A 285995-nucleotide genomic window follows, 5' to 3' on the forward strand; every position below is an offset into this window, starting at 1 on the left:
AGCAGCTGCCACAGGCCGGGGCAGTTAGGCCAAGGCCGAGGAAAGTGGCCCAGCCACGAATAAACTACAGGAAGGGTGGGGCCGAGGCGGGCCCGCGCCTCTCTCCCCGCTTCCTGAGAGTCGCGCCCCAGGCCGTGCGCTCCGGGGAAGGGCTCGGGCCCACGCGGGGCTGGACAAGGCCCTCTGCTGGGGTCCTAGCCGCTGGCTGGGGGTCCGGAGGGTCACCGCACCTTCCCCGCCGCAGGGCTTCCCCGCCCGTCTCCCCTTTGGGCACACTCAGGGCCCCCCGGAGAGCAGGGGCCCGCAGGCTGCGGAAGCCTCGCCCAGCTCTGACCTCTGGCACCTCCCGAGCCCCGGCGCGCAGCATCTGCGCCCAGAATTACGCGGGGGGAGGCGAAGGGAGACCGCAACCCCTTTCTGGGTACGCGACCTACTCGCGCTTCCTAGAAACAGGCCCTGTGGCCGGGCGCAGCGCCCCGATGCTGCCGGAGCTCTAGGTCCCCGCCCCGCGGAGGCGCCTCCGCGCCCCACCTCTGCGCCTCGGGCTCCCCTGCAGTACCACCCGGCGCCCGCGGGGGCGCCCCGCAGCGCCATCTAGGGGCCGGGTGCTGCCCCCTCGCGCCCTCGCTCCCCCCCGGGGCACCCCACCCCCACCCCAGTCCCCGTCCCTGTCCCCCCTCCCCCTGCGCCGCGCTTTCTCCGCGAGGACTCCCCCTCTCCCGGGTCCGTGGGGCAGCCGGACCCTCCCGGCCTCCGCGCCGCGAGTCGGTTCCCCGGCGCCTCCCCGGGGCGCGCGGGCGGCGAGGAGAGGCGCGCAGGGGGGGCGCAGGCGGGCGCGGGCGCCCCGGCTCGGGCCGGGCAGAGGCGCAGGGGGCGAGCGCAGGCTCGGACCGCGGGCCCGGGGAGCGGGCGAGGGCAGCGGCCGGTGCCCGCGGGCGGCGCGAGGAGCCGCGGTGATTGGCACAGCCCGAGCCGGAGGAGGCGGCGCGGGGCGGGGAGGGAGGGCGGGGGAGGGGAGGAAGGGGCGCGCGCGGGGCGGAGGCGGCGTGAGGAGCTTGCCGCCGCCTCTCCAGCCCCGGCAGGACGGGGGCGGCTGCCGCGGGCCCGGCGGGGACGGGGCGCAGCTTGGCCGCGAGCACCCTGCCCGGCGGCGCGCGGGCTCCCGGGGCGAGCGCGGCGGCGGCGGCGGCGGCGGCGCAGGATGCAGGGGAAGAAGCCGGGCGGCTCGTCGGGCGGCGGCCGGAGCGGCGAGCTGCAGGGGGACGAGGCTCAGCGGAACAAGAAGAAGAAAAAGAAGGTGTCCTGCTTCTCCAGCATCAAAATCTTCCTGGTGTCCGAGTGCGCCCTGATGCTGGCGCAGGGCACGGTGGGCGCCTACCTGGTGAGTCCCCGCGCCAACTCCGCCGCGCGGCCCCTTCCCCGGCTGCCGGCCGGCGCGGGGCGGGCACCCGCGGGCGTGACCTCCGCCCGGCGTGGAGGTGGCGGGTGGTGCAGAGGCGGCTGCTGCCGGGGAGCCGGGAACCCGCCGGGGGACCGCGGATGCGCGCGGCGGCCGGCGGGGGGCTGGGCGAGGGGGCGCGAGGGGGAGCGGCTGCGGGCCGCTGGGCGCGCGACCTTCCCTCTCCCCCTGGAAAGTGCGGCCGGAGGGCGAGTTCGGGAGCCCCCCGTGGGGAGGAAGGCGTCGGGGGTCTCAGGTGACCTGCACCTGGCCAGGAAAGCGGGGTAGCATCCCGCAGGAGTCCCCCGCTCCGTTCCTTCGGCGCGGAGAGCGGGTCCATTATGCATCATCCTCTCCGCCCGTGATGGGCGCGGGTGATGGAACCGCTTAGGGTAACGCGCGCCCGAGCGCGGCCGGATCCGAGCTGGGGCCGCGTGGGGACTGTTCCCGCTCCGCACCCCGCGGCCACCTCTGCGCGCCTGGGATAAAGTTGCCACACCTGGGGAGCAGCTGCGAGCTCGTGCAGCGCCTCTGCCCACTCTCAGGTGGGGACCCCAGTAGCCTGTCGCGCACAGGAGGGTGGCATCGTTTTTTTGCTCGCAGCGTAGGTCTGTTTGATCTGCCTTCTGAAAGGGGGTGTTAACGCTCAGCCGGCCCAGGGGCGCACGGCAGAGCCGGGGCAGCGGCGTGTCATGACTCAGCACCTCAAATACCCACTTGGCCGGGTCTCCTGCCCCAGCAGGGGGTCCCAGCTTGAGTTCCGGAGAGCGCAGGGCCAGACCCAGGTACAGTCCTGCGGAAATGGGAGATTTTTCAGCGTTTCGGGTGAAATCATCCCTTGACTGTTGACCTGAAACTGGAATCAGGTGTCACAGACTTGGAGCGTTAGTGAGCAAGTTTGATGGAGGTGGAACTGGGCAAGATTTTGGCTCTTGGATAACCACATCCAGAGGTGGAAAGAACCGTGCTTTTCCTGATTGTACCCCTTACCCCTCTTTCCTGGCCTCGGACCCTGGACCGTGTCCCTGGACTCCGGGCTTGCTGTCGGAGGGAAGCGCCAGCAGGCTTGGTCGGTGGTGTGGGGTAAAGTCAGTTACGTGGTTCCCATAGAAGATTCTTCAAACTCAGCTCTGTTCCTGGGGTGACAGAGTTGCAGGGCTTCAGCAAATCAAATGCATTTCCTTTGCTCCTTGTGAGATGCAAGGCGTTTAAATCCCTGTCTCTGTGCATTCATGACTTGTATGCTGCAGATGAGCCCTGTAGGCAAAAGCACACATTTTGCTTAGTTTATATTTTTGTTTTATAAGTATTAATGTACTTTTTTATAGTGTCTGTGCACCATTGCAGACAGTACCTGTGGCCTTTGGAGTTTTGGGGGTAGGGGGAAACCGTGGCCTAGGGGTCAGTTTATTGACCTTCCTTGGAGACGTGTGTGTTAAATTATTGTTAAAATAGGTACATGTATTACTAAGATGCAAATGCACGTGAATAAATACATGTTGGTCTTTACGGGAGCAGTTCCTAACCAGGTGGGTCTGCGTTTAAAGGCGGGTAGTTAGTGTATGAACGGCTGCCTCCAGCTGGATAGTTTGTTTGCCTCCAACCAGTTTCGTTCAGTAGAGCGCAGCATCCACGTGTGGCAAACACCAACAGGACTTTTCACACCATCAGTGATAAAGGCGTGGACTTAGTTTTAGCTTACAGTGATCTAAGGGTTTTTAGAAAGAATTGGAGCTGGGCTTCAATTGGATGAGCGGCCTGAGCTCCCTTAGAAAGCAAAGAAGCAGAGGGCTGGGGGAGCGGTGGATGCACAGACGCAGGGCTGGCACCAGGAGCCAGGAGGTTGGTTTTAATCCTGCACTAGGCAAGTGGCAGCCAGGGGAACTCGGTCCGCCTGGTGGGGGCCTCCTGGCACGTCCAGCCTGGGCTGGGGGAAAGCCTGGTTCAAGGGGTAGGCCTCAACAGGTGACTGGCAGAAAGCAGATGGAGGCCCGTGAGGAGATGGGCTCGGGAAATTGAATTCATTTTGATCACTAAGAGTGGACGCACAAGATGCTCTGGGCTCTGCCTTGCCCGGCTGCCCTCGACTCTCCACTGCCATCCGAACCTCATGAAAATAAATAGTTTGCCCGCCAGGGCTGACTGAACCAGCTTGCTATGGGGCTTTGCTCTTCTGGGTCACTTGGGAGGTTTCATCTTCTGTTTGGCAGGCTATGTGAGATAATCTGAGAGTGAAACAGTTCAGGACGTTTGCAGGAAGGCAGATTTCTCCCTTTCTGTTCATCTCCTGCTTGGTTAGGAAACCGGAGACCCGTGATCGTGGGTGATCACACACACAGGGTCTGTGTGCAAAGCGTGTGTGCTGTAGGATCGCAAATTCCATGCCAGTGACATTTCCTACTAGACTCTAGGAGTCTCTGCAGCTGTCTCTTATTTCATCTTCCCAGGTGCGATTTTTTTTATTTTATTTTTTTACATTTGGAGGTTTCATTTCATTTTTCTTGTTTCTCTCTGAAAAGACAGATTGCCCAGTGTCTTGAGTGACACAGGTGTAGTCTTCCCAGCTGTGGAACTGAAACAGGAATTTGCCTGTGATGAGAAGCGACTTTGAAAAGCAGGACTGTGTGTGTGTGTGTGTTCGTTCCTTTAAAGAACCTGCCCAGGGTGGGAAGTCCTGTATATGAGAAAGTCACCAATGACTAAGCTAGCCAGGGGACCAGCAACTTTTTGCCTGGGTGTTCGGGGTCTCCTGGGCGAGTGCAGGAGAACACTGGCATTGACCCTGAAGCCCAAACTCAGCAATAATATAGATAAGGCATCCCCGGGTCCAGCCCGGGCCAGCTGTGCATCCTGCGATCTGTTACTGTTCCAAATCTCTTAATTGGAAATCATGCTTCAGGTCAGCCAGCAGCCCCAGGGATGTTCTCTCTTAGTCACTTAAACTGCAAAATATTTTCTCAGCGTAAGAGAGACCCATTCAGTGTGATCGTCGCTGTGTGTCACTGTGTGCGGAGTAGAGAATACAATTTAATTTTCCTCTGCTTGGGTCTTTTCTTCTGGTGGCTCCAGTCTGAACTGACCCACTTGCAAGGTTGTAACATCTGCCTAAGTCTTGGGCCGTTTGGAGGGGGCACAGGCCTGTGGGGACAGGGGTTTTGCGTGCACTTTAGGGCGTTTGTGGAGGCCAACTGAGATGTTTCAAGCCGTTCACTGAGGGCAGCACTGCACATAGAGGTTCCTGTGTGTCACCAAGTTACTGAGGCCTGGAGCAGATAAGTGTACAGGAAATTAAAGCCTCTGCCACCTCTGGGCAGTTATGATCGACGCTCACACACAAATGCATTTGAATTTCCTCAGGATAAAAACTGAAAAATGCCACTTTCGTCTCTGCTCAGGGTGACAGTGGTTCCTGCTGAACCAGGGGCGGGCATTTCCCTATGTGGAGTTATGCAGAAACTAAGTCTGAGGTTGTGGTGGCCGAGTAGAGAGATGAATGACTGAGTATGTTTAACAAGGTCCCAGCTCACTGCTTTGTAGTCACTTATTTTTTTATTTTTTTAGGCCTGAGAGCATCCAGTGGGCTGGCAATTAATAGATGAGGTGAACCTACTGGATTTATTATTTTTTTCCTAAAGAAGCATCTTTTTGAAGATGGGTTTTTGCATGTTTAACCCAGAATCAGACGGCTGGGAGATGTTTTTGACGTCTTTGTCAAATTAGTGTGATGACTCAGGCAACTGTATTTTACTTAATCAAATTATTTTAAACACTTACGGTTTACTCAAAGTGACAAATCCCCTGCCATTTGCATAATTACTATATAGCCCCAAGTAGTAAGACACAAAATTACCCAGTTTTTTTTTTTTTTGGTGTTCTTTTTTTTTTTTCTTCCAGCTTGGTTGAAAATGTTTAGCTAATAATTATTTAGGGGAAAATATTATTTCTGAAAATTCTTTTCAGCCAGCTTCGTGTACACACCTTAGTTCTGTGGAGGGGTTTGCTCGTTTGTGTTTAACAGTTGAACAAACCGAATTAGTTGTAAAGGGAGCAAGATCTCTTTTTTTCTGAATTTTGTAACCCTCTCCTTTTCAGCTTTAGATGCCTTATGAAAAAGATCACCCAGAGGCCTCTCCGCTGTGCCAGTGCCTTGCCAGTCACTTGCTCAGCATTTCGGCCCATCTCCTACACAACATTGCTGTGCATCAGGCTGGCTCAGTTTCCTCTTGTGCCAAGGCAGCTTGAACAAGGGGCCTCTGAATTTCTCTTGTTCACCTTAGAGCAAGCTTTGAGGTGCCGCCTTGTACAGGAACGGGGTTCACTTAGCAGGCTGGCCCTGGGGTGAGTGTAACGTTAACAGCTGCATTGCACGTAGATGCAGGCCTTGAATAAAGACGGGATCTGTGAGCGTTACTGGCTGGGTACGGAGACAGAGCAGAGGCTGGCATTGCTTTCAGGGTCTGTGCCAGGCCTTCTGCAGAGGCCAGAGCAGGGGCAGGGACTCCTGCTGAGCTGACCTTGGGCCTTGGATTCCAGAGGGCTCCCTGAGGCGGCGGGCAGGGAAGGTGGGGCCTGCCTGGTGGCCATGGGGAGGCAGGTATGCAGAAGGTGCTCACCCCTTGCTGTGGCGGGAGATACAACTGTATACATTTCTACGGCGCCTCACTTCCAACTTCAGGAGCACGGTTCACATGCACAGATTTAACTGCATTTAATAACCACCCTCCGCCAAAGTAGAGGAACGGACTGTCCATCATTTCTACTCATGTATGTTTTTTGCATGTCACCTCTTACATTCTGTACATTACTGTGTGCAATGTATACAGACATGCATGCCCATGGACAGGGTCACATGCACTAAATATTGTCTGCTGTGCTTTTTTGAAGATATTAAGGGACATTTCAGTGGTATGTGTGAATGCATGGCTTACGCATGGATGTCAAACTCCCCTGAAGACAAGTCACCTATATTTTATTACCCCTCGGTAAGGTCTTTGGGAATCTATAGGCCAGAAGGAAGGCATCCTTGCTCCTTTATTTTTTTGCTTTCTGTTTCTGTATCTACAAAATAAATGATAAACAAAAATAAAGTAGAATCGCTGACCTGGGTTTGTAGGATACGTGAATTGATGTGGTTTTTGAGACACTTGTGGTTTGTGTAACCTAAGTGCTTGTGGGTTAATGTGAGAGGTGGTTAGAACTGCCAGTGAAATGGTTAAACTCCCAGGTAGGGAGCAGCAAGACCCAGCATTCATTCCCATGTCATCTCCCTGCCGGCTCTGTGACCTTGGGCTGATTACTTCACTTTTCTGGGCCTTGGTTTTTCATTTTAGAGCTGGGATGGTGATGGCACCTACCCTCATAGCGCTGCTGGGAGCTGAGCCAGCACCTGCAGACTTCGTGTTAATTTGAACACTGACTGGCACACAGTGCTTGATAAATGCCAGCTGTTATTATTAATAATGATGTGGTCATACATATGAGAAATAGGATTATTTCCGTCAGGCTTTGGTTTTGGTGCTGTGAACTGTGCACTCAAGCCGTTTCTTGTTCTGCATGGACATTTTGTCTGGGAGCTGAAAGTTTTTAAAAGTAAGAAATAAGCACCAGTTGCTAATTATGTTCATCCCCTTATTGTAACTACAGAAATCTGTTTCATCTTAAAGATGCTATAAAGATTGCTAGTCATGTGGGAGAGGAACCCACCATAGTCTTGGTTATTTTGACCATTTATGGTCAGTGGGCGAATGAACAGGGACAATATGACAATGGCTGGGAAGCCCGCAGTCCCTGCCGCTTTGGTCTGTGGCTACAGGGTGGACAAGCCTGGGACAGTGTCCTGGGTGGCAGGCAGCTGAGGAGCAGTGACAAGAGTGTTGGACGTGGAGTCATAAGACCTGGGTTTGAACCTGGTCCTGCTACTTACCTGGCGACTCGACTTACCTGTGCCTCAGTATCTTCATCTGAAAACTGGACAGAATGAGATCCTGTCTAACAGAGAGCTGAGAGATTTAAATAAATGGATGTGTTTTTCGTAGGGTGCAATATTCAATAATTGTCTTAATAATAAATGGCATCACCCTCCTCATTGGAAGCCCCTTTCGGGGGACCTGGGGATTTGGGGTGTTGCATGAGGCCTGGGCAATGTTTCCTGCGCTGTTTCTTTAGAGCAAAAGTGGCCACTTCAAGGCAGCCTGGGGTGGCAGGAGGAGGAGACCAAGGGACATATGCTGTGGACATATGCTGGCCTCCGGGCCGCCTTGTTTAAGACGTGCGACCTCGGAGCTCAGCCCTGGTTGGCAGCCAGAGCTCAGGCCTTTGGCCGCACCCATTGCCTTCCCCTGAGTCCCCTGCGGTGCCAAGCAGGGCTCAGCAGGCACCACTATGGGCCTTTTCCTGATCTAGGTCCTTTCTGGTTTCTCAAAAGCAGAGCAGATGAGCTCTGGATCCAGTCTGATGTCCCTCCCTGCGGATTTGTCATCTCGGCCTGCGGTTTGTGGCATTTGTTTAGGAGGCCCCCCCTCTGCACAGCCCCACGTCTCCTTCCATCCGTAGTTTCTGAGGCACCTTTCCCTCGCCAGGTCTGGTCACTCGTGTCCTTGGGACCCATAGGGAGTGAACTGGGCTCTTCTCGGTGAACCAAGTTGGGCTTCAGGGAGGAGGAAGCCTGTCAGCTAGATTTCTACAGCCCTGGGCCTTCACAGCCACGGCCGTGCAGTGAGCGGCCTGGGGACCCTTCATTCGGGCATCGCGGTGGTGACACAGAGAAGGCAAGTGCTCCCCTGGGTGCGAGCAGGGCCCCCGCAGCGGCTGTTCCCAACTTCTTTGTTGCGGTTCTTCTTTGGGGCCCTTCTGGAAAGGGAAGCCCTTTCGGATGGCGGGTTGAGCAGCTCAATTCTTTAATAGGAACGGTGGCACCCAAGGCAGCTGCCCCTGAAAGGACTGGACATTCCTCTTCAGACAGGGAGCAGTCATGTCACTCTCTGAGCGACAATGAGACTTGGATGTTCCTGGACTTGAAACAAAAGTGTCATTTATGATTTCGCACTCATTGAAAATGTTTCAAAAGCAACAAGCCCTACTTTTTGGCAGGGATTGGGGGCGGGTGGGAGAGAGGAGTGGCGCCCACTCGAATTCCCTTTGCCTTCCTGATTCCCCCCATAAATTCCCTGGCAGTCCCTTCTTCTTCTGGGCTGTCCCATCCCAGGTGGCATTTTTAAGGTACCTGGTAACAGAATCAAAGAGGGTACCTCCCGATGGCAGCAAGGATGTCGTATTTCCTTAGGGTTGGTTTTTGCTAAACTCTGGGCCTTGAGTGCCCTGAGCACCCAGCCAGGCGGGCAGGGGGACCGTGGCTACATCACGAGCGTGGGGCAGAAGGTCTCTGTTCCTGTGCCATGGCCTGAGTCCACTCAGAGGCCTGGGCTGTGCCCTTTGGTCTCCTGTCTGTGCGTCTGTCTGCCTGGCCACCCACATGCCAGATTCCTTATGACCGGGTGGCAGATTCTAATTTGTCTGGCAAGTTGCCCTTTAAAGGGGGCGGGCGTCTGGTAATGAATCTGGCTGTCAGGTTACCCTTGAAACCTTTCCTTGGTGGCCCTAGAGCCTGCTGTGGCTCTCACTTTATTGCCACCCGAGCTCCCACTTATGCAGAAATAATACGGAGCTGAGCACGCTTTCAACATACAGTCCTGGGGACTATAATAGAGTAGTGGGCAGACTCCATGGTCCCCAGATCACTGCCTGCAGCTGCAGGAACTCGAGGAAGGAAGAAATGATTCGTTTTACTTTTATTTCTGCACTTGCAGCGTCAGTGTAGAGAGAACAGGGTCCCAGTGGCGTTGTTCAATTAAAGTCTATTGTAATATGTTCCTGGGAATGGCTGTTGGCTTTCCCTCCTCCCCGCTTTGCAAACGGCTTGTGTGGGGCGGGCCTGCTAGTTCTCGAATTGTTAGATGTGTTCCCCATTCTGGCTCTGCTGCTCCCCGACCTCCGGCTGGTTGGAATGAGAAATTACCCCCTTGAACACAAGCAGCGTGGAAATTGGAAAGCTGCCCTCTGACCGATTATATAAGCTCTAAAAGACTGTACCTGAAATCTTGTTTGCCCTGCTAAGGGTTCCTTTAATGAAGATAAAAACTTCTAAGCGGCAAAGACTCATGTGTTTTTATTATGTAAGAATCACTTACCGTGATGCAACCTGTGAAGAATGGGGTTGGTGAGCTAATCTCTCCATTGGCTTTTTGGGTCAGGGCGTTGTTTGACCCCACAGAGCCACCTGGAGGTATCCCCTGGAACTCGGCACCCTCTTTTCTACAGGGGTGCAGAGGCTGTCCTGGGTCTGTGGCCACTGCAACTGTCAGGGACAGGCGTCCACTAAGGTCAGCTGAGAGACTGCTCATGAGTCAGTGGGACACCCAGGAATTCAGACTGTCCATCAGGATGGGCTTCATCTCTTGGCCGTTCCATGTTCTGGAGCACGTCTGTGATGGCCCCCGGCATGTGCTTTGTCTTATTTTGTGTATCTTGCGTGTGTTTCCATGTGGTGCATGGCACTGATCTCTTCCCAAAGCCACACACGCGTGGGGCGCCCCGCACAGTCCCTTTCAGGCTCCTGGCCTCCTGCGCTGCAGACAGGAGCTCACTTAGCAGCCGGGGGGAGCCCAGGGCGCCAAAGACTTAAAGGCAACTAGACAGTTGGAAAAAATACAGAAGAGCTTCAGACAGGCCTCTCCTTCTTTAGGCACAAAATTTAGGGCAAGACTGTCCATTTAATAGGGTGGCGAGTTGTGTTGATTCCTCAGGTCTGGTAAATACTGTGTGGGCTGCGAGGCTCACACGCCAGCCAAAGGGAAGATATCTTTGGGAAACAACCCCCCCGCCCCCCCATAAATTGGCACCTTCCCTCTACCTTTGCCAGTCTGTGGAGATGCATATAAATAGATCAGAAAGTCAGCAAAGCGGTTCTGCTGCTTTGCAGCTTGTAGTTGATGGGAGCAGATGGGGAGGTTCGCCTTGGGGCTCAGTCCAAATGCAGCCCCGTGAAACTTCTAAGATTTGAGGGTGCAGATGACTGTCCAACAGGCAGCTTTTCCACGTGTCCCAGTCCTCGGGCTTTTGCGACATTGAGGAAACTCTGCCTTTCTTGCTTTCATCGTAGGTGGAATCAGGGCACAGAATTGAGTAGTTTTACCCAAATGTGCATCCCCTGTGCCCTCTGCACCCAGCCAGCTCACATTACCCAGCAGGCAAGCAGCCAGGGAGGGTTTTATTTGGAAGTAATGACTATGAACACACACGGACACACAGACACACATAGACGTGCACACACAAATACACACAGACATGCACACACAGACATGCACACACAAACACACACAGACATGCACACACACAGACACGCAAACACACAGACACACACAGACATGCCCACACAGATGCGCACACAGACACACACATGCACACACACAGACACACAGATGCGCACACAGACACACATGATTTGGTAAATACTAGAAAAAAAATCACTATTTTTCTTATTCTCTTGTAAAACATTCCTCCTTTTTTCTTTTAAATATACTCAATATTTCCTAATGGCCATTATCATTAATCTAGTGAAAAGATTTACAGATATATACATTTATCTGTCTTCTGATACCTTAGGTTTCATTGGGAAATGTTTTTGTCACTTAAAAATAATAGTACCAAGGCAGCAATTAAAAGTGACTCAAGGGCTTCTGCGCACCCAGGGCCATCAGGGAGACTTTTGAATGGACAAGTGAGACATGTTATTTATTTATTTTTTTAACCCCCATGTTTTTATTGATTTTAGAGAGAGAGAGAGAGAGAGAGAAACATCGATGTGAGAGACAAACATCGGTCGGTTGCCTCTCTACGTGTCTTGACCAGGGATCGATCGAAGTCACAGCCCCCCAGCTGAGCCACCCGGCCAGGGCCCAAGCGGAGCCTTTTAGATCCCACAGGAGGAAGCTGAGTGTCCTTGTGTTCAGCTCTGTCGCCTTTGTGGCTGCTTTTCTCTTCATACCCGAGGAGCTGAACCGTGGTGGTCACAGGTGGTCAGCTGGGCCCTGTCGCCTCCCGGTTGCTGATTAATTCCACTCTTGCCTCCTGCTGGCCGATGACCCCGCCAACCCCGGGGGACCTGCGAGGACGTGTTCCCAGGAGCCAAGGCCTGAGGGAGGCTCATGCACACACTGTCCAGACATTTCTTTAGTGGCAGGCAGGGGAGGGACATCTTCATAGTTTAGTTAAACATTTTTCTTCTGTGGGGCTCATGGGGCAGGAGGATCACCCTTGAACATTTGCAGTATCTCGGATGTTAGGCCCAAATTGGGTCAGAGCTTTTCCCCCAGATGCAGAAACACGCGACCTGTAGCAAAGAGAAGGTGACTCTGACAGCTCATTGTGAGGCAGACTTGGACCCAGAGGTGGGAAGGTGATGCATATGCTCCTCTGGGCTTTTCTGGAAGAAGAAACTGGTTGCATCAGTTTCCTGGGCCTGCTGTGACAAATTCCTGCAAACCGGGTGGCTTAGAACAACGGATTCCTTTTCCTGCGGTGCTGGAGGCCAGGAGCCTGAAGTCAAGGTGTCGTTGGGGCCTCACTTTTCCTGAGACTCGGGGTGGATTCATTTTCTGCTTTTTCCCAGTGTCTGGTGGGGGCCTGGGTCCTTGGCGTCCCTTAGCTGGCAGCTGCCTCCTTCCAGTATTTGACTCCGAGGTCACTTTCTCTGTGTGTGTCTCTCTCTCTACTTATAAGGACACCAGTCATCCTGGATTAGGGCCCATCCTAATGACCTCATCTTAGCTAATTACATCCGCTAAGACCTTATATTCAAGTGCGGTCACAGGCACAGATAGCAGGAGTCAGGACTTCGTGTCTTTTTGGGGGGACACAGTTCAACTCGCAATGCCAGAGACAGAGAAGAGCAAAGGACCCTGACTTGGTTTTGAGGGTGCAAAGAAAAAAAAAAAAGAAAGAAAAAGGGAAACTATTTGCCCTCTTTAAGGTGTTTTGGGTTGGGTGGGAAGATTATGGCATGTTGGTTGGAGAGTCGTTCTTGGTAGGAAGCCCAGCGTTTGCAGAAATGCTGCCCTGCGACAGCCCTTGTCACCTGTCTGTAAGGAGATGACCATGCTCCTTGCAAGGGGAGGGGGGTTACCTTGCAGCAATGAGCCTGGTTGCCACCATGTGTGGCTTGGGACAGGTCCTTCCTCCGTCCTGGGCATAGCTAAAGGTGGAGATGGAACTGCGTGATCACATCATCTGATTAAGGGAAATGTGTGTAAAAAAAAGCCTAGAAATACATGTGGGTGAGCATTTTGTGGGTATATATTTGGGGGGGGGGGGACATATCTCTGTCCTTACACCCGGGACTCCTTCGCAGGGCCAGGCCTGGTAAGTGTCCCTGCTGGCCCTGTCCCCTCCCCGAAGGGCCACCCACCCCCATTTGGTGGGACTGGTGGCCAGTCCCCTCCTAGGCCCAGGTATGTGCTGCGTGCGGACCAGACATGTGCATTCTGATCTCATTTATGATCATGTTTTCTGGGTGGAGGTGAGAGCTGTGGGATTCTTGGAATTTCTCAGCGCAGCCTCCTTTCAAAAGACTTCATCTCGGTCCCTGCCAAACTAATTAACTCCGACAGCTTTCTGAAGTGCCCCGAGCAGTCCAGAGCGAGGTGCGTTCTTGGCCCTCGGGAGTTTGTGCGTCCTGGTGGGGCAGGCGACGTGCTCATAGTTTTATTAAGTGCTCGCTCCTTGGGCTGTTTCAGGCCCTGGGCCGGGCAGCTCATCCAGCTGTGGTTACACAGGACACTGGTCTCTGACCGTGACATCCAGGTGGCACATCCAGGTGGCAGTGAAGCTGGAGATGGGTTGGGGCGGGCAGGGAGAGAAGTTGATGGTTACAGATGTAAAATGATTTTCTCAGCATCGGTTGGGGGAAATCAAGGCAAATGCGAGGTGCTGAAGGCCTGGTGCTGAAGGAGGTTGGCTGGGCAGAGCCTCAGAGGTGGCACCTGCGACAGAGAGGGGGCAGGCGGGGAGCGCAGGGCCCCCGCCACACGCAGGGGCCTGTCAGGACTGGCACCGGGGAAGCTCGGCTCTGGCCAGCAGTGCGGGGGCTGGTGGCACCTCTCTTGGCACAGCCGCTTCCTGCGCACCCCGCCCCCAGCTTTGAAGTGGTGCTTGAGGCCAGCCTGCCAGCAGGGCATCCTCAGGCTCTGCTAGAAGCAAGCGGGGCTGCCTGGCATGAGGTGGCCAAGGGGTGCAGGATGCTGGGGGTCCTGGCTCACAGCGCTCACCGGGATGGGGGACAGGAGCGGGGGGAGCTGTCGCATCCCTACACAGTCACACTTCTGTGTTCAACCTCTCTTTTGGGTCCCCTACAGATGAGGTCTCTGCAGGAGGAGCCCAAATTAGGAAAAGGTCCTATCGTAGTTGACTGCTATGTGTGTGTGTTTTTTTTTAACACTTCAGCTCGGCCTCGGATGTCCCCAAAACTGTCTGGGTCACTTTCAAGCTGGTAATAGAACAAACTGTGTTCACACACAGGAAGTGTCTCCAAACAGAAAGTGGGCGTGCGGTTTCCAGTTTAAAAACTGGATGGAGGCCATTCAGAATTCCCCTCCCGTCCTCCTTGAGAAAAACTTGGCAGGCGCCTGGGAGGGGGCACCTCTCCTGGGGACAGTCACCAGGGGGCCAGAGAGAGGCTGACGTGTGAGCAGAGCTGACCGGCTGCTGTAGGAGGCCGGGAGGGTGGTGGGGATTTACGGAGCTGGTCGCCCTTCGGCTTCAGAGCCTGTGGAGGGGGTACGTGGAGTGTGGCCAGGATGCCCCTGGCCTGTTGGCCCACACCTGCTGCCCGCAGATGGCTGATCCAAGCACTGGCTGAGACTTCAGAGCCCGGGGGGGGGGCTGGGGGGGCTGGGGGGGGAGGCACATCACTTGGCTCTACCATTAACTTGAACTTCAAGTTCATGCTTGTGGCTTTTTAAAATTTATAAATATAAAGACATCACTGTTTCACTTCTTGCGCAAGGAATGCATGTGTTGAAAACTTGGAAAATACAGATACAGTAAAAAAGAAACATCACGCCTAACGCCGGGCCTTGGAGATCCACTGGCCCGCTGTCAGCACTTTGGTGTGTGTCCTCTCGGCCTCTGCGGGTCAGCCCGCACTCCCTCGGGATTTCAAGGACAAGGTCGTAGAGGGTATTGGCTTTGTGAAGCTCAGGGCTGCCGCCTGGTAATCTTATGTGGCTCTGGGCCATTGATTCTACCTCCCCAAGTCTCCATTTCGTATCTAAGGTTGGGATGGTATTTATACCAACTTCAGATGATCGTGAATACGAAATGGGATCATACGTTCAGTGTGCTGGGTCCCTGCCTCTCTGCAGTGTTACTGCCAGCCAGTCTCAGGCATCTCATCTGCACACAAATGATGCCTGATTTCTTGTCCTTTGTAGGTTATTTGTGTATAGGTAAAATGCCTGTTGTTGTTGATATTATTATTATTATTACTTGTCCCCACCCGAGGATATTTTTATTGATTGTTAGAGGGAAGAAGGGAGGGAGGGAGAGAGACAGAGAGAAAGAGAGAAACATCGATGTGAGAGAAACATCCATTGGCTGCCTCCTGCACCTGCCCCAACCCGGGACTGAACCCCAACCTGGGTATGTGTCCTGACCGGGAATCGGACCTGCCACCTTTCGGGGTACCTCAGGATGCCCCAACCACACTGGCTAGGGCCAGATAGATGTTTGAAAATATATGTTCTTAAAATGCGAGGTAGTAACTTGAATTTCTCTCACATTTAACCAAAGACCTAATTAAAACTCGCAGTCGCTGTTTGTGCCCTGGGATGTTGCTGTGGGAGAGTCCAAGGCCAGCCTGATGTTTCCTCCTTCGAAGGTTATTTGTGTATAGTTAAGATGCCTGAAGAATTCCCTGTTCATATTTGACATACAGCAGTCACAGTGTATATTCCTGCTGCGTGGTGTGTGTCGTATTTTCGTGGAACTTGATGTCAGCAGATTCAATCCTTTATCCTTCTCAGGAGAATTTAAAAATGTTTTCTCTTTGAGCGCTTTCTTGGTTCTGTGCGGTAGGTTCGCCGCCGTGAGGACCTGTTATCCGTATGTTGGGTTGTCTTTGTCTCTGTAGTTTACTCTGCTTTGAGTACTTTAACAGCTTGTTTTCATCTGTAGTCAGTTTTTATTTTTAGCTTTCCTCTAGTCAATCAGCTGATTCGAAGCCATCTTTCTTTAGTTCTCTGTAGATTTTATTTTATATGTTACTTTCCTAATGTTTATTTTTTAAAAATCCCTAGTTTATTTTTTTAGGTTGGCAGTTGTTTATTTCTTTCAGGTTGGCAATTTCATTCTGTTTCTTTTTTTCTTTGCTAATGCTGTCTCTGAATTTTCAACTTACTGAACTCCTCATATTCATATTAAATTCTGTGGCTCGGAGGTCCCCTTTGGGGGCACTGCTGCGGTTCTTGGGTTGTGAGGTCTTTTAGACTCACTTCTTTGTCTTTGATACAATGCTTCGTTTTTTTCCTTCCCTCCAGGAGCCTGTATTTAGGGATGCCACCCCTTTTTGTGTACTTTTTTCCAATTTGTTTTTGCCCGAGGGGTCTGCCCAGGTCGTTGCTGTTCTGCATGGAGGTGATTTCTGGATTTGAAACCTCTCCCCGACCCCTTACCACCTTGAAGGCTTTACTTCTCCCAACACATTCTGTGGCCTGAAGACATTCAGAATAGCAGGGCCAGCGGAGCCGTGGCAGGCGGTGCCCAGGGCGCTGGCTAGTCCTGGCTACAAGGGGCGGGATTGGTGGCCTTTGCTTCTGGGACCTTTGAACGCTCCTTTTCAGCGGGTTCAGCCTTCCTGGGTGCGGGCACACTGGGTCCCCTCGTATGCTCTGGGCCCAGATTTCATTGTGTGGTCCTGGAGCCGTCGCTTGCTGCCAGCAGAGATGCTCAGCGTCACGGGTGATGGCCTCCGGCTCGTCCTTGCCTCTGCAGTGGGCATTTTCCCTGTCCCCATCAGAAAAGGGGGGCACATGCGTCACTGCTCCAGGTCGCTTTGCTCGGAGTTAGTGACACTAATGGAAACTCTCGGGGTTCATTTGCTCCCTGGTTCAGCTTCCGAGGGTGGTGGGGCCTGGCTGCTGAACTCTCCCTTCCCACTCTGTCCTCAGATCTCCCTTTACTCCCCTGAGCAGGCGGCACGTGAACTTCATGACCCGGGCCTTGCTCATTTGCTTGTTTTTTTAACAGGTGATTATTTTATTTCTGCTTTAAAATCCTTCCAGTTAAGTTTTGGAAGGAGGGGTGGGGCGCCGTGCATGGGGGTTCGTGCCATTCTAAGCGAGACGCACCCAGCAGCATTGTAAGGTAATATTATACTATTTTTCACCAGCCTATTTTTGTGTGGTAGGTTGTTGACAGCGCTTTGCTCAGATAAATCCAGATTTCTGATGCCTTTTCCGTTTGCTTTTCAGAATTGCAAAGGGGGGCCATGAGATTCAAAGGGCTGTAGAGCAGGGAGGGGAACTGCCTGTTTTTGGGGGGTCCTATGTGTGCCAGGACGTCCATACACGGCCTGATTAGACTCTCACAACAACCCTGTGAGGTAAATGCCATTATTCCCATTTACAGATAAGGAAAACTAGGCCTCAGAGGTGTCAGCTCGCCCACAATCAGTTTTTGATCCCGGGCATCTCGGGTTTATCTTGCTCTGAGGTCCCTTGTGTTTCCTTAGGCCTCAGCTCCTCGGGAAGTCACAGCTGAATTGAATGCTTACGCATGTCGGTGTTTTGATATCGTTTTAACACATGACTACTTGTGTTAAATTCTCCTTTTTTAACCGAGAGAGGAGGTTAACCGAGCATGACTTCACTGGGGCCAGACAACCGCGTCGTCCGCTCTCGGCATCCCTGTGCGCGCAGAGTGGCATCTGCAGCTTTTGTGAATTTCTGTGGCTCTGACACTGAAGCTTTGTGCAGCCCCAGGGCCCCTGCCCCGGGCGTGTTGTCACCTGCGTTTTCAGTTCTCGCTCGGAACAGCCAGCCACTCGAAAAACAAGGGCCATTATGTAATAATTCAGACATAAAAGCCCTCGCAGAATTACAGACCGCTCCGTGCCAGCGTGAGCCAGCGCTCCGATTCATGCGCCCCTGTCCACAAACGCTCATTTTCCAAAACCTTGGGACAAAACTCCCTGTACCTTATTTGAAAAGTAATCCACGGGAACTTACCAAACATTTGAATATTTATTTAAAGGCTCCTGTTTGGGCCTCCGCTTTATCATCAGAAACATAAGTGGGTCCAATGTGTGGAGTGTTTAATGGCTTTCGGTGTCATTATGGATTATGTCATTTCAGCCTTACAGCGACCCTGAGAGGTAGGTGGGGCATTTTGACTCCACCTTTATTTTATTTATATTTATTTATTTATTTATTATTTTTTTTACAGAGAAAATATTTTATTTTATTATTTTTATTTATTTTATTTTTTTAAATATACCTTTATTGATTTCAGAGAGAAGAAAGGAGAGGGAGAGAGAGAGAGATAGAAACATCAATGATGAGAGAGTCATTGATTAGCAAACGCGCAACCCGGGCCTGTGCCCTGACCGGGAATCGAACCCTGATCGCCTGGATCCTAGGTTGACGCTCAACCGCTGAGCCACGCCCGGCCGGGCTGACCCCACCTTTATTTTAAATCCTGTATAGAAATTCCCAAACAGAATCAAAAAACAGAAATCATAGTGCATTGAACATCCATGTGTTCACCACTTAGGACTGAACAGTTATTAAGATTTGGCATATTTGCTTTGTGTATACATACATGCCATACAAATATATGCATATAATCATTTTTTGAGCCACTTGAAAGTAAATTATAGAAATGAGGACACTTCACACCTAAGTATTTCATCATGCTTCTCTATAAAATACGATGATTTCTTTATAAAACTGGACACTGTGATGACCCCAACAATCAGAGGGTCCTTGTGAGCGTGGAATGAGTTGCCAGTTGTGAAAGACCTAGTACAGTGCCTGGCACATGTGCTCAGTAAACCTGTCCTTGTTCTGGCTGTCACCCGCGCCATGGGTCCCTGAAGACAGTTTCTAAGGCCCTTTCTGCCTTGAGAGTTTTACTTGTGCAGAAATCCTGGGGATGGCTGAAAATCAGGAGCAGCTGAGGAACAGTGGCGATGGTTCTAGAGCTGGGCCAGTGCACTCCGGCCCGTGGGCCGCATCCGGCCTGCAGGCCCATCTCCTGAGCCCAGTATTATTGGGACAGCCACCCTGGTTCATTTACATGCTACTTTTGCAGACAACAGCAGATTTGAGAGGTTGTGACAGAGACCAGCTGGCCTGCAGAGCCTAGAGTCTTCAGTATCTGGTATCCTACAGAAAAAAAAAAATGGAAAAAAAATTGCAGACCCCTTTTTTAGAATATTAAAGAGTTCTGAGAGTTGTGGTCTCTGACCCCGGGGTCCTGGCTCCCCAGATAAGATGCTGCTATCTCCTAGTGAATTCCTGCCTTCAGCGGTCACTCCCAGGGGGTAGTAGTGTCCAATCCTTCCAGCCTTATCTCCCCAGAGCCTAAGGCTAACATCACCCACTGGGTGGTCTCTCCTGCTGGTCTTCAGCTGGGGCCTGGAAACAAAGGCAAATGTGCTCACAGATGCTCTCTCAGCTGGGGAACCGGTGTTTCCAAAGGACCCCAAACTGGACACGTTCCCGTATCTGTGGCTCTTTCCTCCCAGGCGGTCGGTTGAACAGGCCTGTGTGTGTTTTGCAGAGCACCTTCCAGATGACCCTGCTCCCGGGGAGCTCCTGGGAGCTGCCCCTTGAGGATCTGGGCCCTGGTGGAGTCACAGGCCTCCCCTCTGGTCATATTCCTGGCCCACTAACGCTCTACCAGCTAATTATAGAAATTAGATTTTTGCCAGTATGTGTGGGGTCCTGCTGCTTGACCCAAATGGAACCGATTCAGCTCCACTGAATGAACAGCCCCATTTCCATACGTTACTTCTGCATTTGGACAGAAACAGACCGCTCTCCTAAAGTCCCTTTCTGTTTTGTGTGCCTGGTAGCCCTTGATTCATTTCCTGGCCTTTAAGATAGTGTTTATTGATCTGAGGCATTACATTTAATTCTGCTGCGGAAGAATCCTTTCCTTTTTATTTTTACGTTGCCTCCTAACCACTTAAATAACTATTTAATGTTTTAATTAATTTGGCGTGAAAGCTCTGGAAATGATGATGACAGTTCTTGGGTATATATTTCAATTTGGATATCAAGGCCCACTTTCTCTCTCTCGCCCTTAAAAAATTTAAGAGGTTTGTATTCTGTAATGCTGCCCTGTTAACTCACGGCCTAGTTTTTGAGCTTCTGTGATTTACCAGGCACCGTTCTAGGTGTTGGGGACACAGTGCTATGAAAACCCAGAAATATCCCCTCTGAAGGACCTTCCCCTGTGGCGCTTTTCTCAGAACCCTTTGCAAGTGACATCAGAGCAATGGCTGGGATTCTTGAAAGAATGAGTGTGGGAGGCTGAGTGTAAAAGTCCCTTTGTGGTGATGGGAAATAGGAGGACATGGAAAGGGGGTTCCACAGGGAAAGCGGGGTGAGCAAAGAGCAGAGGAGGGAGGTGTCCTCTGAGAATAGGGTGGGGAGGCCTCTGGCTCGCCCATGGGAAGGGGGGGGAAGAAGGCCTCCTGGGGTGGAGGCTGCAGTTAGGTAAGGGAAGGCCTTGACTTCTAGACTCAGTCTAGTGCACGCTAGGTTTTTGCAAAAAACTGGTGTGACCCGCAGAAAGGGGTTTTAGGAAGGAAGCAGCTCAGTGAGCCTGAAAGCAATTGGGGACCCGCGGTCTGGTCTGAGCACGCTGCCTGGAGTTAAGGGCACTGTCTCAGAGTTTTACTGAAATGCAGAAATCTGTGCTGATAAAGGGGCAAAATGTAGAAGGAAAGGAAAGGAAATCGTCATCAATGTGAAATCTTAATCAGGGCAATGATTTGGGCATTTCCATTGGGCTCTACCACCCCAGATGACTCCCTACTCCTTGGTCATAGCCACAGGGGACCAGAAGAAAGTAGCTCATCCTGTGTTTACAGGACATGGGATCATCTCACGGTCCCTAAATACTGGCTTTCACAGCATATAGACTAAACGGTGGAACTTCTCGAAGATTCTCTTAAGTACGTTCAATGTTAAGAATGACATTTTGACAGGGCCAGATCAAACACTGTGGTCTTTTAAAACCAGACCTTAGTTTTGTGTCCAATTATCCAGAATTGTTACCTCCCAGCCGCCTTCCTTACAACTCAGAGCGAGGATTTTCACGTTTAGAAAAAAATCTTCACGTTCAGAAAAAAATCTTCATTCACCAGCCTCCAAACATTGCAGTACCCGCAGTAACTGAAAAAGTGCCCATGCTTCATCAAAAAGAGCCTATGCTTAAAGAGAGGAATGTTGCATTTCATGGAGATTTTATAATTTTTTTTTTTTTTACATTCAGGAAATAAGAATTGAGGCTTATTTCGTCTCTGCCAATTTTCTCCAATTCTCTCTTGTGAGCAGTCGCATTCTTTCTACCTGGCATTCAGATATTTCTGAAAAAGCTATTCTCATTTCAGCGTAATTACAATGTCACTATAAAATAAAGTACGTCACTCTCCATTGAAAATCAGCCTGTGATCTGACCCTGAGCTGTTGAACGTGCATTTTTACCTACACGCATTGAATTGGACAGCCTGCTTCCAAAGGCGACAGAGTAATTTGATAGGCCGCTGTTATATAGATTATCTGTTAGCATAAGGGTTCTACTAAAATATTTATTACTTGCCCCTGAGTGGGGGCCCCATGAGGCAGGTACACTCTGCAGAACCACTTGCACAGTGATATGCTTGGTTTCTATCACTTATTTTGCCTACCCCCCCCCCTTTTTTTTAAAGCCACCATCTGCATTTTCCACTTTGAAGCACATTAGTTACTGTGGGAACAGTGATGTCATTGGTGGGGGTGAGGGTTAGTAACATCTATGAGGACAGTTTAAAATCATTTTATTTAATGGCTTGAAATTTATATTACACTTGGGGAAAATTACGAGTCTGTTTGAGAGAATGCTGTGCTTATACGTGCAACGAGAGCGATCGTGATGCGTGTGCATGTAACAAAAGTCAGCATTTGTGCGTTTTTTTAGGTTGCAAATGAAAATATGCCTGAACATTAAGAAAAAAGTACAAAGGAAAGGAAAAAGGTGGTGGAAGGGTTTGCATAACTGTTTCAACTGTGCAGGGCTTATAGTTACTACGGATGCATAGAGTTCCCTCTCTAGGTGTGGTTTATACAGGTAATGGTCCATTTTTCTCCTCTAAAAATACTGTTACGGGATAGGCCTTTGGCGATCTGAGTGACACCCATGTTGCAGGCAGTGGTGGATTGATTCTTATGTGCAACTCAACTCTTTAACAAGATCCCTAAAAAGGCGCTGGTAATCTCAGAGGCCTCAGAAGGAGATTTTATGTGACTGCAGGTTCGTGTGTCACAGCAGAGTTGGCCTGGCGAGTCCCAGGGGTGGGCACCTAGATCCCTTTAATAAGTACTCAGGGTGCTGTGCAGTGTCTGAATGAAGCTGGCCTGTTTTCTCCTTCAACCTGCTCACCTTTTTTTCTTTAAAAAAAACTTTTAATTTTGAGATAATTGTAGATTCACATGCAAATGTTAGAAATAATACAGAAAGGTGGCCAGTCTCCCCCCATTGGTAGCATCTTGCGTAACTGTAGTGCAGTCAGGAAACTGATGTGGATACAGCTCTTTAGTGGATTTCCCCGGTTTTAAGTACACTTATTTGTGTGTTGTGTGTATTTAATCTTTGCAGTTCAGTCACGTGTGCAGATTTGTGTGCCCACAGCCACAGCCAAGGTGCAGGACAGTTGTAACACCTGGGTCCTTCCTGCCACCCGTGTACAGTCACACCCTCCCCTGCTCCCTGACACCAGGAAACCACTAGCCTGTGCTCTGTCTCCATATTGGTGCCATTTTAAGACATAAATGGAATCATAGAGCATCCAACCTTTTGAGATTCGCCTTCCCCGCCCCCACACTCAATACAAATCCCTGGAGATGCATTGAAGTTATTGCATGTATCAGTAATTCATTCCTTTTCATTGCCGAGTAATATTCCATGATTTGGACGTACCATCAGCAGTTTAACATTCACTCCTCGAAGGACATTGTTCATCTTTTTAAAAACAGAAGTCCTTGGAGAGGGTTGATGGTGTCCTAACAGCACAGAATCGGGGAGCACTTTCTAGGCATCCAGTCTCTGCTCTCTCCTGTTTTCAGCAGGGCTTCCTCCACAAATAACAAGACCTAAAATATTTCAAAGGACGGACTGAGGTGGAGAGAGCCAACTGGAGCCCAGGAGAGCTTGCTAGCCAGGCGATGGTGTCTCCCTTCAGGGTGGGCCTTGGTGTCTGATAGATTTAGTGTCCTTGCCGAGCTGTGTGCTCTGGGGCCTGCTTTGAAGCACCTGCTTTTCTCTTCTAAGGGCCGATAGAAGAACATGCCTTTCCTGAAATGCTGATGATAAACGGAGCTGTAACCCCAGCTGCTCAGCCTGCTTGGTCCCCAAGACCCTTTTGGGAAGGTCAAAACCTAGACTCTCATTTTGGGACCGGTTGCAAGGGGGATTGTTTTCTTGGTCTCACTGATTGATTTTCATTTTGAAAACTGAATCCCACCAGGCCTTTTAAAAACTTTGCTCCAGGATTGTTTAACTGGTCACACGAGCTAATTTAAACACCAAAATCCTTGTCAGAATCCCAGCCATAGGTCTGTGTTTCTGGTTTGAGGTTCACTGGTGATCTGATGCTTCCCCACGAAAGAGTTTTCTTTACCCTGCATTTTAGGCAACCAGCAGACTGTCCCCTTGGCCTCTGCTGTTTAAACCGTGCGCCTAAAGAAAGGAAGGATTTTTTAGGTTCGGGCTGTAGGTCTAAAAGCCATTCCGAGAAGCTTGATGTATTGGATCGGAAGCTTTTAATACCAGCAGCTGTTGGCCAGACAGTCAGTGCTCAGATTTTCTGTCGGAGCTGAACAGGGGATCTCCTTGTCATCTTTAGCACTAACCTGGCATGTCAGGCTTGAGTGGGGTCACCCTGTCCTCTCCCCCAAATCGCCTTCTCCGCCTCGCCTCTCCCTGGCCAAGTCAGGTGCCCTTTTTGGGGGGGCCTTCTTTGCAATTGACCCTATTATGACACAAAACCTTTGAATTTGTGCGTCTTATTGGGGAGTTTGTCTCTAAAGCAGCCTGAGACTCTAACATTGGGCGTGGGGGGGATGTTCCCCAAGGACATCCCCAGGTTGCCTGGAAGGTCAGTAGTGCCTCCAGGGCCCAAACTGTGTGAAAAGTGCTCAGGCTGGAATCACACTTAGGGTCAGTGACATACGTGTGCAAGGAGAGGGCATGTGAGGATTGACAGGGCCGGGAAGGTCATGTCTGTTTCTCAGGCACATGTTCAGGCCCTGCCTTTACTGAGTGGCATTGGGGGGAAGACCATTCATGTTCTTTAAATAACATATTTTCGAAGCTCTGCGTTTGTTCACAGCTCGCGGTTCCAGGCTGAGCGCGGGGATGGCGGTGTTTGGCAGCTGTTTGCTAAACGAATGAATGAATGGTCATGTCGAGAGATGTGACATTTACTAACGTGGCGCCAGGGGTGGGATTTCCACCCTCCACTCCCGTGGCCACCGCACTGATTCTGTGGCATGTGTGCAAGAAGTGTAACTGTGACAGCCGGTCAACTCGGGACTAGAGCAAACTGGACATTTTTTTTTTTTTTTGCAACCAGGTGTCACCCGGGATCCCAAGGAGCTGTAATGTCACCTTGCTCTTTAAGAAGGTGGTGGCGCTGCATTCGCAGTGCCTGGTGAGTCAGGGCCCAGCCGATGGGCCTCCAGCCACGTGTGGTCAGGCCGGCGCCGGCCCTGTAAACAGTGACACTTAGTGGCAAGGCCTTGGGAAGGAGCCATGAGCTCAGGCCCTCCGAGTCCAGGCTTCTCTATCAGCTCATCTCCATCTGCAGGTTGCCAAGAAGCTGGGAGACTGGCGATAATAAAATAACCCCCCCACCCCCCTTTTTTTTTTACAGTTGGCAGGATGTGATCTTGGTTTCACTTTCACCAGGTGCCTGGATGCAGGAGCTGTGACATCTGTTTATCCTGCTGGTGAAAAGAGAAACTTGGTCCCGAGACTCCACAATCCCCTCTTTCTGGTTTGCTTTTCACCCCATCAGCTGAGATTTTGGGGGGAGTGGCAGGGACCCCGGGCCCCTCGGTGCAAGAAAGGCCTGTGTGGGATCAGAACACCCAGGCTCTGCCCGGCCCCCCGCTTCCAGGCTGGGGTTCGCGATGCGGGGACCGCCTGGCTTTGGCTCACTGGGGCTTTTAGAAACTTCTGCATCGTCAACAGTCTGTCCTTTTGCATTTCCTCACGCAGAGCAGTCATTTCCGTGGGGATTCCCGGCTGAGTTATTTGCAATTATCTTTTTTTATGCCATTACATACCCTTAAAGTTGCTGTTGATTGTAAATTCCAAGTGGTGATTTATATCTCTTCATAATAACTAGGATGGTTTTTTCCAAACATTATTCATACCCTCTGAATTATTGCATGTGTTTTACTGGTTTGTGTTTAGCAACTTTGGCTCCAACAATGTAAAATGCATGTACATATACATATATATACAGCATCTTAAATGGTCTTGGTCGCTGCCATCACTTCAAATTATTGAGCTTTGCACCCTGTGCCAGGATCGGTGCTCAGTGCTTTTTTCATCTGTTGCCAACTTAACTTTCCCTCATGTGCTAACATACGCCCAGGAACATTTCACAGAGCAGAAAGCTGCGCCACCATAGCTCCCACCAGTTGCATTAAATGGTCAAAATAGTGACAAAGGAAAGCTCAGAAGAGGGGTCACATCTAACAGTGTTATAAGGCTTTCATATGCATTAACCTGTTTCATTCATTTAAAACCTTATGCAGTGACTATTATCTTTATTTTATAGACAAAATTCTGAGGTCCTGAGACCCTTCTCAGTGTCACATAGCTCGAAAGTGGTGGCAGGGGCCACCAAAGGCGGGTATTCCGACTCTAGAGCCTTCAAAAAAAAAAAAAGTGTTTTAAGCTAAAGAAACCATTATTAATTTCTTCAATTGAGATTATACGAATCCCTAAAATCAGAAACTATTATGAAACGTCTGGTTTCCGGTATTAAATAGGGCTTAAGTGATTTCCACAATTTGCATCTTTCTAGAAAGCTTTGGTAATTAGATTCTAGTTCTAATTTTGCCATTTCCTGTTTTCAACCGTCGGAATCCTTTGTTCGAATCCAGCAATTTTGAATGCTTACTCTGGGCCAGTCCCTGTGCTCAGGATTTTTCAGATATTATCTGATTTTACTCTCAAAATAACATTATTCTTTGAGAGCTGAAGAAACGGAGCTCCGCAGAGCTAACGGATCAGGACCCATCCAGTCACTTGGGTTCAACAGCTGGAGGCTCTTGTGATCCAGAAGCCCAGAGGCTGGTGTCCTTCCCAGCATGTCAGGAAAGCTTTCTGGGGAAAGTTAAAGTGGTGCAGGTCACCCAATTCTTGCTCACTTGGTAGGGAAAAGCCATCCCACCCCACCCCACCCCACCCCATGCCATCCCATGCCACCCCATGCCATGCCATGCCATGCCATGCCATCCCATCCCTCCCCATCCCATCCCATCCCATCCCATCCCATCCCATCCCATCCCATCCCATCCCATGCCATCCCATGCCACCCCATGCCATGCCATGCCATCCCTCCCCATCCCATCCCATCCCATCCCACCCCACCCCACCCCATGCCATCCCATGCCACCCCATGCCATGCCATGCCATGCCATCCCTCCCTATCCCATCCCATCCCATCCCATCCCATCCCATCCCATCCCATCCCATCCCATCCCATCCCATCCCATCCCATCCCATCCCATCCCATCCCATCCCATCCCATCCCATCCCTCCCCATCCCATCCCATCCCACCCCATCCCACCCCATCCCATCCCATCCCACGCCACCCCATGCCACCCCATGCCATCCCACCCCACCCCACGCCACCCCATGCCACCCCATCCCATCCCATCCCATCCCATCCCATCCCATCCCTCCCCATCCCATCCCATCCCACCCCACCCCACCCCACCCCACCCCATCCCACCCCACCCCATCCCATCCCATCCCACCCCACCCCACCCCACCCCACCCCACCCCACCCCACCCCGTGTGGGGAGCGGGGGCCAGGCAGCAGGGTGCAGGGCCAGCCCTGCTCTGGGTCGCCTCGGCCAGGGCCCACACACAGCAGAGGTCATCTTCGTCTTTGCCCCTGACGCCATCCCCGGCCATCCCCAGACCTAGCTGTGCTTTTTCTACTCTTGGCCCTTTCTCCAGGCCGCCTTCCCAGGGCTCACCCTTGAAGGCAGGAAGACCTCGCTGGCTTCTCCCTGAGCGAGCTCAGAGGTCAAGAGCTCCCCACCGGCCAAGAGCCCCTGTGCCAGGAAACACACGACATCCGAGGCCGGAGCGCCTTTCTCCAGGCTGCCGGGGCTCCTGTGTTTCTGGCAGAAGTCTCTTTCTTTTAGTAGCCGGACGCCAGTGTCTGAAATCATGTTACAGGGAAAGGGAATCCTTCCCTGCTGGGCAGCTGGGCCTGGAACACCCATAGTCCTCTAGTGATGCTTAGAGCGGGCCCTTGGCTGGTTTCTAGCTTTTGTACCATCTCAACCCTTATATTACCCTGATGGCCCTTGATCATGTGCGTCATCCCCTGACCTTGATTCCATTTACAGTAGGTAGTTTGGGTAGGTCCCCCTGGTGAACGGCCTCACGCTTTCTGAATATTTTGCTGCTAACCTATGGGACAGTAGAGAAATGCCTCTCTGAGCAGGTGACATTTGAGTAGGTTTAAAGAAACTGTAGGATCAAATTATACAGCAAGAGTGTTTTAGGAAGTGGGGAGAGGAAGTGCAAAGGCCCTGGGGTTGAAGCATGCTTGCTGTGATCAGAGGATGGAAAGGCTGGTGAGGAAGAGGAAAAATGAGTGCAGAGAGGGCTGGAGAGCAGATCCTGCGGGGTCCCGTCAGCCACCGTAAAGCTGGGTTGATTCCTCTGTTATTTTGGGCTGGCCAGTATGATCGGCCCATTTCCCAGCATCCCTGTGGCCTGTGCCTTCGCCTTTCTTTTTCTCTTTCCTTCAGCGTGTCTTGCACTTCCCCTTGGTCCCTGTTAGTTGTGCAATGGGAAACTTCCTCTGCAGTGCTAACAACACTAAAATCCTCAATGGAAGCTTCGAGGATTGTATCTTTTTCCATGAGCTGACGCTTCTTCTTTGCTGGACGGTGACATCAGAGCGGTGACTCCTACGCTTCTCTTTTCATTAAGGTTTACTCTCCGATCCCCCCTCAGTTCCCCCATCAGGTGAGATCTGCCCCCAGGAGCCCCTGACTCACCTTCCCTGCCCTGGGTCCGGGCAGCCTCCTGACCTCTCTTCCCTGTGGGGCGACTGTGCAAAGCCCTCGGTGCCTCCCGCCCAGGGGCCCTGTGTGACTGTGAACTTGGACATGGTGGGTGCTTCACCTCCTCACGCTCTGCCCTTCCAAAGAGAGATGCCAGAGGCAGGCTCCCAGCCTCAGTTTCCACAGCGTGGCCCTGTGTACGTGCTTCCTGACGGCTGAGTCCTCCCTGTGCCAGGATGCATTCGGTGCCCTTCTCTTCGTGGCCTGTTCCCAGGACCCCACCCCCAGCTTCATCAATCGGAGTCACCCTCTTAGCTCCAGACAAGACTCAGGGCGAGATGCGAGGGTGCTTTGTTGGTTCTCTTGAGAAGCGGTGAAGCCGGGGGGTAGCGGGCATGGAATGAGCCCCTGCGAGGCGGCGGGTGCACAGTGCCTTGTAGCCTTCATTTCCAAGCCTGCAGTTCATATATTGTCATCCAGAGCCCCGAGCTCAGAGGTCACACGGCCTGCTTGCGGCTGCCACTGGGTGTGTCCGTGTGGTGGCCAGGACTCGGCTTTATGGCCCTTTGCGAGAAGGCTCCAGGAGCCAGGTGTCGCTGTCACCATCAGGTGCCCACTTCCTCAGCACCGGGGCACAGACAGGCTCAGAAATGCCTCCGAATTAACAGTTAATGCAGAGCAGGCGCACAGACCGATGCTGTTTTGTTTTATTCCTCGGTCCCCCCTTTTCTCGTTTAGAATATTGTTATCTCTGTCCCTCCCTCCACTCTTTTCCTCAGGGCGCAGGGCGGCTGAGGCCATTACCTGGGTGTGTTTGGTGGCCCAGGCGCCCCAGCCCCCCCCCCAGGCCCCCCATCAACAACACTAAGGCTTTTAAAGATCCCCTTGGCCTGCCCGGCTGAGACCCCGCAGCAGCAAGGCCCGCACGGCTCTCCTGCTGTCCCCCACCCAGTGACATGGCACCGCTGCGCGCTTGGAGCTCTGGAGCAGCTGCCACCGGGCACAAGGCGCACTCGCCTCTTGGCAACTCGGAGTGGCCTGGCGGCTCTGGCCATTTAGAGCCCGGCGGGTGCCGGGTTGCCGGGTCACCCTGCAGAGGTGACTTCCCACTTCATGCTAATAAACAGATTTCAATCCTTGGGCCTTCCCAGGGCCCGCTGCTCTCGCCTCGCCTCCTGACTGTCTTGTGATGAAAGGCGTTAGAGGGAGCCGCGCAGTTTAATGAAACCAGGCGGGATGCCACCGACACGGTTTTAAATAGCATCCTGCCTCCCTAGCTGTGCGCCCTAAACAAGGGACTTAATCTCTCTGAGCCTGTCCTTCTGTATCTCTGAACCGAAGTCAATAATTCCAGGATTTAATGAGATCATGTTGGTGGAAAGGGCCTCTTCCAGGCCTTGGCACACCCAGTGCGCTCAGGAGATAATTTAACTTTCTTTCCTTTCTCAGCATCTGGGATCCCAGGCAGGGGAAGGAGAGGCCAGATACACTTCGGGACCTGCTGCTTTGCTCTGCGCTTGGCAGGTTCCAGATGCTTTTAAACACAAGTAAAAGGACTTTAATTACGCCCTTGTTTGCGGTTTGGTTTGGATGCGTTGTTAACTGATTCGAGAATAGTGGCCGCCCTCTCGCTGCTGCAAAGTGAAGGGCTGGCCGGGAGTCAAAAGCAGAGTCAGTGCTTTCTCCTGGAACGCCAAGTCCCCCTGCCTTGGACACGGGGACGGGCTGGCAGTGTCATCGGAGTGGGGTGTGGCTCAGGGCCTGGCCTGTTGAGTCAGTGCTGGCCGCAGGCATTCTCATTACATCTTCAGTGTGTGTGGGGGGGGTGTGTGTGTGTTGGGGGGGGGGGGCCTGTAGCTACACTGGCTGCCGCCCTCTGCCTTTTGTGCCCTTGATGTCACTGTGCACTTCCAGTTACACAAATGACAGATGCCTCCCTGTGATTTGTCGCAAGCAGGTAGCTCGAGTGTCTAGTGCAACCCTGTGGCCACACTGCCTGGATTCCAGTCTCTGCTCCCCCCCAGATCCATGGCCCCGGGCATAAGAAAATTCAGTTTCTTGATCTGCAAAAACAACATAGTGACATCGGATTGTATGGGGATTAGGAGGATTAATCTGCCCAAGTGCCCACTTAGCGCAGAGCCTGCTTCAGAGCCCGTGCTCGGTGAAAAGTGGTCGCATCAGTACTCACGTTAGCAATAGGTGACATTTGAGCATGTAGGGTCCCAGGGCAAGTGTGTTCCTGCCACGTGGACATTGTTGGTTCCCTGTACAGCCGACCCTGCTGTTCTTTGATTGTGGTTCTAACGCCGGAGGTGCAGACTTTCTAGATAAAAGGGAATTCTCTGTTACCATCAGGGAGGGACTGTGGGTGGTTCTGCTGAACGCAGAGGTGCATTTGCAGCATTTTGGGGGTTTCACAGCTGAGTTTGCCTCCCCTTGGGCTGTAACTCATTGCTCAGCTCTTCTCGCAGCCCCTCAGTTCCCCGGGTCTCTGGGCCTGAGCTCACACTGCCTCTCCGTACCCCCGTGGGTCATCGGGGCCATGGGCACTGGGTGGCAGGCGATGCCTTGTCAAGTGCAGTGCTGGCGTGTTTTGTGTAAATTGTAGTAAATTCTAGCCTAGAAACTCTCTAACATAGGCTCATTTCAGATGGGATTGCTAGTCACTTAGTGTCAAATGTAGCATCATTATTTACACCTAGGCCCTGCTCTTACCTAGCTGTGTAATATAGTGAGCCCGGCTTCCTACTAGTTAGTTTAGGCCATTAACCTGGGGAAACCAGCCAGGCAGTTAGAGTGAATGTATGATATTAGAATTTTGCTTTTTACTTTTGTAGGTTGTAAAAAGTTACCTTTTTAAAATTTTTTTTAAAGCTTTTATTTCAGAGGGAGAGAAACATTGATGTGAGAGAGAAACATCAATCAGTTGCCTCCGATAAGCACCCCAGCCAGGCACTAAACCCACAACCTGAGCATGTTCCCTGACTGGGAATTGAACCAGCGACCTTTCTGCGCACGAGACGACCCTTAACCAACTGAGCCACACCGGCCAGTGCAAAAAATAAAAAAAGTGATCTTTGCCCACGGTTCTCTCCCTGGCTCAGGCCCCCTGTCTAGATTCTTTTAGGCAGTTAGGGAAGAAGTAACCCTTCCTGAGTCTGGGGCCTTCACTGTTTTCAGCTCAAAATAACCCACAGGCCAAAGTGGCACATTCCTGGGGCGCGGGGAGCTGCCCTGATCCCTATCAATACAAAATTAGCCAGTGTCCTTCAGGGCAGTGTTACTGTAACTTTTCTACTGTATATAAATCTCCAAGTTAACACATAGCCTCGCAGTGTCTGAGCCCCAGGGTGGGGCAAAAGGAGGTTTGCAGTTGCGAGTGGGCGAAAGTTTATTTTTATATTATTATTTATTAATTATTGTATTATTTTTCATACAAATAACTGCAAACCTCCTTTTGCCCCACCCTGTAGAGTATGTAGCAAAATCAAACCCAGGCATATTCCTCTAGGTCAGGGTCTGGCTGAGCTGTAAAGAGCCAGAGGGGAAATATTTTAGGCTCTGCAGGCCTGTTGCTCTGTCCCAAGTCTTCAGCTCCACTGTTGGAGCAGGAGAGCTGTCGTGATGACTAAACAAACGGGGGCGGCTCTGTTCCAGTGCAACTCGACTTACAAAAACAGGTGGAGGGTGAGTTTTGGCTGCAGGGCCATAGTGTACTGACCCTTGGCCTGCGTAGTGAAATAATCCTTGGGCGAGTCCTTAAACAATGTCCTAGTGTGGCATCCAAAGGACAAGCTGCTGCCTGCCATCTTTGTCCCTCTGACGCTTGCAGGGTATAATTTCTAAATCCCACAACAGCCTGCGAGGTGCTCGTATTTCTGTTTCGCAGAGGAGGTAACAGGATCCATGAGGATTGTGCGTGGTCTTAGAATATGATGGTTCCTGGAAGTGAGCACCGTGGATCTGGCTTCGAGTCATGGGAGGCATTGGGGCAGAGGTCTGAGTCATTTTTTGGAGAAAAACATCCAAAAGGCAGAGCTGACTGCAGATTCAAAGAGCCCAGAGGGATCTACAGAGGCCCTGCCCAGGCCCACACCCTCTCAGCTCTTGTCACAGAATAGGTGGATTGTCACAGAATAAGTGGATTGTCACAGAATAGGTGGGTTGACCCGTGAGTGAGGCAGATGGCAGATAACCCTTGTCCGTCACCGTTTTAGAGGAATTTTCCAGCCTGGACCTTGTTTCCTGTGTGTGTTCTTCTGACACAAGTAGAAGGTGAGAAAAACCATAGAAGCAGCAGAGCTCTTCCTTGGACTGTGCCTCACGCTGGCTGTGCCTGAGCCCTCTAGGAAAAGGGGGGGAACCCCCACAGCCTTTCTAGCTCTTCCGTTGTAAATACCCATCAACCGGGCCTGCATTCGAATTCGGACTCCTCATCTCACCAGCCCTGTGATCATGGGCAAGTTTCTTAAATCTCGCTGTGCCTCTTCCCTCATGTGGAAAGTGGGGATAAATATAGTATCATTTTCATATAGAGAATATGAAAGTCATGAGTTTATATGCGTAGAGCTTGTAGAACAATACCTGGTACGTAGGAAGCACTCTGAAAGTATTTTCTGTTACTGTTTCTGTTATTGTTTTTATCTTCACCATGATTTTTAGCACTTAGTATGGTGCCTGGCTAGTCATAGGTGCTCCATGATAAGTGAGCCACATGATAAATTAGATTCAGTGCTCTCTGACAGAGCTCTGTGATGGTGGAGATGTTCTATATTGTCGCTGTCCAGTAGGGAAGCCATGAGCCACATGTGTCGAATGAGCACTGGACATGTGGGTAATGTGACCGAGGAGCTGCGTTTAAAATTTTATTCAACCTTAATGTAAACTTACAGTCTATAGCTGCACGTGGCTAGTGGGTGCCATGTTGAACAGCATAGTTCTCTGAATATTCTAGTGTTCAGCAGTTGTGATTCAGTTGGTCTAGTACTGGCATTTTTCAAACATCTGCAGGCAATTAACATGTAGTCAGAACTGAGAATCACAGGACTAGAACTTTCAGGCCCGTAGTTTCTCATCCACTCATCCATCCATGCGTCAGCCTAACTACCCATCCACCCACCCACCCATCTATCCATCATCCATCCATCTGTTCACCCACCATCCATCCATCATCCATCTATCCATCCTCCATCCATCCACCCACCTATCCACCCACCCATCCACTCATCCATCCACCCATCCATCATCCATCCATCCACCCACCCACCCATCCATCCATCCACCCATCCATCCTCCATCCATCCATCCACCCATCCACCCATCCATCCTCCATCCATCCATCCACCCACCCACCCACTCACCTATCCACCCATCCATCCATCCATCCATCCTCCATCCATCCATCCACCCACCCACCCACTCACCTATCCACCCATCCATCCATCCATCCATCCTCCATCCATCCATCCATCATCCATCCATCCATCCATCCATCCATCCATCCTCCATCCATCCGTCCTCCATCCACCCATCCATCCATCCATCCATCCATCCATCCATCCATCCATCCAATACATACATACGGGTATCTCCTGTTTTTTGAAAGTTTGCGTTATTCCACTCTGGCTTTTCTGAAAGACCTACATTAATACAGATGGTCCCCAATTTATGATGGCTCGACTTGTGATTTTTCTGTTTTATAATGGTGCAAAAACGATACACATTCAGTAGAAACTGGTTGGACTAAGCTATGGCATTCGGTAGGGTGGGTGTATCGAATGCATTTTTGACTTAGGATATTTTCAACTTATGATGGGTTAATCAGGACGTACTCCATCATGAATCAAGGAAAATACCCATTTTAACAAATAGAACTCTGAAGAGGCTTTTCATTTGTATGAAAAAAGCGAAAATAGCATTCAGCCTTTGCTGTGCATGAGCCGTTGCAGAGGCATCGCAGGCCCCGAGCAGTGAGAGGTGCCACTGGGCTCCTTCCCCGGGAAGCACACTCGGCCCCTCAGCATCAGCTCGGGGCTCTGAACTCTGTCTGGGGGCATCTGTCTGGGCTTTATCTCCAGTTATTTAGTACATCCTTACCAAGATGTGCCCTATGGTATCAGGAAAGCCTAAGAAAACTTGTAAGGGTGTTACTCTTAGTGTAAAACTGGATGCAATTAAGTGGATTTGGTATGATTTGCTAGGTTATTTTTTTGGCCTGAGAACACTGAAAAATTTTTCCATGTGAATTGATGGTAATTGCTTCTTTGCTTTATGCCTTTGCAGCTTTTGTAGGAAGGCTCTAGGTTCGGATCGTGGGGGAAACTCCAGACCAGGTACCTGAATGCAGTGAGAGCAGGAGAGGGGGCTTGCTCAGGGGACGCCTCCTTCAGGAGGGGACACCTGAGCTAAGACCTGTTGGCGAGAAGGAGACAGCCTTGTCTTGATCTGAGATGAGACTGTTCCAGGCAGAGGGAGCAGGACATTGTCTTGGAGTTGGGACTGTGTTTAGCCTGTTTGAGAAATAGGAATGAGGCCAGGGTGGCTGGAAGGGTGAGCACAGAGCACTGTGGTAGGACATGAGCTCAGAGAGGGGGGTTCAGGCCCTTGCAGCCTGGGGTCCGGGGTTAGGGTTTTATTCTAGGTGCCAAGGGGAACTGAATCATAGGAAGATGATAGGCAATGCCTCCCCTCCCGTCCTTCAAGCACCTCTTTAATTGCCATACAGTGCCTGGGTCATGGAGAGGAGCAGTGCAGGGTGGCGGGAGCTCAAGGGAGGGGACAGTGGTGCCTGGGGCACAGAAGACTGTGCAGATGGGATCTACCAGTGTAGAGCCAACAGAACTTATTGATGGATGAATTGGATACATGCTGAAGGTCACAGAGAGAGATTTTATATATTCCCCAAATATAGCTGGACAGGGAGACTGGGTATTTAGAGTCCCCGCTGACTGAGTGCGCTGACCTTCCTTCCCTCTGATTTCTGGAGGCTGCTGTGAAAGAAGCCTTGTGATCCCGAGGAGAGGCGGTTAGGGGATTATAGAGCACGCAGCCTGAGGCAGTGTTTCCCCGACTTTCATGTGCACATCACCTGGGGATCTCATTAAAATGCAGAAGCTGACTCAGGAGGTCTGGGCCAGGGCTGAGATTTTGCGTGTCTAAAATGCTCTCTCGGTGATTTCAGTGATACCTGAGCTTGAGCCCAGTTTACCCAGTAAGGACTTACCCCTGGTGCACGCCCCCTCTGCACAGAAGCACAAAGAGTGACCCCCAGAGCCTTGGAAGCAGGCTTGTCCTGGGGGCAGGCTGCATGTAGCTCCTCGAGAATCAGAGACTCAAGGTTGGGCCTATTTTCCTGCGACTTGTGGCGAGTCCTCCCCAGAGCCCTGGGAATGTGCTCCCTGCTCCTTGGCAATTATTTCACAGCCCGTAGCAGTGTAGGCAGATCTCTTCAGGTCCAATCTCTAGAAGTATATTTGAAGGGATGTGTTTTACATGGAAACAAAATCTTGAAAGCAAAATGACCTGTGGGCAAGGAGGCCTGCGACTTCCCATCTGTAAGCAGCGCTGTGCCGTTAACACAGCGCATTGACTTGGTGTCTGGGGCCGAGGGAGACAGGAGACTTGATCACCAGAGATTTTAGCAATAGGGACCGTCGGTTTCAGCAGAGAGGGAGTTGAACTTTAAAGCAGGGCCTCAAGCTGTGGGTCCGTTTCTTAATGAAAAGGGAAAGGAAGTGACAAGACATTTAATATGATCCATGTCACTGCAGAGCATTGGTGTGGGTGACACCTCTCACCAGGCTGTGGGGGTAAGGGCTGTTTTTTTATTTTATTTTATTTTATTTTATTTTATTTTATTTTATTTTATTTTATTTTAATTTTTTAATTTTTTAATTTTTGTTTAAAATATTACAGATGTCCCTTTTTCTCCCCAATGACCCGTTCCACCCCGTCCCTTCCCCCTCCCCAGTCCTTCTCCCCATCATTGAAATGCGGGGACCCCCTTGCAGAGGGGCTGGCTCAACCGTATTGATCGCCCAGGGCCAGCACAGAGTGTTTCATTGAGGCAAGATTCCATATGGAAGCTTTTTTGTAAATGAAACTTAACGTTTGATTGCTGGGAGAAAATTACTGTGACTTTTCATCTGGTTTCCCGGCCAATACCCTTGATTCATGGTGCTTCTAGGAGTTCTTAATGATCGGTCCCATTTCATTTGATATGAGATATTGAAGCTATTTCCTTGACTCCTCCAGTCTGAACATTTAGGGTTATTGTGCCAGGCTTGTCCTCCGGTTTTCTTCCGTCTAATCTTTTGATTTCCCACGTGCTGTGGCATTTATCATTACAGGTTATTAAGTTATCATGCGGTGTTTTGCATTTTTATGAGGTTCTTTCACCTCTAACAAATGCACAGCTTCCCTTTAGAGCCCACATGGAATTTTTGTTTTTTTATTTCTTTAATCTTGGCAGAGTAGGGGGGACATTGAACTGTCACCACCCCCCTTAGTCAAAACGACCAGTGGCCTCTGGTTTCCGATTGGGAAGCTGTTCAGTAAAGCCACTCACTGGGGTTTTACTCTCCAAAGAAGCCTGATTTCCAGTCCTTCGGTTGCCAATGTTTGTTTTTCCCTCACTTTTTTTTGGTTTTGTTTGTTTGCTTTTCTTTGTTTCTCTGCTCTTTCTGGAATTACAGCTACCTCCAGAGATAGCTGCTTAAAAGGAATCTAAGCGATCTCTCAGCGAACCGCCTTCAGTCTATAGAGTGGCCCTAGAATTGAGGCCTGGGCTCTTCTTGTGTTTGTAAGAAACACAAGCATCGCCGCCTCTCCACCTTGTATTTTGTAAACCAGTGCGGAATTTTCTTGATGTGCTTTAAGAGCCACGGTTTCCATCACAAAGCTGAAAAAGCTTTGATTTGCCAACTAGATAAAAGTTAGATCCGAATGTGACCACCGTGGCTTCTCGGAGGTGGCACTCCGGGCAGAGATGTCACAGGGAGGTCCTTCTTTTACAGGACAGCCTTCCCTTGTGTAAGATGTGCTGTATCTTGTAAGAGAATGGGCAGAATTGTCCCCAAACGATGTCCCTGTGATGTGATTCTGCAGAGATGGAACGCAGGCTCAGGAGCCAGACAGCCCTGGGTGGAAGCCCTGTCTCTGCCACTTTCTTAGCTGTGTCATCTTAGGAAAGATTTAGGACAATTCTGATCTTGCACCTTCCCAGGAAAATAGACATGAACATGTCGTCTTATGAGCTTTAACAATAATTGGTAAGTTCCTACCACACCGTTTGCCATTTAAAGGATTGTTGCCTTTCAAACAAAAATATGAAGAAGTTGGATCTAATAGCTAATCTCTTACCCCGGTTTGTACATTCTTTGGAGTGAAGCAAAATATCAACAGCCTTGTCCTGATTTCTGACCATTTCTGATTTCCTTCACTTTGCCTCTTCTGAATGACCCAGGACACTCTGTTTCGGGTGTTTTCTCTGCTGATGCAAATGCCGCGGCTGTCGTCTGGATGAAGCCCGTGTCTCTGGATACTGGTGGCTGAGTGGCTGGCTTGCTGACAGGTGCCAGGCCCAGGTCCCCTGCAGTGTGCCAGGGGCAATGTCGGAACTGTATGTCCGAGGCCTGCGATTGCAGGACCACCCCCTGTTTCCTGACCTGTCCGGGCATCCTGCAGGGAGGGACGTGTCACATGTCACCCTGAGGGGGGCTGCGGGAGCTGCAGCTGCAGGAGCAAAGCCAGGGGAGCTGAGCAGGAGAGGGAGCCTTTGCCACCAAGCAGGCCCTGAGCGGGGTGCAGAGAGCTCGGGGTTCGTTTCTGGTGTCCTCGGCTCGTGTGGAGGTGTCTCCTTCAGCACATCTCATTTTCTCAGCATGAAGTCCAAGGGAGATGCTGTGACCCGGTTAACATGATAGGACTCCAGCATTCCCAGGGGACACATCCGCTCACGGTTCACCACGAGGCCTGCTCCCTGCCCAAGAACAGAGCCACGGCCCATGTCACCAAGTGCACAGAGCAAAATGCTGTCAGCTCCTTGGTCCCGAGCTAGGCAATGGCCACTTCTGACCGAGGTGGGGATCGCACCACTCTCTATATTCAGCTGGAGAGGCCAATGTTCCAGAAGCTGGAGGCTCCAGTTTTTCCAGGGACTGCATTTTCTTTTATATTTGATAACATTCCTAATGCCATCTTAGACCTGCTCGCCCATGCAGCCCCCCCAAACACGGTCCCTCCTGGTGTCTAGCTTTTATCAGGCGCAAAACATCTCATTTCTATAACTGCTCCCCTCGTCTGGCCTGCTCTCAGTCTCTGGCCTCCGGAGCCACTTCATTCTCTTCTGGGGGCCCCCAGAAGACGGCTCTCACTTCTTCATTTCCAATTGATCTGGAAAAATTCAGCTAAAGGGATCTAACAGTTAGACCCACAAGGCGCTAACACTGTCCCCAGGGGGTTGGTGACATCGCCTCCCCTTCAGTGAGAACCCAGGGGGGGAAATTGCTTCTTGTGGGTGGGGAGGGCCACGAAGGACTTACTCCTTATGTGTACAGCACAGATACACATACAATATATAAATAGACACACAGCATGTGGTATTAAGATTATATGGGGGGCATTAGGAAGAAACGTAAAAGACTTTTGGAGGGGCGATGGCGAAACGAGGGCTGAAAAACACTGCTCTAGGGATTTACTTTCCATGCCCTGGGCTTTCCATGCACAAAACGTGGTGGCTGAAAGGAAAGGCGTTGCTCTCTGCTTAGAAAGAAGTGGCCAGGTGTGGTTCTGGAAGGAGGGGAAGGCTGGGGTGCTTCCATCTGAAGCTTTGGGGAAAGCCACCGTGAGTTTATGACAACGTCTGAACCTCCTGGAGGGATTTCGGAATACCAGCTTGCAGCTTCAAAATACCCTCCGCGTGGACCCCAGAGTCTTGCAGACACCCGGATTTGACTTGGGTGATTCCTAAATAGCCAGACCAAGGCTGAGTCCACAGTCCCTGACCTCTAGGAGAAGCAGAGAAAGTGGCTTGGACTAGGACCTGGCCCAGGGCGAGAGTGAGACTCTTCTGCAGGCCTTTCTGTCCCCACCAGGCCTCCCCTCTGTGCTTTGGCAGACTGGGTGGTGTGGGGGTCACCAGACGTACCCCAGCCTGCCTTTGCTTATTAGATTCAGTCCAATAGAGTCTGTCCACTCGGTTCCCCTGGCTTTTCCTAACCCATCAGCTCTCGGCTTGTTCTGCAAGACCGAGCTTCGGTGAGCACCCTTGCGGGCGACCTATGAACCTCCCTGGCCCCCCCATGTCCTTATTGTATTTGCCACATCCTGCCTTACGTTTTGGCTCTTTGTGCATGTTGTCTTTTTGTTTTATTTTATTAAGGTATAATTTACACACCAGAAAATTCATGCATTCTCACCACAAATTAAATGATTTTCAGCAAATTTGTTAAGTTGTGCAGTCATCACCACGTGGGGCCCAGCTTTAAAACCTTTATGTCACCCCAAGTTTGCTCTTGCCTGCTTGCATTTTCCTCAAGTCAGGCCCCACCCACTGCCAGCTCCAGGCAACCTGCTTCCTTTTTCTCTAGATTTGCTGCTTCTGGACATTTTATCCATTTTTTAAAAATTTTACTTTTGTTTAAAATACTACAGATGTCCCTTTTTCTCCTGGACATTTTATATAGGCTTTTATATCTTGCCTTTTCAGTGAGCATAACCTTTTTGAGATTAATCTGCTGTGAAGCAGCTATTGGCAGTTTGTTTCATTTCGTTGCTGAAAACTATTTCCTGGTGTTAGAATTTAGTAGGTGTTGGATTCACTGGATTGGGTTAGTATTGGATTTACGGATACACCACATTTTGTGTATCTGTTGTATATATGTTTTCAAGTCTCTTGGGTAGATTGGGGGTGGAATTGCTGGGTTATGTGGTAAATATATATACTTTCATTTATATGCTTTTTAGAACTGCCCAGTGGTTTCCCAAAGTGGCTGTAACCATGTCATCTTTTACATGCCTGCCCGCAGTCTAGGGATATTCCTCCACCTCCTCGTGAATACTTGGTATTGTCTGTATTTTTTTTATTATATCCTTTCTAGTGGAACCCTGTGATTTTTATTTGCATTTCCCTAAAGACGAATGATGCTGAGCCCCTTTTCAAATTCTTATTAGACATTTCTATGTCTCCTGTAGCAAACTGTCTCTTCGAATCACTTGCCTGTTTTTAAAACCGGGCTGTCGTTTTTATTAAGTTGTAAGGTTGGAAGAAAGTGTTGTTCAAATCATCTTTGTTCTCACTGATTTTCTGTCTAGTTGTTTTATCATTTACTGAATGGGATATTAACAGCCTCAGCCATTACCATGGAATTGTCTGGATCTCCTCTCCTTTTGTCACTTTTTGCTTTGTGTGCCATGGGGCCCTGTTACGAGGTTGGCTTTCCGCCTGTCATTACGTAATTGTTTTATATCTCGCGTCTTTTTAGTTCCTTTGTTCCTACTTTATTGCCTTTTTCTGTGTTGTTTAGATATTTTCTCATGTTTCTTTTTAATTCCTTCTCACCCTGTGTTATGAATTATTGTCATGTTGATTGCACCTACAAGCTGCATTTTAAGTTATCACAGCCTACTTTAGATTGGCACGACCGTATGCCTATAAAAATGGAAACTGCCCCAATATATAGCTCCATTTCTTTCCCTTCCTTTGTGCTACTGTGATGTATATATTACGTCTATATATGTTCTGAATTGAACAAGGCAGTGTTAGCTTTATGCAATCCTGTGCCGTGTAAAGAAGTTAAGAGGAAATCTATATTTTTATTTCTTAGAGTGTGTTTGAATTACTGTGTGGTGTCATTTCCTTTCCACCTAAAGGAATTTCTTTCTTTTTTCTCGCAAGGAAGACCTGCTAAGCCATGAATTCTCCTAGTCTTTGTTTCTCTAGGAATAGCTTTATTTTGCCTTCAATTTCAGGTGATAGTTTTGCTAGATATGGAATTCTTGGTTGACTGCACCGCTAAGTGTGGGGTTTTTCAGTCAGGTGGTGATTGTTGATCAGCACCGCTAAGTGTGGGTTTTTTCAATCAGGTGGTGATCTTAGAAAGATTTAGAACAATTCCCCACCCTCCAACCATGAGGGTGCTGGTCTGCACGGCCAGCCTGTCTGGAAGAACTATGGTGACAACCAGCAAGGAAGGGGCCTGGAAGTGAGGGACAGAGCCCAGCATCCCACTGTCCTTAGCAGAGGCCCAGAACGTTGTCATGAATACGTGCTCCTGAATGTGTTGTATATTTTAGTTGATTTCTAGAGTCTTAAATGGTTGCTTTTGACAGTTTTATCATTGTTCTTTGAGGAGAGGGTTTGTCCAACTTCTCACAATGTCATTCCAGCCCTATTTTTTTCTTTCCGCATCTTCCAGAGAGGAAAAATCGTGTGGCAGTTAGAAATATGGACTTTACCATCAGATAGTCTGGGCTCGAATCCTGGCCCTGCCACTTGCTACCTATAAGCTGCTGGTCAAGGTACTTAACCTCTGGGCCTCGGTTTCTTCTTCTGTAAAATGGGGATGATAGTGTATCTGTCTGATGGGGCTGCTGTAAGAATGAAGTGGATTGATGTGCACTGAGTGAAAGGGGCAGTGCTTGGCAAACTGTAAATGCTGTAAAATGTTAGGTGTCATTGTCAGTTCAGTAAGGGCAGGGTTTGTATCTCATTTAGGACTTTAGCCGCCAAGTCCTTGGCCTGGTGCCCTTGCGTGCAGTCAGCCCATCGGACCCTCGGATCATCTTTACTAAGTGATGCTTGAAATTCAGATGAAATGAAGGTAGCATTCAGGGTAACCTCAAGTGCAAGGAGGAAAGACCTCAGGGGACTAAGAACAGATGGCTCTGTGCCTTGTTGGGGCCAAACATTGGTCAGGCTTTGTCTTGGGTTCACGTGTGTTTTTCCTCCCAGCCCCAGGAACTGCCGTATGGAGTTTCAAACCAGGTCTGCACACTTGTGTTTGCAAACAGTTAGCACAGTTGCTACCATTTCAGAGGTTTCCTCGCATCAGAGCAGCTTGGCCATGATGCCTGGTCAGGTACTTGCACAAAGGGAAGGCCCTGGGGAGCTGTGTCCCCCAAGTCTGTACAGAGCCATCTGCCACTTTATTCCCCCAGTAGACACCCCTGCAGTGAACATAGTACGGGGTGAATTCAGCTCCCACTCATCACCTGGGTGCGACACATTTTACAGGAATGTGTGTCCTGCGCAGCTGTATGCAGTGACCTGGTGTGGCCACCACGTGCCCTGTTCTGTGCCCAAGAGCAGGACTGCAGATGTAATAAGACAGCCATTGCCTTCAAGGAGCTTTCAGCCTTCACAGGGGGTGCCGGATGTGCCAAAATAGCGATGGCCTTGTGGGCATCTGTACCAAGTACCATGTTGCACAGGAGAAGGCGGAGGCCCGGAGGGCTCCCGGAGGAGGTGGCCTTTGAACCGCCTGCTGCGAGATAAGTAGGGATTTCGGAGGCGAGGGAAGTGGGACAGGTGGTGTTTTGGCCCATGTGGGTGAGAAAGATCCAGGCCAGTGCACATAGGGGTGAGATTGCTGCAGGAGGCAGGAGAGAAGCAGAATGGGCTCAGTCTCGGGGGGTCTGTCACCCCGAGACAAGGGGCTCGGGCTTTTCCAGGTGGCAGTGGGCGTCACTGGAGAGTTTTAAGCTGAGAATCAAGTAGGGATGGGTTGAATGAGGTCAGACAGGAGAGAGGACAGTGACCAGCGACCAGTGGCCAGTGCAGCTTGCACCAGCTGGCTCGGGCTTGTCACTGAGGCAGGAGTGACTGTGCCTTGTTCGCCTTTGTGATAATTGCATATTTTCATAGTTGTTATCTCTGTTACACTGAGTGGGTTGGGGACATCTCCAGCCCCTGGACTGGTTCCTGGTGGGGCGCAGGTACTCAGTGAGGGGTCTCTCAGCTCCTCTGACAGCAAGCCCGGGCCCTGGGCCTGCAGAGAAGCCTGGCTCAGTGTGAACAGTGCTGCCTGGGGAGTGTGCACACACACACACACACACATCCTTAGTGTGTCAGGCAGAAACCCCTTTCTTAAGGCTATGTCTGGGCCTCTGTGTGTTTTTGTTGAATGCCCAGGAAATCATGTCATTCCTATTGTTCTCGAAGTCTCTGTAATAAAAGAGACCTGGCTGCACGTAAATTGCAAATTGAAAAATAGGCTGAAGTTGTCGTGTGAAAGATGCTAAACACAAGCTATTAATAATCGCCAGCCCGATGGCAAACTTGCCGATGTGACACGTACAGCTCGGTAACCGAGTGGAAGAAAATGCTATTAGTTATACCCAGAAGAGATGGGGAAGTTTTGTTTTTTCTATGACAGACCACCAAGCTATAGAACAAAATCAATCATGAGATTTATAAGTAGGAAGCAATTAAATTTAGAGAGATTTTTTTTTTTTTTAAAGAGAATCATAAAATGTTAGACGTTCTGGTAGAATTAACCGAACATAAGATTTCACTAAATATAAAGAGCCATAAAAAATATGCTTCCGATGTACTTTAGGGCCATTCAGGGAACAGAGTTTTGAGGAGACTAGATGGATGTGAGAAGCTAAGAAACCAGGCGGAGAGGGGACAATAGTCTGAGAAAGATGCGGTGAGATGGCGGTGGGGACAGAGGGACAGAGCCCGAGGAGGCCTCTCTAAGGACAGCCGGCTGAGATGCTGACCCTCAGGATGACCCGAGGAAATGATGGTCCTTCTGTTCAAGAGCCAGGTCCAGAGGAAGCCGGTGGCTTCTCAGGACCCAGCTGCAGGGATGGGCAAAGCCACTTTGCACATTTGCAACCCCAGGCAGAACTGTAGTCACGGTGACAAACCTTGCACAGGGTGTTGTCCCCTCCTTTGAAGCTTGTGGCAGACCGTGGGGTCAAAACTGTCACCTCCGTGCTGCACACAGGAAAAAAGAGTCACAGGCCTAAGGTTCAGGGCTGGTGTGTGGCTCTCAGAGCCTCTCGTGGTCTCCATCTGGCCTTCCTCCTGTCCCCTCATGCATGCTGGTGCCTTCAGTGGGGGCTGCAGTCCAGAGTCATGTCTAAATTAGAGTCTCCATATAATTCTTACTCTGCTTTTAAAGAAAAACAGTTGTGAAATTGCACCCCTGTGCCTGTCATGTGGTCATAATACAGGCTAAATCGTTCCACCGGAAATAAAGTGACAGTGAGTGACTAGCCGGCCTGTGAGCCAGGCTGGGGACCTGTTTGCCACCAGGGCAATTACAAGAGGTGCTTCAGTGTCATCTTCTGTTACCTGGTTGTGCAAACGTGGGCCCTGGATTGGCAAGTGACTGTCCCGTGTGTGCCCTTTCCCCCAAGCCTAGAATTACTCAAGGAGCTGCTGTTCAGATGGAAAACAGAGCCCCACTATGTGCCTCCCAGAAGGAAATCGCTGCTGCAGCTTCACTGGGGACAGTGCTCCCTGGGCCTCTGTGGTCAAGCCCGTTGCTCCTTTACTGCAAGAGGACAGGGCCTTGGCCCATCAGAGAAGAAACTGAAGTTGGCTTACAGATCACTTTCCTGGATTAAAAAAACAAACAAACTTGCCTTAAAGTTGTGCCTGGAATGACTTTTTTGTGTCAGCCACAGGAGTGTTTTCACAGACTTGTTATAAATGGCCAGCGTTTTCATTACGGACATGAAATAACATGATTTCCCAAACTGGATTGACAGAGTTTGGGGCCAAATCCAGCCCACTGCTCGTTTCTGTTCAAGTCTGATTGGAGCACAGCTATGCTTATAATTTACAGATTGCTGCTTTTGTGCTAGGATGTGGAGAGGAGCTGGTACTGAGAGCATGTGGGCTGGAAGCCGAAAATATTAACTCTCTGCCCCTTTATGGAAGAAAAAATGAGCCCACCCCTATTCCAGAACCTTCCTTGGCATTACTGCAGTCTGACCTGAGGCTCATGTCTCCTGGACTCCTTCCACGTCTGCTCCCTGACATGGGCCCCGCTGCTGGGCATGTGGTTTGAGGCTGCAGTTTCCTCCAGGTCCCCAGGGGCAGCCTGTTGGGCTCTGCCGTGTCTTGTGCCCCTTGGAGCAGAAGGGTTTTCTTTAGAGGCCTCTCTCTCGCAGACTCCCTCCTTTGACGTCCTGCCAGCATTGCCCTGCTGAAGCCTCATTTCTCAGCAGTACTGTTGAAATAGCTGCCCAGGCAGTTTCTTCTCACTCCATACTTTGCAACAACGCCAGGATAATGTTGCTGATGGATGGCTCCTCCTCAAGAACCTCCCTTGGCTCCCCATTGCCTTCCAGATCAAGGGCCTGCCTTCAAGGCCATTTTCTCTCCGCTGACTCCTCTCAGCGCTGTGTGGTCAAAAGGTCTTTGCTTTCCCTAGGGGTTGTCTGAATTTTCCTTCGGGCGTGCCAGGCCTCCTTCCACCTCCGATCTTTGCTCTGGGAATGTCGAGGCACCCCCTTGGCTCCCCCAAATCTGTTACAGTCCAGTTCACCCTTGTTGTCCCGTGGACGTGCTTTTCCCCAGCGCAGTATGTTCTGATCCCCTCGAGCCCTTTGCCTCTCCAGGCCCCTGAATTAGAGGCTGTGTTGTTAGTTGATTGTGTCTTTCTGCTCATCTCAGACTGTAAAGTGCCACAGGCCGGCACTGTGTCCCAGTCCCAGTTAGGCTTCCTGCCTGTGCCAGGGAGCAGGCATTGTGCATGGAATAGAAGACAAAGCACGCACACCAGTGCACCTACTGTGTGCCAGCTGCGGTCGCGTAACACGCACTCAGGCATCATAGTCCCGCTGTGCAGATGTGGAAACAGGCTCAGAACCATCGACTCGGCCAAGTGCTGTCAAAGCTACATTTCTTCCCCGCTTTTAAAAAATATTTTTAAATTAAAGCTTAAAACGCGTGCAATAAAATGTGCAAAGTGGATACATCGTAAGTGTTTAAGTCGCTGCATTATAACATATGCACATCTGTCAAAGGCAGATTTGAACTCAAGGCTCCCCTGCTCCAGTGCCACACTGATGGGACCTGGCTGCACTGTTGCAAACATCACGTATGTGCATCCATGCAGTGTCTGTGTGCACACACACCTCTGCCTCCCTGCCTACTGGGGTCCCCCTGGGGAGCTTTGAAAGGCCTCCTGCCCGGGCCCAGCTCACAGGGTACATCAGTCTTGGCTGTCGTGGGGGTGGAGAGGCAGGTGCTGGTGCTTTTCAAAAACTTTCCAGATGATTCTGCTTTAGGCCCAGGCCCCCCGCACATGGGTGTAGGGAAGCCAAAGGGCTCACGGGAATAATTCCAGCTCCTGGTGCTGCTCTGAGGAGCTTGGCGTCTGACTGTGTCCCTGGCAGCCTGACCCTTTGGGAGGTGAGCAGGGCTCATCTGCACCTGCTGTGGTCTCTGGCGCCTCGTGTCCTCTGGCATGTTTGACGGCATGACCCGACGGCCTCCCTTTGGGGCTGGACCCCCATCTCTGCAGCTGGCCTGACCGAACCCCAGGCACCTAAGAGGTGAGCCTTTCCCAAGCGCGGCCTACCTTCCCCATACAGGGCAGTTTCTCTCTGAACGGAAACGAGGGGGTGCCTTCAGTGGGTATCTAATTTTTAAAAAACTAACTTTTTTTTTTTTTTTTTTTAACCTTCATCTGAGGATATTTTTCCATTTATTTTATTTATTATTATTTTTTAGGGAGAGAGAGAGAGAAAAACATCGATTACTTGCCTCCCCATGTAGACCGACTGGGGCCGGGATCGAACCTGCAGCCCAGGTCCTGGGCCCTTGACCGGGAATGGGACCTGTGACCTTTCGGCCATCGGGTCGAGATGTTCTAACCACTGACTCAGACCTGCCAGGGCTAAAAAAAATAAGCTCTTTCATCCTGAGCGGGGTGGGTTTGCTGTAGAGAGGGGCCCAGGGGGGCTGCGGTTCCCAAAGCCAGACGCCCTGATCAGCACCATTGGCATCACCCGGCGCTTGTTACAACGATCAGCCCTTAGATCATTCCAGAGCCGCCCATCCACTCCCTCTGGGGTGGGAGCCCAGCAGGCCAGAAGCCTCGGGTGACTTTGCTGCCACCCAAGGATGACAACCACAGCTCTGGGGGGACCCCTGCAGTGCCAGTGTGTGGTCCTCAGTCCCCGGTGGGCATGAGACCCCTGGAGCTTTATAAAACCTCAGACTCCCGGCCCTCCACTCAGGGTTGGGGACTCTGTTTTTTACCAGGGGTTCCAGGAGATTTTGAGATGCACCCCCCCCTTTTTTTTTTTTTAATTGTGGCAGTAGAAACCTGATAACTGTTGCATTCTTTTAATAACTTCATATTTACTTGGCACAGGGCAAGGACACTTCCACTTTTGTTTTCCTCCTGGGGTTTTGTCTCCTTGGTCTCCAGCGATCAAGATGTTTTCCAGTAGTTCTGAAGGGAAGACGGTCGTTCCCTTTAGGACCCATGTCCCTCGAACAAAGACGGATTGCTCACTGCCACACAAGAGCCACAAGTGGGGGGTGTGGCCTCGTGCATGCTTAACCCCATCTTCTCAAAATTGCATTTTAAGTGACTGAAGACATTAGCTTGTGACCTAACTGATCCTTTCCTGAGGCTGAGTCACGGAGGCGAAGACCCCACTTATTCCTGTCACCCCTGCAGGCCGCCCTGCCAAGAGCAGGCTGCAGGCACAGGCGTCAGCTCTCTCTCAAAAAAAAAAGCTGATTATTTGTCTTTTGCCCACAGCTGTCTCCATCCCTCCACCCTTATCTGTCATCATAAATGTCCACACCTGCGTGATAGTTTATGACAGGGCACACCTGCTCAAAAGGAGCGGTTGTCGTGTTTCAGATATGCTGCCAAGGCCGGGTGTCGTTAAGCCTCGTGGCAGAAATGAAATAGGGCTCTGCTGTCCCTTGTCCCCCCCGCCCACCCCTTCCTGCCACTTTCACTGTCCTTTACTCTTGTGGTGGAGACCACCAGGCCGCAGACCCACCAGCCTGCTCCAGGTGACTCTAGGGGACCCAGGGGACCCTGCCTGGGTGTGTCCCTGCTTGATTCTGCATCTGGCCTTTTCTGGGCATCACCCCAATGGCCTGGGTGCCACTCCGGGGCCCCCACCTGCCAGGCAGTCAGGCTGCCTGCCTTGAGGTCCCCGCCACACCGCAGTCCCTGTTATAGGCCTTGTGTTACCAGGGAAAGGGGTGACTGAATGAAGCCTTTGCTTTTACTCAGACCTTTCAGGACCTTTGGGGGAGTCTTGGAAAGCCCTTTTAATGAGACCAGCCCCCGCTAAACCTCTTTTCTCGACAATTGCAAATACTTGGTGTTTGGAAAAGAATTATCCAGCCACATAACTAGGGCTGAGTTGTGAGCTGGCCTTGACTGGGTTAGAAAGCACCGTGGAAATGGGAATCAGAATTGGAGCACAAGTGACAGAGGGGTACCCAGATGTCCTGTCGTTGGTCATGGCGGGGGGAGGGGGGGGGGCTGTGTCAGTGCTGGACCCCTGCTCCGCTGAGGGGTTGACCACAGTGCTGTGCGCCCCACAAAGTCACCTGGGGGCTTTCACGAAATCCGGGGGCCCAGGCTTCTCCCAGACCAGTTGGTGAGAAACCGGGGGGGCCCAGCCACGTGAAATTTTTCGGGCGTGGGGAGCCTCAGGGCTAGAGGAGCCTGTTGGAAGGTGCGGAGTTGGAAGTAAGGCTGAGGAGGATCACTGGGCTCCTGTTGTTTGTAATAAAGGCAGATGGAGCAGAGGTGTGCTGAGCACCACAGGCGTGCACAGTGTGTGTGTGGGGGCCTGTGCCCTGCAGGGAGGTGTGGTTTCATGGGTGTCCACAACTGTGCACGTTTATACCTTTGAAGGAAGGCTAGGTCCATGGGACCCTCCCTCGTTCCTTAGCACCCCCCCTTCAATGAGCTGACAGCCCAGCCTCCCCAAAAATATAATCCTGCTCTTCCATGCTCCATTTTTTTGTTCATTTTTATTACCACTGTATTGACTCAGATCTCTCCTCTCTCTCTCTTTTAATAATAGCCCAGCCTTTCCCTCTGCCCGCTTTCATTTCTCCACTCCCCCAGCATTCGTCATCCATCCTGTGGCCATCCCTGGGGTCACTCTTAGGCTTGAGAAACCTTTGATGTCCCTTGATGGCCGCAGATAAATGAGAATAGTTGTAGCGAGCGCTTACCCAGCACTTACACACATATGATCTTTACTCCTGCCCCCCGCCCTAAGAGGTCGAACTCGTGTCCACATTTTACAGACTCGGGAAGGTGAGCGCACCGGGTGTCCTGTCGCAGAGCCGGGGTGCACCCAGGCCTTCTGGCCCCCGAGCCCGGCCCTGCGTGCCTCTGCTTTGCTGCCTCCCTGCGCTCCCCTGCCAGGTAGCGAGGGGCTGCTCTGTGTGAAGGGACTTGGCACATATCGTGTCTAATCTTTCCATCCATCCTAGTAGGGGGATGCTGTTCTTATTTCAGAGAAACCAAACAGGTTGAATAACTTGACGCAAGTCACAAAGCTAATAAAGGAAAGAGTAGGTGAGATTCAAACCGGGCGTCCCTCCTTCTGTGATCTGCCCAGGGTTGTCTAATTTCTTTAGGAGGCATCTATCTGACGCCTTATGATTTGTCCCCAGCCCGCCTGGCCTACTGGTGTCCCTTTCGTTATTAAATCACACCGCCTGACTTTTGCTCCCTGTGGTCCCTTGGCGAGCAAGTTCTTCACTCCCTCACTGGGGCTGTCAGAGCTCCCATGACGGGAGCCCTTGTCTTGCTTATACGACCTGGTGTGGAACCTGCAAGCAAAAGGAGAGAAAGGCCATTTACATGACCTCTCCATGGAAGAAGCCTGAACATGAAGCCTCTCCACCTAGTGGGGTGTTTGCAGCGTGAGGGTGACATCCAGCTGCTCTGCGTTGCCTTTCCGCTGGGCCGCATGCTGAGGCCAGGGGACATCTTTTGTTTTTCTATCTTTTGTGACTGGGGCGTTATTGGGCCAACGGCAGATACTCAGTAAATATTTGTTAAGACAAATGTAAGGCAAAGATGGGGAAAGCCTGAAACCGTTCCTTCCGAGGGGCCGTGGTGGGGATATAGGGCCCGGGACAGTCAGGGTGCATCTGCCTGGCAGCCTCTAGGGACACCTGCATCGTTTGGAAATGTCTAGAAGAGAGTGAAGAGCTAATGATTATCCTAAGGAACTCATCTAGCTTGTCTATTTTGCCATCCAGGTTTATTTACTTATTTATTTCTTATTTATTTAGGTTGCTAGCCTCCTGGTGAGAAGCCCCTGGCTCCTGTGTTCCCTCAGAAGGGGCTTTGTAAATAGGCTGTGGTTGGGAGCCTGTAAAAACCATGGGCTTCTGGACTTTTACAGGATGCACGGGCTCTAAATTGCTATGGAGTAGGGGAAATTGTGTTTCCTGAGTAGAGGCAGAGCCTGTCAGGATGGAAAGGGGCCCAGAAAAATTTCATTGCCAGTGAGAAAGTTCATTCTTGAACCATGTCATTAGGGTTGCCACACTAAGGTAACGTTCGCTGGACTCTTCAGATTTAAAACACCCCGCACAGGGGCCTGTTTTGCAGCTGGTACAAGGCCCCAAGTGGGGGGGCCTAGGCGGGGCCTAGGCGGGCGGCGCCCCCGCGAGGCCGGAAGGGAGCTTCCCCCTTGAAGCCCACCGGGATTGACGCTGGGATTCTGGTTTTGCCGCCTGCAGGTGAGCGTGCTGACCACCCTGGAGCGGAGGTTCAACCTGCAGAGCGCGGACGTGGGTGTGATCGCCAGCAGCTTCGAGATCGGGAACCTGGCGCTCATCCTGTTCGTGAGCTACTTCGGGGCTCGCGGGCACCGGCCCCGCCTCATCGGCTGCGGGGGCATCGTCATGGCCCTGGGGGCGCTGCTGTCTGCGTTGCCCGAGTTCCTGACCCACCAGTACAAGTACGAGGCGGGCGAGATCCGCTGGGGCGCCGAGGGCCGCGATGTGTGCGCCGCCAATGGCACTGGCAGCGACCAGGGGCCTGACCCCGACCTCATCTGCCGCAGCCGGACCACCACCAACATGATGTACCTGCTGCTGATCGGGGCCCAGGTGCTCCTGGGCATCGGTGCTACCCCTGTGCAGCCCCTGGGCGTCTCCTACATCGACGACCACGTGCGGAGGAAGGACTCCTCGCTCTATATAGGTAGGAGCAGCCCCGGGGCCGGGGTGCGGTTCCCCTTGCTTTGCGCGCTGCTGGCCATCTGGGCGTGTTGAGAAAGGAAGGAAAGGGGGGGCCTGTGAGCTTTGTATTTTGCCCGGGCACTGGTGCTCAGGCTTGGCTTCAAAAACTTCAGGGATTTTTGAAAGCTGATGTCTGAGTGGCACCCCCAGAAAATGTGGCGTGGTTGGCATGGGGTGCAACCTGGGCGGGATGCGTTTTTAAAAAGCTCCCCAGGGGGTTGCACTGTGCAGAATCTGAGCTCTGTTGTGCTAGAGCGTTGAGAGACCTCGAGAGGGAAGACATGGGCAGGAGGAGTTTTATGGTTTGTCTGCCCTTTTCTTTTCTGCATGTGGACTTTGGGCCCTCTGGCGTTAGCCACCAGGGTAGAGTTGGGCTTGGTATCATCCGGAGTTGGTGACTTGGAGTCATTTTTTTCTGTAATGGGAGTACATACTGGAACTTGGTATTTTGGAAGAAATAAGGTATGCATGAGCTTTTAAAAACTGTTTTGCTCTGTATGAGTTTCTGATATTTTCGACTGGAAGCATAGAATCCGTTTGCAGATATGCGGTTAAAAAGTGGAGAATTGCTCTTACAGGAAGCGGGAGTGTCCCCTCTTTGCAAGGTGGCCCGGACACCCTGGTCATCAGTCACTGCTTCTGGGTCCTGTTGCAAAGCCGTTTGAACGACGAGGGCTGGCCTGCCCTAGCATCTCTGTCTTTTGTTTCCCGAGTATAATTTCGTTTCCCGCAAGCTGTTGGACGGTAGGACACATTCCCAGCCGCTGAGCGCTGAGCTTTGAAAAACTTACCTCTACCCGTGGAAGCTTTGTGCCTCCTAGAAAGCAGTGTGCCTTGAGATATAAAGGTCCTTATAACGTGGAGGTTGGGTTACCGTAGAATTTGACACAAAGCTTCCTATCTGCCAAGCTTCCAGCATACGTTGCCCAAGTTTTCTGAGCCAGGAGGGCCTGGAGGTGCTGTACCCCTGAATGCTGGGGCCTGGAAGTGCTGTACCCCTGAATGCTGATTTTCCTCGGTGCCTTTTCGTCCGAGCCTTGCAGTAGATGCTTTGGGTGAACAAATAGGCCCCAGATGTACGTGTCAGCCCTCTGTGGGTGGGCCCAAGGTGGGAAAGGTGGTACCTGTGAGCCTGGCACGACCTAATAACCATGGGACGCAAAGGAGAAGGGAAGACTGCTCAGGCCAGGGATGGCCAGTCCCTCTCCCCACGCAGCTAGGGGCTCCCATGATTGTGTGTGAAGCTGGGGAGAGGGGTCTAAGGAAATCATTGGCATTTTGTTACTTTTGAAGCTTGAGCAAAAGCCACTCCGTGCGACTCTGTGGCAGACTAGGACATGGGCCCACAGCGTGTGTCTGAAATCGCCTCCCGAGGTCCAGCGGGACAGTTGGCCTCTGACTTGATGGATGTCACCCTAGGGCCCTGGGAGAGAGGTTTTCTGGCGGTGAGAACAGCAAGTAGATAAATCAGAGTGCAGAGAAGGAAATGGAGAGTGAAAGGCTGAGTTCTTGTCTCTGATGATGGGATTAAATAGAAAAATGTCTCCCTGGAATCCCTTCTCAGTCACAGCGCTGCTAAATCGCATCTGCTCGGGGCCTGTGCCCTGAGCTGCAGACTTGGCCCTCTTTTGGGGAGTCTCCCCGGACGCATTGGGCTTTGGTATCTCCCTGCCCTGGATGGGGCCTGGTTGGTGTGTGCAAAGCTTTAAGGTGAGGAGGCATTTTGGTTTCAGGTGGGGGAGGTGGAGGCGTGGGCAGAGGGGCCTTGTCCAGCTCTGAGCTTTTATCTGTGGGATTTGCAGTGAGCCTTTGTCAGGATGAAGGTTTTGGCCAAATTTCTGCTTGGCTGCCCTTTTCCTCTACGGTAGTTAGGCAGTCAGAGAGCATCTGCTGTTTGCATGGTGCATGGACATCTTGGTGGCTCTGGGCCATCTGGCCAAATTCCAAAACAAATGGGGATGGACCCTCCGAGTGTCTCCCTGCGGGTTTCGTGGGCCTTTGTTTCCAGGGACCGGCAGAGAGCAAGCCCCCTGCACGGGTGGCCTCAGTAGGTGCCCTGGTGGCCTTTTATTTCGCGTGTGCTTTGAATTCTTCAGGAGCAAGTTGAGAGGACCGCAGTACATGCAGGATGTAGCTGGTTCATTCATTTATGGCGCAGGTCATAGAAAAGCGTTAGTGACCGTGAGACTGTTAGCATTTATCTGCTGTAAGAGGGATCTAGTTCCTGAAGTCGCTAAATTTGCTTCGGGAAGTATTTGGAGGAGCCCCCTGAAGAGGATCGATGTGAATTAAGGCCTCTTAACCCCCTGCAGAGAGGAGGAAAGTCTGAAGGGACTGGTGCTGGGATTGCGGGCCAAACTGTACCCATTGGGGTGGGCCAGCAGTGTGCCTCTGGGGTGTGGCGCCTGGAAAGCTGGCCAAGGTAGAGAGGCCCGGCCCAGCTGTCTGGGCATAGGCCTGAAAAATGAGCGTGGCTTGGAGATCGAAAGGATTAGAAATATTGCATGTGTCACACACAGCTTGTTCGCAGCTGACCCTTCCCCGTGGATGTCAGCGGGAAAGGGGACTGAAACCGTGCAATGCCCAGGCTGCAAGGCCCTGGTGACAAGACCTGCCCCGGGGCTGCCCGCAGAGTGGGTCGCTAGACGGGTGCCCTCTGCACGTCTGTGGCAGGGCCATCGGCCCCACTGCAAGCAGGGGGGAGTGACGCCTGGCATCTTGAGTCAAGCTGACGTTTTCCACCGACATGACTTCGGGTTTGCCTTGGCCTCTGGTGGCCGAGCCCCTGCCAAGCTCCTCGAGTCCTCGATGGGCCTTCACAAGGGGCTTCTCTGGCTGGCTCTGTTCTGCAGCCGCTTCATTCCAGCCTGGGGAGGCAGCCAAGGGAGCCCATTACCAGGGGACAAAGCCCAGTGAATGGGGACACGGCTCTGCTGGCAGGCCTTTGACTGCGGCACAATGTGGAGCCACGTCTGGCTGCGAGGCTACACAGCAACCCCGGGGGTGACACGTGGCACTCACTGTCTTCCTAGAGGGACGGATCGGGCAGAGTGGCACTGGAGCCACTCGATGGGGTCCAAGAATTGACCCTTTGGGGGTCCACTCATGGCACTAATCCAAGTGGTGACCTTCCCTTCGCCCAGTTTTCTTAGCTGCCCTGCGTCTCCAAGTTCAAAACACACAGCACATTGTATCATAGGCAAGAATAAGTGGCTAATGTCATGGACTCACTGTGGCCTTTTTTTTTCTTTCTAAGCATCACCCAGGGGTATGTTTATTGATTTTTTTGGTGGGGGGAGAGAGAGAGAGAAACGTCGATCAGTTGCCTCCTGAACCCACCCTGACTGGGTATCGAACCTGCAGCCTAGCTATGTGCCCTGACTGGGAATCGAACCCGCAACCGTTCGGTGCATAGGGCGATGCTCCAACCAACCCAGCCCCCGGCCAGGGCATCACCGTGTCCTTTTGTTAGGTTGCTGTGTCAGTTGGTGGTTGTCTTTTGTTTTGTTTTTTGTTTTATGGAGGAATAAGCCAAGATGAGAGTGTTCAAGATTTTAAAAATAACTTTATTTCTAGTTAAAAAGTATTAACACCGTTGACAACTTGCGGAGTAGAAAGAAAGACTCATTGGAAAATAATTATGCTTAGCTTTATGATTGTCTTTTTTTGTGCACTGGTAGTTTCTGCAAAAAATAGCGTTGATAATAAACAGTGCTTTGCAACTTAATTTCTCTCTTAATATTTCATGAACATTTCTCTGTGTCACTAAATATTCTTCTGTGACATTATTACTGCATACTGAACATTCCCTCGTGAATATATACCTCAGTATTTATTGCACTCTATTGTTGGACATGGGATTTTTAATTCTGTGCTGTTATACATGAGGCAGACAGGTAGGCTGTGGTTCTGGGAGGTTAAATAAGTTGCCTAAGGTAGCTTAGCTGGATGGGGCTGTGGTGTTTCTTTCCAGGTGCATCTGGATCCTGTCACCAGGCTGGGGTGGGGCAAAGGGGACCGTGGCCCAGGGGTTAGTGCGAGTCAGGGCATGCCACAGGAGAGCCTGGAAACTTCAGGACGTAAAAATTATAGGAGCCAGGAAGGTGAGAAGGGAGCAGGTGTCTCAGATCTGGGGGGACAGGTACTATTGGAATGGGGAGTGGGTGTCAAAGCCAGACAGAGGGGGGAGTGGGAAGGAGAGGCGAGGCTGGCTCCGGCTAAGAGTCGGGTTAGGGTTCTAGAAGGAGGCTGTGCTTTGAGAGATGGGCACAGGGCAGAGCTGAGGCTCCTGAGGCCGGGGCAGCTGGTATGTTCCGTGAATTGTGGACACTGTACCCTTACGTGGCTGGTCATTTTATTTTTGAACCACGGTGGCCAGTAGGAAATTGGCTTTATGCTGTGTTAGAAACCTGTCTCCTTTCAGCTTGCCACAGGCTGGTGCTGGTTCTGGTGCTGGTTCTGCCCTCTGGACCTGCCCTGAAAAATTGTGATTCCTGTGCCATGTTTTGGTAATTCTTAGAAGGACACCAGTTGGACTGGATGAGGACCTACTCATATGACCTCATTTCACCTTCCTTACCCCTTTCAGGCCCTGTTCCCCAAAACAGTGCAGTTACCTTCTGAGGGTTAGAGCTTTAACGTGTTCATTTCGAGGGGACACGATTCAGCCCATAACAGTTATTACCAAGGGCCCCAGGGCCAAACCCAACCGAGACTCTTGGTCTCTTGTCCTAACTTTTCTATAAGGAGCTGCAGTGTCATGTTGGTTAGTTGGTTGGTTTTTCAAGGCACCCAAGGGATTATTTGTGGGCATAGTTTTTTTTTGTTTTGTTTTTTTACTTTTCATTTTGAAATAAAGAATCACAAGTTGTTGCAAAATCCAGGGAAGTCCCCTGTACCCTTCAGCCACTTTCCCTCTTGGTAACATCTTGCATGACTCTAGTACAATATCAAAATTAGGAAATCGTGCCACTGGTCATCCGTGCTCAGGTTCCACCAGTTTTAGATGCATTCAGGTGTCTGTCTGTGTGTGTGTCTGTGTGTAGCTCTGTGCAGTCGTATGAGGTGTGGGTGCTGTTTGAAAAATGCAGAATGGGCTCCAGATGAAACTAGAACATTTCGAGTCATGCAGGTGTGTCCGGCAGACACACACACGTACAACACTGACACGTGTGCACGAAGACACGGAGACAGAGTGTAGGTGGCATGGGAGCTGCGGGGACCCTCTGCGTGCCCGGGAAGAATGGGACCCTTGCGGGATGTCGGGACACACAGAGCAACCGCTGCAAGTCAGGAGGCCCATGTATCAGGCCTGGATGTGTCATGTTTTCTTTATCACTTATATTGAAACCCAGTGGAGCCCTCCGTGTTCCTGCTAATGATGCAAAGAAAATTATTCTCAGATTTCATTTGCCAGTTGTTGGTTTAGTGCAAAGGTCACTCTAATACCAGCCAGCAACCGGAAAAAACCCCCCCCAAATTTTGCTTGAGAGCCCTGGGAGACCCCAGAGTTATTTTGCTTCTGATGAGTTTTTATTTTAACCTGACATTGGGTAAAATGTGTTTTAACTCTCCAAAGAGCCTGGGTCCGGTATGGATCAGATACCCAGTGACTGCAGTTCATCTGGAAAAATAATTAAACAGCTGTCCCCCCTGGGAGCAAGCACAGCTCATTATGCTATTGCAACTTCATTGATGTTGAAGTTTCCCCCATTAATTTCTTTTTCTAAAATTAATGACACTGCGCCACTGGGCAGTTGGCTTGGGCTGTGTTCCGTTTCTGCTGCTCACGTGGCATTTTCAGTGTGTTTGAGCAACGTGCCAGGAAACGTGCATGTGGCTCTTATCTGGCAATTCCATATTTCCTGGGCTGGTAGGTATTGTTCATTTGCAGCCACTCATAACTCATGGCCCGTGGGTCATGGAATCACTGCTGTGCTCACCCAAGGCCTGGGTCACCTTGCACAGGACACCATGCGTGGGCCCTGGAGTCCTCACACCCTTGTGATTGAATTCCTGGCTCCTCCACAGACCTGCCACTGGGATTTTAGAGACATTTCCAGCTGACCTGAGCCTGTTTCTTTATCAGAAAAAACAAAGACCGGGATCGACCTCACAAGGCCTTGCTAGGCCAAGTTTGCATCAGGTATCATGTCTGTGGTGAGGATCATCTTCATGGTCATGACACCTCTATTGCTAGGGATAGAGACTGAGGCAGGAGAAAGTGGTTAACTTATTTAAACACACAGGCAGGTCTATTTACAGGAGCATTTTGATCCCGATTTTCAGCCTGGGGTAAAATCCATCTAGGAGATGTGAGAATAGCAACCTCTTCAGTCCTGAATTCAATCAGCAGGGCTCTTTTTTGCCTGCAGACCGCTTTCTGCAGCTCATCACAAAATACATAAAGTGCTAGTGTTGCCCCAGGGGCAGGCTATCTGGTTTATATGTCATATCTGGAGGCCCCACTTTGTATGCCCGTCGCCCCAATGCGATGTGTTGGTTGCCTTTCTGGGTTCCAGCACATTGCTTCTGAATTTGTTTATAAATATTGGTGCACTATTTTTTATTTTTTTTTAAAGAATGTGTTATTTTAGTCAAGTTGGGAAAAGCAAAAATATAATAAGAAAACTTAAATAATTTATAACCCAGGGACCTATAGAATATACTGTCAAAATTTAGGTTTATTTCACTCCAGCCTTTCTTTGTATATATTTTTACTTAGTTAAGACCATCTCACAAGTAAACCTGCTTTTAGCAATTGATATAGTGTAAACTTTCTGTATATCATAAACAATAGACATTGTTTCAGAGAATTGCATAAGATTTCGTCAATCTAGAAATGCTGAAATTTGTGATTTGGATATTCGGGCGATGAACATCTTCGAGGCTATAGCCTTGTGCACATTTGCTGAAAACTTGAAAAGCTCAGGTTAGTTCAGAGAGATTCAGTGTGAGCTGGAAATCGGCCATTTGGTTTTGCTGTGACTTTTTCCAGAAGATGAACTCAGGGGTGGCAATCCCAGGCGTGGCAGGGGCTCCGCTAGCAAACGAGACTGTGTGAGGCTGGGAAGTGAGGCCCTTGCCTCGTCTATGCCATTCGTTGCCCAGTGTAATGCAAAGTCAGTCTTGGCAGATATTCTGATTTTTAGGAGACTAGAAATGCATATTTTTCAAGCAGACTGAATTGCCAAATTATTTGACATCTTCTGCAAACGCTCTGTGGATCAGCTCCATGTCACATCAGCTCAGACACATCAGGGGCTTGGCATTTGGGGCCCTGTGCTCTAGACCGTCCACATCAGATGGCATCTGTCCTTTGAATAGCAAATAAGTAAATAAGAAAGGAAGGAAGGAAGGAAGGAGGAAAGGAAAGCAGTTGCATGCCCTGAATGGCACAGAGTAAATAGTGGTGTCTGCTGTGGTTCCCAGTGACATGGGCGTTGGGTTGGGGAAGGGGGGGGGGCCTGTTGCACAAACACAGGACACAGGGACAGAAATGAGCGAATGCCTCCTGCCGAGCGAGCCTCTGGGGTGCTCTTCTGGCTGGGGCTTTGCTTCCTGTCTCGGAAAAATGGGAATTTCAGGATGGAAAAGAAAAGAAGTGAAGCCAGCTTTCCAAGCTAAGCATGGCCAGGTGAAGAAAAATGCTGCTCACAGCTCCTTGGGGGGGGTGGGATCCCGAAGCCAGTACCACTTGGGGTTTGTGGGGCCTGTGGATGTGCACTGCCCGTCAAGAGCATCTTTGCTCAGAGATTTTTTTAGAGCCCAGCATCGAAGCCTTTGATAGATAGGATGTAAGACCAGAGAGGCCCAGGCTGACCTAGAGGATTCACAGGAAAGGTGTAGGCCACGCAAGGGCGTTTTCTCTCCATGGAATCACCAGCCTCTTACCTCCTAGTGGAATCAGACCCATTTTATTTTTCTTTTCGGCTGTAACACCGGTATTATTCTTACATAAAAAAGATTCTGAGATATTTTCCTGAATAACATGCGTATTTTTTCTTTAGATTGTTTCTAGACTATGGACTTGTCCTTTCCGAGAGAGAATTATCTTGGTTATTTCCCTCTTTTCCCTTCTCACCTGCAAGAAGCACTGTGCGGGAGCCGGTGCGGGGAAGGGTTAGGTGCCTGTAGAAGGTCATGACTTGCTGTGGGTAACACTGGGATTGGAGGCTGGTGGCCTTCTTCTCAGTGGGACCCGACTCCTTCATTGCCATAGAGAAGTCTTTGGTGTTAGAATGCCTCACGTGAGAGTCTTTGTTGTGGACCTTTCCTTCTGTCTGTCCAGCACCCTGTTGTTTCACTGGGAAACTGCCTCTTCTGATCCCATGTGGTCCCAGCTGGCTGCAGAAATGACCGTGTGGCCCAGGCATGGCCAACCAGGACACAGGGAAGTGCTCTGGTCACTGAGTGGCTGCAGGAGTGAGACACAGTCCACCATGAGGTTTTAAAAATGGGCTCAGAGAGAGAGAGAAAGAAAAAAGACAAAGACTACTGAATGCCCCCAGATTCCAATGTCCACATTTGCTGCTGACACAGAGAACTTGGCCTAGGAATGGTAGAATAGTAGACCAGGGAAAAGACAGGGCAGGAGGGCTCCCTGGATCCAGCCGTGCCTGAAGCTGGCGCTGGCCCTGAGAATCCCTTGAACACGTAAATTATCCCTCCTGACATTTACAGCCATCAGGATGCCGCCTGATCAGGCCTGAATGCTGTCCTGTCATGTAAGTGTTGGGCCGAATTGCGTCCCTCTTGAGGTTTGACCAAGGACCTTCCACTAGGGAAAGTGTTTTTGTCCAAGGAAACACACAAAAGGCAGCTGTCCCCTGATCAAAGTCGGTCACAACAGCAAGATGTTCACTCATGATGCTCTAAAGACCCTAAGAGCTCCTGACCTTCTGCAATACAAATCGGTAGCCCTTCCTGTCATTATTTCATAAACATTTAATTTGCAGGACAGGGGCTCAGAGGCCAAAAGTGATCCCCCCTCCACTTTGCCCCCAGCCACCGAAAACAAACAAAAGGAGCTTAAAATAACCTGTTGGCAGGCTCTGGGCGGGGACAGCGAGTGTTTAAATAGCAAATGGCTTATGTGGGCCGGAGAATGTGGAGCTCGCTCGGCTTGTTCAATGGGGCTCTTTATTGAATGGAAAAATCAGAACCAGCCCTGCCTGGCTCCTTGACGTGGGGGGAGTTGCCAAAGCTGCCTTCAGCCCCTCGAAGGACTTTGCACTGTCAGGAGGCAGCCAATTAAAGGAACACGTTTCACTCCCAGCTTGGCTTTGCCATTTCACGCCTGCCAAGCCATGTGTGTCTGTCTGTGGGTCTGTGTGTCTGTGTGCATGTGTCTGAGTCCACATGCAGACAAAAATCTACAGATACCAAAGCATTCGGTGGCTAGTGGACACTCCTAAAAAAGTGAAGTGTACCCTTTAGAGCTGGTGTCCAGGGGTGTATCTAAAAAATGTCAGGAGGAATTGGGCACCACTTGAGGCTGAAGGTTCTAGCATGTGTGTTAGGGGAGGTCCACAACCTTCTAAAATTATATGGAGGTATCTGTGAGCTCTGGTGGGGAAGCTTTCACTGGATCCTCAAGGAGTAGGCCCTGAAAACAGGCATCTTGGGGTGAGACAAGCCAAGGTAGTTGAGGTGATAGGCTGTGTGGAGTGACAGATGGCATTTGGGGACTGGAATGCTGGGCAGGCTCAGTTCTCAGCATCATCTGCTCCCTGGGGAGCCGCTGTGCTTACAACAGGAAGCATCTGAGCGTCACTTAGGACAAAAAGTCAGAATGCGTTCTCTGTGGCATTGGAGACAGTTGTCCTCTGGGCCTGCACCCCCCCCACCCCCACCCCCACCCGAAGTCCACTGGGGCTGAAATTTTCCGTTCCTTCTTTCAGCCTGGCCATGGGTGTTTTGGGTCATATTCAGCAACTTTTCTGTGCTGGTTTGAACTGATGCACAGATAGGACAATCAAAACTTTTGTTTTTGGCTCGAAAAGCAAAAACATTTTCAAAATGCACTTGGATCATTAATAGAATCTGAACTCTCAAAGTCAAAATTTTCCATGCACCCTTACTAAGAAAAATGCTCTTAGGGCAATTTGAAAACTGACCAACAGGCAGGAAGTTCCGAGCCCCCCCCCCCCCAAGTCTTCTGGGTACATGAATAAATTGGGCAAACTTTTTATGGGCAAAACTTATCCCAGCCTTTTTTCGGGGCGGGTGGGTAGTTGATGCCTTTGGGCAACCTTCGTCTGTCTTTGCCATTTACCGTTGCCTCCTGTTTCAGGTGTGGGAGGCATAGGGGGGTTTGGGGTTAGTGCACCCACATCTCTCCCCGAGGAGAGATGCTTTTCTCGCCTTCTCGAGAATGTTCTGTGCATGCGGCGCAGGTGAATGCAGCCCCCCCGCTGCCTCCCTTCCTGGGCAAGGCCTGGAGCTTCAAGAATAGTCACATTTGCCCACCTGCCTTGTGGGCTGTTAATGGACTTTACAGAGGGAATTTGGGTTCCCAGCAAGAGGTCTCATTAGCACAGCAAGGTTCTAATAGATTCTAAAATGGGGCCTGGACACTTGGAACCTTTTAAAGCCCAGCGTCTATTATTAGATCCCAGTCATTTCCCCAACTCCGGCCTCAGTCTGTACATTTGCATCACAGGGGAGAGAACCTTGCCTTGATCCAGCCAGATCAACCGATTGGTCTAGGTGCGCATTAAATAATAACTATGCACCTTGGTGACTTAATTTATTTTTTATTTTTTAACGTTGGCCTTGTTACTGGTTGTGAGCAGGCGTGTAGTTTCAGGATTCACTGCTGTCACGAGGAAAACTGAACAGCCGCCTGCTTATTTAGACAGGTGTAAGCTCATGCGGGTTTGAGGAATGACCGTAGTGACACTGACTGTACCAGCTCCGTTTATGGGGTCGCTGCCGTGTGACAGTCAGAGGACGGGTGCTTTGCATGTGGTCTCTCATTCCACCTTCATAAAGCCCAGGGTGCTAAGGGTGGTTGCTCCCATTGTACAGATGAAGAAACTGAGGCTGAGGGAGGTTAAGCAACTTGTGCGGGGGTCCCAGGGCTCGTTCATGGCAAGGCCTGGATTACTCAGGCCACAGACCATATCTTTCCCTTGTCTTGATCCAGGCTTCCTTCCTCCTCTGTCCTTAGACATCATAATGTCCCCACCAGGATAGCATGGGACCCAAGTGTGCTGTGCTAGGTATAAAAGTAGCTTAACCCGGCTACCTAATTATTTATCTCTGTGCGTGTGTCTCTGTCTGTCTCTCCCTCCCCCCTCCATGCTAAATACCTAGAGCTGGTTGCTGGTTTAGCAGTAAAGTAGGACATGTGTTTCCAGGTGATGTGTTTCTAGACAGGCCAGGGTCTGTCTAGATGGGTGTAAGGTGCTCAGGGCCTGGCTTCCCCATGGGAATTTTTAAAACTCTCATCAGATAAAGCTTCGCCTCCTGCAGAAAACCCACGTGAATTGTTTTCACAGGCTCCCCGTAGTAAAGCGAGAGAGAAGCGCGCTCACCAGATGGCTTTGTTGCATTCCAGGCAGAGTGGCACTTGATTGCTGCACACTCGCGGCTGTTAGGCAACTTGGGCTGGGGCGTTTTCACGCCCAGGCTTGGCTAAGCCAGCTCTGGAACCTGCTAGACCACAGCTGGGATGGAAATGGCAAGAAGGCAGGGTAAAAAAGACACCATGTGTCACGATGGACACACAAGAAAGAAAACTTAAAGGACATGTAGAAGCCAACGAGTTAAAATAATATACTTCCCAAGGCCTTTCAATACAGGAAAATAATCGGTCTCCACAGTGGTTTAGCCCTGGGGAGCCCTGAAGGCCTTGAAAATAGAAGGTGCTTTGAAATGAGCTGTGTTAGCAGAAGAAGGGGCTTCCATGGGATTAGAGGGGGGCAAAGGCCTCCATCCTGGACGGCGTGATGTCCAGGCGGCTGAACACTCTTACCTTGTGCCTTTGAGCCACACTTTCCTGAGCCCTTGTTGGTGGCCTGGCAACAGACCATCTCTTACCGGTCTACCTGGGGGACTGGAAAGAGGGTTTGGGGGTCAGAAACCGGGTGTGAGTGACCAAGGAGTATTGAGGCACAGTTGGCAATTTGAAAGTCTCCTGACTCCAGGTCCATATTTCCGGCTTTTTATTTTATAATTGAAATTTTTTATTAATTGTGATAAACACATAACATAAAATTCACCATCTTAACCATTTTTTATTTAATTATATATTTTTTAAAAATATGTCTTTATTGGTTTCAGAGAGAGGAAGGGAGAGGGAGAGAAAGAGAGAGAAACATCAATGATGAGAGTCATTGATTGGCTGCCTCCTGCAGGCCCCCGACTAGGGATGGAGCCTGCAACCCGGGCCTGTGCCCTGACCGGGAATCGAACCCCGATCGCCTGGATCCTAGGTCGATGCTCAACCGCTGAGCCACACCCGGCTGGGCTTAACCATTTTTTAAATGTATAGTTCAGTAGCAGTAAGTAGATTCAGGGCTGTGCAACAGGTCTCCAGAATTCTTTCATCTTGCAGAACTGAAACTCTGTACCTATTAACCAGCACCCAGCCCTTGGCAGCCACCGCCCTACCTTCTGTCTTTATGGATTTGACTGCTCTGGCTGTCTGCTAAAAGTGGAATCATACGCTGTGTGTCTTTTTGTGTCTGGCTAGTTTCACTTAGCGTAGTGTCCTCGAGGTTCGTCCGAGGCGTAGCATGTGCCAGAATTTCCTTCTTTTTGAAAGGCTGAGTAATAGCCCTTTGTGTGCACATTCCCCGTTTTATTTACCCGTTCATTCCTTGATGGGCCTTTGGGTTGCTTCCACCTCTTGGCTGTGTGAACAGCGCTGCTATGAGCATCTCTGTGCAGTTAAAAGACATCTCTACTTGGGTGTCAAGGTGCATTAAGCTCAGTAAGTCCAAAATTCAATTTCTTAATCTCCTCCCAACTTTGCTTTATCATTGACCCACATTGTCCTTTCCCTCGCACTCCCTGCATTTGAAAGCTGCCACCTCTTACCGACTAGGGCCCCCGAAGGTCCCTAGTGCCTGGCTCCCCAGTGCCCTCTGCACCTCACTGCCCCAGGCCAGGCTGGCTGTGCCTCTCACCCAGGCGATTTCACCCACCTTGGACGAGTCTGATTGTCCCCAATCCGGCCCGCCCCCAAGTCGCCCTCCACACCGCCACCGCTCCAAAGCCGGCTCTGAACGTCTGCGAGCCTGGAGACACGCACGTTGGTCTGGAACCTTTGTCAGAAAAGTAAAAAGGCATCTGTATGGAATTTAATTGAAATTTATTACATGCCCAGTGAACAGTAATAATATAGTTATGTGTAATAATAGAACGCACATATTTAAGATGATAGTACTGTATTTCTGAGACTGAAAACGCCTTGACTCCTTTTTAACAGACTTGTTAAATTTAACTGCCTACATTTCACTCATTCACGCATTGATTTCACAAACATTAATTGAGAGCTTATTAACATGTGTCATTCGCTTTGCAAGGTACTGAGGATACACGGATGCATCTGACCTATCACCACCCTGTAAGAGTAATAATAATAATATTAACAAACATTTATAAAGCACTTCATGTGTGCCAGACAGGGCCAGGCTCGCTCTCTCTATATTACCTGCTGTGATTCTCAGAATAGTCCTTTGAGTTAGGTTTTATTGTCTGCTTTTAAGGACGGAAATCAGGACACCTAGATGGAGTAACCTTCCCAGTAAGGGACAGCAGGGGAACCCAAGCCCAGGGGGCTCCTTCTCCAAGTGATGTGCTCCTCTGCTTCTCAGCAAACTCTCAGCGACTGTCCTAAAAAGCAAGAGCTTGACACATCGTGAAGGCAGAATGCGACACCAGGCCAATCGGAAGGAGCCCACATGTGCATTTTTGGATGTGGGGCTGGAAAATAGTGACCACGTGCTCAGGAAGAGTTTACCCGTGTGAGTAATGACTCGGTGCCTTGCAAAGAGACAGGCCGTCTTCCAACCTGTAGGTTGTTGGAGGAAAAAAATGAAAGAGCCTCCTGCATGTTCTCAAAGCAAGGACTCATGTAAACTCCATTTATCGTCGGTGTCACATGCTGTTCCCTGATGTGATGCATTATTCGGGCAAGGAAAATAACCTGACAAAGCCTCTCACCCAGGCTCAGGAAGGAAGCCCGCGTCCCTGAGCTGGCTGGCTGCCTGGGAGAAGCATTTTCAGAACTTGGGGGGCAGTCACAGCTGGGGGGACGGTGCTGATTTCCCGTGCATCAGGGAGGGCCAAGCCCAAGAGGGGCCACCTAGCTGTGTGTGTGTAGATGAAGGGGGAAAACGGAGATTATTTATCACACAAGAGACAGCATGTTCTTCGGAGAAGGCATTTCGCTCCAGCTGGATCCTATTAAGCAAATAATCCATGAGCATTCAGCAGGTTTTTAATTTAAAGCCATGGCAATGCCTTAACTGGGAGGTGGGAGCCCCCCTTGGTCCAGTGCATGCCGTGGGCCAGGCCCTGAGCTCAGTGTGGCCTTTACCATTTTCTTACACCATCTCCCTCATGACCATGGCACAGAGTGGGCAACTGAGGCCCAGCAGAATTAAGTAACTTGTCCAAAGTCATATTTCTGAGTACGTAATAAGAGTTGAGCGCGTCTACTGATTATAACTGGCCCCCATACTGAGATTTTTGTGGAATAATTGTGTATTATGGGAAATTTGGAGCCCATCCGAAAGCAGAGAGTTGAAATGGAGCTCATTGTTGAATGTGCCCATCACTCGATGATTTCAACACGTTTCATCTGTACCTCACCACCCCATCTCTCCTCTTCTTCATTATTTCAGACATACAGTTTGAGAAATTTCAGACATTTTATCTGTGATTATTTAGTATTTATTTCTAAGAGATAAGGACTCTGTAAAAATTTTATTTATTAATTTCAGAGAGGGGGAGAGAGAGAAACATCAATGATGAGAGTCATGGATCGGCTGCCTCCTGCACGCCCCCCACTGGGGATTGACCCTGAACCCTGGGCCTGGGCCTGGACCAGGCATCGAAACGTGGCCTCCTGGTTCGTAGGTCGGGCTCAACCGCTGAGCAACACCGGCCAGGTGGAGATAAGAAAATAATCTTTAAAAAAATAATCACAATGCCATTGTCATGCCTTAAGAATTAATAATAATTTCTTACTAGCAACAGATACCTGCCCAGTGTATGTATTCTTGGCACACCTGGCAAGATATATAGGAGCCTAGAGACCCAGCCAGGCCCGCTTCTCCCAACATTTTTTGTCACCTTTCTTAATCGTTTTAAAATAAAGAGTCCAGTCGGGTAGCCTATATCATTTTTTTGACAAATTACTGCTTTTAAAGGCTTTTGACAATATTCCCTGACACAGTTACTATAGGTTTTGTAGTTCTCAGATTCTAACTGCAGCCAAAAAACAAACCCCCAAACCCAGCGAGATCTCTCTCGAAGGCCACTCTTAATACATTTTCAACCCTCGCTAGGACTTCTTCTTTGTTATTTGTGACAGGTGACATTTTCAAGCCAGCCAGAGGAATGAGGCTGCCAAGCATCGGTCAGTTCCACGACTGCCTAACAGGAGGCTTCTTTTTTATCCCCTTGTCTGTTCCCTTGCTCAGCTTCTTTTCAGTGGGGAGTCCGGTTTTTTTTGCCCATGATTTTGGTATAATTTTGGCAATTCCTGCCTCTCCTCGGACCCCGATCGTCACATCCCTTTTGCACAGGAACACGTTGGACTTGGGTAGCACTCCTGCGAGGCTGCCCTTTCCCACAGCGTGGCATCCTCAGTGGATTTTCTGATCGGGGTTCTTCTGTTAAATAAGAAATATTAAGGGTCTAGGGGAGAAGCAGCCACAGAACGAGCTTTCGTAAATCTTTTTTGTTCCCCATCATCGCCTTGGGACAATGCCCAGATGCCATAGGAATGTAACTCTTGCTTCCATCGATGAGCCCGGGGGGAAAATGGGTTTTTTCTTGCCCTGTTTGGCATAAAGTCATAGAACCTGTGGACGAGGTTAGATGAACACTCCCCAGATATCTCTGATCTGCTACGGAAAACTGGGAGCCAAGGCCTTGGAGGTAAGACGAGAGCATAAAAAGCAGGTCCTGGGTTAGGGGACAAAGGTCAGGCTAATGCAGGAAAAGGCCATTCGTGCCACACGGTACCCCTTACTTCACATTTAGCCACTGCTGTTTCTACGAGGATGGGCATTGTTTAATTCAAGCAGGCCAATTTTTAACAGTCCCATGCTAGGTGGGGGCAGGCCTCAGCCTTTCCCTCCTTGTGGATTTTAATGCAAAGGAGTAGAGTCTGGGGGGTTCAAGGAAGGGCATTTTTTAGGGGTCACTGGTATGTGGGAGCTCATGAGGATTAGTGCTTCCTTCCTGGGGGACTCCCAGAGGGGGTTTTACATGAGTGCGCCTGGAATGTTCTCGAACAGACTTCCGTGTGTGGCCATCCCCAGCCTTTTTTTTGTAGCTTCTCACTCCTGGCGGGGCCTCTTCTGCAAGTGCTTTTGCTTGACCAGGCTCACGGGGTCTTTCAGGACCTTAAAACTGTTTCAGGAATGTCCCACCACAATTAGGGTCATGAACCCTTGTTAGGTTTGCAAACCGCCCAGCAAGGAGTCACGGGTGGGTTAGCCATTGCATTGCCTTGTCACTTACCAGCTCTGTGACTCAGTTTCCTCCCAGGCACAGTGGGAATGATGGTTCCAGGAGAGGACATCACGGTGTCCCATTACTGGCACCTAGCAAGCACTCAGTGCATTATTTAGTAGGCAACAGAGAGTCCTCGCAAAGCTCCATCGACTAATTGACATGCTTTCCAGGCTTAAGCTGCGGCAGAGTTGTTTTTTGTTTTTTTTTTTTCTAAAATCTGGCCTGGAGCCGGTATGGCCCCCACTAGCCGCATGTAGCTGTTGAAATGAATTCACGCCAAGTAAAATGAAAAACCGCCATCGCTCAGTGGCACTAAGTAAGTTTCGGATGGAAGGGCCTCGTGGTGGCCTTGGCTGCGGTTCTGGGGCGTGTAGACGCTGGACCAGCTCCCTCACTGCGTGGAGCTCATGTGGACAGCTCTGGTCTAGATTTGAACCCTGAGGGACTTGATGGCCATATGATGGCTGAGTGTTTAATTTGGGACCTTTCCTCCTGGTACCAGTGGCCTTTCAGTGTCTTTTTCTACAGATAGAGAGGAATGTGGGTACTGCTGATCCAGGCCTGTACAGATTATTTCGGTGACCACTGGCATCAGAAAGCCCTCGTAGATGGAGCTGGGGATGTGGGGCTTACTCCAAGGTGATGCTGTAGTGACAGGTGGCTGAGGGCCACTCGTTGCTCTCAGCCACACAGTCCCCTGCAGACCCTCCCGGGCACAGAGGCCCCAGTTCTTCCTTTGCCGTGGTCCCCCCTCTTGAATTCTAAGATTACCTTCTGCTTCCCTCATAGGCCCTGTATGTCCCAATTTGTGTTTCTGAACTGTGGTCACTGGGGTCATGGGCCACCAAAGGCCTTCTGTTCATTGGCCTGGTCTAGGGGGTTCCTCTTTTCCAGGCTCCACTCTCCGAATCTGCAGAGCAGGAAAGGGGGGCCTGAAAGGGGCTGGACAGCTGTGTCTCCCTTTCCTTTGGGTGTTGTCTTCGAGGGAACAGTGTTAGCTGTGTTTTGAAGGTTAATCACCGGCCGTCTTCCCAGTGGACCATGCAGAAGGAAACCACCCACTTGCATTAAAATGTGTTTCTGCTCCTAAGCTCCTGAGGGCTCATTAGAGGTGGTGTTAATAAGGCCCCCTGGGCTCGGCTGTGATCTTTTGGCATCGAGAAGGTGCTCGCTAGGTGCCAGGCCCCATGGGGAGCAGGCCTAGGAGGTGCAGGCTGTGACTGCTCCCTGCCTTGGAGCAAGTTGGGTATCTGGGGAGGCAGCCTGGTGGAAGGGGCCTTCCAAGCTGCATTTTAGAGGCGGGGTGAGTTTGTTAAATTGGGGGAAAGGGGAAAAGGGAAAAGGGAAGAGAGCATTCTAGGAAGAGCAGGTTGTGCAATGGTTTAATTTGAGACAGTAAACAACTTATTAGAAGAACTCCACCACCTCCTAGTTACGCAGTCTTGGGTAAGTTACTTAACCTCAGTTTCCACTTCTGCAAAATGGGACTGTAGTAGTATCTACCTCATAGGGCTGTTCTGAGGATGGATGAGTTGGTGCATGTGTAAGCACATAAGGAAAATGAGCTGCCATCGTTATTAGCCTCCTTCCTCCTCTGGGTGTCTTTATTGCTATTATTGGACGAAAGGGAGGCTTTGTCATTGAGTTCAGGTGCCAGGTTTGCCATTGGCCCTGTGCGAGCCACTTGAGCTTTCTGAGCCTTAAATTGCTTGTCGTTAACATGGGGATAGTGTTGTTTATGGTATGGGGCTTCTCGTGAAGTTGAATGACGTGTTGTCTATAAAATCTCAATCAGGGCCAGGAAAATAGAAGGTGCTCAGTAATGTCACATTCCTCCCCTCCTCCCCCCAACCCGCTTTCCTGGGACTCACTTGGCAGCCCCTTTGCTTGGTAAATGAGGGGGTGAACTGGCATTTGAGGAAAATTAATCCAGCAGCTGTGTGTAGGATGAATTAGCTCATGTGCGACACCGCAGTTTAAATAGAAAAGCCTTTTTGGTATCTAGGTATTTGCGTCATGGTTACACGACAGTTTCTTTTACAGTTACAATAGCTCTTTCCATGGGCCAAGCTGCTCTACGTGTTTTACATTTACTTACTGATTTAGCCCGTAAGACAACCATAAGAAGTAGGGCTATTGTTCCCATTTTATAGATAAAAATACCGAGGCACAGAGAGATGAAGTAACTGGTCCACAGTCGCCCAGCTAATGTGAGGTGGTGCCGGGATTGGAACCCAGAGCCTGTGTCTGCCCCTCGGTGGTTGACCGTTGTAGATCCAGCAGGGGACTGCTTTCTGCGCTGAGCATTTCTGTGGCACGAACGTGGTGCACTTAGGAGCTACGGAGGCACAGACTAGAGGGTTAATGGAGAGAGAAAGCGTGCTTCGGCCATCAGGAGACCTTAGCCTTGTCCCAGAAGTTGGGTGCGGGAGGGTAGGCCCAAGTTTTTCGAAACTTAGCCCCTTACGTTGCCCCTTCTCTGGGACTGACGCCTGCCCTCCTCTCTCCTGGAAGCTGCCTGGTGTTGGGGGGAGAATGCAGCTCCCCAGCAGGACTCCCCCACCTGCCAGTTTTTCAGGGCCGGACAGTTGTCCCCACAGCCCTGCAGAAGGGCAGGCCTCCCTGTTCCCCTTTGCTCACTGGCCCCAGCCAGGCCTGGTGGAGGCGGTGAATGCTGGCAGATCCCGCACCCCTTGATGGAGCCTCTCGTGGGGCCTTCAGGCCAGCGAGCAGGTGGAGCCAGAGGGGGTGCCAGGCTGCTCCCCCCTCTCCCCCCCCCCCCCCCAGTGTTCTGGTTCAGAATTTGTATTCCCTCCCTCCTTGGTCCCGGCTGTCGGGTTTCAAAGCCATGTTCCAACCTGGGCTAACCGACTCCAGGCCCAGGCCCTTTCTACAGTGCCAGCCAGTCTCTCCCAGGGTATGAAAAAAGTGCATTGAAATAGTGAATTTCAGAGCAGTATTTTAACTTCGGGCGTTGTGTGTTGTCCAGGGAATTGTAACCAGGTTAACCAAAAGTGTCACTCTGGCACCCCCACCAACCCCTGCCCCCCGTCCAGATGCCCTGGACACACATTCATATCCTCTTGGGAGCCCACTCTGCTCTCCTGGCTGTGTGTGCCCTGGTGCCCCTGTGGCTATTGATCACGCTCAGGGGCTCCTGGCAACCCTGGAGAGCCTCCTGCACCCACACCTCCTGCAACAAACACCCCCTCCCCCCAATACCGCCAGCCACTGGCAGGTGCTGAGTAAATCTCATTTTCTGCGGGGAGGCCTGGGCACATACCCTGTGTCCTGACCACTGCCTCCCTGAGTTGTTTTTGCCACTTTGAAACTGCCCCAGGCATTCTCCAGGAGCTTTCGAGAACATCCTGGGCTGGGGCTGCTAAATGTTAATGAGGGATCCCTCCAGGGGAGGGCCCCCTTGACCTCTGGCCTTGGGCTTTGCCACCTGCCATTTTCGGAGAGAGATTTATTAAAAGGGAGGCAGAGGCGGCTGGTGGGAAGGAAATCGCCCTTTTAACTTTATGGGCAGTTTTGCCTGCATTAATGTGCAAGCCTCTAGCCGTGCAATTAGAGGTCCTTAGGCAGCTACAATGCGAAATTAATTCTGTAGCTCCCCCCCCCCCCCCGCCCCCTCGTGTGTGTGGGTGAAACTGCTCCAGGGCAGGGAGAAAGCAGATGTGTTCCACTGGCCTGGTGACAAGGTTGTACTGTTCCCCTGGGAAGTGACTGAGAGCTTGCCCAGAGTGTGTGTGTGTGACATTGGATAAGTAAATGAGTGACCAGTTAGGACCGAGCCCAGGGCTCTGAGTCCCTGGGAAGCCGTGGGGCAGGGGCCTACCCAGGGGTTTGCATTGGGAGGGTGGCAGGACCACCCTGGGAGGGGGCTCCCCCTCTGGCCTTGGGGAAGGCTGGATCCCGGCTCTGACCATTGAGGCTGGGCGACCTTGGCCAAGTCCCTTAGTCTCTCTGAGCCTTGTTTCCTCCTTCGTAAAAAGATGACGATGGAAATGAGAGATTTAACACAGGAAATGAGCTTTTCTTTCCCTTCAACCTGCAGGCTTTGAAGCTTCTAATCTCTAATAGGTTTATACTTTCTTTTTTAAAAAAACAACAGATTTGTCCCTTTTAGTTTTTAAGTGTGAAATAAAACCTCCTTGTCATCGCCCTCCATTGAGCTCGTCCCCGTGTGTGTGACCACGTCTCGGCCTCCACGGTCCCCTGCGCGCTGAAGGAGCTCCCCGGACGCAGAGAGGTTTCCAGAAGGAAACGCACGGTCATCCCAGGTCGCACGGAAGGTGGGAGGCAGGGTCCGACTCGGGGGCCCCGTGTCCCAACTAATTTTCCCAAAGAGTCTGGTGGCATGTGCCCAGCCTCTGTGTCAGTCGCAGACAGAGGAGCGCCCCACTCGCGTCTTCATTTCCTTCACTAATCGGTTGTCCATAAACAAATCAATCCGTGGGGAAAGGCCTTTCGGCTTCCCGCTGGCATCACCCTTTGCGGGGATACCCTGCTCCCCGCGTGTCCCTGGTGTGGACTTCCCTGCCCCCTGGCAGATGTCACCGTTGCCCTGAAACACTCTTAGGCCGCCCTCATTGAGTGCTGTGCCCGGGCGCGGGTGGAGTCGGGGGGCCTTCTGTGCACAGATGACGGCTTCACCCCAAGGTAAGCCCAGCAGGAGGGTGGCCCTGTGGGGAAGGATGCCGTCCACAGGGCCAGAGTGCCCGGTTCGATCCCAGCTCCACCCTCCCTGGCTGTGTGACCCACCTCGTATCAGTTTCCTCCACTGTAAATGGGTGGCAGTGGCACTCATTTCCGAGGGGGACAAGTAAATGTCAGAGAGGCACTTTGAGGAAGACGGGAAATCGAAGCTGTCCTTGAGGAAGAAAGCTGTGACAGGCTCAGGAAGGCGCTGGGCCCAGGGTGCCAGGCCTGCTGGGGTAAGGGGGAGCCCCCTTGCGGCCAGACGTGAGGGTGTGCGTTTAGTGGGGGGTGGGAGGGGTGCCAGGGGGCTGGGGAAGCAGAGGTCAGTTAGGGGACCTGGCCCAGGTCGCCAAAGAGAGTCAGAGATGCCCCGCGTGGCCCGGCAGCCGAGGGGAGTTCAACTTCGCCCCTGGTCCTTGATCCCGGGCCTTGACCAAGTGGGATCTCTGACCCCGTCGGTGGGATCTCTGACCCCCGACGGCAGGATCGAGGTGTAGGGAAGGACAGATGAGCTGCCCCAGGGTGACCCTCGAGCTAGAGCACACTGGACACCCGCAGGTGCGTGGCCCCTGGTTTTGGGCTGTGGGCCTCATTTTCTCCTCTAGTTCCCCGAGGTCCCTAGGACTTCAGCAGGTATTAGAGAAACGTAGTGTGCCTTCAGCTCCCCAGGCGCCACGTGCTCCCTCCTTCCCTCCCCCTGGAATAAATTCAGATCTGTCCAACTTCGCTGGTTTCTGTGCTTCTCGCGGGGCTCCTGCGTTTGGGTGCGGCTGGGCCTGCCCGGCTCCATGGCACGTGCTGCGTGGATTCTGCTGATTCTCTTAGTTACTTGGTGACAGAGGCGACGCCCTGGGAAATACAGCCAGGGAACCACCCTCTGCCACTGTCCCCACAGGCAGCTAATATCCGATCTGAGAGAGAAAGAGAACAGGAAATGTTTCTCTGGCTTTCACTTCATTTATGCCTAGTCACCTGCGAAAGCCGGTGCGCACAGTCCTAGGGGGCATGTGGCCCTGAGGGATTTGCTGACCCGCACCCCATTTATTTACGTCCGGTTTCTAACCTGTGCAGTTCCCAAGGGGTCAGACTTTAATAATTATTTATATAGCAGCTGTGATCAGGCTGTGGCGGAGGGTGACAGGGGCTGATCCTAATCAGGGCCCGGCAGGCTTCCTGGAGGAAGTGACTGCAGGCTCCGAGCTTAAGAAGAAGTGGAAGTTGACTGGCTGAGGAACACTCCAGGCCGAGAAAGTGGCCCTGTATGAATTTGCTCAGAATGGAGGCGCTTGTGGTTAGAGCCCAGTGAGTGAGGGGTGGAGTGGGCAGGGTAGGGGGGCTGCAAAGCACCGCTCACTGCCCCTCCCAACACAGGATCTGACGGAGGCCACTGCCAGCCGGGACACTGCACCCGTCACACCTCCCAGGCCCTGGCCAGGCCCTGCCCTGCCTCTGTGTCTTGAGTCCCATTCCCTGTGGACCCTGGTCAGTCCTGTGTCCCTCACGCCCCCCACAATGCCCCTGTCACCTTTCCACCTCTGCTCCCTGCTATAGCTCATGCATAAGAATCATAACAGTTCCTTGTCATATTATGAGCCTCTGTTCTAAGGTCTGTACAGACATTTCCATGTTCAGTCTTTACCATAACCCTGTGGAGTAGGTCTAATATTATCCCCATTTCACAGATGGGGAAATGAAGGCCCAGAGAGGCTAAGTACCTTGTACAAGGCCGCACAGCTTAGGAAGTGCTGGGCTGGGGTTTGAACCCAGGCAGGCAGCCTGTGCTCTTAACCCCTGCCCTGGGCTGCTTTTCCCCCCTGGGAAAGTCATGTTCTCTCCAGCCCTGGAGCCACATGTTTGTATCCCTGAGCTACCACGTAGGAGGTGCTCGTTACAGGTTCGGCCAGTGAATTCCATCTTTACCTCCTGCTTGCCTGGGCACCGTGCCTTGGCCTATGCCCTTTGTAAAGAAATGAGTAAATGGATTGATGAGCAGACCAAAGCCAGATGAATGCCCCTGTCAGTGTGTTTGGAGGCTGTAATTACCGGTGTTTTTCAGGGCTGAGGGGCGAGGTCACAATGACTGGACAGGCTCTGAAGGCGTCCCAGTCACTGGGAGCACGCTCCAGATGGGACTCCGTGTGCTGTAGAGTCCCTTGCCAACAGGAGGTAGTGTTTTTACTGTTAGCAAAGCAGGAGCCCCTTGGGGCGTGTGCTTTCCAAGCCCTGGGCTGGGGCTCTTAGTTCAAAGCAAGGACAAGGGGAGAAGGGAGGGGCTCCCCAAGCAGGTGGTTAGAAGGCCCATCTCGGGGTGCGCTGGGGACAGCTTTGGAGAATGGAAATGAGTTCCTCTGGCTGTTGTGATTCCCTTATCTCGGCCTTCCTGCTGGGCTGGCTGGCTGGCTCCGAGCGCCACAGAATTCCTGGGGCCTCTCAGCAGGAGGCCTGAGCTCCAGAAGCTGTGCACGCGCCCAGGAGCAAATGATTGAGGGGTTCCTGATGCAAAATGGGCCCCTGGCGTTGGGGATGAAAATAGAATGTCAGCCGTTATCACTTTCCCCACTTCTGGGCGGCCCGCTTGCCCAGCGCTCTGTGGGCCTTCGCCTCCTGCTCTGCAGATCCGCTGGCATATTTATTTGTAAGCGGAGTAAAGTGGAATTTTTCAAAGGGAAGCAGTTTGCAAAAGATGGAAAGCAAACAGAATGGCTCATCTGGCGATGGGAAATCGCCCCTGGCACGTAGAGATCTTTAACTTTGAACAAGCAGCAGGGAGCTGGGCTACTGTGTGGTCTTAGAGAAAGAGCCTGTCTCCCTGCTGAGGCTGGACCCTGGGGCGAGGCCTACACCCAAATCAGCACCGGTTGAGAATTTGATGGGTAGATGCCTACTTCTTCTGTCCAGTCAGCTTCTGTGTCTCCCCTTGTTGAAGAGCCTGCGATTTCTGTGCCCTGGACTATTGGTCTAGTCTCCCACCGGTTCCCTGACTTCTGCCCCGGCACCCTGTCAGTCTCAGCTGCCAACCACAGCCATCAGTGTGATCGCCTAGAAACAGAGTGAATTTGATCCGTTACCTAGGTGAGCAAGGCCCCTGGCGTCTCCCACACCAGTGTAAAACCTCCAACTCAGCAAAAGCTCCTCTTACCATGCATGGCCCAGAAGGTCCCATGAGATCGGGCTCTTCTACCTTTTTGGCTTTATTTCCTGCCGCAGTCACACTGGCCTCTTTGCTGTTCCTCACGGACATCAAGCTCATTCCAACCCCAGGGCCTTTGCATGTGCTCTTCCCTCTACCTGGTTCACTCCCCAGATCCCCAGAGTTCTCCTTCTCTTGGTTGAGGCTCTGCTCAGGTATTATCTTACCAGAAAGGCCCTCCTGACAGCCTTGTATAGTATCCAGGCTCTCAGCCCTGCACTCCCTGGCCCCTATTTTCACTTTTATTTTTCTCCATAGAACTTACAGCTACCAGACGTAGTTACATAGTCATTTATATGTTTCTTTCCTGCTACACCAAAACGTAGGTGCCATAAAAGACAAGGCCTTGGCTGAATTCACTGGCGTATCCGCAGGGCACAGAGCATTGTGTGGCACACGGCAGGTGCTCACCAAGTCTTTGGTGTGTAAATGAAAGTGAATGGCTGTGTCCACGTGCTGGGCCTGGAGGAAGGCTGAGCTTTGAGTTAAGCGGCCCTGGATTTGAATTCTGCCCTTTGCATTTCCTAGGCCGGCTCTGCTGGGCAGGTTACCCACCTTACCTTCATCTCCTCACTTTGGAAACTGCTGGAACATGGCTCGCCCGTGGGGCTGCTGGAGGAATGAATGGCAGTTTGGGTTGCAGCGTTTTGTTAGCTGATGAGCTGTATTAATTTCGTGTTAAGACAAACAGAGGGAAAGCCTTTTAAAAAAACAACAGACCAAAACCAAAACAGCTTTATTACGATATAATTCACATCCCATAGAGTTTACTGGTTCAGGTATACAGCTCAGCGCTTTAGTATATTCGCAGAGCTGTGCAGCCATCAGCACAATCCCGTTTTAGAACATTTTTATCATTTTTATCGCCCCTCCGCAGCCATTCCCCTCTTCTCTGCCCCCAGGCCCTGGCAAGAGCTGATTTACAGCCCGTCCTTACAGATTTGCCTGTTCTTGACATTTCATATAAATGGGATCCTCCAATATGTGGCCTTTTGTGATTGGCTGCTTTCACTTAATATAATGTTTTCAAGGGTCACCCGTGTTAACACGCGTCCGTGCTTCACTCCTTTTCTGGCAAATAATATACCATTATATGGCCACATCGCCTGTTGTGGGTCCGCTCACCCACGGATGGACGTTTGGGTGGTTTCTGCTTTTGAACTATTACAGATGACACTGCCGTTGTTTGTAATAGCACAGACTTTTGTGACCAAGGACAACTTTAATTGGGTGTGCCCTGGCCAGGCCGGGCTGACTTCTTCGAGTGATGGTCACACCTTGAGCCATGTCCCAAGTCCCCCAGTAGCTCCCTAGCAGCCCTTTTAAATGATGATTGTACTTTAATAGCACTCCTTTCCCATCCCAGCAGCCAGCCTTTTGATACAGGATTCATTTGTCGTTAACTTTTTTTCACTGTTTTATATGACTAGCTAGCTGGTGAGTCACTCGCTTTGCCACCTGCAGTCACCCCTCGGCTGCCCCCCGCTAGGCCCCGGCTCTGTCCCCCTCAGGCCTCAGAGGTGACTGCGTTGTCCCTCGAGGGGCCCTTTCCCGGGTGAAAGTTGCCTTTCTGCCCTCAGAGCCCTGGCCTTGTCTGAAATGTGACCTCCGAGCTCTGCGTTCATCTCATTCCAGTCAATTTCTTTATCTCCTAATTGCATTATCCACGGCCCCGGTGGGATCACAGAGCGCGCGTTTCCAGAAGATTCATTAAGCCTTGACTGCTGGCGAGGGTGTGATAACAGAGGCGGCCCCGACCTCCCAGCCGAGCACCCGCGTTTGCACTTTTCAGGCTCGCTCCTCCGCCTCCAGGCCGCCTGATTTCCCAGCTCTGCTCCGAAGGGCATGTGCATTAGAAGGGGTGCGGGTGGGGGGCTCTCTGGTTCTCTCCTGAGGACATGGAGCTTTGTTGAAAGCACCTCAGTCCAAGGTGTGTGGGGCTCTAGAGCTGAATCCTGTCTCACATCTGTAGGTCGCTTTTCAGCGCATTTTCCTGTACATTCTATTATGGAGCGCACCCCAGGGCCTTTGCACTTGCTTCCGCTCTACTCAGGCCTCCATGCATCTGCCACCACGTCATAAAGGCCTTCCTGAGTACCCTTCCCGCTGCTACCTTCTTGGTCTCCCTACTTGGCTCTCTTCACAGCACTTACCCTCTCTTAGCGTGTTATATATTTGTCCATTTGTTGTTCTTCGCTAGGATACAAGCCTCCTGATGGGGTATCACTCGCTGTTACATCTTTAAAGTATAAAACGGCTCTGAGAACATGGAAGGGGCTCAGTAACTGTGTGTCGAGTGAATGAAGGAACGCGCTCAGTCTTGTGAAAGCCCCGGGGCAAAGGTACTATTACTGCCAGCATGGGGGGAGGAAACCCAGAGTCAGATGACCAGAGAATTGTTCAAGGTCACCAGATGGGATGTGGCCGAGACCTGGGCGGTGAGCTCGGTTTCGCTGGATCCCTGTGCAGCCATCTCCCAGGGGTTACAGGGCCCAAGAATGTCCCCTGCGGGTCACTGGCAAATTCTCCGAAAATGCCACAGACTGCAGCAGGAGGTGGCCCAGAAGGTACCGAGTAGAGTGGAAATTTTGAAAGCTGTGGAGCAGGGGTTGCCTGTGACCCCAGGAGGCGAATGGGAAGTTGCTGGAAGCTGGAGAAAGAGCAATGGGAGAGGCTTGGTGCTGGGGGAAGGGCCATTGGGGAGGGAGGGGACGGACACAGCAGAAGTGGCTGTGGAAAGTCATAAACCCCGTGGAAAGCCCCAGCTCGGATGGCTTGGGGGCCTCGTGATGAACATAGGCCCAGACCTGCCCATGGCTCACTCGGGCTGGTCCATGCAGTGTTCCCAGGGCCTGTCTCCTGAGGGTCTGGCACTCGAGGGACAGCAACCTAGGGTGCTTCACTCTTGGAGTGTTGTGCTAAAGAGAAAGGGGCTTGGAAAAGGAGAACAGACACCCCCAGGCACCCCCAGATCTGCTCCTGGAGTGCACCTGAGCTGGTAGCTGTCTGAATGGGGCATCTGTGTGTTTCCAATTTCTGAAAATAAGTTTGCAGGAAAACGGAGCCCGTGGTGTCCCCAGAACACTCAAGACCATAATCTTACCTGGAATGATCCATAGATCACATGGCCTCTGCGTGAAAGGAGATACAATGGCCCTGTCACTTGTGATTTTTTTATTTTTATTTTTTGGGTAATTTTTAGGTGAAACATTTAATAGTGCCTTACACCCTGTACCCTTTTTGGGTATGGAGCATGTATTTTTTTTTGCTTTTGCGATTCCCACAGGTGCCATGACAAGCACACCGTCACCTGCATCATTGCTTAGACTGATATTAATTTCTTGCTCATGCGAGATCTGAAATCTGCTCTTTTCCAAGTGGTGGCCCTTTGCCCCTTGGCATGGCCATTTCCAATAATGTCATTTGCAGGGTTGCTGTGTTTGCATCAGGGAGGAATGGATATGGCGGGAGGGGTGGGGGGAGACCTTGGGGCCCGTCTGGACCCTGCAGATGCCACTTCCACTCACATCCGTTGTCCAGAGCTCAGTGGTGTCCCCAGGGTGCTGGGAAGGGGAGCACAGCCATGTGCCCAGAAAGGAGCAGGCCCAGGCTTAGTCACCAGCAGCCCTTCTGGGCCAGAAGGAGTCAGTATTTTTTTTAAGTGCAATAATCTCTTTAAATTACGTAGCCCTTTCTGTACATTCCCGCATGTTCTTGAGAACAGTTGTCCTTGACCCTCACGGAAACGTGGTTGTCATCTGCATTTTGCAGATGAGGAAATGGAGATTCAGGAAACTTAAGTCACTTGTTCATGGACACGGAGGGTGGGATGCTGGTGACACGCTGAGGATCCAGGCGCCCTTAAGCCCTGCCCTGTACTTCACCCTTTACTTTCTTTCCATGAGCTGTTGAATGTGGCCAGAGGTCCTACCTTTAGCCTTCTCTGTGCCACGTTGGCTCCTGGGAAGATCACTGTCATAACCCCTGTCTGTGTCCTCAGTGACACTGCACATTCCGGGCGAGAGAGGGCCTGCGGATGCTCAGTGGCGGTGACAGTTTTCAGAAACCCTGGGACAAGAGACAGCTTTATGCACATTAAAATCCAAGTTCCCAGAGGTCAGGATAATCCGAGAGGCACATGATTAAAGGGGAGAACACATGAGGCCCCAGGCCTGTGCTTGGGAGCCCCAAACCCAAGCCGTGGCCCCTCCTTAACCCCTAAAGGACACATTGAGCCCCCTTGATGATCAGGTGTCCCCTAATGAGTTAGAAGCCAGATCCCTGAATTTCAAGTAGTGCTGAAGGAAGGACCTTTCCACCAGGCCTGACAGGTCGAAATAAATATCTTCCATCGCACGGAGCAATCTCGTTTGGGCCTGGGAGGCTTTCTCAGCTTCGGGCTCTCCAAAAATATCCTTTGTCGACGGTTCACTTCGTAACCCCGATGGATGCTTCCCTCGCCTGGCCTGGCCTGGCCTTGCTTGGGGAAGGCAGACCCTGCTGAGAAGCTGCATCTGGAAAAGGAGCTTTGGGCCTTGAGGACACACTGGGAAGGTGGGGAGTGAGCAGGTGTGTGTGAGTGTGTCTGTGTGTGTGTCGAGTGTGTGCATGTGTCTGTATGTGCATGTGTTCAAGGCGGTTCTTAGGAGTGAGTGTGGACACGTCTGCTCTAAATTACCTCTATTCTAATTGCACGCCTGCCCCTGGAGGTACCTGGCAGGGGTGACTGTGGTCATTTGTGCCCGTCCAGCTGCCAGGACACTGACTCCAGCTCCTAGCTCGTGTTGAAGGGGGGAGGGAAGCTCAGCTAGGAGACTCAGTGTAGCTCATCCTTGCCTGGTTTTCTGGGAGTCACCCACAAGGCGTCGGAGCCTTGTCATTTTGGCAGGCGAGGGGCATTTGTGCCAGGCTGATTATGGGCAGCTCTGATCTGAAGGAACAAGGCTGAGTCGAGGTAGGCTGAGAAATGACCCAGACAGAAACAGGGCCTCAGCCCGGTAGCCCCAGCCACCTGGCGGCTGCACCCGTGGCTCGAGATGAGGTCAGGGTTTTTCTGCTCTGTGACAGATTTGGGACACTGAGAAAGGAGGAGATGAGGCTTTGTACTGACCGAGGCCAGCGCTGATGCCAGTGCGGCTGGAGTGGTTCACAGTCAGGGAATGGAGACTCAGCTATATGTTCTTTCTGCCTCACACAATGCAATGTCACCCTGTCCCCAAGGTGCTTGGGACAGAAAAGTCCCTGTTGGAGCTGGGCACAAAATTTCATTTCTGAGCAGCTGAGCCTTCGACCCCGCCAAGGTATTGAGCCCAGCACCTGAATTTTGTGGACTAGGGCCTTGCCTGAAAGCACCAGGCAGAGATGTGCTTTTCAAATGCAAATTTTCGAAACATTTATTTGAATGGGTTCCTTAGGAGTAGTAACCGTGCTCAGATCCCAATTAACCTGTGAGCATTAGAATGCCTCAGCACTGGAAAGAATGAATCCACGCCTGGACCTTGGCGACACTTCTCAAAGCCAGCAGCTGCCACATCTCGCGTAATGAGGTGGTTTCCAACCAAATGATAAGGTGGCACTTTGCAGAATGTAAAAAAATCCAGGCCCTTGCTTCTGCAAAGAACTCGGCTGCTGCGCCACAAATCACATTTGTATGACATTTTACTTCCAAGGGGCAGCTCTAGTCGTGGAGAAGACGGAGGATTTGTGTCGGTTTTTTGGGGGTAGGGACAGCTTGACAAACCAGACGGAATTTGCGTGTTTGAGCTCCTCTCAAATAACTTGCTGCATGGCTTTAAACTGTCTTAGTTTGTTCAGGCTGCTATAACAAACATGCCGTACACTGGGTGGCTTAACAGCAAACATTTATTTCTCCCAGTTCTGGAGCCTGGGAAGTCTAAGATCAAGGCACCTACAGATTTGGTCTCTGGTGAGGGCCCACCTCCTGGTTCCTAGGTGGCCAGGGACAAGGGAGCTCTCTGGGGTCTCTTTTATAAGGACACTAATCCCATTCGTGAGGGCTCCATCCTCAGGACTTAGTCCCCTCCCAGAGGCCCCACCTCTTCCTACCATCACATTGGGCATTAGGGCTTCACCATATGAATTTTGGGCAGTAATATTGGTCTCCTTCCCTCCCTACCTTGGGACACGATCCAGAAGCATCACCATGTGATCATGACAAACAGCACTTGACATAAAAACAGTCCAGCCTTGGATGAGTCACATATGGCTAATCCCAGATGAAATAAATTAAGCCCGTTATACAGGTGGATGAACTATTTGGTCCTGTTGACTCCCAGCTCCTGGTATCTCTCATACTTTGCCGGATCCCGTTGTCTATCAAATATCACAAGCACACTTGGGGCTGTGTTCCTTCCAACCAGCCGACCATGTGGGGGCCGCTAGGGCACAGTGACAGGAGTAAAGGTCCAGGTCGCTTCTTCAGCAGTCCCCCAAGTCCCCCCCCCTCCCCCCGGCGCAGCTCTCTTCCTGTCCCCTTCATTTGTAAGATTCAGTTCCAGGGGTTCAGATGGGCAGAGCCTCGGGCAGTTAAATCAAGAGGAAGGCTCGGCTCCCCCCTCTTCTTGCTCTTCCTCCTGTGGAGAGGCGAGGTGGCCTCAGAAAGTCCCCAGGCAGGCGGCCCCCACACAGTGCATCCATCCCAGGGCCCTGCATGCCCCCTTCCTAGACAAAGGACAGAATCATGAAGCCTGCAGAGGGGACCGGGTGAATCCTGGTCCTCGTGTAGGGTCAGAGACTGGACGAGCCGCCTGCCACCCCTCCTCCCAGCTCGTGGCCCCTTTCACCCCTCCGCCTGGGGAAGAAATCAGCTGGCATCCTTCAGGCGATGCTTTCCCTCCAGTCAGGTCTGCAGGGGATTCTAGGGACAAGGCGTGAGGAATAGACTGGCCCTCTGGAATTCTCTGGACTGTGTTCATTAGGCAGCAGGCAAGTGTCACTGCCAGCACAGGGCCTTTCATTTATCATGTCTGGTCACTGGGTGAGACAAACAGGCCTCCACGGGGACCAGTTGCACCAAATTCTGGGGCTAACGAAGCAAGATCAGTGGCAGGCAGGGAGTGAGGAGCTGGGTGGAGACAAGTGGCCCCCCCACTTGCACATGAAGCTTATACCTGCTCCCTGCACACAGACACACATGCACAATTTGCACACACGCACAGTGGTTACAGTCGCCCTCACAAGCATTCCCCAATGACAGGCACTGTACGTCCCTAAGCCACCCCTGGGGTGGCCCTGTGTGTTGGTGTCTCTGTGCTTTGCATGTGCTGCTTCCCCTGTGTGGGGTCGTCTTTCTCACCCCCTAGGAAGCCTTCTGTGCCCACTCCCCCTACACGCAGAGAAAAGGGCACTGAGGGAGTGTCCTGGCCTCACCAGTGGTCAGGGCTGCGGACCTGAAGCCCAGGACAAGAGTGGCAGGGAGGAAAGTGGGCCCTGCAGGAGTGTCCCGTGGGTGCTGGGGGATCCCGGGTTTGCCCAAAGCCACCCGGCTACATTGGGCCCAGCCCCATGCGTCTCAAGCCCAGGTTCTGAGCGTGGCACCTGACAAGGGGAACAGGCCCCTCTCCAGGTGTGGCTTACCTGTGTCAGCCCCCCCCCCAGGCTCCCAGGAATCGGGGGGGGTCTGTCCTTTTGCAGAATGGCATTGCCTGAGTGGGTCTGTGGGAGCAGCAGCTGGAGCACAGACTTGATCCAAAGCTCGGCTGTCTTCCTCTTGAATCCCCTGCCTTCCTCCCTCCAGGCTGGGCCTGGGGCTGGGCCTGGGGCTGGGGCTGGGGCTGGGGCTGGGGCTGGGGCTGGGCCTGGGGCTGGGGCTGGGCCTGGGGCTGGGCCTGGGGCTGGGGCTGGGGCTGGGCCTGGGGCTGGGGCTGGGGCTGGGGCTGGGGCTTTGGCTGGGCCTGGGCCTGGGGCTGGGGCTGGGGCTGCCCAGAAATGGCAGTCACATTTTAACAAGTCCCCTTGACAAGGTGCACTTGACTTTTTGCTGTGCAACCAGTGACCGATCATGCACCCCATGCCAGGCCCGTCCTGTGTGCTGTGCATGGCCTTTCATTCGCACGACATCCCCAATTCATACAGGCCGTCCTGCTTAAGAATTTCAATAGCAAGGCTGGTGGGCATGTTTCTCCCACACTTTTCTGGAGCGTGACCCCGAGAGTCTTCCCCCCTGTCCCTTTGCCTGGACTAACGGGAGAACTGCCCCCACGGAGCCAGCCTGGGAGGCTTCTCTGTAACCCCAACTTAATCTTTCACTGACAACCCTGCGTGGACTGCGAGCTGAGACCCGTCAGAAGGCGGCTTGAGGCTGAATTTCCCCCGAGTGCTCAGCACACTTTTAAAAGTAAATGACTTACTTCTTTCTTGAGGCTGTAAACGCGCATTTGCTTGGCTGTGGCACGGAGGCCACGGGAGCTGTGGCTTCCAGAAAACCAGGGCTTAATATTTGTGACAGAAAGCAGTAAAATAGCACCGATGGACGTGAGTGTGAGGTGACCATGACATTTGCCACAGTAGCAGAGACAGGTGGAGGGCAGGCCTCTGGTTTTATGTCCTGTTATTAGATAGTCATCCAGGGTGCAATCCTGAGCCCCAACCTCGCTCCAGTTTGGGTCTAGATGCTTCCACGTGTTGTACAGTAAATCCATCTATGGTAACCGAGCCAATAAAACAGGGAGGAAAATTAGCACGGTTGCTAGGAGAGGGGCGAGACGCCGTGAGAGGGGACAGCGTTCCTGTCACATGGCTTTTCGGTCCAGCTGCCGCACCCCTGACCCTTCCAACCAAACAAGCTTCTGTTTATCCAGACGGGGGGCTGCAGGGTCCAGTTTGCACTGGGCTATCCCCCTGAAAAGGGGGGTTTGCACCTTTATTTTTACTTGCCTGCCCAGCCCAGCCATGAGACTTGTGGTCCTCTGGTTTGTTGACTTCTCTCAAGGGGTGGCTCTGGGAACCCGCCTCTGGGACAGAAATCAGGGGGCGAGAGTGTGGCATTTGGTGACCTCCCTCTTCAGCGGTGGTTTCACGAGTACAGGGAAAAAAAGAAAATTTATAGAAGCGGATTTCCTGGATGATTCAGCTGTTCTTCTTATTGGAGATTTATAAGTAATTTTAAAAGTCCAACATTTCCACGGTCTAGAGGCCCTTGTGCCTTTTTCCTGAGATGGTGTATTATGTGCGTGCACGTAGCTAAGGGCCTCCTAATGTTTGCTTAAACCCCATCAGTTGAAAGCTTCTGTAAGTACCGATAATATGCTACATATAAACCTCATACTTGTCTTTCTTAATGTAGAACATAAATTATGGAACAGGCAGGAATGTGCACAAAAGGAGTTAAAGATGAAATAATCAGTATTTTACAGGCTGATATTACCAAACATCAAAATAGGCACTTGGAGTGATGTTTATTGTTAATGATTTCTCCGTAATTTCACTTTTTTTTTCTTCTTTTTTTTTGCTGAATTTCTGTCACTGTTTTTGACCTTGTAATATGGCTGATGTAACTTTTACTAGCAGAACAAGCTGCCCCCCCCCCCTTTTGGTAATTACCCGTATTAGTATTAATATTATCCTTAATTCATGCTGGCTTAGCTGGGATCATTTTATAAGTGAACTTTTCTTTCTTAATTGAAGTGTACCACACATAGATAACAGCACTCAGGTTATCACTCAAGATATAAGTGTGTGTACAGCTTGAGGGTTCACAAAATATACGGCCCACGTCACCAGCCCCCAGATCAGGAGATAGAACATTCCTGAAGCTCCCAGTATGGCTCCCAAGCCACTTCCCACGCAGTTCTTTCCCAGAGTGACCACCCTCCTGACCCCTATTTACACCTATTTACATGATTTTTACCTGTCTTTGAAATTATAAACAGATGATATTGTGTGTACTCCTTTGCATCTGGGTTCCTTCGCTCTGCATTCTGTCTGTTGAATTTGCCTGTGGTGTTGTAAAGCACCCCAGGGTGGGACTGTCCTGCCATGTCATATCCATGTTGATGGACATTTATTTGCATGGTTGGGGTCCAGCTGGGGGCTGTCATGAAGAGTGTGCCTCTGTGAGCACTGGCGTGCCTGGGTTTTGGTGAAGGGATGCGCAGCGGGTCCCTGGATGTCATCATTTCGTTCAATTCTGTTTCCTTTTAACACTCATGAAAAAAGAAAATTGATTCCTGGCTGGGGCCACTGCCTGTGTGGAGTCCTCACATTCTCCCCAAGTCTGTTGCTCCATGGGGTGGTTCCTACCCCCAGAGTTCCAGGGTGAGGCCTGGAAATTTACATTTCTCGCAAGTTCCCAGGTGCTGCTGCTGCTGGCCGGGGAACCCCACTTTGAGAACCACTGGTCTATTCTATTACATTACCTCTGTTACTTTCCCGACAGTTTCAGGCTTTAGTTTCCTAGGTTAATGCAAGGTTGGGTTACAAATATGCATTGCAGGAAGAGAGAGTCTCATCCTGCATCCTACAACAAAAATTAGGGAATTGTCATTGCGGCCTTAGGCTCCCCTTGGTGTCTGCCTGGGCCACTCTGTGTCTCCCTGTGGGGGTATTAAAATGAGGCTGTCAGTGATCGGGCCCCTCCCTGTCTGCTCATATCCTGACACTCTGCAGAAGCTTCCAGAGCCAGCACTCATACTGTGTCTTTGCGCAAACTTTTTTCTGCACTGACTGCAAGGTTTTCATTCTCCCTCAAGAACGCTGTTCGGCTTCCTAGGCTGTTCCCGGCTTCTCTAACTATGTCCCTTCGTGTTCTTTCTGTCCCTCAAATGGGCTCCTGCCACAGCATGTCCCACATTAGACAGAACCTGTAGCCTCTGCGGTGCCCGAGGCCCACCCCCAGCCTGCACAGTAAATACCTGTGGGCTGCGTGGCTGGGTGATTTAGTGAAAGCACCCCAGCTTTCCCAGTCTGTAAAAATGAGCAGAATGAAATCACAACCACTAAAGGTAATGCAGAGAGTCCAAATAACTAATATTTGGGAAAGAGCTGCCAAGCCATGGGCACAGAAGATAGTAATTTGAAGTGCTGAGCTTCTCAGTACGTCACTCCCTAGGCCAGTGGAGCCTGAATCTACCTCTGCGTGTATTAATCCTTTCACGGAGGAGCCAGAGTGTTATTTACCCACTCGTGATAAGCATTTTGCTGATACCAGACCGAGGAAAATGGATATCGCAGACTGGCTGTCCATAAGCATCGGTACTCTCGTTTATATTTTGGTCACAGGGGCAGGTCATCAAACAAATCAGTGGAGCAGTGTCTGAATCCTCAGCTCTAACATAATCACTTAGGAAAATATTTGCCGAGAGAGTAAAAAGATTATGAGAATGAACATTTTTTCCATTTGCCTGGAAAAGAGTAGCTTCAGAATCGTAATCATCTAGAATATTGTAAGAGCCCGTCAGAGGGTCCAGGATTTCAGTCCTTAAGCGTATTTTCAGTCGGGCTTGTCACCTCCTTGCTACACACACAGTGGAGTTTTAAAGTCACAGGGTGGGGAGGCGTTGAACAAAATATCAGAGAAGCCAGTGGTAAGATGGGGAAGATTTCTGGATTCAGCGATGACTTTGTCACTATCAAGATTTGGCAGATACCTCATTGCTCAAGAGGACTGTTTCTACCCAATATTTACCTTTTTGCATTGTGCATTCATGCTGGGGAGCAGGGCCCTGGAGCTGTTGGCTTAGTGAAGATTATGACCACCAGTGACTACTGTCTGGACCCCAGTTCCATGGTTTTTGTTTCCTATGGTACATTCAAGGATCCGTTGAAGCTGCAAACTTCAGACTTACAATCATGGAAACCATGTTGGCATCTTCCAAGGCTCCCCAGGGTGTGGTCATTTCTGCTCCTTGGTTACTGGAGGCAACCAGGGGAAGTGTGACAACTTCTCAGGACTGTCAGCCACAGCCACCTGACTCAAGCGTAATGCCCTTGGTGACAGCTTTGGCATTGGCGGGGGGGGGGGATACTCACCAAGAGTGCTTTGCAGGAGGCCCCGGTTGCACCTCTGGTGAGTTAGGGGAGTGGTGCGGTTGAGAATGTCATCCTGGAACACTTGCCAGCACTGTCAGAAAGGCTGTCCTAGGGCCACTGCTATGACACGTCCCCGTGTCTAGAATCTCTGGCAGGGATCTGGCGTGAGACAGCTGCCAAGAAGCAGGAACCTGAGAATCTTGGCCCCTCGGAGATGTGGTTGCTGCCCCAGGCCTTAGGCCCTCCCTCCCTGGCCAGCTCCTGGGCTCTCTGGCTTCAGCGAGCAGCCTTCCCTGGGGTTCAGCCAGGCTTATCTCCCGAGTCCAGCTCTGGTGGGCAGAGGAGGAAGCAGACAGCCTGCCTCTGTGCAAGGAGGAACTTTCCCACAATTGTCTTGGGACACATACCAGTGCCTCCACCGTCGCCTTGGCGCAGACACTTCAGCCAAGGCGTGACATTTCAGTCTGCTTTGTTTGGAGCCTTCTGGATTCAGAGGAAGCATTTCATTTCGATCCACTTGGACGAAGAAGACCGTTGCATAGCCCTTCGGGTTTGTGGTTACCACTCCAAACACTTTTATATGGAGAGGAAATCTGAGCACTAATTTATGGAGATAATCATTTAGAGTCGAAATTGAGAACACATAATTCCTTCCTTGGAAATGGCTCAGAAAGCAGATAGTAAAGTGACAGAGAGCTAGACTGGAACTTGGCTGGGTGACACGTGCATTTCTTCTTTTCGTCCAAACATCCATTCTTTTGATAAATGTGTATTATCTCGCTATATGCCAGGCACTTAGAATGCGAGAATAATTAAGATCCAATTCCTTTCTTTAACAGACCCGTGTCAGCCAGCTTGTAAGTTTAGCCCCAGTAATCCTGGCCTCCTGGTATCCATACCCTTGTCCAAACCCCTCCCACAGTGAATAGTGCTGAGCTGTGTAACAACAGGAGAGTGCAAATGTGATGGTGTGTGACACCCAGGGCTAGGTTGTGAAAGATCTTGCTGCTTTTCATGTGTTCTCCTGGGTCACCTGCTCTATTGGGAAGCTGGTTGTGTGTTGTGAGGACACTCCCACATGGAGAACTGAGGCCTCCTGCCCCCAGCCAGCGCCAGCATGCCAGCCATGTGAATAAGCTATCTTGAAAAGTGTCCCAGCTTTAGTCAAGCCGACAGGCCCTGCAGCCTTGACTGATGTCTTGATTATGGACTTAGGAGACACCACAAGCCAGACTCACTCAAATTCCTGACCTATCCTTGTGTGGGATGATAAATGTTTATTGTTTTAAGCCTCTAGGTTTTGAGATAATTTGTTACACAGCAGTAGATAACTAGCCGATACACACCCCTTACAGCTTGCCGGGCATTGTTTTAAGACCTTTGCAGATATTAAGCCATTAATATTTATAGCAATCCTTTGAAGTGTGTACTATTGTTGTCCTCATTTTATACATGTGGAAACAGGCCCGAAGGTGTGTCAGTGACTTTCCCAAAGTCACAGAACTTGTAAAAGGCTGAACCAGAATTTGAATGAAGCAGCCTGGTCAGTCCACATTCCCAACTATTGCACTGTGTTGTCCTGAAAGAGTAGAGTGTGGTAGGAAATGTGTTGAAAACTCAGGGTGATTGATGCAGTGCAGGGTTAAGATCTAGGAGAGGAGTGAACCGGGTTCTGCATCCAGCTCTACCACCATCCAGGATTTGGGGATTTGGGGATTGGGGAGGTTCTTGGATAGATCACTTCTCTGAGCCTCCATCCACTCATCTGTAAACCTGAGATAATACCAACTCCCATTTTGGGATGTGTCAAGGGTTAAATAAGTCCTAAAAGGCCTTTAGCTGGGGGAAGGGGTCAGTGCGCCCAAGTTCCTTCCCTTGGTGGGTACTTTCATTTACCACAGCTAAAGGGGGACCCAGTCATCTGGAAGGTGACTGCTCTGCTCAGGGCCTGCAGCCTGGGGCCACGCCTGGATGCTGTCTGATCTCTGAGCCTGGGACGGTGCCTGGCATCCCAGCCTAGGTGTTCACAGCTCCCTAAGGACACTCCCATGTGGGACTCAGCCCTGAGTCGCCACATAGGAAAAATGAACTTCCCGAGCATCCCCTGACCTTCATTGTTAGGTTGCGGGCGAACAACAATAAACCATTTCCCCCGCTTAATTATATTATTCACAGCAGTCTACAGAGTGGGCGGTTTGGAACCCCAACTGCTAATTTCCAAAGTCGTCGGAAAGACAGAAATAAAATGAGAGAGGAGAGTGGCTTTGCCGCCTCTGTGAGGCCCGCATTGTGGAGCCAGAGGCAGTCCTGCTGGGGCTGCCTGGAGAGTCGGGGTGGCCCTGGGAACTGTGGAAAGCGCACGGCGTGGTCGTCACACAGACCCATTCCCACCACTTTCTGGTGTGAGACTTCAGACAAGTTATTTAACCTCTGAATTTTGAGGTTGCTGCTGCTGACTTCATTTGCTCTTTGCCAGGATCCCGTGGGAAAATGGGGCTCCCTTTTCCTTCATCATGACCATAATGCATAGTTACAGGCAGCTAACAGGAGTTCAAGTTCACATAGGAATTTTTGCCCCCAAAGGAGATTTAGGGATAACTTCAGACCAACACAGTGCTGAGGCATTTCAGCAGGTGACCGTAGAGGAGCTGCAGGCACATGTGATCCTTGGAGGGGTCTGGGAGGGCAGACCCTAGCCTTGCGGTCTTAGGCCCAGCCTGGCTGGAGACGGGAGGCTGGTCTTTTTAAGTCTAAGTTTCCAACCTTGCAGGAGAAAAGTAGTGATGTGCCCTGGAATCTTTTCTATAAAACTCTTGTATATCTCAATATGCATAAGGTAGAGGGGGAAAAATTTTCATATAGTGTAGTGTGCATTCATGATCGAAAACACAAAACAAGAAAAAAACAAAGGGTAAAACTCCTAGCAAGGCAGAAATAGAAGGGAACTTTCTTATTCCGATAAAGAATGTCTGAAAGGAACCCCAAGTATGTTGAACATGATACTTAACTGGGAAACTAGGCATTTAAGGCAACTCTCTACTCACTGTCACACTGGATGTTCTAGCTACTTAAAAAGACATGAAAAGGGGGGCGTGAAATTAGAAAAAAATTTAAAAATTCGCAGATGATATGTTATCGATGTAAAGAAATAAGAGAATCTATAAACTATTAGTGATAATTTAAGTTTGTTGGTTACAAGATCTATGTACAAAAATTAATAACATTCCTATAGAGAAGCAACAACCAAGTACAAAAGAAAAAATTTTAAAAATGAATATTGTAGCCCGGCCGGGTTTGCAGAAGGAGCTCTGTGCAGATGGGTCCCTCCTGTGGGGGTGCAGGGAGGTTTAGGGGTGCAGGGTGGCAGTGGCCCTCGTGTCCTCAGCGGGTGTGGCCTCCCGGATCCGGGGTGGGATGGTGGCCCAGTGGCTGTTCATTTCCCTCCCAGGAATATGATCTCGAGCCAGGCCGATCAGTCTGTCTGTCTCTGTCACTCTGTCTTCTAAATATGTGATCCGCCTTCTCCTCCACTCACATGTCTCATTTCCAGCCATTCATCCCTGAGACATAACTCCAAGCGCCTAATAAAAAATGCAGGAGAGAATTTACCCCCTTGGGCCTTGCTCTCTAATACGCAGTGGACACGCTTTGAGGACCAGGGAGAAACAGCGCTGTGTCTGCAGCTCACCAGTGAAAGTGCCAAGGGGGAAGGGCATGCACCGTGGGGCACATTATGGATGCCACCTAGTTGGTGCTGGGGAGGAAACGCCTGCCTTCTGGTCACTGGGGTCCACAGGGCCCTCTGGCTTGAATCGCTCCTTGTTTTGCCCGGGTTTCAGGCGGCAGCATGCCAGCGCCTCCCTCCCAGCCTCCTGGGCCCCCCAGCCTGCTGTGTGTGCCAGCCTGCCAGCCTGTCCCTTGGAGCGGCTGAGCCCCAGCTAGGGGCTGAGGGACAGAAAACTGATGTGATAAGGAGACCTGAATGCTGGGGAGGCTCTTGGCCTCAGATGCACCCCCAGGGAAATTTCTTAGCGAGCTGAGGGCTACCCGAAAGGACGCAAAATAAACGTGTGTATTTTTTATCAACGTAAGTGGCTTTAAATTCTTAGAATGATAAAGCTGGCCATATGCTAAGGATTTCTGTGCTAACCTAAGCAGCCAGCCAGGCAGCCAATATTTACCAAGCTCTTTCTCTTTGCATTTTAGAAATGTAAAGTCTGAAGTCCAGGGACATTGCATGACTTTTCTGTTAGCTAAGTTGGCACCGTTTCCGAGGCGTGGGCCCGCTCAATACAGGTCCCTGCGTCCTGCTGTAAGGGTCACCAGGGCTCCCTCAAATCCTAACACATTTCTGAGACCATCACGTTGGGCCCTGGGTGGGGACTCAATCGATGAGCCAATATTGAGCCCTTAGCTGCTGGGACTCAGGATCTTAGTCTAGAGGGGACCTGGGGAGTCTTAGCCTGTGCAGTAATTTATGGTTTGCCTCTCAGTCTCAGTCCAGATGTCCAGTCGCAGGGAAGGAAGGCACCTCCCGGCCACTGCCACAGGTGTTGATTGTCCCCAATAACGGGCTGGGGTCCTGTTCCTAGGCAGGCAACATCCAGACATCAGCCCTGGACCCCAGACACCAAGAGAGAGAAACCACCCAATGGGGTTCACTCCAAAAACGCCCTTGAATGAAGGACTTGCTCAGGACCTTTCCGGACGAAGTGGCGGCTTTTTAGAAGTCTGGTAACAATTTTTATAATTTTATGAAGCCCAGGTGCTAACAGCAGCATAGCATAAACATACTTACTGCCTTTTCTCTTCTTTCTTAAGAAAAAAACATTAGTAACTTGGAGTGTGGGGACCTGGCATTCTGAGAATTTTTTCTCTTACCGATTCCAGCCTTTCCAGACAATCTTCTTTGCTGGATGCACACATGGTGGATGAAGAGCTTCGTGGTAAAGCTATTCCCAGAAATTGGTGATAGCAGTTGCTCCTCTGGAAGGGCCTGGGCTGGACAGGAGACTCCATTTTTATTGAATAAGCCTTGTAGTATTTGAATTAAATTTTCCCAAATGTATATCCTTATCAATTAGATATGTTAAATTAAAAAAAAAAAATTTTGATGTAGAACATGAGGGATACCTAGGCTGATAATATCGCCTATGCTAAGTGTTAACTCTACACGGTCATCTGAATTAGCATGTCCCAGTTCTTGTATTAATACGATGCAACCAGTTAGTGCCACAGACTGACCTGGGGGCTCAGTGACAGCCTCTCTGGGCCTCAGCCTGCCTATCGCCTGAGGAATAAACTAGCTAATGGGCCTCCTGGGGATTAAAGAAGATAGATGCCTGGGACAGGAAAGTAGGAAGGGCCACCCGGGAGTGTCCTTAGCTGCAAAGCTGCTCTGCTGTCTCATGTTTGAGCATGCGATGGGGGAGTTTGCTAATTTTTTTTTTATTTTTTAAATAAAGCCTAGAAAGCAACAGTTAGAAAAACATGCATTTCAGAGGTTAATTGGGTTTCTTTCAGATTTTCCTGCTTGTGCGGGAGCCGCCGAGACTCTTGCCTGGCTGCGTGCCTTGCACGCGGGGAAAGCAGGGCTTTTTCCTTTCTGCCCTAAGATTAGACGGCCTTGCCTTGCCAAGACCCGCACAGCAGCTGAAGATCTGTGACATGAGCGAAAGCTCCCATGTGAACCAGATAACACAGTTCCTTTGTCAGATGTAAATGAGTTTTCCCCGGCTGAGCACAGCTCCCGAGTTCGTTCAGGAGGAAAGATGCTTTTCCGATAGAGGAAAAAAAATAAAGGTTCTGAAGTTCATGCTGGCGACTGTCTTCTGCTTAGATCAGAGATATAGTCCTGCCTGATCCTGCCCGGCCTGTTCTTGGCACTCCTTTTTGTCAAGTATTTAAAGGTATGCTGGGTTTAAAAACAGAACAGGGGAAAAAAAACCACAACAAACCTAAAAAATAATTTCCTGTTCATTTAAACGACTGCAGTGGTTGATAAAGACTCCTCCACTCTTTTCAAAACGTGAGTGCCCATATCCCAAAGGACAAGTCACAGTGAATTTAATAAACAGGGTGGATGTTTTCCATGCAGAGTCAGTCTTCTTGTTACTGACTAAATCCACTTCATTAAGCGGCCACTTGGAAATGAAGTCCCCCTCTGGAGAAAATGCCAGGTCAGACACCCGTCTAAGGCCCCACATTTACACTCTTAGCTTTATCTCCCTGTATTTGATCCCCGATTTAGAAGGCTGGACTCCTCCACCTAGACAAAGCAATTCCCAAAGGAAGCAGCTGAAAGGCCCAGTAAGTGATAGCTTGGGAATTGTGCTACATGGAGTCATGTCACACTCACCAAGCACTCGTGTGCGTGGTACAAGAGTTTATTTATGAAATAGGGGGCATTGCAGGTGGCACTCAGGAGGGCTGGAGTGTGTTCCTCGGGGGTCCTTGGTAAAGGCCTGATTGGTGTCAGATGCTGCGTGGAAGGAGATGCTGTTTGCTCTCCTAGGACCTGCCTGGCGAATGTTAAAGCTGGTCGGATAATCTGTAAACACGAAAGACGCAGTCACCATCTGATAGGGACAAGGCGACAGCGTTCAGTCGCTGAGGATTTGGAGCTTGAGTTGCCACGTGCTGGGTACACGGCCGGAGTGTTGAGGCTGGGAGGCCTCTCTGAGGCTGAATCAGTGAAGACCCCAAGGGGAAAGTGTGAGAGAGGAAGAGGCCTTGTCACACGTGGCTTAAGGTTCAAATAGAGCAAGGGACACCTTTTCTAATGGCTATCATGCGGAGGGGGACCGCTCTGGGACACGTGCACGCAAATGGCCTTGGGTAGCCAGAGAGGCACAAGGAAACTGGGTTGTTTTAATTGGTGATAAGATCCTTTTAGAGGTTTTTAGAGGCCATAGAATCAGCAACCTTGACTGAAAATCAGAAGAACTGGATGGGGGTGGAGGGACAGCACTGCGTGTGTTTTTCCTGCTGTGTAAGTTTTGAGGCATCCCCAGTTAAATGTGTTAAAATAACCCCCAAAGCATAAAGCAAGGGTTTCTTGAGGTTAATAGGAGTATTTCACCCAAGGGACGGACATCTAAGCTCTCCTGGTTTGCAGGGTCCCAGCTCAGAAGGAGTGCGAGTTCATTTCCTTTCTAAATCTTTGAAAGAATTTCTTTAATATGCAAGCTGGTGCCTTTAGAAAGCGCCACATTGACAGCCTCGCGGGGACCTGCCATTCCTGGGTCAGCCTGACACACGTCTAGTCCCTGATGGAGCCAGAGAGGTTGCCTTTGATGCTGGAGGCAGCTCAGCAAACCCGGGCCGCTGTTGGCGATGTTATTTCTTGAGGGAACAGGGCTTGGTCCCCAAATCAGAAGACTCCTCTTTTTCTCCTTGTATGCACGCAAACACACACACACACACACACACACACAGAGAGAGACAGACAGACAGACAGACAGACAGGGTTTGGAGCCTTGGAATTACTTCCACTCGGGCTGAATGGGCCCGACTGAAACCTGGGCCCAGCAGTTGGGGACTCCTTGTGCCTCAGGCTTTACAGAAGCACAGACGGGGGCTCACACCCCAGGGCCCCCCCAAGTGTGCAGCTCCCTAGAGTAAGTGCACCCCGTTTCTGAGCTCCAGCTTGCTCTTCTTTAAAGCCAGGATCGTCAACACTCGTTTGGCGTGGGCTTTGTGACCATAAATTATTATTTATAAGGTACCTAGCCGATGGGCATGTACAGTAGGCTAAAAAAAAATTGTCGTTGGTATATTTAATTTTAAATCTTTCACTTCCTTTCTGAGCTGTTTATTAAAATAACCCAGATTAAAAGAAAATAATAATAAAATTAAAATAAAATAACCCAGATTGATTTTCCCAGGTTTTGGAGAATCAACCTTGACACTGAAATGATGAATTAGGTTTAAGATTCTGGGTTCAAATTGGTCGCAGATAAGGATTTTATATAACAGCTATAGGCTGTTTTCTCAGTGACATTTTTCAGCGGTATTGGCAAATGTGGCTATTTGCATAGGAAGCGATAGTTAGAACTGGGAGCATTTATATGGAAACCAACAGTGAATCTTTTCAAAAAGCAAATGTGCTTTCGGGCAGCATCAGTCGTGGTCAAACGCCCTGCCCGTCCAGAAGAGCAGTGTTTCAGTTCCAGGGGCTCTGTTTGAAGAGATTTTATGGCTTTCTGATGTGGAAAGTGAGATTGTACTGTATCAGAAAGCCCTGGTGATCTCTGCTTGATGACACCTTAGCCGCCTTAAGCCTCAAGTCGGTTTTAAATGACGGAATGAGACTCGCTGGGCAGCCCCGGGGGAACCCTGAGCATTTTAACAGACATCCCTATAATCCAGTCAACTTTGCTGTGAAAATATATGCAAAGCCCTGCATGCCCGGGGTCCCTAGTATCTTTTACTCCCCCCCCCCGCCCCCTCCAAAGCCACCCAGGCCTCCTTGCTCTTTCTACAATGCTGCAGGCCGAGTCCTGTCGCTTCTGCCTGGGACACCCTTGGGACACCCTTGGGACACCTGTGCCTGTGATATCCAGATGTCCTGCTGCCTCACTCGCTTCTGGTATTTGCCAAATGCCTGTGCTGTCGTATGTACAGCAGCAGCCCCCCCCCCTTCCCTAGTGTTCATTCTGTAACCCTTCCCTGCTCTGTCCCCCCCCAGCGCCCATCAGTGCCCATCAGGCCTGGTCACTCAGTTATGTTTATTGTCCCCTATCCGTGGGATGCCAGCTGGCTTCGGCAGGGGTTGGCTGTGCTCTCGGTCGTCTCCCCAGCTCCTAGCACAGTGCTCCTCCTGCGGGCAGAGCCTGGCATCTAGATGTTGAATGGATGAGCGACAGCAGTCACCATCCCTTTTTTCGTGACGTGACCGGGACATGCAAGAGGCCGAGCGTCAGGGACCTTGTCAGTTTGCCGTGTGATTTCCAACAGCCCAGCCTGGGAGCTTCTCCCAGGTTCAGAGGCTGCGGCTTCTGGGTTAAGTTGTCACAGCGGAAGGTCAGAGCCTGCGACTCGTGGGGACTGCAGCCCCAGAAGAGGGGGGGCTGTTGTCCCCTGTGATAGTAATGATCGTTTAGTGCATGAGTGCTTTCTCGCCGGGATCTGGCCTTGCTGCCCCTTGCAAATGCCACCTTGTCTTAATCTTCACAGTGCCAAGCCTTTGAGGCTGCGGTGACTCGCACCTGAGCTCACCAGGGGAGGTCCATTCGGGGGATAAAGCAGAAAGGACAATCTTCCTGGGACTCAGTTTCCATGCAGTGAAAGGAGCAAATCAGAAGTGGCTTTAATTAAAGGCCCCTTCCTGTCCCAGAAGCTCCACTATCCGAGGGATAAAGTGATCTTGAAGCCACAGGCCCCTGTGTGTCGTTCATTTCGTGACTCAGCTTAGCACAGCTGTAGAAGTGGCTCGGAGACTGCCTGGGCTGCGACGAGCTCCTGCAGGTGGCAGGTCGCCTTCTGTGATGACCTCAGGGAGAGGTTCCACCTGGGCCCTGCTGGACTGAGGTAGAGGCATCTTCAGACAGTCCCCCGGGGTGGTGGGGACAGTGGGCAAAGTATGAAGGGAACACAGGGCTGAGTAGCTTCAGACAAGGGCCTGTGAAAAAGCAAATGCCATTTGTTGGATGGAAAAGCACATCTCTGGTTGCAGCTTGTGGACCAAAGCTGTCAGACTGGAAGCTAGAAGATTCCCTGTCGTGCGATCTGCTAGGGACAGTGGCCCACCAGCCTGACAACACAGATTCCTGGGAAAGAGGGACTCGTGTCTCTCCACTAGGCTGGAAGGAGAGAGGGAGCCGTTTGCAGGTGGGTGGGCTGTTGCCCAGCAGATCCTGACATTAGGGGGGAGAGCAGCTTTTGCAGACTCCCCAAGGGCGCTGGAGGGGCCTTTCTCAATACAGAGGAAGTGTGAGTTCCAAACTCGGGCTCCATAAACTCATCAGTTCTCCCAGCAGTGCGGAGATATCTTTACTCCCATTTCTCAGATGGGAAAAGGGAGGCACACAGAGGCCGAGGCTTGCTGTGCATGACACTGCCCTGTGCCAGAGGGAGGGTGGGTGCCATACCTCTGATCTCTCCGTGGTGCGTGGCCATGGAGAGATCAGGGTTGGTCCCAACCCTACAGGCTTAGAGCGGAGACCTCGCTGTGTGACCAAAGGCTGGGTGACATGAGTTTAGTCCCTGGGGGCTGAGGTCTCCAGGAACACAGCACAGGGCGCTCTGATCGGTAAGGCATGCCAGGCCGCCACCTGAGTTGGCTTATAGGTGTCAGCCGAGAACTTAAACTATTAAGAATGTGCCAAAGGTCATTTTCCGGTGATATGGAAACTGTCACTCGTAATCAATCTTCATTACTCGGCTTTAGATCCGCTGCAGACACAGACCCGTCATAAAATCGTGGAGTCCAAAGGGACCTTTAAAGCTCTTGCTGTCAGGAGGGTGTTGGGGAAGGGCTTGCACTTGGCCACACCTACTGGGTTTAACTCCTGGGCTTGCCCCGTGCAGCTCTGTGACCTTGGGCAAGACGCTGAGCCTCTCTGGGCCTCAGTGTCTCACTTTGTCAAAAGACATGAAAATAGTGCTCCCCTAATGGGCAGCAGAGGCCCGGCAGGAATGGAGCTGGATACTGGAAGAGGTTAGGTGCGCAGTAGGTGCTCCCCAGAAATAGAAGCAGTGACCAGGCCTCCTCGCCCCCCCCCCATCTTTTCTGCACCACAGGGGCAGGAGCCTGCCTCCAGAGAGTAAGTCTGAGGCCTCCACACCTCCTAATTCAGGCAGAAGCTTCATCTCCCTTTATCTGGATGCTGGCAGAGGAGACCTGTGTGGGGCCAAGTTAGGGCCTTTGTCACCGCTGGAGAAGAAAGGACAATGGAGCTCACCTAGATCTCCCGCAGGCCACCGGGCTGTGCGGGCAGCTGGCCACCTGCCGGCTCTTGAAGCACAGCTCAGGGTTGAGCCAAATACCTGGGCCCGGGTGTGAAGCGTGGGTACAAGGGGGCAGAGAAAGAGCTGGAAAGAAAGCTGGCACCCTTTGGAGGGTGCATGAGCGAAAAGGCCCGGCGATTAGGCTTTCCTTCCAGGCCTGTAGTTTAAATTACAGTCACAATTTGTTGCTGTTACGGGCACTGAACTGTACTTGCCCCGGGCTCTGCAAACACAGGAAAGCAGCCAGGCCTGTTCGGAGCGGTGTTCAAACAGCTCGATGCAGTAGGAGAAAGCAAACCTGCCCTCTGCGCCATCCTGGTGGCCAAAGGGCCCACCTCCATTTGCCCGCTCAGACGCCCGCCTTGAAAAATGAAGTTGGCAAAAGGTCCTCAGTGCCCAGGCTCTGTGCTGGGGGCAGTGAGGGAAATGGAAACTTGGAGGCCCTTGTCTTCTGTGTAGAGGGAGTCGGGGGGCAGGGTTCAGAGCCAAACATTCTGGGAATTCAGCAGCAGGAGGGGGGGGGAGATCGGCTGGGACCTGGAGGATGGCTCCCTAAGGGGAAAGGCCCACCGCCCAGGGTGCAGCCCCCAGGGTGGGAGCCCTCCCACTGGGTCCCACGGCAGGAGACACCTGAAGGCGGCCTTGCAGCAGTTGCTGATTGCATTTGGGGGAGCCACTTGGAGAGGCATTTGAGGAGCAAAGTTTTTCCAGTAGGGGGCTGGGGCAGGCAGGAGCTGGGCCTGGGGATGCGCATTTTGCTAAACGACCAGCAGGAGTCTTCCATACATCATGCCAGTGGGCCTGGGTCCAGAGAAGCTTCCATTCCCCGGAGAGGCCTGGAAGGCAAAGTGGGCAGGAAGCTGGGGCAGAAGCCAGAGTGTCCGCTTGGCACTGAGGTGGCAGGTGAGCAGGCTGCCCCATGCTGAGGGTAAGTGGTGGGGGCACTGTCCCTACGTACTGGCTATCAGATTGAGTCGGGGGGGGGGGGGGATTTGACCGCTTTTGGGGGGGTGGCTTCAGAAACAATGGCCAGGCAACCTGGCGAAGGCAGGAGCTGATCGTTTCCTTGGAGAAATAAATGGCTACTGGAAGAGCTATCATTAGTTGGCACGTGAGTGATTATCAGATGAGTTGGAAAGACACTGATATTAGAGGGTTGAGAGTGGCAAGAAAGGGGTTCAGGCTGGGGCTCTTCCAAAGCGGAGGCAGAATTTCTGCTAGGCCTTGTAGGATTTTGCCAGACCAAAGGAAGAAGTGGACACTCTGGATAGGAGTACGGAGTAGAAAAGGCTCAGGGATTGAGTCAGGTTGGGAGTCACAAGCCTGGTCCAGATGCTGGGGGGCCCTGGATGGGAGCCAGGTACATACTGCGGACTTAGACTCTGCTGTGCAGTGGCTGTGTGGCCTTGGGCAAGTCACTTGGGTTTCCTGGAGGAGGGCTCCTGTCAGCACCAATCCTCTGTTTCTGTGCAAGGTGGTCTAATGGGGACAGCAGTGGCCCTGGCGGTGATTCAGAGCAGTGACCTTGGGGCTCCAGCCTCAAGTCTCCACACACGGGCCTGGCATCTCCTTCCAGCCTATTTTATGCTCCTGCCCCCGCAGCCTTGCTCTTGGCGTCAGGAGCAGCAGCAGGCAGCCATCACCTCGTGACATTGCCACTCCCCTTCTGCAAGAATTGGAAGCTCCGAATTCGTAGCTGGGTTTAAATGGGTGCCCTCCCCAGCTCCTGGCAGCCTGACCTCACCCTGGCAGATAAGCCGGGGCTGCCACGGCGAGGCAGGAAGGGGGAGGCAGGCAGGAGGGCCACCTGAGGGGTGGCCCTGGGCTTGCCCACGGGCTGTACCCGACCAGGTGAACACAGAGGGGCGCCTGGGGGGTGACTGAGTGCAGAAATGCCCCCAGGGTCCTCCCCATTCCCCTCCACCGAAGCATCTGCGAACCGAAGTGCCTGGCCACTGCGGCTGTCAGGTGTGACCCAGTGTCCCTCCGTCACAGCAACGTGACTGCAGGATCTGTGCCATTGCTGGCTCTCCCTCATGCCCAGTCTGGGACAAGGCACCACTCGGGGACATTTTTTTCCCCAGGAGGCTATTTTTAGAGTGCTCCAGCTGAACTGCTCCTGTGAACCGTATATCTTACCTAGGAGCGGGCATGTCATTAGCGAGGTGGGCAGGGCGTGTATCCTGGGAGGGGTGGCACTGTGCCTGGTGGGGGCCGCAAGGTGGCTGACGCTGCCAGGGGCTGGCTTGGTTAATCTTCCCTGTGCAGGCAGAAGTTGAGTCTGGGTGGGAGTCGGGTCAGTCTGAAATTCCTCCTGACCTCCACAGTCGGGGGTGCCAGGGCTGTGTCCTAAAGAACTGTATGGGGCTGGCCCCAGGACTCTGGCCCCGTCAGCATCCTGGGCTTAGGGAGCCTCTTTGGGACCCATCTGGCCGCCTGGTGCAGAGGAAACAGTGGAGCCGGGGACACTGATGGTGCCCTGGAGTCAGACCCCCTCCTTATGAATTGTGCCTGTGCCTTACCAGCCCTGTGACCTTGGGCAAACTGTGCACTTGACCTCATTCTCGAAGCCTCGGTTTGCTCATGTAAAACTTAGGGTGAGTGCTGATCTCAGGAAATTCGGAGCCAGATCCGGTAAACTTGCAGCTCTTCATTGCTTGGTGTTCAGTAAATGCTAGCCCCCCCCCCCCGTTTTTGAGGTTTTTTTTTTTTTTTTTGCTTAGAGGCTTCTTTCTACTTATAAACGTTGTTAATCGTTGCTGTGGCCCGGCCCTGCCCTAGGCCCAGGTGAGCCGGTGGTGCTCACAGTGCAGCTTGAGCTGAGCCTTGCGGGGCGATCAAGGGCTCCCTGAAAGATTTGGGGGACAGGAGGACTCTTCTAGGAAGCACCTCCTTTTGAGGGCTGCCTGATGATTCCCAGGAGACGCTGCCCACGTCCTGTGGCAAGACCCAAGTCTGCTGCTCCTGGGTGGCTCCATTCTGGCCGGGTGCCTTTATCGGGTGTCCGACGGGACAGACCTAAAGCTTGGTGACACCCTGCCCGGGTGTAGAAGGAGAGAAGGGGTCATAGTGGTCTTCATGGCAGGGCAGTGCGGACTGCGTGTCCCCCCCCTTCCCCCCCCTGTGCTAAAGCACCGGTGACAGGGGACCGTGTCCAGGAAGAGACGTGATGCTGGCATCTGGGAACGTGTGCCCCCAAGGAGCTGCCGTCCCTGTGGTGCTATCTTCCCAGGATGTGTCCCAGCTACAGGGAGGGCCCAGAGTTTCCCAGATGACGCGTGTCCAGGATACACGCTTCTCTCTAATCGTGTCAGGTTTTTCCCCGCCAGGCACACGCCTCTGTCTATCGGGAAGCTTCTGGTTTGAGGCAGCGCTGAAACCTGCCCGCTCGGTGGACTGTCTGTCCCGTCTCAGCAGATTTGGCAGAAACACGAAATTCCTGAAACCACGCGGGCCAGCCCGCAGGACCCCTGCCCTGGGGAAGTGAAAAAAAAAAAAAATACATTGCAGGTTTGGGGGCTCACTGGCATTGAAAGCGGTCAGGATTTATTTGCATTTTCTTAAGTTTTTACAATGACCACCAGGGACTGTCATGTTGAATTCCATGGGTGGCAGTGATCAAGGACATGAGCAGGTGGACAGGGAGGGGGGTTCTAGCTCATGCACCTCCCAACCCTCCCCTAGAGAGAGAGAGCCAGCCTCGGTCAGCGGGCCGAGGACAATGGCCTGGCTGGACCGGCGGGCTGGGGACATGAGCCTGGCTGGACCTGTGGGCCGGGGACATTGGCCTGTTTGGACCAGCAGGCCGGGGACATGAGCCTGGCTGGATCAGTGGGCTGGGGACATGAGCCTGGCTGGATCAGTGGGCCGGGGACATGAGCCTGGCTGCCTTCTCTTTGACACCAGTGCTCAGAAGAGACCTGCTTCTGCATCTTCTTGTGAGCAACAGCAGAGAATTCAGCAAATCCAGAAGGTAGTGTAGTGTGCAGTGTAGCATTTAAAAAAAATACATGCTCTCTCAAGCCCCCTTAGAATTATTTGTAATTATTTCATCACCTCTGTGGCATATGGTAAGTGATTTTAATGAAAGCGTATAAATTTTGGCTACACTGTTGTGCGGCCTCGTATCAATTGCATGCTATCTCCAAACCGTAGTCCTTGGCTATAAAAGGGGCTGCTAAGAATAATAGCCCCCTGAGAGAATTGTAGGGGGGCTTACAGGCGGTAATACATGGGGTTTTACGACACGGAGCGAGTCCTCAGTGGCGACCACAGTCCCTTTGTCATCAACATGATTGTGGTGCCTGTTGTCCTTAGGACATATTTTTGGGTGGCCCAAGCGTAACGTGCCTTGGGCGGTGCAGCAGGAGGCCTGCCTTAAGGGCATGGTCTTCATTCATTCATTCACTCACTCACTCACTCGTGCATCAGAGATTTATTGATCTTCTATTATGTGCCAGGCTTTGAGGCCACAAAAGTGGATGGGAGACAGCCCTGTGCTGAAGCAGCTCTGGAGAGAGGCTCACAGAGCAGTCACGTCGGGTTTGCTCCAAGGACGACTCTCAGGGAAGCAGGCCCCGGGGACCCAGGGAAGGGGACCCTGTGGGAGCCTGTGGGAGGGAGGCAAGTGTCAGAGCCCCCTTGCCTTGCCAGTCCACACCCCCTATTACAGTGATGCCCTGAGTTTTTAGAAACCAAAGGCCAAAGCCGATTTGTAACAAGAGCCTCCCACCTGCTGGGAGTGGCAGGAAGGCAAAAGTCAATATATTTCATTGCTTGGGGACTGGATTCAGCCAGAAGGTGTCGAGGTGAAGCGGAAATCCTGTCTGGAACACAAGTTCCCACCGTTGGTGTAAAATCCTTGGGGGTGGGGAAGGAAAAAAGGTCAGTAAGATCCCAGCGATACGGAAAAATTCCTGACTTTAAAGGGGTGGGATTTTTAACGAAGGAAGTGGCCTGTGTAGAGATGCCTTTTTCCCCCAGAATTATTTTTGGTCTCCAGCTATAGAGGTTTTCTTGCCAACTTTGGTGCAGTGTGTACACTAGGCCGATCTTTGAGGGGAACAAAAGCAGGCCACGTTCTCCTGTTAGAGGGTCGGGTTAGTCTCAGGAAGGCAACACCTTGGGGGGGGGGGGGCCGAGGTGTAGCCCAGGGTCACAGTCACCGGTAAATAGTCACCAACGAGGCCATGAAGGAAGTCGCTGGCCTCAGCCCGCTCCCTCTGAATTTTGGGGAGCTCCGAGATGGAAGGAAAGGCCCTTGTCTAATAAGAGCGGTTCTGTCAAAATGCATCATTTTGGTTTTATTATGAAGTGTCTGTGAGCAAGGACTTAAAAAGCTAAATTTGTTCTTTTGTTTGTGATTCGTCCATCAGGTGTTTACTCGCATCGTCTGTCTCTGAACCGAGCCTCTTGGTGGCTGTCAAGGGACACAGCCAGGTGTGCAGCTAAGAGCAGCGTCGCTGCCCTGGCCGGCGTGGTTCAGGGTTAGAGCCTCAAAGGGTCAAGGGTTCGATTCCCGATCAAGCACATGTACCTGGGTTGCGGGTTCGCTCCCCACCCCCCATCAGGGCCGGTGCGGAAGGCAACCAATCCATGTGTGTCTCTCGCATCAATGTCTCTCTCTCCCTCCCTCCCTTCCACTGTCTCTGAAAAGCAATGGAAAAAATACCCTCAGGTGGGGACTGACAAGAACAAAAGAGCTGCTTTGCTAAGTGGCGTGATAGGGACACGAGACAGACAGGTGGCAGCTGAACCAGGGCCTCAGGACCTGGCAGGAGGCTGCCTAGGAAGAAAGGACACTGGGCACGGGACAGGGCAGATGCAGGCCGGGGCCAGGGCCTGCAGAGAAGGTGCTTCATGGAAACAGCCAGAAGTCCTGGAGCCCCCGAGTGGACGGTTAGCCCAGCAACCCACTCACTTTACAGGAGAAACAGAGAAACTGAAACCGAGTGGCTTGCCCGGCCAGTGTCACACGGCTCCCCTGTGCTCTTCGGGTCTTGGCTTCGAGTATGACATGACAGGTTGGCGGCCAGGGTGCTAAGGGCCCTCGAGGGCTCCTCGATGGTTCTCTGCAGCCTCCCAAGGATAGACTCGGCTTAAATGGACTCTGCCTTTCTTTACAGAACTTACAAGGAGCTGTCTAGTAGCTGTTTATATCCTAAAGGGCCACATGGGTGCAAATCGACCAGCCTGGGCACGTTTTCAGAACTTGGGGATTGAAAATAATTAAAAATTTCAGAATCCCTGCATTTAAAAAAATTCTTTTTCGTTTTCGTCTTTTGGTCCTCTGTATGAGGAGAAACCTGGGGCTCCCATAAAGCAGGGCTGTGAAAGAGTGAGGCTGAGTTTTATAAACAGCTTTGAAAGTTGAGACTGACCTTACCTTCCTCCTTCAGGAAGTCCTCCTGGATTGCTGGAGCCTTAGCCCATTGCTTCTTGCCCTGAGTGGCTTTTGAGCTCCGTCTTCTGGGGCTGAAACCCCTTCTTTGTGCTCACAGAGGTGGTGGGCAGGGTGGGTTTCCTTCCAGAGCCAGGCTTAGTGCCTGGAGCGGGCTGGTGAATCGGTCGGGCAGCCTGTCCCCTGGTTCCTCTGCCTCTTGGCCCCCCAAGCATCCCGCCACACCTGCCCTCGCCCTTAGTGTTTAAATCGCCTCTTCCCTGCGGGGGTCTGCCAAGCGGGACCCCAGACACAGCACAGGTCTTGGCCTGATGAGTGACAAATGGAATGGGAAAAAAAAGGGAAGAAACTGATGTGACCCCGCTGCTCTGCAGGTGACGGACGGGGTCAGTCCCTGTGATTCCTGTTTCTGTTCATGTCCACATTGCTGTCTTGTGAACAGATGTGACTGGCTGAGCCCTAACAAGGAATAGGGGTTCCTCACCCCCACCTTCAGGCCTCAGTCTTCAAAGGAAATTGGGCCTTAGGTGCATTGGGAAGTTTGTGAAAATGTCCCGCTGCCCAGCTCAGTGTGACAGTGAGTTCAGAGTTTTTAAAGCGTCCGTGCTAACCTGTATTTAATTGGGAATTCTACCAGCGTATATTGACATATATTTGTGTGTGTGTATGTATCCTCTACCCACCCGTCTACCTACTGAACAAATATTTACTGGGTGCCTGCTCTGTGCAAGGCACCTCTCTGAGTCCTGGGGATACAGCCATGAAAAAACAAAGCCCCGATCCTCATGAAGCTTATTACCCTAGGGTAGGGGAGACAGAAAAATTAACAAATGAACACAGTGCAGCCGTAGTAATAGATGCTCTGCTGAAAGCAAGGCAAAACTTGAGGCTAAAGGACAGGAAAGAATGAAGCGCTGTGTTGCGGGTGGTGGGTCAGGGAAGGCCTCTCTTGGGAGGTGACATGTGAACATAGACCTGAATGACATGAAGGGAGTGAGCCCAGAAAATATCAGGAAACCCACAAGTACAAAGGCCTTCCCACCCACGGTTTCACCCGTCCATCCATCCATCCATCCATCCATCCATCCATCCATCCATCCATCCGTCCGTCCGTCCATCCGTCCAGCCACCCGCCCACCTGTCCCCCTGCCCCCCATTCTCCCCCATCTACCCACCCACCTGTCTCCATCTACTTTCCCATCTATTCATTCACCCCTCATCCACCTATCCCATCCATCCACTCATCTGTCTATCCATCCATCCATCCGTCCATCCGTCCGTCTGTCCGTCCATCCGTCCACCCGTTCATCCACCCACCCATCCGTCCACCCACCCATCCATCCACCCACCCACCCACCCACCCGTCCATCCTTCCTCCAGATGGCAGGGCCTTAGCACCCCGAGTGCCCTGGGTGCCCTACAGCTGTGGAGACAGACTGCTTATCACCCCTTAAAATCAGGCTGGCAACAGTTACTTTTCTTTTGAGCGCTTTTGCTCTAAGAGATTTTTAAATGTCTTTTTTGTTTTATGTTAGAAGGGTGATTTTTCACTTCCAAGAGATTTATAATTCAAGAAGCCCTTACGGATGGGGCTCAGAGGTGAGCCACGCCAGCCAGTCCCTCCTTAAATCATAGGCCCTTATTCGGGGGCCGGGGACGGTACTTCATGGGGTCCTTCTGAAGGACTGTCGGGGCTCATTGCAAACAGCAGCCCCACCAGGACTGCACACGGGCTGATGGCAGCCGCTGGTGGCTTTGGAGCGGCGCTGGGCACCGGGCGACACTGTCCATCTCAGGGTCTGTCTGTCCTGTTCCACGTGGGCAGGAAACTGGGCTCAGGCTGAGGCCCTGAGCATCCCCATAGCAGCCTCCCTGCATGGCCCCTAAACTGGGGAGACTGGAGACTCTCTTCTCAGTCCACAAAGGAGAAAGAACTTTCTAGGTTACCCTTCCCGTGAGTGGCTGCTGTCTGTCTTGCCAGTGCCGTGTGATTCATCGTGGAGCGGGAGCTAATATTTCCCAAGGGCCCATTAGCAGAGGAAAATGCTGAAGGAGTAGTGCAGAGGTTTCTAAGTAACTTAACAGATTTTATGAACTGTTAATTACCTCATAAAGCCGTTTATGGGGCTGGGTGATCTGTTATGGGCTCTGGCTGCTTGCACAGCTCAGGGCTTCGATGCAGTTCTGTGCCCTGCTCGCGCCTAAGCCAGTGTCCACCACCTGCCACCAAATGGGGACAGGACTCTGGTCCTGCATCCAGTGACCCTTCGAGTGGTATCATTGGAAATTTGAAGCAGGACCATTTCAGCCTGATACTCGATTGGGGTAATAGGTCTGGCAACAGACAAGAGCCTTGGTTTTCTTATCTGCAAAATGGGAGAAAAAAGGCAGGTTTTTATTTATCTTTGTTTGTTTTTTGAATGGGCTCTTTTACTTTTGAATCTTTAAGAAGTTCCTCACCAAGGGGCCAGAAATGACCAGAGTAGCTGGTAAGTTGAACAGATGACAGAGAAAGTAGAGCCAGCCAGCTCCTATTACATTTTTATTTTCCCCACTGGTTGGATTGCCTTAAAATGGGAAGGATGGGACAAACCGGGTCACAAAGCAACTGGAGTCCATAGTAATTAAAAAAAAAAATAGCACAGGGGAGCTGAAGGGCTCTCCGAGTTCTGCTTTCCAGCTTCTTAAGTGAATTTAGAGGCCTGAACTCGTAGACCTGTTATCTGGCTCTTTAACAAAGACTCAAGAAGAATGGGGGGAAATAGGTGGGCAAAGGAGGTGACGGTTGTCATGGTTCTTATTAAGCAGGAAAAGCTGGATTCTGAAAACAGTCGTGCACGCGGGACAGTGACGACAGTCCCGCCGAGTGTCCAGAGTAGATTATTCCTCAGGCGCTTTGCTAGGAGATGACTGGGAGCTGTCATGAGCTCTCTAAAACCAAGCAAAGCCAAATAAAATGCATCACATTTTTGATAGGGTTGCTGTTCTGTCAAATCGATACGATCTCCTGGAGATGCAAAACAGATTTTCTCATGTTTTCCTTGTGAACTTGCTAAGGAGCACGCTGCCGTCATTTATTAGGAAGCTCTGATAGACACAGGCGAAGGCTGTTACCCGGGTTGTCCCATATAATTCTCAGATCAGCCGTATGAGGTGGATGCTGGCCTGATTTTTTTCCTATATTGTGGGTGAGCAAGTCGAGACTCAGAGATGAACGACTTGCCCAAGGTCACACAGCCAGCCAGCCAGCCAGGGGTCTCGCTCCCTCGCACATGCTCTTGACCGTGGCCCCGGGGCTCCTGCAGCTGCAGGATTTGCCCTTGAAGCATGAAAGGCCTCTGGTTCGGGGAGCCCCCGGGGTCTTCCCCCTGCTTGGCACGATTCATCGAGTTGATCTATGCCCGGAATGAAAACCTAAAGGCTCACTTTCTATAGAAGCCAAGCGGTTGGCACAGGCTGGAGAAGCGGATCCTGCCCTGGGCAGCATTGGATGATCTCTCCGGCCTCAGCAGTCGGTGCAGCCGGGAGGGCCACTGCGAAGTGGACATTTCTGCATCTTGGTTTTTAGTTTAACTTTCAAGGAAGCCACATGCCTGCAAGACGGACACCTAAGAGGCGTGCATGAGAGGGACGTGGGCTTGTAAGAGCCTATGTGGAGGCCTCACCACGGTGTGGTCCTCAATATGCACAAGACCCCCTGTCTGGGAGTCTCCCCTACACTTTCTGCCAAACAGTGGGCAGAAGACCCGTCCATCCTGCTGGTTCACACCGGGGGCCACGGGGCCCTTGGCCGAAGGGAAGACTCGGGGCGAGAGGAAGGCGCAGGGCGTGGGGACCTTGGTCAGTCATGAGTCAGTGATGGAGCCACAAGTGGAACAACCATGCAGGCTGCAGGCCTCCCGGGAAACTCAGGGCTGTGTTTCAGATCTTCAGGCAGGGGTGTGATCTAGTGGGAACCAGCTCCCAGGCCCCGGACCCCATTATAGTGTAGAGAAGTCAGGGTGCTGGAATCTGCCCTCTAGCTGATCTCGGTCCCCTGGCCCCAAGCGCACAGACACGCACCTACCTGATCCCTGACGCTTCAGCAAATGCATTTGTTCAGTAAATACCTATTGACGGCCTGCGGCACCAGGCAGTGTTCTAGGCCCTGGGGTTACATTTTTAATAAAGCAGAAATAAATAGAGAAAAGGAAAGTAAAAGACAAAGGCCAGCCTTCAAAACTGGGCAGGGTGCTAACCCAGAAAGACGACTGTTGGGATGCTGGACCTGCTGCAGTCTTCAAACAGCAAGTGTGCAATATCGTTTCTAGACTACAGAATGGCTGGGATGTGGGCTTGCTTTCTTTTTTGAAGTGGGTTTTATTCCGCAATAAAATTGCTGCTTTTAATATTCATGGAGAGCACCCTGCCAGTGGGGCTTTTTCCATGTCTTCCGAGGCCAAGAGCTTTGTAGGGTCTGGAAATGAGGGCATTTGGGGTTCTGCTGGTGCATTGACTAGGAGAGCTTGACGTCTTGCTTCAGAGCAGGTGTGTGTGTGTGTGTGTGTGTGTGCATGTGTGTGCCTGTGTGTACACGCATGTGCTCGTGTGTGCTTAATCACCAGAAAAAGCCCACTCCACAGTCAGACAACCCCCAGAACCGCCCGTTGCTTAGAAAAGCTCCCATTTCCTTGGGCCCCAGTGAATATATATTTAAGTAAACACTTTAATTAAATTACATCCCGTTGCCAAGAAATTTCTTGAAGAAGAGGCGGTAAATGGAACCTCTTCTGGGAAAGTTATGCTAGAATCACTGGGAGGCTTTCTACAGGAGGAAAATGTTTATTTGAAAACCTTCTACAGCCTATTGTTTGCATCTCAGATGTCTGACCCGGGAAAGAAAGGAAACTTGTTTGCTTCCAGAGGATGCCAAATTTAGGATTTGTCCCTGGAGACAGGGAACAGCTGTCAGGGACTGTTTTGCCTTCGGGCCAGGCCCTTGCACAGCAGTGAGCATGAGCGGCAAGGTCCCTGTGCTCTGGGGATTTAAAGATATTTGCATTGGACCAAAAAGCAAGATTATCGTGGGGCTTGGTAGGTTTCCATATACAAATTCTCCATTGTACATCTTACCTACTTCAAACAATGTAGTCATTTTCTGGGCAGAGGCCCATGTGGACATTTGTTTTTGCAAAATGTTTATATTTTCTCATAAGGGAACACATCCATTCTCCATATAGAAAATTTGGAAACAGAGTAAAAGCTTAGAAGGAAAATAAGAATCATCTATTTTCCCACAACCCAGGGATAAAGTACCGTTGTGTCTGGGTGTTTTTTTTTTTTGCAGTATCTTACCCCAGGCACATGTATGTGGTCAAGCTGATACTGTACAAGTGAATTATTTTATAGGATTTATTTAAAAGTAAAAAGCAAATGGCCTCTGCCCCCAGGAGCTGGGTTCCTGTCCCAGCTGAGGCCTGCTCGCTGGCCTTCACGCATTTTAATAGAACTTTTCTGCCTGGTGTGATGAAAGGTAAAAAGATATGTGATTCAATCAGGCCCCTTCTTTGCTCAGGTGACAAGTCTGTGAGCCACCGGGCTGCAGGGCAGTCACCCTGAGTGGTTCGGAATTGCAGGCCGCTTCCCCGGCCACGCTTCTTAAGGTGCATTATTGCTCTAGTAAAAGCACCTCGCCCATGATTTTGCAACAGTTGGAAATAGGAGTCCCAAAGGCATTGGGCATTTATCTTGAACATGGGCTCTACCCGGGCCCCCAGCTGCAGAGCAAAGCTTGTTTTCACGATGTCCCCTTGAATAATTTAATGCCGGCATCCTGTGGATTCTGTGTACTTTGTTCTGCAAGATGCCCCAAAGGGTTAGTTGGTTTTCAAAAGCCGCATGTTAGACACACTGGATCTTTCTTTTTTTTTTTCTTCTCTGGCCTTGAGATTTATGCATCGAGATCTTCCTCAGACAAATCCCAGGGGAAAACACTTTTGCAAAATAGAAAATTTCCCCCTGGGAGCCCCCAGCCGATGATTTCTCGCCTTCTGCAGGCGCCCAGTGGGGGCGGTGGAGTCGGCACGGGCCTGTCCGGTCGCCTTTCATGCCAGAGCCACAGTAAATAGCTCAGTTGGTCCCATCCTGCTTAAAAGACATTGAAAAATCCCCTGTCATTACTGCTGATTGGACCAAGGAAACCCAAGGTGAACTTTGAGGAACTCTGACCTGAGGGATCAAAGGCTGAGGAAATTATAGATCTCGTGGGGTCTGGGAGGTCATCTTTCCCCGGAGCTTGGATTTATAGGTTAGGAAGTGAGGCCCTGCCGGGGGGAAGCAACATGCAGTAAGTCACATGCGTCCCCGAGGAGGGGAGTGGAGCCCGAGCCATGCCTCCTGCACCCCCAAGCCATGCCTCCTGCACCCTAAGCCATGCCTCCTGCACCCCAGGCCACTCCTCCTGCACCCCAGGCCATCCCTCCTGCACCCCAAGCCATGCCTCCTGCACCCCAGGCCATGCCTCCTGCACCCTAAGCCATGCCTCCTGCACCCCAGGCCATCCCTCCTGCACCCTAAGCCATGCCTCCTGCACCCCAAGCCATCCCTCCTGCACCCCAGGCCATCCCTCCTGCACCCCAAGCCATCCCTCCTGCACCCTAAGCCCTGCCTCCTGCACCCCAAGCCATGCCTCCTGCACCCTAAGCCATGCCTCCTGCACCCCAAGCCATCCCTCCTGCACCCTAAGCCATGCCTCCTGCACCCCAAGCCATCCCTCCTGCACCCTAAGCCATCCCTCCTGCACCCCAAGCCATCCCTCTTGCACCCTAAGCCATGCCTCCTGCACCCCAAGCCATCCCTCCTGCACCCCAAGCCATCCCTCCTGCACCCCGAGCCATCCCTCCTGCACCCCATGGGGCCTTTTGGTGCTCTCAGTCTAAGGACACTAGACATGTGTCACAGTGGTGCCATGAAAATGAGAATCGCCCTTTGCTCAGGGGTCTGATGACTTGAAAAACAGATGCCACTTGGTGGCCTTTCCACTTTGGTGATCGCCGGCCCGAGTGCGCGTTGGCATCGCGTCGCTGTGCCGCTGGCTGCGAGGCGGCCCCTCCTCTGAGCTGCTCCCACCCTCCAAGGGGGGGCCGGCCGAGGGGATTTTGTGAACATAGCGAATGTTACCTTTTTAAAGGAATATTTGCGATTCCCAGTGTCCGCATGGCCTTCGTTTAGTTGAGCCAGGGCCCCAAGAGAAAGCCAGGGGCAAGGAAAGGAAAAGGCAGGGACTTGGGGGAGGCCTGAATACGAAAAAAATTAAAGGAGCTAAACGGGGTGTGTTGTTTTTTTCGAAGAGATGAGTCAGTGGAGAAATAGCAGCAGCAGAAAGGAATCTGAAAAGCATGGGAGGGTCAATGCCTTGTCCAAGGCCAGAGTTAAAGGGGCAGAGCGACGGAGAATTCTAGATGACAGGCTCCCAGGCATGTGGGTTTCAGGCAGGTGGCTGTCCGTTGTGCATGGACTCCAGCTCCCGAGTGGTGTCCCAGGGGCCCTCCTGGTGGCCTCACTAGTCACCCCGAGGCCCTTAAATAAATTCATATAAAGAAATAAGATCAGATTGGTAACGACCCCTGTAAAAGTTGCTCTGTGCCTCGGTGCTGAGTCGGTAATGTCGACAGCAGGCGCAGAGGTGAACTTTGCCAGAGGGAGATGTCACTCTTTTCCTTTGCTCTTTCCTTGGGCACAACTGTGCCTGGTAAACACTCGTGTAGCGGGGCCCAGAGGAGGTAGAAACCCGCATGTGTTTGCATTAGGAAGCGTGCACACTCCAGTGAGCCCAGCCCATCAAGAGCTGTGAGTTCCAAGGGACCCTCAGGCAGGCACAGTGACCTCAGAGGGACCAAGCACCAGTCTGCAGGCTGCCTGACTTCAGTTTCCACCACCTTGCAGAGGACAGAGGGCTGGGCTCGGCCAGCCCCAGGGGACTCGCTCCAGGACAGCCCTCAGACCTAACAGGGTCACAGCCAGGATGGACTCCTAACACCCCCGGAGCCCCAGAGCTCAGAGTCCCCCCACTTGGGGGGCCATCCGTGAGAGTCCCCGAGAGTGTGGTTTCAGCCCTCATCCAGTGTCCCCTCCTGACCCAGAGGGGCCCAAGCCTGCTCCCTTTCCTTAGCGCTGCAGGCAGGATCTGGAGGCTGCGGGGGGTTGATGGCGGGGAGAGGACCGCACTTTCAGTGACGACCATTCAGGCCCTGGGGGCTGGGCCCCATCCTGAGCTCGTCGCCTGGGTGGGACACTCACGAAGGGCTCAGTGCAGACTGTGGCGTTTGCCAGATGTGTCCCTGACCTGTCTGCCACAATATGGTCCCCTCCCATGTAACTAGGGCAGGGCCCCTGCCCAGGGCTGGGCCCAGCCCCTCCAGGCTTCGGTCCAACTTCAGAGACACCCCCCCCCCCCGCCCGTGTTGCAGAGACAAGAGGACACCGTGGGTTTTCTGGGTCTCTCCTGCGCGCCCCGCACCCCTCCCAGCGCTGGGTTTTATGAAACACCAAGGGCCTGGCCTGGAGCACACCCTCCTCTTAATTTCTAAAGCCAGCCTGACAGCTTGTTGGGGGAAATGGAATCCATGCGCTTCTGTGGACACTATTGTTGCACAAGGCGCCGCTTAGTATCAGAGGAACCTTCTGGAGCTTTTGAAGGATTCTGCTCGCATTTTTCCTCTCCTCTCACTGACCAAGAATTAGAGGCTTCATCTGCTGGCTCCCCTTAGGCTTGCAACCCGCCAGACCTGCCTCTCCCTGCCCTGGCAGAGGGAGCGGTTAATCCAGCTGTTGCACTCACCTTGCTGGGGAGCCATAGGCCTTCTTCAAAGCCAAAGCCTATTCTTTTCCATTTAAAAAAAAATAAAGATGAGCGTGGCTGTCGACACCAGTCCCTGGTTCTGATTTGTAGCTTTGTAAGCGGTTTCGTAGCTGGGGACTTGCCTCCCCGGGTCTGGCCTTGGGGTTTCTCCAGCCCTAAGGTCTTGTGACTGTGGGTTTGTAACTTCCCGCCTTTCGCTGTGCTGGGCAGCGCCCGGATTGCATGGGGGAAGCACAGTTGTCACTCAGCAGGTCTTCAGGCTGTGACCCCATAGGGCAGGCAGGCCTGGGGCCTTTTCGGTTGACACTGATCGCAAGGCCTGGGTCAGGCCCTCATGCCTCCTGGTGACCATCTCCAGAGGTTCATTATTTCAACAGGCGGGGGCCTGAGTGCGTTTGGGGGCCCTGCACTGTTCCAGGTGCTGAGGATGCCTCAGCAGATGCCCCAGAAGAGCCTGAACCCCCAGAGCTTCTGCTGTGGCGACGCCCTGAGATGCTCGGCTGCATCCTGAGGGCCCGGGAGCCTGCATCCTGCACGCTTACAACCATCGTCTTTCAGATCCAGTCATCTTCACCCACACGGTGCTCTGGTGACAGTGTCTACGCCAAAGGCTGCGCTTCACTGCCAACCAAAGCCGCCTTTTCTTCTTGGCCTGACTTGGGAAATTCACGTCTTATTCAATAGACCCCCCCCCCCAAAGAGCTTACTTGTGAGTAGACAGGAGCCCCAGGCTCAGAGGCTGGTGCGTGGTGGCCTCTGTAGCAGGTGGTGGAGGTGGCCGTCCAGCCCAGATTGCTGAGTCTGAGCCCAGAAACCTCAGTAGTAAAGTCACGCGTCCCTAAGGAGGGAGTCGGCTTCTGGGACGCTAGACCTAGAACTTGTCTCACGGCTCCTGTTTGCCAACCTTGACCCTGGCGAAGTCCCGCCAGATTTCTAAAGCCGTCCTTTTATTGCTCTGACACCAGTTTCTGAGTTGCCAAAAAGCAAGTTTGAGCTCCTTTGGGGATGTCGAGGCTCTGGAGGTGGCAGGGCGGGGGCTGCGCGGGGACAGGCCTGTGGCAGCTGCCTTCCTGCTCTGTCCAGAGAGGCTCTGATGCTGATGACAGAGTGCCCCCAAGGCACACCCCGCTGTCCCCAAGCTCCCTCCCTCACCGCCTCTGCCGGCTGCCCCGGCCCTGCCTGGGGCCCTGAGATGCGAAGAGCAGACCCTGAACACGAGGACATGCGACCTGGAAGAGGACTGAGGCCATGGTCCACCTCTAGGCCTCTCAGATACTTGTGCAAGGGAGGCAAACACACAACACACACACACACACCACGCACACAGCCATACGCAGAGCACACACGGTTTAGCGCTCACTCTGTTCCAGAAAGTTTTGAAGGTGACAGAATTCTTGCAGAATGGGCATGGGGGAACCCTTAGCCCCTCAAAACCAGCTGCTAGATGGCACGAGACTCTCCCAACTGTGAGGGAGGGGTCCCGTCAGCCGGGGACACCCTGAGGTCACCCTGCTTTGAACTGGAATCCGAGGGCCTGACAAGGCCGCGTTTCCTTGGGGGGGGGCTCTGCAGACAACTGTCGGTTTCTCCGGGGAAAATGTCACCGCGAAAAATAATAGAAACAGAACTTCAGGTTTTTACCACTAAAAAAATATCACCTCTAAATATCACAGCAGCCTCTGGCACCGGTGCCCTTGGGAATCCTGACCGCCTCGGAGGGTTTTGCATGTTCTTAATAACGTAATTCGCCGTTAGCATCTTTATGATGGCGTGGGGGGGGGGTGCATTTTGGAGAGCTCTTCAGGAAAGCAGAGGCACAGGGAGGGGCGAAGGTGACAGCGTTGGGACCAGAGTCCAGGTGTCTGCCTCCAACTCCAGCCCAAGCGAAGCCGTGCCTCCCAGAATGTGGGTGCAGGGGGCTGCTGGAGTGACTGGGCTGCGTGGGGCCGGTGTGGCCTCACCTCCTTCTAGCTGCAGTCAGGGGACAGAGCAAGGCCAAGGTCAGGGAGACCCCCCAAGACCACTGCACCCCCCCAGGGTCCCCTGGAGATGCACCCTTGGCCCAGGTATGCAAACCACGGTGGTTGGCGCTTGGCTGTCCCTGGTGTTTCTGAGGAGTGCGGCCTGGCCTGTCTTGCAGAAAAAAGGAGGGGACCCCTGTCTGCGTGACCTTTTCCTGAGACCTGCTGCCATCGGGCAGCAAGCTCAGCTTTCCCGGCCTTGCTCTTCTAGGAAAAGGGGCAGCCCCAGTGCCTCCCAAATGAACAGCCCAAGGGGACAGCAGGTACCCAGGAGCTGTGAGCAGTGAGGCCGGAGGTGACGGTCCCCCCAGGTGCCACCAGGCGCTAGGAGAGCATTTCCTCAGAGGAGGGAGGAGCCCTGAGCCACCAAAGCCCTGGGGGTTCTGGGTGAGAGGCGGTGACATAGCTGTTGGATGTCCCCAGAGGTGATGCATGTGGTGAGTTTGCAAACCGGAGCTCATTTGGTGGCTCATTTATAAGCGTCCTGAGCACTCGTCGGAAGGCAGGCCCTGTGCTGCGAAGGACGAAGATGAAAAGCTTTTTTCTGTGGCATCGCAGTGAAGCGAGCTGACTTCAGAGCCAGCCTTGACTGGGTTCCAACACTGTCACCTCCACGCGAGTTGCTGTGTGACCCCGGGTAAATGGCTTAACCTTTCTGATGCTCCAGTTCCTCACCTGTAAAATGTGGATGGAGCTAAGCTCTCGTCCGCTGACCTTTTTCTTATCTTCAGATAAAAGCACTGAGCCCTTGATAAAGCTTAATTCTTTATAGATTATTTGAAGGGGACTGTTGAGTTATGACTCCTTCTGATGTCCCCAGGAGCTTTCCTGTCCCGCTGCTTCTGAGGGCTCTGCAGAGCCCGGGGGCTGCAGGGGTGCCCTCTGTGTGCCTGGAGTGGCCGCCGCCTTGGGCACGGCAAAGAGGAGGTGCCACCAGCTTACATCAGCCCCAGGCCCGAAACCAGAGGGGTTGCGGTCAGTGCGGTTCCTCCCTGTGCGGGAGGGAACACTTTCTGATAGAAAATGATCCTGTGGCTGAGTTTAAATTTCTCTGCCATCCAGTCCTCTCAAGAAGGGGACAGGAGCCCAGTCCCCCTGCACCCAGTGCTGCCTGTCAGACGACCCAGCTGTCAGCCGCACAGGCCTTTGTGGGTGAACTTAGCGCACAGTGAATGGACCGAGATCTTGGGCAAAGCGTGTTGTTTCAGGGCCTCAGTGTCCCCATCAGTAAGTGAGACATAAGGACGCTGCCTGGGTCGCAGCAGACGTTTAGCCTGAGTTGGAAACACGTCTCCGCCCGCACCCAGGAGCAGCCTGTCCCCACCCCTGTCCCCACCCCTGGTCCTTGTGCCAGCCTGGGGGCTCCTTTATTCTAGTTTCAAGGGAAGCGTGACAGACAGACTGCTGTCGGTTAACAGAGGCCTTTTTAAAATCAAGTCTTGTGTGGGCTGGTTAATAACATCGCATGATACCGTTACGAAAAACAAGGTTTGGAAACACTCTCAGCTTGGGGGGCCGGTACGGAAAGAGGGAGCCACAGGCTACCAGGTGGCTGCCCGGGGCCTGTCCCCACCAGTCTCAGGCAGGGGGGCAAGGCCTTCGCCCAGTTACCTCCGGGCCCTTTTCCCTGCGCCCAGGAGCACCAGTGACTCCAGATAAATTTGCAGATTTTAATTAAGGGCAGATGCTTTAAGCTAATTCAATGCAGCAGACTTAGGTTGAGCATCTAGTATGTGCAAGGGAACAAGTCTGCAGGCTCAGGGGCCAGATAGGGACGGTGTTCTGGGGGAGGTGATGTTTGAATCCGTGTGAATTTTATGGGGTGGCTCAGAGCAGCCAGACCCGGCCCAGGTCAGAGTGGCCTTTCCGAAAAGCGCAGGGACATGGTGGCCTGAAGTGGGGCACGTTAGGAGGCCCCTGGGAAGCAGCTGGGGTGCCTCGTGAACCGTGCAGGGGAGTGCGAATTTTTCCGGGGAGGCGATGAAAAATCACTCATGAGTTTGGGAAGGGGCTGGTGTGGACCCACGTGCGTCCAGGGGAATGTGACCCTGGACTCTGCTGGCAGCGCTGTGAAAAACTTGGAAAGGGTGGTAGGCAGGGTTTGGCCACCCGGAGACCAGCTGGCCCAAGGAGTGAATTTCTAATTGTGGATTCTCAGACACCAGCAAGGTATTAGGAGAGTGACTTGGGGGTGATGAGATCCGGAGACATGGCCCTGAGGGTCTCTGACTAGCCTGGCCTCTCTCTTAGGACCCTCTGTGGTCCCGGTTAAGGCTTTCCCTGGAAATCAACGTGCCCCCAAGCCCCTGGCCCCCACCCAGGGCCACCCTGGGAGAGCCTGCGCCTGGACCGGAGCCCGCCTGTCCCCTTCGGGTCCCTTTCTGTGTGTCGGGAGCTGGAGCTCTGTGACTGGGCGGGTCCTTGGGAGTCTCAGCCTTTCTCAGGGCAGGAATTGGTGAGAAGAAAAACACCAGGACAGAAAACATTAGCTCAGCTGTGCTATCAGATCACCCAAAAAGGGCAACAAGGAAACGGGGAGCTAAAAATAGCCCCTTAGGGCTGGTTCGGGCCCTGCTTGTAGGGGCTGCGCTCCAAGCCCCAGGGACGTTTAACCACATGGCACCCGGCGTCGGGGGTTCCCGGGGGCCCGTTTGGGGCATGAAACCGTGGCAGCTGCGAGTGTAGACCTCCGCAGTGACGGGTGTTACGTGAACGTGACACATGCTGGTTTGGGCCCCGCATGTGCGTAGATACCCAGGCCCTGGCGCACGGGTGGGTCCTTGTCAGTGGCATAGTCGAGCGACAAGGGCCCCGAAGCCAGGCGGGCCTGGCTCACGGCCCAGCTCTGCGGCCTGTCAGCTGGGGGGCTTCACCTCTGGCAGCCTGACTTCGCCTATAAAATGGGGACAGTTAGAACCACAACAGATGTTCACTGTGAACGTTGAATAAAATCCTAGAAACTCCCCGCCAGGGCCAAGGCGAGGGCTCTGCCTACGCTTATTCCCAAAACTTTTAAAAAACTCATTGGGCCGGGCATTGTGCTGAGTTTCTGCTTTTCCCACGGATTATCTCATTGAACCCGTAGGGCAGCCTTATGGAATAGGCGACCGAGGGATGGTCAGTTCATAGGTGACGTGAATGACGCTTAGGGATGTGTTTGCTCTGAGTTTGCTAGTGATTGGGGTCAAGTTAATGCCTCCAGCCAGCTGACCTTGCAGCTGTTCCAACCTCGGGGCCTGCGTTAGACAGACAGACAGACGGACCCTAGCAGGGCCCTGCTGGGACTTCAGTAGGTGGGAAGGCACCTTCGGCTAAACTCTGCTTCGGGTCTCTAACATCTCCCCCCCCAACCTGCTGAACTTTTGCAGGAGCCTGTCGGTGGCCTGGGTTCGAGCCTAGCTCCAGCTTCTCTTTAAGGAGACAGGACAAGGGGCTGCAGCGCCCCCCGAGCTGCCCTGAGCGTGGCCCTCCATCCCTCCCAGAGCTCTTCTCAAAAACATCCTTCTTCTTTTTCTAAAAACAATGTTATTGGGTATAATTTATATACCATAAAATTCACTCGTTTCACGCGCGCAATTTACCGAGTTATACAACTCGTGCCACAATCTAATGGTAAGTGTTTACAGCTCCCCTGCTATTCCTGTTTAAAAGCAGATAAAAAAGTTATGTGATGGCCCTGCCGAGCGTGACCGGGAAGCTTAGACGAGGGAGCCGTGTGCGGGGAGCCCGCAGCCCCCGGCCTTCAGGGGAGGACGCGAGAAGGCGGCTCAGGAGCCGGAGGGCGCGGGCCGGCCGAGGCCCATCTGCCGCGAGGATTTTTAAAGCAGTTGGGGACACCGGCCTCTTTCTCTTTAGACTGTCAAATAAAAGAGGGACAACAGCCCACACAGCAGCAGCCATCCGGGGTGCAGAAATCCCAATGATACTTTCATTTTTGGGGTGTGCCTCGGGATTTTATCGATTCGCCTGCGTGTGCCATGAAAATCGCGGGCCTGCTGTTGTCTGGAAGCCTTGCCGATAACATCAAGAGCCGGTGAACACATTACATGCTGTGTTCTTTTTGTTTTCAATCTCCCCCCCAGGACATGCTTAGAGAGAGGAAGGGGGGGAGAGAGAAACATCGGCTGCCTTCTGTAGGCGCCGGCTGGGATTTGAACCCACAACCCAGGCCTGTGCCCTGGCCGGGAATCGAACCCGCAACCTTTTAGGTGCACAGGACGGTGCCCTACCAGCCGAGTCACTCCGGTAGGGCTGTATACTGTATTCTTACAGTCAAGGAAGCTAGAGAAAGGAAATACTAAGAAAATCGTAATGCCCCGGCCGGTGTGGCTCAGCGGTTGAGCGTCGCCTGGGATCCAGGCGATCGGGGTTCGATTCCCGGTCAGGGCACAGGCCCGGGTTGCGGGCTCGATCAGTGACTCTCTCATCATTGATGTTTCTGTCTGTCTCTCTCCCTCTCCCTTCCTCTCTCTGAAATCAATAAAGATATATTAAAAAAAAAAAATCAGAATGGAGAGAAAATGCATGCCCAGGGTGTGCTTGGGGCTTTAACCTGGTGTCAAGTGTCAGCAGCTGAGCCACTAAATCCGACTCATTAACATCCCAGGGCGACTGCGCTGCTGCTTCTGGGGCTGGCTGTCCAGACCCGGGAGCATCCACAGGCTACTCTTTTCCTTCGTAGTCGCTTGACCACTTGGGAGTCATGGCATGTGCCCCAGGCTGCCTCTTAAGGACGCTGCTGGGTGGCATCGGGTGGGACGGGCATGACCGCGCTCAAGGGTCCGGGCGCGGGAAGCCGCTGCGGCCTAGTCATTGGCACCTTTGCAGGAAAACTTAGCGACAGGCCCGCGGGATGGAAGGAAAGATCAGCCTTCCCCGCTCACCCCAGCTCGCCCCCGCCTCAAACACGAGCCAGGCGGTTTACTCTGCTGTGCTTTGCCCTTTCGGGGGGAAAGCAGACCCCAAACCTGATTAAAACAGCGCTTCGGGTCTGTAAGTCCGTCCACTCGCCACCCGGCTGCGCTGGGGTTGGCATCGCAGAGCTGATTCCTTTACTCGGGTTTAAGTTCCAGAAAAAAAATGAACCCTGCTCTTCTCCTGCCCAGCGGGGCCACGGGGCTGCGGTCGCTGTCACCCCATCAGCACAGATGTCCCCCACGATGTGGGATGTCCTGGCCAAGTAGCGTTACTAGCCTCGCTCCTTAGGTGCCCAGGGCTAGAAAGCAGAAGAATCCCAAACGCAGCTCCTCTTTCTGAGCTACCGGCTCCCTCCCGCCCCTCCTGCAGGGCTTGGGAACAGGGTGGCTGTGGCCTTGTCAGCCCTGTCCCTCCGCGTGACGCAGGCGATGGGATGCCAGCCGGGCCCCATCTGTGCCGTGACGGGCCCCACGCCTGTTTCGCAGACTGATCCTCAGAGATGCACAAGTATCTGGGGACCCTCGTGTGTGCCAGGCGCCGTGCTGGGCTGTAGGGAAGCCCAAGGGCGTAAACAGGCCCTTGCCCTCCGTGAGCACATGCTCTAAACGCACGGTCCTCAGGCAGGGGCACTGTTGTCCCCAGGGGGCGGTTGGCAATAACTGGAGGCATTTTGGGGTTGTCCGGACGAGGGGCCTCTAATAGGGGTGATGCCAAACATCCTACAAGGCCTAGATGTGGTGGTTCTCGTGCTATATAACCTTGGTTCCAGCTCCATCAGAATTCACCCCGTCAACAGAGGGGCAGGGGGCACCCAGCGTGGGGCCAGGCCTGCTGGGGGGGGAGGTGGCTTTCAGCAGCGTGTCCCTTTTCATTCACCCTTTTGTGTCACCTAAAAGCCCCCAGCCCTCCACAAAGTTGTGCAGAATTACAAATGAGTCACCGCGTGACTCACAGGGGAAAGCCTTCTCCCGAGAGGTGGCCGAATGCCCACCCAGGTGACATCAACCCTCTGTCCCGGTTCCCTTCTTGCCTTGCCCTCCCCAAGGGGGCAAAAAATAAAATGTAAAATAGTCAAGACCACTGTGTTGTAACAGCAGCTTTTATAAGAAGAAAGTAAAGGGGAAATTTGTAAAGGAGGCAAACTGGGGGCTCCCCAGAGTAGAACCCGGGAAGGTCAGGGCCTGGTGGAAACGTGCTCGCGCTGCTGGGCGTCGGGCCCCTGCAGAAGCAGCTCCTGCGAGCGAGTCGTCGTCCCAGAGCAGGAGAGCACGGGGCTCTGGTTCCAAAAGTCCCCTGCTCAGCATCGGTGCCCTTAGGAGGTGGCTCAGCCTGGGGCTCAGTTGCTTGGTCTCCGTGCAGGCTGATGGCACCGGGTTAAGGAGCAGCCGAGCCTCACGCGCCTCCGGGTGGCCTCGCCCTCGGGAAGAACCCCAGGCCCCCCGTTCAGTGCAATGGAGCAGACGGAAGGTATTGAGGGGACAGCGTGGGGCCCCTGCTGCCCAGGGAGGAACCGGGGCTCAGGAACAGATGCATTTCGAGCCTTTTTAAAAATGCACGTCAGAGACAGAGCCGTTTGAAGCTTAGTGTCACCTGTCTCGGAATAATGGTCCTGTGGCATCAGTTTACAAAATGATCGGTGACACAGGGCGCTCTCCTGGCGGACGATGCTGACCCGCCTGGGTGGGTGGAAGCGCCAGGCGCTGTGACGGCAGCGGGTCCCTGAGCGGCTGTGGCCTCCCTCCTGGTCTTCGTTCTTCAGTTGTGACACCTGGGGGCATGTGCCTTCACCTCTCGGGCTCTTGGTGTCCCCACCTGTGAAATGAGCCAGGTCACCTCTGCAGACTCCGACCGACCACTCTGTGGCGAAGAGTTTATGGTGACAGGCCATCTGTAGGGTCATTCCCAACAGACAAGTGCCTTCGTCGTGATTGGGGGGCCCGGACGTGCTGAGCTCTTACTCTTCCCACTGAACGACCTGCCCCGGACCCTAGTGAGTCTCTGAGCTGGGAGCCGTCTGTCTCCGCTGTCACCGAGGGCACAGTCAGTGGCCCTCACGGGTCCTTCGCTAGGAGGCGCGCTGTGGGGGATGCCTGGGTAACAAGGCCGCCGCTAGTCCGTATTTTTATTCCCTCGTGGATTCTAGCAGGTTCCAAAAGAGCTTGGATGGTGCACAGTGCAGGCTATTTTGCAAGAACCGAGAAGTTCTCTGCCCAATAAGCAAAGCACCGTATCCCTACCCTGCACCCCCAGATTCTGAATTATATGTTTAGGAGATGGGGCTCAACCCATTGTCTACCCCCCCCCTTTGTTCAACAGTTGTTTTCTGAATTCTTGTTACAGACTTAACAGCAGACCCAGGGGAGGTGGCCCAGTAGAGGGAGTGACTTTCCAACATGTGGCTCTGGGACCCTTTCTTGAAAGGAAACTCTTAATTCTGGGGCGTGTTTCAGGGCTTCACTGTCACTTCTCCTGGGTGTGGGACACCGTTTTCATGGTGGGATGTCTGCTTCTTCCCATCCCCACCCTGTCCCCCTGCATGGCAGCCTGGCCTCTGCTCATTGGGTCATGCGGAGGGCCTCCCGGTGGTCAGGGCCTGGGCCTGAGGCCACACTGGTAGGCCGATGGCCATGCCCAGGGATGTCACTAGCCACCCCTGCCTGGCCAATGCTGATGACGCTGTGCTCACCTCGAACAGGGCGCTTGCTGTTGATGTGCGTGCTTCGTGGCCTGGCCAGCCCCACCCTGCAGTGCGCTCAGCCGGAGGCTCTGGGCCAGGCCCTGCCCGGGCCCATCCCAGGCTGCCTCAGGCTAGCCCACCCAGCCCGCGTCCATGCTCCTGCGGCCTGGCATTGCGGCCCTGCCCCTACCCAGGCCACTGCCAGGCCGAAGTTTGGACTTTGTTTTATAAAGTAGGGCACGCCTGATGGTTTCAAGCCGGGGGGGGGGGGGGGGGGTGTACGATTGCACAATATTTTAGGAAGATCGGTCAAGTACAGACCATACCAGTTGTGGGGGGTCGAGGCACGGTGGGTGGGTGGGATAACCCATTATGATTTCAAAGGCCCAGGCGTTTCGGATGTGGTCGTTTTCTTGCCGGATGTAGCGTGAAGACCTTTAGCAGTGACCACAGATCTGTCAGGTCATTTGCCACTGTGCCCCCTGCAGGTGAGGCCTCCTCGGTACCCTCCCACCTTGAGCTGCAAACCTGGCACCGCCTGAGGATTAGCAGTGCCTGGCGTGAGGCGGTGCCTGGCGCCCTCTGGCGGCCGACAGGAGGAAATGCCTCAGCGGGCTCCCATTTCCACCGACGGTGGGCCTCAGGCTCGTTGGGTAAACTAAGGGTAAACTGAGGCCCAGAGGCCCCTCCACGCTGAGCACGGGCAGGGTCCCCCATGGTTATGTGTGCATGTGCTTGAATCAGTCGGGTCTCCTCCAGGCCACTCGGTTTCCAAGCAACAGGCGGGCTAAACCTCAGGGCGGGGCCTCAGCACCCTGCAGACACCGGCTCCTTCAGAACTTACCAGAAGGTTTCCACGGCCCACGGCCTTTCTGCAGCCGTCTCCTCCTGCCAAGTGGCGAGTTGGAGGAAGTGCAGGATTGGGGCCCGCAGGACCTGACGTGCCATCCAGCTGTGGGGCCGTAGGACGGTAACCTAACTTCTCTGTGGCATCCATAGGGCCACAGAAGTGGCAGTGGGATTTCAGTCCTGAGCAGCGAAGACAGAGTTGGGTCACCTCAGGTGACCGCCTGAGTCCTCGGGTGAATGACAGTGAGAACTAAGAAGTGACCTGTGGGAGCTTCACCTGCTGGGCAGGGCCTGGCCTCTGCTGTCTCCCCGAGGCCACTGGTTCTGAAGTCCTTTGAAGATGCAGATTGTGTCCCCGAGGCCTCGCTCCTTGGCTCGCAGCTCCTGGGTATAGGCATGTCCCCCTGAAGCTGTGTCAGGAGGGTAACCCCAGAAACAGGATGTGGGGACAGTAGAGGGCAGAGGAGCAGGCAGGTAGGGAGCAGATGCAGGTCCTATCTCCAAATACATATTCTGAGCTTCTGGGGCATTAGGGTTTCAACACAGGGATTTGGGGGGGAGGGGTGACATGATTCAGCCCATAACAGGAGGTAAGCGGGACAAGTCACTGCCCTGTTTCGCAGCTGGAGTTCCCCAGGCTGGGACACATGAACCTTCGTGTTTGCATCCAGGCAGACTGTTGGTAGAACTGTGGAAAAAGTCTGAGACAGGTGCTGTGGCAGAAGAGGGAGGGGGAAGAAAGAAGAGAGGAAATCTAGGAAGGCTCCATGGAGGAGGTGGCATTTCAGGCAGCCTTTGAATGGAGGGTAGAACTTTGATGTACTTCCCGGGGCCTGGAGTAGAGGGAGAAACTGGGTTGAGGACCAGTGTGAGTAAGGCCTAGAAACCAGACGGCACCAGGGACCATGCCAGGTGTGCCAGGCAGAGTCCCGTAGTTGAGTGCACAGCCGCGGTGGCGCACAGGGCAGCTTTGGCTGGCTGCACAAGAGCAATGCGACTTCTGCCCCTGTGTTCGGTGACCTCGGTCTGTCCATACTCAGTCTCCAACTGCCCCTCCGCCTTTCAGGACTGACCTCAGATAGCATTCGTGTCCCTTTTCCCATGTGCCCAGATGCATTTTGGGGACCAAGTGGTTCCTTGGTGAAGGTCAGCAAGGGAAGGGACCAGTGGTTCTCAGTCTGCCTGCATGTGGCATCACCTGGAGAGCTTGGAAAAATCCTGGTGCCCAGGCTGTGCCCCAGACCAGCTACAGCAGATCTCAGAGGGTGAGACTTAGGCATTAATATATTTTTTTAAGTTGCCCAGTGATTCCAGCGTGCAGCCAACTTTGAGACCCAGCAATATAGCTGACTTAGGAGGGGACAGGCCTGACACCGTGGAAAGGGGGTCAGAAACTCTGGCACATGCCACGTGGCCTTAGCAACATTAGTGTTTTGTTTCCTTTATACACTTTGCCGGGGGTAATTCTATCACACAAGTTGTGTGCCGTGTCTGGCGTGTAGTCCGTGTTGAGTTTCTTCATTCTCTCTGCCCCTCAGAGATGAGCAAGGTCAGTGACTAAATGCTGCCGGGCTCTTGGCAGTGGGCACCGGATACATACGTATCCCACGTTTTGCAGGCTTTCTGCTGTTTATGGGTCATGTTTTATTCATGTACGTGTGATGCAGAACACTCCTCCTTAGGGGAGAAATTCCAGCCTGCGCGGTTGAAGACGGAGGATACATTTATATAAATTGGGGGCATGGGGAAAAAAGTGGGAGTGAGAAAAGCAGTGAGTGTGCTGCCCGGGAGGTTCATGGGCAGCCAGGAGGAGGGCACAGGCCAGGGCTCCGTCTTTTCTAGGCCGATGCTGCCCCCTAGTGGCGAAAGGCCACAGCCAACCCGAGCTTCCTCTGCCCTGGGGGGGGGGGCAGGGGGGGAGATTAACCAAAGAACATGCCTGCATATAGGCAGAGTACATGGGCGCAAACAGTAGTGTGGGGAAGGCCTGGAGAGGGGGCGGGAGGGGGCGAGGGGTCAGAGGGGAGGGGACATCTGTAATACTTGCAACAATAAAGATAAAATTTTAAAAATAATAAAAATAAAATTTTTTAAAAAATAAAACCACTCCCTTGACTGTTTTGCTCATTGAGAGACCTCTGGTTTTTAACCTAATCTTTGTGTCCTCTCTTTTTCAGGAATCCTGTTCACAATGCTGGTGTTCGGACCAGCCTGTGGATTTATCCTGGGCTCTTTGTGTACCAAAATCTACGTGGATGCCGTCTTCATTGATACAAGTAAGGACTGTCTCTCGGTTTCTAAACGCCACCCGCAAGCCTTTCCTCCCCGCCTCCTAAAGGACCTGTCAGCCTGCGGGCTCTGAGACCTTCCTACTAAGCGGCGGCCTCACTGTGTGCATCTCTGTGGTGTAGCTGGTCGCCCGCCCGAGATCAGAAGGAAGGAGCATGAGCTGTGGGCTCAGGGGGCCTGGACTCGAGTCTGCGCTCTGCCAGGATCCACGTGGAGGCTGACTAAGTCCCTGTCATTGATTTTTACCCCTCATCGGTAAATAAATGGCAGTGGAGTCACAGCTCCCACTGAGAGTCGAGCGGGAGGCTGGGTGTAGAAATGCCCGGGGTGCCGGTGCTCGCCGAATGTGGGTCCTTTAACCTGCACGGGGACTGTACTTTTTAAACGAAAAGTTGTGACACGTATTCTGCTTGTGCTTAATGAGACGGAATATTTGAAAATCTTTCCTGTAAGGCACTGCTGTGGGGGCCTTCAGAGGGAGCGTACCGTGTCCTCAAAACTGTCCCAACAGTAGCTTTTGTGTTTTTAGCAGGAAGAGCAAGTATATTTCTCAGATTGCTCCAGGCCCCCGATTCCTTTGCACACGTTGACCGGCGGGGCGGTCAGGATGGGCTCGGTTATGCCGCGCTAACAAACAGGCCCCCGGTCTACACAACCAGTTGATTTCTCATCACACTGCATGCCCAGTGCAGGTTGGTGGTGCTGGGAAGGGTGAGACTTGGCTCATCGTGGTCACAGAAGTTTCCTCTGACCCCAGCTGCTCAGTTGCCAAAGCAGGAAACCAGACTGCGGCAGGTCGCCCCCTCGCTCTTGAAGCTTCTGCTCCGAAATGACGCACGTTGTTTCCACTCACATTTAGCAGCCGTGTGCATTAGGTGTCTGTTGCTGTGTAACAAATTACCCCGCACTTAATGACTTAGAACAGTAGACAGTTGTCTCACAGCTGGTTCCTGTGGCTCTGCAGTCTGGGGCAGCTTAGCCGAGGGGTTCTGGCTCAGGGTCTTGCCTGAGACTGCAACCCAGGTGTCGCCTGGCCTGCAGCCATCTCCAAGCTCACCTGCAGGAAGGTCCCCTTTCGGGCTCACCCCCATGGGTGTCTCTGCAGGGCAGCCTGCCCTGGAGCAAACAGCCCGAGAGAGGGTGAGAGCGCCTGGGAGAAAAGCCATGGTCCCTTTAGGACCCAACTCAGAGGTGACATCTCATTGCTTCTGCTTCCTGCTCTGTGTGCGACAAGCAAGCCGCTTGTTTTGGTCTGTGCTCAGGAGAAGGGATCCTTATACAAGGACGTGAATAGTGAGGGCTGAGGGTCGCTGGAGGTGATCTTGGTCACCGCCTGCCATAGGTGGACAGGTGCCCGGGGCCCCGGAGAGGAAGCTGTGCTCCTGAGCAGCCGCGTGAGTAGAGAGGCCACACGGCCATTCCGCAAACCGCGTGCGGGAGGCAATTCCAGCCGGCCCCTGCCCATCCGTCCTGGGGATCAATACGAAGTCCCAGCCCCCGAGTCCCCCATCCATCATCTCGCGACAGTGCTAAATTTACTAATTCACCCCAAAGCAATAATGTGGCTTTAAACCCAATCAAGTCGCTTTGTGATGCAGTCCATTAATCCCACTGATATATTTACTGGTGGCTAATGATGTTACTAATTTCCGAGTGGGGGGAGAAAAGACACCGAAACGCCGCGGCCTTGTTTGTTTATTCCTTTAAAGTGCTGCTGCTGCGCGCAAGTTGATGGGCCCCGTGAACCTGTCCCGAGTGGGAGAAACGCCACGCGAGGCGAGTGTGCTGCCCTCCTGCTCCCGGGGGCGGGGAGAGCCAGCCTCCGCCACTGGACCGAAGGCCACGCGACACAGGACGAGCGGGCGGCTTGGGCAGGGGGCGCGCGCCCAGGGCGCAGGGAGAGCGGGGGGGGGGGAGCCTCGTGGCACAGGAGCAGCGCCCCCCTCGAGCCAAGGCCTGTGGACAAAATCTTTGAACCAAAAAGAGCCTCAGGCACCATCCTCTCCCAACTCTTTCATTGTGCAAATGAGAAAACGGAGGCGGGGAGAGGGACAGGGCTGTCCCCGATCCCAGGGGCGCATCTGTATAAAGCCAGGTGTCCTGCGTCAGCGCGAGGTGTCCCCACTTCCAGAGGCCCCCACCACGCGCCCTCCTGGGGATGCAACAGCATCTTCGTGCCTGGGGTGGCCGAGGGGTGGGCAGGCGGCTGGAGGCTCACAGTCCCCTCGGCGTGCCACGCCTTTGCCGCGCTGTCCCGAGCCGCGCATGCTGGCTCCATCCTGTGCATCCTTTCATCCCCGAGGCCCAGTGTGGCCACGTCATCGGGGGCCCGGCCCTTCGGCAGCGTGAAGCCTCCCCGTGAGTCAGGCACAGGGCGCCCGCGCCCGGCCTTGCTGAGCGCACCCTCCCTCCCAGCCCGTGCCCAGGCGGTGGTGGGTGGGCTCGGCCCCGATGGGTGGCAGTGAGCGCTCCCCGCCTTTGTCTGCACCCCGCTGAAGGCCATGGCCGGCCGGTGCCGCTTTCCAGCAGCAGGGGGCAGAAGAGCCCAACTTATCTTCCCAGGGCGCCCGCCCCAGGCTCCCGGAGTCCCCAGCAGCTTTTATTTTCCGAAGCCTGTCACTGAAACTTGCTCTATCCCTGGATGGCTTTGGGCTGTGTTTTTAGGAGGGGGGGAGTCTCGGTTTTTTTAGGGATGACCCTCCCTTATCGTTTCCTCACCAGTTAAGACAGAGCCCCTCATTAGGACCGTCGAGGCTATGGGAGTGTCGTAAGTGCGCAGGAGAGTCAGCGTGTGACAAGGACCTGAAGAGGCTCACTCATTTGCACAGCGACCAGGAGTCAGGGCCCAGGCCACTGAGCCGCCCGCTCCCCGAGACCTGCCCAGGAATTTAGCCAGGACACTGCCCTTTCCTTGGACGAAGGCCTTGCCCAGAGGACCTAAGCCATCGAGCATGTCCCTGCAGACTTGTCCTAAGGCGTGTCCCAGCCAGACCCGCCCCAGCTACGTGGTGTTTGCATCCGGGAAGGTCAGCAAGCGGAGAGCCCCGCACGGCCCCGCAGTGCTCACTGCTGTCCCCAGACCCCTTCGCGTTGGACTAATTAGCCCAGCGGCCGGGACCCTGATTGCTCCACTCTGCCCTCCTGTCTCTCCTTCCTAATTAGGTCTGTCACTTAATGACACTCTTGGAATTCTCGGGTCCCATAGCAGAAGTTTCACGAACTAGGTTAGACAAATTGGTAAGTGGACTGGAAAAAAAAAAAAATCCAAAAACTACCCAGAGAGCCGTCAGTGTGGCCCAGGGGTGAGACGTCCGCATCTCCGATGGGCTGTGATCTGCCCTCGCAGTCTCTGGTACACTCCTGGGTTGGTTGGCTTCAAGCTGGTTCAACCCTATTGCCAGTGACTTTTCTTTCGATCCTGTGATGATGATGATGGCCCTCGGAGGTGCGAAGACATCTCAACCCCCTGTGTTTGCCTGGCCCCCCAAAATGCACCTCAAACAGTACTTCTGCTATTCCAGGCCTGCCCGAGACCGCTGTCCCTAAGGGGCGCGCTCTGACTTGCTAAGCCTTTTGTATCAGTCAGGGTGGGCCAGGCTCTGCTGCGGTAACAAACACTCAGCCGCTCAGTGACTCACAACACTGGGGGTTTATTCCTTGCTCGTGCTGTGTACCCAGCGCAGGTCAGCAGGGACATGTGTCCACTGCAGCCTTTCGTGGGCTGGGACACGACAACTGTCCCTCAACGCCGAGAATTCCCGAGCAGTTACCCGCTGAGCAGGCGGAGGGAGGGTTTCGCCATAACCAGCCAAAAGTGCCTCGTAAAACTACCATTCATTGTGGAGATGGGCAGAGAAAGGGGGTGTCTTAGAAGAGACGTTTCTCAGACCGGGTTCAGGCCTCGGCTGGCTTCTTGGGCGCCACCAACATCAGAGCGAGACCCCACTGGCAGCGTGCGCCAGAGCCACGCTGTTTCTGCTCAGTGTCTTTTCTCTCCCTGCCACAGTGCTCTGGATATTTGAAATGAAGGGAAAAAATATCTCCCAAAATACTCAACTGTGATTTTCCTGTGTCTATAAAATCCTGCCCCCCCCCCCACACACACACACCTTCCTGCTGAAGCCCCTCTCCCCTTGCCCGAGGCGCAGGCTCTCCTTAGTCTGACACCGATCGATGCTCTGCCCCGTGTTACAAGTTAGGAGCCGGCGTTGGCTCTCCACGCACATGCACGAACCCACAGGGAGCGGTGACACGTTGACACAAACCCCCACCTCCCCCAGGCAGCCCCCCTCCCTGGGATGTTTTCTCACACGTAGCAGAGCCACTAACTTCCTAACTAAAATATGACTGCGCGCTGCTAATTGCGTTGCCTCAAACAACTGCCAGGATTGCTCTCTGCTGCTCACTTTTGGTTCCCTCTCTCCAGACCCCCCAAGACAGAGGAGGGGGGACGGCGGCTCCCCCTCACCACTTTTGTTTCTCTTTGCTGCCCAGCAGCAGGTGAGGAAACGCGGTGAGAGGCGGGCGAGAACATCCCCGCTCAGCTACCGGAGGCAGATTCATTTCCTTCCCTCCTCATGTGCAAAAGATGCTTCCAGGGTCACCTTGTGTCCGCCCATGCTCCCTTCTTCTTTAAAGATCCGTATCTTAAAATTCTCATTTATTTAAATATATACCTAAAAGTAACAATAACAGGAGCTGCCGTAGAGAGGGGCGCCCTGTGCGTCAGGTGGTTCTGGCTCCTTGCCTCTCTCGCTTGCAAACACTCTGCTTTGCAGCAGATGAGACTGAGGCTCCGAGAGGGTGAGGGACTTACCTGCTGTCACGTGCTAGGGTGTAGCAGAGCTGGGGTTCAAGGCGGAGCCCCCCGAAGCTTACACTCTCTGCTCTCCAGCGGGCAGCTACACCAAGGCATCTGTAGCCCCCAGGGTATTGCTGCTGGGTTGCTGTCAAGGCCTCCAGGACAGCGGCCACTGATATTCCAAAGGTCAGCTTGCCACCTACCGACAAGTAGGTGGCCTTAGGCTCATTGCACAAGGCCTGAGAGTTAACACCTGCCTGGAGCCCTCCAGGGAGCCCAGACAGTCCGGACAATCCGGAGGGGCCACCGGTGTGGCAGAGGGCGCAGAGCCTGGCCCCCGCGTCACACCTTCAGCTCTGTGAACTTGGGCAAGGCCCCTGACCTTTCTCGGCCTCAGTTTCTCCAGCCGCATAAATCAGGGATAGTAGATTATTTTGTAGGGTCATCGGGACGGGCGACAGGCACAGTTAAGGTTGCACCCTGCCTGGGGCCTGGTCCCGAGGAAGTCCTTGCTGGCATTTTCGTTGGTGTGACCTAAAGAGTCGCCAGGGAGGGCCTCTTGCAGATGGTGGTCATCTGGTGCCTGTGGTCGTTTTTATTCCCGAGTCTGTCCGTCCACTGGTCCAGGCCTGCAGCCCTGTTAGCTCTCAGCTCCTATGCCATGGCCCAGGCCTCCAAGAATTTCCTTCCAGGCTCCAGGGACATGGGATTATCGTCAAAGAGACATTTCTCAGCAGCTCATCTGGGAGTGCTGCCATGAAAGGTAGTTGGGGGGGGAGAGAGAGGGAGGGGGGGAGAAAACCTCTACCAAGGAGTAAGCCGTAGTTTATGTCTTCATGACTTCAGCTGGCAAATCGAAGAAATAACGGGACAAGACAGCCAAACCACAGGCGCACCGCCGCGAGGCGTGTAGGTTGGCCGCAGAGCTTCCCAGTGGAGGCCTGGCCCAGACCGCAGGCCGCCCCCGAGGCTTGAATGAACCTACCCGCCGGCAGATCGGAGAAGGACCCTGCCATAAATACTGAGCTGCCATCGGTTCGGGGCTCAAGCTCGTGCCAGGCATCTCCTGAGCACTTCGGGTCTCGCGTGGCTCATTGGATCGTCCCCCAGACTCCACGAGACACATACTGTCGGGCCGTGGTCACTGTGGTGCGGCGAAGTCAGCTGACGTGCAGAGTTCCCATCCCAGGCCTGGGGTCGCACCGCGAGAAGGGGGCAGGATCCCGGCCCAGGGTTCAGGCTTTTGGCCTGTGCTCTGTGCATGACTTAGGATCTGTGAGCCCCATGTAAGACGGGCAGTGGGGTGGTGAATGGGACCTCAGATCAGCCGCTTTGGGGGTGGGGGGTGAGTGAGTATACCTAGTAAAAACTATATCCTTGAATAATAAAAGTTTCTGATTTTTTTGTGTGTTTTTGTTAGCCCGCCTCGACAGCTCTGCCAAGCCAGAGATTCCACCCTAGATTCACAAGGTGCCTGGCTTCTGGCTGTTTTTGTCTAGACTGATACAAGCACAGGGTAGACAAGAAAATTAAGGGGGGGAAGTGATCAGTCTTCAGCTTGGGGGGGAGCGATCAGTCTTCAGCTTGTGGAGGAGCAGAAGCACCCATGTGAAACAACAGGCTGCTTTGCTCGGTGTCCGGCCCCCCACCCCAGGCCCTGTCCAGAGCTCTCGGCCCATCTGCACCCCCCCCCGCCCCCCACCGCTGACTGTCCCCTCTCTGATTGCAGGTAACCTGGACATCACTCCGGATGACCCCCGCTGGATCGGAGCCTGGTGGGGTGGCTTCCTGCTCTGCGGTGCCTTACTCTTCTTCTCTTCCCTCTTGATGTTCGGGTTTCCACAGTCTCTGCCCCCGCACTCAGACCCCGCCATGGAGAGCGAGCAGGCCATGCTCCCCGAAAGGGACTACGAGAGACCCAAGCCCAGCAACGGGGTCCTGCGGCACCCGCTGGAGCCGGACAGCAGCGCCTCCTGCTTCCAGCAGCTGAGAGGTAGGGCGGCCGCAGGAATGGGCTGACCGAGGGTGGCGGGGGACAGGCTGGCAGTCGGGACCGGCTGCTGGGGGACTGGAGGCAGAATCGTCCTTGTTTGGCACGACTCGCTGCTCCGGTCCTGTGCTTGGCTTGCTCCTGAGAAGCCGGTGACCTCGCTTGCAAAGTAGCTACCAGTTAGCGAAGGGCAGCCGACGGATGTCCCCAGGAGAGAACCCCATGGCAACGTAGCAACCGATGTGTGATAAACATAAATGTTTGCAGAGGGAAGGAAGTGACAGAGGGCAGGAGGGGGCTGGGCGTTTTGCAGAACGCTCGTGAGCTCTTTCATGCAGCTTATAAGCGCTTTGAAGCGTCAAAGGGGCTTCTGAAGTTGGCTCGCTTTGCCCGACTCGGGCATTCTGTAAGAGCCACGTCCAAAGTGCACGTCTTCAGGTTCACTCCTTCCTTCCATCCGCTGCACGAGAGGCTGGACGCGTGTGCCTGCGGACAGGAATGTGCAAATACAGAGTCACGCTGTAGAGTAATGACAGTCACACTGCGGATGCAGCAAAGTGCTCACAATCGTAAAAATTTTTTAAATCTTCTTTTCTAATAGCGTGGGGAGGCAGTGATGCAGAGTGAGAATGAGAAGCACCCCCACCCCCACCCCCGCCCCCAGTTGATTCCACATTTGTCGCATCTGGTCCCTTAAAGGCGAGGACAGTGTGGCCTCAAAAGCGGCTCCGTGCCTCTCGCCCCCCGGGAGGCGCGTGCTCTGCTCCTGGCTGCACAGGGCCCCTGAGTCCTGGGCCCCTGGAGGACCTGCTGCGCTTTAGAAATGAGCGGACGCGAGGCTGGAGCGCTGTCCCCCAGGGCGGCTGGGGCGGCAGGAAGGTGGCCGGTCACCTGTGCGGGCACGGGGCACGCAGCCAGGCCTCAGACAGTCCTGCGGCGCAGTTTAGACGTTTGGTGCGGGTGCAGTGAGCTCCTATATAAATGCCGAGCGCCTTCGTGGAGAAGCTGAAGTACCATGGAGGGGCCTCGGGCAGCCCGGTGGCCGGATCCCCGCTCTGCTCTAGACTAGCGAGAGCTGGAGCGCCGCCGCGTTAGGCCACAGGGAATCCTGTTCATTCCCGAGGGACTGATTAATAACCGAATGGCATGCCCGCCCCGTGTCCCATGGTGGCGTCTGCCAAGCCTCCAATTTGGAATTGTGCACAGAAGGCCTTAGACTTCATCTCTCTGAGGTCTAGGGGACAGTGGTAGGCGAGAAGGCCACTCCCTTTGTGTCCTCTGAGGTTGCCTGGGTGTGCACCCCGAGGAGTATGTGCTCAATAAAAGCGTCCCCCAGAGAAAAACAGGGCCGCTTCTGTAGCCCCCGGTGACCAGAGGGTGGAGCCTGCTGCTCCCCTCGTCGCACAGCAGCCCACAGGAAAAACGGCCGCACGAGAGTGGGCCTCGGGGGACACCCTTGCCCTGGAGCGGGGAGGGAGGCAGCAGCCTTTCTAGGTTTTTCCCCACGCCAGGGTGACACTCGGGCCTTGCTATGGCTGATTATGAGAGCTGCACAAGTAAACTCTTACCATGCGTCTCTGGTTACAAAGATGAAAAGCTACCATTCTGCCGCCAAAGAGCTCGCCTTCCAGTGTAGGGACCGACCAGCCCCCCAAGGAAGCCAGCCCGGGGCGGTAAGCACAGCCAAACCCTGAACCCTGCAGGTTACAAAACAGGGACAGGCAGGGGACTCCACCTGCCGGGTCGGAGACGGAGCTGAGCTGGGTCTCGGGGTGTCACTGCTTCCGGACGCTTGGATTAGGAGTCAGTTGCTCGTTAACTCATTTGTTCAACTCAGTCTGTGTTTACTGAGGCCCTGCTGGGGTTCAGGGGCCTAGCGCTGGGTTGACCAACGCAGCTTATGTTCTGGAGCTGGAATCGTAGCCAGGAGGCCTGCAGGAGGCAGAGTCCAGGCCGCGACGAGGTGCGAGTGGCATGTGCGGTGGCCGGGCTGACGGGCCCGCAGTTGGGTAGATTTGTGTGAGGCTCACTAGACCACAGGCGATGGCACGTTGTGACCTGTGTGCACATGGGCTCCACTTCTGATGATCCATGGTTTTTAATTTAGAATTAGCGATTCCCCGAGGCCATGGGTCCCTGAATGGACGGGAAGGATGTCCCGGCAGGAAAGGAAGGAAGTGTCTTTAGAAGGATCCCCAGGAGCCAAAATACAGTGAAGTGAGCTGTTACGTTAATAAACCATTTTCCATCACCTCGTGGAGGGGGGGCATGGGGGCCTACAGCCCCCATTCCCCGCCTGAGACAGCGTTCTGGCCATGTGGACATCTCCACCTAGAGCACCATACATTGCTCCCTGGGGCTCCCAAGCGCCTCACCCGCTTTGCGCCCCATGCTGTGCCAACAAAGTTCCCCTGAACACCCCAGCTCCGAAGCCCCCCTTCCTGATCCTGATCTTCAGATGCCCCAGAGCGTTTGCTGAGTCGCCTTCCAGGACCCGTCTCCCCCCTGGCGCCCTGCCTCTCGTATCCAGCACTGTGTCTGCCCCTTGCTTTCCTGCACCAGGAGCTGTGTGGTGGCCAGGACTGCACCTGGGGTGGCCTCCTGCAGCCAGAAGCTCGGAGTTTGCAGAATGGTCTGTGAAAGGCTGGACCCAGAGGGAGGAAGGAATGCAGGGGCCTTAATAGACAGATGCGCAGTAGTATCATCAGCTCACGACCACAGTTTCGTGTTTCATTGGAAATTGCCTCCCGTGTCACTTGCCCTGAAGGGGCCTTGATGGTGGGGATCTGGGCCCCTTCTGCAGCCACACGTCCAGGCACCTTCCCCACCATGTCCCTCACGGATGTTTCTGGAACACATCTGGCACTCTCCTCTTTGCCGCTGTTTCTCCTGGCACGCCCTCCTCCCTTGGTCCCCCTCTGAGCTAGACCCAGTCCCCACTTGCCCAGGAATCCCCCCTTAGCCCCTCTGAGCACATGCCCCCGTATACCCAGCAGTTCCCCTGTTGGCCACACGGCCCCTGCAAAGCACTTGCTAGCCCCCTGCGGGGCCCTCTCTGCTTGTCTGCATCTGCCCAAAACTTGTGGCTTCTCCAAGGACAAAGCTCTTAACATCTTTTTGTTCCAGTGCATAGAACAGTGCCCGGTGCTGTGCAGGTGACATTAGTTGAATGGATGAACAAATGAGCACTTTCTTGCCAGCATGCTCGCACATGCGCATACATACTGCACCCCCCCCATGCACATATGCACAGCTGGATTTCCTTTCCATGCACTGTCGTATTTGGTACCCTATAAGGCATTGGTACCATTTTACAGGTAAGGGAACTGAGGCTTAGAGATGAACGGAAAGGCTGTGAATCCTGGCAGGGTCCCAGTGCCTGTCGCCTTGGCCACGACATTGTACCGCATCTTCGGGCAATAAACCGACTCTCAGAGACAAAGTGGCGTCAGCAGGTGCCAACTGACTTTTCAGCTGAGTTGACTAATACTCTTCCGGCTGCTGGCTCGGTGGCACAGAGGTACCTTAAGACAATGGGCCTCCCGGGCAGGACCGCTTCCTAAAAGGGAGGGGACGAGCGACTCCCTGGAGCATTGCTGGCACGTCCGACCCTCTGGTGGGCTTTCTGGCTGGCTGAGGGTGACGGTGCCAAACGGTTTAAACTCTGCAGGCAGAGCCCTGCCTTTGATCATGGAAAGAGCAGAGCAGTCACAAGCTCAGCACTCTTGCCTGTGTGCTGCTCACGCTGACTGCCAAGTGGCCTCTTCTCGTCCCAGAAAAGATAGCTGCACTGGGGACAGCAGGGGACAGCTGAGCTGGCAGGGAGGGGTGAGTCTTAATAACCAGCCCCAAAGTGTGGAGCGTGGTTAATGACTTCCAGAGCGCCTGCGTGGGCCTCCCACTCTGGTCGATGGGTGGGTGTGACGAGTCTCCGTGCCACCTGTCGGGACAGCTGGGCCTAGACCCAGGTCTCCAGCCTCTAGATTCTGAGCTCTTTCCAGTGTTTCGCACAAGGATTCACTCAACTGTTAATGAACCAAGTGAGGAAGACAAGGGGAGCCAGCCTGGGGTGGGTGGAACCAACCCTTTTCCGCAGCACCCGCTCGCGAGGACCTTTGCTTTTAGGGGAGATGAAGTCTCCCTGGCTTGGTGCCATCTCCACCCTTCTTGCCCCGCTAATGCCATCGTCACTGGGTTCTGCTGACTTGATCTCCCACGTCTCCCTCTAACCTGCTCCTGGTACCTCCTGCAATCCAGCCTCCCCTCACCCCTCTGGTCTGTTACCCACGTGATGGTTTGGGGACCCGTCAGATCCTGTCGTCCTGCTCTGCGTGAAGGGATAGAGTCACAGGCCATCATGTGCCCCTCCAGCTTCCTGTCGCAGCAGCCTCAGTCCTCTGTATTTCCAGGCTCTGCCTCCCAGGACTTTGCACTTGCTGTTCCCTCCAGGGGAACTCTGAGCCCATCTTCAGGCATCAGCTCACATGTCATTTCCCCAAGGACTGGAGGGAGGGCGGGCGTGGTAAGAAGTGTCATCAGCCAGCCATCGGGCAGAGCTCTGGGTGTGGGTTTTGTTCATGGTGGAGTTCGGAGCGGGAATGTGACGCGAGCTGACCCCATCCTGTGTAGGGAATGATTGCATTGGGTCAACAAGGAAAACCAAGACCCTCGTCGGCTCGTTCAGATGACCCCCAGGGGAGAGCTCATGGCAGCTTTGTCCAGGGAGGTGGCCGTGAAAGTGGCAGTGATAAGGAGGGGGGTGGGCTTTATATATTTATAAATATACATGAGAGAACCTAGAATTGCTTTCCTGAAACTGTTAAGATTAAATACATTTTCTTAACACACATACACAGTTACGAATATTAATCCCAGGTATATATGTACACTTAGATGTATTGATAGGACATAGTTGTTCATTTATAATTTATAATATATAATTAAGGTGTAGTTCCCCTTTTGAGAAACAAACCCCAAACTCCTTTGGGGGGGCAGGGCAGGATGGAAATCAGTTGTGATTGCTTATAAAATATTTCAGTGTTTCCAGTAAATTGGAATAGCAGGCATGTCATAGTCTCCCCCGTTTTAGTCGTCGTCGCTTTCCCTGGCAAAACAGCAGCTATGTTTGGAAGCCAGAGTTTTCAGTTATGGGCGACTTCACAGGCTATAGGCTTTGGCCTGAGGAGCTGGGCGGCTCCCGGCGCTGTTTCCCGAGGCAGACGGGCGTGTGCCAAGAAGAGGCCTTGGGGGGAGAAGGCCTGGGAGCGCAGTGTGTGACCTTGGCCCTCTGCTTCTCTGCCCCCGCAGTGATCCCCAAGGTCACCAAGCACCTGCTCTCCAACCCTGTGTTCACCTGCATCATCCTGGCCGCCTGCATGGAGATCGCGGTGGTGGCTGGCTTCGCCGCCTTCTTGGGGAAGTACCTGGAGCAGCAGTTTAACCTCACCACCTCTTCTGCCAACCAGCTGCTCGGTGAGTCTGTCCCCGGCGCCCTGGGAGGGCGGGGAGGCTGTCGTGCTCGCTGTGAAGGCGACAAGCGTGCAGGAGCACACGCGGTGCCCTGCAGCAGAATTGCAAAGTGTGGTCTCCAGGTAAGACAAGCCCACCTGAGGCAATTATTAAAAATGCACGGCCAGAAAGAGCTCAGATATAAAACGTACGCGGGAAGCATTGTGACAGGCCAGGAGGTCGATGGACTGGGGCAAGCTGGAGAGTTGGGGGGGAAGATATGGGGAAGGAAGAGGGACATCAAGACGGATCTTGAAAGGTTTGGGTTAGGCCTTGGTCAGGCACATAAAAAGCAAGAATATTCTTCGCAGCATGAAACCCCTGGCCGGCAAATTCAGAGCTTGGAAGCCATACGCTCCCGTTCTGTCCGCTTGCCTGTGGCAGATGGAATTAGTGGATGGTGACAGCCCTTCCCCCCAAGCTCAGGCCCGGTCCCACTGTCCTGGGCGGCAGGCATCCCCCCTAATTGTTCGGCGCAGGCTTGCCAAAGGAACCCCGTTTCCCTCGTGGGAAGCAGTGGCACTTACTCGAGTGAGGAAGGTGGTCTCCAGCCCGTGGGAGAGAGGGAAGGGTAGGAACGGCCCCCAGATTCTGGCTGGAAACGTGGAAACGGCAGAGAAGACGGGCCTGCGGGGAAGGTGACGAGCTGAGGTGTCAGTGCCTGTGGGGGACACCCGTGTCCCGGGCCTGTGATCGGCTCAGAGCTCAAGATCGGGGTCGGGAACGTCGGCTCGGGTGCATCAGTGTGTGGCCAGCCGTTGAGGGCTGGGGCTGGAGTTTCCTTAGGGAAGGTGGAAAGAAGGGGCGCAATACAGCCGTGAAGAAGCAGGGGAGCCTGTAGAGAGCTTTAAGCAGCCCCCGAAAGAAGCCCCCGGGTCACGGTAGCCAAGGACGAGAGGGTTCAAAGAAGGAAGCAGCCAGCCGTGTGCGCTCACACGTCCCCGCCAGCTTTGCAGCAGGACCTGCTCCGCCCACGTCAGGGCTGTGTCTGCGGAGTGGGGCCGGGGGACCGGGGCAGGGATAGACCGTGGCCGCGGGACCCTTTCCCGAGGCTTAGCCGTGGAGGAAGGAAGGTCGGAGGCCACGGCGGGCGCTGCGGTTGGGAGCTCAGGGACAGGAGCGTGATGGGGGGTTGCTGGGTGCTGTTGTGTCAGGAGAGACGCTGCCCAGCAGGTTTCCAAGCAGAGCGATACGAGGCAGCAGAAAGCGATCTGCAGAAGGGGGGAGTGGGGGGGGACGGCCCCCCGTTTCAGGGCTCACCTGTTCCGAAAGCGCAGAGCAGGGCGGCCTGGGGGCGGCCGCTGGAGTAGGCCAGGCCGGCTGGCTGGCGCCTCGGAGCCCCAGCCCCGTGGGGTGCTCGTCTCCGCGGACTGGGAATCGGGTCCCTGCTGAGAGGAGGGGCGGGGACAGGAGTGTGATGGGGGTGTTGCCGAGCTTGTGGTGTTTTCAGTTACTTCCCAGCATGGCCCGTGCACAGATGCAGAGGGCTGCCCCGTTGGGGGTCAGGAAAGCGCCAGCCGACCCCCCAGACCTGCGCTGCCAGGCGCGGTGCGCACGGGGAGCCCCAGAGCGCTCGTCCCAGCCGGCGGGCGGGCGGGCGCGGGGCGCGAGCCTTCTGGAAAGCTCCGCGGCGGCTCCAGCTGAGCATATGCCCGTGTGCGGGTGCAGCCGCTCCGCTCCCAGGCGCGCACCCAGCGGGAGCGAGCGTTTCGATGCGCTCACGGGTACACGCGCGTTCCACGGTGTTCGGAGCAGCTTTACGCACAACAGCCCCTCGCGGGGAACAACCCAAACGTCTGTGAGCAGCGGGCGGGTAAGGAATTTATAAAACGGTCGAACGGCGGACGCCACACGGCGTGAGAAAGCCAGAGCTGATCCGTGCCTCTGTGTGGCCGAATTTGACTGCGGTGAAAGGCGTCGGACACAAAGGAGAACATGCTTACTGGAGCTAAAAGGAGGGAAAGGTACTTAAAGGGATGGAGGCCAGAAGGATGGTCGCCCTTGGGGGAGACCGCCTCCTGGGGTGCACACCAGGCGCCTCCGGGGCCGCTGGGCATGGTCCCAGCTTGATCTGACCTGGCGACAGGCGTGTTTAGAAAATGGGGTTTTTAGAAAAATTCCTCGGCTCTTCCCTTAAGCTTTGGCACGTCGCAGGACATAACAAGTTAATGATGCGGCCGGGTCACAGCACAGCCTTGTTTCTTCCTTCTTACTAACAGCTCTTTACACCCACTGCTTCCTAAGGGTTCTTCTAAGTGCCAGCAGCGCGCAGCCCGCCGGTCTTTCCGACAGAGACAGGCGGCACACCCGTGTCATTAAAGGGGTCCCTTCATCGGAGCGGGCGCGGCTCAGGCCTCACCCTGAGCACCCGAGGAGCGGGCCGCTCGCCTCCCGGCTACGTTGCTGCTGCTCCACACGTTTTTATTACGTTTGCACAGCTGCTTGCACCTTGGGCTTGTCTTCCATCTAAGATCAGATTTCCCAGTTTGCTGTCGAAAAACAAATCAGTCGTTTTCAGGGTAGAAGGTCTGAGAAACCGTCTGAATTTCTTGTGCCTGTTTCTTTTCGAGCGACTTTCTGTCTGTCGGAGTGCTTGGCAGAGGAGGACCGTTCCCGCCACTGTCCCCTGGCTGTCCCGTGCGCCAGGCTGTGCTCTAACCGGCGTGGACGCGGGGGGCTGGCTGAGGAGGGGCTGCCGGTGGCCTTTAGGGGATAAAGCAGCAGCGGGAGCCTAAGCCAAGGCCTCAGCATCAGCGCAGGGCTCTGGGCCACCCAGGAAATCATAGCAGATGGGGCGGGATTCAGAAAAGAGCGACACAGGTGATTAAGGGGCTGATGGCGTCGGCTTATTGGCAGCGATGAAAGGACTCGATCTGCGCAGGAAACGCAGTGAGCGCGGGGTTCCAGGGAGGTTCTGAGACCAGCCCGAATGTTAAGGCCACACACGCAGCAAGGAGGGAGGGGGGGCTGCTGATGGCTTGGAGATGATGATGGCACGCCTGTTACTGTCACAGTTACCATCACCGCTGGGTGACACTCCCACTGTCTCTGTCAGGAAGTGAGACAAAGCACAGGCCTGCTCTTGGGCATGGGCGTGCCACCGGTGTCCATCACACGGTCATCTGTCACCACCTAACTCTCCCCCGAGTAACCCCGAGGGCCCCTCTGGCCTGGGGTCCATGCTGGGCACAGGGAACCGTGAGGGACAGGACAGGACAGGACAGGACGGGAAGGGCTCTTGTCCTCAGGGAAGCTGCAGCTCAGTAAGGAGGGAGGGCACAAGAAACCCACAAATAAACAGGCAGCTTCTGATAGTAGGGGAGCCATGAAAAGAGGAAGTCGGGGAATCGGGCGAGGTGCAGGGACCGCTAGATGGGGTGGCCTGGGAAGGCCTCTCTGGAGAGGAGAGGGGCCAGCCAAGAAAAGACATAGGCCAAGAATGTTCTAGAAGAGGGGCCAGGAAATGCAAAGCCTGGGTGCCTTTTCCAGGGAGAGAAAGGAGGAGAAGGGGGCATGGCTGGGGGGCCGTGAGACATGGGCTGAGAGCACAGCGGGGCTCAGAGGGGCTTGGTCACCGGGACCATTTCTGTGCCCAGGGCTGGGGAACTGAGCAGAAATATTCCAAGAGCGTCAGATAATACAAGAGGTATTATGGTGTTTTTAAAATGTAACTTGTGCTATTTTCTTACACAGCTCAGCCTCCCTGATTATATTCTTCTTACCCTAATATTAAAATTAATTTGCATTCCCTTAGCACATAGCAGCTGGTTGAGGTAGTCAACTGACCTAGAGGTCTGTCGCTTAGCCAGGAGGAGGCCGACTGGGCCGGGAAATTGGCCGTGCACAGTTTACCCCGGGGATAGATGACGCCCAGGGTAGTTTAAAGCCGAGTTTTAGATGGAGTGAGTCAGAACAGAGCAGAACCAAACAGGAGGCTGGACGCCTAGGACCCCCTGGTCCTCCCGAAATCCCACGAGTCTCTGAGGATCCGAAATAACAGGCCGATGGCCCTGCTGCCTTGCAGGCGGTTCTGTTTGTGAGAGAGGGACATGCATGCCACCCACCGACCAAGAGCCACGAAATACACTGATTTCATTGCTGCTACTTCCTGAGAGGCCATGGGGCTGCCTAAAACGCTGTCCCCTCGGGCTGGCGAGTCGTGGGACCTCCAGGCCGTTCCTTGAAGCCTTCCTTGCCTAGTGGGAAGAGGGGGTGACAGTCCCCAAATGGGCTTCAGCCCGGCTCCCACACCCTCAGGAGCGTGCAGAGCGGTCGCTGCTCCCCGGTCCTTACTGTCCTAAAGGGCGTGCGGGTTCCCACTGCATCTGACTTTGACTTCTGGTTGTCCCCACAGCTTCTGTGCGGGGACCCCACTTGCACAGTAGGTGGGTGCACTTAGGCTCCTAGGAACAGAGCTCTCACGTGCGAGTCTCCCCAGCTTCCTGTGAGCTCCTCCAGGACAGAGGGGGGCCCGTGATGGGGACTTGGGGGCACCGGGAAGCGGTGGCCCGCTTGCCCTGCTCACGGCGCCACCCCTCTGTCCCTCTGCCCCTCTGCCCCCCGAAGGGATGACCGCCATCCCCTGCGCCTGCCTGGGCATCTTCCTGGGCGGCCTGCTGGTGAAGAAGCTCAGCCTGTCCGCCCTGGGGGCCATCCGGATGGCCATGCTCGTCAACCTGGTGTCCACCGCCTGCTACGTCTCCTTCCTCTTCCTGGGCTGCGACACGGGCCCCGTGGCTGGGGTCACTGTTCCCTATGGAAACGCGTAAGTACCAGCAGCGTCTGTTCGTGCCCCTCTCTGCCCCCTGGGCCAGGTTGATGGCAGAGCTTTGTCCCTAGTGACCATGAGCCATGGAGTGGGTGACGCCCCTGCGTCTGTTTCCAAGGTCAGAGACTCAGTGGGACCCTCTGGGTGGGGGGCAGACCGTGTCCCTCGAGGGGTCTCTCCCAGGGCAGCCAAGGGACCCTGGGGGAGATGAGCAGACATTACTCCTGGGGACCCAGGTTTCTACTCCTGGCATTTGACTGTGGGAATGATGCGAAGATAGAAAATAAAAGGGAATTTTATTGTAACATTCAGCTGCACGTAAAAGATAGAATAGACATCAGCAGTTCCTTCGTTTCTATGGGACCACTTTTTTTATCTGGTTGTTGTCCTTATATATCCAGCGTTGACAGCCGTCCCCTTTTCTACATGGGACTCTGAGGCTGCCTTGACAGTCCGGCCTGGAGCATCGAGACTGGAGCCCGGCTGGCTTGCAGGATACCAGTTCCTCGCCACCCTGGTCTCCTCCTCCAGGCAGGCCACCAGGCCTACTCCTGCAGTTAAGCCAGAGGATACAGTAGAGCTTGAGCACTAAAAGGCTTAGCTGCAAATGACAGGGCTGAAGAAAGGACACTTGTCTCTCACAGCACTAAAAACGCCCCTTCCACCCTGTCCCCCTCTGCAGTGTGCTAGCTCTAGGTAGCTGCGCCTTTGGTGGTGCAAAAGGAACTTTAAAATATCTTAGTGTTACTTTTCGCAGGAAAGTGACTCAGTCGGGCAGACAGTAATTATTGAAGCGGCCTGGTTGTAGTGGTTTGTTGAGTATCACGGGGCTTGCTGTCTGCTGGGGCGGGATAAAACCGAGGCAAGGACCGACCCAAAGAGGGGAGATGGGAGTGTTCAGCTGGGCAGGGTGGAGTTGCTGGTCCATCGGAGGCTGCAGTAATCTGGAGAGGCATCCTGGAGGAGGTGGCCCTGAGCAGAGCCCCAGCTCTTGCCAGCCCAGAGGGCGCATTGGTGCAAATGATAGAGAGAAGCTTCTTCTCCTCTAGGCAGACAGAGCTCCCACCCAGCCTAGCACCACGGTGCAGGGAACAACCCACGGAGCTCCAGCTGTGGCTCTGGGCTGGATCCTGCAGGACAGATTGGGTTAAGAGGAGGCAAAGCAGGGGGTGCCAGGCGCCTCATCCCAGCACAGGGCAGAGAGATGTCACTGGGGGGATCCTGTCGGAAGCTGGCCTTCCTCTGACAGGTTCTGTGTTTCCTTTGTTCTCCAGCTCAGCACCCGGCTCGGCCCTGGACCCCTACTCACCCTGCAATAAAAACTGTGAATGCCAAACCGATTCCTTCACTCCCGTGTGTGGAGCAGATGGCATCACCTACCTGTCTGCCTGCTTCGCTGGCTGCAACAGCACGGTATAGTGATGCTCGGAGGGATGGGATGGGGCGGGAACTCAGGCAGCCAAGTAGCTTAAAACCAAAGGTCAAGGGCAGGAGTGGGAGCCACACATGTTCCACACTTTATGTTCCTGCTCTGTGCCTTTTCTCAGCCTCTGCCCTGCTCCAGTGAAGGCTTTTCCATCAGTAGGATGGGAGGACTGCTGGGCCCTTCTTGCTAAATCAGTCGCTTTCCAAAAAGCATCATTGAGCAAGTAAAAGTGAAAATTCAAAGGAAGGTGTATATATGGAGCCAGGGGAAAAGATTGTGGTTTGAGACACTCACAAAGGGTATTGGTGGAATAGGATGACTCTACGGGTAATGAGCTCCCCATCACCCGAAGTATGTAAAGAAAGGCTAGAAAATCACTTCCCAGGGAAGACCTCTTCCATAGCTGAGACTGTCTGATATTAATTCACCCTCTTCCCTACTCAGTTCCCTTTGCCTTTTTCTTCTCAACTAGATGCCTCCCATTCTTTCCATCTTCCCACTGTACTTTTTTTGGCTCTTTCCTTCTTGGCTTGAGTTATACAATTGACTGTCAGCCTGTAGCTTTCCATGCCCCCTGCGTGAAAACCTGATGCCAAGTGAGTGGTCACCAACTCCTGCCGATCCTACCTGCCAGGTGTCTCTTGTGTCTGCCCCATCTCTTGCTTGGACCTGGGTAGTAGCTGCCTAACTGGTCTCCCAGCTCCGGGCGGCCCCATTCTGGCCTGTGCTCTGCACTGCAGCCAGAATGGTTTCTGTCACACTACCTATGACCCTTCCTAATGCTAATGCATCAACTAGAAGATGAGATCGAGGCACTGACCTGGGTCTGATTTGCCTTCAGCCGTACCTCCCTTCAGGTCGTGGTGGTCAGCTTTTCCCACACAACGTGCATGTTTTCACGCTTCTCCCTCCAGCTGGACAGCTCCTTCTGACTCAGCAGCGCCCTGCTCCAGCTCCCATCCTCTGACAGCCTCCCTCCCCTCCTTTACCTTTACCTTTGGGGTTCTTGCCTCTGCATCTTGGCGCCTGTCTGTCCTGGAGGCAGTTGTCTCCTGTCGCTGCAGTGATCCGCTAAAAGTACGCCTCACCCGCTCTGATCTGTGCGTTGCTGAGCGAGGCCTGGCATCCAGGTGCGCTCCGCAGATGCCCAGGGGCGCGTAGACAGAAAGCGAGCTCAGCAAAGGGCTCAGCGGCTGCCATCAAGCAGCTTGGAGTGGAAATCATTCATTTCCTCTCCTTGCCGCATCCTGGGTCTTTGTGGAGCAGCAGTGTTTCTGTAAAAGAAAACATTGATCATTTATTTTCATTTCCAAAGATGTATTTTTTTTTCCTTGCTTCTAACATTTAGATTCCTGGCCAGTTATTAACATTTTTCTATAGAGAAAATAAATCACCATAGGAGGTGGGTAGGGAGGAACCGATTTTTTAAATTAGGTGATAAAGCACTTTCTTTATGTGAGTGGAAATGAATTTTTTAAAGGAAGGAAGGAGCCTGGAGAGTGGTTAAAATAAAAATACAAGCTATTCTTTTTCATGACAACAATGTCATTTATATTCAAAAAGTTATATTATAAATCAATGTTGGTTATTGACCTGTTATAAAAATTTAAGTATAGGCTAGTGTCCAGAGACCAAAGAAGTCTCTACTCCAGAGCATTCTCTGGCCCCCAAAAATGGTCTTAAAAATTGTATCTCCCCTGATGTCACTTGTACGAGAGTCTTACCGAGTAAGAGCCTGGCCGGGCTCCCGGCCCTTGCCAGCCGCCAGAGCAGCCTGCTGCGCAAGGCAGTTATCCAGGGCGAGCTTCTCCGCTGCCTGCAGACACCTGCCTGTTTGTCACCTTACTGGGGGCCTCAGATTGTCTGCGGTGTGCAGACAAAGCGGGGAGGTTCTCCCCCTGCAGTTAGGAGGCAGCGACGGGGAAGCCCAGGCCCGCCGGCTGGGGTGGGAGCAGCAGTGCAGTCCTCCCCCTGGAGCCAGACTTCTCGCTGCCCCGGCTCCCAAAAGGCGGGTGAGAGACCTGGGGACACAGCCATGCGTGTCCTGGAAAAGGTCCCTTGTTGACAGTTTAACATGAAAAACAACTTGGAACAGCTGCAAGCTTTTCCAAGAGCCTGCGCAGGTCAGGGAACAGGGCCTTCCACGCGTCACTCGTGGCCCAGAGTCAGGGAATCTCAGGCCACCGTCCAGAAGCGAGCGAGGAGCGCTTGCAGGCTCTTGCACCTCTGCGCAGTTTGGAGAGGATACCAAATGGGGGCCATATTCCTGCTTGGCTTACCCGCTTCTCTCCCTCTCCTCGCCTGCAAGCTCTGGAAAAAAGTCCTCCATAAGCAGGGCTTCCCCCTCTCTCTCCCGTGTTCATTCCCTCACCCTCTGCTGGGGCCCCCACCTTTCCCAGCGTGAGGGTGACCGGCCTCCACCCCCAGCCCCGTACGTGTCTCCTCACTAATCCTCTCAGTGGCCTTGGGAAGGTGTGGTTTTCATTCCCTGGGGGTCACAGGTTAGTCACGTGCCTAAGGTCACACTGACCGTGGCGGTGGGTGCCGGCCTTGGAATGTAGAGTCTGTCGAACCCCAAACGCAGCGTCTCCCCCTGTCTCTGTGACTTCCCTCTTCAGGATCCCCGCCTCTTTTCCACCTGAAAGGACCTGTTCGTGCACCCGCTTCACAGCCTCTTGCTGCCTCTCCAGCCAGAAGCTCCTCCCTCCTCCCACCTCTCCCAGAACCACGTGCTGTGTTCCACTTCTTGGGGTTCCCCCGACACACGCAGCTCCCCGTCGCCTCCGGGCCTTTGCACGTGCTGTTCCTTTTATCAGGGACATTATTCCCCCAAAGCCCTTCCCATGCCTAACACCTCCTTACCCGAAGTGGAGAGGCCGCCTCCCGCCTGTCACTTCCTCCGGGTCTGCATTAGCACCCCGCTGCAGTGTCCCCACCGCCTGCTGTCCCCTAGGGAGCTTCTCACCCCCACCATGCCCGGGTTGCATGGCCCCTCACCCTGCATCTCCCCCCCTAGCTGCAGCACCCGGCTGGGGTTCTGTTGAGGCCCTGCATTCCCAGTGGCAGCCGTGGGGAATGGCTCCAGCCTCCCGAAAGGCGGGGTGCCCCGGGCGGGCCTCAGGGAGCACCAGGGGCCACTGGAGGCGATCATACTGCTCTCTTGAGTAGCAAATAGCAGGCAGGTCGGTTGTGTGGTGCTGATTTTAATACTAAAGCCCAATCCCTGCTCATGTCTCACCGCTTTCTAGCTTCCATCAACTCGGGCAAACCTCCCCTCACTCGATTAGATGTGAGTAATTCACCGATCACATAAATCTGATTACAAGGTTGGCGTTAGCGGTTTCCCGATGTTAGGTTTCCTTCCGGCGCTGGTTTGGCTTTTGTGTTTTCTGTTCTCCTGTGTCCTTGGCTGATAGCAGGGAGGCGTCCAGGATTGCATTTAACACGCGATTTGTAATTCTTCTCATGGCAGAGAAGACGGGCTGCTAGTTAATTTTCTAAGCTTCCTTTGGCTTGACTCTGTCGTCTCTGTAGCCTCCACGCTCGGGAGAGATGATTCTAGCAGAAAGCCTGTTGCTATGCTGCGCACTGCCTGCTGGATGTTGTGTCCTTTCCACGTACCAAATAATTGACTTAACGCGTAGAGCAGCCACCAGTGGAACGTTGAAAGTCGATACAGGCCTGGCCCAGCAGCGCGTAGAGCACTGATGACAGGTGATTAATCTGTGCCACCATCCAGGCAACAAATGTTTATGGAGCACCTGCGAGCAGAGCCCTGAGCAGGCTCTGCGGAAGGGGTGCCCCTTTGTGCACCCCCACAAGCTCGCCATTGAGTGTCACGGCTCAGCACTGGCTGCGCATTAGAGTCACGCAAGATTCTAGAGAATGAGGCCTGAGCCCCATCCTTAGAGATTCTGGTGTCTTTGTTCTGTTTTCAACGTTTTTAAAGCCTCAGGACTGCTGACACCCTTGGCTGCGTCATTCTCTGTCGTGGGAAATGTCCTGGGGTCCGGGGGATGTTTAGAAGCTTCCCTGCACTCTACCCGCCAGAGGCCAGTAGCAGCCAGCAGCGTCTCCAAACGGTTCGGTAGGTCTTGGGGGGACAGAATCACCCCCAGTTGCGAACCACCGCTCTAAGACCTTTCTGGAAACAGGTCAGCATCTGAGCTGATACTGAGCACTCGCCCTTCGGTCTCCTTTCCTTTGTCGCTTATTGTGTCCACCCACAGGGGACAGCAGCTGGAGATCGGAGGTGCCCTGTCAGCCTGGTACACCGATTGCTTGTGCGCCGTATCTGCCCTGCACGTGTATTGACTGTGGGCTAAACCCAGGTTCACCAGGCATTTCATACAGAAATCTGGACTTCAGGTGTCACTGTAAAAGTTGGACCATAAGTAACATGGCCCCTACACCCCCATAGGGCAGCGATGGGCCGTCGCTGAGCAGTGGCCGACCCCACCACTGGCCACCCCTTGCACCTGGACCATTTTCTTATCTGTTTCCTATCTGGCTTCCAAAGGTTTAGAGTTTGCAAACCCGCTTAAATAGCCCGGCCTGTTTGCCAGAACAGATTTAAAAGTCTACACTCATTCTGGTGATGGCTTGCATTCTGAAATCATGGCCACTCAGGACACCTAATCATGGACACCTAATAGATCTCAGGCCCTGGGTGAGCCATTAGAAATATAGAGCTTGGTAAGGAAGGAGCTCACATTTACTATAAAATGATATGTAATCTATTAATAGAATTATGTACAGGGGACCACCCAAGAGCAGCAGCTAGATGGCCTTATATGTTGACAATACAGTATTAAGTGAAAAGAGCACATTATAAAACTGTTTATAGGCTATGATCCCTTTCAGTCAAAAAAAGAAAAATCTAAATATATGTATATCTTAGCATGGGAAAATATTAGAAGGGCATGTAGCCAACTGTTAATAGGTTACCTCTTGATAGGGACTGAAACATTGATTTTCATATATTTCTTTCAAATGTTCAGTATATTTCTAAACTGTCTAAAAGAACATGCATTCGTTTTCCAATAGGGAAAACTTTTTTATTAAAACGTACGATTCGGCGTTAAAGGTAGGCGGTTACCTTCCGAGAGAAGGAAGCAGATGGGTGGGCAAATGGATCGTGGCCTTGCAGCGCGATGCCTGCCTGGGTGGAAATGGGTTCGGGTGGCGTGGGCTGGAGGGAGGGAGCGTGGACACTTTTCCTGGAGGGGGGCGATGTCAGGGTGGGGCCTTCGTCGTGGGGGGAGTGGGTGTTTGCCTGCAGAGGCCTGAACCTCGAGGTATGGGCCAGGATTTGAGCCGGAGGGGGAGACATAGGGGCCTGGCGATCGTTCCGAGCCGTGGCCACATCGTGGCCCTTCGCGCTCTGCCCGTGACCCCCTACCTGAGGTGCCTGATCCAGGGGGAGCCCCCTGCCCCCCAGGAGCAGCCCTTTCCTGCTCTCCTGCGGGAGATGGTGAAGGCCCCGCCCGCAGGATGCGCTCTGACCCCTGCGTTACAGGTTAGGGGCTGAGAGGCGGATGCGGGTCTTGCTTTCATGTCGGAGCTTTTCTCCCTGGCCGTGACCGTCAGCTGTGACCCCACCGGGGAACACGAGACTTTCTTCTCGTGGCTTTTCAACATGCCCCGGCCTTGGCCTTGGCCCGGAGGCTGCTGCAGGGCTCTGTGCAAATGATGAGCTCCAAGAAATACCAGCTTGGGCTGGGCTTACAAGGCGCAGAGATGCTGAGCTCCGAAAGGACAGTAACGAGTGACAGGAGAACAAGGAGCTTCGCTAAGCGCCTCGCGTACCTGGGAGTATGTTGTCATTTCGAGGCGGACGGCCCGGTCTGTTGTGGTTGTGTCACCAGCCCTTTGCCGTCTCACTGATGAGCGTGTCACACGGGGAGGCTGGAAGGTCCCGCGGACAGAAGCAGAGCACTGCGTGGATCCGCTGTCTCTCCGGCCGCCCCCTTTCTCAGCTGCAGGACTAGGGCCTGACATTTAATAGAAACTGTCACTTCTTCCTGGTGGCTGGCTGCCTTTCAGAAAGAAAAAGAAATCCAGTGTTCCAGGCTGTTGGGAGCGACCCTCCACTTTCCAAGTTGCCACGTCGGGCTGTTAATACACAGGACATCATCACCCCCATAGCTGTCCCCTTAGAAAAGTAATCTTTCAACCTAGAAATTAGTTTACTTGTACGATTAATAGAAATTGATCCTTCAGAGCTGAATGTGGGGTGGGGGGGACCAAACAAAAGCAACTTTATTCGCCAGTATTTATGAAACACTGCTGACGAGTATTTTGGGCTTATAATATGAGCTGTCAAAACAGCACGCTTATGCTTTCCTTCAGCAGTAGAAAATGAATCCAAGATCCCAGAAAGTAATTTTTCTATTTTTCTGGTCTCCAGCTTTATTGTAATTATTTATCCCCATCATTGTAAGCGAACAGAAACATTCCTCAGTGTAAACTAATGATTGAGATGTGGAACAGGCGTAGGATTTTCAATGACTATGCTTTTCACTGATTTTTGGGGAGAGTGAAAGGTTTCTTTATTTTTAAAGTTCTAGACTTTTTCATTTTTTAAAGAAATGGTACACTTTTAGGGTTCAAAAATCAGAAAGTAAAAAAAGGGGATGGAACTCTCTTTTCTACCCCTGCCTCCCACTTTTCAACCCACCACTCTGCCCAGTAGGTGATTACTATTATTAGTTTCTTGAAGTGTCTCCTTCTGGACTTTAATGCACATATCAGGTCTTATTAACAACTCTACCAACAACAGGTGCAGAATAATTTATCTTGGAGTTTCTTTCCCTATTAGTATGTAAAGAGCACCCGCACCTTTTTGACAGCTGTATAGTATTCCGTTGCGAATCTGTTGGAATCTTTATAACCAATCCTTGTAGGTAGGCACTCAGATTGCTGCAGGACTTCAGCTCTTGCAGTGTTGTGACTCGTGTTAAACTTATGTCATTTGTGTCCAGGCAAGTCTGTCTGTAGGGTAAATTCTTACAAAGTGAGACAGGCCAGTCTCACATTGTTCTGTCCGTCACCACGGGTTCCCAAGCTTGTCGGGCCTGCTCCTCTGTAGGCACAGTGGTGATCTGAGTATCAACATGATATAACAGGGTGCACTTCTTTCTAATAAAGTTAGATCCTGTCACCCTGTGTGTGACACCAGGCAGAGAATCCAGCCCTCCTGGGGGCAGTGACACTACATTTTCCCCTGGAGAAGAGCAAAGTGGGATGACACAGTGTCTCCAGCCTCGGCCCCTGGATAAAGGCCCTGTGCAGGGCAGTCATAAAGGGTGGCCCTGTGGAGGCCGGGGGGCACTTAGAGGCTTTTGGACACCCCTGCCAGCATCCCATGGAGCTTTATGGGATAAGAAAAACCCCAAAGCCCCATCTATGTGCTATGGGGAAAGAAAAGAACGGGGGGGCGGGGGGAGGCAGCGAGGTGGGAGGGGCTGGAAGGCGGACGCTAAAGTGGGGGTGACCCTCAGGAGAATTCACCCCGTGTGCTCGGAAAGCTGAGCAGCTCTGGAAAGGAAGCAGTGAATTATTTATGATTGTTTTCATTTCGCATTCATTAAAGGCCCCGGCGCTATTATCATCGAACCTTAATTGGCTTGGCGCTGGCTGGGCACTGCCTCTCCCGCCCCTGCGCCTCCCTTTGCCATAGAAATTCCTGGAGCGTGAGCGAGGGCCGTGCCTGGGAACGGGGGCGCCTGGGGCGATCTCGGGGGGATCAGAGGGAACACGGTGGCTCTCCTTCCTCCTCGGGTCGTGTATGGATGAGTGTGTCTCGCTGGGCTGCAGCTGGCCCCCCACATCGCTCTGCGCCCCCTGGAATCCCTCAGCCCTCTGCTTCCTGGCCACTGGAGAACCTTCCCATTAGCCCCCCCGTCTCTAGGCCCCCCGATTGCAGCAGCTCCGTACCTGACAGGGCACGTCCTTTGTTCCCAGTGCCACACTGGGCGCCGAACCAGCGACACTATGCAGCTTACCTGATTTACTTCTTTTAATACGCTTCAGTGTGATTATAACTGCATGGAAGAAAGGACAAATTGGCAAGTAATTACAGCGTTAATTTGGCAATGTTTTATCATATTGTGGGAGCGCAGTTTCCCCTCTAATTGTATTGGGGGGCACATTTGTCTGCGTTGCAGCTTTCCAAGAGATTCTTGAGCTGGGAAAGGAGATACACAGGAGACGGGGACTCGGCTCTCCTCCCCATAAATACTCCTTTATTTGCGTGTGTTCTGCAGCCTCCTTAAAAAGCTAACTCGTTTATTCAGGCCTAATTAACGGGATGCTACGGAATGCATAATTGGGCTGTGACAGCCCCAGCTGATGGATGGCTTTGGATTAGGCTCTGGAAATACCCCAATTAAAAGGGCCGAATGCTTCTTTCCAGAATCTCACCGGCTGTGCGTGCCTCACGGGCGGCCCGCCTGAGAACGCGACCGTGGTCCCCGGAAAATGCCCCAGTCCTGGGTGCCAAGAGGCCTTCCTCACCTTCCTGTGCGTGATGTGTGTCTGCAGCATGATCGGGGCAATGGCACAGACGCCCTCCGTCATCATCCTCATCAGGTAAGCTTGGGAGGCCCCCCGGGCCCCGTGCGGCGGCCTCGCTGTCCCTCCGTCCCACCTGGTGGCTGCGGCAGGTCTCCTGGACACCAGAACGTCAGGTTCCATGTGAATCTCAGCAGCCAGCTGCCCCAGGCTGCTAGGAATCAGTCACACTAGAGACAGACCTGACACCAAGGGGAGAAAGCAGGGCCCAGGGCAGAAAAGCACACGTTGGTGTCCTCCCAGGAACAGACTCTGCAGGTCATTTTGAAAGGGACTGTGGGCCTGTATTGATTTTTGCAGAGAGACGGTTAGAGGTAAATGAAGGTGGCATTGGTCTAGCCAAGTCCCCATGTCTAGCCTCCATCTAGCCACTGACCTGTTCTTGAATCTGGAACTGGGGTGGTGGCATTGGTCCCGCCGAGCCATGTGTGTGCAAGTGCCGTAGAGATGGGGGGGGGGTACTGAGGAGGGTGTGAGGCTGTGCCGATGGTGACTCTTCTGTACAAATAGGTGGTTGGTGAGAGCCCCCCCCCCCCCAAGTCTTGGTTCCCTGTCTCTTAGGGCCTGTGGTGGGGGCAGGTGAGGCCTCAAAGGTGAATTAGTGAGTAATATTCTGAGTCACTTAGACATGTGCAGAGGTGCCTAGATTCGTGTGAGGAACCTAGAAGCAGAATGCTGTCCACCTAAGATGCTTCCCTGTCCTCACAAAAGCAGGGTCTCTTTAAAGGAGGACTTTAGGGGCCAAATTTGCATTCTGTCCTTCATGACAAGATTAGCTTGTTGTTAAAAACTGGAGCTCACGCAGTCACCAGTTTTTCAGACTCTAGGCAGGGAAAGCAGGAGGAAAACACACCTGATAATTTTCTAAGGGCGGGCACGGGCGGGCCGGGGTCCGTTGCTGGCAGTGGGGTGATCATCTCTTCCTGTCCCCCTCGGCGACCGTAGGACAGTCAGCCCCGAGCTCAAGTCCTACGCCCTGGGAGTTCTTTTCCTCCTCCTGCGCTTGTTGGGTACGTATCTCTGTTCCTTCAGTGGCTGCATGCTGATGCCCAGGTGAGTGAAGATCCGCGAAATGGTCCCATTTCTGGACGTGGTCTTTTTTTTTCTTCTGTGACATGTAATTAGAGAAAATCAGAGCAACTTGATGTCCATTTTGCCCATGGTTTAGACCTAGCTATGGCAGAGTTCTCATTGCAACGGCTGTGTCGGGCCACCCTGGATTCTCCTCGGCGTAAGGAGGGACAAGTGATGGCACCAAAGGGAAGAAAATTTGATGGTGTCATGTGCACCCTCAACCACCCACGAGCATCTTGTGAAGGCTTCATTTGTGGGGCTGCCAGCTGGCGGGGAGAGGGGCATGTGCCCTGACAGTGCCTCACAAATGGAAACTTTGAAAGATGCAGATTTTTCCAGACTGATTTGGTTTATGCCCCTTGGGTTTCTGGGATGGGGCAATGTGCCCTTCATGTTGTAGAACCTCCATTCCAGGGGTTGGGTTGGGGTGGAGAGAATGAAGTCCAACCGATGGGAAGAGCCCATGGTTCTCACAGGGTCCTGGGCCCCGGGCCCCGCAGGGGCGAATCGGGACAGGCCAACCGGGAACCCGGCTCCCAGCCATGCCCGCCCTGTCCCTCCAGATCTCCCGATGCTTTATGAACAGCTTTGTCGAGGCTGAGACCAGGATAGGATAACTTTTCTTTCTTGAATGATAGGGCAGTGGTCTTCACTAATGGACATCAAATGGTAAGTCAGTGTGGAAAGCGAAATAACCATGGTCTATATTCTCAGAGTAAAAATATTCATTTATTTGAAGTATATAGGCATGGATGAGCACAAAAAATGAACTTCGGAAGTGTTTACGAAAAAAAAGTATATAAATGACTACAATCCAAATGTCCAAAAGCAGGGAATCAGTTAACTCCATTATAGTCTATAATCCCAGTAGAATTTGTTTCCCATTACAATTCTGGAAAGCACAATATCTATAGAATCAGAAATGGCACTTGATATGGTTGGGGGGGGGGGTCTATAATATACTATATACTTGAATGCTTTTAAAGCAAATAATTTCCAGTCACTTACCGTGATCATTCCTCCCAGGACAAGGCCTTAGAATCTCCACAACACTGTTGAATGATCCACACATGTTCGTAAATTTGGGGACATTTAAATGGCATTAGTCTTATTTCAAAGTCATGAAAAATAGAAATATTCTTAGGTGTGACAATACCCAGTTAAGACTAGTTCGGCAATAATTTAAACCATTTCGGCCTTTCTGGACAGTGTAGTGGCTTTTAGAAATAACCACAGAGAGTAATAATTACGCTGCTTTGAAGGTAGAATGTATATGAGTCATGATGTCCCCCCAGTGCAGTGCACGGATCGATAATGCATGTGTAGTACCTGGTAGCAAGCTGGGGACACTTACTTCTGAAAATGCTTAAAGTATTCCACTTACAAGTTCATTCGCAGCTGCATGGCCATATTCGGGTAAAGGGGCATCGCCTGCTCTTTGCCACCCGTGTGGAAGCGGACCAGAGACGATGTTGGGAGTCGCCCAAGTGTGGAGTTGATGTACAGATCTCAGTATATCTGGACAGGTGCAGGGACTCAAAATAGAAGGTGAAAATAGTTAATATGACAAGAGCAACAGGAAGGCATCTCTGACAATTTCTTTAAAATTTTAATCTATGTGAAGACAGGCCTAAAACTCACAGTGTACATTTTGTATAATCGTTAAGACCATTGTATACTGCCTTAAAAACATTTGTTTTCCGTATTTGTCAGTAATCACAAAGAGCAGGCATTCATTCTAGAGAGTAGTGCCGTTCAATTTCTATACCTATAACCACCACCAGGAGAGGAGGCCTCTTCCCGCAGCGCCGCTGTGGGAGCCAGGGCAGACTGGAGGGGACTGGAGGGGACTGGAGTTAGTGTTTGCTGATACTGAGGCCTCCTCAGACTTCCCTAGGCTAGAATTTGGAATATTAGCCTTCGACCCTTTAATCTGGGTGGACCCAAGGCACACTAGACTAGACTAGAGAATGATGTGGCCGTACTTTTCTTCCAGATCCATGGAATGGTGCAGCTTTTCCCCCCTGTCCCCTATATGTCACCTCATTTCCCTGCTCTTATTGATGACCAGTTGAATCACACACCTGTACTCTCCAAACCCCACTGGGCAGAAATACTTAGTATATTTTATTTTCACAATCCTAAGGTTAGGGCAGACACCGACCTGTGATTTTCTTGGTTGTGATATAACACCTCAGGTTATTTTGAATGCTCCCAGGGCCTTTGAGCTTGGGCATCACAGCAGTGACATCGACACAGAGGAACTCAGTGTTGTAAATTAAGGGTGGTAAACGGCTTTCCTATCATGTGCCTTTCTGAACGAGCAGTTTTAGTTCCCCAAAATGGTGTATTGTAAGGAGTTTACAAGTTTCCAGCTCAGAATTAACAGGATTCTGAGCCGGAGGTGTCATCCAGGGGCAGGGAAGAGGCAATGTGTGTGCACGTACACATATATGACCGATGTATGTATGCATTGCAGACACACACACAAGGTGTGGTGTCCTCCTATTCAACTTCTGGTCCTTTATGATTCTAACTTGATTCAGTGAGAGGTGCACACACCCCCTACGATCCCCCCCCAAGAACTACACACAGAGCCAATGCCTCTTTGCCTTTCCCTCTGCAAGGATGCACGTGTAACAAGAATGTCTCCCTTCCAGAAGACCCACCGCCATCTGAAAGGACTGGTATTATCAGTCCTTTGGTGCAGATGGGGAAACTAAGGCACAGACGGCTTAAGCAACTTGCCCAGGCCTGTGCAGTAGGTAGAGGGCAGAGGTGGGACTGAAACCAGGTAGTTCGTCACCCAACGGGGTCCTTTCACCAAACGCCATAGAGCCACCACCTGGGACGCGAGTCGGTCTCTACGTCACTCCAGCTGTGGGAGCCAGATGTTAAGGGTTGTCTTCCCTCTCACAGGCTTCATCCCCCCTCCTCTCATCTTCGGGGCCGGCATCGACTCCACCTGCCTGTTCTGGAGCACGTTCTGCGGGGAGCGGGGCGCCTGCGTCCTCTACGACAACGTGGTCTACAGGTACCTCTACGTGAGCATCGCCATCGCCCTCAAGTCCTCCGCCTTCATCCTTTACACCACCACGTGGCAGTGCCTGCGGAAAAACTATAAGCGCTACATCAAAAACCACGAGGGCGGGCTGAGCACCAGTGAGTTCTTTGCCTCTACTCTGACCCTAGACAATCTGGGGAGGGACCCTGTGCCCACAAACCAGACCCACAGGACAAAGTTTATCTATAACCTTGAAGATCATGAGTGGTGTGAAAACATGGAGTCCGTTTTATAGTGACTGAAGGAGGGTTGAACTCTGTATAGCAATCAAAGGTCATTTTTCCTACAGAAAGAAAAGATTTCCAAAAAAAAAAAAACAACTCAGTGCACACACACGCACACGCACACACACGACCTTTATCGTTTCTCCACATCAGAGCCAGATGGGAGTGAGAATGAGGAGAGCTTGGGGCCTTGTGCCCGATGCGACACCTACCTGCCGGCTCAGAGCCCGCTCTTTGAAGCCACCCCGTGGTGTTTCAGGATGCTGAGAGCTGCAAGCAACAGGCACTGCCCCATTCGGGGAGCCCTGGTGGCCAGCTTGGAGGACGGACACTTCTGAGCATACACACAGCATACAAAACAAAAGAATATTTTTAAAGAAAGTCTACTAAAAAAAAAAAAACACACGTTGACAACATTGCCAGGATAAGCACTAGTGACACCCCCTGTGCCACCCCCTCCTCCTGTGGGGGGGGGGGAGGCATGCAAGCCGGAGGAGTGAAGGCCACTCCTCCCCCTAACTTTCGCAATATGGGTCACTGTGTAGACGACTCACCCAGTCTGCATGTGGTTCCAGGCCCCCCGAGTTCTCTCAGCGATGCTAACGGGTGATCCATGCTGGAGTCTGTAATTGGCACCTCTCACCAGCTCCATTTCCATGTTCAAGACTGAGGGCCCGAGGGGGAGCCGGTGCGGGGGCCAGCACCTCCCCGTGGTGGGCGCCCACCTCCCCCCGCCCCGCAGAGTGACCTCAGGAAGCAGCGGGCCTCACCCGGCTATGACCGACTTCACTCAGAGCCGGTGAAACCCAGCAGTCCAAGTCATTTGCTTACATTTGCCAAACCTTTTGCCATTTTTTAAAAATGCCATGCCTATGAACTTCAAACTGTTGTATGTATAATCCTCTAACACTATTTTTAACTCCTTCTGAAGTCTGTGTTAACCCTTCAGTGACTAACACAGTTCTCTAGGCCGAATTTACTATGCTGGTTGCTTTTACTTTCTTCCTTTTTTAATGCACCAAAAATATAATGTGATTCAAGGGATGAAATTAATCTTTTGTAATTTTTTTCATCATCATATCCTCAGCCATTCTGCAGAAACAAGAATATACAATGTTACGGGGAGAGAAAATGCTTGGCAAGGAGCTTGCCTTTAAAGGAACCACGTTTGGGACAAAGGGAGGGTGACGTGCTGAAGTGCCAATCGGCCTTCTCGCTTTCTTCCCGTGATTCGGGGATCACTGTCACGGGAGGGCCTTTTGTATATTTGCGCCCCATGTTCCACGAGGGGCTCTTTTGAGCCTGTGGAGATGCGCTGGGCTGTGGGTTGTGTCCAGGTGCAGGGCTCCTGGGAGAGGACACACAGGATGGCTCTCTAGTGGCACCTGCTAAGCAGCCTGTAGTGTCGGATCACGAGTAAACCCTCAGGCTCCTGGAAGCTACTGCACGTCCAGTGCTTCCCCCAGTGTCAGGTTTTCAGGGTCAATCTTGAACTAAGAGGCCTGTGTGTGTGTGGAAAGTGACCGAACCTCACGCAGCTAGAGCAACCCTGTCATTGTGTGGGGAAGAATCATGGGACAACCTCTTGCAGCCAGGAGACTCGGCCTTACACGGCCATTTCCAGAGCTGTCGGGACAGGACTGATGTGAGTGCACACACAGACACACATGCACGCACATGCACACCCGGCCCAGTTCACTTACCTGTCGTGGTTCCTCGGTGACCTTTGTCCAGGCTAACCGTGACCCTGGGAAGGACCTCGAGCGTTGTTTGGTTGGTTTGCTTTTCCGCCTCAGGTACATAGTTGCAGTCACCCAGAAGGCAAGAAAAAAGAATTAAAGTATCCGAGGGAGGAAAGGGTGTTGTGCCAAATTTTTAACAAGCACCGTAAAAGGGGTGGTTTAAGTGACAGCCCCAAATAGACACAACGCCACCAAGGAAGAAAGGCAAAGGGGAAGCTTGTGTGGTGGCCAGTGGCCACCGGGATCCACTGCCTGGGACCAGATGCTTCCGAAACGGCTCTTTCCCCTATAGAGTCGGTCTGTCCTTGTTCACGACAATGGGACATTGGTCAGCGTGTTAACTAGTGAGAAGTCAGGTGGTTCTCCAGCCAGTTCATAAAATATAGGGTGTCCCCCCAAAATGTACACACACACTTTATTAAAATACGTTTCATTTTCAAAGTTGAGCTGTTAGTGTGTATTCGTTTTGGGGGACACCCTAAGGCTTTGATACCTCTGTCCAGGCGGAGAGGTTTGGAGAAGGAATTGCCAACAGGTCACTGCCCCCCGGTGTTACTGCGCAGCTTCCACACTCAGATCACACACGGGAGCCCCGTGACCCAGTGTTTCATGGACCTATTGGCTTTTTTTTTTTTTTTTTTTTAAGTTTTTGAAAACTCCTTGCTTTTTGGATTTTTTCCTAAGATTTTAGGATAAACAAAAATGAGATGTTAGGATGGCAAAGGAAAACAACTCCAGGGCTCAGGATTATCAACCATTGGAGAGAAATGTAAAGGTCCCTCTGGCAAGAAGGCTCTGCACTGTGTCACCTTTGAAATTTTTAACTCCGCATATATGCAGAACAGAAAACCTAGCGTATTTGTAGTTTCTTTTTGTGTTACAAAAAACCATTGTACATACACTGCCAGACGCAGCCCTGGGTTATTTGTTTGGTTTTGAGTGGTGTTTTGAATGAAAAGATTTCCTGGTAAGATCTCCATAGTCTTACAGAAAACAGAAACCTGAGGGACAGAATCAGCCTAGAAAGTGAACGGTAAGGTCCCGTCTCTGCTGCTACAAACTCCAACATCTTAGTTGAACAAGCCCAGGGAGGGATGAGAACTCTCGTTGCTGCAACTTTTCTGTAGCCCAAGAAGTTTTTTTTACTAATATATTAGTCCAAATTCCCTCATGGGAAGTACACATTTTCTAAGAGTGTCTCTCTCTCGGGGGTACGTGGTTTGCTGTCTTCCTTCCTCAGGGAAACGGGCAGCTTTGCTCCCTGCTCAGTGCCCCACAGAGGACGGGTGGGACATTCCAAGACACTCTGGGGACACTGTCACTCCAGGAGGCCACAGCATGCGGGATTCCCTCACAGCTAACAAAGGCACGAGAGGCCTCCCCTCACGGCCCCTAAGGAGCCTGCCAGTGGGTAACATGCAGCTGATCAGGGAAAAGCGTGAGTTTCTAAGGAGCCTTTGACTGACCTCCTACTATCTGCTGAGCAGGAAGGAAGGAGTGTGCTCTCCCGATAAAAATCGCCTCTCTCGTCCCCGTGCAGAAACCTCCAGAGGTTTCTGCGGGTTGGTCGGTGGCATTCCACACAGTCACATCCCTGGTTCCACCTCCCTGGTTTCAGTCAAGACCTAGAGCTGCCCCTCACTCAAGCACTCAGATTGCCCAGCCCTCCTGCTGCAGAGCTCACAGGCCTGGGGGACCCAGCGACATGGGGACCTTCTCAGGGAAGAGGCCCTGCTGTGCTTGCTGACACGCACCCTTCACAGTCCAGAGCAGGCCCAGCTGGAGAACACAGCCCTCGGCTCGGCTCCCGTGAGCCTGTGAGGCTGCTGCTCTGGCTCAGGCCCTGCGAGCGTGGTGTCGTCACTGGGACCTGTGTGCTGAGCGTGCTTGGGGGCTCTAGCAGCCGAGGTCGTGTGTGGGAAGTGTCCTTTAGCCAGGTGACCGTCACCTCTGACATTGCTGACCCCAGAATCTAGCTCAGGTACCCTATTTCCCAGGAAGGAGGTAAGTAGCGCACTCTTGTCGGGGTTATCACCTTTCGTAGGTAGTGGAAATGGGTGTGGGAGGGAAAGTGTAGAAACCAGAAAAAGAATGAATACAGATTCTGAAAAGTATTTCACATTCCCCACACTTCCTTCCCACCAGCACAGAACATCAGCACTATAAAGCTAATAGGTATATGCCAGGTGGAGTAATTGGTAAACACTAATAAATACTAATAATAGTCACTAACATTTATCAAGCACTTTCTGTGAATCAGCTCATTACCTGTATTAGCTCATTTAGTCTCAACAGTAGCCCCATGACTTACAAATTTCAGTTTGTAAGAGAGGAACACGAGGCTGGCGAAGCTTCCAGAATTGGCCAGAGCTCACAAAGCAGAGTGGGCATTCCAACCCAGATCTGTGAACCCCAAGCCCGCCTTCTTAGCCTCGTGGGTACTCGCTCCCTGTTGGGCACCGCGGAGGGACCTCTCCCCGCCTGTAGGGACTGACGGACCAGGAAAACTCTGGCTCCGATGGGCTGTGGGGCCCCACACACCCCCCCAGGCCCCCAATCAGGACCCAGCGACCACTGTATTCTGGGGACGGCCTGCCTTCCTGTGTTATTCCTGGTCTTGCCCAGTGGTCAGTGGTCCATTTATAGGGGGTGTCCTACCAGAAGGAGACAGGTAAGAGGAAATGCGAGATTTCTCCACCCAGGTGCGTCCTGAAGCATACTTCCAAAGCACTGCGGGGCAGGGAGCCACTCAGCTCCAGAGCACAGGCCCCAGACCCCTCCTGCCTGGCGTCCCTGGGGGTCACAGCGTGGACCTCAGACACAGGTCTTACTCTATCAGCAGATGCTGGGCTTTTCGAAACAGTTTCTAGACATTTCTGTTTTTGCATTAATGATTCAGGCCAACAATCAGTTTATTACCTTATGGAAAAAATATTCACAGTTTATGCTAAAGTTATCATGCTCTTTTACTATGAGCAAATGGAACAACACAGTAAATCTTCCAGAGGTTTAACTTTCCATCCCATTACATTCTCCCAAGTTATATTTTTTTAAAATTCATGCTGACCTAATAGAATGGTGCGCTCATGAAGATCCATCTGTCAACACGGCCTGATTTTAGAACCTAAGGTCCTAAAATGAATTGGGAGTGTGTAATGTAGGAACTTTCAGTACAAGAGAAACCCGTCTAGCACATAAATTGAACTCTAGTCCAGCACCTGAAGGAGGGAAGGGGCTGGGAACTCGGGTCATTAACAGCCTGCTGCCCAGGTGCCAGGTGCCAGAGGTAATGCTTCCAGCAGCTTCCTCACATGGGCCCTAAGGTAGGTATCATTTTTTTCCCACTTTACAGACCAGAAAATTAAGGCTCAGTAAACACAAGCTTCTCATGGTCAAGTAGCTCATTAGAAAGTCCCCAAGACCCAATGCCAGGTCTGTCTGACTCCTGAACCCGCGCTCTTTCTGCTCCATCACATGGGACACAGCCGACTTCTTAGGCGCTTCGATGAGGCGAATGGGGCGTCTATTGCCAGGGAAACCCCCACAGAAGTCTAGAGTTTCCTAGACAAATGAACCAGAGGTGGGGGAGAAAACCTCTGCAAACTTGCCTACGGGCACAGGAATCTCAGCTCAGAACAACTCTTTTCTGACTTTAGTAATTAAGCGTTAGAAACATTTAAAACCACTCCTTCCACCTTGGCCAGATCAGCCACTGGGTAACCCCCTGTCTCACTCACTGTGTGCCCAAGAACAATCCCCCACTCCCTGCCCCCAAGACTTCGGGCAGAGCCCCCACACTATAAAAACCTGAAGTTGTGAGCTTGAGGGGCTGCTTATTAGGCCAGATCTCAGCTGCCACGCCTTTAGGAGAATGGTGGCATTTCCACACTGTCACCTAGCGCACCGCCGGGTCATAGTCTGAGAGGACAAGTGAAGGAGGAGGGCCTTCAATGGCTTGAGGCGCCTGTCACTAAACAGGAAAGCTGCCCATCACAGCCACATCGTCCCAGGGAGGAGCTGGGCTTTTAATACCTTGTAAGTGAAGCCACAGCGTCCATCTGGGAAGTGGCGTGAGGAGGTTTCCTCTCAGCCTACAGTGAGCATCTGTGGCCAAATGGACGACACGCTGCTCCACGAGGCTGGGGAGATGCCGGCATCATCTCTGGCCCTCAGCCACCTTTTCAGTGGAGGTGGCGGTGACACCCAGACCCCGCCACTGGTGATGGATGTAAGCTGAGGCGCTAACCACTGGGGTACATCTCCCCCATGCCATGGCAGAAGCATCCATGTGAGCGTGGGCACAGACATGTAGGTAAACATGCCTCAGGAAGGTCTCCGGGCTTGGAACCCACTTCCCTGGGGTTACATCCAGCGACCCCAGCACTTCAGTGGCCTGACGCCCTGTTCTTGCCCACCCCCTGGAAAGCCATGGGGCTGTTTAAGCCTAAGAAAGGCAGGAAAACAGGAAAAGACCGACCTCTCTTCCTCTTGGCTCTTCCCTCCTCCCCTTTAGGCACAGAGTACCAGGACATTGAGGCTGAGAAAACCTGCCCTGAGTCACACTCACCTTCAGAAGACTCCTTTGTGAGAAGCTGAGGGCCGGGCCCTGGGCCTCCTGCAGCAACAGCCCATCGCCACCATGCCACAGACCAGACCGAGAAGCCAGGGTCCCCGAGGGGGTTGCCCGGCCAGAGCGTGGGCCCCGAGTGGCTGTGAGCAGGCCGTTTCCCTGGGTCCCTAATGAGCACTGGTGACCTGGTCCACAAGCTCCCTTTGCCCATCCCTCTGGCTCGGGCGGGGGTGACCTGCTGACGTGCTTTAGCAAACCCCCCTCCAGAACGCTTCCCCGATCGAGGCACCCAGCAGCTCTTCCGAAGCCCACCAAGGCCGGGTTTCACCAGGAGGGGTCAAAGGTCGCCCTGTTTCACAGCCTGGAGGGGGCGTGCATACTCAATAGATCCTGAGTATGCTATTCTGTATTTTTGCAGCTTCTATTTTCTAGATGAGCAGTTTAGAGATACGTGATGTAAAGTACATACTGTACGATTGCTGAAAATTATATTAAAAGCACTATTTTAATTCTTCCTCTGTCTCGTGATGTAATCGCTCTTACCTTTCTCTCTGTGTCTTTGGCTAGAACGATCCCAAAAGACTCTTCAGGAGTGTTCCTGGCCTTTGCATTGTTCAGAAGAGCACGGGCTCTGGAGTCAAAACAGACCGGGTTCAAATCCTCGCCCCAGCCCACGCTGCTGGCGTGGCGGCGAGCAAGCGCTCCTACTGCTCTGAGCGCCCGTTTCACCCTCTGTAAAGTGGGACACCGACACCTGCTTATACGGGTGTGACACGCTGCCATCTGGTTTTCCTTTCTGACTCTCCCCCCATCTGTAGACCCTGGGAGCACAGGGAACGACCTTAACTCGTGCTGTGCCCACAGCGCAATGCACGACATCTGGTGCATTGCTCGGTATACAACTGAATGAATGAATGAACGAGTGAATGAATGATGGACGAATAGCTTCCGACCCATCAGCCTGGGGGGCTTTGGCTTCAGTCTCGCTCCTCAGAGGCAACAGCAGTATTTACCTCCCGGCCTCAGGTCCGCAGACACACCCCCCCCCGAGCCTCGCCCTGTCACCTTCCCAGTTCTTGCCAGGCCCCTTCCTAATTGCCCAGCTTCCCCAGGTCACTAGTCCACTGGCCGGACTCCCACCTCATGGGGACAAGTTGCTCAGGTTGACGCCTTACACCTACGTGCCTCTTAGAGTCCTCACTACGTTCCCTACTTGGCTAGACAGCCTGGATCCCCAGGAACTCGTGGTTGGACTCTGTCTTCTGGGCTTAAGACCCAGGATGGCCCCCTGCTTTTGAGAGACAGTCCCCACATCTGAACCACATGCCTCACGGTCCCTCAGCCCGGATCCTGCCTCTCCAGCCCGGCTTGTCCAGCTACTGTCACTGGGACACCACACCCACCTCAGCCCCGTACTCTCTCCCCTCTGGGGTGGGTGGTGTCAGGGGAACTGTGACCTTGGTAACTCGACTTACCTCTTCTAAAGCCCAATCGCCCGCCCACTGGTATTCAAGGACTTTTTTTTGAGCCTGGCCCTGTTATTTATGTGATTGTTTTTCCACAAAGCAATATGATTTATTCTCTCCTGCCTAAAAATCCCAAGAAAATGCCATTTCAACATGCTCTGTCCTAATGTGAAAAGATGCTGAAGTGGCAAGAAACATTGGTGGCTCCTCACGGGAGCTGGACTTCATCTGCACCCGAAATTCAGGGAGAGGTGGAAGGAGGAAGCAGGGAAGGGCTACTGCGGAAGGCATCTGGGCTTTTGTTCCAAAATTCCCCATTTCTTTTTCACCTACAGTCTAGTTTCTTTTCTCCTGCAAACTTTTCCCTCCCGAAGGTAGGTAGTTTATCAAAAGCTTACTCTTGCACCATTTTATCTTAGCCTCACAAAGATGTACGATTTCTTATTCGGAGCCAACAGATTCACCCGTCAGTATTGAACTGGGTCCATGAGGGCTGTTCGCGCAGGTGGTTCAGCCAGCGCGGGTCAAACCCCAGACGCCCGTGGGGCTCGAGAAGTAACACGTGTTTCATTGAGAAGCCTCATCCTAGGCCACATACACACACCAGCTTCTGTGGACCCCTATTTGCTGCCACAGTGCTCTCTGAACACGCTTTTTCCTGCTGGGTAGCTTGATGACTTCTCGGTCCCTTCAGTTGTGAGTCTGTTTTCCTTAACTTTGGGGCAGAAAACCAGCCACTGACTCTCTTCAAGAACATCCCTCAACCCCGTTGTCACCCGTGGAGGCAGGCCAGCCACCAGGTGGCAGGGAGGACAGGTCACGGCCCCTCAAGAGTGGTCTCCCAGCTTTTCATCAACAGCCACCTGGTGCCTGAGCCCTTAGCACCTTCTAGACTTCAGATCATTAACTTCTTGACTATCGATCCGGGGCTGGTGTGGAGCCCTGGCCCCTAGGAGTCCCTGTGGGGAGATGGGGGGAGTCCCCGTTCACAACCAGTTCACAGTCTGAGGGAGGAAAGGCGGCCTCCGTGCAGTGAAAAGACTGGCGATACCTCCACCCTCAGGCACACACACTGCACACAGACTGGACAGTGACGGGAATGCAGGGAACAGAGAATCCCTGAGGCCCCAGCAGCCAGATGGAGCTTTCTCAAGGAGGCAGGCCATGCAAAGACGGCAAGGAAGCCCCTCCATTGGGCTCAGGTAGGAGGCTCTGCCCTGGCATTGGCATGGGCAGGAGGAAGGCAGTGGCTGCCACCGTAAGATCTCCAGGAGGAGACAGGAGGACAGGGATAACCGTGCCCCAAGCACTGGGCTGAACTGTCTCCTCGTGTCACCTCGGAAGCAGCCCTGGAAACAGGAGTCCCTACCTGCCCGCCTCAAAGGCCAGCTTTCCACATCAGCAGGGTCCAGGTAACCACGCCCACCCCTGGGGACAGTCAGGCCTCAGGGGGGTCCTTCTACAAGGCACCTGGCACTATACCCGACACCTAGAAAGCGTCCCAGAAACAGGAGACACTCGAAGGCTCGGGAAGCACATTCCCTCAGTGCCAGGTCGTCGGAGGGAGGATTCCATTTCCAACGGAGCTGACTTGCGTGGGTAAATAATTATAAGCGCAATTATCTCCCCGAGGACAATGATTTGCCATCACCATTCCCACCCCCTGAAATTACATTCGCAGGCAGCAGAGCCTCCCATTGGCAGATAAAGATAATTAAATTGGAAAAATGGGGTCCACTGGCTGATTGGATTAATAGAAGGAATTTATTCCCCAGAGCTGTTTCAGAAACGCTTCTCCAAGCTGAATCCTATTTTTTTTTTTAAAGCTTTTACTCTGAATTCAAATTATATATTAATTCCTTGCCAGAAATCATGCATCCAAGCCTCACAAACACCACGTGCCCCTCTCTGAGAAGCAACAACTCCTCTGGTCCTATGAAACCCACAGACACTGGCCTCTTGATGTCTGTAACAGCGGATCTCCAAAGACAGGGGACTTTCTGGTCAAGTCAACTCAGCAAATGTCTCAACTGAGTAATATGTTCACTGGTTGCAGAATTTTGTTTCAAAAAGGGACAAAGGATGTGATATAATATGGTCACTTCACAAGTGTCATTTTCTGTCCTCAAACTCTCCACAATATCAACTGATCATCTGCAGATTTGGCTCCAAATTGCTTTAAAAATTAAGTTTACAAACTGTGTAATTCTCATGAATTCTGCAACAAACTAGTAATGATTAGTGGGGTCCAAATATGTGGACCCTGAGGGAGAAAGGATTTTTTCCCCATTTTGGAGGATGGCCAATACTCTAATTGTTTTTCACTACGGGCAAGGTCTAAGTTTTCATTTCCAAATCTGTCTGCCGTTTAGCCCTCCCGAAGCCTCGGGGGAGCTGGTGTCTGTTGGTTACATGCATTTACATGCAGCTCTTCACTCGTGTGTTTGGGTGGTGTCTACACTGGCGTACTTCTTAGTTGCCTGAAATATTTCTGTGAGGTAGAGATAAGCAAGCATAAAACTTTCCTCTACCAATGGAAACATCCCAAGGCCAAAAGGGATCTTTCCCAGGACTGGCTACTTCACTCCTGTCACCAAGGAAAACAGAACCATCTGGTCACTGAGTTCCAGGATGGTCTTACGATCTTAGTTATGGGTGTTCACCTGCGAACATGCCAAAGCCATCGAATTGTGTGCTTTAAACGGATGAACTGTGATGTGTGGATTAAAGCCATTTTTAAAATTACGGAATACAACCTCCCTAAGTATTTACTAAATTTAAAATTATACATACATGCACACTAACACAGCATTGCATTTACACATGAGATACATTCTTTTTCTAGGCTGAGTTGAAAAAGAAAGTTTTGATATATCTGAGCAGCTGAGGCACAGAAAGGCTCTGGACCCACCTGCTCAGAGCCCTTCTCTTCCCAGCACAGCATGCAGATTCCGGGGCCACTTGGAGGGCATGAGAGGCCCAGGAGTGCTGCCACTTGGGGGCCTACCGTATATTGAAAAAGAAATGCCAAAGCAGGGCCGAAATATCAAGAGCTACTTTCACTGTTTACATTTGAAAAATTAAGGCTTTGGACATAAAAAAAACACACAACAGACTGCAATATAATTGTGCTATTCACAAGATAGAGCTTTTCTAGAACAAAATGAGCTCCCAGTGCAGGGGGCAGCGGACCAGTGATGGGTGATCACTGGAAGGTTGCGTGTGAACCGTTCACCGCAGCAGCCTGGCTGGGCGTCGGTGGCGGGGGCCCTGGGGAGTGACAGCCCCGCTCGCGGGCCCCCGCAGCACGTCCAGGGGAGGCCTGTGCTTCAGGGCAGACGTGAGCCGGAGCGTGGGGAGGGGGAGGCCTGCGGAGCCCCTTCGTGGCCTGGAGGCCCTGCGAGATCGCTGATCTTTCACCAACCACAGTAACTGGGCGGAGAGGAGCCGTGGAGGGAGGCTGTGGGATGAGCTCCCAGTTCAACTGGGAGCAGGGTTTTCAAACCTCCTGGAGGCGAGACAACTCATTCATTCATAGCTGCCAGGATCTTTCCTGTCAAAGGTTGATATTGAAAAATAAAAATAAAATAAAAAAATACAAAAATAAGCCTCCCTCTCTTCTTACCAACAACACAATAGCAGCGAGGAAAGAAAACTGTGATAGTCCCTCCTTTATTTGCCCCCGACATTTCCAAAGCCACAGGGCCCTGGGAAAAGGCAGGGTCGGCCTCCCTCGGGTCTCAGGCCTTGGAAATCGGGTCCCTACTCCACCGCCGGTCGCCATGGCAACAGAACAGCTGCCACCAGCTCTGCTCCAGCGGTCACCGGCCTCGGCCTCCTCCAGGGTGCTGCGGGTCTGCGCCGAGGGACGCGGCTCCCTCCGAAGGCAGGGTTAGGGCGACACGGGAGGTTAAATCCGAGCAAAGTGCGGTCCTGAGAGAGCACGCTCGGGTGTGCGCGGGCCATTAACTCGGCCCATCTTTGGATTCACGTCTGTGGGTCTCAAATCCTACTGCCCGGGGTTGCGGGTTCGATCCCCAGTAGGGGGCGTGCAGGAGGCAGCCGACAATGACTCTCTCTCACCATTGATGTTTCTATCTCTCCCTCCCTGTCCCTCTCTGAAAGCAATAAAGGTATATTTTTTTAAAAAGAATATGAATTAAATACAAATCAAGAATGATGACAATAATGAAGACAAGAGCAGAAATCAGTATTAATAAAAATTACAGAAACATCAGTGAAACCAAAAGTTGATTCTTTAAAAAAAAAAAATCAGTAATGTGAATTAACCTCTAACCAGGCTAAACAATAAAAAGCACAAATTTCCAACCTCAGAAATGAAAGGGAAGACATTACCGCAGACACTCCAGACATTAAAAGGATAAAGGAAAACTATGAACAAGTTTATACCCATAATTTTGACAGCTTAGATGAAAATGACCTATTTCTTGACAGAAACTACCAAAATATTCCAGAAAAAAACACACATTAGAACTCTACCTCTTACAGAAAGTGAATTTGTAACTTAAAATTTTGCAACAAAGTGAACTTGAGGCCCAGATGACTTCACTGGCAAACTTGACCGAACAATCTAAAAGCACCAATACTACACGGTCTCCCACGGAAAGTACAAGAGCAGGGACTATAGTCCCCAGTGGGGGTTATGAAGGGGGCTTCCACTGATGTGAAAACCAGGCCACAAAACCGTAAGGGAAAAACTTCCGACCAGTATCTCACACAAACAAACACAAGAACCCTCAGCAAGTATTAGCTAATCAAATCCAGCAGTATGTAAAAAAAGGCTAATACCTCACAATCAAGTATAACTCCTCCTGGCAATAAGATCAATTCAACATTTGAAAAATCAATCATGTGTGTCTAAGAATTCTCAGATACAACTCCGGAGGTGTGATGCATTCGATAAGAACAGTACGTCCTACTTCTCCAACATTAACAATGTCTGCTCTGCAAACCGAGCTGTTGAGGATGAAAACGCTTCCCACAACCTCGGAGAAAATATTTGCAAGTCATATAAAAAGGGACTTGTATCCAGAATAAATTCTCAAAACAACAAGCAAATAACCAACCCAATAAAAATGGACAGAAGCTTTTTCAACACACTTCAACAAAGGCGATGGGAAATAAACACCTAAAACAACACTCAGCATCACCGGTCATTAGGGAAATGCAAATTAAAACCACAGGGATACCACTATGCACCTTTCACAAAGTCCATAATAATCGTTTTTTTGGGTTGTTGTTTTTTTAAATCAAGCACCAGCAGGGATGGAAAGCTATGGGAGCTTTCACACATTGCAGTTGGGAATACAGTCACACTGGAAAACCGAAAATTATATAGAAATAGCAAGAGGAAAATATATTGTCAAGCACTTAATAAAAAATGTAAAAGGCACATAAGCAAGTGGGGAAAGGTGCAGACCCAGTATTAAGAAATGAAAAGTAAAATACGAGGGAGGCTATTCTCCACAATTCACCACTGACAAAGATATTTTTAAACAGAATACTAAGTATTTGTGAGAATTCAGTAGGACATATATTCTCATAAACTGTTGGTGGCAATGTAATTTGCTAAAGCTCTCCAGGACATGACTTGTACATATTTGTCATGAGCTACCAGAAAACGTCCTCCTCTTTGTCATAGTAATTTTACTTCTATGAATGGATCCCAAGGAAGTAATCAAATATAAAAACAAACACTTGTATATAAAGAAGTTCATCGTGACCTTATTTTCAATACTAGAACAACGGAAGCAACCTTAATACACAATTCGCCATTAAAAATATTCATGCAGCATTTCTGATGACATCGGGAAGTACTTTTAATGCAATGATAAGAAAAACAACAAACAAACAAAGGATGGCCCTGGCCGGTTTGCTCAGTGGTTAGAGCATCACCCAGAGGACTGAAGGGTCCAGGGTTCGATCCCGGCCCTGGTCAGGGCACGTGCAGGAAGCAACCAACTGATGTGTCTCTAGCATCAATCTCTCTCTTGAGCTCTCTCCCTTCCACTCTCTCTCAAGCTCTCTCCCCTCCTTCCACTCTCTCTGAAAAGCTGGAAAAAATATCCTTGGGTGGGGATTAAAAAAAAAAAAGATATAAAATGGTATATGGTATGATAGACCATGTATACATGAGTATGTATATGTGTGTGATGTTAAGGAGGTTAAGGTTATTTATATATGGATATATATGTGTGTGACTATAAAGAAATACAACCATTGGAACTACCAGACTAGGCTTTGCTATTCTATTTTTAAATTTTTTTCTTAAATCTTCTGACATTTTCACATTTTAAAAAATTATACTATTCAATAATAAAATTTTAAAAAAAGATAAATTTAAAAAAAAAGATAAATATTAAAAAAAATTATACTACTTTTATAATCAGAAAAATAATTCCATTATTTTAAAGTAATGCTTTTCTTTATAGGGTATCATAAATCTGGTTTTTATGTCTGCTTCAGCTGGAGACCCACGGTTTCATGACATAATTATGTCTAAAGAGGAAATGTCAAAGATGTCATTTTCCTCAGGATTATATGATGCAAGGATCTCCACTCCCCAGATAGTCATGCAAACCTCAGTGTGTAGAATCTGATTTTTACTGACCACACGACACCCATCAATATCACTAGAATAGGTTGTGTTCCATCCAAACCTGACTCAGAACATTCCACAAATTATTGTAGGTTACATTATGAAAGCAGCTTGTACGGTATCTCCTAAATATTTCCATCACCACATAACTCATAGGCCAGGAGCACAACAAAATACACAGAAGCAGAATGTCATTTCACTTTACTGGTACGATGACATGAGTAAGTCCCTTTTCCCAATAATCCTGAATTTCTTGGTGCCTCCAAAAATGCTTTTGTCCATGCCAAGTTGCCTAATTTCACCCATCAGATTCCTACACAGGAATGTTATAAAATGTTGTAAACTAGGAAGATGCAAAATTTAGGGATTTTTTTTTTTTTTAAACCCTAACTGGAAAAAAGAGTAAAAAGAATGAACAATTAGCTGGACAAGAAGAATATAAGCTAAAAAGAACTACGCTGGGTACATTCAGGCAAATTCAGTTTGAAGAAACAACGGCAGTTCACTGGTTCAGCTACCTACAAAGGGTCAAGCAATAGGCTTTAGTTTGGGCCTATGTAAAATATGTCTTATAGACCAATTTCTAGAATGTTCTAAGGGAAAGTTTGGTATCTGGCCTAGATATCCTTTAAGAGTAAAGGCAAAACATAGGGGAACCTAGGAACGCACACTCATGAACCACCTTCTTTAAAAAAAAAAATACTAGATAATACAACTAAAAATTCTATTTACGTCAGTTTCTTTAAAACAAAAACCTTAACAATGTAACAATATAATGAAAACTGTGTCCTAATGTCCCATCTTTCATAATAAAGGAACATTTAGATCCTGTCTAAAGTTGAACAGTGAAATATTATGGCCCTCGGTAACTAATATGAAGCCAGACGCATCATTAAGGACTTAATTCATGAAGCGGCTGCAGGTTTGGTTCGTTGTGTCTTTAGCTTGTGTGGATTCACTTAGCACGAGTGGGACAAACTTCTGGTTTCCTCGCAGGACGCGTAAGACAGAGAGAACATCGGTCTGCCCCTCAGAGCAACATGCCGGATGCCTGCTGGATTTACAACTCATCTCGAGCCCATCAGAAGGCTGAAAGTTAGGGCAACAGAACCCCAAACAATTTAGGGAGCGACAGGGCCGGAGTGCCTACTTCTGAAGTGGGGAAGACACTGCCACACACCAGCAAGAACCCAGCTAACGCTTAAGCAACTCAAGGCCAGTGTGGGCTAGGCAAGTGCCCTGTGGGACAGAGGTAATGGGCGCTTGCAGCCACCCACAGGTGATGCCACATGTGTCCCTGCAGACACACACCCCTTGGTCTCTGACGGCCAAGGGTGAGATGGCCCTTTCTGAGGGACAGGGAGCAAGTTGGTTCAGACCAACTCACAGCAAGTTCCCTCAGCAACATTAGTCCTCTAAGTCCCATACTAACAAGGTTCCTTTCTTGTGCCAAGGCCAGAGATGCCATCCGCATCCCGGGAAACCAGACATCCCCTGCCCCGTCTTCACGCAGCTGCTGAATGTGTGCAGGCGTCACAGCGAGGCGTGTCGTCAGAGGGCGCGGTGGCCCCGCTGCCTGGGCCCTGGGCTCCCTCTCTAAGGACCGCCGCTGGGACTGAGAGCATGCCGTGCGCTTATACCTTCCCAATAAAGCTTGTCATCAGTTATGCACACCTTGGGTCACTCCCGTGTAGGTCACCAGGCAACCTGACGACAGTGTGCTTGCCATGTAAGCCCTCTCCTGGCATGACCCCAGGACCTTGTCATCTCCAGGGGCCCTCTTTGTCTCCGAAGGGGTGGGAGACAGGCTCAAGGGCTCTAATTTGGAAACGGAATGGGGCTTGTTAGTCCAGTCCGACTGTGGACAGAGGGGGTTGGATATCCCTGATCTGGGGGGGGGGGGTCCCTTCAGCAAACTTGAACTTGGAGGTGTTCTTTCTGTCCTCAGAGCATGTGCAAGAAGTGGCTCAGATGGGCCCTGACGTGGAATGGTTCCCTGGTCACATAGCTATTACCCCTCTGCATCACGCAATGTGGGCATTTCCTTAACTGGTCTGGTGCCAGGCTGGGGTGTGAGGGGTGGGGGTGGGGGTGGGGGTGGGGGTGGGGAGGATTTCCTACTGTCTTCATTTAGCAGTAACTCCAAGAGGCACCAACCAACATGGGCATCTGTGTGGCTTCAAACAGACCTTCCCTTGTGTTGGGTTCCTCCAAGGACCCCGCGTAAACTGAAGAAACAGGAAAGGTAAAGAAGCTTGGTTTTTTAAATTTCAGAGGGGAGATTAACATTATCTTTATAGAAACCAGGGGGAAAAAGTCACTCCTAGGAGCCTATCCATACTTTTGGTTACTCACCTAACCATGCTTAATTCCATTACCTAACGCCCCCTGTTATCCTGCACAATCAAACCCCAGCAGGGCCAGGCAAGGATGCTGAAAGGGTTGACTGCAGGGTGCCTTTTAAAAAAAACTTTTTTTTTAAAGACATGATTCGGAGCTGTGAGAGATTTTTACCAAAAAAAAAGAAACAAAACAAAAAACCACACACACACACACACACACACACACACACACACACACACACAAACATGTTAAGCTAATGACTGTTCCAGCTCTTGAGCATCAAGTGTCATTTACAGGGTCAGTGAGTGGAATGAGAAGGAAAATGACAGGTTTGAGGAGACACATGGCTGGCATTTAACTAGCAAAAAGCAGAAAAATGGAGGTGTTTTTTTAAGAGGCCCAGAGTACAGACCGTGGTGAGGGAAGAGCAAGTGTGTTATGACTTAGAAGGAAGGGATGAGGGGCTCTGGGGGCTGGCCTGAAAAAGGAGAGGGGACTTACAGGGAGGGAGAACGGGATGATTTCTTCACGGCTTTGTAGAATCTGGTAAACGCCCCGGGTCTCCAAATGGAGATTTGAGCACCACCTCACACCAGTCAGAATGACTATCATCAAAAATCAACCAACAGTCAGTGTGGAGAAAAGGGAGCCCTCATGCACTGATGAGAATGCAAATTGGTGCAGCCCCCGTGGAAAACAGCACGAAGGGTCCGCAAAAAATTAAAAATAGAACTAATGACCCAGCAATCCCACTTCTGACTATTTACCTGAAAAAATCGAAAACACAAAATCAAAAAGATTCAGGCATCCCCGTGCTCACTGCGGCATTATTTACAGCAGCCGAAATATGGAAGCTACCTCAGTGCCCACTGGGAGACTACTGCATAAAGCTGTGGGAAGAATATACAACAGAGTATTACTCGGCTATAACAAGGATAGAATCTTACCACTCGCGACAATATGGATGGAACTAGAAGGTATTACGCTGAGTGAAATAAGACAGACAGAGAAAGACACACACCGTATGATTTCACTTCTATGTGGAATCTAAAGTACAGAAATCAGCAAACAAAATGCAGACTCATAGATACAGAGAACAGATTGATGGGTGCCAGAGGGGAGTGGTGCGGGGCTGGGTGAAAAAGGGGAATGAAGTACAACTGGAAGTTACCAAATAGTCACAGGAATGTGAAGGAAAGCACAGGGAAAATAGCCAATAATAGTGTAATAACCATGTGTGGTGCCAGGTGGGTACTCGACTTACTGGAGGTGAAAACCTATGCACTGGAAAGTAAGACATTATGAAGGAAAGTGGAAAGGCAATGCCAAGATAGTCCATGTTCATGGATGTGAAGAACTAGTATTGTTAGAATATCCATACTATTGAAAGCAGTCTACAAAGTCAATGCAACTCCTATGAAAACACCAAGGGCATTTTTCACAGAACTAAAACCACCTTGAAACGTTCATGGAATCGTGAAGGATCTGGAACAGCCAGAGCAATCTTGAGAAAAGAGCAAAGCTGGAGGCATCCCAGGTCCGGATTTTAAACTCGACGACCAAGAGCTATCGTAATGAAACAGTATGGTACTGGCATGAAAACGGACTCGGATCACTGGAAGAGAACTGAGCGCCCAGAAATAAAGCCACACACGTTTTGTGAATTACCTTATGGCAAAGGAGCCAAGAATGGGGAAAGGACAGTCACTTCAATAAATGGTGTTTGGGAAAACTGGGCAGGTGGATGCAAGGGAATGTACCTGGACCACTGTCTCACACCACTCACAAAAATTAATTCAAAGTGGATTGCAGAACTGAACAAAGATCGAGAGCATACAACTTCTAGAAGAAACCACTGGCATCAGGCCTGGGGATGCATTTGACACCAAAGCAGAGGTAACAAAAGCAAAAATAAGCAGGCGGGACACATCCAACTAAGAAACCTCTGCACAGAGGAAACCATCGACGAAATGTACAAGCAGCCTACTGAACGAGACAAAATATTCGCAAACTATGTATATAATAAGGGGTTGATATCATGCACGTACACACACACAGAGCGGGGCAAAAGTGGGTTTACGGTTGTGAGCAAGACACAGCTTACTCTTGTATTATTAACCCTTTGCGGTCGTATTAAATTTGGACATGGGTGTCGTACTGGTCGGAATTAATTTCCATTGAAAGAGCAGTGATACATAACATGTAAGATTATGAAGGATAAACAAGATTTATGAACTGATCCATGAATGAATAGAGTTAAGATTCATACCGTTCCTTGCTGTGGTGGCTGAGAGCAGACATACGACCGGAACGGTAAAAAAAGCTTTGGTGGCTGAGAGTAGACAAACGACCGCAAAGGGTTAATTATTGTGCTATTTCCCATATAACGTGAGAAGCCACCGAGGGCTGCTGAATCAATACTGACGTGACCAAACCTCTCTGAAGATTTAGTATTACTCCTGAGCACTTCCCATGCTCAAGGTACTCACCAAAGAGACTTCAGAGGTGACCCTAGTGACTCGTAATCCAGTTGAAGTTTTACCAACGTAACCGGGGTGGGAGGAGAGGAGTGTAAAGGTACAAGATGGTTCTCTAGCTCCCTTTTAACCCGTCTTTAGAGTATCATTTACTTGGTTAGAATCAATGGGAATGACCAGAAGTGTGCAAATGAACGTACAAAGGCAAATAGGTCTCCGCCTTGCTCAGCACATGATAGCTGGGGTGGTAACCAGGTAGAATGATGCCAGGCGACGCTCATGACCAGTTCTCAGGAAATGCATGTTTCCTGTTATAGGATTAACCGCCGGATATGCGTCCCTAAGTCCCCTGGGCCCTATTTGTATTTTTTTAAAATATATCTTTACTGATTCCAGAGAGAGGAAAGGAGAGGGAGAGAGGGAGACAGAAACATCAATGATGAGAGTCATTGATCGAGCCCACAACCCGGGCATGTGCCCTGACCAGGAATCAAACCCTGATCGTCTGGATCCCAGGTCGACGCTCAGCCGCTGAGCCCCGCCCGGCCAGGCCTGGGCCCTATTTGTAAAGGACGGACCCCAGGAATCAGCGGCCACGTGGTGTGTGATTCTGGATCTGTCCCCACTGGGCACTAAGCTCCAAGGACAGGCTGTGCCAGCCTCCCGCCCAGGCAGCAGCGGGTTATCGATGCCAAGTGTGCGGGACGGAGTTCCCCGCACACCCCTCCAGCGTGACCTGCAAATTGCCTGCTTTGTGCAACCCCCTCATCCGTCAGTCGGCATAAACGCTCCAGCCTGCCTCGGGGCCGAGGTGATTTATTTATGTTTATCACTAGATATTGACTGAGATTCGGGTGACATGAAGCCAGCTGGCCTCTCTTCCTCCCCATTCACCCATCATCTCCCAAGCACCAGCCCCCCCAACTGAAAAGGGAGAGGTTGCCCAGACACATGCTAGAATTATTTTGTATTTCATCTTACTCCAGGAGTAATGAGGTCGTTTAACATGAAATGTAATTTAAGAGTGCAATGGGCCTTTTTTCCCCCTTTGTCCCTCCCTTGGTAATAGCTTCAGACTCCGTGTGCAGCTGACATGTGGGTAACAGGTACAGAATGAAACCCATTCCCTTCAGAAAATACGCATCCTGGGAGGGAGCCGCAAGACCGGGGCGATGATGCGGATTTTTGAAGCCTGTGCCTGCACCTCAAGCTCACCTCCCAACAGGCTCAGGGCACAGTACTCTGGGCACCACACAAAGCCAGTGAAGACAATCATAGGAAGCAAACTCCAACATGAGACACCAAGGAACAGCTCCAACCACATCCCTCCCATCATTGCTTTAGAAAATAATATGCTTTCTTTTTAGGACACAGAAATCTAACGCCGAATCCTGATTAAAAGACACCAGGTACATTAACAGTATCAGGTATATTTGTTATCCCTCGAGGGATGTAACATGAAGAATTGGCAGGACTAGGAGAGGCCGGAAATGGAACCTTCAGGGAAAGTTTCATATTCAAGATGAAATCAAACCTCATAAGGCAGCTAATAGTTTTAGATGTATGCTTTTAAGCAGAAAGTGGTAAACGTGTGATAAAATATTAGCAAAGCTCAAAAAATAGAGCTAGAATATCTTGGTCTCGGGCAGGAATGATGGGTGACACATGTGATGTGTTATAGATATATCTGTAGACATCGGTAATGACACCCGCTATTGCTACAATCTAAACATGTGATCAATATAAAGATTAATACAGTCAGAAATAGAGCTAGAGACACAAATGCTAAGCACATTAAGAAAGTGATGGCACCAGGGGGCTGGATTCGGGCTGGCTTCGTTATTACCTCGGAGGGCGTTAGGTGTATTCAATACTCGAAACCATGTAACAGAAAGCAGGTAGTCACATACCTGTCTGCCTGGCTTCTGCAGGAACTCCCTGTGCAGCCTTGAACACGTCACGCCACTCCTTTCGGTCTCCTCCTCTCTCACCTATAAAAGGGAGCTGTTATTAGTATATCACTTATAAGATGCTTATGTCAAACACAGTGTATATATTTTTAATGCTCGTTATGTGTTTGTTTTTTTAATATTCTGACATCCCAATGGAGCCCTTAGTATTATTTAAAGTGTGGTCCAGAACCAACAGCATCCCCATCATCTCAGGCCTCACGCCAAACCTCCCTGATCAGAATCTGCATTGTAACGAGGTCTAGGTGATTTCTATTGCTCTCCTGAAGGGTACAAACGGGGCGACTTCAAAAGGAAGCCAGAGCTGCCATCCAGAGGAACTGAGAACATCTCACTCCTAAAACCTTTGAAATGTTTAAACGGGGCAAAATAACCTTTGAGCTGGGCCGAAGCAACATAGCTTTGCAAACAATTGTTTCAAATACGAACAGGAAAGGCGATCTTCTGATGCCAGACTAAAATCAAAGACGTTCTTTAGAATTACCAGCACCACGCATAGTTGAAGGGTAACTTAGCTGCTTTGCCCCTATAAAAATTTCTTCCTTCTATTCATGTCATTAATTCCCTTTCTCATAAAAACCCCTTGCCTTCCCCCCACAACTGGGACACTGTCTGGGTTTCTGCCCGAATCAGTCACCGACTGCCACTCTCCCTAGGGTTGACCCACCCAGGCAACGTGGTCAAAGCCAATCAAGCTCCAGGATACAGAGCTGCAGAGCTGCAGAGCAGGCCTGGGATGACTGACTACAGAAGGTGGCCACAGCCCTGGCCTCGACTGGCAGGTTCAGGTGCCAGCAGTCAAAAAGGACACCTGCTCCATTTCTGCGTCTTTCACATGCCTCCCAAGTCCCCTTCTACCAAGAAGAGAGCAAAGTATCTCCTGTGTGCCTTCCACGAATAAGCCATGTTCCAAAGGCTGCTTTTCCCAAAGGATCCTTTATCCCACCCAGCACATTTCCATGTCTAAATGGTCCCTGATCGCTGCTCATATATCCCACCCAACTAGCCTGTGGCCAACAGCCGCCCATTCATCTATTTAGATCAACTCAGAGCATCCCCGCTTCTCCCCCTCACCCCAACAGTCCTGACTGATGGTTGTTATATCTGCCTGGTCAATCCTGTTCGCATCTGCATCCCGTATGATAAAAGGAATGCCCCGCATCAGGAGCAGCGATCAGCAATTAGAATTATGAGATGTGTTTCCAACTGAGTGCCTTGTTAAACACACATAATCAACCCTAAACAGAGTGACATGTTGCTGATAAGGAACCACTGGCCCCCAAGGGATGATCCCAGGGAGAGACACATTCTGTGATCAAATCTCCAACATCAGCAATCACGAGGCAGCCACCTTTAAAAATCAGCCAATGAAACCTAACAGCCAGCGGGGTGTGGAAAATCAGCGGTGTTATTATTGCTTATTGGCAGATTTAAACCGTGCTCACAAAAGAATCAAAGATTTTTTTTAAAGCCCCGATTTCTGAAGAGATTTTCACTTCAAAGTACACTGTATATATAAAAAAACGGAACATTTCCCTTTAGTAGAAACAGCGATGGTTCAGGTCCCCGGCTAGTCAATAAAATCCTATTAACCCATAATTATATGGACGAGCAGTTCTGCCCACCAGTGCCATCCACTTCTCAAATGCAGACTGTTCGCCATCTGTCTCCTCTGGATGCCCTTTCCTCACGCCCACCTGTCAAATCCTCAGTCATTATAGAGACACAGATCAGGTACCTCTTCCTCCATGAAGCCTTCCTTACAATCTCAGACAAAAGAGCTCTCTCCTTGCTCTCCTGGAGTCCTGTTCGTTCCCTGTGATGGTTGCCACGTGCTGGGCTAATACATGCATCTTCTTGGCCCTGCTCCTTGCTGGGACGGAGTGTGTTTGTCCCCCCCACAGTGGCTATCTTGATGTCTCCTAAGACCAGCTCTTTCATCAAAAGCCACATGCCTGCTGTTAAACCAAACAGGGTAATGAATAAATGGAACTTCGAGAAAGTCACTGATAGTTCCTGCCCTACAGTCAGGTGCACAGGAAAGCCTAACAGAATTTAAACCTGAAAAACGACAAGAAGTGTTTTCCTTTGCGCAGCATCCCACTGTATAATTATGCCGTCATTTATTTACCCAACTTCCAATAATTGAGCCCTTCTAGTGCTTTTATTAACACAGATTCCTACAATGAGCGTAAATGTATTATGAATTTTGGGGATATGGTTACTATAGAATAAACCCCTGGAAGACCATTTGACCCGTAAACGGGCACATGCGTCTTTAAGAGTTGATACAAACTGAGACTTCTGAGTGGGAATTCTTCTAATGCTTCACAAGTAGGTGGAATTTTTGCTTTTGTTTTCTGCTAGATACACTCAAGTTCAGAAGTTTCCCTTTATTCATAGTTAACAGTTTTGCTCTTGAATGGGGGCTGGATTTTAGGCCCTGTGCTAGCTGCCCTGAGCCTGGTCTTCTCCACTGGACCCTCTAACCCCCCCCCCGCCCTGCATGGGGCCTGTCCCACCCCGCCCGTGCTGGCAGAAGGGGAGGGATACATGCTCGAGGCCACCTGTGCTCCATCTATAGTCCCCTCTTGCGTGTTCAAATCTCCCATCCCCTTCGAAGATGGAGAAGCCTCTACCTAAGAAGCTCTGCAGATGACTCCAGCCCTAAGGGCCTCTCATCTCTGCGTGACTGAGGCCCTCAGAGCCTGAGTCGTGCCATTTCCCACTCGGTGCTAGCCTATTAGTGTCATTTAGTACTATCCCATTATACCACTTGTGATTTCCCCACCCTCCCCCAGAAAACGAATCTCCTAAAAGTTAGAGATGGAGATTTTCACTGTGCGGATTGGCCCCCCCATACTTTGCACAGGCGTAAACACAGGGGAAGCAATCAAAGAATCACTGGAGTGTTGACAAGTTGAAAATCACAGGTTAAAAAGTTGAAAATCACAGGTTAAAAAGGCTATACCGAATCAACTGTCCTCATCGAAGACTTGTAAGTCACGTGCTGACGTGAAATTACATATATATATTTTAAAGCAAGGCAGAGAGCAGAGCCTCCCAGCCATTTGGAAGCCAGCGGAGTGTGAGGATTATTTCAGCGACGACCTCAAGTTGCAGGGACGACGCGGTTACAGGAAAAAGGGAAGTGGGGGGGGGGGGGCAAGATGTGATTCCAAATTGACCTTTATGAGGCATTCAGAGGGTGCTGAGGAAAAGCTAGGGGTGCTGGCGGATGGCAAGGGAGGTGCAAGGGTGACAAGGACAAGCATGATTATGAAGGGGGACGGGGGAGGGGAGGGGCACTGCCTGCGGGCAGGGGGTAAGGGCTTTGTGCACACGGCCGTGAGAACCTTCTTAGCCAGAAGATGTAGCTAAGTCAGAAGATGGGCTGTCTGCCCGGCCGGGCTCAGCGGTTAAGCGTTGACCTGGGATCCAGGCGATCGGGGTTCGATTCCCGGTCAGGGCACAGGCCCGGGTTGTGGGCTGCAGCCGATCAATGACTCTCTCATCATTGATGTTTCTATCTCTCTCTCCCTCTCCCTTCCTCTCTCTGAAATCAATAAAGATGTATTTTAAAAAAGAAAGAAAAAAAAAAAAGAAGATGGGCTGTCTGAATGGCTGGGACATTCACAAAGCACACAGGGGGTCATAGAAAAGTCTACTTGTCACGTCTCCCGTGGCCCATGCTGATCACTCCGAATCCGACCGTGGTCCTACCCTTTATAAAGCCGCATAAGGGAGTAGTTTTAGCCCCGACCCCGTGCCTGGTACTGGGCACACTATAGACGCCGTCTCTAAGCTGCAGGGCAACCCACCAAGGGCAGTGTTGCTCTTGATTTAAAGACAAGGATCTGAAGGCTCAGAAGGTTACAGGTATTTCCTTGTTGGCCCATTCAACAGGCGTTTGCTGTGGGCCTACTTTGTGCTGGGAACAGGGGTGTTAAGTGGGAGCAAGGCAGCAAACACTCGCTCTCAAGGAGCTTATGTTCCCTAGCTCATAGCCAGAGAGTCCGGCTAAGAGTTAGACCCTGTGTGATTTTAAACCCCCACACATAGCCCCCCTTAAGCTTCTACCATCACAAAGCCAGCCCACAAACGGTGTTCTTTTAGGCTTGTCTTAACAACATAATAACATGGTTATAAAAGCCTTTTGTCTCAACACTTCTGAAAAAGCTGTTTAAATTATCACAGGGAATATGAAGTATGTGGACAGATAGGAAGAAAGACTTGTCTTACCTTTTATTTAAATTACAAAAGCAAAGCACAGGAGGCTTCGAGGAATACAGCCGATTGAAAAGATACAGGGACTCCCTTTTCCGTGATAAAAACAAATTTTGGGAAAGGGTTGTTTTAAAAAAGTGTAAAACTGAGCTTGAAAAGAAACGGAAGACCTGAAATTACAGAAATAAAAAGGGACCTCAAAGCCAAGCGACTGTCGTAAGGGGTAGTTCATGGATTACGTCTCCAGATGTACGAACCCGAATATTAAGAAGAAAGTGGAAACTAAATTCTCTGCCTAATATAGAGTGCTCAGAGTTTCAGCTAGACCATTCCTTCCATCCAACTGTCTCATCTTAGAAGGCCCAGGAAGGCTGAGTGAGTGGCCCAACGTCACACAGCAAGGCAGCGGCAAAGATAAACCCAGAGCAATAGCCTGATGAGTGATTAACCCTACACCAACCTGCAAGTGTTCCGGTGGAGATTTGAGTTTTCAAGTATCTGCCAAGCCTGCTTCGAGCTAACAGGGACACAGATACTGCCGAAGCGCCTGGAGTTTAAGGGGAGCAAGAATTTGACAAGTTCAGGGACGGAATCTGTGTTCGCCGGCCCGAGCTGGGCCTCACAAGTCTGCGATCACATTTTCCCCCTAGAAGCCAACAGCCGGGGAAGCAGCCTGCGCTTCCGAGTCTGCTCACACTGGGAGCCAGGGAAGTGTTTAATCCTTGATTTAAATCCCGATGATTAGTCAGCTACTTAGACTTCAACTCAGTCATCAGAGGTTAAACTGCCTTCAGGTTCTGCAGGCAACAAGGCAGGAAATTAGCTCCCCGGGCCCTGAATCCAAATGGAAATAAAGACAGGCGAACGAGGACCTGATTCCGTGTTCGGATGACCAACCTAGAGCTCTAAGGTGTGGACACACAGGAGAACGCACCTCCAGGAGCCCCGCAGCAAAGAGAGACCTGCCACCTGCCCTCTGCCACCCCAGGGCCCATCTTTACACCCAGCGCAGAGAAGGGAGTGCAGCCGGGAGACCTGTCTTTGGCCACCACGCAGCCAACAGCTTCCAGAAGGAAGATTTTGCTTGGCCCCCCGAAAGCCTGGGGCAGGAGCCGATTTAAAGTACACTCGCCCCCGATGCCTTCTCTCACCAGGTATAGGAATAGATCATTTAATGGAACGTGCCCTTCAGAATGGTCAAACTACAGTGCTTTTCGCTGAGCACCAGCCCCCCAGAGAGGTAAGTTGTTTATGTACAGAAGCACTCGGGGACGGAAACATCACAGGAAAGAGCAGGGACTAGGAAGATAAAAGCTGCAGCAAGAACCCCACCCCCACAACACTAAACTGATGTGTCTTAAAAATCCATCTTCCTGAATAAGTGTATTAGCCACCCCCCTGACCACCTCTCCCCCCACTCAGCCCTGCACCGGGCCCAGCGGAGCCACCACAGGCCAATTCCTAGGTGTTGGATTAGGGCGACAGGTACAGGACACGCAGTTGACACTCAGGGGCCTTCTGCAGACTGGCCAGCTTAAGATAAAAAGTGTCTCAGGTGCCTCTGGAATTGATGAGCTTAGTTGGCCGTCGAAGCAGATTTTCACTCTGCACCAGGCCACCTTTCCTGAAGGGAGGCGAGTCCACGCAGGTCCCCTCCGTCCAGCCTTAAGGCCTGTTCCCACCTGTTCCTTCCTAGAGCAGCTTCTCCATCTTTAATTGATATTCTGAGCCTCGTGGCCATCCCACCACCACCCGAACCCACCAGCTGGGCTGGTCGTGGAAGAATCGAGATTCTCCCTCCCCCGTCACTGTGTTGGTTTAGTGGGGAATCCAAACATAGAATGACCTATATTTTTGTTTATATAATTTGTTTCCCCATAGTTAATAAAACATTGCTCCGCTGTGAAATAGTTGGAAAATGCAGACAAGTAGAAAATCCTCCTGCCAATCAATCATAACGCCACCAAAATAAATGATTGCCTAACCCTGTCTTTTAGCTTTGTTACCAGATGCACATTTACACGTGTCTAAAAAACTGAGCTAACATCTACTGGAAGCTACAAAGCTTACAGTACTTTGGTAAGGGCTCAAATACATTACTTCACTGAATCCTGGCCACAATCTAGATAGTAAATACTACTGACTATCTCCAGGTGTGCTTATAGGCTCTATCTGCAATTTTGTTGGCTCATTTTTACGGACTTTTTAACATTAAAATATAAGCATATACATTTTAGTAAAGTGAAAAAATGCTCATCATTTTTAATGATTTCCTATTTTTACTTTAAACTGTCTTTATTAAGGATTTAAGTTGGTTCTAATTTTATAAAGAACGTTGTGATGAACACCTTTATGCTTAAGTGTTTTCCGTATTTAACATTATTTCTTTAAGATCGTTTTTCAGGAATAAAACCAGATAAAATGGGTATAAATATTTTTAAAGGTTTGTTCAGTTACTGCAGAACTATCCCGTGATTTGGAGAAATTTTATGTAATTTAAAGAGCTGGCGTGTGCTATCAAAATCAGGAGAATAAATCTTTAAAGAGGCTAAAGGTAAAATTCATCGAGCCAGAGGCTAAAAGTACTCTCAGAAGCTATAGTAAATGTACCAGAAATGGTGACTGTACCTCGGAATTGTAGTAACAGCCCCAGCGAGGAGCTTCTCTGTGTTCCCAAGGTCACTAGGTGTCCCGCAGCCAGCTCCCAGCAACCTGTGACAGACGACAGGCCACTCTTCCTCTCTTCTGTTGCTTCAGTCCTAGGACCCGTGTCAGCTTCTTGCAATTATGATCTTGCCATCTTTCTTAGTGTTCTCTTCCTCCCATGCCAACATTTTGGTAACCAGTTTTTATTAAATCCCCTCTGTTAAAATAAGGAATATAGTATCCATTATCATCTGAAGTTACTAGTTCTATTATCCTAAGTAAAATAGCACTTAAGGCGCTTTTTGTAACTCTGATAATATTTCCGCCCAAATTTTCACACAAAGCTAAAAATGCTGCTATCAGCTATTTAATAATCTGGTCAAAGCGTGTTAATGTAGTAGATGCTGTTGGTGGGTTGTTTGGCAAACAAAGCAGCCAAAAGCATCTAAAATTCATCTATATTCAATTTTAGTATTTCATTGGGCTTCATTCCATCCCTTCACAGGGAGGTCAGATAAACAAGTATGTAATCCATTTTTTATATTTTCCCATTAATATTACACAATATAAACTTAAAGGGTCTTATTTATCCTCCTGGCTGCCCCAACTGCTAGATGACAGAATATTCTCGCAGATCTCATCAGGCTCTGCCACGTAAGTGTGGCCTCTCTCTATTCAGGCCCAGACCCAAATGGAGGAAGGTTCTCTAGGTGTTTCAGACTGGCTGGCCAAACTTCCACTCCGAGCAAAGGAAATGCCCATCAGCTCTCTGCTGACTCGGGAAAGCCGACAGATTTCAAGAGGAAACTTTGCCCAGGGACAGAGTCCTCCTGGCTGAGCAGCAGGAACCTGGCTTTGACGCCTGTTGACCTGTCAAGCCTTCATTCAGGTGGAGCACCTGCCTTGCAGGGATTTTTAGAAGCCTAATCCAGCTGGGAGAGGGCGGAGGGGGTTGGAGTTTTGTACTTAGGTTCAGTGACAAGCATTTTAACCTACTGGAATCATCTTCTGGCCTCAGCTCTGGGAGAGGACCCCACATCGGTCGCTGACGCTCCCTCGCCCCCAGGAGGGCCTGTCACAGCCGCACACGCAACTCCCGCTTCTCCGCAGGCTTTGCTCCCAGTTCTCGGGCGGCGCCCCCTTTTCAGAGTGGGGAGACCCTGAGCCTCCAGCTGAGCTCCTAAGCTGCCCACTTAAGGGCAAGCGAGGTGGGACAGACGGGGACTGAGAGAAAAGGAACTTTTCAACTCGAAAAGAACAGTGACTACCCAAACTGAGCTCCTGGGGTTTGCCATGCTTGGTGCAACCCTGAGAGAGACCCAGCCCCGTTACGAATTCTTAGAAAGTTCCAGCAGGGAGAGATCTCAGAAAGTACCAACCGTGGCCCTTGTCAGGCTGAGTGCTGCCGACTGATACCATCTCAGAGGTGGAGTTAGAGCAGCTGGATGTGTTGCCAGAATGTAAAAGCGAGGCGATTTCACCGGGAGTCTGCATTTCTGGCTTACCTTGAAGAGCCAGGACATCTTCCAGCCCCAGGCTCCATTCCGGCGCCGCACCGGGAGCTACCCTCCTTCGCAGGTCCCCAGTCTAGTCTCCTGTGTGCCACAGTCTCCCCATTTTCTGTGGTGTCCCGTGTTTCTTCCCCAGCACGGCCTGTACCCTGAGAGCCCTTTCGCAGCGCCTGGGCCTCTGGGGAGTATTGCAGGGTCGCCCAGTGTCTGACTTGGTGGGGTCCTCGCTCTACCCGCCAAGGCCACGGGCAAGCTTCTGCTCTGTGCAAACAAGTCCTGCGCATGTCCTCGGAGCAGCTTTTACAGACCAGGTGGTTTTGCTCCTTTGAAAGCCCAGCTGCTCTCGCTCCTCCTTTATGAGCTGAACTGAGGTTCTTTGTTAGCAAAGAGAACAGGCTTCAGGTGGGCAGGCGAGAGCTTGGCGCCAGGAGACCCTCGCTCAGGCCGGCTCAACACCTGAGAGCACTTGTCACCTCCTGGACCTCAGGATGACCCGGCCCCACCCTGACCAACTAAGTCAGACTCTCTGGATCCGGGGATCCGGGTTTTTTAGGCTCCTCAGATGACTCCAGTTGGCCAGCATGGTCCCTGGTGAGTATTCCTGACTCCTCGCAGGTGATTTATGCGAGTCTGAAGGTTCTAGAAAGTTTCCTCACCTGGAAAACGAGGCTGGATTAGATGAGCAATTTTCAATTTGGGTGACTCTGTCCCTTGGCATCCACAGCAAAACAATGAACTTACCGAGCTACTTTGAACATTGCACAAGGTCAGGTAGAAATAGCACGTTAACCTGTGTTAAGGCGACACACGTTAATGAAGGGTTACATTTCTTTGATTTGGCCTGGAATTACATTTATTTCGTGTGGTGACTCCAGTTGCAAAATATGAGGTTTGCAGGAAGGAGGAAAATGTTATTGGTAGTTAAAAATAGGAAAGAAGAAGGAAGGGAGGGGTGGCTCAGTTGGTTGGAGCGTCTCTCGTACCCCAAAAGGGTGTGAGCTCAATCCCTAGTTGGGGTGCATATGGAAGGCAACTGACCAATCTCTCTCTCTCTCCCTCCCCCCTTCCTCTCTGTAAAATCAATAATAAAAAAATATATAGGTGAGGATTAGGAAAGAGGGGAAGCTGGGCTCTGTCCCAGGGATTTCACACGCCGGCCTTAACATCTGCGAAAAGACAAATGACCCTGGAGAAAACGTGCCGTCTGTGAACGCCCAGTCCCTAAAAGAATGCCACTCGAACACAATCCTTTTTAAACGGGCTCCCATCCAAGTCCCTTTCTTCTTTTTTTTAATTTCTCTTTATTGCTGAAAGTATTATCGATGCCCCCCCACTCTCCTGGCCCCTTTCTTTGGGGAACGTGCCAATGCCTGGGCCCCAACACACCTGAAAAGAACGGGCCCCTCATTCCAGGCCCTGAGCCCGGCAGTTTGACAGCTGGGCCACTGCAAGCCCACAGGCACAAGGACAGTGTTGTCAGGATCCCCGTCAGTGGGCGGTGACAGGAAATAAAACATTTTCCTACATGACAGATAAGTGCTCCCTGACAATCTGTCTGTTTTTATCGTGTGAAAGTCTCCCCCCCGTTCTCATCTCCCCGGCTGTGAAATTATTCCAGCCAACAGGCCGTCTCCCCAGTAAACATGCTCTGCGCCTGACACCGGGGGGATGTCATCGGGGGGAGAGGTTGTCCCCTCGTCTCTGTCTCCTGGGGAACCTCCCCCTGGAGTCCCCCTCTTGCCTGCGCAGGCAGATCCAGTGGCCATTGCTAGGCAACGTGTCATCATAAATATTTCATGGGTGGCAGAAAGTCTGTCTCGGAGAAGCCTGCCTTTGTCTGTTCTAGTACTTCGGCCCTCTTTTTTTAAAATAATAGAAAAAAATAATAGGAATCCGCTACTGGTGTGTTCCCTGCCGTCCATGTTGAGGAGCTGGTGACAAAGGAAAAGTGGGAAACTTAAAATCCAGGCAATGCCAATAAGTAAATTAGAAAATACAATGGGGGGAAATATCTCACTCATAACGCTGTCTTAGTCAGCTTGAGCTGCTCTAACAAAATACCATAGACTGAGTGACGTGAACATTTATTTCTCATTTATTTCGGAGTCTGAAAACCAAGAAAAAGGCGCTGGCAGGTTCCACTCCTCGTCTTGGAGACGATTGCCTTCTCACGGTGCGCTCACCTAACCCTGCTCACCCCCCAAAGACCCCATCTTCAAAGACCATCACCCTGGGGTGCTAGGGCTTCAGCATATGAATTGTGGGGGGGCACAAGCATCCAGTCGAACAACTATCCACCAAAAATTTCAAATGATGGTCATCCACATTTCCCAGTGATATTGTGACAAGAATAAAGGATCCCATGGTGACTGGACTACAATTACAACTTCTTTTAAAGAAATACCTAAACATATAGGTGACAACCATCTAGGACATAAGCAAAACATCAAGAGTGGTGTCCTTAGGAGATCTGAACTATGGATGTGGTAGACAGAATTCTTCAATGACCCCCAAGATCTCCACTGCCTGGTGTACACGCCCTGACGCCCTGATTAATGAATCCCCTGCCCTCGAGTGTGGGCAGGACCTGTAAATATAAACGCATATAACTCCGACGGTTATGTTATATGGCAAGAGGGATGTTTACAGATGTATTTAAGACCCCTAATCAGATGAATTGATTAAAAGGAAGATGATACTGGGTGGGCCTGACCTAATCAGGTGAGCTCTTAAAAGAGGTCAAGAGGTTGGAGATGACACAAGGCAGAGGCCTCCTGCTAGCCTGGGGGAAAGCTGGCATCCATGCTATGAACTGCCCATGGACACCACGTGGCAAGGAACTAGGAGTGGTCTCTGGGAGCTGAGAGTAGTCTCCAGCTAACAGCTGGAAAGAAAACAGGGACTTTGATACTATAATTACAAGGTACTGAATTCAGCCAACAACCTGAATGATCTTGGGATAAGACCCCAAACTCCAAGTGATATCTGGAGCACAGGTGACGCCCGGATTGTGGCCTCATTAGACACTGAGCAGAAGATCCAGCTGAGCTGTGCCCAGAGTCTTGACCCACAGAGATGATCAGATAATAAATCTGTGTTGTTTTAAGCTAACTTTGTGGTAATTCATTTTGTAGCAATCGAAAACTAATACAATGGGTGACTGTTATCTTTCTCTTCTGTTTTCTATTTTTAAAAATTCTTGTTGTATTATCTGTGTAACAAACAAACTGAGGACAAAGTTGAAGCCTCCATTTGGAATATAGGATTTTTACAGAATATGTACATCATTGTTGACATCCTGAGCAAAGGAGGTTTTCTCCAATTTTCTGGCCCTTGAGCCAGTTTCACAAACTACCTTGCTGGCCCTCACTAAGTGTGTTTCATCATGACACAAACTCAGAACCTATTTTAAAAGAAGTATGCCTTGTAAACAGACTTTACCCTGGGAATAAACAGAGAAAGCAGACTTCACTGTCCTAAGGAAATAATTAGAAAGCTACATGGGAATGTATATAAATAGATGTCCATTGCTATCTTATAAAGATAAAATTCAGAATATACATATTAACTGGAGTTTGTCCCATTCATTCAATGGAATATTATGCACCATTTTAAAGATTATATAGCTCTGTTCATTAATGAGGATGTTTATGATAGTGTCGTGTATAAAAAAAATGAGCTGTAAGATTTTATATACAACATGATCTCAATTTGTTTCAAAAAAGATAGATACAGAGCATATGGATACAGATATGGGTCTAGACATGGAGACAGATAAAAGGGTATTTAAAAGGATATACAGGTGATAAAAGTAGTTACCTGTAGTGGTTATTTTATGAAGATATTTTCTGTTTTGTTCATTTGGACTCTAATTTTCCTTCGCTAAAAATAGATTAATTGCAATTTTTCAAATGCAAAGAAAAAATTTAGTATTTAATAGATTAAAGACAGAAGAGGTGCAAGGCAGCTCATTAAAAGAAACATTTCCATTTCTATTTAACAATCAATAGCCTCTTGACTTTCCTTGAATTTTATAACTGGCGGCAATATTCTCATTTGTCCTCATGTTTATAGCAATTTTTACAACTATTGATCCATTCGAAGAGAGGACTGGTCTCCAGAATATGCAGATAAAATTTTTTTCTTGGCATTAATGGTGTATCTTCCAGATGCAAATTACAGAGGTCAATAATAACTGTTTTTGTTGTTCTAAAACATAAAAAACACTGAGAATGCCATTTCCATGATACTTATTGATGCTTCTATTATGAAACTCCCAGCAGAAGACAATCCTACTGAGAAAATGAACCCTTTCAATAGCCTTCCCTTCACCTTACGGATAGGCAGGTAATAATCTCACTCTTCAGGGGCACAGTCTCTCTCCTATGTTCTCTGCCAAAGTCATTACAACAAAAGACATTTAAAGTCGTAATAAAAGTCACTGGATATGAAACATCTTCCCGCTGAGGTAAACCCTTGGCTGGAAGAGCACATCTCTGTCCATGATCCACGGAACAGAAAATCCTCTACTCCCTGGATAGCTTAGATCAGTGGTTATCACCTGGAGATGACTGCCGATGTCTAGAGACATTTTGATTGTAATATCTAGGATGGGGAGTCTGCTGTTGGCATCTAGCGGGTAGAGGCTATGAATGCTGCTAAATATTCTACAATGGACAGGACAACCCTCCCCAGCAAAGAATTTTCCAGCCCCAACTGTCAATAGGTTCTAGCTTTAGAAACCTTGGCCTAGAGTGTGAGAGAGAGGTACAAAACTGGTGATATCAAGGACTCGAAACAGGTAGGAGCACAGCTCTCTTAGAAGCTAAAAACTATAAAATGTTGGCAGAGAGAATGTGATCAGAGACTTAAAAAATGCTTTTCTAGTGCATGTGCCATCACCATGAGAACAGGCCTGTAACCAGGAACAGCATGTGAGACAAGCGGAGCAGAGCAATCTCAGCCAAGCCACAGATCCGCAGTGAGAAGCAGGGTCACCGAACTGAGCCCAGCCTAGATCAGCTGAGCCCCAGCCAACCCACAGGCCTGCAGTGAGAAGCAGGGTCACCGAACTGAGCCCAGCCTAGATCAGCTGAGCCCCAGCCAACCCACAGACCTGCAGTGAAAAGCAGCGTCACCGAACTGAGCCCAGCCTAGATCAGCTGAGCCCCAGCCAATCCACAGACGTGTAACCTCGTACATGCTAACTGTGGGGGTCCCACTGACATTTTGTGCTGGATTTGGGGGCAGCAATACCTGAGCGCTTTGCTGCTATGCACCTCCTGCCGGAGGCAGAGCCGGAGGTTAAGCAGCACAGAGAAGGTAACAGTCCTCTGAACAGCAGAACCTGGATCTGAATTGACGTCTGCCTGACTCCACCGCCAGCATTTTTACACATTGCTGCTTCCCAAGAGCCTCACTCCTGGGAACCTGCCCTAAGGCTCTAGTTCCTAAAAAGGTGATATGCATGTATATATTTAGCAGTTTTGCCTATGACTGAAACAATCAAAAATGACCTCGTGTCCCCAAAGTGAGAAGTTAAGCAAACTATGATATATAATCTTGCAAGGATAGCTTGTGCTTATTAAAATGTTAGGAAGAAAATGCAAGATAGATAGAGGTCCATATTCTAACGCTAATCTTTAAAACCAAAATATACTTCCTAGGTCAATGAAAAGTGACACTGAACACGTGTAGACGTGCAGGAATGCATGTGTGTTTGTCTGCACTGACGCAAACAGACAAGGGCAGAACAGCAGCTTGCAAATGAGATCGATTTCATAGAGTTGTGGAATTAGAAGCGGTGTCTTTTAATCTTTACATTTTCCATTCGCCGTCATAATAAAAACAGTGATTAAGGTGACACACACACAGCTCTGGTGTCACACCTAATCCACTCACAGGGCTTACACAGCCACCCACCGTCTTACCCGCACTGGGCCTCTGGCGCCTTCAGGAGCCTGAGCATCGCTGAGCCCTTTCTCCCCGATGCTCTTAGCTTCAGAGAGCATCTTTCCCATTACGAGCCCAGCCAGGGGCTGCCACGGCTTATACCTGGCCTTAGGGAAAGAAGAAAAAGAGGCTCTCTGTCCCCAGAGGCCTTGCATCTGCCGGGAGGACAGATTTTCCATCGAGAAGCTCTTTCACTTCAAAGCTGGAGCCAGTTCTCACCCTGGTTGTAAACCCGGTTGGAGAAGGGGGTGTGATATGGGGCATTTCTCTTCTTCCTGCCACCTTTCTGACATTCAGAGCTAAATGTATAGAGCACTTGGAGGTGCCACTCCTCTCTGCTGGGCACGTCACATGTGTTATCTGATTTATTCTATGAGTGAGGCCATCACCCCATCTGCTAGGGGACAGAGCCAAGCCTTGGAGAAGCTGAGTGATTTGCACCATGGGCACTAGTATTGGATTAATCAGCAAACAGGTTAGTGCCGATGTCTCCCTCCTGGGCAATGACAAACCTATTCCCTAGTGACTCCAACTGGAAGGTCTTCAGGTGCCTTGAAGGTGGGGCGAGAAGACACCTTTTGTTCAGACACCTAAAGATATGAAATTTAAAAGGAAATAACCAAGGTGGTGACAAATGTCTGTTGGCCAAACAATCAAGCACATTTAAAAATGAATATGAAGCTCGTCACTTGGGTGAAGACTATCGTTCCTCTTTACTGTCCCTCGGTCACAATTAGGTAGTAGATGGATCTGGAGTCAGAAGGACTCAAGTCCACACCCGGACTTCACACCTCTTAGCTGCATGCCTTTCAGCAAGTTGCTTAATATCACCACACGTTTTCTCCTTGATAAAACAGACGGAAATAATAACAAAACACACCGTGCCAACCTCCCAGAGTTGTCCTGGAGATAAAACTGTGTATGTGTAGGCACTGTGCAAATATCTGTGGCTATTCTGAGAGATTCTTGCAGCATCTTGGTTACCAAATTGAGTCCTTCAAGGTATGATGACTGTGCATACAGTTGAAGGTCGGATGTGGGAAGAGCTTAAATCCCAGTGCTGGCCTTTCTCTAGGCTAGAGCCTGGCTAAATAAGCCCTCCTGTTAGGCAGGGAAGCTGGGGAAAGAACCTGAAAGAATCCGCAGCTGCCTCCATCCTTCCCCTCCCTTTAGCATTCTCGGGGTGCACGCAGAAGGTATCCAGAAACGCTTGGGAACACAATCACGTTATACATTCCTCCTGGAAGATTAGTCTCCATTTCACCACCTAATTTATGTGTTCATTCTCTGCAGAGCCTCCCTCCTTCCTTCCCAGCAAGGTTTTGTATTCACTCAACAAACACTTGCTGATCGCCTACTGGGCTGAGCCTTGGGCTGGTGCGGAAACTATAGGTGGCAGACGGCTGGGACCCTGCCCTTGTGAGCATCATGATCTGGTAAAGGAAAAAGACCTAAAGCATCCGTATGACATGGGCTGTGCCATCACAGAAGCGAGTAAAGCTTCTGTGGGTCGGGGGGAGTAGGCCAGGCAGAGAGAACACAGGGGCACGGGTTCCCGGGGCTGGGGAGGGTGCAGACCATGACAGGGGAGAAGCTTGAGGTGAGCTTAAGAGCCTGACCTGCAGAGCTCTGTATGTGAAAGGAGAGGCTTTAGATGTTATCCCCGAGCCAAAGGGAGTGCAGAGGACTGCAAGCAGGACAATGACCGCATCGGAACACCCTAGTCCTCTAAGATACACTCTGGCTTCCCACAGGACACATATTGTGGCAATATTCCCAGCTGGCAAAGTCAGTTCTCCCTGGTGGGTGGAGGGGATGGATCCCAGTCGATGGCTTGGTACCTACGTAGGCCCTGCAGCAATGCCCCAGCCAACGTCAGAATAAAAACATCCACCTGACTCGGTGCCCCTTAAAAACTCCTGCTAGAAAGAGCTCTTTAGAGGGAAACTGCACCAAGGGAACTGCAGAAGGCACCCACCAAAGGCAACAGGAATGTGCCACGAGAAGTGGGGAGGGAGATGGGAAAGAGAGATGGAAAATAAGCGGAGAGACATCCAGAAATGGTGGACTCTCCGTCGGTGCCCAAGAACAAGGAGGTGAAGTGAAAATCAAGAGCTCATCTGCTGATGGTGCAGGGCTGACTCTCAGCACCATCAGAAAGTCCAGATAGGAAAGCAGCATGTTCCAGAACCACACAGGGACCTCTGCCAGCAAGTGTACCGACCGATGGCTTAGCAACCAACAACCAGGTAAGTTAAAACAAGGTGGCTGACATCTGTCATTTGTCCCTGTGCTGAAGGTGGCTTCAGAACCCTTGGAGCAGTGCTGATGGACACCAAGAATAGAAATGATAAAAGAATAGATTGGTAGGTTTGAGAGCCTAAACTGTAATACTCCTACGTATCAAAAATCTACAGGTACAAAATTAAAAGGCAAATCCAGAGAAGACTTTTTATGCACAAAGCTGTCTTCATTCATTTTATTTATTGTCATGAGAAATTGGAGACAACCTAAGCATCCAACAGTCATCTTTTAAAAGGGGGTTCTGAGGACCCGCAAACTTGAAAGCACTCACAAGTGCATTCAGCTAAGTAATAAAAACAGACCATGACATTTTGAAAATACAGGGCGATTTGTCTATGTAGTAAGAAAAATGCTGTGCATAAGAAAATCGGGAAAAAAAATTTTTTTAAAGGTTTGTTGCTTCTTATTTCCTTGGGTAAATGTTGTCAACCCAGACCTGAATCCAGGGTGGAAATAGTCTGGTTCTTGGGTCCTTCTATGCCTGACCACACATGGCCCAACCCACTCGCAAGCAGTTTTGTGCCAAAGCCATTCCCACCCCAGCAATTACAGGTGGCTTCGGGAGCCTGTGGTTCACGCAAGGCTTGGGGTCAGTCCCATTCTGATGACAAGGGCCCTTAGGGGCTGGAGTGGCAGTGTCCATGCCGCTGAACGCCAGCCTGAATGCACTCCAGCCTCAGAGTTTTGCAGGCCAGGAAGCATCCTGAGCTCTCTCCCAGATCATGAGAGCTTGCTGCCTGGATATATGCCCCCTTCCAGCAAACAGACAAAGCAGGTTCATTCAAGGGGAGAGGGAGGGCCATTCCCTCGGGGTGCTCATTACAAACACGGTCCCGGGGCGAAGAGAGGAGTTAAGCTTGCTGTTAACCTTTAGACGCGGGAAAAAAAATAGACGGGAAAGAAGGCTGAGGTCTCCAGTTAGTGGTTTTTTAAATATCTGTCAGATTTAATTAAATCATCGCAAATGCCTTTTAAAGGGCTCTGTGTGGTTGTCCTCCGTGGTCGGAGGAACTCGATCCAAGCCGCAGCCAGGGCTTTGGTGGCACGCCAACTCCTGTCCTTTCCCAGGCGAGAAACACAGTCAGCCCAGCAACGCACATCATCACGTGGGCCCAGAAGGCCATCAGATGCAGAGCTGGCATCGGGTCCTGAGGCTCAGCACGGCGCAGGGACACTGCCAGAAAGTCCGATACCCACGTCCCAGAGGCCGCACTGCAGACACGGTCCAGGCCAGCTCAGGACAGAGCAATGAATCTCCTGCGCTCCTTTCCCTTCATTCCCACAGCACCTGCGACAACAGCAGGGCTTAAGTGACATTCTCTCATTCAAGAGACATCCATGGAATGAGAAGCCTCTCTCTCGGTAAAAATATTTTGTGTATGTGTATATATATATATATATATATATATATATATATATATATATATATATATGCACTGGGCTGGTTGGACTTACTGGCTTCTCTGTATTTGGGAGCTGGGAGCGACCACGTGAATCATTCTGGCCCATGAGTTCTGAGCGGAAGGGATGCATGTCATTCACAGGCAGGGACCTTCCAGTTTTCACTTTTGCCCTGGCACAGTGACTGGCAACTTTGGGTACCAGAGCCCCTACCAATGCATAACGAATGAATGGCATGAGTTGATTTTCATTCTGAGCCCCTGTTATCTGCCTTGTTGGCTAGTGCGGCCTCTTCTAGTCCATGTGCATAAGCTTACATACGCGTGGGTTATATCTGAGAAGCCAAAAACTGGCAACAGAAAGAGAAGTAGACTCACGTGTGGGAGGGATTTTATACTTTCACTGTTTTGTACAATTTTGGCTTAGCATGTCCATGCAGGAATGCCTTTCTCCCTCCTCCACCCGGAATTTAAACAAATGAATAAATGCACATCGAGCAGGCCCTGTGTGCTAAGTAGGCATCGCACTGGGCAACTGGGAAACCAAGTTTGAAGCTATTCTGTTTTCCTAGCCAAGGCCCTATCAGGCTGATCTTCCCGGGTCTTCTCTGGTCACCTCCAGGCTGCTTAAATGGCTCCTTCCCGCACCATATAGTGTTCCTCATCCACTCAGAGCCTGGGAGGCAGCGAGAATGGAGCCAGGTCTTTCAGGCCACGTCAGAGAGGTTCAGTCGAGCCTCTCTGTCACCATCACTGCTGCTGGGTTAGAGGGAGCTCAGAAAAGGCTGTGAGGATGCTCAAAGCCTCTCAGCTCGCTGCGTGGATGAGCCGCACTGCAGCTGGATCACTTAAGGGGCCTCTTCATGGCCATTGGACATGAGCCCGAAGCAGATTGTGTCCCAAAAAAGCTTCTGCGATGAGTGAACCCATACACAGTTCACCTTGCTGGAGGCTGGGGCTAAGGTACCAATTAGGGTTCATCATTCAGCGACAGAAATGCAATCACAACAGCTTAACCAAATCAAGGGTTATTTTCCCCCTACCAAGGAGGCTGGGAGGCAGGCCAGAAGTGGTGCAGCAGCCCAAGGTGTCACCACTGGGACATCGCTGAAGGGCCCGTGTCCTGCTCAGAGCATCTGTGAGACCTGCAGGTACTGGGTTTCAGTGCCCATAGGTCAAGGGGTAAGATTTCCCTTTGTTCCACTCTACAAAAGGGAGGCTAGGTGTCTGTTTTTATTTTCCACTTTGAGATATTTGTGGGAGTCAGGTAGCTGTTTGGGGGTGTCCCCTCAGTGCCCAGCCCTGATGGGGGCAAAGCGACAGGCATAGGTAGGTCCTGGAGCCCTACCTTCCTGGAACAGGTAACGCTGAGGCTACACCGCTCATTCTGTTAACTGCTCCATTTCCTTAGGCAGTGGCATTTTTCATAAAAACCCAATCTTGTTTCTACCTTGTCACCCTCGTCTCCACCCCCACAAGCTGCTTTTCACCAACAACAATTTCAAAATTGATCTTTGAAATGACTCCTCACTTAAATCAGCTTGAGTTTTAAAGGGTAAGGAAATGTCTCTTACTCATTTCGACTAAAAGAATGTGCCCACTAACATGCTGGAGACGAGCAGAGTCGACTCCCTAGAATCAGCCATCACCCCCATTTCAGGCTCTCACGCCTGCTGGCCTGGGTCCTGTGTTGCCTCCGAGTTCTAAACTTCAGATTTCATCTTGGTGTGTCCCTCCTCCAAAAGCTGACTTTCAGTGGCACACAAACTTCTGTGTTGTGTGCAAGGGACATTTCTAACTTACTGATGTGGGGCACAGCAGGGGGGAAGGCTTAGCCTTGGCTCACACTATGGTCAAGTCATTATTCTTGGAAGATTCATCATTCAAGTGGAGGAAGGAATGGAATTTTCCAGAGACCTCTTAATTGCACTCTTATAGACTATGGTGTTTTAAACATTAATACTCTGTAATAAAAGAAACTAGAAGAAATTTAGATTAATCAAAGGCAGGAGCTGGAAGAGGGGACACATTATGGAGATTGATGACTTGGGTTAGATAATCACAGAGAGCTATGCATTTGTTCAAGAAAGTAATTTTTAAACTCTGGCCCTTAAACACTAGGGTCCTGTGGGGATGTTCAGGCCTGCATGGATTCCATGTAAGTTTGATTCGGAAATTCTATATATTTAACTGTTGCTCAAAGGTCTAAATAAATCTTGTATATTAAACGGTTATGTTTCCAAAACTTTACTATTATTGGAGACCACTGGTGGTTTAATGTGTGTCCTAACTTACCAGCTTTATAGTATCATAAATGTGAGCATATAAAACAAATTCACCTTTCTCACACACACACACACACACACACAGGCAATGCAGGATGTCAAAATACAGTTGGCCCCTGGATTCCTCCTAGATAAGAAACTGAATTTCCTTTTTTCTTGCAAGCCCCCCCCCCCATCAGGTTGATATTTATTTGTTTTATTGACTAGTTCCTTTTCTCCTCAGAGCCCATTAGTCATGTAGCTGCCATTTATCCCTAAAGATTCACTCTCCCTGCCCGTCCAGTGTGGCTCAGTGGTTGAGTGTAGACCCAGGAACCAAGAGGTCATGGTTGGATTCCTGGTCAGGGCACATGCCAGGTCCCGGGCTCAACCCCAAGTAGGGGGCGTGCAGGAGGCTGCTGATCGATGATGTTTTTCTCCCATAGATGTTTCTCACCCTCTATCCCTCTCCCTTCCTCTCTAAAAATCCATTTTTAAAAAACATTTTTTTTTAAAAATTCACTCCCCAACCACACTTTTTCACTCATTTTTCTGTCCAAGGGGCAGACCTGAGTGCATGACTCCAGTGGCTTCCTTGCCCTTTGGCTTTCTGTTGGGTAGGCCAATGGGGAGCTCTACCTGGAGAGCAGAGAGAGAGGAGAGGGGGGTCAGGGTAACATGTCCCTGATCCCCTCCCTTTGAGTCACTTAGGCTTAGCTGGGTCCCTCAGCAGCTGAAGGCCGCTGCTGCTCTCCTGGAAGCCCTTTCCTCACAAGGCCTAGTAACCATTCTCTCCTCCAGTGCCTTCAGGCTGGCTGAAGTAACAGCTCACCTTCCACTAACTCTGGGTTCTAAACTATAGCTCCCACACCTCTGTACACAAACCTATCTTGAATTTTCTTAATTTGAGTGAGCCAGCTGTTTCCTGCTGGAACCCTGACTGCACCCCCGACTCCTGGTCCCCTTCCCACGAGGGAAACCGTCCATACGCGCTCATACGCTTCTGTTTGTATGTGTTCTTGCAAAACAGTGGTTTTTTATATGCATGTATTTGAACTTTCTCATAAACACTGAGTTATATCTTTCACTCTGCTTCTTACCTTTCTCACTAATTGCAATTTTTTAAAATTCATTCATGTTGCTATGCCTATAGCTAACCTATTGTCTTTATCTACTGCTCCCTGCTCTGCTAAGTGTGCCCTCCACATTTACTTATGCAGTCTCCAAATGACAGACACATATTTGCATAAAATAAATGTTTAATTCGTTGGCGAGTTGGAGACCAGTTCTTCTGCCTGCTATCCGTATAATTTGGGAAAAGTCAGGTAACCTCAGTTGTCTCATCTCTATCACCAGGACAGTAATGATAAAACCAAGTCCCATGTGTGGGATAAGGGTTACAGAGAACCACATATGTAAAGAAGCAGCCAGTCCCAGGCCAATGGTGGGATGCAGGTCAGCCCAGGGATCATCGCCAGCCTGCTTAAAAACAGGTGACAGGACTCTCCCTGGTCAGAAGCAGGGCTGGTGTCTCAGGCTGGGGGAAAACCACATGGACTAGGACATCTGCCTACACAAGAACACAAATCCCACAGGGATGCCCTCCCTAACTTCCAAGGGTCCCTGGCTGATTAGCATGTGAACCGGGTTCTAATTAGAGAAGAGCCCCAAAGGGGAGGGAGAGGGAATCTCTCCTGGGGTCTCTGGGCCTGCTCCCCACCCCTCAAGCTCATTTGTCTCCAGTGATTAGCACATGAATGAGGCCTTGATTACCAAGCCAAGCTATTGTGTAGCCTTTCAATGGAGTGGCTCCATGTGGGGACTTATTAGTAATTAAGCCTTGAATAAATGTTTTGTAAATGGGTTCTCTCCCGATGAATAGAAAGGGTTTGGGGAGTTCAGAAACCGTCAATGCTAGGACCATCCAGGCCTGCACTGTGGGCTTTCACTGGCACATAATTGTATATTTGTCCACTTCAAGGCTGCCCAGGCCCCAGTTGGCAGATAAGAACCTGTTACAAAGGCAGGTCTGCCCTCTCGGTTGTGTCCTTTCCTGGAAGAAGTGGGCATGTTTTCTGCATCGTTTATCTGGATGGTGCCAGTCCAGTGGCTCCCTCACTGTGTCTTGCTGGAGAGATACTGGGCACTGCCAGGGCCCATGAGGGAGTTCCAACCTCATGGGAGAGCTCCACTCTCCAGGGCACCCTGGAGTCACAGTCAAGTTTCCCACAGGGTTTGGTCTGACTAGCAGTTCCCACGGGGTGATTCATCTCAGCCCCTAGAAGGGTTCTCAGCTTGTCACTATTGACATTGGGGGCCAGAACATTCCTCACTGTGCGGGGCTGTCCTATGCACTGGAGGCCGTTTAACAGCATCCATGACAGCTACCCATTAGATAGATGCCAATAGTGCAGGGGACACCAAAGATGTCACTGGACACTGCCTAATGTCTCTGCTGTTGAGAACTATGCTTCCACGGGGAAGGGTTTCCAAGTAACTTCAGTGAAAATACCAAACTTGCCTGGGGAAAAATATCTGCCGATCAACGCATTTTAAAGTGATGAAAGGGAATTTTGTTTATAAAAATCCATTTATTCCTGCCTCCACCCACCCCTTCCTTGGGCCCCGCCCCCACGCTGGGCGCTGTTCTAGGTGCTGAAGTCAGCCGCAAACAAGGCGCACAGGGTCCCTGCTCCCCTGCAGCTGGCCTTCTAGGCGAGCCCGGCAGACTGACAATAAACGACTCAACCGACAAAGGGACAGCTTCGGGTTTAGGCGAGCACCGCCACTGCGCCTTCTAGGCCTCCATTCTGACCATTCCCTGTCCCATGGGGACCTCCAGTCTCCTGAGCCTACCACTCTCCTCCCACCCGCTACTCCTTCCAGTTCATACTCGCCTTCTCTCCAAGCTTAAACCCATGGCCCACCGCCAGTAACACCTCCTTTCATACGGCCTCAGCCCCTCTTTCTGCCAATTCTGCTTAAATGCACCGTGTTTGCCTTGGAAGAGCTGGATGGGGCCGGAGAGGAACGCACAGGCATTCTTGTCTGACCTAAAAGTGACGCTTACACCCTCTCGGGAGCCTTCAGCACTGCCACCAACTCTAGTTCCTTGGTCAGTCTGTCACCCCCTCTCTGCGATGACCATTCCAGACCTTCTCTTATCGCCTGAAACCACCTAGACCCTTTCCCTGTGCCTCACTTTCAACTAATGCTCTTGCTGCCTGGTCCTCTGAAAGAATATAGCTCTCCAAGAGAGAGGCCTCTTCTTCCCATCATGACATCTCCTGCCCGCCTGCATCTGTGCCCTCCCATGCTCCTGTTACAGAGGACATTTGTTTCTGAGCTTGTTATTTGTTCCCCCGAGGAAAGGAACTCCGCTTTAATTATTGCTGCATTCCAGTGTACAGGGGCAGTGCCTTGCGCTTACCAAGTGCTCATTAAAAATGTGTTTGTGAATTAGTGATTTCATTTTAAGCAGGGGAATGACAAGATCTACTTTCTGTTTTAATTTAAAAGTTTGCTCCGGCTGCTGTGCAGAGAATGGGTTTGTAGAATAATTGGTGTAAAAGCAGAGTGAGTTAAGAGGCAATTGCTTTGCCCTGCTGGCATGGCTCAGCGGTTGAGCGTTGACCTATGAACCAGGAGGTCACCAGTTCGATTCCCAGTCAAGGCACATGCCCGGGTTGCAGGCTTGATCCCCAGTAGGGGGTGTTCAGGGGGCAGCAGCCGATAGATGTTTCTCTCTCATCGGTGTTTCTATGTCTATCCATCTCCCTTCCTCTCCCTAAAATCAATAAAAACTTTAAAAAAAAAAAAAAGCAATTGCCTTGATCCCAGCCTGGATTAGGGTCATAGTATTGGTATGGAGAAAACTAAATAACTTCAGGACCTACACTGGAAATATAACTAATTTACTGATGGAAAGATGTGTGGAGTATAGGAAAGAATCAAGGAAGGATCTCAAGTTTTGGCTTTAACTGTTAGAAGGAGGATGGAGCCACATACTGAAATGGGCAAAAATGGAAAAGAGCCACTTTGAGGAGGGAGGGAAGTGAGAATTTGGTTTTGGACACGTGAACGTGTTAAATTTGGGATGCCCTTTGGAGTTGCTCGGTTCAGTTGGAGGAGTAATTTATGCTGTTGAATGTCAGGCTGGGGCTTCAGGAAGCTTTGAGGACTCTCTTTCTTGCTACATGGCTACATGTCCATTGCAGGTCAGCCAGGGATTCTGCTCATCTCAGTCACTCAGGGGTCCAGACTGATAGAGGCTTCACCCAACGTGGCCCCACTATTGGGGAATCAATTAAAAGAGATCACTACACGCCACATACTTCTATTGCCTAATACAAGTTGTAAAATGGTACCTAGAAGTTGCCCGTTGTTTTTTATCTGTTGGCTGATGATGACACTTAATTTTGTGTGTCTATGTGACTAACCACTGGGTGCCCAGACATTTGGTCAAACATTAATTTAGATGTGTCTGGGAGGGTGTTTCTAGATGGATCAGTAGGCTGAGTAAAGCAGGCTGCTCCCCTCAATGTGGGTGAGCCCTGTGCAATCAGTGGAAGACCAATGGAATAAAAAGGGAGCTCCTCCTACCTGACAGATCGAGCCGGGACATCAATCTTTTCCTGTCTGTGGGGCCAAACTGAAAAATTAGTGCTGCTTGGTTCTCTGACCTGCTGGCTTTCTTACTAGAATTTATACCTCATCACACTGACTACAGATCTTGGTACTCCTCGGCCTCCATAACTGTGTGAACCAATTTCTTATAATAAATCATATATCTAGAGCTAGAGCTAGGCCAATATCCATATCCATATCTCCTGTGATTCCATCTCTCTGGAGAATCGTGACTAATTCTGATCAAAAGATGACAACTACTTCCCAGGTGGAGTTCTAGGGCCCTGGGAGCCTTCACATAGGTGATTATCATGGCCTTTCTGTGGGTGAGTAAATATAATAATACCACTTATTAAGTGATTAGTATATGCCAAGTCACGGGCTAATCTATTTACATACAGTATTTTAATCTGTAAAATAACCTTATAAAGTTGATTTCATTATCCCTGTTTCACAAATGAGAAAATTGCCAAAAGACATCATTAACTAGCCTCAGGCCACAAAGCTGGAGAGCTGTGAATCTCAGGCTTGTACCCGGTATCTCCAAACTGAAAGTCCATGCTCTCAACCACTCTAGGAGAACTGAGCTATGGAGACCTAAAGACGTCCTGGAAATTTCAGAAAGATCCAACCTGAGAAGTCATTTGCTCGAGAACACGCTTCTGTTTTCTAACCTTTTCCTTGGAAGTAGGAGATACCCTTGGCTACCACTCCAACAAATCTCAGATTCACTTGCTCAGGTGACTGGCTCTGCAAACCTCTAACTCGCCCCGTCTTCTGTCCCCTAGTTCTCCATGATAAATCATTAACATGTTCCATACCAAGTCACTCTGATGCCAAATAAACCTTCTTCACTGATATGTCCTCCATTGGCAAGTCAGACCCATAATAAATTACTCATTACAAGACCAAGTCTACCCAGATAGCCCAAGGTATTCTCCCCACCCCAAGATCTTTAACTTGATCACAGCTACACAGTCCCTTTCGCCATGTAAGCAAGCATTCACAGGTTCCAGGGATTAGGGGACATATGACTCAATAATACCAACAGCGGTGCAGAAGGCTCCTAAACTCAAGGATAATATTTCTCCAATAATTTCCTGGCTCCTTCAAATCCTATCACATTCAAAGCACCATGTAACCGCCAGTTCGTTCACTTCTGTACCGGGGCCTGCAACTGCTAAATCCCATGAACCAGACAATATTGAACATGTCGGAACTGACAGTTCTCTGAGTCTGAGACATCCTCAAACCCACGGGGACCAGAAGCTATTATTGTACTTCAGGGCAGGCCACAGCAGAGGAAAGAAATGAACCCCAGGGGAAGAGCTAGTTAGCCTACACCTACTCGATCCAGAAAGAGTGAATTTATTCAATCAGTCAATCAATTAATCATTTCTTACTAATTACAAGCCTGAGAGCACCCACCACTGGGCTGGTGCTGGAGAGGTAGGAGGTGATGTCGTAGACAAGGATCTACGGTGTCATGAGACTGGCTACCTTTTATTTAGACTCGTTAGGGCCAGTCACATGGAGGAATTATTTGGAATACAGCTTTTGTACTTATAGTCCTCCAACCAGTACTCCAGAGAAGTTACACCAGTCTTCTGATTCGGAAGGAACTGGTGGGTAGATGGAGCAGGAAGGGAGTCAAGTCAAGAACAAGCCAAGGGAAACACAGGTCCCTGCACTGTGGCTTCTGCCAGCCCCCGGATCCTATTTGCAGGCTTTGGGATATGTGGATTACATCCCACCTCTGGGGCTAGGCAGGTGCCGATGCAAATCACTTGCTGAAAGGATTAAAATAACCAGGCTGAGTGCATCTGCAGAGCAGCCTCCCATTCAGTGTGTTTGTACAATTGTTTCAGTGGAGCCCTGGGCCCCGCTGTCCGGAGACAGGCCATCATCGGAGCAGGGCCATTATCTCAGGTCAAAACTCACGTCTCAGAAAATGGGGTGTTATCTCTTGGAGGCAGGAGGTAAGATCCATTTTGTTCTCATCACCAGGACAGGAAAATTTCCTTTCAGACAAGATGCTGCTGGGAGCCTGTGTGCCAGGAGCAGAGGGGCTGGCCCTTGTTGATGGTGGAGACGAGAGTGAAGCCGGGGCCAGCTATTTGAGCAGCAAAGTGTAGTTATTTCCACGGACGGCCACTGATAATGGCATATTAGACAAGAGCAAAATGCTTTGTGATGCCTGGCCAAATTATACTTCTGATGCAATCAAATTCTAGTCTCTACATCTAAAAGTCCAGCGAAGGGCTGCAAGGCACGCCCGCTCTCAGTTACGCTCAGCACTCGAGGGCACGGGGCGTGTGGGAGACTTGGAGCTTTGTAGTCACTGTCACTGAGCTCGCACTTTGAATTATGTGTCCAGCTTTAACTGACACCACCCTTTCCCAGGGAGGAAACTAAGCCAGGAGGAGGAACTAAGCCAGGCCTGCCTGTAGCCCTGACCCTGAAACGGAGTCTCAGGCACTCAATGTTGGGTAACTAGAGTTTGCCTAAAATGGCCAAAAGCAAAAAGATTTAGACTATGCAAAATGCACATAGTTAAATGGATAATACGTGACACAAACCAGGCCTTAAAGAACAGGTTGGATATGTAAAAATCAAGAGAAATTTGGAAGGCATTTTAAGTTAGAAATTGCTTTCAGTTGTTAAAATAGAAACCTAATCTTCATGGCTGCTACGCACAGGGATTTTCTCTTTTTTGTAAAGTTCAGACATCACATTCCAGGGCTGCCAATGCTTTTTGTATTTTTCTGCTTGGCTGAGTGTAGCTTCCCTGTCCAGCTTTTACCCCAAAGGCTCTAAAGGCTGCCAGAGCTCCAGCCATTGTCCCCGTATTCCAGGCAGTCGCCAAGTAGAAGAGGAAGAGGTGGAAAGATAAAAGGGGCTCACGCCAGCTTTCTGTCCTTGTCAGAAGTCCCTCCCTCGCTCTTACTTCTGCTTAAAATCATTAGTTCGAGTTTAATTCTCTGGTCGCACCAAGTTGCAAAGGAAAGTGGTCGGCTAGGCACAATGGTGTCTCCATGATACAGACCTACTGGTAATAAAGAGGGCGGGCGGAAGCTGGGGAGACAGCCAGGTGCTGCTGTTGCGGGGGGCACCCCAAGGGTAGAGACAAAAAGGATGAATACGCAGCCCCCCACCCGGGACAGGGAGAGGATGCATGTGGCACACGAAAGACATCTAGGGTAGGCCAGAGGTTCTCTAGCTTGGGGGAGAATCAGGAGTACCTGGGGGGCTTGTTCCAACGCAGATTGCTGGGCCCCACTCCCAGGGTGGCTCATTCAGTAGGTCTGGACTGGAGCCCTAAAATGTGGCATTTCTGACGAGCTCCCACATGCTATTGATGCCATTGGTCTGGGGGCCACACTTCGAGAACCACTTTCAAATGCAGTTCGGACTCTATCCTCTAAGCACATGGGCGCCTTAAAGCTCTGGGGTTGGGTAGGAAAACTATGAACGGATGCGCGAGGGCTTATCTATAGTAACAATTTTCAACTGTTTTTATCTCATGCCACACATAAATTAATTACTAAAATTCTGCAGCCCTCCAAAAAAATATATTTTTTGCCGATCTGACAAAAAAAAATAGGTATAATGTTGCTTCATTCACACCGGACGGCTATTGTTGGGTTGGCTGTTGTCGCTTTTTTATTTGCCAATCTAAAGGAAAAGAGGTCAGTGCCCCTGACTGAATAGTCAGGTATTGCACGTTTTAGAAATTCTTATGGCTCACCGGCTGAAAATCTCTGGTCCATAGGATGGGCTGGAGAGGCTGGAGAGGGAGGCAGAGGCCAAGGCAGTGAGCAGGCAGAAATGAGACCAGCATTTGGGTCGTGTTAGCCAGACTTAACTGTGTTCTTTGTATCGATCCCATGATGGTGCTGACCTCTAAGCCCCAACTTTATTAGCTGTGAGCAAACCAATCAATGTAGCTGCCTTATGCCCAGGAGGACTCTGTTACTGAAGGTGCATTAGCATTGATGATTGATTTACAGATAGACAGATTAGATGATAGATAGATAGATAGATAGATAGATAGATAGATAGATAGATAGATAGATAGATAGATGATAGATAGATGATAGATAGATAGATAGATAGATAGATAGATAGACAGATAGACAGATAGATAGACAGATGATAGATAGATAGATAGATAGATAGATAGATAGATAGACAGATGATAGATAGATAGATAGATAGATAGATAGATAGATAGATAGATGATAGATAGATAGATAGATAGATAGATAGATAGATAGATAGATAGATAGATAGATGACAGATAGTGTGTGTTCCCCTGTCTCCGGATCCAACTGGAGCCCAAAGAAGTTTATATTGAAAAATTAGCAGCTGAATGGACCCACAAGCAAACTGTCAGGTCCTGGTCCTGGTTAGAAGAAATAGGATGGTAGGGAAGAGCTAGGTCAATGGACCCCGCTCCTTCCAGCACTGACTCTCCCCCACTTTGTTTGTTTTGCGCCTTGGGGCCTGGGGATAAGACTGAAATATGCAGTGAGGCAGGACAGCTAATTGAGAATTGTAACCAACCCCGGTTTAACCCAGGGTCTAGCTGTGAAGCAGGGTGGTAGCCAGACTCTGGGAGACTTTTGTAAACCAGAAAAGGCGCCCTCTGGGCACAGCTTGACAGCCAGAGTGGCTAGATTCCAGCCTCCATTTGTCCCCGGTGCAGGACACAGCCTGTTGGACTGTAAGAGGTGGTCCTGCTGTGAGAAGGGACTTGTCCTCAGGAGCCTCGGGTGTGTCCTCTGTCTGATGGGATGGTAGGCAGAGGCCCAGAGCTGTTGGGCAGATTAACTGAGATAAACCATATAAAGTGCCCAGCAGCATAGGTTTCCTTCCAGATTTCCTTTTGAGTCAGTGAGGCCGCCGGATGGGCGCAGCCTCTCGGGCTGCCAGGGAGTCATCTGCTCCTCCTAGTCTTGGCACGGTTACCCCTGCTTGGCATCTGCAGCAACGTGCCTGCCGCCTCTCTGCCAGTATTCTCATTGCCTGGCATGAGGAAAAGGTGCCCAGCTCCTGCTGCAGTGTGGAGCGTAGCAGACAGAGACCAGCTGAGCTCCTGCGGTCAGCACATTAGCTCCCTTAATGCTGCCAGCTCTGGGGGTCACGGAGCCCCCAGTTGCAAGCCTGAAATCCCAGTGGCTTCCCTCCCTTTTCATTAATTTCCTAAGCTGCAATGCCCTGCCAGGTGCAGGGACTTCTCTAAAGTGCTTTGCCCACCCATCCAACCCACATGGGGGGCCCTGGGCTGCTCGCCCGGGTGCTGGAGAGGCCGGGAGGGGCAGGGGCGTCGTTGTAGCAAGCCCTGTAGGTGTGAGGGATGCGGAGAGCTTTCAGCGCTGATGACTGTTTCTAAAGGGGCCAGCCAACGTGCTGAAGTGCCAAGTCCCAATTAAATCACAGAAGAAGTGGGAGCAGACTGAGGATGAGTGGGGAGGGAGGGAAGCGGCTGTGGTTGCTTCTCCGAGGGCCACCTACCCTCCTCACTGAGGCTGAGTGAGGCTTGCTGGATGGGGACTTTTCTGTGCTCAGTCCTTGTGTGATTGTAACAAATGCTGAGCACTAATTACAGGCTGGGCATAGGCGATCCAGGGATGAATGAGACCCAGTGAGCAAGCTCACATTTTAGCTGGGAGCCGGACCGTGCCATGCAATGTGGTGCAGGCTCTCACAGAGACCATGGGGGTGTTGAGGATGCACCGAGTGGGGCATGTCGAACTCTGCCTCATGGCAGTGGGAACGCTTCTGAAAGAAAGGGGCACTGGAGCTCGTCCCCAAAGGATGGGCAGCAATGGACCAGGCAGAGAAGGTGGGAATGAGACCTAGTGAGCAAGCTCACGTTTTAGTTGAGAGCCACGCAATACGATGCAGGGACAGGAATAGCACTTGGCGAGCAGAGCACGGAACCGTGGTGTGGGGGGAGGAACACCTAGGGCAGTGAGGCCAGAGAAGGTGAGTAATGAGACTGAAAAGGGTCTTGTGCGCTGACAGTCTTGTTGGGGGGTGGGGCGGTGGGGGGCTAAAAAGGGAGAAGACTTGCAGACCAACAAGCAAAGAAGAAAACCATTAAACTGTTTTGTCACTCACACACTTTTCCTGCTCCCATTTTGTGGGGCTGGGGAAGGGCAGGCTGGTGGATGGTGAAGTTGTTGATAAGCCATCCAGGCTAGCAAGAGGCAGAAGGTAAATCCCAAACTCTAAGAGGAAGCGATATTCTGCCATCTCTCCAGTGTCTGAACCACTGGGGAAGGGGACTGGATTAACATTTATCCAGGTTGCCCCAGATCAGTCATTAATTGTTAGACTATTTAAAATTGAATTGTTAAAACATTTCCATTCCAGTTGGTACATAGCTCCTGTCCTCAAGCCCCCAAGTGCCGCCCTCCGGTGCCTCATTCTGGTTGGTTGGTACCCACTGGTAAATATATTTAATATTACCCCTAGACCAGGAAGAAAGAAGTTTCACAATACTACATTTGCACAAGATGTATAAGTGCTACCTCGAATTATTGATGGTTCCGTAAAATAGCAGCCATTTTCTGTAACATTAGCGAGATGACTTGAGCGAAAGCACAGAACCTAATGCCTAACACATAGCAGGTGTTCAGTAGACATTAGCTGAACTGTCATTTACGTTATGTTACTAAAAGTGTCCCTTGAGGAAGCCTTGGGAGCCCAACAATTCCCTGAGTTGACAGAGCTGACACGGATTCTTTCAGGACACAACAGTAGAGCAATTTTCATTTAAGTCCCTGAAGCAGAGACTTAAATGCATCAGAGAGGGCTAGAACTGGAGCAGCTGGACAATTCAGCAAAGGCAGGTGCTAGATTGGAATGGGCACTAGCTGAGAGGCGAGGGCAGAGTGAAACAGGAGACGGATTTGTGCCCGCAACAGAAGCCAGCTGTACTCACCAGCAAGCCCTCCCCCTGGACAGATGTTGGGCACTAACATTTACTGAGCACTTTATCGTCTTTGAATCCTCCAGCCCACGATGGGAAGAGCGGCAGCACTTCCAGTTTTGATGCTTGGAAACTGGAGTTAGAGAGGGCTAGGGACTTGTCTAAGGCCACACAGCTATCAGGGCATGGAGTCGAGAATCCCATCCATTCTTTCTGGCTCTAAGGCAGTTAGTCCGTCCCCTCTACCATGCGCCCTTTACTTTGCTTTAACAAAACTTTTACAAAGAAATCACAGAAGAAATGGTTCAAATATTCACGTATTTCAACTTTGACGTATTTACTAGAACCCACGTGCAATCCAGAGAGGCCAGCAAGGCCTGTGGAGATGGGAAGGAAGTAACGTGTGAAAGCACAGAGCAGAATGCCTAACACATAGCAGGTGCTCACTAAACACTAGCTGAACTATCACCTAAGCTGCGTTACTAAAAGTGTCCCTCGAGGGAGAGTTTGGAGCCCAATAGTTCCCTGAGTTGATGCAAAGAACAACACACACACACACCTACACCTGCCAATGGGAATAAGAATCAGATATCAGTTGACAACACTGGTGACAAGCGAAGGTCTCTCAAGTGACTTCACTGTGGGTGGAGAATGGGTAGTGCCCAGGACACACTTTCCTGACCTCTGGATGAGCAGCCTTGGCCTTGGTATGAGAGGGAGCCGTGAGGCATATGAACGTCCTCAGTGAGCCTGGTGGCCGCACAGGGACAGCGGAGCCTATGTCCCTGGACTGTGTGTGTTTACAACTGGCATCAACACAAAGGGGGTGGGTTTGACACAGACACAGCCTAGAGCCCGTCTGTCCGCTCACACAGTACGTCTAATGTCTGGCCTTTGCTACACTTTGCGTGTATAGCTCTTGGTGGTTTTCAAAATTACTCTCTCCGATGGGATAGCTTTTTAATTAAATGAGGATTCTGAAGACCCTCTAATCATCTGGGTCACTGGAGCCCAGTCTTTTCATTAAGAGACGATAAATACGGTTTCTCTTCTTTTTTTCTCTCTGTAGAATTAGCTACTTTCTAACTGGTCTTCTTGTCTCAAGGCTCGACATCACTGCGTCCGTCCTGGAACCTACTGCCTGAGATGCCTACACAAACACAAATCGGACTATGTTTGCAGCATGCTGCTCAGGAACCATCTGAGGGTCTGCCCTGCCGGCTGCAGTCTGTCTAGAGATGATTTTCTGAGCATGGAAATGGGGCCAAATAAGTTTGGGAGATGCTGCGAACCTGATCCTCTCCTTGTGTTTTGGGGATCTTCTCAATGGACTGGGCTACAGAAATGGGCTTCCTTGACCCAGTGAAACATCTGCTAAAATCTGAAGACTGTACCTTGTAGAACAAGTTTTGGAAAAGGCCTGCCTAAAAGTTAACATCCAGACTCTTGACCTAATAGTCTCCAATAGCCGTAAAAGTTCAGCTTCAAGAATCAGACAAATCCCCGTTCAAATCCCAACGCTGGCATCGAATCCTGGGTAACTTTGGCCTCAGTTACTGTGCCATCCTGTGCCACAGGCTCCTTCTCTATAAATGGCATGAACTGCCCCTACCTTGAAGGGTTATTGCAAAGGATTGCATGAGATGAATAGAAAGCCCATAGAATATCTAGCCTGCAGAAGAGGATTCCATACATGGAGTTTCTATTATTATGATTATCTTTTAGAGTTCCTTTGCCAGCCGACCCACTGTGACTCACTCCAACAAATTTGCTTGCTTGTTTCCAAATATTATCCTATAGTGTCCAAATTTATTCGGACTTTGCACGTGGAATGCCTTCCCTTCCCCAGCTCCATGAATCTAGCTTCCTTGGTTTCTGTATCTACGAGGCATTTAACTCTCACTGTCAATGTGGCTTTTAGGTCCCTGCTCCTGTTCCCTGCCCAAGAGGCCTGAGGAAGCCCTGTGACTGGTGAGACAAGCTTGCACTTTGCAGGCAGATGGGTTTCATTCAACCCCACCTCCCTGAAAGGCTGGCCTTGGGACCTTGCTTTTATCCAAGAAAGAATGAGACAATTTCTGAGCACACAGTGTCTGCATTTCCTCCACAACTTCTACAGAATCAAAGAGCCCTCATCAAAGCCATAGAATTCCACTGTCCACCTCCCACTGGCTGGGCTTGCCTGGCACCTGAGCCTAGAAACCCAAAAATGTGAAGGCAGGAGAGGACAGGTGATGGTGTCCCCAGCACATGTGCCTGGCTGACTGGTGGTTTTAGGAAGAAGGCATTTACCCATCAAATCCAGCTTCTTACCCTACTGCTAGCAAAGCTCACCGTTCCCAGACTCTGTGCAGCCTTACCGACGAGTTTTCCAGCCTAATTAAGCTTAGCATTATCATTGTTTTTATCACATTAAGTTCCCACTTGGCCCTCAGCAGCAGAGACCACAAAATCAGCACTGCATCTTTAAACAGAAACAACAGATTTTGGTTCAATTAAAAATTCATTAAAATGCAAATGAGTTTGTAAATTTCCCCCCTCCTTCTGATGATTCCTCAGCTCGGCTTTTTGATCAGAGCTGGCGCTGAAGGAGAGGTGAACGTGTGACTAGAAAGCAATAGAGAGGAAGAGCCTGAAAGTGGAGCCCCTCCCCCTGCTGCGGGGTGAAGACCCCCTGAGAACCTCACCCTCTCTCCATCTCTCTGTCACATCATTTCCTCCCAGGGGAGGCTGCTTTCATTCTCATTGCTCCCCAGTGCTTGACTAATATACTCAGTCATTTTTCTGATCTCAGCCTCTCTGGGCCACGCATCTTGAGGCAAACACCAGGACACAGTGAACAGTTCCCCTTACCCGCCTACATTTCCTGGCCCTCCTGTCATATTCTCACAATGCTTTCAGGAGGCTTCCACCATTAACAAGACATTGAAATCTGACCCGGGCTCCCGCAAGGACTTTCAATGGCAATTAATGCCCCAAGTGCTTAGCCAGGTAACCTCTTTGCCCAAATCCTTCAAAATCACAGAGCCTGCAGAGAAGCACCTACAAGCTGATAACAAAATCTACTATCTACAGGACTGTACGGCTTTGCCCTGCTCTTTTATTAATCCAGCCAGCAGCCTCGGTGAGCTCCTATCTGTTATACGTACGATAGGAATGGGGAGGCTGAGGCCCGGAGATCTGAGGAATACCTGCCCAAAGTCACATTACTAAGAAGCAGTCATCAAGACTGGAACCCATGGCTCCTGGACTCCAAAGCCAGTGCTCTGTCCCTGACACTAATTCCATGCTTCTTGGTTTCCACTTTCACAGACTGGGTCCAGCTTATTGTGTCACTGATTGACCGGCTCTCACAGTCAACGGATCCTAAGATAGGCCGGATGTATATACTGAGGCTAGTTCTCAGTAAGACAGTGCCAAGCAGCCTCGGACACAAGGAGGACTGTTCTCATCCCCCTGCTTGCTATGGGACGCAAGCAGCTGCTGCAAGTTCATTAGGTGGCCCTAATTGCGGAGAATGCTTTCAGGAAGTATGGTAAATGCAACTTAATCGAGAACTAATTAACTTGTTGTAGTTATCTCGTTACATGCCAATTAAGTGTCTAAATATTCTTTTCTTCTCAGATAAAAGAATAAAAAAGATATATAAAGTGAATCATAAAGCTGGATCTCCCGGTGAGAGAATTCCTGTAGTGGGTCCCCGGGTAGGTGTCAACCCACAGGGGCAGCAATGGGGACCCGCGGTCCTGGGGAAGCACCAAGCTCATTAATGCCATTTTAAAGGGAGTTGTTCAAAGGCAGTGGGCAGATTTCGACTTTCAGAAGAATTCTCCACTAAATCTGGTGTGAAATGGGATTTGGCCTCAAAGGCCCCACGAGACAGGGCCTGGCAAGGGCTCTTCCTACCACCCGGCTTCTCTGTAGCTGTTTAAGGTTTGGGTTTTTTGTCCGTTTCTTTGCTTTTATTTAATCTGCCCTTTTCCTAGGAAAATCCAGAGGCCTTCTGCCCAACTGCATGCTGTTATGAGGCGCATTCTGCCAGGGCAGGGCTCAGTTTCAGCCCAGCTCCCAAGTAATCTTTCCCTCTTAATCTGTTTCTCAACAGCAACGCTGTTTAACCCTCTCCTGCACCAAGTCTCCAGAAGCTCTTCCAAGAAGAGAGGGGAGGAGATGAAAGATGCCCTTGACTTTCTAAATTATGTCTATTTAAATCACTGAGAAAAAGCAAATTCTGTTTATAACTATGCGAAACTCAAATCAATGCCCAGTCCTGGCAGACGAGGGCATCGGATCCTGTTCTCGCTGGCTCGTCACGGGTGGATCTGATGGGCCAGCGACTGTGGGCCGCCTTGTAGAGACGGGTTGGCCCTGCACGAGGAAAGCACGTCTCTGGTTTTGTCTAATGAAAAGCAGGCACGGCTGCTTCGAAACGCTGCACTTGACTCCCTCCACCTCAGCAGTCTGACAACCAGTGCCCTTTCCAGGTCTTTCTGGTTCCCTGTCTCGCTGAACAATGTCCCACCCACGTTGTTCCCGAGGTTTTTTCTTTCTCCCTTTCTCACAGCCATGTTTCATCTCTATTCTGGGGCTGTCGTGCTAACATACCGTGCAGGAGCTGTGGGAATTAGATACAAGAGAACTGGAGAATTAGAGAGAAAGGACACTGAAGGCCCATTCTAAGGGCGCCATCTACCTGGTCTGCGCCCAGGCTGGATGTCCAAACCCTCAGCCCAGGTAGGTGTCTATGAAAAAGGCTCATGGCCTTCATGGAAGCGGCTACAGAACCCACTGAAAACGGTGAGCCCCCCGCAAAATGAGAAACGCTAACCCACTTATTCTGCAGTCAGTTGAAGCTGCGGCGCACAGAGCGGACTGTGAATGACACACAATGAGATTCTGTACGAACTTCTCCCTACAACACGAGTGTGCCCCGTCCTTAGTTCTCGCTAGGAGCTCGCCTGCCATCTGCTTCGCCTGGGCTGTGAAATTCCCTTCACCGTCCGCTTGGCTACTTTACTTCCACCGACGCTGCAACCCCGTCTTTGTTCCACCTCAGTCTGCGCCGGCGTGTGTGTCTGAAGCCCTCGCTCACTGCTGTTTGCAGAAAACACTCAATCTCTGCTTATGCGTTTGTTCCAAGTTCACGTTAAGTAGAGAGCATTTATCAACTGCATTGCTCCGCAAAGCCCCGGTTCCTCATTACGGGGAATGGCTTCGCTTCCTACTCTGCATGGCCCTGCAGCTCTCTGTCAAGGTCTCCCCCATTTTAGAGCTCTGTTTCCTTTGGCCAGCAGCCTCTGTTCTCCTCCTGCAACCTGATGATCAGTGCCATGTTCCAGACCCTTCTCCTTGAGGGTGGGGCAGGTGCCCGCCAGTGTGGGACTGACATTGAAAGAACTCTCCTACTGAATGAAAATATGGTTGCTGTGTGAAAATCCTCCTGGTGGAAGCAGCCCCCTGGTGACAGAGGCTTAAGCAAAGCTTTGGGGATGGAGGTGGAGGCAGGGGCCCCAGGGAGGTGTGGTTTCTGCCAGAGAATGGTTCTCTGAACCCTGCTGCCCATTGGGATCCCCTGGGGAGCATTTGAAAATCCCACCACTTCTGCCCCACCCCAAAGAACCTGATTGAATTACTGGAGAGGAGGGAGCTTTAATCAACGTTGTTTCAAGTTCCCCAGGTAGACTGAGGGCCACTGGGCTGGAGGTTTGAGCCAAGTCAGAGTCAGCAAGAAAAAGCTAAGCTTCTCGACCTCAAGTGCAAAGAGCCAGCAGCAGCACTGGAAGCCAGGCTGTAAAGCCAAACAAGGGTTCAAAGTGGGGCAGAAATGGAGCCCAGTGTTTAAAAAAAATCCAACTAGACCAGGGCCACAAGGACCCAGAGTGACTTCTGCAAGGGCCGTGGCCTGAATCCACAGCTCAGCCTTGAAGGCCAAGGGGATTGAAGTCCCAGGTGGTCAGCTTGACTAAGCAGGGGTGGGGAACATCTAGCCCGCAACGGCCCTCGAAATCATTTGGTCTGGCCCTGCCAAGGCAACTGCAGGCAGGATTCAAAATTCAATAAATCTAAGAACCATTTTCATTGCTAATTTTTAAGTTAATAATTTTGTATGGCCCAGGAATGATGTTATAAATATCCGAATGGCCCTTGGCAGAAAAAAGGTTCCCCAATCCTGGGCTAATGTCTGAGGCAGGACCCATAGGGGTCCGTGCCTTCCGCTTGAGGCGCTTAGGCAGCATTTTGCCTGGAGCAGCTAAGCGCTGAACCATTTCAGTCCATTGCTACACACATTGTAATGACACTGTAATGGCCTAAAATCATAGAGTGTTTGTGCTGGAAGAAATAGTGTGGTCCAACCTCCTCCATTACGTCGAAATCAGAACAGAGCCTGTTTCTCCTCCCCAGACCTCCACTGTAAGGACTTAAAACACTGAAGGAGGCGTTCATAGAGGCAAGCAGAGATGGTTTCAAATTTTAGTAGCAATGTTTCAGTGATAATCAGCAGGGTGATGGGAAATGGGAGAGAATTCCTAAATCAGCATTTCCCAAACTTCAGGATGCTTGAAAAGTGTCCAGGTGTGGGGGTGGGGTGGGGAGTTAAATCTGAATCAGTAGGTCTGGGGTGGGGCCCAAAAATCTGCATTTTTAACACCTGAGATGTCCAAGGGATTCTGATGTGGGTAGTTTGAGAGCCAGGTTATAAGAAACACCAGTTCAGGCAGTGATATCATCCCTTGACTCCAGGGCAGAAAAGCAATATTCCAAATAGGCAGTTACCAACCCTGGCTGCATGTTAGAATCGCCTGGGCAGCATTTTGATAAACACTAATGCCTGGGCCTCAACTCAAACCAACAGACTCAGAATCTCTTCGGCCTGCGGCCTTCATTACTTAGACATTGCTGTAATGATACTGTGTGACAAACATCTCAAAGCTCAATGGCTTAAAACAGCAAGCATTTATTTCTCACTCACAGGTCTGTGGGTGGACTGGAGCTTGGCTGATGGAAGCTGGGCTCAGCTGGGCTCATGCTCCAGGCGGCAGGTGGTATTCAGGTCAGCTTCATGTGTTTCCTTCTCCCTAGGCCACTGGCCACCTAAGGTATGCTCTTCTTGTGACGGATCACTGGAGTGCAAAAGACAGGCCATGCTAAGTATCTTTAAAGCTGCAGCTGAGGTCACGTACATTGGCCAAAGCAAAAGCCATGCCCAAGCCCGCCATCAACAGGATGGGAAAAAATACTCAGCTCAGTGGTCCAAACTACCATGGGCTCTATCCCGGATCAATGAAATAAAGATGTCTGGGGTGGGGTTTGGGCAATGACAAAGCCCCCTACCATGAGCAGCGAGGATTGGGGCTCCCCCTTATAAAGGATTACCTGAGTCCCGGGCCAACCCCAGATAGGCCTGGGCAGTTCACCCCGTGGGAAGGCATTGCAGTGTGACATATTTGGAATAAAATATGAGAAGTAGCACTGTGGCAATAAGATGGTTAATTAACAGTACAGAAAATAATAAAAATCAAGCAAATTACGTTATTTGTTCATGTCAGCCCTCCTGTATTTAGACTCGTGTTCTGCACCACCGACCCCCAGCTCCTCCGTGCTTTGCACTTTCTGTTCCATGGATCACTGTCCACAAGCCTCACTTTCAATTCCCCCTCGCCATCTGGTCTCACTCTTCTCTGACTGCACTCTATACATTTTATGTACCCCCTGTAAATCTGGGGTGCCCCAAATATCCCTCAGTGTTCCTGCTGTGGCCTTGACCTGAGAGGAATAAAGCCAGTCCCTGGCTCAATGTCAAGAACCATTTCTCGGCCACTTGCCTCCCTTTGGGGTCCGTTCCCAGCTCTGCCTCTCCCTGAATTTCCTTGGACAAGTCACTTCCTCCACTCTGGGTCCCAGTTTCCTCCTGTGGAAAAAGAGGAGAGTGGAGACAGCTACCCCCTTCCTGCTCTGACCTGGAGTGTATGGAATTCAGCAGGCATAAGAGTGGCCCTCAGAAAAGCCCTGAGATAGTCAGGGGACTAAAGGAAGTCCAGGCATCACTTGGGGTTATTTCCCAACAGCATGCTTGTGAAAAGCTCGGGCAAAGGCTTGTGCAGCTCCAGAAAAATTAATTGCTTTGCTGCTGCTGCTGCTAATGGAACAACCCACTAACCGCATTCTCCCAGGTGTGCGGTGACCGGGCTCCCAGCCAGGGAGCAGAAAAGGAAGAGCTTTAACACAGCCGGGCCCGCGGGGCCCTCTAGGATGTGGCTACTGTGGCTTTGTGCCCACCTGCCCCAGCAGAGGGGAGCTCGCAGGCCTCACTCCCTGTGGCCACAGAGCCCTGCCTTTGCAGGTCCTGCTCCCTGCCTCCCCCATCTCCCTGCACCTGAACACCTAGAGACCACCATCCAACCGCCCTCCCCCCAACCATCGAGGCCCTGCGTGGCCTGGCCCTGCCCCCCTCCACACTTGTCTCCTCTCTCCCCTGCTTGACCACATGCCCATCCTATCCGCCTCTTGGACATTCCCGAAACATACCAAATTCTTTCCCTCTTACCAGCCTTTTCACCTGCTGTTCCCTGTGCCTGAGCCACTTCCTGTGGTGACCAATCATCTCAATTTGCCTAAAACTGTCCTGGTTTTAGCACTGAAAGTCTGCTTCCCAGGAAACCCCTCAATCTTGGACAAATAGGGGTGTTGGCCACCCTACTGGCATATTCACAGGGCTGGCTCTTCCATTTCCTTCAGATGCTGCTCTAGGAGGGGCCTTCCCAGACACCTTTATAAAATGGCCCACCCCGACGTCTTGTCACTTTTCATCACTTACCACATGCTGACCTTGGCTGAAACTTTTATTGTCTGTCTCTTCCCTCTACATAGAGACTGGGGACCTAGTCTTACTCCCCAATTAGAAGGCAGTTTGGCCAGAAGAAAGCATTCTGGAAGTATTTTCTGTTGGACTGATTTTAGGTAAATTGAATTGGTGTCCTTGGCTCTCCAGGCACAGATTACAGTCCAGAGGCACTGGTGCCAATAGCACACTCTCTTGGAACATTTTAGGAGGCCAGCGGGTCCTTGGATCTTTGCTCATATCATTCATTACTTGTTTAACAACAGCTCACACTGCCTAGAAATGCAATGGCCAAGGCAGCAAGCACAAGTGCATTAGCTTTTAAGACCTGCTGCGAAGTCTCCTGGGAAACAGGGGATCCGCTGGGCACCAACGTGGAGATGAGAGTTATGGGGTGCCCAAGAACTGGGGAAGAGCTCAGGATCATGCATCCACTCTTTAATCATAGCCAAATGGCCACCAGGTATAGGGAATACCAACGCTTAATGGACTTTCCCTCATTAGAACCTTATACCTACCTCTGTAAGGGGCAGATGCTATTACTTGCTTTAGAAATGAGAACACGGAGGCACAGAGAGAACATGTAAATCACATCAACGGTAAGTGGCCAAAGATGCCTGAAGACAAGTCTGTGGGCTCTAAAGCCTTTCGCCGTCTCTCCATAATGAACTGCCCCCACGTTTCACTAACTGTGTAGTAATTTTAAAATAGTTATGCTGCCGTAAGAACTTGGAAAATTCCATGTTTCATGAAAAACTAGGATACAAACGTGTGTATACACTTTCTTAATATTTATATTTAAAATGTTTTACATAGGAAAAAATATTAAGCTAATCAAAATGTCATAGTAGTTGCGTCGAATGATAGATTTTAAAGTAAATTTTAAAATAACTTCCAGATATGTGTTACTTTTATACTTAAAAAAAAAAAAAATCAATGTGTTTATTCAAAGGGAAAGTTGCCCATCCCGTTTGCCCGAGAGGAAGTGGGAGAGAGTCCCGGAGACCTCAGATCTGTAACTTCATTTGGTTCTTCAGTGGCGGGAGGGCAAGAGTGAGGGTGGGGAATGGAAAAAGTCTTTCAATCAAGAAGCTGGAGATGGAGCAGAGAAAGGCTGGGGGGGAGGGGTGCACAATGTCTTGGCTGGCATCAAAAATACGGGAGAGTTTTACAGACAAAGGCTGAACATCCCTGTGGTCCGATGACCTTAAATTACTGCCCAAGGTCAAGGCCACTGACAGGCAAGAGCCTGGAACCAAGAGCATTCCAGAGGAAAGCTGGAGAATGAACTTGGTTCTCAGCCCCCTTTCACCCACAGGAAAAAAAAAAAAATCAGGAGCAATTTTCCTTTTTTATAGGTATTTTGGATCTGACGAGTTCCCTGAGGAGCTCTCAATATGGTTCCGACTTTAGATGTTTTGACAAAATGTATGATCCACCCTGAACAAGCCTGGCATGTACGTCCAACCAAATCTATTTGTCAAAGGCCAAACGTGGGGGAGAGTAAAAGAAAGACTTCTCTGTGAGGGGAAATTCTATTGCTTAGGATGTTTTATTAGCTTCCATGAAACAGAGTTATATAGAACCCAGGACCCTGTGTGATAGGTGGTCTTCTGTGGATGACAGAATTATTGATTATGAACTCCTTCCTGTCAAAAGAAGGGAATTAAATATCTCCCTTTGGACAGTATCCTTAGGACAAGTTAAAGCACTCCAAACTGTGCCAGAAGAGCATTACAGGCTTCTCAGGGCAATCTGCATGTTCTTTGTCGGGGGTTATTTTACCGTTACTGTGTGACACTTAAACAGAGCAGCCTAATGGATCTGCAGACCGCCTGGAGAAAGACAGGGCACGCAGAAATGACCACGGTGTGCTGCGGCCAGAGAGACGTGGGTTGGAACCCAGTGTCTCGGTTGCTCAGGTTGCCCTAACAAAATGCCATAGATGGGGGGGCTTAAACGACAGAAAGCCATTTTCTCACAGTTCCGGAGGCTGGAAGTCCAGGAACAGGGTGCCAGCATGATCAGGTTCTGGTGAGAGCTCTCTTCCTGGCTTGCAGACGGCCACCTTCTTGTGTGTCCTCACCTGGAGAACAGAAAGAACAAGCCCTGTGGTGTGTCTTCTTAAAAGGACACTCAGCCCATTAGGAGGGCCCCGCCCTCACGACGTCATCTAAACCTAATTACCCACCGAAGGCCTCATCTCCAAATACCACCACATGGAGGGTTGGGGCTTCAAAATATGAATTGGGGGTGCGGGGACATTAAGTCCGCCTCAGCCTCATCACTCACTAGCTGGGGGGCCTTGGCCAGGCCACATCACCTTTCTCAGTCTCAATTTTGTCACCTGTCACACTGAGAGACTTGTTGGCCAGTTGTCCAAGTTAAGTGAGCTAAAGTCCATAAAGACTTCAACATAGTCCATGGCACATAGGAGGGTCCTTAGAAGCACCCCAAGGGTGTTATTGACAACAGAATACTTTTCTTCATTGACAGAAGCATGATCTAAACAGATAATAAGGGCAGAGCTGCTTCTGAGAAGGCAGCCCTTCCACTGGCTCTCACTGATGTCTGGAACCACACAGTAGGACCCAGGACTTCACAGACCTGTTTAAAAGCCATTCATCTGCACGTGCATGCACACACTTGCACACACACACACACACAGAGAGAGAGAGACAGAGAGAGAGAGACAGAGAGAGAGGGAGGAATCCAGAAGATTTATTTCTTTCTCACTCCAGGTTAAAAATGTGCAACAGCTCAGTGTGTGCATGCACCCATGGGTCTCAGTTTAGACAAACTTACTAGATTTAGGAGTCTCGGCTTCTGTTAGGGAGTTATATAGCAGGTTAAAAAGGGTAAGATTCATAAGTTGTGCATTCATTAGTATCATTTCCATGCTGCCAAACGCATAATTCTGACTCACAGCTCCCACCAAACCTATAAGTCAGAGGATTTATTTTATTGTTCCATTTTATTAATTGCTTTTCCTTCCCTTTCAGCGTCTCCCTGGGACTGGCGCATGGGGAAAGCTTCACCTGTGATTGGATAGGGGATTGCTGGGGGGTGGGGAGCTGGGAACCTGGGTACCGGCCTCCGGTTGAGGCACCTGCACCTGAAGGAGATGACGGTGCTTTTGAGGGTGTGGCCCAACTAACAGGTTTCTAGCCAGGACAGAGAAAAGCCTTCTTTCCATAAAAGACCCACACCTCTGACACTGTCTAAACCTTAACCCCAAGGTATTAGAACCTCCTCCTGGATATTTTATAATTTTGCTCAGCAGCTTAGACAAACAATGCATTTTTCTCTTTAACTTGACTATTCTAAAATTCTTAATTAGTCCCCATCGTGAATAGGCAGTTCATAGAAAAGGCATAAGAAAAGATGTTCACTCTCACATATAATGAAATAATTTGCATTTAAAACACCAAACTACCAATTTTTTCCCACGTAGCAGATGGCAAGACCACCAAGTCTGCTACAATGCTGTATGAGCAGGTGTGGAGACACATTTGGAAGGGACAGTCCATTGGCAATGGCCACCAAAATGTGAAGTGTATCTGATCCCTGATTCAGCCATTCCTCTCCTGGGTCTTGATCCTAGATCTACAGTGGCCCATGTGAACATTGCTGGAGGAAAACCCAGCAATGCTTGTGCACGCTGAACTCACTTTAAATTTACCCGCAAATCACAAACAGGTCCCCAACTCTCCTCAGGAACTCGGCCCCTCTTTCCTAGTCAAATGGCTGGCTGCTCTTCTAAATGACCATGTCATACAGGAACCCTCACTTCTTAAACCTCCAACTTTTCAGCTGGAGATGCCTCCTCAGTTTTCACAGAGAAAGAGATGCAGATACAAAGAAGTTTCCCAGTTGAACAACTGTAGCAGGTCTATCCCAGAGAGGGAGGAGAGCTAGGATCTGGCAACAGTCAGCCTCAGAGGCGAATGGGTTTAAATGCCACATAGTAGCATGAGGCCTTGGTCAAGTCATATAAACTCTTTAACCTTCAGGTTCTTCATCTAAACAACTAAGGTCCTGGCCATGGCCATGAAGGAAAGAGAAGAATCCAAATGACTCCTAGGTGTCTGGCCTACTGTGTAGACAGAGGTACCATTAACTGAGATGGTTTAGATCAATGGTTCTCAAAGTATGGCCCCTGGGCCGGCAGAATGAGCTTCACCTTGCTCCCCCAGACCTACTACCGAATGTGTGTTGTTACAGAAGATACTAAGAGACTCAAAACTGGGCCCTGGTTGGCCAGAAGAGGGGGAAATGGTCAAAAACAAGAGAGGAGAGGGCCAGCCAAGAGAAGCCTAGGGTTGGAAGTCTTTGAAGAGGAACGGGGGGGCTGACCAAGTCAGATGCTGCTGGGGGGTCTGGTAAGATGGAGACAGAAAGTCAGCTTCTTTGACTGCAAGGTAGATAAGAGCCCCTTGGCAGGAATGGTGGGCAAGATGCTGTCTGCAGATGGTTGAAGAGGGAGTAAGCAAAGAGGAGACAGAGACAAAGAATATGGAAAAAAGCACTCCCTAAGCAAACCAACCGCCTCACGCAGGCGACCCGAAAGGAGCAGTTAAAAAAAAAAAAAAAAAGGCAGATGAAATGGGCCAGCAGGAACCCCCAGATGCAAAAAGGGTACAAAAAGCACTAAGCGTTCTCTTCTTGGGAGACAAAGCCAGGTCTCACAAAGCACAAGCGAAGGAACGAGTGGTGGCAGCTCCTGGGCGCCGCGTTCACCCGCCCCTTACCTGCTGCGGGAGCGGAGCTCTCTCACTTTCAGAACCTGGGAGTAACGAGAGATGCATTTATAAACACACCCACACTCGCCGTGAAGCTCAGGAGCTTCCACTCCACATCCCTGGAGGACTGACTAGAGGAATCCATTAAGTTAATGACGGGCGGGGTGCAGCTCTATCCGTGCGACATGCTACAAGCGTCACCCGTCACTGAATCAGGGATCTTTTGCGAAGCTCTTGCTTCTGTTTCTTAAGTATCAGAGCGTCGGGCCCCATGCTGGGCACACAGAGGAAGATATTTAATATCTTACCTGAGCTGTGAGGACACGAATAGTGTACTAATATCACCCTCATCCCCCTTCCCTAAGGAAGTGGATCTGCTATTTCAAATACCGTCTTTGGGGGAGGGGAAGGACCGTCAGGAGAAACACTGATTCTTTGTCTTCTACATGTCAGGACAACTGAGGAAAGGGGGACATTTCACATTTTTTAACTTTTGAATTTAAACAGCTGGAAATTCACATCTACTTTGGTTGTGCCCAAGTCAGCGACAGTGCAAGGTGTCTATTATTGATTTTCATAAATAGTGCAAGGAGTCAATCTATTATTGATTCCCATTATCAATTATCTGGAGAACTGCTCAAATTTAGTTTCTTCACCAAGGCCAGGAGGAGATTAAGAAAAGGACCCTCTGCAGAGGTAACTTGGATGTTTCCAACCAGTTTTTGGTGATCCAGGTCCACCTCCCCTCCGTTTGCTTGCCTTGAATACTGATTTCCAGAGATACTATGTCTACTTTTCATCGCAATTCGTTACGTGGTGATTGAAACTGGCTTCGGCGAGTCTACGCAGGTCACAGGCAAAATGCAAGATTCTTGCTGCCTTCTGGGCAGTGTGTCCTCCCGGGGCTCTCTCTCTCGATTTCTCCCAGGCCCTGTACCCACCGGGCACTGGCTTAGCCCAGCAATTCATTTCCAGGCCCCTCCCTGGCACAGTGCCACCTGGTGGCTGCCCGCAGCTATTACAGCAGGACCGCAAAAGCATGGAAAAGCCTTGGCGATGAGTGGAAAGGAAACCTTCCCCCCGACGGACCGCATAAAAGAAATCGAGTGACTGGTAGAGAGAAAAAATTCCTCCTTTCGTGGAATGGCCCATAAATTCACAGGCTGCATAAAAGCAGAATAAGGATTGATTCTGTGGAGACTATTTTACAAACATCAAAACTGTATTCCCACCCACATCTCCAAAAATGCCTCTTCTGTTGTATGTTGTCAGTAGACTTTTGCGTGGCTGGCAACTCCCTACGGAAGCCCTCTCTTCACTGGCTTCTGAAGGCAAAGCTGTAAAATGGTTTGCTATTAGCCAGCAAATTGCGATGAACCATCAATATTATTGATACTTAAGAGTTTACCTTTTCAGATGGCCGGAGCGGCCTGGGAATGCTAACTGCTGTTTCATTCAAAGCGTCCGGCTCCCACGATGACGACCGCATGCTATAGTCCTGAGTCCTAGCCGGTGTTTTGCCAGGCGAAGGAAGACAAAACCGAAATTATGTGTTTTAGTGGTTATCTTTATTGGAGCTGACAGCAACAACAAAATGTTTGTTGCATGTGATTTTTAAATGTCTATATTTTTTAACAATGGGTGCTGCTTCGTGATTTCTTCCCCATCACTATTTGTGGTCACTTCCTTCCTAGAAACGGAGAAAAAGTAGTTCTTTTCCTGCCAGCTTCATCTTTTCCATTGATTTCCTCCCCCAGCGCATGGCCCTAATGGAGCCTGAAATGAATGCAGTTCTGCTTTCCTCCTTGTTGGCACACTTCTGCCCGAGGCCTGCTGTGGTCTGAGCCCCAGGCGCTCGCCCTGTGCCAAGGGGTCTGCCCCTCTCAGGGGCTGCCGAGCACAAGAGAAGGAAGGGGACGGGACGATGTGGCCCCTTTGCTGGGCCTGGAGCCACAATAACACGTGATCTTTGGACATGAGCTGCACTATGGAAAATAGCAGCTTTATAAAATACGTGAGAACCAGAAGTTAGCGATCCAGGTGTTAAAGAAGGACAGGGCTGAGAACGCAGGAGGTCCTTATAAAATGCCAGATGAAGTCCCTTACACCTTAAAAACTGCAAAATAAGTGTTAGAAAACTGGTCCCAAATGGGCCAAGGGGGGTTTATTCACAGAGGACAAGGGGAAAGGAAGGACACCGCAAAGGTCTCCCGAGTTCTCCAGCTGTCACCGGGCTCCCTTCCTTCATAACCGTCCCCCACAACTCAGGAACCGCAATCCACACTAACAGCTGAGACCATGGACTTGAGCCAGTGGGTCCCTCTGGAAAAATTTAGAGTTTGGCTGAGGATCTTATGGGCACTTAAAGGCCTGTAATAACCTGCTATGGAGCCTTTCCTGATCTCAGACCTTGGCTTTTTCCTTTTGAAAGAAAACTGTGAGATCAAACTGGCCTTCCTAATCTCTCTGGGACCCACGTGCAGCTACAGTGGGAAAGTCACGTGGCATTTCTCTCACTTGTATGTGAGGAACTTAAGTGTTCACAAGTATTGCCATTCTGTGCCCAATCTACCTCCCTGTGATGTCAGATGGCTGGAAGCCAGCCTCGCTCCCAGGGCCACTCAGGAAAATTTAATGAACTGCTTTCAGACCCAAAGGGTGACCTGGCACTCATTTGTCATCTCAGTGAATTTCCAGAAACCTGCAAAATGAACTGCATTTACTCCACTGGATCACGACAATAAGGGGGAGGGGTTCTGTTACTGACCAAGGACTTGCAAGCTAGCAAATCACAGCTATTACCAATAATATGTTGACATAAAGGCACCTACACGGCTACAAATCTCTATAATCATTGAGAATTGTCAAAATTATCTCCCTATCGGTAAACATTTACTTGAAGCTTCAGTTACACATGGGATTATAATGTATCGTAAAGAATATTTGTAACAAAAACACGCACTGCTACTAGGTTGTAATCATAGTCTTTCCAAAGAATGTTAACTCTAATGGATGTTAAGTAGTAACAATGCCCTCCTAGAGTTTGGGAGAGATTGAGATAATAAAAATTTTATAATCTCTAAAAAAAACAAAAAACTGTCGGGGGAAACTTTTTTTTTACTGTTTTTTCCATCCTCACCTGAGGATATTTTTCAGAGAGAGATTTGAAAAGAAAGCATGTCTTGATTAGGGTCCTTGGATGTCAATGTTGCTCCTCCAGCCCTCGTTTTAGTGTATACTCCGTATTACTGCCTGCACAAAACCATCGGCAGCAGAATTGAGGCCGAGAGGGGAAGTGGCTGGCGGGGTTCGGGGCGTCCACTCCCTGCACAAGGATCTCTGAACTGCCCCTCTGCTCCAGAAGCTGGGGTGTGGCTGTGACCCAGGGCAGAGAAGTCCAGGTTAGATGAGGAGGAGGCTCAGGTGAGAAGAGTAGGAGAGGGAAGCATCTCCAGGGCTTCCAACGCCAGTGGGACAAAGCTGTGCTGAGTGTTTTTCTACATCAGAAACTGCCATGTGAATATTAGGTAGATACCTACAAAATATCAAAGGAAGATGGGATATTGTTTGCAAAACCAATTTTCTTTACTAAATATGTGTGTTTATATTGGGTTATTGAGAAGGAATATTAAACTGTGGCAGAAAAAAATTCAGTGCAGAGAAAATAGGCACAACAAATTTTAATGACTTTTTTCCTGATTACGGAGTAATTTATGATCGTTGTAGAAAATTTATAAAATGGAGACAAGTCTGAAGAAAAATAAAGAACCACCCAATTTTACCATCCAGGGGTAACTACTGTTTGCATTTTACATATACCTTTCCTATTTCTGTATTATCCTAAATGAAAAACAAAAGTCCATATGTAATGATCACTTACTTTATGCCCAAGTTCTACTAAGTGCTTGAGACACATGCGTTCAACTCCCGAAGGGACATGTGACAGGAAATCCGCTTAAAGCTAAGGATCACTCTCCTTTGACATGTTTTGTGCTAAGATCCCAGCAGGCTGACATTCTGGGGAGTGTGGCCATGACTTTGGAGACTATCTTGTCTGGAGTTTATTTTAGAAACAGGGTTTCACCGAGCACGCCCACCAAGTTGATCGTGACTGTGGCAAGTTCCCGTTGCCACTGGTCACCAGTGTTGGCCTGGAGATGACTCATGCAGATTGTTCAGCAGAGCCGTTACTAAAAATTAAACTTACAATTAAATAGATTATACTAAAAGCAAAGGCAATACATATGCAGAACTCATCACTTCCTAATTTTATTTTTTGCCTTTTGCTATTGTGTATGCTCCTGAGATTATTTCACGTATTGTATGTATATGGTGGAAATACTCCACCTTGGTGCACACTGCCTCCCAAGGTTGCCTTCAGTTGTGTGATGTTGGTGGCTTGAGATTGCCCATGGCGAGAACAGGTACTGATGGGGTTTCTACCATGCTAGATAATATGAAACTAGATGAGAAGAAAGGTCCCCTGTCCCGTGGGAGTTTGCAATCCCACTGAAATGTCATGAAGAGGTGTACTTGCAGGAGAGCCAGCACTGAACTCAACTAGGAGACAGGCCAGCTAGAATCTGCTCTCAGCTCTGAAGCTCCCGTGGGCAAGTCTCGTGGTCTCTGGGTCCCAGGGTTTTCAATCTGTAAAAGCCCACAGGAATCTGAGCTCCACAAGGGCAGGAACTGGGCCTGTGCCTCACCCTCCTCTAGGGTAATTCCAGACACACGACAGGTGACGCAGCAGCACCTGTTAAATGAGTGAATGGACAGGAACGCACTATCTCTGCCCTCCCCTCCAACTCTGAAAATGTGGAGGTCCCCGATCCAAACGTTGCTGGGAGTCAGGGATGACTGACTTGGCCCAGCTCCCTCAGATGCCTCATGGGGGGCAGTCATGCTGGACTCTGGGCCAAGCTGGGGGAGCTGATTCAGAGATTACAGTGAAGCACTGGTGGGAATCGTGAGAGGACATTCCTTTTCCATCGTCTCTCCCATCTGGTACCTGACTTTGTGCTTGGGTTCAAAACCACCTTTAATCCTAACTGAAAAGTCTGGAAAAATTCCAGCAAAAAAAAAAAAAAATACTGAATCATCCCCTCTCTCTTCTATCACCTCCAACTCCCTGTGGAGCTCATGCCCACATCCCTCCCAAGATCTCTTGCTGCTAATCCCAGAAACATTTACAGCAATCGTCTGGACATACTTCTTTTCTTTCTTTAGCTAATATACAATTTTGCTATTTACAAAAGCTACAAATGGAATGCAAATGTGTCCATTTACTGTTCCGTGTTGTTGCTGCTGGGATTCTGATTCTGACGGGGAGAACGGTACATTTGTGAGAATTCAAATTTAGTGTAGATTTCAAAAGAGAAAGCCGGTTCTCTCGGTTGCTGGAGGTGCAGAAACACAATAGCCTATTAGTCTGCTGCAACTATGATATTGTACCTCTTGACACCCCCACACCGGACGTAGAGCTATTCACAGCCCCCCCCTTCACAGAAAAAGCAAGGCCATTCCCTCTCTGTAGTTAGCATTCTAAACTGCTTTCTCAGTAAGTTCGAGGGTGTTGGGTACTAAGTCAGAATTTTAGATAAGAAAATTGTTATTTAAATATTGGGCTTTTTTTTTTTTTAAGTTGAATTGACTGAAAAGACTAGTCTGTTCCACATGGAAAGATGAAAACTGAGATTGATGGTTACGGTCTCACTGCTATTGACGGGTGTGCAGTGAGTTAAGATAAACCCGTTCCCTGAATCCTGACTTACTGGAACTAAGGGGATATAGTCAGAATTTACGAATGAAGACAATGGTGCCCCCATGAAAGGATTACCAGGAGGATTCTTTATTACTCCCAAGAAGTAGCTTGTGTGAAAACTCTATATATCTGGGGGGTAAGAGGTAGCAGGGCAGGGGCTAGTTAGAAGTGTAAAAGGTAGATTCAGTTTTGGAGTTTCCAGGAATTTCAGCTCTGGGTGGTGGTCCCCTTTGGAGGTTGGCAGCTGGAAGGAGACATGCGCCCTTAGCCATTGTCAGAGCTAAGGAAGGGCCGTCCAGCGGCTGGGCGTGACCCGGTTAAGCCCCTTCTGGCCTCTGCAGAGCTTCCTGCTCCTCGATCCCTCATTCATATGCACTTTCCAGGGCCTTATTAGTTGTCTGAATAGCTAATATACTCTACTAATTGAGTTAAAATGTTAATGGATGGTAATGACTTTTAATGTGCTGCCACTCCCACATAACTCCTCCGTCTCAACCCAAACAGTTAATGACTTAGCCTACAGAAGTGATTACTGTGGTATCTTCCGCTTTTCTGGAAAAAGCAGGGCAGGAAAAGGGACTTGCTTAGACAGAGGGGTCAGGAGGGGAGGGGCCAGGGGGGCTGAGCCAAGCTGTGTCCTGGTGGCAGTTTACTCAGCCTCAGCAGACGGGACACTTGCTGCCAATCTGACCGTGCCTCCTCTTTCCAGGAACAGAGTTTTCTGTAAAAGCAGCTAGCCCATGTGGAGTCAGACCTTACGTGTCCTTATAGAGAGTTCCACGGTCAGCTATCACGGGGGGTCCCGAACACCCCCTGAGTCGAGTCCCGTCTCAGTAACTCTGTGCGGGGACAGCGTCCGCAGTACAAAGCTAGCTCTGTTTCCCAGCAGATGTACTGAGGGGCGTTGCTCTGCGGGTCTGGTTACAAGGATTTCTCTATAAAGGGTGGACACTTATTCAATAAGTTTCCACTTTTCCTGGCTGCTCTTAATGGCTCTTTATAAGTGAGTCCAAAGGAGGGAGGCTCTGAGCCTGGGATGATAACATGGGAAACGCAAACAGAGTCTGTTGTAACATTGCTGGTGGCTGTGCGGTTTACCTGACCCAGGGGAATTTAGGATCACCACAGCCACCCCACGATGTTCCGAACAGCAAGAGTGCAGTTGGTAGAGAAGCAGAGAGCAGAGAGCGGGGCTAGCCAGCTTCTTCTTGCTCTTGGGCGATCTTATTCATCAATTATAAGCCACTCAGGAGACCATAGCTGGGTTGCAGCTCACATCCCATATCATAATTACGCACTTACACATCTGTCTTCCTCCTGAACCGTGAGCCACTAGAGGGCAGGAAATGTGTGTCTCTCCTCTTTGTATCTCGAGTCCCTAGCCCAGAGCCTGGCAGAGGGTAGGTGCACAATATTGTTGAGTGATGGAGCGAAGGACTGCCTGCCTGGAATATTGAGCAGCGTTAACAGCTGCACCCTGTTCACACCTCTCCTTGTTCAGGTATCCCAACCATTCATCTCAGAAAAATAAGATAAAATGATAAATACAGCTCCAGAACTCCTAAACCACCCAGCGAGACAGGGGGAAAGATCTAGGCACTCAGAAAAGATCTAGGCACTCAGAAAATTCAGAGAAACGCCTGGTTAGACCACATGGCCTGGAGTGCTGGTGGAAACCCTCTTTTGATGTGTTACCATTTCTAAGGGATGGGAAGAGTGGCATCCAACAGTCTCCCCCCAAGAAAAATAAGTGGTAATTTAGAGGAGTTCACCATAATAGTGCCTGAATTTTGCAAGGGGCTGGGAAAGACATGAGGTGCTAACAAGGGAATTGGGACACCCCTCCTCTGGGGAAAAGACATCTGCTCCCCACACGCAGAGCTTTCCCCTTTCTCTGTGCTGCTTTCTTCTGCTCTCCAGGAGAGGCAATGTGCCCCTCCCATTCATTCAGGAGTCCTTTCCTGGCCGTTAGGACATTCCATACAGCTTCTCAAACAGGACTCTTTTCCCCAAACTCAAACCCATGGACCCTTTCATAATAAACCAGATCATTTCTGGGGAGTTAACATTTCCTGGTTTCAGGATTGTTATAGTTAGTGCAAGAAAAAACAAAAACAGGTAACTATTAATTTCAGCAAAACGTAACTGGGCGCTTCTCACCCCAGGCTAAGGGTTGGTGCACGATGTAAGTTGAGTTAAATTGTCTAAGACTGGGGAAGCATAAAATATTAGGCACTGGGGGTGGGAGAGCGTTAGTCCTTGTAGGAGCCATCTTTTCTAGCAGGCCTTTAGAGCAAGATAGGGCTAGGGTGGGAGGAGGGGGCTACTGATTTTCCAGGCAAGGGCGAGAGCTGAAGAAACGCAGTCCAGCCTGGAGTCAGAACTGCAAGGGTTAAGCGAGGGCGGTCCCGAGTCTGCCATTGTGGGTAAAGCAGCCACTCCTCCAGCTTAGGCCGAGGGCTCCAGCCTGGCTGTGTGACCTCAGGCAACTCGGGGAGCCTCTCCGAACCCAGTCTCGGCCTACCCGTGGAGACCAAGATGACTGCCTGGTGGTGGTGGCGTGGGGGGTGGGGTGTCTCGGGGCTCAGCCCCTGGCCCACAAACTGCGGTCAACATCTCCTCCAAAGTTGGCCAGTCTTGGGTATTTCTTCTCCCCTCCCCTTCCCGAACCTCCTCCTAATCTGTCAACTGCTGAAGCATCTGCCTGCCTGACAGCGCCTCCCCGCCGCACGCCGGGGGCTGTCCCCGGGTGTCGGTCTTTGTGTCGCGAAAACTTTTAGAAAACGAAGAGGCGCCGGACAAAGAGCGGTCGGAGGAGGGCGTTTGCCAGCCGCGGGGTAGCAGGGCGGTGCTCGCCCTTCCCTGGGCTCAGCCGGGCGCCTGGACGCGGCGCCCCGAGCTCGGCCTTCCTAGGCGGGGGTGGCAGGCTCCGGCCACGTCCCGGCGCCCCGGGAGCTGAAAGAAGGCGGCGGGATAGGCAAAGGCGGCTGCCGGACACCGGAGTTGCCGGGGGTGGGAGGAGGCGAGCAGAGGCGCGGAGCAAAGCTGTCAAACTGCGCGGGAGCCCCACGCGGGGCGGGGAAAGGAGGGGGAAAGGGGCGGGGGAGGAGAGGAGGGGCGGGCGGGAGCCGAGAGGGAGCGGCGGGCTCGCGGCGCCCGAGCAACCCCCGCGCTGTCGCCGCCGACTTGCCGGAGCGCGGGTGCCCGCCGCGCCGCCGAGCCCCGCAGCCCGCCACTCGCTCCGGCCCGCGCGCTCTCGGGGCGCGAAGCCACCATGCAGCTGCAGTTCCGGAGCTGGATGCTGGCTGCGCTCACGCTGCTCGTGGTCTTCCTCATCTTCGCAGACATCTCAGAGATCGAAGAAGAAATCGGGTAAATAGCTGCGTCTGGGCCCGCGCCCAGCCTTGGCGGGATCTCTCCCTCCCCGGTACTCTCGGGCACCACCCCCCCGACGCGCTTTGTGTGCGCCGCGCCCCCCTATCGCTGCGTTGGAAAGGTGGGGGACGGTTTGGGTCGCGGTGGCGGTACCTGGGGCCCGGGACGGTTTGATGAGCGACGGGTGGGGGCGCGGCTGCCATGGGGTGTCCCCGGGCGGGGAGCACGGGCAGTCTCCGGCTGGCCAGCGTCAGGGAGCAGTCTCGCCCCCTCCCCCTTCTCCAGAGTGTCCACACGCGACATCGCCTGGGTCGAGGGAGGGCGCCGGGGAGTGTCTAGGGCCGGCAGAGGGGCCCAGAGTGGCGGAGGCAGGAGTTTCTTTGTCTCCCGCTCCGCCGCTTTCTCGCCTTGGCAAAGTGGGCAGGGGACGCGCGGGGATCTCTGCGCTGGGGGAGGGGATCCCCGGCCCGAACGGAGGGCGGGGGCTCTGTATGGGCTCCCGGGAAGGGGAGTGTCCCCAGTACATACAGACACGCACACGCGCCTCCCGCCGACCCGGGAGCCGGGCTTTGGGGGCGCGCTGGAACCGCTAGAGGTGGAGCGCGCGGGGCTGGGCTGACACCTCCGCCCTCACGGGCTAACCCACGGCGCCCCCTGCACCCCCGAGCTCCCGTGCGCTCGCAGCGGAGACTGAGACCTTTCTGGAAAGTCTATACCGCCGCCCGGTGGTCTTCGGGGCCCCCTGGCGCGCCGTCTCGCCCTAGCTTTTCTCTGGATCCCTCCAGAGGTGGGGCGGGGCCGCGAGCCCCTGTCCTAGCGCGGGACTCGCAGGAGCGCGCACTTGCCGCGCAGGACGCACCCGCCGTGGGTCCTGGAGGCTGAGGCTAGCAGCCCGCCTGGCAGCCTCTTGTGTGCACGCGGGGCCGGCCCCCTCCGCTCCCGCACCATGAAAAGCCCCCGACCCGCAGGGGGCAGCGAGGGTTCCGAGGGGCCGGAGGAGGGGAGGTCTCGGAGTGGGCACCAGGTCCCTTCCTCCACGGGGCTAGTGCCAAGCCAGGCGCCCTACTCGAGCGTGGTGCTGCGTGCGCCCCTCCTTTGTCCCATTTGTCATTTCATTCTATGGGTACGAGCTGGCCCCTACGTTGACAGTTCCCTCGGAAAGGAAATGCCAGCCCTAGGCCCAGGATGCGCAGGCCCTGAGCACCCCAACCTGGGGCAGGTGCCACTTCCTGTTCTCTCCTTTCCCCCTGGTCGTCACTGCAACCCCGGAATTCCTCCTGTGAACCCCACCGCACTCCAAGAACCCTGTCCTCTGCCTCTGTCTCTGCATCACCCTCGGTTTCCACCAAGAGCTCCGAAAACTTTCACAAATACGAGTTAATAATACACGGCCGCGTGCCACCAGCTCCCACGCGGAGACAGGGAACAGCTTTCCGTAGCTGTTTAACTCAAAACCGTGGGCAGGAAAGGAAACGGGCTAGCCAGCTTTCGGGTGATGGAAGTCCCAGTCGGGGGCCTTCCTCTAGCCCCCGCCCCCCCAGACATGGGCTCTGCCTGCCCAGGCCACTCACTGACCTCGAGGGCGAGAGGGCGGCCCAGCGGCCCCCCTGTTCTGCTGTAAAACCCTAAGAGGTGCTGCGCTGGCTCACTCATCCCGTGCCCTCCACCCACTGAACTTTCACCGAATCCCTTCCACGTGCCAGGGACTTCTAATTTTCAAAATGCAATCGGAGCATCACTTTGCACATAATGCTGTACTGTCTGCCAGGTGCACTGTAAAGCCCCGCTCTCCACTCAGGTGGCTCCCACAGGGCACCCAGGCATAAGCTCCAAGACCTGAGCCAAGAAGGGCACTCACATACGTATTTAAAACCCAGCGCTCCTGTGCCATGAGGGCCCCCTGGCACTGTTTCATTGGAGGCGTGGGGGGGAGGTCCCTGCCTGGGAAAAGCTGTCAGACAAGTCAAATGTGTTATGTTCCATGGCACTGTCCTTCGCCCTGGGGCCCCTGTTCTGAGGCTGACCCCTGGCTTGGCCACTCCCGACCTGAGACGCCCACCTTCCCCAGTAACAGCAAGCCTGCCCCACACGTGTTGAGCCCAGAGGAGTGGAGACATATCCGGGAGATGCCATGGCTGGGGAAAGAAGGCTATGGAGCAGAGGACGGGAACCCCAGCAGCCCCTCATATCTACTTATACGCCAGGCTTCAAGCTCAGTGACTTATTTAATCCTTGTAACCACTCCAACTTTGAGCAGCCAGGGGGGGCTCCATGCGGTACGTGTCCCGGCCCGGTGACAGCACTGTCTTCCTCACCGTACGCCTTTCCAGGAGACCTCGAACCATTCTGAAGACCGTGGTGTCACTGTACCAGCCCTGCCAGCCTCCCCCAACCTGATCTCCACCTGTGCTGTGGAGGGTCACAAATGCTCTGCCCGCGTCAGCCCTGGAGACGGCAGTGACCGTAAAAGGATGGCTGTTTCTGGAAAACAATGAACAGTGGGGCCCTGTGATTTGCTAGAAAAGAAGGAAGGAACCTCTTTTCAGAGTAAATTTTTCAAGGATTAAGGCATGAGAAGCGAAAGAACAAGAATTATTACGCCTGTATTGTCTGGAGGGACAAGACTGAGACACATTTTCCTTAAGCTCCTGATTCCCTTCCTTAGAAAACGAGGGTTTGACGTGGTGGCCTCAGAGGCCCTGTGGCTGCCCTAGGAAGCGCGTAAGGTATTACGAGGGTGAGGCCTTTCTTCCAAGGGACTTTTCTGGGAGAAACATCTCTTTTCCTAAGTGATGATTTTCAAAGTTACATTTCCACACAGACGACAGCGCGGTGACTGCCAGGGGGAAGGGGGTGCGGCAGGCAGGTGAAGGTAAAGGAGAGAAATGTGATGGAAGGAGACTTGACTTGGGGTGGTGAGCACACAGTACAATATACAGATGGTGTGTTATAGACTGTTCCCCTGAAACCTATATAATTTTATTAACAAACGCCACCCCAATAAATTCAATGAAAAAGAAAAAAGTTACATTTCTAACTCACTTGTGGAAGTGCCTCCCTGAGGCTGAATGCAAAAGGGGAAATGTAGAAAGATAAGTTCTCCGCAAACGCCAAACAAATCCGGGGTTGGGTGGGGCTTTAGGGGGGGGGAAACCTCTGATTAACACATGCAGCACCCCAAATTTTAGAGTCAACTGGATCAAGTTATAAGCTAAATCTTTTTCTAATTGTCCCTTGGGCTTCAGTTTTGAGAGTAACCTCCAAGAGGGGTGTGTGGGCATGACTGGCTTGCCCACCATGGTGTCCCCAGAACCTGGCATTCAGAAGGCACTCAATTAACATCTGTTGGGTGAATATCCTTCCCAGGTCTGGCCCAGTGGTGGGTGCTCGCCATCCTTGGGCAAGGCTGAGACTCAGAGCCTTAGGATGGGAAGGGAGTGTAGGGCTCCCTCTAAGAAACCTCTCTTTTTACAATTAGGTAAATTTGACCCTGAGAAGCAGCACTCTCTGGGTTAAGGACAGGGTCGGCCTGCATGGGTCTCCTTTGTAACTCAGTATAACCCTAGCTCCCAGGTGAGCTCCTCTAATCACATAAGAGGGACAGAACTCTGGTTAAAGAGGAGGTAACTAGTAATAATAAAGTGATTAAGATAATGATGAAGATGAAGATGATGATGGTTATCATCATTTATTGATTTATTGAGTGCTTGCTATGGGCCAAGAGCTATTCCAACTGCCTTGTAGACATCAGCACATGTCATCCTTCTGGCCACTGAATGGTCACCTACCAGTGGCGCTGAGATTTACTCTTTTCTGAGCTCTGTATGCCAGGCACTGTGCTACCTGCTTTAAAGTACTAGTTCACTCAGTCCCCACCAACCTCTCTCAGTGAGGTACTGTAGCTGTGTTAGGTTTATCCGTGAGGAAACTGAGACTCGGAGAGGTTGTATAAATTGCGAGTGATAAAGCAAGTGACCTTAGTTCTACAAGAAATCAAAGCCGTGCACTTGACCACCATGCTAGACTGCCCTGACCCTGAATTCTTTTCCCCTGTAGATCTACCACAGAATAGGTCTCAGAACCAACCTTCCTCACTCATTCCCCAGGGTTCTCCCAAAGGCCCAGGTGAATGAAGAGGCCTGGAGGACTCAGGCTCGTCTCCCTGAAGTGTCCCTCTGGTCCAGTCAAGGTCAGTGTGATGCTACAGGACAGAATGGCACTATCCCGTACCTTTCCAGACAAGCTCACCTGCTGGGGGCCTGAGCATCTCAGATGCACAGGTGTGTCCTTGGGCTGTGTGGGGAAGGAAAATTCCCCTTGCATTGCAAACCTGACTCATGTCACTGGAGGCACCTTTTCCACTTCGACATGCTATTTGACAAGGCACCTGGGGGTCTGGACCAAAGGTGATAGTAAAGATACTTAACAACTGGCCCCTCTTGTGGACTGACCTGTTAGAATGGACATCAACTGGTCAGAACCAGTGCCATCCAATATACTGTGGCCAGGAGTCCTGGTGCCCCAGCCAAACACCAGGTCCTATCTAGGAAAGTCACAGACAAGGGGCTAGCTGTGATATTCAGCTGCTGGCAGCCCAGAGCGAGGCGAGGTGCACCTTTCAATGGATGAGGCCAGGTAGACGTGAAAGGAAATGACCTTTTCTTTGAGCAGCTGCAGCCAGACCCTCAGCTTCTTTTTTTCTAAAGTCCATCCTTCATTTCAGCCCTCGATGCTTTGCTCAAGTATTAACATGATTGGAGAATAAAATAGGAAAGAAAAAGACTCTGGTTTTTATTCATTTGTTCCAAGTCCTTGTTGCCAACGATTCCTCGCATCAAATTTAAATTGTAAGTAGATATTCAGCCTAGAGAGCAATTCACCACTTACGGTCTCTCTCTCTCCTGTTATAAAGCAGGCTTGCTAGGTTTTAAAATTGTTTGGGTCTTACAAATTGGGGATGTTGTAAATTGCAAATTATAAATACTTCTCAGAGAGAGTGGCATTTTACAAAGGCTCCCGTTGCTTTTATCGCGGTGACAAGGTAATGCCTAAGCTGGCCCCTGCCTCCCTCTTCGGTCTTCCTGGGCTCCAGCCATTCTGCGTTGCTCAGTTTCCAGAATGCACTGCGACTTCAAGCATCGGCGCCTTGGCACATGTCTTGCCTCTATTTGGAACAGCCTCCTTGCACACACTGCCTTCCTGACTCCCACCCCACCCTATCCTTTCCTCCCCAGATCCTCCTGCAAGGCTAAGGGCTGGTATGGCCACCTGTGCAAAGCATTCTCAGACCCCATACCCTCCTCAGACCAGTATCCTGTGGAGACGGGCTCAACAATTACGTTTTAATTTTTCTCTATCCCCAGCCCCTGGTGATAAGTATATGGTTTATTAAATGAAGCCCATAAAGTATCTTTGGAATGAACTCAAGCCTAGGGCATGACAAAAATGAGCATTCAGCCTTCTGCCCCCCAAAGGTCCATACTGTTCTAATAGCAACCAAACACCTTGCACTTGCTCAGAAAGCCCACTGCTTTCCCAACAGGCGGGCCCAGCCTAGATAAGGGCATCGTGATCATCCTAGCATGCTGGTCAGCAGGCCAGGGGAAATGAAAGGCCCTTTCTAGTTTGTAAGAGAGAAGGAGCCAGTGATATGTTCCCACCGCCGGTTCAGCTAATAAGCAGATGTAGAAGCCCACCGCCAAGCCTCGGTCGGGCTCTTTACTCTCTAGTAGTCCTTTCTGGCCCGGCCACCGCCCCCAGCCACCTTCCTTCTGCCTGGGGACGAAGTGCCAGCTCTGTCCATCTTTATCACCTTACTGGCTTCTGTACTGGCATTAAGAGCAGGCTTAACTTGGGGCTTAACTCTTTCCTTTTAAGGGCTGGTCCCCAGAAAGGATGCTGGAAGTCATGTGTTTGAAATATTGAGGGAACAAGAAAGGTGAGGCCAGGTCCGTGTGTTTCATCTCGAAGACTTTTCTTAAGCACTTGTAAGCGATGTTTTGATTTTCAAACACTGGTCAAACCAGGGGATGGGCATGGATCGGTCAAGACTTGTGGCAGCTGTGTGGCCCCTAGACAAGCTGAGGAGCCTCATATCTCTCAGCTCTCTCAGCAAAAGCGACTTAGACAGACAGATGGGAAGAGCAATGAAAATGACCGAGGGAGTGGCAGGGACCCGAATGCCGTGGGGGGTGATGCGTCAGGAGACAGGCCCATCTCCCCAAGAGAAGCCCCAGGGTGGGACGCTTAGGTGCCATCTGTGCCCAGGGAAGCCATCCCGTGTCTGAATGACTGCCGGTCTGGGGCTTGTCCTTAAGTGTTGGGATTAGTCACTCTCCTGGGTGGCAGCTGGGCTGGTTTTAAATTCTCCCCAGTGGCCTGCAATTCGTCACTCGGCTAGGAAGCTGCCTGGTGTCCTGACGGGACCTGTTTGTCCCAGCATTTTCTCAGTGTCAGCTTTCACAGACTTCACCATGGCGAAGGGGACTGCTCCAACTGGGGAGAGAGCACTAGTCTATATTCTGAGATGCTATTCTTTTCTTCTTTTGGGCACTGACAGTCCTTCTTTCCTGAAAGAGGGTGATGGTAGATAATACTTGTGATTGTCTTCCTCAGCTGGAGAGGTTGGTTAACCTATGACTCCCCAACCTCAATTTTCCAGGAATATTACTGACCCCTGAAATCCAACAGTCTGGCTCTGAGTTTACCTGGAAGAGCCCCTCACACATCTTTTCCCTGTCAGCAGAGAATTACCACAGTCATATTGGGCATGTCTGCGTGTGCCAGGTGATATCCTAAGCCCTTTAGCTATAGTCACGCCTGTCATCTTCCCAGCGACCCCATGAAGTCTGAGTTATTGTTATCTCCACTTTATGGGTGAGGAAGCTAAGCCCCCAAGCAGTTAAGTAACTCAGCCAAAGTCACAGAGCTAGTAAGTTGCAGTGATGGGGTTTGAACCCGGTTTCCAGGGAACAAGGAGAACTCTCCAAAAATGATGTGCTAAGTGACACTGAGTGGGGAAAATATGCATGCTCGGATTTCCAAAGGATAAAGCTTGGAAACACGAAGGTCTATGGGGGAGAATCTGGAAGCAGCAACACTGAAAGAGACCTGAGGGGACAGTGTGCTACAGGTGAGGCTGTAATGGAATACGGCAGCCCCAAATGATCGATACAATTTAGGGTTGTCAGCCCCGGATCACCTTATTGCAGGACAGTGATCCCACCACACACAGACTGTGCCTTCTCTCTTTCCCTCTCCTCCAGCCACCTCCTTGCCCCCACTGAGTCTCACCGGAATGGCTCTGGAGCATGGTATTTGTTTGACTGTCTCATTACAGGGGGTGGGGGGAGCTGAAGGAAGAGAAAAACAACACAGTGATTAAGGCCTGGAGGAATTTTCTTCTGGGGAAAGAGAAGGGCTCCAGCAGTCAGCTTCCTTAGGCCCAGTGGAGCCTGGCAAGGACGGAAGGATGTGGTGAGGGAGGAGACGGACTTTTGCAGAGGAGATGGTACAGGTCAGTGAGCCCCATATCCCAGGGTGGGCATCGATCGTGCCTGCAGTTCTGCTGAGAGCTCCATGGGTCACTTGCTAAACCCTCCTAACCCTGTCTGCCCATTTGCAGATGAGGAAACAGAGGCTCAGAGAGGTTCCAGGACTTGCTAAGGTCACACAGCCAGGAAACAAGGAGCTCGGATTTCAACTGGGTTTGCCTGACTCCAGGGCTCACACTACTGACTCCTAATTACTTTTGTACACTGAAGTCACTGGGCTCCTGTGCCTCTTTCTCCTGCGGCCCTGGGCCCCCTACACTCTCAGTTCCATTTTCTGTACCACACAAAGTTTGTACAAAGAAGCTGGAAACATTTGAGATGATGGAAACAACTCATGACAGGTCAGAGGAGCCTCCCAGTCACAATGGGGCATTGCCATTGGGAACAACATGTCAGTGGACGTTGAAGAAGGGGCGGCCACCCTTGGAGTCTGCCCAGTGAGGTGTGGGAGCTTGTTATTAGGTTTCCCCATCTCCAATTTCAAGAACAAGAATATTGGCTGTGCTCGGAGAAGCGATACCCAGGATTAATCCACACCTTTCTCGGTAAATGCCAGCAAAGCTTAAATAATGAAGGGAGGAGACATAAGATATCCCGAGAAAATGAGTCGGTAAATTGATAGGGCGGGTGACTTTCGTTTGCTCTTCTCCTGTACGCAGCAAAGTTCCTTCCTCTGCACCTCTGAGGTTCCAGAAGTTTGGGGGTTGACTTCATGTAGACTTTGGATAATGCCTGATCTGTCCCCTAACCAGTAAAGACTGCCTGGCAGGTGCTCAAGACACACTGATTTAAGAGTGGAATTTTGGTTTTAACAAAACAACATCAATGTATTATTTAATTAAAAAAATAGTACAGTACAAAAAGCATGGTGGGAAGGGGGGAAAGAAGAAAGGACACAAACCTACAATTAGCAAAATAATAACATTTCTTGCTATGAGTATATGTGGACACACCTTCTGGAAGTCAGAGCTGTGGAACGCGCGCATATACACTTTTTTGCGGGTACTCTGTAAATGCCGTTGGCCTGCCTGCCTGTTCCCATTCAGTGGAGGGGCCCATAGGGCTCATGAAAGCCTGAACCACATGGGTGGGAGGCACAGAGTGGTAGGGCAGGGAGACATGGAGGAGGCAGGCTGGAGATGAAGGGCAGACAGCCCAGAGCACTCCTCCCTTCCAGATCCAGGTTCCTCGCTGCCCCTTTCCTTACCATCTGCCTGTCTGGTTCAAGGGTGAATCTGAAAAGAGAAGAGGGCCCCCAAATGCTGATCCTGAGATCTGGCTCCTGCGTGGCTGGGAGTTGTTGAGATAGAGCTGTCTCTTCCCTTTTAGGCTCATGCCACTCAGTTCCCATATGAAAACTCGTAGCAGCACATGCTTTGGGTTCCAGTGGCAGGATGTGCAGAGCTGTGGTGCAGCACCGTCTGAGGTTGTTAGAAGCTGTGCTGGCCCCACCCCAGAGTTTCCGATTGAACAGGTCTGGGTGGGGTCTGAGCCTTTCTGTCACCAAGGTGATGCTGATACCTTTGGTCCTTCCGAGGACCACACTGGGAGAGCCACTGGGCTAGAGCCTTGTCACTCAAAGTGTGGTCCTCAGATCAGCAATATGAACATCATCTGAAGTTTTGGAAGAAATGCAAAATCTGGGGCCTCATCCCAGACTCAGACCTAAAGAAACTGAACCTGCATCATAATAAGACGCCAGGTAATTTGTATAACTCTCCCAGTATTGGTGGACATAACTGGTTTCCCAGCTTTGTGCAGAGTCCCGGCCGAGGCAGTGATCTTGGTCCACCAAACCAGGGCAAACTTGTCTGAGGATCTCTGTTGCCCATCACAGAGTCAGTCTACAGTGACCCTCAAATGGATGTCAGAAAAATTAATAATAATTATTATTACAGACACTTGCTGGATGCTTGTGTGTGCACCAGGAGTTTTTCATACATCATTTCACACCTTTATTATAAAACCCCTGCAAACCCACTTTATGGGCAAGTAAGTTGAGACAGGTAAAGTAACTGCTTAATAAAAACAGAAAAGAGGACTGGGTTTTATCAGGGTCTGACCACTGTTTCCCAGGTGTCAGGATTTAGCCCTGGGGACTGGGCTGCTTCTCTCTCTTTGTTCCTCACCCACATGAGGCCCAAGGAATGAGGTAAAGCACAGAGACATCCTAGCCAAGGGTTGAACTGATTTTAAAGAAGTTTAAGGAGACTACAGTGTGTCTGTATGAGAAACAGCTCAGGTCAGAACAGCGACAGAAATCTCCAGAGAAGCTGGTCAGCAAAGCACTCCTAGGCTGTGTCCTTAAGCCCTCGTGAGCTTGGCTAAGATGTGATCACTTGCACGGCCAATGGCCCCACTTCACAGTTGGCACACACAGTAACAGTTCCCTAGAGTTTTGAGGGTGCCTGAGTGGTTTTCGTGGCTTGCCCAGCCTGCAGTCTAATTCCAAACTCCACTCTCAGTTATGAAAAATGGAGGAATGGAGGGGGGAGGCCTCTAGGGGTGGTTGAAGGCAAGTGTAGGGGACCTTTTAGAACCGATGTGCTCCTTCAGATAAAGACAGCCTCCCGGCAGGCTGGAAGCCAAGAACATAATTGTATTTATTTTTGCCATTACTTTCTATTTAGGGCAAGGGATAGTGGTATTCTATTTATGATAGTGATATCAAGATTCCTTTTATGATAAATTCATTTATGTTTCCGAGTGAGTCAATTTAAAGAAAAGTAGTAAGTCAATAAAGTAAAATTATGCAATCACATGAGGCAGACCAGGAAAACGAATGAAGCCTATGCAGTGACCACACTTGGCCTTCCTTCCTCCACATGGCATTACCTGCCCTGTGGTGGCAAAGCTGTGACAACTCCTTGCAAAGCTTCCAGAGAGAGCAAGTTCATCTTTTCCAGAAAAAGTACCAGATATCATTTCCCACTGTATGTGGGGAATTGCTCAATGCACAAACAAAGCATCCTCCAATCAAACAGTCTTGTGGACGACTTAAAAGGCAAGGATGATTTCAGCCCAAAGGCTCCCCACCCCAGCAGCACCATTCAGTTAGCCCCCATCCTGCAGCCTCTTGCACTCTCTCCTCCTTTTGCAAGTCCTCACACTCCCTAGTTCTTGCTGTGCCCTTCTATCTTGCTAGACTGTAGCCCTAAGGGGCCAGGACCATTTCAGGACCTGTTCTGCATTGCGCCTCCAGCTCCTTGCACGGAGCCTGGCGGAGAGTCAGTGCTGCCTTGGAGAACAAAGGAAGGAAAGGAGGGAGGGCAGGAAGGAGGGACTTAATTCCTGGAAGCTCAGAAAGGTCCTTGCTACCTACATTCTGCAATTAGTTATATAGTGTTGACCTCTGGACAACTCGGGGGTTAAGAGCACGACCCCCTTTGTAGTCGAAAATCCACGTATAACTTTTGACTCCCCAAAACCTAACTACTAATAGCCTACGGTTGACATAAACAGTTGATTAACACATATCTTGTATGTTATATGTATTATATACCGTATTCTTACAATAAAGTGAGAGGAAAGAAAATGTCACCAAGATCATCATAAGGAATAGAAAATACACTTACAGTATTGGAAAAAAATAGGCATATAAGTGGATCCGTGCAGTTGAAACCCTTGTTCAAGGGTCGACTGCATTTCTCTCCATGACCAAAGGAGAGGAAGTATGGTGGGTTATGTGAGCTCCCGCATAAATGTCTGGTTTGAAATCTATGGCGCTCCATCTTATTTAAGATGAAGCCATTTCCTTTACCCCATTCCGTAAAGAAAGACCAGCCCACAGATAAAGTAAGTATTGTTAGCAGGGCGATTCATGGTTCTATACAGGCTCCATGGCCTAGTACACAGAAGCCAGAGGACTGGAGGGATGTGGCCAGAATTGGGAATCAGCTGAGCTGGCTGCCGGCAGGCTGCGATCAAGCTGATAACGGGGAGATTAATAAGGATCCACAAGCTCCTGCATCCTATAGCATCAAGGAGGGTTTTTTAATCAATGCTGGTCTCGCTGGCTTAATAGTACCTAATCTTACCTTTTGAAGCTGGAACATTTCGGAGCTGAGATCAATTGAGATAAAATAAAGTAAAATGTATTGACTTTTGGATTTGGGGTCTTCATCAGAGCCCCATTGTGCCGTGTTGTTTTTATTTCCTGTCTTGGAAATAGGTGGAGATTGGCCACTGGAGAGGATGGTTCCACCTGGACTCGGTGCTGGACTATTTACTTCTGTTCTGGTTTTTTCATCTTACACAAGATGATTTTTCACAAGGGAAGGATCCATTCCTGCTCTGTTTATCACTGTACACCCAGAGCATGGCACCTGGCAAGTGCTCAATGACTGTTCTTCAAATGCAGCGTTTCTGTGTAACCAGCACACTGTCTGCACGGGGCCAGTCTGCTGGAAAAGCCCATGTTTCCGATCAGGTGCAGCTGTACAAGGCACTCGCGGCAGCCCTGGTACCTGGCTTCTGTGACAGCTCCTCTGGGCTTCTGTGGTCACCACAAAGCTGCATGAGTGAAATGCATCTGCCTCGCTACATGCAGGGGTTTACAAGCCCTGTGCTAGATGCTGGGGACACGCAGAGATGAGCGCAACACATAGAAAGTGCCCGAGGAGTCTGCGGTCTGGCAGGGGAGAGAGTTCTTGTGCGGTCATGAGGAACATGTCTGGAGTCAGAGCTCAGAGATCAGGGCTTTTCGTGTGAATCTGCTACCATCAGGTCCTTGACCTTAAGGAGAAGCTCTTGCCCGTCTTTGAAACGAGGTTTAGACGAAGGCACAGGTCTTCTCTAGCTCTAAAGCATCACAGCTGGGCACCACCCTCAATGGGCTTCCCTGTTGAAAGGGGAGTCCACACTCACTGGAAATAGCTAATCCTTTAGCTTTGCTTCTAACTTCTTTGCTCTAACATTTTAGAGCAGGGCAGTAAATAGGTGCTGACCTATTCTCATCCACTCCCTGCTCTACGCTGAGAAGGCCACTAAAGAGAAGAGGAAGGCGAGCTCGCACACTGAGCGCTTACTCTGAAAGTGCCCTGGTTTGGATGATAAATTATTGGGCCCCCCTGGTTGCAGGTGACAGTTTCATGATGAGAAAGGGTCAGGAATAAGCATGGTAGGAAATGCTTGGCATCAGCATGACTTGTTTATTTGCATTTCTTTACATACTTTTCTAGAAAGACTAGGGAAATTGGCTGGAACCTAATCAAAGCCTTAAGTTCTCATGGAAGTTTCCTGAAGTTGAGCAGAAAGAAGGACCCAGAGTGAACTGGCACCTTTTTGTACTCTGATGGAAGCTGATTAATAAGCACAAGTTTGCTGAACTCAAGACAGATGGCTAAATCAAATCAAGCTAGTATTTAACATGAAGGAAGGGAGCATGGCAGAGAAAGGAGCTGAGTAGTCAGTAAGGGGAGCTCAGGGCAGAAGAGACACCCATGAGCTGGCTGACTTAACCTCCCCGTTGGCATCTACAGCATCCATGGAAGCCCGATTGTCATGGAAACACCAATGTCAAGGCTGAAACCCAACTGGTCTCTTCAGAGCTCTGTGCCCAGCATTGTTTCAGTATCTGGGAAGGTCAAGAGCTTTGGTACAGTCATAAGACTTGCTCTCAAGGAAAAGGTGTCTCAGAGACTGCTGAGAACACGGATACAGACATTAGGCCTGACATGAGCAAGAAGTTCGTTGAGTGGGTGGAACTGGAGAACATTAACAAATTGGTGATTGGCATGGGTGGCACTGGGACTAAATATAACTTTGGTGCAAGCATCATACTAGCAGTATCACTCGCTGCCTCTAAAGCTGAAGCTGCTGTGATGTTTACAGTCACACGGAGTCCCCTCTGGCAATCCAGAAGTGACCACCCAGTTCCAGCTTTCAGAGTAAGCCACGGTGGTTTCCACACTGGTAATAAGCTGGCAGTGCGGGGGTTCATGGTCCTCCCTGTTGGAGCTGTGACTTTAGGAAAGCTGTGCTCATGGGAGCTGACACCTACCTCAACCAGAATGATGTCATCAAGGAGAAATATGGCATTTTGGAGAGGGGCATTTTGGTCTTAACATTCTAGGGTAGGGGGACAGCAAAGTATTGCTCACAGGTCAAATCAGCTACCTGCTATCATGTGGCCCTCAAGCCAAGTTGATTTGAGGTTTTTAAATAGTTGGGAAAAATCAAAATAACTATAACATTAATATAGAGTGTTTTACAATATGTCATGCACTGAAATCTCTACATTCATTAGCTCACATAGTCTTTCCAACAACCATAAAGTAGATACTGTTACTTATTTTATAGGTGAGGAATCAAAACAGAAGCTTTGCTAATGATGATTTCGGCTAGAATTCAGACCCAGAGACCCTTATCTCAGAGCTTGTGCTCTCTACTGGCTTCTCATACACAAAGTTCTCCATCACTTTGTGGGTAGGTAGAGTGTAGATCCAAAAGAGAGACTTAGGTAACACATTTCAGTGAATTCACACAGGGGGGAGATCAAAGTGTGTCAGAGAAGCAAGGAAAGGCTTGTAGACGAATGAGGCCACCTTTCTCTCATGGTGCCAAGAACATCAACTTTGAACCTCAATTGAGCAAAACCTTTCCCCCAAAGAAGAAGTACATTCTTCTCACATAAATCTATTACTGAAAAAGTATTCAATTATTACTATATTTTTAATTTCATCAATAAAAAATTTGTGGAAATTTGTTTTTGCTCTTGTTGCTTAAGTAGATGCACCTACATAAGATCTTCAATTTTTCCTCTCGCCCCACAAAACCTAAAATATGTGCTGTCTGGACGTGTAAAGGAAAAGTTTGCCAACTCATATCCTAGAAGACACAGAACCTTGGGGTTGCAGTGGGATGAACTGGAAAGCCTGGCTACACTTATAAGGAGGCATGGATGCCGTGCCTCTAGTTTTTAGTCTGGAAAGTATGACCTTGAACTTCAGGTCTCCTGATGACTCCTGTTACATCTCTAACTAGCTGATGAATGGGTATAAGTTTTTTATCAAGGACTACCCAATAGGGTCCACTGAAGATGCCTTAGACCAGGATGACTGGGAAGTTTGGAAGAAGTTCTCACTAGTGCAGGAGGTATCCAGGTGGTAGGGGGTGACTCAGAGTCAGCCCCTCACCAAACCAAAATGAGTCACCAAGCCTATGGACAAGAAGTCATGCAACTGCCTCCTGCCCAGAGTGAATCAGAGAGAGACCCATCAGGAATGCAGATTGGTCTAGTCCAAAGATGGGGCACCACGTTTCCCACTGTGCTAGGACAACTAAAGAGACTTTCACTGCCAGCCCCATGGTGAGGCTCTGCACTGGATCATCCAAGGCTGGGCCCCTTGCCCATCTGAGCGCTTGGCCAAGCACAACCAGCCCCTCAGATGGACAGGACATGAGCAGCAAAGCTCAATTTTTCCAGCAGCAACTTCAGGAAGCTCCTACTCAAGTCAGCTCTGGGCAGGAGAGAGCCTTTCAAGCGCTGGTCAGCTGATGGGGCCTCTGATCCTGCTTTAATCACAGGTGCTCAAGGCTCCAGACACGATACTTCAAAGTGGCCTTTCCTTCTCCTGTCCCTCTCCTGTTCTGCCTCCTTGGAACTGCAGCATCAAAGCCAGGCTTCCGATACATGCTACTACATGGGTGAACCTTAAAAACATTCTACGTAGCAAAAGCAGCAAGACACAAAGGACAAATATGGTATGATTCCACTTACATAAAATATCTAGAATAGGCAAATTCATAGAGATAGAGGGCTGGTGGGGAGGGATTGGGAGGTTATTGTTTAATGGGTATAGAGTTTCTATTTGGGGTGATAAAAATCTAGAGAATAATAGCAGTGATGGCTACACAACATTGTGAATATACTCATGCCACTAAAGTGTACACTTAAAGGGGTTAAAATGGAAATTCTAGGATATATTTTATCACGATAAAAAAAATACTCTTGAACTCTGTTGGAAGCTGTAGCTCTGTTCATATGATGGACTCCAAATAAATCACCCCTTTCCTTGCTTTTCTCTCCACCCTCTGACTGTGGGGCCATAACCTATAGTGTGTCCCTTGGGGGTCAACAAGCAGGAACCCCAGTGGCTTACACACAAATTGAAAAAAGCATTCAGTGTCCTCCCAAAACCGTGAAGGAGAGACCATCTGCAAATTCATGAATTGTGCTTTAGTTTAATCTTCCGTTTTCAAGTCTAATCAACTGTTTACGTTGGGTCCAGACTCTTAATTAAAGCTGTCAGTGCCTGTGAGTTCATTTACTGAGCCTGACTCTCCAGTGAGAAATGGAGAATGTGGGTGATTCTAACACCACAAAAGACCCTAGGCTTGGATGAAGAGGCCAAACAAAAATGAAGTTTTCAAGTTTACTAGCTGCTTTTTACTAAAAACAGACCCAACTGTGCTTGGTGTGTTTTTTTAACATGTCATTTTTATGTATTGTCTTAGTTTACTGTGTATACTCTACTTGGAGGGATATTATGTTGTTGGTGGAAAAAAGAGACATCCTAAAATGTAGAGCTTTAAAGTAGTCAGCCTCTGTCATCATTCTGGCTGAGAAACCTTAGCAGGGTAGCGTGGACAGTGGTTATTATTAATATTATACCTTGCTTTATAGAGTTCCTCATAGTGTGCCAAGTGCTTTCCCATGTATTTTCTCATTCAAATGATCTAAGCATCTATGTTTCTGTGATTTCAGCATGTTATGAATTATCTTTAGCAGAATTTTCTCAATCATCTTACTCTGTCATTCGACCAAGCAGGTATCAGCATTCACAAGGGCTGTAAGCTTATTTTAATAACATTGGAGGCAAAAGCTAATTAGGAAAAGAACCCTTGCCATTTCATGTGATTCATTTTGAGCCAAATATCTGCAGCCTGGGAGTCCTTGGATGATGGTCGGTTCCGTTCTGTGGATATCTGAGAGGTATAACTGTGTCTTGTTCAGGTATAAATAATATGCAGGAACACGGCGCGCAAACTGCAGGGAACTTCGGAAGGAAAGTCCCATGTAATGTTGACGTTAGATTGGATTTACTGAGCCCTGGTTAGGCAAGGTACTGTGCAAGGCTAAGAAAGTGAACAAACCCCCTTGTTTTAATATAGGTTTTATTATTCAGGTATGATCAGGCCAACAGATTAGGAGACTACTGCCTTTGAAAAGATAGTTTGTTGTATTCCTAGATCACAAGAGGAGGGGCACACCACACCATGCAGGGCCACCTGGAGAAGCACCAGGTCGCTCACAAGGCAGGGGGTGAGGGGAACTATGATCAAGAGCCTTTACTGTGGTTTCTGTGGGAAGGAAGGGTGAGGCAGGGCAAGCGGACTTAGGATTGGCTAGTTTGAATAATTTCAGTGGGCTCTGAGGCATAGGGGCTGTCCCCAGTTGTCTAGTACCTGGCTCTGGGGTAAGTAAGGCAGGGGAATAGTTGTACAGAGTGTGAGACCCCGATAAAGGAGATGGCAAGGGTGTGGGCTCCAGATGGGTTGACTTGCATTTGAAAGGTGCACTCCAAGGCCCGTTGTTGAGCATCTTTAGGAACTGGCTGACCCTGGTTCCATTAACCAGACAGATGCATCCATGTGGTGCTCTCCTCAGCTGGAGCCCTCTCAGAATTCATGAAAGACACTGACCAGGATTGGTTGAGGTTTGCTTTTTGTATAAGCAGAGTTTTAAATTTTTTATGAAGTCAAATTCATCTACATTTTTCTCTTACAATTTCTTCTTATACTTCTGAATTTAAAAAGTCTTTCACACACATTCCTCATATCTTATCAAAGATTTAATAAATATTCTCTTCCATTTTCTTACCAATTTCTTACGGATTGCCTTCTTTAAATTTTTTAAATTTATAATTTTTTATTATTTAAATAAATTATTTATAAATTTTTATACTGTTAATATATTAATATATAACATGTATTACATGCAATATACTATATAGTATAATACATTATATTATTAATAATTTTATTTATACATTTTTATTTTTTACTTATAATTTAAATATTATTTAATTCAGTCTGTAAGTATTCTTGGTAATAATGTAAGACAATTTTAGGTATTCCATTGATAAATATTTTTGTGTTAATGATTTTGTATGTTTTTTCAAATGGGTATATAATCATAGTACCAAACCTATACTTTCACAGATGGCATTGGCTTAGAGTAAGTTTTTAAAGATGATTCCACTTTAAAATTTAAGTAGATAATAGTGTGGGTAAGTAACAAACATAGCAAACTGTTGATAGGGATATGAGAACTACTGAAACTTGGGAAACACTAGTTAAATCCACTTGAAATTTATTTTGCTGTCTAGAATAGGGTTAACACTCAACCGATTCCCCCAAACTCACCTCCAGATCAGAAACCAACTACTCCAAACCAATTACTGAATTTCTCATTGATAATGATTTATAAAAATCATATATCAACTCTTATATGCAGCATTTCTGGATGGCCTTTTTTGTTCCATTAACCTTTCATTGGTCTTAAACTATTACCACATTTTTAATTACTGTACTTGACTTAATGTCTGGCCCAGCAGGTCTTCCCTCCCTGCAGGGAAGGTTGATTTTGAGAGCTGGGGTCAGAATAGGAGACATCAAAGGTCAGTGACATGTGGACAGCAGCGTGCCCAGGAAGCCCCTGGGGCCTGACCCGACTGGGTTATGGTTGCAGAGCCAGAGCTGGCCAGATTTTCCCAGACCCCGAGTTAGAAGTCAAGAGCTCCGCTGTCCGAAGTGGAAATAGGAGGGACAAAAAAGAAATAGTAGGTATTAATTTAAAGTGTGAAGAACCAACAATGCTTTGTGTAATTAAGGACTAGACTGGGAATGATGACATTGGAGACACTGGGAAAGTCACAGCTTCCTTTCTGTTGTCTGGTCATCTGGCTGTGAAATAGGACAGTATTGCCTGTTGCCAAAAAGTTTAAAAAGATATTTAAGTATATCAGGAAGACAAGCCTATGTGTTTATACACACACACACACACACACACACACACACACACACACACACTATACTACAAGTATGCTGAGCCTGAAGCAAACCGATGGAAACATCCAGACTTCAGACCAGCGTGGAGATGGGCATTAACCCCCACAGAGAGTCCTTGTTAAAGCACATTAGCCCTAAAATGCACAGCTTCCCAGCGACCTCGATTGTTTCTTTGCACCAACACCTAGACTGGCAGGCTAGGTGGGACTTACAAAAACGAGAAAGTACGAAGCGGTATCTCCTCAAACAACACATCCTGTAACCAGTAGGAAAAGATGAGTTAACTTAAAATAATTCGTTTCATATACAACTTTTTAAAACCAGTACACAGGGCACAGAGTGGGCGAGGTACGAGGGTAAGATGGATTCGTCCACACCCTGGCCCAGGGTGATAGCAAAGCAGGGCGAGACTTCATGGCCGATAGCTCAGGTCCAGAATGGACTCTGACAGAACTGAATGGATGGTGGGGCTGGAAGGGGCCTTAGGAAACTTTTACTTCACAAACTTATCCTCCAGAGGAACAAGCAAAGGGCCCCATTAGTCACCCAACTCCTGCTCCCCGCAAAGTGATACCACTTAATATTATTTCTCTTGCCACCAAAAGCCAAATGTTATCACATTTGGTTGGAGGCACGGCTAGGTCATCTTGCTGCCTCTGTGGAACTTCTGGTGTCTCAAGTTTGGCAAGAACATCATGGACGACATCTTAGCACGTGTGAGCGAAAGCCAGAGAACCCAGGGAGCAGATACTGAGACATGCTAAGGAACGGTGTCCTAAAGGACTTTGTCTCAAGGCTCAAATGGAAGTCTCAAGTGGAAACCTTGGTGTGAATTAAACTGTGTTCAAGAGGGAGGCTGGGGAGGATGTGGGAGGCCCACTTCCCTGTAAGATGCTTGGGTTTGTGGCTGGGTTAGGATGTTGCCCGTCTTGGAGAGTGAGACCTCATCCACCTCTGTAGTTCTCCACGGCCGGCTGCGGGATCTCCTGACAATTGAAGAGGCTTTGCAAAGAAGAGCTGGGTTTATAAATAATGCATTTCCTTTGTCTTGCAGGAATTCTGGAGGCAGAGGTACAATCAGATCGGCTGTGAACAGCTTACATAGCAAATCTAATAGGTTTGTAAATTAGATTTTGTGTTCATTTGTTTTTGCTGTAAGGCAGCTATTAATCTGCTTCTCCTCTTTGCTGGATGGTGCCCTTCTTACTTGGCAAATAGATCTGTTTTGTTTCACTTTGGCTTTGCATTTCCCTAATCACTTTGTGGGGGAGGGGAGAACTGTCCATAAAAGAGTCTATGAAATAGCCCAAGGTCTAGAGGCTACAGAGATGGAAAACTCAGATGCCAAGAGTCACTTTCTGGAAAAGAGTTCACCCGCTCTGAAGCACTTGGGCCACCAAAGAGCTTATTCATAATGCATTTTTGCTGAGCAATGGAGACTCTGAAGGGAATCAGGACTTTCACCCAATTTCATTGTAGATCACTTGTACAGGACATTAAGATGGAAAATGAAGCATTCAGAAACTTTGCTGAGACCTCTTAAAAAGATTAGGGAGTCAACTCAGTAATGTTAACCTTGATAATTGAATGCACGTTCTAAATTCTGTGAATGTTTCCTCCCATGACAGTCCTTGGCCGGGGGACAGCTCAATGCAGGGGAGCGAGCAAATGTTTTGCAAGCCAACAGATTCAGGCTTGCCACTGGCTATGGCTGGACCATGCCTCTGAGTCCCTCTTCTCCACCAATGGCAGCTGCCCCATAGCTCTGACTTAGAGTCTTATAAGCCCAAGCTTCAGAATTCCGGAACCTTAACACTGGGTACCTCTCTCTTCTATACCCTCTTTCTATAATGGGAACCCTGAGGCTCAGAGAGATAGTGATTTTCCCACAGTCACACAACTTGTGAAATCTTTCCACTCCACCCTCTGCTTCCTTTCATGAAAGCAGCAAAAAATTCCAAAGGGTCAAGTCTTCTGTTCCTCTCATAGGCTTCCCTTAAGCCTGCATGCTAAAGGAGCCTTGGTCAGTAACTCTTTAGTTTTTAGTCTCTGCTAAAGTTACATGTTTTTAAATCCAAGACAAGTGATACCATCCAGAGGAGTCAGGAATACTGAGGAATGGAGCTGTCTGGGGAGAAAGTGCACAGGCAATGTGTACCCCCAAAGGAATTTCTTTTCTATCTACAAAAAGCAAAACAGCACTGGGTTTAAACCCCATTAAAAGGCTCTCCTCTTTTTTAACTTGGCTGTTCCAAGATAAATGCAAAGGATATAGGTGTCTAGTTTGGATTTTTTTAAAGCTCCAGAATTGTGCCTCACGAATCCAGTTATCATTGGAACTGGGAGACTCTGCCATCAGCACAAAGGAGATTCTGAGGTGACCCACATGCATCTGCGTGCAGCCAGCAGAGGCAGGCTGGCTCCTGCCTTTAGATGTAATTGTAACCTAGTTTCTTAGAAACCTACTAGCATAGATTTCAAGCCTCTGAATTGAGGCAGGGCGTGTAATGCCTGAGGTTCCCGAGTTGGCTGGAAAGATGCTGTGCACCCAGAATTGTGATGTGTCCCTGGCATACAGAGCCAGCCAGCTCCTTCATCCATCCAGGCTCCCCCAGGACAAAATTCAAATTTGAATGCAGCAAATGCTTACTTATTGAGCACCTGCTATGGGAGACCATTGGAGAATACAGAAATGAGTGAGGGAGCTCCCCTGCTGGGGGGGAGAGACAGCATCCATTACTCTGGAACAAGGCAGATGTTTGAAGTGGCATCTCAGTTGCATAGGAGGGAGTGGTGGGGTCGGGAGGATACAAGTTTGTGTTTTCTCCTTATGAAGTCTATAAGCCGTCATGATACTTGGCTGCTAATGCAACTGCTATTTGGAGTTTTGTGAAAGTAACTTGAGGGAGTATTACTATTCTGACCGTGACGGCTAGGTTTCCCTGGAAGGCACATTAGGGGGTGGGATGGGGGAAAGATAGTTTATCACCCCCTTGCTGCTTCCAAGACTGTATGTAGGTTACACCTTAGGGAGGAAGTTGGTGCGTTCTAGAAGATAAATAGAGTTCCTTCCCTTCTCAGGTAATCACTGCAATTTTGCTCTTCCGAAGAAGTTTATATTCAAGCCCCAGCAAAAACAAAACTATTAGCCTTGTCACTGGCATGCTAACAGATCATATTTACCCTCTTCCTCTCTCTTCCCTTCCAGAGCTGAAGTTGTGATAAATGGCTCCTCATCACCAGCTGTTGTTGACAGAAGTAATGAGAGCATTAAACACAACATCCAGCCAGCCTCAGCCAAGTGGAGGCACAACCAGACGCTCTCTCTGAGGATCAGGTAGTGGTAATTACCTCTAGGATGAGAGACAGGCTTGGCCTTCTTCAGCACAAGCCATCAATTGCCGCTCTCTATCATCTAAAGAAGTCAGGCTAGAAATAAAATGTTTACCTCCCACTGAGGCAGGTTTCATCTGTAAGCGGTCAATTGGAAATAAAAACCCAAGGCAGGCCCAGCAGCCCAGCATGTGTGTGCAGCCACTCAGCTGGGGAGGTTGGCAGGAACTGAGGTCCTGGGGTTGGAAGGAGTGGGGCTCTCAGGTCAGCAGCAGTGAGAGCCTGGGGGTGGGGGGTGGAGGCCACAGGTGGCTTCTCCCAGAGGACCAGGGAAGCAGTCCTTCCCTGGATAAGGAGACGTGTCTTGCTCGGGACTACCTGGCATCTGCGCCCTCTTTTGAGGCGACAGTCCTCCCACTCAGAGTCTTTGGAGAGCTCCCTCCCACCCCACCCCTCACATACACACAGTCCTGTTGCTTGAGTAGGCTGCCCTCACCGACAACATGAAAATGAAAAGCCATAGTTCGATCGGGTGACACTGGAGCTGACATGACACCTGATTGCAAAGGCAGAGCTCTGCAGTTGTTGTTGGGTGGTGGGAATGGGAAACAGTAACAGGAATTTCAACTTCAGCACTTTCGCTACTTGCCTTTGATATCACCATTATTGACCCAGCAAAGATTGGTCAGTATAATCCAACCATTCATTTCCAGGCATCGCACTGGGGTCCCAGAACGCTGACATGAACCAGGCATGTCAGTGGGGAGACAATATAAGCAAAAACAGGACAGTACAGTGTGATACACACAATAGGCAGTATTGTATCTTGTAAATAGGGGGAGATAAAAGGATCACTTGAGGAGAGAGTACTTCATTTTGTAAGAGAACCAAGAAGGCTAGCCTGGCCAGGAAAGGAGCAATGGGTTTTGAAGGATGACTAAGAGTTTGCCAGGCATACCAAGCTGCGTTCCACTTGTACGCAGTCTGAACTCTGGTGTCTGTGCTCAGTGCTACTGGAGTGCAGAGCAGGAGGTAGGAATGGGGGTGATGAGCCTGGTAGAGTACCCAGGACCAAATAGGGAAAGCCTCAGCTATGTGGCCAACCTTCCCAGGCCATAACCATGGGAGGGAGCAGAGAACAGGTGACCGGGGCACAATGGTCAACCTTGCCCATAGCTACCAAAAGTGTCACCACACAGAGCAGGGAAGAGATCCCCTCCAGGTACACGCACTGTCAAAACGGAACTGCTCCAGCACCTTCATTCTCAAGGCTTAGTTTTGGGACATGAGGAGGTGTGGGGGACCTGGCAGCTGAGACCATCTAAAGGAGCTGACTCCTGTCACCACCATCTGCCACTGTTCACTGAGCACTACTTCTGAGGTCCCCCGGATGGACCCTCCACTCTGGTCATGGCTGCCCTAACAGCAGCAGGCCTACATCACTGGCCTCGGATCGGCAGCACTGTGGGATCAATGAGAGCACCTGCCTCAGTTTCCCAGGACTGCCATAACAAATTCCCACCAACTTGGTGGCTTAAACAACAGATACTTATTCTCTCTCAGTCTGGGGGTCAGAATTCTGAGCACAGCCTCTGACAGCTCTAGGGAGACTCCTCCTTGCCCCTTCCAGCTTCAGGTGCTCTAGGCTATCTTTACCTTGTGGCTGCATCACTCCAGTCTGCCTCCATGGTCACAGGGCTTTCTTGGTGTTTGTGTATTTCCCTCTCCTGTCTCTTACAAGGACACTTGTCATTGGATTTGGGGCCCACCCAGGTAATTCAGGATGGTCTCATCTGGAGACCCTTAATTTTAGTAACATCTGCAAAGATGTTTTTTCCAAATAAAGCCACATCACATATATTTGGGGGGAGGCACTGTCTACCCCACTACTCCACCTGTGAGTGACTGGCCCTTTCTCCTGCTATTGGAGTAGAGAAATAAACCCCCACTCCTTTTGGAGAAGACAAAACTGTGGCTTCGTGGGGACCTACCTTGGCAGGAATAATGTGCCTTCAGGGGAGGGGATTCCCTTCGACTTCAATTAATCACCCAAATTATTTGTAATAAAAGATTCTGTGAGTTATTTGGAATGATGTTTAATAATTATAGCAATTCCTCATAATTAATTAGAGATTAATACACTCACAGAGCTCTTATTTATGGGCTTTCTGGGGTGCTCCCTTTGCTTTTAAATATGTTGGGGTAAATCACTGCAAAGGTTTTAGCATTTTCCAAACTCTATTAGTTTGTCAAGTTGTATAATACTTGGTAAAGCATAGTAAGTTAAAACAGTGCCTCTGTTTTCTATCAAGAGATACAAATTACTCAGCAAGAGGGCTTCCCCAGCACGATAGCGATAGCGAGAGATCCAGGTCATTGATAAGGGAAGACTAGAAGAGCGCAGTGCCCTGCCAAGCAACCTAATGCCCCGTGGCTATATCAGAGATGCTCAAGCCTGGACACACGTTAAAGTCACCTGTGGCGCTTTCGGAAGTGTGCTGAGACCGAGGTGGCACTCAAAACCAGGGTTTCTCAGGTGCCAGCCTGAAACCTTTGTGTTCTTTATGGTCCCCCAAGTGATTGAATGTGCGTCGTGCTGGGATGCACCACAGGTTCTGAACATCTCAGATCCCACAGGCGCTCAGGAGGCAGCGTAACCATCTGTACAATGGGGCAACCATCTTGCAAATTCTCTCATTTGCAAAGCACATGAAGATTCTGTCCCTCTGGGGCTCTGAGGAAAAGCAGACTTTGTATCAGAAAAGGCATCATTGTGTCTGTTCTAGATGGGGGCTCACTGCAGGAAATGAAATTCATTTCAGCTGATCTGGGTACCAAATTTCTTTCTCTCTATGACTTGAATCATTTCTAAAGATATTTTAGGTGATTTAGAAAGTTCTTTAAGTAAAACCTCAGATTCCTGGGGGCCAGGCCTGCACGGTTGAGTAAAACTCTCTGGTGATTCCTAGAGGACACCCATTCTTTTTGTGACTACACACTATGCTAGATGATTCTAGAATTTCCCCCTAAATCAAAGTTACCCTAAAGCCTAGACAGCTGTCCTGTGATCATCGTTGTTTTGAAACAACATGAAGAACCATGCTCCGTGGGACAGAGCCTCACTGTTTACAAACCTCAGACTAGACAGCAGTTAGGGAGCTGGGAAATCATACTCCGCACAACAGACCAGCTCACGGCCTCAGTCTCTCAAAGGTGGAGTGATTGACACACCTCACGGTACCCACATTCACATTCACCCCTTGCAAGGCTCCTGTGCCCGAAGAAGGCTTCCATGGAGAAAATAGGCCACTGAGGAATGAGAGATGTGTCATTCTGGTTTCCTGCTCCCAGTTTAGGACTTGCTGTCACATGATGGCCCTGGATCCTGCTAAAGGAGGGAAGTAGTGTGACCACTGTAGGCATTTTCCCAAGACTGAGGGATTTCCTGGGAAGCGCTAAAACCAAGCAATCCTGGGAAAACCAGAATGTGGGTCACACTCCCTTCCAGGGCCCTCTGTGATGAGCTCACTTGTATCCTAAGGGAGTCATTTCCCAGGGCAGTTTGCACACCTCATAGGAAGTAGGCATAACCATGGCAAACAGGCTGGCCACCACCAACCATAATCCCCTCTGGGCCATTTCTGACAGTTCCTGCCCAGAACCTCTGAGGGCATCAGAACTCTAGCTCTTCCCTGTGTGCTGGGCTCCAGCTGCCCTGCAGGGTGACGCTGGCCAGGAAAAGCTGGGTTTGCAAAGGGCAGCTGGCACCAAAGAGACTTATCCTGGTGTGTGTTTGGGTTTTGTAGGAAACAAATCTTGAAGTTCTTGGATGCTGAAAAGGACATCTCTGTCCTCAAGGGGACCTTGAAGCCCGGAGACATTATTCATTACGTCTTCGACCGAGACAGCACCATGAATGTGTCCCAGAACCTCTACGAGCTCCTCCCCAGGACCTCCCCGCTGAAAAACAAGCACTTCCGAACCTGTGCCATCGTGGGCAACTCAGGGGTCTTGCTGAACAGCGGCTGTGGGCAGGAGATCGATATGCACAGCTTTGTCATAAGGTAACCACAGCGGGGCTCTGGGTCCAGAGCAGCAGGCATACTTAAGCTGGGTGCTGCCAGTGGTCCCAAGAGATTGAATCGACACAAACTGGTTGGGTTAGTCTCAACCTTACGTGTTGAACAACAATTGTACACTGTGACTAGAATGAAATAAATGCATGTAAAATAGAAAGGAAAAAAACACCTTGATGCCTCTGGTCTCAATCTTGACCACATATTAAAATCCCTTGGGGAACTTTGAAAATTCCCAATGTCCAGGCTGCACACAAAACCAATTAAATCAATCTGGGGGCAGGGGGCATGTGGCCCAGGGAGACAGGTAAGTCTATTGTACAGTTAAGGGTGGAACTTGCTGGTGTAGTACAGAGGTAGGCAGTCTATGGCCCACAGCCTATTTTTACCAATAAAGTTTTATTGGCACACAGCCACACCCATTCATTTTCATGTCCTACTTTCTTGCTACAATGTGGTATTGTGTGGTTGGGAAGAGTGGAACTGTTGCAATAGAGAGCGCACATGGCCCTCAAAGCCTAAAATATTTATTATCTGACCCTCTGCAGAAAAAGTTTACCTGCCCAGGATAGAGCCTGCTACAAATGATTAGTAAGAAAATCTGGCTGGTCCAAGTTTGCGCAAGTCTTTTAAGTGTTCTGGAAGGTCATACTCTACTAGTAACTTTATATCCTAGAGTCCAAATCTGGGAAGTGAGAGAGCAATGGAGAAACTTGGGGTTTATACTTGACCATCATTCTCATTGAAATGTCATCTCTCATTTTTCAGTTTCCTGGGACACACCTGGAAATAGTTACCCAGGGCCCTGACACCTGACCCCCAAACCAGACAGACTTATAAACAAGGCCTTGCTGTCCCTTGGTCAAAAGTAGGGCACAGAGAGCCTCGAGTTTCAGCCCAAACAGTGGCCCCGCTCTGGCAGAACCACACACCGCATCTCACGTTTCTGTTGGGGCTGTCCCTAGGCAAAGAGAGCCTTGTCCTGGGGCTTTGGGAAGCAGCCTTATCCTAGAGCTCCTGGAACCTCAGAGCGTGGGATTGGACAGTGTGTTTACTCCTGCATCCACTGGGATGGAAAAGCCACTGCAGCCCAGCAGCCAAACCTGTTTTAGTTTATCTCTTGCCAGGTTCTGCCTGTGCCTGGTTTTTATAATGGCTCAGCCCCCACTTCGTAAAGCCCTCCAGTCTAAAGATAGAAAAAAGAAGGGAAAGAGGAAAAAAAGTGTGGCAGGTTTGTGTGACTGGGAGTCAGAGAAGGGGTGAGGGTAGGATGGGGTGGAGTGAGGTGGACGTTGGATATTAAAGATTGAGGCAGAGGAACCGGCATGAGGAAAGACATGGAAACAAGAAGGTAGATTCAAGCATCATGGAGCTCACTGCCTGACCACATATAGGTTTCATAAGGTGCTGCTAGGAACTGAGGCCAGGCAGGAGGGCTGGTCCCCACAGGGTCCCCATAAGACTACAATGCCAGGTTGAGGTGACTGCCTAACTTAGGGTCACATATGTGCAGAGTCAATTCCCAGATGTTTGGGGATTAAAACTTCATTGGGTGCATGCACGCATGTGCACACGCACGTGCACACGCACACACACACAGACACACACACACAAACACACACAAAACCTTTCAGAGGGAGAATCCTATAAACAAATGCCCATCCACAAGACATCTATTAACTTACTTAGTTCTCACAACAATCCTGTCAGGAAAATTCTATTTTTCCCTGGCTTTTGCAATGAGGAAATTGAGGTACAGAAAGTCAGAGGTCACACAGCTAGTTCAGGCCAGTGTCAGCCTTTGTGCATGAGCTGCCTCTCTCACCTGCAGACTTGCCTTCTGATACGCAATTCCACCCCCTCCGATACATACTACTACTTTGTCTTATTGTCATCTAACTGTTGCATAAAATGCAAATCTGTCCATGTCACTCTCCTGCTCAAGAACCTTCAGTGGCTCCCGATTGACCTCCGAACCAAGTCACTGACATATAGACCCTTTGATATTTCACCCTACTTGCCTCTCCTGCCCCATGTCCTCCATGCAATACGCTCTAGTCACACCAAATTACTTGCATTCCCCTAAATACTCAAGTTTCCCAACTCTGTGCCTTTGGACACATTTCTTGCACCTAAAATGCCATAGAATGATGTTTCCTAAACTGCCTGGTTATAAGACTTAACTAAAGAGCTTGCAAAAATAAATATCAGTTCCTAGGCTCACCTGTTGAATCTGGATCTCCAGGTGATGGACCTGGGGAATCTGTATTTTTAACAATTGCCTCAGGTGATTCTTCTGATCTGACAAGGTAAACACACACTGTCCTAAAGTGCCTTTTCCACTATTGGACTTCTGCTCGTCCATCCTTCTAGACTTCTCTCAATGGTCACCACCTCCAGGAAGACCATCTATGCTCCTCCTTCCCATAACGATGACAGTAACTTTTATTGAGTTCTAACTGTGGTCCGGCAGTGTTCTAAGGACTGGGTGTGTGGTGACTCTAAGTCCTGGGAGGGGTGCTGCTCTGATCTCCATCATAGCTAAAAAAACTGTTGAGGATATTGCTTAGCCGCCAGGAAGCTCTCAGGAAGCACAGGGAGGTTGAGCATGCTGCCCAGAATCACACAGACAGGAAGTGTCAGAGCTGAATTCTGAACCTAGGAATGTCTCTTCAGAGCCCTCTCTCTGCTACCTAATGTGGCCAGGTCACACCTGCCAAGAACATGGTCCTCTTGTGGGCTGAGCGCTAGCTTACTTGCTTCCTTCCTCTTCTATTGGATACTGAACTCCAGAAGGCAGGCATCTGACATCCCCAGGGCGCAGTGAAGTTCTGAGTATACGCTAAATGCCTAGTAAATATGTGTGGTAGGAGACAGGATGACAGGAGGAGCCAGTGAGTGCAGGAGGATGCCGGGGATCCTTGTTTGGGGATGAAAAGGAAGCAAAGGATGGATAAAATTAAATATAAGCAGAGGTGTCTCAGCTTTCCCAAAAGAACTATGCTGTCTTTTCTCTGCCAGGTGCAACCTTGCCCCGGTGCAGGAGTACGCCCGGGATGTGGGGCTCAAGACAGACCTGGTGACCATGAACCCTTCAGTCATCCAGCGTGCCTTTGAGGACTTGGTCAACGCCACCTGGCGAGAGAAGCTACTCCAGCGGCTGCACAGCCTCAATGGCAGCATCCTGTGGATCCCCGCCTTCATGGCCAGGGGTGGCAAGGAGCGTGTTGAGTGGGTCAATGAGCTCATCCTGAAGCACCGAGTCAACGTGCGTACCGCATACCCCTCTCTGCGCCTGCTGCACGCCGTCCGCGGGTGAGCAGCCCCTCCCCGGGAAAGGGGGCTGTCATTGAGGGGGGGCGGTGCTCGGTAGGCAATATTCCTTTCCCAGATTCATTTCCATCTCAGCTCGATCATTCGCTAGCTGTATGACCTCAAGTCAGCTGACCCCTCTGAGCCTCCCCTTCCTGAGAATTGAGGGGGGTGGCAAGTGGGTTTCATCTGCCATGGCAGTTTTGACCAACTGGTAGTGCCTGCCTGGACAGCGATGTGGAGAATAAACCATAAGGCGACAAGAGTGGAAGCAGGAATATTAGCTGGGAAGCTGTCTCAATACTTCAGGCAGGAAATACATTTGACTTAGATGAGGACAGTGACTGTGGATATGCAACAGATTTGCTATAAAATTTGGAGTAGAGGCAGCAGGACTGGCTGATGCATTCTATTTAAGAACCTCATGGGATGAGAGAGAGAAAAATTCAGGATGACTGTTAGGATTCGAGCTTGAGCAAATGGAAGGATAGTGATGCCATTCTCTGTGATAGGAGAGCCTGGGGGAAGCCCATGCCTGTTTGGAGGTGGTGAGGAAGAGAGTTTTTTCTTAGGCATATTAAGTTTGAGATGCCTATTACAAATATACCCCACCCACTCCTGACCTCCCAGCTTGGGGCCATCCAGCCACATTGCAGTTCATAGCTCTGCTCTAGGGACATGAGAAAGGCCATCATACAGCCTCTCCAATGACCAAGGGACATTGGAATGTTCTTTGCTGGGGCTTAGCATAACTCGATGTGACCCTGGGAAGCCCCCTGAGCCACCCACAAAGGACTCTGGTCCTCATACAGGTGACACCCAAGTGTGTGACCAGCACTGGTCTCATTAGGTTGAGTATGCACACAGAAGTCCATTGTCACCAAGGAAGACCTAGAGATACCTTCAATAAAAGGCAGCCACATTTGGGGCTGATGGAGCAGACTGATACTTGTATGGACACAGGCCTCACAGGGGCCACATCCTTCTCCTGGAGGTTGGCCAATCAGGGGTCCCTTCAGCATCCTTCACTTCATCCCTGTCACAGAGTGGGGGTGCCGCAGTTACACCCACCTCATGGATTTAGGATCCATTCTTTAAATGTTGTTTCTTCCTAGAAGAAGGAACATCTACATGGCTTGGGAGTCAGAGGGGTAAGAAAAAGAAAAGGACTGCCCTTTGGTAAAGAGAGAAAACGTCCCTTGATGGGGACTGGGCAACCACCTAGAAGAAATGTATGCAACCAGAAATGTATTTCCAGCTATAACTGACTTATTTTTATCTGCAAAAATAGCATTAAGCACTAGTAATAAGCCCTTTAAACAAATAGGCTATTAATCCTTAGATCCAACATATTCCTTTGCAGGAACTCCCCAGAAGAAACACTGGAGGAGAGACAGGTGGGGCGGGTTCCTGCTTTTGGGAAGTGGAGGAGGTGGGAGGAGGGGGCTTCAGGGCCTTGGAATGGGTTTCTGCCAGTGGCTCTCTCCCTCTGTGGGGCCACAGGGCATTGTAGGGTGCAGGGTCCAGTATGGCTTTGGAATTTAATTCCAATTATTTTTGACAGGCTGACGCAATGAGCTCATCTAAGAGGAAGAAATTTAATATGGACAAATGCAGATTCTGTACTTAGGTTCTAAACAGTAGTACAGAGGGATGAACAGTGCCAACCATCAGCGGATGTGTGGTCACTCTAAGGAATCTATGGTCTTAGGCTGCAGCAACAGACATAGAAAGTCTTTGAGAGTCAGGGAGGTCGGCAATGGCCTTTTTTTACTCTCCCGGGTCAAATCCCACTTGGAGAATTACATTCGGTCTTGAGTACCAGGCTGGAGGGGGACCACAGTAGCAGAGAAATTCAAAAGTTGAAAGGTCTGGGGAGAGAAGAAGGCTCTGAGGAGCATGAAAACTCCAAGGAGCATGAAAGCAATCTCTTCATTCAACGAATACTTACAGGCACCTAGTGGGCTCCAGGCCTGTGTAAAAATCAGTAAAACAAGGCATCTGCCCTTGAGGGGCTCACCGATTCGGCCTGTGAGGCCCCCGGTATAAAACTAGGGCTGGGAGAGGATCTACAAGGAGTCAGGTTTCATCTGGACATTGGGAAGAACCTTCCAACAAACCAAAATCATCTGCAATGACCAAGGTTGCCTCTCAGGAGGCAGTGAATTCAGCCTCCTTGGGGATGTGCAGGGGGCGGTGAATGCCCCTTACTGGGCCAGGGAGCCGGAAATCCACACCACACACAACTGCTGTAGAGTTCACTTGGGCTGGGTGGCCTAAACAACAGAAATCTATTGTCTCACGGTTCTGGAGACTAGAAAGCCAAAATCAGGGTGTCGGCAGGGCTCGCTCCTGAGGGCCCTGAGGGAACATCAGTCCAGGCCTCTCTCTTGGGCCTGTCTGTGGCCACTCTTCATGTTCAGAAGGCATTCTTCCATGTGCATGTCTTCTCCAAATTTCTCCTGATTTTAAGGACATCAGTCATACTGGATTACAGGTACCTTAATGACCTCATTTTAACATGATTACCTCTGTTAAGACCCATTATCTCCAAATAAGGCTACACTATGAGGTAATGGAGGTTGTGACTTCAACATAATGAGCATTTGGGCTAGCTAACAGCCTTTCCCAGATTCTTTGATTCAGCGCTCCTATGCTAGGAGGGTCTCTAACTGCCACGTACTCTCAAGATTCTTGTCCATCTGAGAGTTTTTGGGCCCGGGGATTGCAGGAAGTGGACAGCATGGTGCCGAGACCCTGAGCAGAAGGCCTGCCCTTCAACTCTTATCACCCCGTGCCCCAGCCTGAGCAGTTCTTCCAAGGGACTTCTTGCTTTGCTGGCCTGGAGAGCGGCACAGTGCCTGGCTGGCTGTTGGCAAGGGACGTGAGCAACCGAGGGGAAGGACACCAGGCAATTGAGTATGGCCGCGGGAAGTGGGAGACTGGTCAGCAGCTGGTAGTGAATGGCTCTAATTCAATTACAACAACGGGGAAGGCTGTGACCACAGAGAGGGGGGCCCTTGGGCAGGAAAACAGGCCCATTCAGCTGCCCAGTCACAGGCCTGGTGCAGAGGAGGCTGATGAAATGGTGCTTAATTAGGTACCAGGCGTGCTGCGCCAACACCCTGGCATGGCACTGATCCAGTAGGTGACCCTGCCAGGGCTGGAGCAGCATGTCAGCCAAGCAAGCCCTGCTACCTGTCTGTGGGGAGCAGAAACTGAGGACCAGAGGGCAAGCCCAGTAGGGAGGAACTAAGCATGGTGCAGAGAATAAAGGGAGACCAGCAAGGGTAGGAGATGTCCCCTCCCGGACATGCCCACTGCAGTACAAAGTCTCAGGAGTTGGGTCCAAGTCTCCTCCAGTGGACACAAGAGTGTGGAAGTGTGTTCCATGGAGAAGAAAAGGAGGGAGGTCTGTGGTATTGAGGAACAGATGGCTGCCAGCATCTGGTCATTTTTAATGGATTGTCTCTTTTTTGAAAAAATAGCAATGCACATAGTAAAAAGAAAAATCCAAATAGTATAAGAGGATTTAAAGTGAAAAGCGAGCCCTCCACAGAGGCAGCCTTGTTAAACTGGTTTTCTGCATCTTCTTCCAGAAAAATCCCCTTTTACACATAAGGCAGCATGTTTTAAGTACCACACCTTACTAAATTCTGGAAATTATTCTATATTGACAGATACTACCTTGCTCTCCTTCACAGCTTCCTGGCCTTCCACTGAGTCAGGGCCATAGTTTATGTAAGCAGAAGCCATAGGTTGGGGTGGGGGGACATAGCAGGTGTTTCAATCTTTCTCTAATATTACCAGTACTACAGTGACCATCTTTTACTGACATCTGCACACATATCTATATCTATAGGCTTGCTTTTTAGAAGTGTCATTGCTAAAAAGAGAGACGGATATATGCATTGTTAATTTTTATAGATATTGCCAAGTTACACTCCCACCTACAATTATTAAAAATGCCTGCTCTCCCATAACCTCGTGAACGTGGTGTATTATCCAGATTTGCTGTCTTTGCCAGTGGAAAATGGCATCTGATTATTGTTTGAAATCGGATTCCTTTAATTATGAATGAGGTGGAATATAATTTTTCAGCTGGGGGTGGCATTAGTTTAAATTCCAGAATCCAGCCAGAAGATTTAAGCCCCCCAAGAAATGGTCTGGCTGGGTGCCTGCTAGGCCTGTGTGTGAGCAGCAGTCTCTCACTCCCTGAGGGGCCCACCCTGAAGCATGAGGAACCCCTCAAGTAACCAGAATCATGTTTTTCCTTTTTCCTTTTGGCAGCATGCTGTCTAGGATGCTGTTAGCCTGCCTTTCACATGTGCAGACCTGGCGGCTGCCTGAAAGAGTTGAGAGTGAGGCCAGTGCTGTGTGGGTCGGTCTCCCGCACAAAACTCCTGTGATCTCCTTCTGCTCCCCTGCCAGTACCCTCAGAGGGAGCCCCTAGCCTCTGCTCCTTCATTTTCATTCATTTCTTCATTAGGATTTGTGAAGCGGCACCTACTTTGTACATGTGCTATGCTAGGATCTGGGGTGATATAGAAGCTAATCCACTTGCTCCCAGAATTTAAATTGTAAGGGAAGAGAAAGACAAGTAAACAAGTCATTATGCCATCGCATGGTAAGTGCCATAATAGGGAAACAACAATGTATGGAACACAAAACCCTCCAGGGAGGTCCAGGGAGGGCTCCTGCAGGAAGTGGCATTGAAGCTGAGGCCATACGAAGGGGACATGGGAGGTGATGGTGTCCTGGAAGAAACCAAGAAGTTCCTTGTGGCAGTGTGACTGTGCTTACCAGGTGCTGGCAGGGGTTTCTGGCCCAGATCTCAAGGGCTTCACAGTCCTGGGTGAGGCCGTTGGATGTTATCCTGTGGACTCCAGGAGTCTTCAGAAGGTTTTTGGTGACCTGGTCAGACTTGAGGTTAGATGACTTATTTCAGTAAACATGGAAACCTAGGGACCATGAATTGGCTTCAAGCATCCCCAGGACTGACCAGCTAGCTCTGCACTCCAGCCTCAAATTCTGAGACAAAATCCCCAGCTCACTACTACCACAAAGCTGGGCAGACTTGTCCAGGCATGTCCACCAGGACAGCAGAGGTTTAAATAGTGCTTCCAAGGGAAGGACAGCAATGGGCTGCGGGCCCCAAACCAGGGCCAAGAATGACGATGTGGATGATGGGGGACCAGGAGCCCAAGAGTTCTGTTGCTGGCTTTGCTGCTGATCTTGCACAAAATATCACCACGTGTCCCTTGACAACCACCTGTGAGGCACTCCTGCTCCTTACAGATGAAATAAGCTATATCCCACAAAGTGCTTTTAGCTTCTTGGAGAAAGTTCTTTTGGTCTCTTTTACCAACACTGGCAGCCACCATTCTCGCCACGTACCAAGCCCAGACATCCAGGGAAAAGAAAGAATGCGCTTTTGAGTTGATTTTGGCAATTCTTATTTACTGCTGTCCATGCTCATAAAATACAATGCTTAATCGTCTTGGCAACTGGGGTAACCAGTTTGAAAAATAATTACTGCCTTCTTTGAGATTACTTTGCCTTCTAATTAAAATCTCAAGACTGTGATATTAAAGGTGCATTGTCAATATGATGTCCCAGATGCACCCAGCTAACCTCATTTGGGAAGGCAAATTAATTAGTGTTTTAACACCCAGCTGTTATCCTCAGGAAAGAAACAGTCTATGAGTTGGCCAGGCGCACAGTCGCTAAATTGGCCATAGCGACTGAGGAGATACAAAGGAAGTAGAGAATGTTTTGCTCCTGCAGAACTCAGCCAGCCTCTATTATAAGCTGCTCATTAAATGGTGCCCCATGTCCCTGTCACACATCTCAGGAGTTCTTGTTTACCTGTGGAGGCAGAACAGGAAATAAGTGGGGCCCTCTAAGCCACTGTGTTCTCATTTCATCCTGGAGCCTCATTTGCTGTTAACACCTTTCCTGGAGAGTGATTCTTGTGAAAAGCCTGGCACCAGACATGAGAGGCCAGGCATTTCTATTCCTGTCTCAGACACAGTTACAAAGCTGAGCGCCCTGCTTGCTCCCTCCTTCCTCCTTTTCTGCTTCTTCCCATCTCTCATTCTATTGGAGTCCAACAGTTGCTGAGCACAGTAGCAGTCAAGATAATCAGTGCGAGGCTATGCTGCAATAACAAGCCCTGGACACCTTGGGGTTTAGCATGGCAGACGTTCATTTCTCATTCTCACACAGTACCGTATGTTGGCAGGGGTCTCTTCCAACCAGTGGTCCAGGGATCCAGGATTCATCCAGCTTGGGCTGACACCATCTTTACAGGAGGCTTTGCAGTTCTCCAAGGCAGGAGAAGAGAAAGCGGAGGGTCTGCTCTTGAGCAACATTAGCCCAGAAAGGACACATTTGCAGTCAAAGCCTATTGGCCAGAACTGGTCATATGACCCAAGCCCAATGTCAAGGGATTCTGGGAGATGTAGGAGAGTACATGGAATACTTGCAGAACACTACTCTCTCTGCCACAGAGCCTTTGCAGCACCAGGCACTGAGCCAGATGCCTTTGAACCCCTACACAGGTGCATAAGACGTGGTCCCTGCTCTTGGGGAGATCACAGTGCAGTTTTGTGTGGGAGACCAACCCACACAGTAATGGATTGTCAGCCCAGGTTGATAAGCACCCTGGGAGAAGTAGAAACAAAGCTCATGGTAATAATGTGGAAGTGATTAAGTCAGTTTGAGCTGGAGAGAAGAGGGTAGGACAAAGGAAACGTCATTTCCAGGAAGATGTGATATATGTACTTAGTTTGGGAGGAAAAACGAGAGACAGAGAGTTCACCAAGGGGACATGTGAGGGAAAGGCATATCTATGAGGAGGGCACATCTCATGTCTGTGTAACCTCAGACTCACCTATGAGCTCCTTGGATGTTTCACCACTGATTAAATTCTTCCCTCCCCTTCTCTGGGCATAGCATTGATAGCCTGGAAAGAAATTCATTCTGAAATCCTTCCCCTGCTAAGGGCTTACTATCAGAAAATAAAACCACAAATCCCTAATATGGCACATGGCCTGTGTTAAGGCTTGAATTGGCTCAGGAAGTGAACAGTCAGTGAAATGCAATGATGCAGGGACACTGACAGTGGCTTGCATGTCCCTGGATGGTGCCTACAGCAGCTGTAGCCAGCTCACTTCCAGCCCCAACTCTCCCAGAATCACCACAGGGTGAAAAAGACCCAAGAAACAGGCATGGAGAAGCTACATGTCATCTGAGCTCTATCTAAGGAGTTGCAATGAGAAGTTTGACTCTTTTCAGGCAAGTCACCCTGGACTCCCATGTTTTCCTCTGCTATCTGAAAGATGCCAAGTTCAATCCAGGAGACCCATGGGTGACCCACAGACATGGTCTGACTCACCCAATAGGGCCTCACGTGATGTTTTTATAATTTTTTAAAATTAGTTGCCAACATTTAAAAATTTGGAGAATTTACATTTAAAAAATCCAGATTTCTGCACTGAGCAGTGCGGCTCAGTGGTTGAGTGCTGTCCCATGCACCGAAAGGTCTCTGGTTCGATTCTCAGTCAGGTCACATGCCCAGGCTGTGGGCTCAGTCCCCAGTAGGGAGGGTGCAGGGGGTAGCTGAATGATGTTTCTCACATCAGTGTCTCTCTCTCCCTTTCCCTTCCTCTCTCTCTAAAATCAATAAAAATGTGTTTGTTTGTTTTTTAAATCCAGATTTCTGATACTCTTGATAAAAAACAGAAAATCTGGCACCCCCATACTGGGACAACAATGAAACTGGCTATATCTTTAGATGCCACAGTCGCCACCACTCCTTACTGTCCGAAGAACACTGAGGTGTTAGTTTTCCTTACACACATCCCAACTCCCAGCTCACTCAGTTATACCCCTGGCAGGCCACTGGGCTTAATAAGGGGGGGGCTGTCGATCCTCTGTGAAGGGAACTGGGAAACAGTCGCTCCATTTATCCTGGAGTGACAGGATACAATTTTCCTCTTCCTGGAAAGATACTTCATAAACTCATGTTTCCTTTTTGTTTCTTTTGTCACTTTTTTCTTTTTTCAGATACTGGCTGACGAACAAAGTCCACATCAAAAGACCCACCACCGGCCTCTTGATGTACACACTGGCCACGCGTTTCTGCAACCAGATCTACCTCTATGGCTTTTGGCCCTTCCCGCTAGATCAGAACCAGAACCCCGTCAAGTACCACTATTACGACAGCCTCAAGTATGGCTACACCTCCCAGGCCAGCCCCCACACCATGCCCTTGGAGTTCAAGGCCCTCAAGAGTCTGCATGAGCAGGGGGCTTTGAAACTGACTGTCGGCCAGTGTGACGGGGCCACGTAAGTGGGTGCCCTACGGGACTCAGTGGCTCACATTTCCTGCCAACTACACCACAGGCAGATGGGAGTCGGGGTGGCACAAACTATAGAATAAGCAGGCTAGTGGTTTTCTTTGTTCAAGTGTAAAACAGTGACCAGAATATATATATCTATACCTGCATATATATATTGACCTGAGTATTTATAACTGTGTGGTGTTCATCTAGCATTAGGCAGATAAGCCACAGGAAGAAGGTATGGAGAACCCACCAGCATTGAGACTCGGTCCATCTTTGGGGGTGGAAGGACTCGACATAAAAAGAAGCCAGTCCCATGATTTTGGATGACAAACTGCATCCTGGGTTGAAGGGATCTTTGGGCTCATGGATGACTAGAGAGCCACCTGTTGGCAGCTGCCTCTGGCCTCTGAGAAATGTGGATTCTGGGTGAGCCAAGACCCAGAGGGGACAATTTTATCCAAATCTGAAACGGTGCTGTTGACGAGGAGAGGGAGGTCAGAGAGTTCAGCTGGGCAAAGGAGCACAAGGACACCAAGAAGCAGAGGCCATGTCCAAGCTGAAGGCCTTCCCACGACCGTAGAGTTTAAATGCTCAAGGGATGAACCGCAGTTGACCCACCTGTCCCAGTAGGCCTCCCCAGCAATGGAGAGAAGGCTAGAGAAGAAACAATGGACAATTAAAACTGTGGCTCAGCAAGAACCACCAAGAACCTGGGACGGAGCAGGCAGATGACACTAAAGAGCTGGGGTGTTGCAAATCGTGTCTTTGAAGAATTTCCACCTTCTGCAAAGGGTTGGCACTGCACCCCCAGAAGAGACAGAAGAGGCTCAAAAATGTTGTTGTCACAGGTGTTCCCTAAAGCAACTTGAATCCACCAAGGAGGAAGGGACCCTGGGATGTCATCCTCAGAGTTAGCCTCCTTCCTGCCCTGTATGTCACATGAGGGACTATACTGTCCCCTTCCCGCCACCAGGGAAGCCACAGCGAAATCTTGAAAAGGTACTGCAAAGATAAATGTCATCCTTTTTAAAATATATATGATTGCCTTTCTGGGTGCCCCCAGAGCCCCAGAGTGTGAGACTAAAAAAATGTGAAGTGTTTAGCTCCATTTTTCTGCAAGCACTCTCTCTGTTTGCTTTTGGCATTGTGCACACCACGGGGCCTCTGCAGCCAGACCGATGCATCAGCGTCACTTCTTGTCGCTCTCCACCCTGATGGTCACACTAGCCAGCACTGAGCTCCAACACTGAGGTTTTCTACTCTGCAGGGAAAGGTTTCATTGTCCACCTCCAGCCCTTTTTGCCCCAGAGGCAATGATTTTAGAATTTTGAAAACTCTACTTTCCCTTTATTAAGATAGTTAAGACTTTTTTAAAACCCAAAGCCAAATGCAGTATCCAAATACTGGACATAGTCTCCCTGGGGGAAACCTGGGCTTGATGCCAGCAACTTAGGGGCTGGGATCACAGGTCACATAGAGAGAGACAAGCATTAGCCAGCTTGATTTGTTAGATATATTTTCTTGCCTGATAAATAAGTGTTTTAAGACATATTTGAAAGATAAGTTAAAAACCATTATCTTGAAGGTGAAAGGAGTTAAGGAAAGTAATCAAGATCTGCCCCCCAATATATGAGAGCGGACATAATCAATCAATGGCAATTTGGAACAGGACATTTGCTCCTAATTAATGGCTGACAGGAAGCCAGCAGAGGATATTCAGAACCATTAACACCACATCCAGACGCTCCAGCTCCAAACTGCGATTATGATTCTACATCTGTTTCTTTCCTTGTTCTTGTGGATGCTCGAAGCCTGAGATTTGGGATTTGCATTATAAAATGAACATTTAAGGAAGCACCAGCCCTAACAGGCTCTGTGGGAACTGAGTGGTTTGGACTCATCATGAGAAGTGCAGATAATTAGTATCATATTTTACACTTCTCCAGGGTCTTTCATCTTGAGGATCTCAGAGGTCCTGGAAGACATTTAACTTCTGAAGTTTGCAGAGCCGTGGGAAATGGGCAGGATTGCCAGCAGGGCCTCTGTGAATTCTAGAACATTCCAGTGGTGAGCCTTGAAGTCAGGTCCTAGAGTTGGCTCTGAGCTTCAACTACCCACCAGCATTCCTCCCTGGGGAGTTTAAGGGCCACAGCATTTTGGAAAGCATGGTTTTCTTTCTGTCCCATCCTGGTTTCTTAAATTGACACTGATGAGAGTTGAAGTAGAAAAGCCCTTACAACCTGCCTCCGGGTTCCCTCCAAGACGCCCCACATGTCACCATTCTCCAACTCACGGGTCCTGCACTAACACAAAGCTTTGGCCGTGGGATGGCGAGAGCTCCCGGGGCCTTGGCCTCCCCTCACTCCTCGACCTTCTGCATCTAGGCACGTACTGTCAGGAGGCAGCCCTTCCTTCTATGCCTCGTTAGAGCTCAGTTTGAGTGAGATTCCACTGCAGCCTCCGGCATAAGCCAGCTAGCCTAGGGGACATGGGGGCCAAGGAGTCCCGGCCTATCCCCTGTATCTGGGGTGACCTCCTGTGGACCCTCAGTCAATCCCCAGTTGCCCTAATATCACCCTCCCTGAAGCCCCTCGGACCTTCTCCATTTTCAGGTCCTCTCAATGACTCCCACTGTTTGCCTCCTCCTTCACTGAAGAAATGGAGCTGGTGAAATGAGGTCTCTCCTCAAAATCTCTTGATCTCTCCCCTCCCTTCGTCTTCTTCCTCCCATTTCTGAGGAGGTAACATCTGCCCTCATGCCAGTGATATTTTCTCTGACACCCTCAGCCACTCCTCTGCAGCCTCCGCCCTCTCTGTTCACGAACCAGTGCTCATTCTATCCACCTTGGCTCCTACGGCCTCTCCCTCACCTTCCCTTCACCCCCTAACCTGGGAAGGGGTCTCCAGGCTTACACTGCCTTTCCACTTCCACTTGGCCTCCATGCCCCTTGCACCCTCCATGATACCCATCAAAAGGCCTTTCTCATCACCAAGCTCTCCACATCTCTTGGCTCTACAGTGACCCCTCCTGGACACTCCCTGTCCCTTTGGTTTTCAGGACGCCATGTTCTTGTGGTTTTTCTCCTCCCTTCCCAAGTGCTGCTTCATCCCTTATTTATGTATTTATTTATTTATGTATTTATGATTTATTTATTGACACCCTTAACCTAAAAAGGAGCAGAGGTAGCTCTGACTGTGATTTCCCTCTCTCCTCCTTGCCCCCAACACAGACATTCCCCCTTTCATTACCTCCCTACGCTCTCCATCAGCAACCTTACACCTTCCTTTGGGTCCACCCTCCACACTTCCCTGCAGCCCAGCCCCTCTCCCGGGTTCCAGGCTTGCACTGCACATTCCTTGTTAGACATTCACCCCACCTGCTCTGGCAGCGCCATAAACTCAACACATCTGAAGCCAAGTTGACCATCTCTGCCTCCCCTTCTGTTAGAAGACCCATGATCCTCTCAACCACCTAGTTCTGAGACCCTCAAGGCATTTTCGACCCTTCTCCACATATTTTCTTGCTGCTCCTTCCCACCAGCACTGCCTTGGCCTCCTTGTCATGTGGGCAATTTCAGCAGCAGTCCCCTCTCCTAGGTTTCCTCTGGGCATGCTTTCACCTCCATTGCATCCTGAACATGCACAACGATTTTTATCTCCAGCCATTCACAGACTTTTAAAAGTTCCCCTGGCCCACAGAATAATATACAAGTCTTCATTCTGAATTACAGACCCCACAATAGGATCCTGTTTTTACTTTGTACCCTGCACCTGCTGTCATTCCTGGAAGGGGTGCCTGGTTTTCCTATCTCTGTGCCTTTGGTCTTGCTGTTCTCATCTGGATTGTTCTCACTCCTGGAACGCTCTCTTCTGTTTCCTTCAGGCCCATGCAGAAACCACATCTTTCATGAAGCCCTTCCAGATCTACCAACCGCTGGGATCTCTCCCTCCGCTGAACCACCTTAGCACTTTATTTGTACCTTTCTCATGGCACTTACCATATTCTGCCTTGTATTATAGTTATTGTGCACTCGTCCTTTGACTGTTCTTAGACTGTAAGCTCACCAAGGGCAGGGACTGTGTTTTATTCATGTGTCCATCAAAGCACCAGGAGTGGTGCATAGCACACAGCAGTTGCTCAATAAATGTTTGTTGGATTAAATCCTTAGTGTCTGTTGAGGGCTGTGTAATTAATGAAGTCATTTTGCATCTATTATGTCACAAGAACCTCCAAAAAAAATTGTGTGACTTGGCAGACGCAGGTATCATTATCCCCATCGTACAGGTCATAAAACTGAGGCAAAAAAATGACACGAAGCCACACAGCTCACCAGCATAATTTGCACCCAGGTCTTCTTGTCTCCCATTCCAGGGCTTTTTCTGTTAATCCTTGTGGATGGGTCACTGTAAACTGAAAACTGACCCTAAGCACAGTCCTGGCTGCCATGGGTCTGGGCAACACCTTCACAGTCAAGTGAACCCCATTTCTTGTGCCCATCAACACAGGCAAAATCTCACTCCTTCTGGGGAAGGACAAAAGCCATTCAGGTTTCACTAGGCCCAGGGGGTGGAGCTGTGGGACCTCATAAATCATTCCCATTACTGCTGTCACAGGGTAGCAAACTGTCTGTCCAGATGGCAGAGAGACCCACAGCTCCTAGGCTTGCTGTTTGATAAATCTCTTCATGCCTAATTAAGGCTCCACTTCCAGAATGGATGGAGCAGGAACAGGCATGAATGATGCCAGTCAGATGGGACTCAGACATGTGTGTTGCCTCCTTAATGCCCTTTATAGCACCCCCAATGACACTGAGAGCCTGCCCCTGCCCTCCTGTCTCTCCCCAGGGCTGCTGGATGTCATCTCTCCCATCCTCATCTTATATTTCTGCTTCCTCCCCCTTTCAAGGGCTCTTCCCATTGGCATCCACCAAGAGCAGGGTAACCCCAGAGAACTGCAGCTCCTCTTGGGTACCCAAGCTCTGACCTAGGGCTGCGCAGCACTCTCTGCCACCCCTCCAGGAAGCAAAAAACTAGAGGCCTTGTTCTGATGGCAGGCAATCTACAACAATGGGAGGTTTCCATGTCTACTGCCTAGAAGCAATGCTTTTTTGCATTTAGGCTTCATGATGAGGGTAGGAGGTTCATTTCCATCCTTATGGTCCAGGTAGTGGGGGCAGTTTCCACATCCAGTGAATAGAGCCATCCATCCCCAGATCATCCAGTTTGCCTAGAATTTCTCCAGTTGTGTTTAACCAAAACCAACCAACAGAGACATCAAAGGTCCCTTGTGTGTTTTTCTGTCTTCCTCACCACTTCCTCTGTAATCCCACCTCCCCCTAGAAACACGGGTGGGAAATGGGGCTACCAAGAGGGTCTAAGAGCTGCATTAAGAAAGACACAAATGCTCCAGCCATGACAACATGTTTAAATATTGAAGAGGCCTCTCCAAAACCGATCCAGCATCAGCTGTGAGCAGCCAATCCTTGGCAACATTGTAGAAAATGAGATGACAGCCAAGCAGTAGGGAATCTGCCCTGTGGCCTACACGGACCCAAGCAGGGCAGGCCCAGCCTCCAATGCCCAACACTGTGGTGAGCCAAGGCAAGGGGTTGGCTCTGCAAAACACCCCTTCAATTGAGTTCACAGAGCCTTCATTCCTAAAATGAGGTGGTCACAGTGGAGCTGCTGGACAGTGTCTGAAGGGATGGCCGGCTCATCAGAATAATTAGCACTTAATGGAAGCTGGATGCTACAAAGAAGACTACTAGGGTAAGCTGTCATGCTCAAGGAAAGCCAAGATTGAGCTTTTCCATTTCAACATCCAGGGTTGGCATGAGTGTTACTTGCTGTAATAACAACTGTGGGTGCTTCTCGTCCTCATGAGCATCTCTGGGCAAGAGCTCTGGGATGGATACCAGATGACACAGAGCCTGCTACTCAAGAGCCTGGGGGACACGGATGAGCCACTTCTCAACTACAAAATGGAGAAAACACCCACCTACCTCCTTTAGAAAGTTAGTATGAAAATGCAAATAAAGGATGGAATACAAGTTGGGTGGGGCATGACAACATGTTTAAATATTGAAGAGGCCTCTCCAAAACCGACCCAGCATCAGCTGTGAGCAGCCAATCCTTGGCAACGTTGTAGAAAATGAGATAACAGCCAAGCAGTCGGGAGGTTCAGTGCTAGAGAGCAAATGAAATGCATGCAGCTGCAAGTTTTCCAGATTCTGTTCATGAAATTGCCCTGCTTAGCTTTCCTGCACCCTTGGGAGAAAATCCCAAGCATCTTACTCTATTTTACAAGGTCTTGAACCCTCCTCCCCTCTAGCTCACTACATTCTAGCCACACAGACCTTTTTGCTTCTCCTAGAACTTTCCAGACTCATTTCAGTCCTAGAGCCTTTCCACTTGCCGTTCGCTCTGCGTGGAAAGCTTCTTTCCCAGCTCCTTGCATGCTGCCTCCTCATCTTTCTACTCTCAAATCGAATGACCCCTGGGAGTCTGTTGCTGGTCACCCCCAGCTAATCACTCTCTATTACATATCACATTGTCCTCCTAGGTGGCCTTCATAAACTACCTGAATTACCTCACTTATTTTGTAGTTCTCAACCCTGAGAAACTTCATAAAAGATCCCAGTGCCCAGGCCACACTGGGGACAAGTTTAATCAATATCTCTGGAAACTGATCAGGGACATCAGTACTTTTTAAAAAGCTCAGCGCTATGGCCAGAGTCTGATTCCTCAGGGTCCCTCTGAGTTGTTAAATATTTTGCATATCACCCCGGCTCCCAGGCCCTCCAGGTAAGAACCCAGGGGTAGGAGGGCTGTTTGGGCACTTGGCCCGCTGGGCAGGACACCAGACTCATCTCACTGGTGTTCCTGTGGTAGCCAAGCCTGGAAAAGAGGCTGGCTTTCCTCTCCCTTGTTTTGCATTCTGGACCCAGGGCAGATGTTCTCTGTAGTGCATGTGATACAGGTTGCAAATTCAAATGTGGAAGCATTGAGAGACACAAAGAGAGGCACCTCAGGACAGTCACCCAGGACTGGCAATGAGAAATGGTCACCTTGAATAGCACCTATGATGCACAGGTGAAGAGCGGGATGGAAATCAGAAACGGAGGACATGGCAGAGGACCAGAAAAGAGCTGATAATGTTCATTGAGCATTAACTAAATGCTTTACATGGGCTAATTCATTTAATCCTCACAGCCCCCTTTGAGGTAGATACTACCATTATTCCCACTTCACAGATAAGGAAACCAAGGCAAAGAGGTTGGTTAACTTGCCAAATATTTAAGAACTAGGAAGTAGTTGAGCTAGGATTTGAATCTAGTCCTCGGGTTCCAAAGCGGCACCGGAAGCCCCAAGCTTCACCTTGATCAGCAGACCCCAAGGCCCTGGGAACTGTGTTAACCTTGCCGGTGAGTGATCCAGCTGGGTCCCACTGGTGCTGTTCCCACACCAGTGTCAGCCGACAGTCCCTCCTCACACCCGCAGGCCCATCGAGTGGGAATGTTCCTTAGTATAGTGACAGTGGCAGGCTCTGGCTTCACAGCCTCAGGTCCTGTGGATGCAGCTGCTGCCTTTTGAACTTGGTGGGAAGTTGGGACTAGATGTTTTCCTTTACACACGCCAGGCCACTTGGCCCAGGGTCTGAGGATGACATGGGGACAGCCAAACCGCAGGCTGCTAGAAAAATGTGGAATCACCCCCTGGCAGAGACCACCCTGGAAATAAGAAGTGAAACCAATAAAGTAGAGAACAGAAGTGAATGAATGAAGAGAAAGAACAGATACAGAGCAGATACAGAGTGGGAAAGGTCAGGGTGCTTTCCTGGGATCTCTGCAAGATGTCACCAGCTGTCAAAGTCAGGACCCTGGCTCCAACAGCCTGCCTGGAAATTCAGCATTCACACCAGGCTGGGCTATAGCAGAGAATTGGCCTCCAGCTCACCTTTGCAGCGTTGGGGAAACCAGAGACCCCAGATAACCCAGACTCTAACCCTTCCTCTACAACATCCTGCCTGAGCAGCACAGGCCCAGCCACATCACCTCCCATCTCTGTTTCTCATCAGTTAACTGACAAAAGAAAACCTGCCTGGCTTGGACACTCTTGTGATTAAATCTGACAAGGCACAGGAGGCATTCAACGCATGGCAACTCACTGCCCTCTTTTCTGGGCCGCTCTGCCATGCCAAGGGACAAAGACTAGTTTGTGGTGAATTCTGCTCAGTTCCCACCTGGCTCAGCCTGGCTCTTTGGCTGTTGTTGAAGCAAGTGGGCGGGGCCTGAACTGCAGTAGGTGCTCAACGATGAATAAAGACCTGGTGAATGAATGAATAAATGAATGAGTGAATAAATGAATGCATCCCAGTTTCCTGAAACCATTTCTCTCATTACTCAACAAATGGGGTCCCCAAGCTTCAGTTTCCAAACATGAAAAAAAATAGGTGCATTTCTCTGCCTCCCTCTACCTGAGGACTGCAGTTATGATCACAGTAATGTGGCAGATAATTACAGGTTTTGAATGCTAGTTGGCATCCCTAATGTACTGTCAGCACCTCTAAATTCCCTGCACATTATGTACAAGAAGAGGCACTTTTTTCCAAATGGTGTCGTGTCCCTGCAACACCCTGAGTCAAGGAGCCTTAGTACCTTCCATTTGTTGAGTGTCTGTTATGTGCCAGCCAATGTCTACAATAAATGGGTGTTCTCCTTGCTGCTAGTTCTCCAAGTCACCCATGTCAGCTCCTTCCTCTTCAGCTTGTCCATTCTCTCTATGACAACCTTTACTACTGAGGGGAGCAGAGCTGTAAAACAAGTCCTAGGGACTGAGTCCATGTGCCTGTGAACACAGCTCTCCTTTTCTTTACGGACACATGGACCACAGCATGAGTGAGGGCTGAGACACTGGCCCCTACCCCCACACACACTCCAAAGCTTGGTGACCCTCCAGCTCCTGGGCTGTGGGATGGAGTTCACTCACAAAGTATACAATCCCCACCCAGGAGTCACCTCTCCTATACCAGATGGTGCCTTTTCAAAAAATATTTAAGGTAATCAGTTGACATGACAATCATTAAGACTGATGAAAAGATGTTAGAGGAGGTAAGGTGGAATCAAGACATAGTTAAGCGGTGGGTTTTATTAGTGCTTATAACCTCACCCCAACCATGTAGGTGCCAACAGAGTTTACGCCTGAGTCACTCCCGAATGGAAACACAAGCTACACCTCTCCTATACCAGATGGTGACTTTGGACTCAGTCTATTTAAAAACAGCACGCACAATGTGGAGTCCAGGCTTTCTCAAGGGCTGGAGCACAGAGGAGCCCTGCCTGCTTCTGATTCAGGCATTGTCCTTGCCAATCCCGAGAGAGTTTTAAGAACAATGTGGCTTCCATTATAGAACTGCGATGAGGTTTTCCAAGGAAACGCTAAATCAGAGGCTAGATTCAAACCAAACGCTTCCTCCTGCATGTGCTAGAGGCAGGAAGTTGGCCTAGATGGCATGGAGGGAACTGTCTGGCTCTGTAACTCTAGCCCATGGTTCCTATGCATGACACAGGCAGCTGCCACCACAGCTTATCTGGACCGTGTCCCTCCCACCTCCCACTCCTTAAGTCTCCCCTTATTCTGACATATTCTCCAAGAATTAAAAAAACAACAGCAGCCAAACTACAAAGTGTGCTCTCATCAAGCTTTAAATAGACCATTAAATAAACTGTCAAAACATTAAAAGACACAATTCGTCTTCTAAGTTGAAAAGTCCCATGGTAAAGCCACAGTGCACTACTCTTTCAGTCTGAAGGTTCATGGAACCAGTCACAGCACAGCAATGTTAGGTCTTAAAGACATTTAATAGATGAATTTGTGCTCTGGATGAGGAGAACGAACAGTCCCTTTCTCCATTCAATGGTCCTACTCTACCAAGCTTCCTCAAACTAACCAGGGTCTGCCATCTACAAAAGTGCTCTGAAGCTAAGAAATCTACTGTTCACCCTTGCTAAAGAGGCGGGGGAAGACAAGGTGAGTAAAATGCCCTTGTGTGCTTCATGAATGGCAGTGGGACAGCGCTGCCCCAAGTTCCAAGGAAAACAATTTGAAATGATCAAATGCATGTAAGATTCCAGACCCAGTCATCCAACATTCAAGGGAGGTGTCTAAAAATTGTGAGAACAGGTCTCCTGCATAAATATGTGAATTAAACGCATCCATTTACCTCTACTTCCTTCAGAAACTCTATAAAACTGACAAAAGGGGGTACAAAATCCATTGGCACATAAAGAATGGGGGCAGAAACAAGAGAAATTTGGAAGATGGAAAGCACAGACATGCATGGGAGTGACTCGGCCATGTTGTAAACTGGCCACAGGAAAGGTGGCACCAGGTGCCGGTGAATGAGGGAATAAAGATGAGGCTGAAAACAGGAAAACTCAAAGGGCTTTAAAGAAGTGATTAGGTCTTCTGATTTCCTCTCCCCTCTGGGAAACTAGATGATGGCTCCTCGCACACCTAACCCTGGAGAGGATGATACCAAAGAACTGTGGACACCAGGCACAGGGACAGGACAGACGGACAGAGACTCTATGCTAGAACCCTGCCCCCCGTTCCAGCCTTCTTCCCTCTCCCGGACTCTCTCTAGGTAAGAGTTAGAAGAGACTTATTTTGGAACGTGACCGGCTCAAGGGGAAAAAATCATGAAAATACTGACACTGATAGCCAGCCAGGTCACTGTACACCAAAGCCCACAGTCAAAAAGCTGTGTCAAAGGCAGCAATGGTCAACAAGCATTCCATCTACTCTCCGACACTTTCCAACCCACTTTCAGTTATGCAGGCCCTGAATGCAACTATACCTGGGCAACTGACTGTAGGCAGAAGTGGCATGATACTTCAGGAATAATACATGGAAGAACCAACACACAGTCATCTGGCTGTCCATTCCCTTACTAAGGTACCCAAAGAGATGGCATGATCCAGATGAAACAACTACAGAGTGATGGAACCTCCATGAGCCTGGTTCCCTGAGGGAGGAGCAGAGTTCTATAGCAACCTTCATGGAACATGCTATACACAAAAGCAACCTTTATTGTGTGAAGCCACTGAGAACTGGAGATTGTTTATTTCAAAACATTGTCTAGTCTCTCCTGATTAACACAAAGACACACACACACACACACACACACAGTTTTCACACCATTTTGGTGTACAGTGCTAAATCAGAGCACTCAAGAGTCATCAGACATCTGGTCCATCACCCTTCCAATTGTATGTCTTGGGCAAAGTTCCTTTTAAGGAATCCGCAAGTCAAATCTCTTCCTTGCATCCATTTGACTAGTGGGAAATTCACCAGCAGCCCTGGTCTTCCCAGCTCTAGGGCTTTAATTTCTAACTGAGACATATTTCAGGCCACAGGCCACTGTGTCCCCCGATTCCATGGAAGAATAGCTTTGCAGGTGGTCCTCCAGATGGCTTCTCTCATTTCTTCTGCCTCCCTTCCCCTACAGCATGTGGACTGAGAATGGAGAAGATCACATCACATATCAACAACTGTCCACCAAAATATCCACTCTATCCAGTTACCAGTTTCAATGATTTTATACGTGAGACAGGTGATAGACTAATGGTCAGGACACTTAGGTTGTAGGTCCACCCCCTTGGCAAGTCCTGCATGGATGTCCAGCTCCTGGCTTTGGAATGTGAGGGTGCTTGTCTGCTTTTGTTTTGTTCTTGGCCTTCAACATTTCAGCTAAAAAAAGAGGCAGAAAGTCCTGTTTTAATATGCTGCTACAGGTAATGATCCAGCTGGCTTGCTTGAAAGGCCATCCTACAAGGTCAGGCAATTTCATAGCCCTAGACTTCAGAACTCACTCTCTAAGGACCTAGAAAAGAGACATCTGGTAACTCAAGGTCCACAATTATGGCTAACTGGAACTTAAAGAACTGCAATCTGAAACAAGATCAACTTCCATTATCTGCCCCTTGCTTCTGGTTTATAATCTCATTAAAATCAGAATTCCAGATTAGCTGAATCTGTGTTTCCATGACATCAAATGGTCTGTTGCTAGAACTGTTCCCTAGCCAAGAAGTAAAACTTCACAGCGCTGGCAGATGGACACAGGAGCCTGTACGGAGGCTCTGCTGGTGTTAGTGGTTTGGAAGCTGAAGTGCTCTTCTTCGGTCACCAACAGGTTTCCAAATGGTGCTCAGACTTCTTAAGGTCAATTGTTGAACAGACTGAATCATAGTTACACAGTGTTACTGCTAGAAGGAACCTTGGAGACATTCAAGTCTGAATCAAATAAATGGTAAGCACACTCTCACTCAGGTCCTGGGCTTGTCACATGTAATTTATTTCACCACCCTGCCCACTAAGCCCAACCTCGGCCAACACCCACCAATGCAAGATGGTGTGAGATGTAAGATGGTGTGAGAGATGAAATCCATTTGCCATCCCCAGTTCTACCTAATTCCCTTATTTTATAGGTGAGGAACATCGTCCTAGTATCTGCTCAAGGTCAGAGAGCTAGTCAATAGCAAAGAAAAGATCAAACTCCCTGCTCAATTGTTTCCCAATAAATGGGAAAATGGGCTGCTCCCTCTTGCTTATCTTTGGTTAATCCCTCCCATCAAGTCTCTCCAAACACTCAAAGCTTATTCTAGTCGTAGATGTGATCCAGATGCCATATTTATCAGTCTCTTCTGAGCCACAGTACTTCTGCTTTTCCATTCTGAGGTCCCCCCAAGAAGCATCAAATTCAATTTAAATGGTTTTTAATGGAGTAGAACCACTTAACTCATTATTTGTAAAGCCTTCTGACCTTAACAAAAAGTCAAATTATACGTTTTCAAGTTAAAGGGCCTAACATATTCCTGGAAAAATGAAAATGAAATACTTCCAAGTGCCATGTTATGAATGCACTGAATTCTTGGAACTGATTGCATTTGAGGTCTTACGTCTGGAAGTGGCCAGAGAAAATAAACACCATTCCTTCAGAATCTCAGCATCTTTCTGAATCTTTTCCAGATGAACTTGCCTACCTCTGTCCAGAATGGAAAGTGCTTATGGGTTAGAGGTGACTGGAAATGCAGATGTAGAGAAATGGTGTGTTCTATTCTTGGACTGCATATTACTGTTCCATATGGGGGGGTGAGCCAAAACATATGGTGTTCCATCTGCAAGATGGGGTTGGCTGGGTACCATGAATGGCTTTTAATGCAAGTAGATTCAGCCTGATTTGGTCTGCCTCCAAAGGACAAGAAAAGCCAGTGATTCAAATATTGTGAAAAACCGTTGAAAGTAATGGCACAAAACAAGACTCATTTGTATTCTGCCTAATTTAAAAGATGTCTGCTTGGTGTAAAGTAATGAACTAGTTACGGGGGTGTTTGGAGTATTAGACATTATTCTTGAAAGAACAAAATGCCTTTTTTCTTTCTCTCAAGCCACTCTCTGTTAACTTATTTTGTGCCATTTCCTCCAAGAAAATCCATTAAGCATTTTGGCTTCTAGAATAGGCCAGATTTCACAAAGTTCACAGCACTAGGCACAGCTAATCCTACTTCAGCTCCCCAAGACCAGGTTGGGAGGGAGAATTTAAGATGCTCTTTTAAAAGCTGTGTAATGGAGTCATCTTGTTCATTACCCGCCAGTAAAATCTCCAAGGACCACTTGTCATCAGCAGACCCAGTGGGAGAGAACTTGGAGCTCATCCTTGAATGATTGCAGTATGCTTCCATGTCACACACTCCACTGGAATGTCTCAAAGGGCTCACGTACAGCCCCAGCACGGCTCTGTCACTGACCTATAGTCCATCTGCTTCTAGGGTAATGATGATGACGATGACAGGAATGATGCAGTGAGATCCTGCTCTATGCCAGGCATCACACTGCGTATCACATGAGTTATCTGATTGCATTGTTACAATAACTTCATGAGGTAGGCTCTGTCCTCCCCACTTTTCAGAGGAAGAGGCGGTAGTTCAAAGAGTAAGTTGCCAAAGTCGCAGAGCTAGTGAATGGCAGACCAAGAACACGGGTGTTCCTGCCCCAAAGCCTATGCTGAGATCAAACAGGAAATGGTAGCATGGCTACCCCACTATGAGCACCCATCTAAGCTGCTATATCTCTCAGTGGAACAACTCGGCCTGTGTAAAGTACTAGTTACCTCAAACTAGGGTTGACAAGAAGAACAACAATTGTCTAGTCATAACCCTTAGTCAAAGCAGTACAGGATAGAAGCCTCCACAAAACCTGGACGGCATCACTCCCACCTCAACGGGACTGGCTTCCTCAACACATTATATGACTCAGATCAAGAACCCCCAATCAAAGGCCAAAGTTCACCAACAGCCCCACATGGCCCATCTTTCCATATGGAATGAAGG

The 285995-nt window shown here is 50.6% G+C and overlaps 2 protein-coding genes across 4 annotated transcripts; both read left to right on the plus strand.

Moving 5' to 3' along the window:
• Nucleotides 1-1201: 1201 nt before the first annotated feature.
• On the plus strand, nucleotides 1202-165019 carry SLCO3A1 (solute carrier organic anion transporter family member 3A1). Of its 2 annotated transcripts, XM_087829186.1 has the most exons (11): nucleotides 1202-1381; nucleotides 50736-51201; nucleotides 126653-126751; nucleotides 133295-133558; nucleotides 138863-139027; nucleotides 143630-143828; nucleotides 145106-145244; nucleotides 153674-153849; nucleotides 154777-154841; nucleotides 157825-158067; nucleotides 164449-165019. In XM_087829186.1, the coding sequence occupies exons 1-11, from the start codon at nucleotides 1202-1204 to the stop codon at nucleotides 164529-164531; spliced, it is 2079 nt and encodes a 692-aa protein (XP_087685312.1). In that variant the 3' UTR covers nucleotides 164532-165019. The 2 variants fall into 2 exon arrangements, with proteins under 2 accessions (XP_087685312.1, XP_087685311.1); XM_087829185.1 differs by lacking the exon at nucleotides 164449-165019 and having other exon boundaries at nucleotides 157825-158301.
• A 68811-nt stretch (nucleotides 165020-233830) lies between these two features.
• On the plus strand, nucleotides 233831-275767 carry ST8SIA2 (ST8 alpha-N-acetyl-neuraminide alpha-2,8-sialyltransferase 2). Of its 2 annotated transcripts, none has more exons than XM_016197733.2 (6): nucleotides 233831-233964; nucleotides 253588-253650; nucleotides 255742-255870; nucleotides 259673-259930; nucleotides 262964-263257; nucleotides 271325-275767. In XM_016197733.2, the coding sequence occupies exons 1-6, from the start codon at nucleotides 233867-233869 to the stop codon at nucleotides 271608-271610; spliced, it is 1128 nt and encodes a 375-aa protein (XP_016053219.1). In that variant the 5' UTR covers nucleotides 233831-233866; the 3' UTR covers nucleotides 271611-275767. The 2 variants fall into 2 exon arrangements, with proteins under 2 accessions (XP_016053219.1, XP_087685204.1); XM_087829078.1 differs by having other exon boundaries at nucleotides 262964-263210.
• Nucleotides 275768-285995: the final 10228 nt, after the last annotated feature.

Source organism: Miniopterus natalensis, chromosome 22 (genome assembly GCF_054644295.1).
Source record: "Miniopterus natalensis isolate mMinNat1 chromosome 22, mMinNat1.hap1, whole genome shotgun sequence".
In the NCBI taxonomy this organism is placed as follows: Eukaryota; Metazoa; Chordata; class Mammalia; order Chiroptera; family Miniopteridae; genus Miniopterus; species Miniopterus natalensis.

Excerpts from the sequence above, each read along its gene's own strand:
- SLCO3A1 (XM_087829185.1), top strand. The coding sequence starts at position 1,202 with ATGCAGGGGAAGAAGCCGGGCGGCTCGTCGGGCGGCGGCCGGAGCGGC. Across the intron at positions 139,028-143,629 it reads TTCTGCCAACCAGCTGCTCG|GGATGACCGCCATCCCCTGC; the intron begins GTGAGTCTGTCC and ends TGCCCCCCGAAG. Across the intron at positions 153,850-154,776 it reads TCCGTCATCATCCTCATCAG|GACAGTCAGCCCCGAGCTCA; the intron begins GTAAGCTTGGGA and ends CGGCGACCGTAG.
- ST8SIA2 (XM_016197733.2), top strand. The coding sequence starts at position 233,867 with ATGCAGCTGCAGTTCCGGAGCTGGATGCTGGCTGCGCTCACGCTGCTC. Across the intron at positions 255,871-259,672 it reads ACGCTCTCTCTGAGGATCAG|GAAACAAATCTTGAAGTTCT; the intron begins GTAGTGGTAATT and ends TGGGTTTTGTAG. Across the intron at positions 263,258-271,324 it reads CTGCTGCACGCCGTCCGCGG|ATACTGGCTGACGAACAAAG; the intron begins GTGAGCAGCCCC and ends TTCTTTTTTCAG.